We start from the raw sequence: 208,812 nt of genomic DNA on the forward strand, positions 1-208,812 counted from the left end.
GTAATGACAATAACAATTTAAAAACACTATTAATGTTTACCTAATAAAATAAATTTATTTTTGTTTGGCTTCTTGATGTGCTCTTTTTTTAAAAATCACTTTAAAAAAAAAAGATTTATTTATAGCCTGGCGTGGTGGCACACGTCTATAATCCCAGCACTCGAGAGGCAGAGGCAGGCGGATTGCTGTGAGTTCGAGGCCAGCCTGGTCTACAAAGCGAGTCCAGGACAGCTAAGATAATATAAAGAAACCCTGTCTCAAAAAACAAAAAACAAAACAACAACAACAAAAAATGATGTATTTATTATGTATACAGTGTTTTTGCCTGCATGTACGCCTGCACTCCAGAAGAGGGCATCAGATCACATTATAGATGGTTGTAAGCCATCATGTGGTTGCTGGGAGTTGAACTCAGAACCTTTGGAAGAGCAGCTAGCGCTCTTAACCTCTGAGCCAACTCTCCAGCCCTAGCTTGCTCTTTTCTACCAGAAGTAAAATTTCATTTTATTAGATTTAATTAATTTATGTATTTTTTGGAGATCAAACTCAGTGCCTTGGCTTATTAGGCAAGTGCTCTATCATCAAGCGCCCTTTAGACTCCTCAACTTCTCAGTTTAGGAGCTCTCTCCATTTTTCATTTGTTTATTTTGTTTTGGTTGTTGCTGTTGTTTGCAACCAGTAGTTTGTTTTGTCAGGTAACTATTGAGGGTTTGAGAATTTATCTGTTCTTGGAACAGAGTGAAGAAGCTAGCTAGCCCACACAGTCCTAGAACGTTAAATTGTCTCGTCTCCAATGGTATAAGCAGCTGCATACAAATATGTGTTCAGGCCCTTATGCGTATGTCTTTCAGCCCTCACAGTAGCAACAAATGATTAAAAACAGGGCTTAGGTATCAAATAGTTATATATTGTAATTAAATGTTTTCCCACTTGTCCAAAGATGAGTCCAAAGATAAGAGATTTTGTTAGTAATGCTGATGTCTAGGCCCTACCCTATGCTAACTTGAGGTCTTTCAAGTCCAGAAGGGGTAGGAGAATCAATGCTTACAAACCTCCCAGGTAATTCTTACAGTGGGGCAAGTCTGGAGAAGATGCTTAGCTTCAATACTTAGCCATAAAGAGTAACATGAGAGACGCAAATTGAAATAAACATGCTCTCAAACGTTCGCTAGTTTCACCACGGTCTCAGTATTGCACAGTTTTGCCGTTTATCTTGACATTTGTTGCCATGAGCACTCCACAGTTCTGTGCTGAGTCACAAGTGTTGGCTCAGACTAAAGTAGTCTGGCAATGGAACAGAGTTTCCCTAAATCATGAAAGTTGAGCAGTATTTTTATACCTATGGATTTCAAATGATTCCATGATTGTTTCGGGAATACACTTAATAGGCTAGCAGTTCCTCTTGCCTGCCTGTCTCCAGAAGCAGGAGATTTTAAAAGGAATCAAAACGATACAATTCTGAAGACTTAGTTCATGAATATAATTACAAGGAGTACAATTTAATCCCATTTTAAAAATTTGTCCGGGATTTAAATTTCCTTTTTCTTTACTCTGTCATGATGGTTTTTTAGTTCCGATTTTAACCATCATCTGAATAGCTTTTATATTTTTATGACTCCCAAATAACTAGTACATTTAGCATTTACTTGATGACTTAAAATTGCACTAAGAGTTTTGGGACACCTCGTGTAAAAGCTCCAAATTGCCTTCAATCACATAAAACCATGCTCACAGCCTTTATTTTCAAATCGTGCACTTTATTTTAAAGTCGTTATGGACCCCCTTTGTCACGGTCCCTTAAGAAGTGATTTAGTGCTGCATTCCCCCACGCATTGCACTGCAGGCTGGTTCTTTGGAAGCAAACACTAAAATGGAAATTGGGGTACAGGTTGCTCAATAGGAATCAACAATTCAGAAAGGAAAGGGAGCGAAAGCAGGGTGAGAAGAGAAATCCCTGCACATAGCGCTCGCCTTACATGGGGCCACGTTCAGTGGAAGCTCTGGGAGCCGGAGCTGAGACTCATCCTCACCTGGCCAGGTCTGTATGTCCTTATCTCTTAGTTCCCAGATTGCAAAAATCATAAAACGAGTGACCCAGAGTAATGAAAGAAGTCTACAAACAAAGAGTTCAAAAATAGTCCTTGGGCTAAAAGCCAGATCAAATATTTTAGCATCAGTTGAGATGGAAGAGCGCACTGAATATATACTTAAGGCTGTCGGGTAAATACTGATCTGATTTGTAGAAACTCATTATCAAATGTTTTCAGTGTGGGGCTGGAGAAACCTCTCAACAGTTACGAGTGCCTGCTGCTCTGGAAGAGGACCAGAAGTTGGTTCCAAGCACCCAGGTCCAGCACCTTACACCTGCCTGTGGCTCCAGCTCCAGGAATCCAGAGCACTCTCCTGGCGTTAGTAGGAACTGTGTGTGCATGCACACATACATAAAAATCTTATTTTAAATGCCTCCATAAGACCCAGGCATCTTCTTAATTGGTGATCAAAGAAGCCCAGCCCAGTGTGGGTGGGGCCATCCCTGGGCACGGGCTGAGCAGGCCATGGGGAGCAAGCCAGCAACCAGCACCCCTCCTCAGCCTCTGCGCCAGCTCCTGCTTCCAGCTTCCTGTCCCGTCTGAGTCCCTGTCCTTGCTTCCTTCAGCGATGAACCACAGTGTGAAAGCAGAATCCCAATAACCCCTTTGCTACCCAAAACTCGCTTTCTGGCCACAGTGTTTCTTTGCAGCAGTAGTTACCCTAACTGAGACAGAGTACTTCATAACTGAGGATATTTTTCTTGACCTTTGAATCGTGTGATTGCTAGTCAAAGCGATAAAATTTTTTAAAAATAGAGCAAAAATAAACAGACATAGTTTCAGATCCATTTCTTTCTTGTAGGAGCAGCTTAGGTCATTAATACTTTTATTAAACTGTTACTGAGTCAGCTTTGAGCATTCAAACACACAGTCCTCTTTTGTGATGCTCAGGGGAGTTTTAAGTTATAGTTGAACAAATCCCCATCATCGAGGTAGAGGTCCTTAGGTAGTATAGTAACTCATACAACACAAATGCACCCCTGGCCCTGCTGCCGCTGATTTGCCCTTTAAGACACCTTATACTTGGGGTAGATGTTGGGGTGAGGTTCACTCTGAGCCCTGGGTCAGGGCCCGCTCCCTTGTCCTCAAAGCAGGGCCTGCTCTCTCACTCCTGTGTTATCATGGCAGGGCCAGCTCACCCGCTCCCTTGTCCTCAGGGCAGGGCCTGCTCTTCTGCTCCCGTGTCATCTACTCCATATATGACCTGCTGGGACACGTGAAGGGGCCGGACCTGCAGATTCAAAGATTAAGAAGCTCCAGGACACACAGCAACAGCAGGCTATCCAACAGCAGTCCCAGTGAGGATCCGGTAACGATAGTGTTGGCCTACAACCAGACCCATGACTCGTAGCAATGAACATTTGAAAGTAAACATATGTTGACAAAAGGCTATACTGCGTGATACACTACAGCTTCTGTGACAAGATTTTTTTGTTTGTCTGTTTTATTTTACTCGGGGTCGGAGAGGGATTTTGGTACATGACATGTAAATCATAGACATTCAATAAAAGTAAAAAAAAAAAAAAAAAAAAAAAAGATACCTTATACTTCCCAAAGGTAATTCTGCATGAACCACATGACCTGAATTAAGTCATACTCACTCCAGATTCAGTGGCAATCTACTTGAGCTCTTCAAAATAATTTATAAGTCAGTCGCAGCCTATTACGTGTAGGAAATGGCCTGTCACAGGGCACTACGTCACAGGTCTGTGATGCCAGCATTTGGGAGGCAGAGGAGGGAGGGATGACTCAAGGTTGTGCTCAGCTACATAGGTCGTTCAAGTCAGCCTGGACTGAAGCCTTGTCACACATTAAAGGGAATGCCATGTCCCCCGTTGGTGGAACTGTTGGGAAGGATTAAGAAATATGGCCTCATTGGAGCAGATGTGTAACTAGGAGCAGTTTTGAGGCTTCAAATGTCTGCGTTGTTCCAGGTTCTCTCTCTCTGCCTCATCCCTTTGGATCAGGATGTGAGCTCTCAGCCTCTGCTCCTGTGCTGTGCTTGCCTGCCTGACGCTGTGCTCTCCCCGCGATGCCCAGGGACTGTAACCCTCGGCATCCACGAGCCCCAGCAGACGTTTTCATTCATAAGTTTCCTTGCTCATGGTGTCTTATCACAGCAATAGAAATGTAACTAAGACGGTAAGACGGAAGGGACAGATAAAAGAAAGCAATTGCCTGTGCTGTGTGCACAAGCCATCTATCTGTACCGCATCCCCGACACTCCCTTCTGTGAGAGGAGGCTCTGCAATCTGCTCAGACCCTTCTCTGTGACTATTTGTCCTCAAGAGATAAATGTGTTCTTTCCCTCCAGGTGCGAGGACAGGGCGCCTCTCAGATAACCCCCTCCAGGGGAAGGCCAGACAACCCAAGCCACTGGAATCACGTTTTTCAAAGACAGGCAAGGCAAAGCCAGATAGCTCTCTCTTCCTGTGGTTTCCATAAATTCTTTCATGGACCTGCACACTTCTGCATTAAAAATGAAGAGGGGAGGTTGGGGGTGGGTGGATGGGTGGGTTATGAATCGGGGGGGGGGGGGGGAGGGAGCCAGGGAAAGAAAGGGTCGAGGGACATCAGTCTCCACATCCCTTTCTTTGCCTTATGTTTCTCTTTCTTGCTTAACACCGAAAGGGAGAGTAGGGCTCCTCTCTGAGTGGTGGCAGAACCCACCCTATCAATTCATGCTTTCGGGGTTCATAGCCAGAATCAAAAGACTCACTCCTCACTGCAAGGGGGCCCATGAACACTTTAGGTCCAATAAGAGAGTAGGGGGAGTGACTGGGGGACACATGAACCCTGATAACCCCACCCCCTACACCCCAGTCGGTACTACCCAGCTCTGGCATTCCTTCTCTAGCCAAGAAGTCTGTTGTGCTTGGTCACTGAACTTTTTCAATTCTTGCTGATGTGTTTTCCTGTCTTTGAATTCTTTAACTGATGGAGAAAAAGAACGCCACCTGCTGGCTAGTGTCAGTAACTCTTCCAACGCCCAGTTCTACTTCTACGAACATACACTGACCACTGCTTAGTGATAATGTCATACTATCCTCCAACGCACACTAGAAAATTGTGGTGGTATAAATAAAAATGGCCCCCATAGACTCACGTGTTTGAGTGCTTGGTCACCAGAGAGTGACACTATTGAGTGTGGCCTTGTTGGAACAAGTGTGTCGTTGGGGGTGGGCTTGGAGGTTTCAAATACTCCAGCCAGGGCCAGGGCCTCTCTCTTCCTGCTGCCTGCCAATTCAGATGTATAAATCTCTGCTATCAGCACCATGTCTGCCTAGGATGCTGCCATGCTTCCTACCATGATGAAAATGGACTAAATCTCTAAAGTATAAACCAGCCCCAATCGGATGTTCTCCTTTATAAGAGTTTCTGTGGCCATGATGCCTCTTCACAGCAACAGAAACCCTAAGACAATAATACAGCCTTAATTCCACATACACACATATCAAGGTTAAAGATCAGGTTTTCCCCATGGGGTCATTTCTGGAAATAAACAGTGAAATCTGTGTATGTCGTGAGGATCTCTTTGCCGGTGATATTTAGTGGTGGCGATCAGAGACATCAGGCATTTTGACATGTGAAGGAAGGAAGAGTCACTCTGTCCTTTGAGACAATGTCATAATCCAAACACATGTTTATAATTTTCTGCATCTACAATGAAGCCTACTATTCTATCTAAACATGCAGTATTTTGGGGCACAGTTGTTAATGGATGCGAAAAATTGCAGGAGTGTAAATAATATGCACAATGAGTAATATTTATATTTTATTTCTTGGGGAAAATTATTCAAGACTTTGTTCACCATTTTGGGAAAGAGTATCCTTCACTGTTTCTTTTGTTCATTTTTTCAGTTGCTTTTCAATATGTCCACACTTTTGCATGAGGTGTTAGCATCACAATAACTCTAACTATACACAGAAACATCTTATTATGCTTTTTAACTAATTAATTAGCTAATTAGTGTATATTTGCATAAATCTATGGGAACCACATGTACGCAGATGCCCATAGAGGTCAGAAGAGACCATCAGATCCCCTGGAACTGGAGTTAGGCACTTGTGGGCCACCTGATATGGGTGTTAGGAGCCAAGTCAGGGGTCCTTCCAAGACTGGTAAGCACTCTTTACTACTGAACCAGCTCTCCAGCCCCCATAATTATATTTTCTTTCTAGAAATGCCCGCACATTTACATATTTAATTACATATTTCAATTAAATTTGAGCTAAATGTTATCTTTTATTTATAAAACATGCACCTAAATTATCAATTTTATTTCTTTATAATAAAGTGAAAAACAATCATGCTGAATGTGGTGGCACGTATCAGTAATCTCTATACTCTGGAGGCTGAGAAAGGAAAATCACAAGTTCAAGACTAGCCTGTGCTGCCTGGTAAGTCTGTCTGAAAATAAGAACCACCAAAATCCACAGAAATTTAACAAATCAGGTGTTGAAGAGTTGGAGATTTAGCTCATTCTCAGGATTCCTGTTCACCATGTGAGAGGACCTGGGTTCTACCCTTTATACACACACACACACACACACACACAAACAGACACACATACACACACATACACATACACACAGACAGACAAATAAGTGGACATAGAGACAGACACATACACACAATTACACAGACACACACATTCACACATACACACAAACATAAACATACTAACACATACACACACCAAGAGAGACATGCATGCATATGTGCACACACATGTGCATGCACCCATACAAACCCACACACTGCAGTCATTGAGTAATATGTTCAAGAGTTCCATCCGATGTGCAATAAAATCATAGAGTGAAGGGGAGAATGGATGTCAGAGGGCCCCCCCCATCCCGGCTTTGCTACTATGTGGGAAGTTCCTGGTCAGTCTGTGCTACAGGGTGAAAACTCGTCTCAACTCATATCAGGCATGGGGTGATGGTGGGACCCTGAACACAGCTCCGGGGCCTCTGGGATAACTAAACTGGTCAAACACACACATCTGTGCTGAGAGGAAAGACAGAACACTACACGAAGAAGTAGCTATAAAAATCTGATAATGATTTTTTTAAAAACCCTGAGACCAAGAAGTTCACTGGAAGCCAGACAGGCTGGACACTCTGCAGAATCTCACTAAGACATGTTAAGATCAAGTTGCTGAGCCAGGCCTGGTGGAGCACGCCTTTAATTCCAGCACTTGGGAGGCAGAGGCAGGCAGATTGCTGTGAGTTCGAGGCCAGCCTGGTCTACAAGTGAGTCCAGGACAGCCAAGGCTACACAGAGAAGCCTTGTCTCAGGGGGAAAAAAAAAGATCAAGTTGCTTAAAACCAGTACAAATTAAAAAGCTTCATGATAACTAATGGTGACATTTCATAAAGAAGAAGAAACAGGTGGGGACAAGTGACTATCATGTACCCGAGCTAGTGTACCCTGAACAGATTTTGCTTCCATGTACACTTTACAGAAAAGCCTTTTAAGTAAAGCACCTACATACCGTACTTACATTGAAGACATTTGGTTACTTTTAGGGAAAATAATTAACCTTTTAATTTTGCTGTGGAAAGTATTTTAATAACAGTGGCCCAAGATACCAAAATAAACAGGCATTTAAATATTAGAAATGTTTTATTTTAACATATTAATGAATATTATTAAAAATGGTCTTGAGTCAAAATATAAGCCCAAGTAAATGATGAAGAGTTAGGCCAAAAGGAAAAAAAAAACCCTCACAAAATATGATCTGTTGTAGTCTCCATTGGAGAACTGGCCCCGCCCTGTTACAGGGCCAGTTGGAAGGTGACTGTTGGAGGCTCAGAACACCGAAATGGGCCCTTGGCCCATGGGAACTGCCACATTGGGCAATGAAAAGGCACCTTCAGTCCCTCCAGGATACTATCCAACTGTCATGCCACAGGATGACACACTCTATGGTGGCCTTCATGCCCAGAGCGCCTGTGGGATCAGGCTGAGGCTAAACTCTGGGTGCACCCACATGGGTGTCTTCTCTCCTGCTTTTCTTACTCTTGTCACTTGAGCAGACTTCTTCATGATGTCATTTTATGAGCATCTCTGCTGAAGCCCCTGTCCGAGGCTGTTCTGTCTTCCATAGATATTTTTGCTGGGTAGAAATAGCTATAGGATTGTCTAGTCATGATGTCTGTGGTCAAAATCACATGTTATTCTGAGACGTGCTCACCAAAAGAAGGCCTCCCAAGGATATGACAATGGTGCAGGCTTTGGGGCTGAGGGATGTGGCTCCCTTAGCAAGCACAATGCTCTAGTCTTAATTTTTAATAATGGAAACAAAAATACACCTAAAAGCGAAGCTTCTGGAAAAACCATTTGTTCTTCCCTGTCTTATATCCTCAAACTTGACCTTGGCCTCCAGCCTGGCCTTGAGTTTCAGATTTGGGTCTCTAAAGACATCCTTGCTGACAACATTTTGTCTGAGGGGATATCCACAGAGTACCTTATGAACATGAGGTGATTGTAGCTATAAACTTTCACAAAAAACTTGATTTTTGATCTCTCGGCAAATTTCTTCTTGTCTGTGGCAGTCGTCACTTTCCAACATAGCGGTCAATTCCAGCCACCAGGGCATGGCTGTAAGGGTGGTCTTCATAAATGCCAGCTTTGGGTCTGGAGTAGCGTCTAGCGAGGATCAGCACCACTTTCCAGGTTTCATGAACTCACCCTTTTCTACAGCAAGCAGCCAGCACCCCACAGAAAGAAAAGAAGGACCACGATGCTCTAGTTTTGTTTTATTTTTTAATTTTTAATTGTATTTATTATTTATACAGTATTCTGCCCACAGAAGAGGGCACCAGATCTCATTGTAGATGGTTGTGAGCCACCATGTGGTTGCTGGGAATTGAACTCAGGACCCTTGGAAGAACAGACAGTGCTCTTAACCTCTGAGCTCTAGCCTTAATCTCCAGCATCCCTCCAAAAAAGGAGTGAACTATTTTCCCATCAGGACACCTACCAATTGTGTTCATGTAAAATTTCCCTTTCAGCTTAAATGTGTGTGTGTCTATGGGCATTTCGCTCATATCTGTGCACGATGTGGGCGCAGGGTCTGCAGAGGCCGTAAGAGGGCCTGAAGATACAGATGGATGTGAGCCACCATGTGGGTGCTGGGATTCGAACCCAGGTCTTCTGGAAGAGCAGCCATTGCTCCTTACCCACGGAGGCATTGCTTCAGCTCCCTTGTTGTCATCCAGGTTTGTCTTATTTCACATAAAACTTCTTCAGGGGCAGCTTTTGGTTGACTGACGTGAAGATTCAACCCTCTTTCATTCTTTTTCTTTCTTTTTTTAATTCAATGCCTTTCTTCTGCTCTAGAGTCTACATCACAGGTAGATGCTGTTTGCTATGTCGTGCTTATTGTTGAATGCACCATTTAGAGATCTGAAGTAAGAGTCTTGTTGGTATAAATGTTCTCTTCTCGCTTTACAACAAACATAGCTGCCTTTACGACAACACGTTACTAGCCATTGCAGAAGCCCTGCTCCATTTAAACAGAGCCTTTACAACTGGACCCTGATCAAATATCATTTACAAGATGTACACGAGGATTTGCCGATCGATATTGCCGCCCTATGGGATGAAATCTTCCAGTTGATCTTTACACTTGCCTGGAATTTGGGGACAAGAACTAGCACAAGGCCCTGCTGATTGATGCCTTGCAAGGCCTGGGCCCTCATCCCTGGGGGCGGAGCGTCGTGCAAGGTGCTCTTGCATCTAGCACTGCACACATCATGCGTCTCTTCGTGCTTCTCTTAGGATGTCAATGGCTCCAAACGAAAATGAATGCCCGAGCAAACTCAGCGTTTATTTACCACCCCCAGATATTCCTACTTAAAAAAATTTTAAAAAGTGGGGGATGTCAGAACTCGGTCAAAAGTATGAGGCCTGGTGAACGAAGCCTCTGGGAATTGAGAGAGAGGCTCCGGGGAAAAAGGCAGAAGGCCTTTTACTTTACATTTTGTTCCCTGGAATGTTCTTGGGCATGATTTCATGTCTCCTGTGACAAACATTTATATTCAGTGTACAAGACATGTTTATTCTTGTTGGATGTGGGAACATAGCTATAGAACCCAATCTGGTGACAGGATATGGTGAGTGCTGTCTTCAATGTACCCTGAATCTGGGTATCGTCTTCTGCCTTGCTTTCTTGCTTTTCCAGATGCAATGTATAGTGTGTGCCAGGATATTATGTTTAAATTGGTCTGTCCTTAGAAAGTTCTGGAAAAGGGCTGCTCTGTCAATATTTAGTATGTGCTTACTGTTGTTTATTTTCATGTCTCTCTGAATTCAAACAACCCTCTTTGGATCATTGCTTTCTTTGTTATGTTCATGTATAAAAGTACACTGAAAGTGAACTAGAGCTATTTAAAGCATTAGGCTTTAGACAGCCCCCTTCTTTAAGGTCCTCAAATCCCAGCCTAGCAGACAGATGTTCATAGGTCAATGAAGGTCGATGGGCATTGCTTCATCTGTCTTCTTAGGAGGATTCGGGTCCTCAAGCTTGTACAAGCACCTTACCCACAGAGCCATCTCCCTACGCTGTCAACACAATTTCTATCTCATCTTCCCTAGGCAGAACTAGTATTTACCAGCACATTATAGCTGCTAAGTTGCCAGTGGTCTTCAGTTTCATGAACTAGTGCTCCAAGGATACATTAAGGCCAGTGAACTAGATCATGGAGTTTCTGAAAATGCCTCCTTTCTAGGAAGAGCCTTGAGTACAGGAGCTATTGGCAGCTGATGGCAGCTGGGGGAGGGAAAGTCACTTTTCTCCAGGAACATGGCCACTGGCCGGTTCTACATGCCCCATGTGAACATAGGCTGCCCTGATTGGACTCAGGACATGAAGTTAGGAGGGAGATGTGACGGGCAGAGGGAGGGGCTCCCTGGTGGAGGTTGGAAGCTGGAGTGAGGGGTGGAAATGATCAAGGTACGTTGTACAAGTGTAAACACTTCAAAGAATAAATACAAATTAGAAAAAAAAAGTTTTCCAGCCCACTTAGTGATCTCTGTAACTATAGCATTGATAGTTTATTGGAAAACAGTAGCTATTTTTGTAATGGCAGTATGTTCTTAAAAGATTCATAGACACCTTTGAGGCAATAGGGTCAGGGAAGGCTGAACAAAATGACAGGTCAAGTCAGCTGTACCTGTTTATTTAGTGCCAGATGCCGTAGTGTAGCATTAGGTAGCATAAGGCATCTCATTTTAGCAGCTGGCTCAGAGTGCATTTAAATAATTTAAATAATTCACAGTTTAATGAAATACGAGTCGAGGCACCTGGAGCAAGCGACCTAGGAACTCCACTGGCTTGCTTCCTGCCCCCTTTGCTTTTTACTCAGATACTAACCTCAGCTTCTCACTTATCTTGTCTTAGCATATTCTAATTTCTATCCCATGGCGCCCATGCCTCTACCTCAAGAACTGTTCCTCTCTTTCTACCCAACTTCTCCTAAACCTGTTTTTCTTTCTTGGCTCCTTGCTATCAGGTTATGAGTAAGTTCTGGCTACTTTCATTTTACAAAATGTATTCAAACTGTAATAAGACTTTGTTAATCAATGTCTTACAAGCAATATGTGGGCTAAGGGTCTTTAAAAGGGTCGCTTAGCCACCAAAGGGGTTACGACGCACGTGTTGAGAAGTAGCTTTGTTCATGTCCAGTACTATCCTGTTATGACACAAAGCACATCCTCCCCAGTAGAATGCAGTGTGAAAAGTGCACAGCTTCTACGGTTAGGTCATAGAAAGCACTGTAGCTTTCCTCTTGGCCTCTTGGATTGCACATTCTCAAGGAAGGGCCACAGCCACACCATGAGGACTCAGGCTGCCCTGTGGAGAAGCCCTAGCACTGAGGAACCGAGGCCCCAGACCAACGGCCAGTACCAGGCTCTCAGCCCTGTAAGTGAGACCCCTTGGAAGTGGATCCTCCAGGCTCAGCCAGGCGGGCTGATGATGGAGCTAGAACTTTCTACCTCTGCTGTTTCTATATCTCTGACCCACGGAAACCGCAAGAGATAGTGGATGACTCTTCTTGTTTTCAGATACTGAGGTTCTGGGTGAAGGGTCATGCAGTGATGGTTGCCCAAGAAGGCCAGGGAAAGGGCAGTTTTCTTTCTCTCCTTCATTCTTAAAACTCCAGCTTTGAAATGTATGACTGAAACCTGTACCTACGCACGCTTCTCCTCTTACAGCCACCTACCAGCTCACAGTTCATGTTCCTCTTTTTCTTCTCTCTCTCTCTTTCTTTCATTTTTTCTTTTCCTTTTTTGGCAGGTGCTGGTTCTGAGACAGGTGCTCATCTACCTGGACTGACCCGAAACTCATTGTGCAGCCAGGTCCAGTTGAAGCTGGCCTTGAACTCCCAATCTTGCTGCCTTCGCCTCCGTAGGGCTATGATTTGCTGGCACGCGCCTCTGTGCCAGGCTGAGGTTTCTTTTTGTAATGAAGAACTCCGGTTCTTGCTTGTTGTCCCCTCTCTCTTTGCTGTTGTCTTCCTCTTTCAATAATACCTGTTTCAACAGCTAAGATGAAACTTTCTATCCCAAGCTGGGGCTTTTCCTACAGCACCTCCAGTCATCTTAAATCGCCTCTCCACCCGGTCACCTGCTCTGACACTCAGCATTATAACCGAAACTTGTTCACAATCCCAGTGCTAAGCACCTTTTCTTTCCAATCTATCGCCTCCATTACCACTCATCCTTCAAGCCCAATTAGATGTTAAAACTCTTCACCCCAACACTTTCCATTATCTTTTCCATAAATGTTAATTTTTAAGGTGTGTGTGTGTGTGTGTGTGTGTGTGTGTGTGTGTGTGAGAGAGAGAGAGAGAGAGAGAGAGAGAGAGAGAGAGAGAGAGAGAGAGAGAGAGAGAGAGAGAGAGTGCAAGGTTGTGCACTTGAGGGCACTACTAGTGGAAGCCGGAGGATCCCGTGGAGCTTGAGTTACAGGTGTCTGTGAGTTGCCCGATGAGGGTTCTGGGAAATGAACTCTGGTCCTCCGCTAGAGCAGTAAGCACAGCGAGCGCTCTGAACCACGGAAACACCTCTCCAAGCCTCTGGCATTTTTATTTATTTTATTTTATTTATTTAATTTTTTAAGACTTATTGTGTGTGCAATACTCTGCCTGCAGCCAGAAGAGGGCACCAGATCACATTATAGATGGTTGAGAGCCACCATGTAGTTGCTGGGAATTGAACTCAGGACCTCTGGAAGAACAGGCAGTGCTCTTAATCTCTGAGCCATCTCTCCAGCTCTTTAAATATTTATTTATTATTATGTATACAGTGCTCTATCTGCCTGCATGTACACCTGCACGCCAGACGAGGATATTAGATCACATTATAGAGGGTTGTGAGCCACCGTGTGGTTGCTGGGAATTGAACTCAGGACCTCTGGCCCCTGGTATTTTTAATATAATGTGGCAACACTGGACATCGGGCTGGGCCTCCCCCACAGGCCCACTCCATCTAGTTCTGATTGCTCTAGTACTTATTAAAGTTTGCTTAGTGGGTTTTATAAGTATAAAAGAAACATAAAAATTTACCAGAGGCTTTTTAAGGTTTTTGTTTGTTTGTTTGTTTTCTTTCTTATTTTCTTGTGAAACAAGGTCTCCCTGTTGCTCAATCTGGTCTTCAACTTGAGTGTGGCCCAGGCTGGTCTCCAATCCTGCCTCCCTACTGCTGGTTTTGTGGACACGTGCTATCGTGCCCTGCCTGTTTTATTAGTTTTTAAGCGTACAGGTCAGTGACATTGAGTACATTCATACTGGTGAACAACCATCCCCCCGCAGAACACCATCCTCTTCCCAAACTGAAATTCCCATCAAAGAAATAGCAACCCCTGCCTCTCAAGACTTCGCCACAGGCAATAGTCGTTAATTGCCGCCAGAGGACGCAAAGCGCTCGGGCTGCTCTGGAGGTGGGATTCCGAGGGCCGGAGTCGGGAGCGCGCGTCGGGCACGCGCCTGGCTGTCCCTCTCCCGACAGGGGTCTCGCGGGACGCGCGTGCGCGGTTCCGAGAGAGGGTGCCGCGATGGAGGGCGCTCTGACTGCCCGCCAGGTAAGCGGCCTCGAGGGGCAGGGTCCCGAGAGGTGGCTTCGCCGGCGGTTTCTTCTGCATGGTTGTCTGAACCCGCTCCGATTGTGATAATTAATTCCTCCCTTCCCTTCCCTCCATACTCTTTGGCGTAATTCGGAAAGTTGTTGCCAAGGAAACGGTTTCCCGAGTCTCCGGCGAGCCTGCTCCTGGTTGAGCGACCGAGGGAACCCGAGTATTGAGTGCTTGAATTTGGTCCCCGAAATGCCCAGATGTCTCAGCCTCAGAGTCCAGTGAGTCTGGCTCCCTTGTAGTGATTTTAACTTGGTATTCTTCTTGCCAGCTTCCCATCACCAAGGGCCGTCGACGGTTATAAAGAGCTCACAAAGTTTAAATCCCCAGGTCCTCAATCAAGTTTTGGGGGTTCAACTAGTCTTGTCGTTTGTTTTCTCCCATATCTGACAAATGGGAAAAGTTGGTTATTAGTCTTTAGAGTAGAGAGCCTTTTGTTGCAGGGTTACTCGTGTTTCTCAACGGTATCCTCACTGCATCACGGTGGTTGTATGTAAAGTTTTTTGTTTTGTTTTTGCTTTTTCTTTTAGAGAAGCATTTTAGTGTACTGAAGGGTATGGTCTTAATAATTGTTGGATGAACAAATGAATGAATGCATTGTTTCAATTCACTCACAAAACATTATTATGAATAGGATCCTGGTGAACTCTTAACTATCAACTGTCAGGTGAGGTTGTTCATAGTAAAACAGTGAACCTGTTAGCCAAGTAACTGGGGGTGGGGTGGGGTGGGGGATTTTGTCCCTTCTGTGGCATTTAAGGAGACAGTGACCTTTTCAGTTTCACACAGTTTCTACAGAACTGATGATGCCACGCTCATACCTTAAGGGTGTGAAACGATGGGTCTGTTACTGATGTAATTGAGGTCTCTCTGGGAGGGCAGGGACGGCCTTCCCACAGTAAGGTGAAGAGCCGCTAGCCTGGCTGATCAGAGGGCCAAAGGAGCCCAGAGATCTGCTTGTCACCGATACCCCAAAGCTGGGGTAACAAACACGGCACCATGCTGGACATGTGTGTGTGTGTGTGTGTGTGTGTGTGTGTGTATGTATGTATGTATGTATGTATGTATGTATGTAGGGGGAGGACTGGGGGGGGGCGAGGAGGAAAGTCTGGGGTGAATTCATGTCCTTATGCTTGATGGCAAACACTTTCCCTACTGCGCTGGCCTCCCAGTACTGTTTAATTGGATTTTAACTTAAGAAGGCCGCTGTGTTCCCTCTGAGACCTGAAACCGGAAACCAGTGAACAAAGTTAAAGTTACATTGAAAACCTTCCTCAGGAGCTCAGAGTTGTATATGGCTAAACAAAGCCTTGGGTCCTATGGGTATATTTAGAACTCTGATGAGGATCAGGAGTGTCTGGCAGACCTGGTCTTAGAGAGTTAGTATATGCAGACATACGTGGTGAGCTTGCTTTATACTTCAGGTATCAGTGAAACTGTTCACTTCAGAGGGGCAACAGCCAGGCTATGATCCAAGATATGTAAAATGTACGGATGCAGCCATTCGTCAGCCAGGGCATCTCCACGCTAGTGTTAAGAGGGCTTCCTGAAGATCCAGCCAGTTGTGCAAACCCTTAGGGGCTGTCCTTTACCAGGCCATCTGGTTAAGGGAGAAAGCAGTAGTCCTCCAGAGAGCTCTAACGCCAGTGTTGCTGGCTGCTGTTCAGAAAGTGTCCAAATGCCTGCTGCTGCTGCTGCTTGCTCAGGTGGACCCTAGTTGCTTCTCCAAAAGGCAGAAGAAAGCCTCAGAGAGGAGTGCCCCTTGGCCAGTACTGTGGCCTCTGCTTAAGCAGTGAGGTCGGGGGTGGGCACGTGGGGTGGGGGAGGCCACGTCCTCTTGCAATAATTGTGCCACAAAGCCTAGATTTGGCTCAGTTGAGACCTCGCCTGTAAAGTCTGTATTTGATGGTGCCATGTCAACTTGGTAGAATCTGGAATACCAAAGAGACAAGCCTCTGGGCACCTAAAACACGGGCAGTAACATTTCGTGGGCATGGGTAACCAGGAAGAATTTAAATCAGGCACTATTTATTTATTTATTTACTTCTCATTCATTCATTCATTCATTCGTGTGCATGTGAGTGTGTGCGCATGCTCTTGCCATGTTGCATGGATATAAGTAAGAGGACCACTGGTCCAGTTACTTCTCTCCTTCCACTTCATGGGTTCTGTGTATTAAGCTGATGTCTGTTTTAAATTTTAATTTATTTATCGTTTATACAGTATTCTGCTTGCATGTATATACCTGCATCCAGAAGAGGGCATCAGATCTCATTGTAGATGGTTGTGAGTCACAATGTGGTTGCTGGGAATTGAACTCAGGACCTCAGGAAGAGCAGCCAGTGCTCTTAACCTCTGAGCCATCTCTCCAGCCCTAAGCTGAAGTCTTTAGGCCTAGCGATGAAGTGTCCTTACCTGCTGAACTAGCCACAACACAGGGCAGTGATTTTGATGGTCAAAGCCCAAGTGAAGCATGTCCAATAACCTTTGTTGTTTGTGTTGAGTAACTCCCCAAAGATCCTGAGTGGTACCTAGTTGACACTGACTAAAGCCATGAAGACTTGCTAGTGGGTGTGGTTTGGTAAGTGTTGAAATTAGTTCAGCACCTATGTAATGGAGACACAAAAATCAACATTTTTTTGTTTCTAAATGACAGAGCCACAGAGATTGCTTGGTGGTTAAGATCACTTGTTGCTCTCACAGAGGACCAGGGTTCAGTTCCTAGTGCCCGCATGGTAACTCACAAGTATCTGCAACCCAGTTTTGGGACATCTGAGGGCACCAGGCATGCATAGTACACAGACACACATGTAGACAAAGTGCCATATACATTAAACAAGCAAGCACTTAAAAATTGGAGAAACGGAGGCAGGTGTGGTGGCGCACACGTTTAATCCCAGCACTCAGGAGGCAGAGGCAGGCGAATAGCTGTGAGTCTACAAAGTGAGTCCAGGACAGCCAAGGCTACACAGAAAAGTCCTGTTTAAAAAAAAAAAAAAGAGAAGGAATAATATAAATAAACATAGCTGTAGCTTCTAACTAGGTCAAGCTATGGACTTTTGTTTATTTCTTCCTCCTCTACCCAAGTTTGACCATCCTTTGTCATTGTAGTAGAGATATTTCAGGTGAAGAATGCTGTCTTCACTCTGTCATGGTTGGTGAATCTCTTTCTCTAGAGAGCCACAAACAAGTATCATCAGGGTTCAGGCCTTCCATGGTTACTTCACAAGGTTTGAATACCCAAGCTTAAATTGAGTCCACTCACTCCTTTGACTCACTGTGTGCCCTGTGTGCTTTCTTCTGTAACCCCAAGGAATGGTCTTGCTATAGCAGGGGCAAACGCAACAGCAGGCAACACTGATGTTCACTGGGCCTGGGGAGTCATGATCTTTTTTTTTTTTTTTCTCTTTTCTTTTTTTCTAGACAGGGCTTCTCTGTGTAGCCTTTGCTATCCTGGACTCACTTTGTAGACCAGGCTGGCCTCGAACTCACAGCGATGCGCCTGCCTCTGCCTCCCGAGTCACAATCTCTTATTCCGCCTGCTGCCTGTATTCTTCCCCACTTTCCCTCTAATTACAGCTCTTCCACGCACAACCGCCAATGGTCACATTGCTTTCACAAATCACAGATCATTTCCCTGAGGCCTCCACACTGGAGCCTTGGGCCTGCTTGACACACAGGAGTTATTAATTTTAACATCACCAATTTTTATATATAAACCAGAGCTCCTTCACTAATCTATGAATGGGCTATGAGGTTTTCTGCTTTATTGTCATTAAGGACATCCTTGGTTTCACGTGCATATTAAGTTGCTGGGCTGTAGTGTATTCCTAACGTTAGATCCCACTGGCCTTTACGGATGTTTCTCCAAAGTGCTCAGACTCTCATTACATTGTATTTTAAATTGTTCACTTATTGTTCAACAATTTAAAATTAGTGTTAAATAGCAGACCATGGACCTCTGGAGGCTGAGAACTTTGTTGTTCTTATTTTTGTATTTCTAGTACCAGCTAAGCTACCTAACCAATGGCAGTGGCCAGAGGACATTTGTCACATGTATAAATGGTGAATGGTAGAGAGCAAAGCGTTAGTTCTTGTCCTTGGTGTGCACACATGTGTTTGTGGTGGATGCATATGTGTAAGGGTCAGGGTGGAGTGTCTTCCTCAATCACTTCCCACCTTACATTTTGATAAAGGTCTCTTATTGGACCTACAGCTGACCAATTCAACAAGATTTCCTTCCCGCTGAGCCCCCCAAGGTCCACCTGTTGCACTGTCCGCCCAACACCAGGCACATGCCTAACTTCCATGTGGGTGCTGGGGTGGGGAGAGGGGTGCTAAGCCTGGGTCCTTGTTCTTGTTCAGGAAGCACTTGGCCAACCAAGACATCGCCCCAGCCCTAATTTCCATCTTCTAAGTGTTTACATTTTTTCCTTGAGAAATTACTTTACTGGACGGGCAGGAGGGTTTAGTGGGTAGAGGTGCCCACCCCCAGGTCTAACCATGTGAGTTTGATCCTCAGAACGCATGCACATGATGGAAGGAGACCTCTGACCTCTGTCCTCTGACCTCCACTTGCACCTATGGTACACATCCCCCAAAGCCCAAGCATGCAAGTGCGTGCACACACACACATACACACACACACACACACACACACACACACACACTTTAAAATGTTTTTAAAGAGAAAGCTTAAAACATTTTTAAAGTAATTTGTATATTTGGAGCACATGTTTCTCTTAAAATGTCAGTTGTCAATAAGTAAAATTTGTTGGCGTTTATTTGCAGGTTGTAAATGAAGGGGATTCAAGCTTTACCACGGAGCTTCAGGAAGAGGCTGAGGAAAATTCTAACCCTGCTGTGGATGAGAATAATATAGTATCAGCCAAAAAACAGGGACCGAGCGCACATAACTGGAGTGGTGACTGGAGCTTTTGGGTAGTATCTTTTAATCCTAAATACAAATTCTCTTTAAGTCTACAACAGTTTATATAATCCTTTGTGATTTGCTTTGTAGATGTTGTGACTTCAGAGACCCAGTGACATTTCTCATTATTTTTCGTGTGGCCACTAGAAGGCGCTGTTGCCTGGTTGATGGTGTGCAATGGTCCGTTTCAGTTTTCCCATGAAAATACTGCCGCACAATTGGATTGTGCTTTAGTGTTATCAGCCGTATTGGCAAGAAGCTAACATTGCATAAACTATGGTTTTAAGTCTTACTGAGAAACAAGCTATTTTATGTAATTTTCATTTAAGGAATCAGTTCCTGTGGCAAACGCGGCGTAACAATACGTGCTCTGCAGTATGAAATGGCTAGAAAATGGGTTTTTAAGTTAGGAGCTTCTGATCCATTTTAAGTGTAACTCTGTTATCCTTCCAGTTTCCCCACATAAAAAGAGCCTGCGACTTCCCAGTAGGCGCATTGAGATTGTAGAGTGCTACAGAGGAACATGTCTGTCACCGCGTGAATGCTAACATTTGTTATTTTAATGGGCTCTTGCTAAAGCTAGCAGCTCCTATGAGGATTTTGGTTTTTGATTTGGTATAGAAGCATAATGCCTTACAGCCAGAAGTAGGGCGAACCTGATTTCCTGGGTGCTCTGTAGCATTGAGTGTAGACTAAAAAAAGGACATGGCATTAACAGGTTATTAGTACACAGGCTGTCATCCTCTTTGTAATTAGCAAGTCAGTGCATGGCTGTTACCAACTCATCTCATAGCGAGCAAGCTTTTACTTCCAACTAACACCATAAGGTTGTTTTTAATGTCTGCCTAGCCATAATGTAAGGAAAATATGTAATGGCTAAGAGACATATTAAGATAATAGAAACAAAAATCATGCCATTTATGTCAACTATATCATTCTTGGTCACTTATAAAATCTTTATGTCATTTAGAAACTTTTTTGAGAAGAGGTAGCATGGCCTCCTATTTGCTAGGCAGCTAGGGCTAGCCTTGGACTCCTGAGCCTTTTCTTTCTTTCTTTCTTTCTTTCTTTCTTTCTTTCTTTCTTTCTTTCTGTTATTTCTCTTTTCTTTGTTTTTCTCCCTTTTAATGAAAACAGATTTCCCCCTCACATAATACACCCTGATTGCGGTTGCCTCTCTCACTCCTCCCAGCTCCTCCCCACCCCCCCTCCCCTCATAATCAACCTTCTTTCTGTCTCTCATTAGAAAAGAACAGGCTTCTGAGGGATAATAATAAAATATAACAACCAGTAAGATGAAACAAAAACTATCACATTGAAGTTGGACATGACACATCATCAGAAGGAAAAGAGCCCACGAGAAAGCACAAAAATCAGAGAGTTACTTGTTCACATGCTCGGAAGTCACATTAAAAACACTAAACTGGAAGCCATAACAGAAAACCTGGTGCAGGCCGTGCCTATCTGCTCCAGACTCTGTGAGTTCATGCAAGCTTTGCTCGCGTTAATTTAGAAGGCCTTGTTTTCTTGATGGTCCTACATTCCCTCTGGTTCTTACATTCTTTCTGCCTCTTTTTCCCCTGGGGTTCCCTGACCTCTGAGGGGGGAAGATTTGATGGAGACATCCCATTTATGGTTAAGTGTTGCAAGGTTTCTCGCTGTTTGTGAAATGTCGGTCTAAGCCTTGTTTTTATAGCTTAAGTTAAGCATTGGGGAACCTTCGGAGCTCCAAGGGCTAACTGCGGAGTTGAGCAGCTGTGGGTGCTCTTTGATGACTTAAAGCAAGAAAAAGAGTAACAAGAGACAAGGGCAACGGAATAAGAGTTTAGAAATAAAGGGGAGCGCGCATGTGCGCTAGGATTCTGAGGGTGTCGGAGGGGCAGCAGAACCCGCTCCGTTACTATCTGAATAACACACGACATCTTGGGCCCAATTACTGGATTACGATCTTTATTTTTACAAGATGTCCAGATGATTTACATGTTTTAAAGATTGAAAAATACAGGTTGAAAGTATCAAAGGTCTTCATTGTCTCAGTTTAGGTCCCTAAGATAATTGCACACAGTTTTAGGAATTTTTTTAAATAAATTCACATGGGATGGACTTAAAGATCAGGATACTTTCTTGAGAGTTTTAGAGACCTTTCCTGAGGAACTTAGCCAAACACCAAAGCATTCCAAACAGAGAAACAAACAATAAAGATCCTTCACAGATCAACCAGTGTGCGGGTTGATCACCTGGAGTTTCTTCAGTAGCCTTTTGCCATATTTCAATCAGCTTGAGTAAGCTGACCAGATCACTGACAATGCAGAAACTGCTTAATAAGGATACATGGGGAGCATTGAGGAATGCCAGCAAACACGCATGCAGCACAGCCTCCTGGGCTGCCCAACTCAAAGGCCCACCGTGTGTGTAGAGGAAGGCATGGCTGGCTGGTTGCATCACTGTGTGGCCAGCCTCAAGTACACTAACACAGACCCACATGATGATAACTATGACGCGTCATCCATAGATGTGCATCTTACACCTGCATACGACTGGCATCAGGAAGTCACAGTTAAGTGAGCAATGTGTCGACCTGTGACATTCCGCGTTACTAGGTGATAGGAATTTTTAGCTTCCTATAATCTCCTGGAGCCACTCCAGTGTGGATAGTCTACATTTTTATTATTTTAAACAGCCCACTGGTGAGGAAACTCATTATGCAGCACACAACTGTGCCCTGACCAAGAGAAATGATGTTTAGGAAGTCTGGGAGAAAATTTATTTCCAGCCATTCCATCTGTTTCTACCATGGAATCCACTGTTGTTTTTTCTTTTCTTCATGCCTCTGGAGGTAAGGTCAGAATCGGTACACTACAGTCAGAAGGCAGAGTTCACAGAATTCAAACTCAACCCCAGGAAGTCCTGGTAACATATCAGGTGTGTCCTCATGAGACAAGAGACCTGGTACTTAACCAAAAGCAAGAATGTCAGGGCCATTTCAGACTCAAGAAACCCAGTCTCTTTAAAACTACAACTCTAAGAAGTTTGTTTTATTTATTTAAAATTTTTTTAGTAATGGAAGTATAACCCAAGCCCTAGGGCATGTTAGGTCCATGGTCTACCACTGAGCTCCACATCTTGATATTTCAAGAGCTACAGAAAACCAGTAATGCAGAACAATTCACCTGGGCAGCTGTTTTACAGTAGTGAACTTAGAGGGCAGTGTGATGCAATGGAGTGAATTAGATTGCAAATCAAACATTGGGAATAAAATAGTGTCTGCTCCGCTCCTGGTGGCTTTACTGTATGGAGATCCAGGATGTCGGACAGCCCACCTGACCTCAGTTGCATCACTTGCAAAACAGAGACTAAGACACTGCCTGATAACACTGGTGTGCCTGGGGTCAGGAAGGGCATGTGGTTAGATGGATGGGCTGTTTCTGTCTTTCTTCTCGTGAGGCTGCTTCAGTGCAAGGCATCATTATGAGCAAGTCTCCATAGTTGTTGGCAGTGAGAGCCGCAGCTTCAGTTTTCTACCTAACTCTTCCTATCAAAGCTAGGACTCGGCTATGTATTTATTTGCTTTTACAAATTGCAGTGTTTAATCTTAGAATCTGAGGACTTACTTCATTGTTGACTTTTATACCTCATAAAACCAAAAATGATAACTGATGAAATTGAAAATAAAGTTAATGGCAAATATTTATGCTTTTTGTCTTTTACCTGTTAGTAATAAGTACATGGCAAAAGGGAAAAAATAGTTTTATTTTTTTCTTACCAACTAAAATAATGATATATCCTATGTGGATTAAAATCCCAGAGGACAAGCAGAAGTCTCTGCAACAGGTCTGTTTGTTTAGTTGGCTCTCTTAGTGATGTGCAGTTAGCTATTAGTGGGAGTAGACATGGGCCTCTGGGATTTTGTGTTGTGTGTGTTTAGAAGATGACATAACTTACCTGGATTGCTAGGTGCAATAGTTCTTTGAATAAGGCGTTGATCATTGACCATGCTTTCTTTCTTTCTTTCTTTCTTTTTTTTTGACCATGCTTTCTTACTTTGCTATTTCATTAAGTTCCTCTTTGAAAATGTTTCTCAGCTATATAAACTGATTTCCTTAGTGACTGGTTTAATTGGCAATTTTATTTTAAAAGTGAACAAATTATAGTTTTCTGAAATTTGTAACTAAAATTAAAGTCTATATTTTTTTCAAATCATTGTAATTTTTAAAAACTTTAGTTAATACACATAGAACTGATATAAATTTTAGACATTTGAGTTAGAAAGTAATAGGAAAAATAGAGTAAGGAATTTTTTAAGGTGCTGAGAATTCAAATTAATCATTTTTCTATAAAACATTTAAGAATAAAACATATACATTTTGAAACACTATACTTAAATAGTAATTAGCATAGAGAAAAATTTAAACCAATCAATTGTATTCTTAATCGTCCAAGGAACCAGAAATCTTAGTTCTGTGCTTTGTCTCAGAGTTGTGACCACATTCACTTGTTCACTTTAGTCACAGCTCAGCTTTTCTACTTAAAAGTGGGGATAAAGCTTGCTGCAGGCCTGATGTATAGGCATATGTAGGGCTAATTAATTCTGTCCTATACACTTTGTCACAGAGGCCACTGAGGATGTACTCGGGCAGGCTTGGAGGAATGCTGCCTTGAGCTGTGTTGTCTTCCAGGGCAAGGGCAGCTCATATTTATTCAGACCTGTAGAGTCTATGCTGCATTTTACTACGACGACTTTTTAAAAAAAAGAATAAAGTTGTTTCTCAGATTCATTTTAAATTTTAATTCGATTTGAAAATATTTAGTTATATATATATATATATTATGCACTATTTTATAAATTGGGGTATCTTCTAACATTTTTTTAGATTTAACTCTTAAAAGAGTTAATATTTCTGGCAGTAGGAGGAGGGATTGTTTAACTTAAATGAACATTTAAATAAAACTATCTAGAAATACTGACTACAATGTTGTCAACTCTCTGCGTATGCACGCATGCCTGCGTGGTTTGGGTATAGGGATAGGTGTGTGGGGGCACACACCTGGGTATACAGATGCGAAGGCCAGAGGTTGATGCTGGGTAGCTTCCTAGGTTGTTTTCCGTCTTAGTATATGTTTTTCAATTCGAATTACATTCTTGAGATGTATTTATTTATTTATTTATTTTTTATTTATTTATTATTTTTTGGTCTTTCGAGACAGGCCTTCTCCATGTAGCCTTGGCTGTCTTAGGCTCACTTTGCAGACCAGGCTGGCCTCGAACTCACAGTGATCCGTCTGCCTCTGCCTCCGGAGTGCTGGGATTAAAGGCGTGCGCCACCATGCCCGGCCCTGCCAGAGCTCTTAACAGCTGAGTCATCTTTCTAGCCCAGATTTATTTTATTTATTTTGTTATGCATGCACATGTACAGGTGTGGGCCTGTGTGCGATGGGGTGTGTGGTTAAAGGATAAACTTGTGTGGATCTGCTCTGCATGGACCTGAGGATTAAACTCCGTCGTTAGACTCAGGCAAGTGTCTTTACCCCAACCACCTTCTGACCCTTTGCACTATTTTTTGACACAGGAAGCTCACTGTTTTTGTTAGACTACCCCAGGACCTGCCATTCTCTTCCCTTACCCCCTCCCCCCGCAAAGTTGGGGTTCCACATGTGTGCTGTTGTACCCGGCTTCTTATCTACAGATGCTGGGGGTCTGAAAGTGCTGTTGCTGGAACTGCGGCTTCCCCTCCGAGCCCTTTCCCAGGCCCGTGACAGATTATAATGCTTAATCTGGGGTTACGAAATAACACAGGAAGTACTTAAGGGCTGCAAGGAGGAATCAAGTGATTACTGCAGTTATAGACATGTGAGCTAATGCCAAGGCAGCCCTGACGTGGGATAGGAGACGGTGCCGTGAACTCACACGGGTTAGGATGGAGAACGCTTCATAAAGCCATGACTCTTGAAGAGTTCTATGAAGTGTTGGCAAGTAAAGAAAACCACCTACATTTTCAAACCAAAGACGAAGAAACGTGTCTAGCTAAAACGGGCTTAGGTGGGGGAGGGAGGGAGTTTGGGGGTTGAATATAATACTCTATTAGTGAGGAGAAGCAAATTTGACAAATGACATACCGGGGTTCCAAAACCTATAGAACACAGCTATGGAGCTCCGTGAGAGCGCTGCCTTACATGTGCCAGGCCTCAGATTTGCTACCCAGACCTGCAAATAAAACAAACAAAACAAACAAAAACAAACCTCAAAATAAACGAAAACGAACCTCAAATAAGGACTTAACCAAATTAGATAAAAAAAATATATATAAATGGGTAATAAAATTTCAAATGCCAGGCAAATTTGAAAAGCAGGACATCCAAGGGCTAAATGGAAAATACATGTTCATGAAGCACTGATGAAATGGTGCAGTGGACAGTTGAAGCTGAAGAAAGAGAAGTAGAAACACACACACACACACACACACACACACACACACACACACACTCACACACACATCTGTGTCATCACTGAGAGAGTGTGAAAGTAAACAGCTGCAGGTGTAAGGGAACACTGGGTGCATCCATGAGCATCGTGAAAGAGAGCAGCTTCAGACAAGGGGACACAGAGCCACCCTCTAGGCGTTTAGGGAGTTTTAGGAGATGGACGCGGAGAATGAGCAAGGGCAGAGAGCATGGTGGTGCTAGAGATGCGCAGTGATCACTTGAGTAGAAAGATCCAGTAAGTGATGGGATGCATGGCTCAAATCTTGGCAGAGGCTAACGCTGAAATTAATTTGTGAGACTTGAAGTACGGAGGGGATTTAGGTCTGTAGACTCAATTGGGAACATTTAAGGCAAGATATGACAGAAAAGAAAAATATGGGCCTTGAAGCTTAGAATCTCAGATTTGCAAGAACAGAAATTAGGAAAAGAGACAAATGTAGATGATGAGAGAAAAAAGAGAAACGTGTCCACAAAGGTAAGTGGAGGAAGTTTTCTAAGGTCGAGCGAGCACTGTTTTGGGTTAAGGGAAGAGCTCTGCCTGTTGCCCTTGAAGGTAGGGGTTGCTAAGGACAGTTGCTAAGAGTGCAGTTTGGGGCTGGAGGCGCTCGGCGTGGAGTGTGCACTGCTCCTGCCGAGGCTCTTAAGCTCAGTTCTCAGCATCCTTTCGTAGCCACCTGAAACTCCGGCTTCAGGGAAGTCACACTCATACTCCCTCCCATAAATAGGGGTGAGTCTTTTTTTTTTAATTCAATTTGGCTGGGTGTGGCGGCTCACACCTTTAAATCCCAGCACTTGGGAGGCAGAGGCAGGCTGTGAGTTAACAGGCCAGCCTGGTCTACATAGTAAGTCCCAGGAAAGTTGGGGCTACAAAGAGAAACCCTGCCTTATCCCCTACCCTGCAAAAGTACAATCTGATGGCAAAAACACGAGTGGCAGGCGGGCGTGGTGGTGCACTCCTTTAATCCCAGCACATGGGAGGCAGAGGCAGGCGGATCGCTGTGAGTTTGAGGCCAGCCTGCTTTACAAAGTGAATCTAGGACAGCCAGAGCTGTTACACAGATAAACCCTGTCTTGAAAAATCAAAAACCAAACCAAACCAAAAACCACAGCAAGGCAAGCATGAGTGGCACACTGGGTGTTAATTGTGGATCTGGTCTTCCAAAGAAATATAACACTGAGGGAGGGAAATTCCTAACTTATTGAACCTGTACCTCTCGAAGAATGACCATGTGACCACAAAAAAGATCTTTCAGGGGCTGAGAAAGGGAAAAATCAGTTTTCTCCACTGGAGTGTGACTGGGCATATCAGCCGCATTCCAGAGAGGCCCCGTGCTGTTGTGGGAATCCACCGGAGAGGACTACCCAGTCACAGGCTTAGGCTGATAGAGTCTTTATTAACCAGTCAGTGATGCACTGGGTGTTTGGAATCCTAGTGTAGCAAGGAGCCTTTCTAAGGATGAACTTTAAACACAAAAACTATGTTCTGTGTTGACACACTTCAGGTAACAAGAACACTTAGCTAGAAATAGGACTCCAGAAGCAAAAGAAGTAAGGTTAGTATAGTTAGAGATTTTTTTTTCCAGAAGTGTGGACTTAGATGGATCAGGCCTTTGTTTTTGTTTTGGCAAGTGGTGCTGTCTATGGGCTGAGTTTTATGGCCTGAATGGTACTTCCATCATGGTGTCAGTTGTGCTATAGTCTGGGGACTTGTTTAAAAAAATGGTCTCCATGTTTTTCTGTGCGCTTATTTTATTTTGTTTTCTTTTTCTTCTTTTCTTTTCTTTGTTTTGTTTTGATTTTCTTTTGGGGTTTTTGTTTGGTTTTTGAGAGAGAGAGAAGGAACATAGTGGGTAGGGAAGTGGAGATGATCTGGAAGGAGATGAGGAGGGAAAAGAATAAGATCAAAATACATTGTCTAAAAATATTAATAGCGAACCCCTGGCACTATTAGTGCCACTCAGCTATGCTTGCAAATGGGAACCTAGCAACCTAGCATAGCTGTCCTCTGAGAGGCTCCACCCAGCAGTGGATAGAGACAGAACCTGAGACTCAGAGCCAAACATTGGATGGAGTGCAGTGAGCCTTGGGGGAGAGTGGGGCGTGGGGTAGGGAGGATAGAAGGATCCGGAGGGGACAAGAACTCCACAAGAAGACCAACAGAGCCAACTAACTTGGTTCTGGGGGGGGGGCATTGAGGAAACTGAAACACCAACCAAGGAGCATGCATGGACTGGACCTAGACCCCTACATATATGTAACTGATGCTCAGCTTGATCTTCATGTGGGTCCCCTAGTAAGGGGAGCGGGGGCTGTCTCTGACGAGGACTCAGTTCCCCTTGGCGTGGCTACTTTACAAGACCACCATGGCAGAGGATGTGCGCAGTCCTGATGTGACTTGATGTGCTGGAGAGGGTTGGGGGTGGTAGGGGCTTTTCTGGGGTGTAGGGGACAGGAAGAGGGGGAAGGAGGAGGGAAGGGGCTATGATTGGGATGTAAAGTGAATAATAAACTAACTTTAAAAAACAATAAAAAATTAAATAGAAAAAATATTTTTGTTATGAACATGGCTAACAAATCATCTGTTAGTTTACTTTTTGTAGCTATAATGAGACCATCGACAAGACAATTTAGAAAAAGAAGGAAAAACAAAAAAAAGAAAAAGAAAGAGAAAAAAAGAAAAAGAAGAAAAAGAAAAGCATCTCTCAGTTCAGAGCTCTGGAGGGTCTGCAGGCAGAGGGGCTGCAGTTTGTGAGGTGCAGTGTAGCTGTCCAACTTGTCTCTGTGTCACTCTATGGCCAGGCAGGACGGAAGAGCAAATGAGGCCACACTTGTTTTGTAGGAAATCGACTGGCTTGTAATTAACCTACTTCCATGACAACAGTATCAGTACACTGGAGTGTCACCATCTCTCAGACACCACTGTAGGGGGGGGGAGGGAAGGGAGTTTGTTCAGTGCTGCTGGACAATGAACCCAAGTCGTCACACATACTAAGCTAATGCTGTGCCATGAAACTGTATCCCCAGTCTTGGAAATTAGCTTGCCTCTGTGTGTGTGTGTGTGTGTGTGTGTGTGTGCGCGCACACATATGTGGAATCTTATCTATATCCTAAGCAGGCCTAGAATTCATAAACATCCCAAGACTCCAACTTGTGGAGATCCCCCTGCCTCAGCCTCTAGTACCAGGATTTTAGGTGTGAGGTACCACTCCAGCCTGCATATATATAATTTGAGGTTCTGATTCAAACTATCATACCAACACGGCTGAGGGAATCTCCAAGCTTGCTGGTTTCACTGAGAAACTTTAAAATATCTAAAAACTCCATTGGTAGATGCTCTTTTTTTGAGTTAAGGAAGTTGCTTTGTATTCCTGCTTTGGAGGTAAAACAATTATTTGTTTTAATTACATGTAGACATTAAATTATGTCGAATATTAGCTCTATATCAAGTGAAATGACTTTATTTTTCTTTTTTAGCTGATCTCCTTGCTTAGCTTTTGCCTATTAAGCCAGCCGTGGGTCCCTGGTCAGGCTGTGTTGTTCTCTTTCATATTGCTGAAGGGAATTTGTTCCCATTGTAAGGACTTTTCATCCGTACCCCTGAGGATATTTTCTATCATTTTATGTCTTTGTAATATTTTTATCTAGTTTTGATATTAGAGTAATATACTTGCTTCACACAAGGAATCGAGATTCGCTCTTTTGTAACCTAATATTTGGAAAAGATTGTGCAGAACTGGAATTGAGGGTTTGGTTTGGTTTTGCTTTTTGTTGTTGTTATTTCGGTTTAGATTGTCCTTTTTCTTTTTGGTGTTTTGATTGTTTTCTTTTTTTGTTGCCCAAGACAAGGTTTCTCTGTGTAGCCTTGGCTGTCCTGGACTCATTCTGTAGACCAGGCTGGCCTCAAACTCACAGAGATCTACCTGCTTCTGCCTCCCCAGTGCTGGGATTATAGGCGTGTGCCACAGCACCTCACTTGGAATTGAATTTTTAAACATTCAAGATTTCCCCAATGAAACCATCTAGTCTTGGAGAATTCTGCCTTGAGAAGTTTGAAATTGTAATTTCAATTTCCTTGTAGGTTGTAGGCCAACTTTTTGTTTGTTTGTTTGTTTGTTTGTTTGTTTGTTTTGAGACAGGGTTTCTCTGTGTAGTCTTGGCTGTCCTGGACTCACTTTGTAGACCAGGCTGGCTTTGAACTCACAGTGGTCCGCCTGCCTCTGCCTCCCAAGTGCTGGGATTAAAGGCATGCGCCACCACTCCTGGCTTGGTTGTAGGCCAACTTAAATGAACTATTTTATACTGAGCAAGTTATAGCAGTTGGTATATTTTGAGGAGCCAATGTGCTCTTCCAAGGCAATACACTTACATGTGTAGGGCTATGCGGATTTTCCCTTATTTCCTTTGAGATCTGTAGTGTCTACAGTGTTATCCTCTGTTTCATTATTAATAATTAATGCATAGCCTGTCTTTTCTTCACAGTTTTGTAGAAAGTTTGCCTATTTGGTTGTTTTAAAATAATGAATCTCTTCCTCATTTATTTGTATTGTTATTGCATTTCAACTAAAGTGTATTTTTTCATTATATATATATATATACACATATACATATTAGTTTAAAAATGTATTTTTCTGCTGGGCTTGGTGGTGCACGCCTTTAATCCCAGCACTCAGGAGGCAGAGCCAGGTGGATCTCTGTGAGTTTGAGGCCAGCCTGATCTATAAAGTGAGTCTGGGATAGCCAAGGCTACACAGAGAAACTCTGTCTTGAAAAAAAATTCATAAAAAGTAAAAAATGTACTTTCCTCTTCTGAGTTCTCGAGCACGGCCTTTAGATTATGTCAGACCTTTGCTTTCTCCCGTTTTCATCCTAACCTCTGTTCTGTTGTCTGGTTACATTAATGCATAGAATGTAAGTGGACTGACAAGCAGACATTTTACTGTCTATTGCTTGTGTTTCATGTTGTTTTTGTTCCTTTACTCTCTATTTATTTATTTGTGTGTGTCAAACATTTTTAGGCTATTTTAATCTTGATTAAAAATATTTAAAGCCGGGCTTGGTGGCACATGCCTTTAATCCCAACACTCGGGAGGCTGAGGCAGGTGGATCGATGTGAGTTCCAGGCCAATCTGGTCTACAAAGCAAGTCCAGGACAACCAAGGCTACACAGAGAGACCCTGTCTTGAAAAAACCAAAAAACAAACAAACAAAAAAAAGCCAAAAAAGTAAAGATATACACATGTACGTGTGTGTGTGTGTGTGTGTGTGTGTGTGTGTGTGTGTGTGTGTGTGAGAGAGAGAGAGAGAGAGAGAGAGAGAGAGAGAGAGAGAGAGAGAGAGAGAGAGAGAGAGAGCGCTTGTATGTGGAGGCCGGAGGATGACCTGTGGGGAGTCTGTTCTCTCCTTCCATCGTTTGCTTCCAGGATCTTGAACTCAGGTCATCAGGCTTGGAAGCACGTAGGTTTACCCTCCCTCCCGTCCCCTTCCCCTCCCCTCCTGATGTGTTATTCTGTTGCTGTGACAACACCATGAACAAAAACAGCCTAGGGAGGGAGGAAAGGCTTTATTTGGCTTAGTCTTCCAGGTAACAGATCATCATGAAGGAAGCCAGGTCAGGAATTCAAGTAGGAACTCCAGGCAGAGACCGTCAAAGAACACTGCTGTCTTGCTCACCAGAACGTGCACAGCTGGCTTTCTTATCCACCACAGGGCCACCTCACAGACGTGCCCATAGCCCAGTCTGATGTAGGCAATTCCTCAGCTGAGCTTTCAGCTCAGGTGGCTCTGGGCTGTCAAGTTGACAGTTGAAGCTAGGACAGCCCCTGATCTATCTCATAGGCCCTTACGTTTGTTAAGCATGGTTTTCTCTAGCTCTCTGCAGGGTTCGGGATGCTTTCTTCGATGACTTAAGCTCTTAAATCCATTGCCTGGGGACCATCAAGGATTGTTTTTGTTGCCTGTTGGGTTTTTCTTTTCTGTTGCTTCCCGTGGTTTATATTTTTTGTTGCCAGTTGCATAATTCAAATGGTGTGTTAGTGATGCCGAGGGTTAGAGAGCATCTCTGGTGGGGTCCCAGGCTCCTGAGTCCTGCTACCAAGAATTCACTGGAGATATTTAGATTTATATTTAGCAAAATAAGAGAATTTATTAAGAAAGATGAACTTCGAAAGGAGGAGGCAAGCTGGAGAAGGCAAAAACATGCCATTTTACAAAGGATTCCTAGCTTTTCTGTGCATAATTTGTCTGTTGCATGTAATTCTACGTAGAACTTCATGTGGCCCATGTCCTATTACTGCCTTAACTCGCCACCCGGGGTGAGGTTTAGTATTAATATGAACCATGGATTGTTTTTGGATACTGTGGAGTGCCTCTGCACCTGTGTCAGTGGCCTGAGCCAGTCTGAGTTTGCCTCAGCTGGTGATGCCAGCCTTCCTCTTTGCCAAGTGCATCTTCCATATGCCAGTTTTGTAAGGCTTTACATAAAGCCTCGGGGCCTTGCTCTGCCCCACCCACCTGCCTCACTGGCATCTCTGGGTTCTGAGTGCTTTCTCTTTGCCCAGTGATTGTCACTGTTGATTTTGTTTGTTTACCTACGAACTTGCCCAGAGTAAATCTGGGTTTGCCCTATGGCATGTGGGAACAGCTATCTCTGCTGTGTTTATTACTGGTTTTCTTTTCTTTTTAAGGCTGACTTTCTAGGAGTTACTCTATATATTGACAAGTGATTACCAAATGCTTTGGTCAGAGACAAAGATCCTGAAAGGCCTTTCCTCCTACGGATAGATCTGTGTGTTCATTTGGTAATGTCAAAGTTCAAGCGCTTGTCATCTGTGCCAGCTTCTACAGAACCTCCCATCTGTCGTGTGTCTAGGCAGGAATGTGGAGGTAGCTCAGGCTCACTCTCTCCTGTCTGCTCCACATGGCTGCAGCTGTGTTTGGTAGGAGCACACAGACAGTGTAAGCCCACACAGTCTCCGTTCCCTCTAGATCCACGGCCAACACCCTTGCTGATCTGCCACGTGGCTTGATCCAGTTGGGACCATACCCTGAGACTGCCTAGATGACTTTAGGGTTTTCTCTTTTACTTCTAAACACAGCTTTTCTGCTTTCTCTATGCCAGCCCCTCCGCCTCTGTCAGCACAGCCCCTAGCTTCACGGCCTGGGCCGCATTCACCGAACCATCACAGTGATGGCCTTTGAGATGTTTGTGCTTCTTTCAGATAAGGACATAGTGTTGACAGAAAGTATGTGATTTTTAAGTTTCACTTTGAATGTGCTTTCTAAGCCATCATAAGTGTAAGTAAACAGAAGTCTTGTCTTTTTATTGTTTCAGATCTCGAGTTCCACCTACAAAGACAGGAATGAGGAGTACAAACAGCAGTTCACACACCTGCCTGAGTCAGAGAAGCTGATAGCAGGTACGGAGTGCTCCTCGGACACAGGCAGACGTGATGGATGACAGCGTGGAGAGCAATCTTAGGCCTTTGCGATAGACAGGGACTGCTTTGTAAGGAAAGCAGTGTCCTAACTAGGGGCTGGTGACGTCTGACCTATGAGATATTGCGGGCTAACTAAGAACTGCGTGCCCATGCTTCCTTCTGGTACTTCTGTATGTGGCCTTGTAAGGAACGTTTAGATTTGATGCTCATTATATAGTAAGTCCCCTGAGATAAATACACCTTTCGGCAAGTGTACTAGTAGAGCGATTTAATAATGTTCTAGAGATACATTTAGGAATAAGTCATTATTCATGTTATGGTTTAGGCTTTTCAGTCACAAATTTAGTCATTTTTGTTGCAGAAATGCTTTATTGTGTGTATTTGTGTTTGTACATATGTGTGTACATATGCGTACACATAAGTTTATACACACATACATTTACATACATGCATATGTGTGTGTGTGTGCACATGTGCACAGTGGCGTATAGGTGTGCGTGTTTGTGAAGGCCAATGTGGAATGTCTTCCAAGTCAATTCACCTTATGTTTGAGACTAGATCGCTCACTGAACCTGAAGCTCACCAACTGGCTACATTCCTCCTGTCTTCTTCCCCAGTCCTGAGATTCCAAGCATACCACCACCCTCGGTTTTGAATGTTTAAATTAAATTTAATTATTTTTATGTATTTAGATGTTTGCCTGCATGTGTATCTTGCCACATATGTGTACAGTGCCTTCTAAGGTCAGAAGAGGGCATCAGGCCCTTAAGACTGGAGTTCCAGATGGTTGTGAGCCACCATGTGGATGCCCGGAATTGAACCTGGGTCCTTTGGACGAGTAGCTGGTTCTCTTAATCACTGAGCTATTACTCTAGCCCTCACATCCAGACTTTTATATGGCTTCTGGGGGATGAAATCATGTCTTATGTATTTGGCTGGCCTCAAACTCAGTATGTATCTGAGGATGACCTGGAACTTTCTATGTAGAACAGCTGGCCTCAAACTTGGAGCTATCCTCCTGCCTCTACCTTCCAAGTACAGGTGTGATGATATCACCCTGCCTGGTGGTTTTTGCCTTTGTGAAATATATTAATTTCATTGTGTAGTGAAATATACTCATTGTAAGACTGAAAAGCCATCTAGGAAAATGCAGAGAAGAGAATGACTTTTCTATTTGTGTAATTTGGCTTTCCCCCCTTTCTTTCTCTCTTTCTTCCTTCCTTCCTTCCTTCTTTTCTTTCTTTTTTCTTTTATACATTTTTCAGTGTGTGTGTGTGTGTTTTCAAAAGTTACCTATTCGTCTTTTTCTGACTGGTACAGCAAACATGTTTAATGTGGACATTTTAGAAACTGACATAAAGGGGAGGATGGCTGCTCAGGGAACTTTCTGAGGCGTTAGCATGGTTCTGTATGGTATTTTGGCAGTGGTCACATGACTGTTCATTGCCCACATCTTTGTTGAAGAACTTTGTTGCTTAAAAATTTTTAAAAAATAACCAAGGTATCATAGCCATCCCAGGATAGAACGCTAATCCTTTGAAACTAATTGTGTCTGAAATGAGTACCGTGATTCCAGTCAAGAGCGGATTGATACATAGCTGCCCTTTGATACTTCAGGAGATTGGACCCAGGAAGAACCCTCAGGTACCAGGGTCCTTGGATGCTCCAGTTCTTGTGTAGAATAGGACAGATCATGTTTACGTGGAACCCGAGCACATTCTGGCATAGACTTTAAATCATGTCTGGATTACTATTTGGCTCACAATGTAAACAGTACGTGAGTGTCTATGCATTGTTTAGGGAATAGTGACCTGACAAAAGTTTGTGCGTGCTCAGGACAGATGCAGTTCTTTGTAAAAGAAACATTTAAGCACGCTTTAGTGACTTGCTCTGAGGAGCAGAAGCCCTGGCTGTGGAGGGCTGACTCTGCTTGCCTAGTCCCTGTCTCGGTCTGCTGAGTCGCTAGCAGCAGGGACTGTGTCCAGAGCCCAGAGCCCAGGTCTCTGTGTCCTAAACAGCCCTCTCCCTGGAGCAGCAACAGCTCAAGCCCAGCCAAGGTGGAGCATGCTATTGTTATAGTGCTGACAGTGCCTCAAGAAAAGGAACCCGGGCAACAACCTGAAGCAGCTCCTGTTCAAAGTCAGGATATCTTAGGCAACAAAATAACCGTGAATTGGGATAACAACCCCAAGAATCAAATAAATACCCACGAGTCCATATTGCTATGAGTAAATGCTTGAATAACTAAACAATTAAGGAGGAGCAACAGTCTTCCAGAACCTTAAGCGTGTTTAGGTAATCTATATCCTTGCTAAAATTTCAAATTTCAGATGTTTAGGGGCTGGAGAGATGATGGCTCCGTTGGTGAGGCGTCTGCTGAACAAGCACAAGGACCTGATTCTGGGCCCAGGAGTCCATCCAAGAGCCACCTGTGGGGATGCTGTCCTATGACCCCAGCGATGGGGTGAGGTGACAGGCCAGGCAGTGAAGCTCATGGCCAGTTATCCTAGAGTGAACTTCAGGTTCAGTGAGAGACTGTGTCTCAAAACATGAAATGGCCCAGTGGTGAAGAGCACTGTCTGCTCTCCCAGAGGACCAGGGTTCAGTTCCCAGCACCCAAATAGCAGCTTACAGCTGCCTGTAGCTCCAGTTCCAGGGGACCTGATGTACATAAAACTAAAAACTGAAAAATACCAATAAATAAAAAATAAAATAAGAAAATACAGGGGCTGGAAATTGAAGTTATAAATGGTTGTGAGCTCCTTTGTGGGTGCTGGGACAGCAAGTATTCTTAACCACTGAGCCAGCTCCCCAGCCTCATACTCCTTAGGGTTTTGTTTTTTAAGAAAGGGTTTCTTTGTGTAGCCCTGGCTGTCCTGGAACTCATTAGTCCCTCTGCAGACCAGGCTGTTCTTGAACTCAGAGATCCACCCTTCAGAACACCCCCCCACACTGCCTGGCTCTCCTCAGGTCTAGTAGTCAGAAATCTATCCAGTCTGCTCAGGGGGTTTCACAGATAGTTGTAGTCAACGCTGAGGTAACGGGCAGCCCAAAGTACACCATGGAAAAGCTTAACTTCTCCTTCCTTGGTAAAGGTATTTTAACCTTGAGATGATTTGGGTCTGAGCAGCAGGGCTAGGCTGCTGTGAGAAGACTGCCTATGGAAGGAATAAGAGCCATGTGACCTATGGCTGTGAAGGAAGGATAGACTTATTAAGCAGTGGAGAGGCCTCCCTCTGGGGTGTATACCTCTGCTTGCCCAAGAGCACTCTTCCCTGTGTGAGGAGGAGGAAAGGCTGATGGACCTGCCTTTGCTGAGCAGAGGGAAGGCACGTATAGAGATGGAGGCTCTATTCACTGGTTTTATTCATTCTTATGATGGTTTATTCACTGACATCTTCTTCTTGTCTTCTCAAACAGTAGAAAATCTTTCTCCCTGCTCATGTGCCTCCCCACCCCACCCCAGCACTGTTTGAATTTAATTGATTAAATGGCTTCTTTGTTATCTTGAAAGAAGTTTGGAGAAGGGGAGGAAGAAACACATGTCTAATGTCCCTTCCAATTCTATACATTGCTTTTTTTTTTTTAAAGTAATGGTATTCTTACTTTTAAATTTGTTTACTCCTTTAAAAAGATTGTCTGTGAGACTGTTCTTTTGCTTGGTGATGTCATTGCTCAAAACTTACTTCTTGGATTCTCTAATTATCTAAGTGAACAAGGTACAAACAGAATAATGTTATATTGAGGATATAGAATCCAGTACAAAATCTCTTGTCAACTCAGAATAACTCTCTACAAAGGCAGAATAATAATAATAAAAACAGCAAACTATTATTGATTAAACATCAACTAGAATGTGAGCCAGCCACTGAGGTACACATCTGCAAGTCTAGCATTTGGAGGCAGAGGATACCAAGTTTCAGGCCAGCCATGCTCCACATGAGATCATCACCAACCCAAGCTACATGGAGACCCTGTCTTAAAACAACAACAACAACAACAACAACAACAACAACAAAGCAAAACATGCAAATGAGAACAAAACTCAGACTGTGGTGTGTGCCATCACAAGAACTCACAGTCTGGCAGATGCAATTGGCTAGAAACTGCTTCTTAAGGATGGGTGCTGAGGAGGCCTTCAGTGGGGGAGTGCTTGCCTCATGGCTCCCATCCCCAGCACCACATAACCTGGGTGTGGTCACCCAAGCTAGTAATTCCAGAACTGGTGGCAGCAGAGAAAATGCTTTAAGAAAAGCCAAAGGTGGCTGGAAAGATGGCTCAGAGGTTAAGAGCACTGGCTGCTCTTCCAGAGGTCTTGAGTTCAACTCCCAGCAACCACATGGTGGCTCAAAGAAAAACCAAAGGTGTGTTGGTCTCCCCTTCTGCCCACGGCCTCAAACTCAGAGATCCACCTGCCTCTGCCTTCTGGGTGCTGGGATTAAAGGCGTGCACCACCTGACAGCGTTTATCGTAAAGTCTTTAAAAAGTTCCTTTATGCAATTTTAAAATTAGCAGTTAACAGAACCACTAGACAGAAATTCCTTATATCTTGTATTGTCAGTAGTTCGGCACCATGGTCTGCATCAGGCACGCAGAGGTGTTAATCTTAGAGGCATGATAGTAGTGTTGGTTAGTGTTGCACACTTGACATAAACTAGGGTCACCTGGGAAGAGAGACCCTTAACAGAAGAATTGTCTCCCATCAAACTGCCCTGTGGGCGTGTCTGTGGCGCATTGTCTTGATTCTTGGTTGATTGACAGGGCTTTGCTCACTGTGGGCAGTTCTAACCCTAGCCAGGTGGTCTTGGGTTGTGTAAGAAAACAAGCCTAGCAAGCCCTGGGAAGCAAACCAGTATGCAGTGTTCTTCCATGGTTTCTGCTCCAGATCCTACTGTGACTTCCCTCGCAGATGCTAGACTGACGGAGAAGTGTAAACCAAACAAACCCTTTCCTCTTCCCAGTTTCTTTGGGACATAGTGTTTATCACAACAACAGAAGCAAACTAGACCCGTTGCCTTTGTTTCTTTTTCAGTTGCTAAGGCAAAATGCCCCGTCAAAAGCAATTTAGAGAATTAATTTGCAGGTTGCAGGTTCTAATCCATCCATCATAGGATGGTTACATCACAGCCACAATTAGGAACAAGAGGAACACATGTGTTCTCGCTTGCACTCAGTACGCGTGCTCTACTCTTACACAGGCTAGAACTGGGACCCAGGGAATATTGCTACCCACAATGGGCTAGTCTTCTCACCTTAATTAATGTAATCACGATGGTCTCCCAAGATGTGCCCACAGGCCAATCAAATTTAGACAGTCTCTCATTGACACTCCTAGGTAATCCTAAAGTATGTCAAGTTGACACTTGAAGCATGGTCTCCTTATCTATCCCTCACTGGCCTAAAACTCAGTATGTGGGTCAAGCTGGCCTCAAACTCACAGCGACCTGTCTGCCCCTGCCTCTGGAGTGCTCTGATTTTAGCTCTTCAACGTACGGTGTGTTTTTCTACCATGGGGCTTTGTGAGTACTGGTTCATCATAATTCTGCCATCTCTTTATTGATCTTTGGATTCTTTTTTTAAAGATCACTTATTCAGGAAAATCATCCCTGACAATGCTTCTCCATACCTTCCCCCTTAAATGCAAAACAGTTCTTGTTACGTGTTTTTGTAGTTTTCTCAATGGTCATTATCACGCTTATCTTTGTTGATGGTTAGTCTTCATTGTCAACTTGATTGGATTTGGCATCACCTAGGAGACACACCTCTGGGTGCATCTGTGAGGATGGAAACCCCTGAGTGTGGGTAACACCCCATTCCCTGAGCTGGGGCCTGTGCTGAACCAGAAGGCAGAGTGGGGACGAGCAGCTAAGCACAGGCGTCCCCCTTCTCGGCGTTCCACCATCATCAATCTGCACCCGCTGCCTGCCTTCCCTACCTACCACGGGACTGCATTCCTGAACTGTATGCTCACTCTTCCTGTGGCTGCTCTAAAATGCCCTGACAGAAGCAACTTGAAGGAGAACGGCTCATTTTGGTTCACAGTCCATGATGGTGAGGAAGTCAAGGTGGCAGGAGTTCGAAGTGGCTTGGCACATTGCACCCATAGTCAGGAAGCAATGAGTTTTCTCCAGCTACCAAGTCTGGGACCCCAGCCCATGGGATGGTACCACCCATATCCAGGGCGGGCCTTGTTCAATTAGTCTGATTGAGACAGTCCCTCACCGGTTCCCAGAGGCTTATCTCCTAGACAATTCTAGAGTCTAGCAGGTTGACAACATTAACCATCACATCTACCTTTCATTTACAAAATTCCATGAGGGTAAGAACCTCGTGCTCAACAAAATATCTGGCATAGAGTATAGGGATGAATGAAGGAATGAATGAGCGAACGGACAGGGAAAGCCTCCCACCAGCTGAAGTGGCATAAGGTTTATTCAGTTGTCAGACTGTGGTGAATGACCTTCTCTTATCTCCGTCTCTACAGATTATGCTTGCGCTCTTCAGAAGGATATCTTGCTTCAGGGGCGGCTGTACCTTTCGGAAAACTGGCTGTGTTTCCATAGCAACATCTTCAGATGGGAAACTACAGTAAGATATGTTTGCATTTGATTTTCTGGTACAAATAATTGCACAGTCAGAAATATACACAGCACTCTTAAAAGCAATGTGCTTAAGATGATTCAAGAGTAAAACCATAGATATTTGTGTATCCGTGTTTATATACATATAATGTGTTAATGTATATGTAAATGTGCAGTGTATTTTTTAATTTAAATACATTAGGCCCCATTTGTACTTATTTACTACAATTAGGTTGGAAGGGGCTTGCCTGTCAAAACCATGGTTACCTGACAGGCTGCCTAGACTGTGCTGGAGGTTGAAATGTGGAGCCTGAATCCTGTCACACCCAATCCTGATGTTAGATCCCAGTATTGATGGATAGAATGAAGAAGGAAGCGTGTCTGACCCAGGGCTGATCTTGATTTTCATAGAGAACACAGCATGTCCTTGTGAACTCCTAACGCAGAGTTTTCAGCCAAATACTCTGGCTTAGACTGATGTAACACTTGGTATTTGGGGTTGCAATGCCTCTGAAAATATGCACTTCGATCTTTAAAAAGTATTTGTGTGTGTGTGTGTGTGTTTAGATTTCTATTGCTTTAAAGAATATAACCTTTATGACCAAGGAGAAAACTGCTCGACTCATCCCAAATGCTATCCAGATCATCACAGAGGGCGAAAAGGTGAGCGACTTCTCTACCTGTCCCTGGGAAGGAACTCTGTCTCATATGAATAGAGTGGGGGATGCGGTGGTTCTTGAGGTTACAGTGTCTTGTGGAGACACAGGAAAGTCTGTAACAGGTTCTTATATGTTTACATAGTTACTATTCGCAGAGGAGAAAGTGGGGCAGCTGGAGGTGGGGAAGGCCAGGGGGAGGTGAATAAGAAAAAATATAATTATGAAAGTTTAATGATGTCATAATTAAATTCATTTCTTTGTATGCTGATAAAAATAAAGACATCTAAAAGGTTATAGGGACATTAGTAATTGTTAGGTCACATGTTGTGTATGCAACACTGTATAGAGAGCTCTAGGATGTATCTTCTGGAAAGAATATATATCTGTAGGTGGCTTGGTGGTGCACTCGGGAGGCAGAGGCAGGCAGATTTCTATGAGTTTGAGGCCAGCCTGGTCTACAGAGTTCCTCCATAGCAGAGCTACACAGAGAAACCCCGTCTCAAAAAGCAAACAACAAAATCAAACAACAACAACAAAAGTATAGATTGCGGTCTCAGATTTCATTTGTCTTTGTTTTGTTTTATTTTTCTGGTTTTTTCTTTGTTTGTTTGTTTTTCAAAAAGGGTTTCTTTCTGTAGCCCTGGCAACCTAAACTTGATCTGGTCTCAAACTCAGAGATCTGCCTGCCTCCGTCTCCTGAGTCCTGGCATTAAAGGTGTATGACATCACTGTCTCAGTTTAATGAATTGAAAAGTCTGTCTGTGAAAGCATCAATACTGTGAAATCACTCCAGCGTAATGCCTATAGGCCTATAGGCGTGTGCTTTGTCATGGGAGGTCAGGGACTAGGCCAGTAGAAGTGACAACCCACTGTGAGGCTCCATGTAAGGACGCATCTTGCTGCACTCTCTCCTTGTAGTCAACTTTAAATATGACTTTACAAAACTAGCTAAATGTAGAGAAACACATAGGGCTGAAAAGAGACACAGACTTACAGATTGAGCATTTTGCTGTTTTCTCTAGCATTGTAAGCCTCGGGGGTTACTTGAGTGTTTTATGTGCAGTCTTTACAGAGCTCCAATATTTTTGAAGTTTTTTTAAGACTTGAAAAAAATTGCATAACTTAAAATTTGTATCACTAATATAGACATTTCTGAAATCCACTTGTAGTTTTAGTTAATACCAGGCTCAAATGGCAGGCATCATATTGCAAAGTTCAGAATAAATACCTTCTATTTTATTCATAAATTAATTTAGATTAATTTGAGAAAGTTGTGATGAACATAAACAGCTGCCTTGTTTTAGTCCCATTTCCCTAATAAATAAGAACAACGTTGTGTTTGAAATTTATATTTATTATAAGATGCTGTCTGTTATAAGGCAGGGTTGATAAAAATTTCTCATTTATGCAGTTATTTGTTTTTCTTCTAACACAAAGGTAAGTGGAAAACAGTATGAAGAGCTGCCTATGTTTGGCTTTGGTCTTGCAGGACTCTACAGACCTTCACGACAGATGCTCTAAATTTGTCTCCTTATTTTTCTTTGCAGTTTTTCTTTACATCTTTCGGGGCCAGAGACAGAAGTTACCTGAGCATATTCAGGTTGTGGCAGAATGTGTTATTAGATAAGGTGAGTGTGCGTCCCAGAGGCGTGCCGTCAGAAGGCGTGCCGTCAGAAGGCGTGCCCTCAGAAGGCACATGTGGCCAGTGCCCTTCAAGCACATCTGTGAAGAGCCTTGTTTTCATTAATCTGTTGACAATTCAAATTCTTTTTTTCTTTTTGGTTTTTTCGAGACAGGATTTCTCTGTGTATCCTTGACTGTCCTGGACTCGCTTTGTAGACCAGGCTGGCCTCGAACTCACAGTGATACAATCCACCTGCCTCTGCCTCCCAAGTTCTCCACCACCGCCCAGCTTGACAATTCAGATTCTTAAAGCAAAAGATCTATAGTTATTTTCTGTTAATTATAATCTCTAGGATAATAACCAAGCTAAAAAATAGTAAAAGAGACATTAATGAAAGTAAAATGATAGCTAGAAAATACATGTTTAACACATAAGAAGACAATAATGGATATATAAAGGGACACACACATTTGACAAACAAAACACACTTGGTGTCCTAATTAGAGTTCCCATTGTTGTGATGGAGCGCCATGGACAAAACAATCTGGGACCCGGACGTGGTGGCACACACCTTTAATCCCAGCACTCAGGAGGCAGAGGCAGGTGGATTGCTGTGAGTTTGAGACCAGCCTGGTCTACAAAGTGAGTCCAGGAAAGCCAAGACTACACAGAGAGACCCTGTCTCAAAACAAACAAACAAAAAACCAACCGAGTCCAGGAAAGCCAAGACTACACAGAGAGACCCTGTCTCAAAACAAACAAACAAAAAACCAACCAAAACAAAACAAAACAACAACAACAAAAACCACGCCGCCACCACCAACAAAAAACAACCTGGAGAGGAAAGGGTTAATTCAGCTTAGATTCCATATCACAGTTCATCATCAAAGTCAGGGCAGGAACTCAAGGAAGATAGGAACCTGGAGGCAGGAGCTGATGCCGAGGCCATGGAAGAGAGCTGCTCAGCCTGCTTCTTTATAGAAACCTGGACCACCAGTCCAGAGATGGCACCACCCACAAAGGGCTGTGCCCTCCCCATCAATCACTAATTAATAAAATGCCCGACATGTTTGCCTACAGCTGGACTTTATGGTGGCATTTTCTTAATTGAGCCACCCTCCTCTAATGACACTAGCTTGTGTCGAGTTGACGTAAAAGTAACCAGTCCACTTAGTAAAATGACCTTTCACTAGATATTACATAAATTCTCATATAAATACGAATGAATCAAACGGTGCAATCAAGATCCAAAGGCTGGTGGAAGATAAAGTACACAATCCAGCTCCATGTTACTTTAGAGACTGAGGAGCTTCAAAGCACAGATAGCTCGAAAGTGAAAGAAGAAAATGACACGTGCGAGCAGAGAACAGTGCTGATGAGCACTATCCCACAAGGCAGACCTCACAACTGAAGTGGAGACAAGGAGTGCATTTGCCTTGGTCCAAGGGCCAAATTATTGGGAACTCATAAAAGTTGTAAGTGCATATGTAGCTAGGAACAGAGCCCTAAAGTATATAAAGCAAAACTAAACGGGATTGAAGGAAAAAATAAACAGTTTAGCCGTAACAGCTGAATTCAACACCCCAGTCTCAGTGATGGAAACAACCGCACAGAGATCCACAGTAAACAGAAGAACAGCACTACAGCTGAGCTAGGACCAAAGGATGCCTACGGCATGTCTGATCCAACAACACATTTTTCTCAAGGGCATGTGGACATTCTCCAGAACAGACCATAGTACTAGATTATAAAATAAGTCTCAATACATTTAAAATGAATAAAGTAATATAGAATGTGCTCTCTGATCACAGTGGAATGAAATTAGGAACCAGAGGGTCACTATAAAGTGAAAGTTAAATAAAGCATTCCTGAAGAGCCACTGGATAAAAGAAGAAATCTCAAGGGAAATTAAAAAAACAAAACAAAACAAACAAACAAACAAACAAAAAAACACCTTTCATGAGCCAAAGGAAAACAAAGTCACACTAAATCTCACCGGACATAGCCAAAGCAGCATTTAGAGGGAAAATTATAACTGTAAACACTTGTTACATATTTTAAAAGGCTGATCCTGAATCAATAACCTACCTTTTGGCTTTATGGAATTAGAAAAAGGAGAGCAAGTAAACTTTGCAGAATCAAAGAAACACTAAACAAAGCTGGGCAGTGGTGGTGCACACTTTTAATCCCAGCACTTGAGAGGCAGAGGCAGGTGGATGGCTTTGAATTCGAGGCCAGCCTGCTCTACAAAGCAAGTCTAGGACAGCTAAGGCTACACAGAGAAACCCTGTCTCGAAAAACAAAAAATAAAATAATAAAAAATAAAAAAGAAACACTAAACACTGGAGCAGAGACGAAAGCAATGGAGAATAGCAAAATAGGTACTGATAGAGTGAAAAGCTTTCCTGGAAAAGATTAAAAATCAATGTACATCAGTACATCTGTAAGGAAGAGATGAGGGAGGCTGAGGCAGGACAGCTTGGTCGGTGTCACCAAACCAAGGGAAGAGAAAGAAAGCAAACCCAAAAATGTAGCTAAGACTGAAGTGAGTAAGTATGTAAGTGAAACCGAATTTTAAGTTTAACATTTATTATGCACATGTGTATATTTATATGTGTGTGCTTATGTAGGTGTGTGTATGTGTGTGTGTGTGATGGTTCATATTTGTGGAGAAGCACCATCTTCACCTTCCTTGAGCTTTTCATACCTTTTGGTCATTTCCTTTTTAGCACCAGACATTGCAAGTAGGCATTAAACTCTCATTTAATAATCATGGCCATTCTGCTCTGTAATGAGACAAGAAACAGTGTTTAAGCATGCATGTTAAATACTACATAAAATGTCTCAATTAGAATCTTTTAAAAACATTATTATTTTATTTTAAATGTATGGGTGTTTTGTCAGCATGTATGTCTGTGCACCACATAAGTGCCTGGAGCCCTTGGAGGCAGAGACAGGCAGATCTCTGTGAGTTTGAGGCCAGCCTGATCTACAAAGTGAGTCTAGAACAGCCTAGGCTACACAGAGAAACCCTGTCTCAAAAAAAAAAAAGTTTTCATCACCACACCTGGCTTGAAGAAGCATTTTAATTTGGCCAAATTTTATTTTCAACAGCATGCTTTTGCATTTGTTTTATTTATTTTTCCAGTAAAATCCACAGAAGAGGGAAAGAGCTAGACTCATCATACTGCCTTTGAAAAAGGGTGTTTGTAAAGTTGGGGTGTGTGGCTTAGTCGAGTGTGTGCCTAGTATGAACAACAGAGTATCTGTAATCACAGCCCCGGCAGATGCCGCTAGGAGGATCAGAAATTCACGGTCATCCTCAGCTACGTAGCAAATTCTAGATCAGCCTGGGGCACATGAGAGCTCATTGAGAGAAAGAAAAAAATGTTTGTAATACAACCTTTTTTCCCCAACTCGTAAGATGCCTTTGTTAGACTACATGGGAAAGGATGGTGTAGTTCCGATACTAACTCATGACAGGACCCTTCCATGTCTAGCTACGTGTTTAGCTGTCAGCCTGCTCGGTTTTGAGGTGACTTATAGCACTTCAGTCTCTATGGCCTCTGCACTTAACCTTGCTTAGCACTTCTAACCAGCACATTGAGTTCCTGGCACCTACGGGCCAGGTGACGGTGGTGGCAGCCGTCTGTGATACAATCAGTGCTTTCTCAGGTTTTTGTAATGAACCGTGCAAGCATAGTTCAAGATAAGGCCAGGCTCTCTCTTCTGCACCTCATCTTCAGCTCACTATACCAGCCCACCTCCCCCACTGGAGCAGCCAGCCAGCCCTATGTCCTGGGGGGGTGTTTTGGTTTGTTTTTTTGAGACAGTGGCTCACCTTACAGAGCAGGTTGGCTTTGAACTTGTAATCCTCTTGCCTTGGCCTCCTAAATGCCACCATGGCCAATTTATTTTATACTTTTTAAATGGACGGACACCCACCACCCCCCCCACACACACATACACACCACACAAAAGAATAACACTTGTCAATCATATGAAGTTCTAAGTTCGGTGTCCATAAATAAAGTTTTATTGGAATGCAGCCATTCTCATTTGTTTATGCTTTCACATGACACCAGCAGAGTTGAGCATTTGCCACAGACACCATATGGCTCAGCAAGCTTATATGTCTATATGGCCCTCTCCAACCCTCAGCAGCACTACAGCCAAAGTTGTGCTTTTGAGATATGTGCCTGGCTGGGCGTGGTGGCGCACGTCTGTAATCCCAGCACTCGGGAAGCAGAGACAGGCGGATCGCTGTGAGTTCGAGGCCAGCCTGGTCTACAAAGCAAGTCCAGGACAGCCAAAGCTACACAGAGAAACTCTGTCTTGAAAAAAAAAAAAAAAAAAAAAAGAAAGAAAGAAAGAAAGAAAGAGAAGAAAAGAAAAGAAAAAAGAAAAATGTGCTTGAGACAGGCTTGGCTTTTGTTACTTTTACTTTGTGTGTGTGTGTGTGTGTGTGTGTGTGTGTGTGTGTGTGTGTGTTTAATGGGGACTTATTTTTGCTTCTTGCTTAATAACTATTGCCTTAAAAGTTTACATATGAACTGCATAATCATGGTCCACCTCATCTCTCCAGCTGTGGCTCAAATGTTTCAGTGTCTTCTCCCCCTGCCCCTCCAAGACAGGGTTTCTCTGTGTAGCCTTGGCTGTCCTGGACTCACTTCAAGGCTGGCCTTGAACTCACAGCAGTCCACCTGCCTCCCAAGTGCTGGGATCAAAGGCGTGTTCTGCTACCACCGCCCGGCTCAGTGTCCACTGGTCTTCCAACATGCTCTGCCTATAACTTTTGATCTCTAATCCCAACCCCTCGTCCTAAGTCACCTTAATAAATCCAAAGTAACCTTCATCTGTCCTCCTATTTTGCAATTCTCCTTTATAACACTGGCAGTGATTACAGTTCTCTGTTTTGATTTCATTCTCCTCGCTCGGGCTATAAACACGTAGAGGACAGAGGCCATGTCTGCCTTGTTCACTGCTGTTTATTCAGTGACAAAGCTCAGCGTTACCACACAGCTGGTGACATCCATCTCCACTTGCCCCACAGTCTCCACCCATCAGGCACTCCATATTTGTCAGGGTTAGTATCACCTGTGTCTCCTTGCTCTCTACCGATATGCCAGTTTGGGTAATAAGTTGTATGTGACATGTTTATGAAACACTCAATAAATGCATTCTAAGTGTCTCAATTTATAAAAATTATAATGATTTCACATAAAATAAGAAGTGTCCCTACTTAATAAAATATTTTAATTATTTTGGGAAAAGCCAAACATGGAGAAAAAAAGAGACAAATTTTGTTTCAGAATCATTAAAGGTTCACCTTAATTTAAGTATATATTTATTTTTTTTCTATTTTCTTGTTGTTTAGTTTTGAGATTGCATTTTACTTACATTTCTCTCTTCCCTTGCCTCCCTCCAGGCCCTCTCATAAAACCCTCCCCACTTTCCTTCATCGATGGCTTCATTATTCATCAATTGTTGTTACATAATAAGTATTTGTATATACATATATAGTCCCATATAAAACATATTGAGTTTGTATGTTATTACTTGCATATGTCTTTTCATGGTTGATCGTTTGTCTCTGGGCAACCGATGTGTTCCCCTGGAGAGGACCACCTCTCTCTCTCGCTCTCTCTGAGTTTTACTTAGTCGCTTTTGGATCTTGGTGTAGGCTTGAGGCTCCGTGGGCTCTCCCCCTAGCAGTGCTGCAGGCTCAGTGGTGTCATTCCTGTTCAGCTCACGTTTGGGCAGTCATGTTTGCTGCTGTACTTTCCAATATCATTAGGAGACACAGTCTCACAGCAAACTTTGACACTCTTTCTGCCCTTCTGCAATGCTCCCTGAACCTTAGGTGTGAAGTCTTCTGTAGTTTGGGATTGGGCTCCAAAACTCTGCATTTTGATTGCTTATGGTTTTCTGAAGTGATCTCTACCTAGTGCAAAGAAAAGTTTCCTCAGTCAAGACTGAAGACTACACGTAGAGTTTCAGCGGCTTGGTTCACTACCATCATGGCAGGGGGCGTGGCAACACACAGGGGGGCGTGGCAACACACAGGCAGGCATGGCGCTGGAGCTGCGAACTTAACATCCTGATCTACAGGCAGCAGGGAGAGAGTTTAACTTGTTTTTCATTTTCTAATTCTACAGAAAAATTATTTAAAAAGTAATGATGTATAAAGAAGCTTTTCTAAATAATTGAATTAATAAAACAGGTGCATATATATCTATAAACATATCGCTATCAGTAATAACAAGGGCTAAAAGCAAAAGGTTTTGTTAGAGCTCAGTTGGATTTTTATATTCTTATGTTATTTTGTCACTGGGTTTAAGAGTACCGTTGTATAGATAGGATCCACACACGATCAAGCTTTCTTTTGTACCATCTTTCTCAGTATATGTGGGATCCAGGATGCCAGCTCTCCTTAGAATGCCAAGTTCTGGGTTGGAGAGACATCTCCGTGGGTGAAGTGCTTTGCTTCTGCAAGTTTGAGGACCTGAGTTTGGTTTCTCAGAGATCACTAAAGGCACAGAACTGTGTGTCTATGATCCAGTAGCACAAATCTGTAATCTCTACCATGCCGATCACAGAATGGGAAGTGGAGACAGGAGAATTCCTGTGAGCTTGCAAGCCAGAAAGCCTGGCATACATGGCAAGCAACAAGAGGCACTGCCTCAAGCGGAGTGGAAGGCAAGCTCTCACACCCGAAGTTAGCTTATGACCTCTGCGCATATGCAGTGGTACATTCGCCCCCCCCCCCAAACCTGATCACACACAAAAAAGATTTTTAAAAAAGCGCATTCTGAGAGTGAAATTTTTGGTGCACTCCTTCATAGAACAGAAACCTACACCCAGGTAAAAGTTTAAGGCTTAGGCAGCATGACTTCCAGCCTTATTCCCAATAACCAAAGGTAGTGCACACTCTTACACTCTGCATAAGGCATCAAGGAGAGCTTTTAAGTGCAGATAGGCATACCCTCCCTGAGCTCTGATTGGTCAGTCAGTCCGGCTTCTGTTTTGAGGCCCACTAACTAGAATGGTGGTGGAAGAGAGTCTCGTTTGTCGAGTGTGTTAGAACAGAGTTTAAAACAACCTAGGAAGGCATTACTGTGTATATCTAAAGAAAGAACATGTCAGGCCAATGGAGGCTTCATTAGACAAAAGGCAAGACCATAGGGTAGAAAAGAAGGGCACATGGGCCGACTTTGATCAGTACAGAAGGGTAAGGGGGTGAGGCGGAGAGGAGCTATCAGCAAGCTGTTCCTGAAAGTCAGCTCCCTTCGCTCACTCGAGCTCATCATCGACTTTGACTCCACCGGAGTGGCAGGCTGGGAGGGTCTAGTGTCTGGAGATGAGTTCCTGTGATGCGCAAGCGCATCTCTACCTGAGTGAGCATCTGCAGGATGTGGGCACATCTCTCGGAGCCCAGCCTGCCTGAGTCCAGGGCACTGGCAGAGCTGAGGCTGTTCTGCAGTCACTTGAGGTTACTTGGCGCGTTGGCTACTTTCCTGGTGGCATCTAACTCATTAACATGCAGCGTTAAAATCTGACTTATGAAAAAAAATACCAACATTGCAAGTTTAATTATATTATTACATGATAGTCTGCAGGGTACAAATACGCATTCTCATATTGTTCCATCATCATCATCATCATCATCATCATCATCATCATCATCATCACCACTGTTATCATTACTGTTGCCTTTTGGTTGGCAGAACTGCCCCACCTGTCTTCAGCTCAACCATTCAAGGCAGAACTTTGGACAAATCCTTCGTTGCCAATCATGTCTCCTGTCATCAAGGTCCTTATCTTTCACGTAGATGGCTCTTTGTAACACTAACCTATCCCTGAGGCTGCTGAGTGGAGTTTTAAAGGTGTCTTTTGGGAGCACAGCTCTAACATTATCCCTTGTCTGCATGAAACCTTACCTCTTTACAGTTCATTCCACAGTGTACGCACCATGTGATTCTGCCTGGCACACAGCTCTGCATGACCCGGCTGTCCTGCAGCCTCCCAGCACACACACTTCATCATAGGGACCTAAGTGCCAGGTGGCCTCACTTTGCGGATGCTGGCATTTGCCATGCATTGCTTGTCACATCCTCATCTCGACCTTTCAACAGTGTTTGGCACCTTTGCCTGCTTCTCCACGAGGAAGTGGGATTCTCCTCTTTGTTCTTTCCCTGAACGTTTTCTGATGACCATTCCCCGTCTACCTACCCATTGCATCCTGGGCTCTCTTAAGGGTCCTACTTTTGAGGGGGGGGCTTCTATTTTCGCCTTTAGGCATACTAAATTTAGCTATGTATCTACCAGCTCTGTCTACCAGTAGGCTTGTTCTTAAGTGAATTTGTAGTTGCTGAAGGAGCTACGTGAATACTAATTACAGATACACTTTGGTCAGCAAAGGACGTATGCATACCTACGGTTTCAACCAATCAGAACCTAGTACAATACACGTGAGTTTCACAACGGAAGCCAGCTTCCAGTGTACCTCCTTCCTAGGAGGGAGTAGGATTTTTTTCTCTCTGTGAAGATAGGGTCTATTATGTGGCTCTGGCTGTCCTAGAACTCACTATGTTACTATATAGATTAGGAGATCCACCTGCCTTTGCTTCCTGAATGCTAAGATTAACCATACAGGGTACACAGGAGGGAGTAGAATTCTCCAGTCATTCTGGTAAAGCAATCAGACTTTAGGATTCTCAAGAGTTTGTCTTTGTAGTTCATAAAGCAACATTTGAACTGTCTGTACACTTAACTAACGAAGAGAACTGTTAGAAATTAGGTCGTTTCGATTTCTCACTTAAAACATTTCTTCTTGGGACAAATTAGAATTGGTAGCGGAGATCCTCTGTCCTATTTGTTATAGTCCAGGACTCTGCCAGACAATTGTTCTGAATGAACTAAAGGCAGAAATATTTTCAAGGGAAAGAATTATTGAGTAATCAAGACGTCACCTTAAACTTTCCAGTGACGAAAGACATGCTGCATGCTTTACCGGAATAGCTGGCTCTTCCTGCTGCTCCCTGACATTCCATTTATGATACTCAGGAGGGTAGCATCTCAGCTAGCTGTAGAGAGTCTGATGGGGATACTGGCTAGTGCTGAAGTGGTGTATGGACAGATATTAATGGCTTTCTAGAGTTGACTTGAAAAGTATTGTCATGGGGAAGTTGTTGAAGTTTTAACATAGTTATTATCTAAATGTGATCAAAACAATATTGCAGTAGGTATTTTATATTAGTTGAGCACAGGTAAGATCTTTTCATTTGCATCCCGTCTCTAATCTGTGTATAAAACAGAAGAAATTAGGAACTGTCCCTTTAAAGCAATGCTTACCTAGCCTCTTGCAGTGGGCGTGGCCTAGGAACCTGTAGAGTGAGGTGTGACTTGAGCTCGGCAGTTTGACCAGCTCCAGGCAAAGAGGGCAACAGCCCAGAACCAGGAAGCGACTGCCCAACTGAAGCTTCAAACTGCGCTCGACTCGGCTTTTACATGGCAAAATACCTCATACCAGAATAGGAAATTGAAGTCGTGATTTTGTGTAGCTGTTATTAAAAAAAAAAACAAAACCTGAAGCTGTACTGTGGATAAAGACTTCATAGAATACGTAGAACACAAAGCTTTCTGGGCCAGAAATTGATCTGCTGACTTTTGACTCCTATCTGATTACTGCTTGGTTCACATTTATTTTGCTCAAGTATCTGCAGGCTGAAGCTGAAGCCGAAGCCTCTGCTCCTTTGCAGGTAGGTGGTCAGCTTTCCTGTACAATTTGGTCATTTGTTGTTGTTGTTTTTGTTGTTTTGTTCTAAGGTTCAACTGCTCAATACTAGAAAAGTTTCATCTACCAGGCTGGACATATCTGAGCAGTGTGATGGTCAATAGCCATGCTTTTGTGACAGCCAGACATCCTTGCAGAAATAGTCATTTTTAGCAAATCAGCAAATCCACAACACTGTGAATTAAATGAGTTTTGTTTTGTTTTCCATTAACCAACTATGTATCTACATTTAGCTAGTGGATAAAGATGTCTGTGGAAATTCCCTTGCTGACTTGCTTAGACAGCGTCTCTTCTCAGTGTTTGACGCGCAGGTTGCATTTCTTCCACGGCTTCCGAGTGTTCAGCATAGATTCATTTGCTTGCTATAGTTTTCTCTTCAGAAACATCTGTTATTTCAAAAAAAGTTTTTGTGAAAGGGTAATAATCTGGCGCGGGTGTGCTGAAACACTGTCTTTGTGTGGGAGCGCTAACCATCCTTTTGTGACACGAAGACTGTTTCAGAGATGAGGTCTTTGGAGGACTTAGTCCGTTCTCAGTATGAAGTACGGTTGTGAGAACAGAGTCTTACGCAGGCAAGTCCCTTTAGGACCAAGGACAGTTGTTCCTGAACTGTCACTAATGGGCCTTTACATTTTTCTCCTCTGGATATTCTACATGAGAAGACTTTGTCCACTAAAGAGACAGATCTAGTAAATTACATTACAAAACGTGTTTTCTAGGTGTGCAGTTTTCAGTTAGGGCTCTCCAACTTGAGATTTCCACTCCCAAGTTAATACAATTAGCTCCAAGCAAAGAGGCTTCCCCCCTGCCCACCTTTAGCTCCTTTATTGTAAGCATTTGGATATTTTTGACATTTTGAAATGTGGATAACAGCATCTGGATCGTCATAAACGGTTCTTGTGGTCAACTGGTCATCTGGGCTTGGCAAACTGGGAGACAGCTGTCAAAAGCACAGATGTTTCCTTTTAAATCCCTGGTTCCATGAACCGTCATCTAGTAAAACAAGGACACACAGCTGGCTGGCTGGCTGGCAAGAGGGAGCAGGAAGGAGCCGACATAAGGACTAGCAGGGCTGAACTCAGGGTGTTCGTACATTCGACCCCCTTAAATGTCTGTATATTCCACACTTCCCAACTTCTGGGCTAGCAGATGTTCGCTGCCTTCCTGACAAGCATTACTTCCACTTACGCATTCCCTCTCCCCATTGTTGCCTTCTCCCCATCTTTTCTCATTTCTCCTTCCCCACGTCCATCTTTCCTCCAGCTTACCCAGAAGCCCTTGTCCACTGTGGACCCTCATCTGGCCACCCTGGCCTTAGCAATATTTCCTTCCTTTCCACTTCCGTATCTCATTGACTCTCCCAGCCCATTAGTACATGATCATCCGTATCTTACTTAAGAGTGCCCTCTATCACCTCAAATATATTAGAAGTACTTAATGCTGAGATTGTTTTTATGCCCTTAGGATCTAGTGTGTGCCACATATTTCCTTCCCAATAAATAGCTGTGGAATGGATGAAAGATCTTGTTGACAGTTGCTTCAAGTACCATGCTGTCTCTCTCTTGCCTTACTTAATCGTATAATTAACTGTAATGCTTCTAGAAACCAGTCTGTTAGCTACTATAGAAAGATGGTTTTGTTTTGCTGTATAGTTTACAGTTTGCTATATTTGGTGATTAAGTTTTTTTTTTTTTTTTTTTACTTTCAGCTGGGTGGTGGTGGCTCATGCCTTTAATCCCAGCACTTGGAACACAGAGGCAGGTTGATCTCAACAGAGAAACCCTGTCTCAAAAAAATTTTTTTAATTTAAATTTTTTATTTTAAGTGTGTGTGTGTGTGTGTGTGTGTGTGTGTGTGTGTGTGTGTGTGTGTGTGTGTATGTGTTGTATGAGATGCCCATGTAGTCTAGAAGGGAGTGTCAGATCCTTTGGAGCTGGTGACCTGTAATTTGGGAGCTAGGATATGCATTCTGGTCCTCTGGTGGAGCAGTAAGAACTCCTAACTACGTAGCCATTCCTCTGCTGTATTTGGTAATTTGATCACTGACATGCTACCTATAAAGAAAATGAGTTGGACCATATTAAAAATAAATTAGTATTTTGTAGATAGTTTTCTTGTATTTTATGTTTTAGGAAAACATAATTTCGAGCTCACTGGTGTACTAAGTTCTAAAAATACTTAAACTATTCAGATATAGTAGTGAATTAAAAGTTTTGATTCTGAGTTGACATTTAGAACTCTGAATGGTGATGCTAGGGTGTGTGGATTTCTGACTAGTAATTGCCAGAATGATGTTACACACACACACACACACACACACACACACACACACACACACACGCACACACACATACACACACACACACACATTATATGATACTTTAAGCATCTTTACTTCACATGTACAATAGCTACTTCCCTGCACCCTTTGAAAACCCACCGTTTTCTAAGTGGCAGGTGCTTTTTAGTCTCAGCTACTTTAGAGTGTAGCTTGAATCCAAGATCAGCCTGGACAACCCAGTTAAACCCCATCTCAGGGAAAATGATTTATCTGTTTATCTAGTTATTGTACCAACTTTTTATTTACTTATTTACTTTTAATCTTTTACCTGCATGTAAGTCTGTGCATCACTCAAGTGCCTGAGATGGCCAGAAGATCCCCCGGAACTGGAGTTATAGACGGGTGTGAGCCTTTTGGGTGCTGGGAACCAAACCCAGGCTCTCTAGAAGAGCAACCAGTGCTCTCTCTATCCAAGGAACTCTCTTGAAGCTCTCTAGTATTGTCTCTTATCAGATGGGCATAATCAACTCTTCCTTTCAGCACTGGGGATTGAGATCAGAGCATTGTGGGTGCTACCCAGTTCTCTACCACTAAGCCCAGCCTTCATTAACCTATTTTTCTAGAAAACAGAAAATAAGGAGAAAAATAGGTCATCATCTACCACAGCCACACCTTGAACACTCCTGCCATGCCTCCTTTGACTTTGGCCTTTGTGCTTTGAATTACTGCTGTGTTATCTGCTGTATTTTCCAGTACTCATCAATGTTTCCGTTATCTTAGAGCCTGACCAGACAGGAGTTCTGGCAACTGCTTCAGCAGAACTATGGCACGGAGCTGGGCTTAAATGCTGAAGAGATGGAAAACTTGTCATTATCCATTGAAGAAAATGGGCAGCCAAGGTATAGTGAGGTGACCCAAAATGTCAAGGTGCACTATGAACCAACCGTTCAAACGGAATTACTTTAGGTTTTTCTAATCTGACTTTCTATTAATTGATCATTTAGTGCAGCTTTCCTTTTTGTTGGCAGAGTGGGGTGCATATTGGGAGAGACCCATTTGCTAAGTTGGTGGGCAGATGTGGGACATGAGGAAATATTAACAATGAGGCCATGACTGCTAGGATTTTCTCAGTTTAAAAAAGCCTGTTTGTTAAGGACCTGGAATAGGACTTGGTGAGATATCCGCGCTTCCTGGAGACACTAGAGCAATTTGGGGGATAGGGTGGTTTCGTGACTTTTTTTCAGGGACTCACTAGCATGGTGACATGTGCCTAGGACTCGGTAAGCGTTGACCACATTAGTAAAGGAGCTGACGGTGCTGTGGGAATGCAGGCGACAGTAATGCAAGGGTCTTGCCGTGCCACACTGTGACAAAGAAACTAATAGAGAACAGTGACTTTGACAGCTATTCATTAAAAAGCGTGACCACTTTATTAACTGTATAAGCAAAAATGTGCCTCATCCAATGCTATTTGAGGCCATAGGCATAAAAAACGAGGGTAATACATTAAAATGCTATAGCAGACATTATGTTAAGTGAGAGAAGCCAAGAGCCAAAGACCAAATCTTGATGGTTTCATTGTGAGCCCAGCCATTAACGGTCGAGCCATCTCTATGGCCCCCCAAATCTTATAATGTAAATATGTTGAAAGTCTTAATACATACACAAATATTTTCTTCCTCTGGGCAGTCTTCTATTCTGCTGCTCCAACCTATATTGTCTCCGTTTACATCAATATTTTATAGTCTTTTTCACATAGCTGCACCATGCATATTTCATTACTTTTCTGTAAAGTTCAAGTTTTTCCATTGCATTGCTGGCGTTATAAAGTTTACTATTATTCCTTAGGTACCAAAAACTGTGTAGAAAATCAGCTTGCTAATGCAGACAGCCTTGGGTTGTAGTCAATAATGTCTGCGTTGTGGTTTGTAGCTGAGCTATCTCAGATGAACCTTTGGACATTTCCAGTCCTCCGTTTACTCATCTGTGAACATGAGGCAGATAGATCCCGTGGCCTTCAAGGTCTCTGCTGACTTGTGAACTCTGTAGTCTCTGAAGCAGGACCGAATGCGTATTTTGACCACGTATCTCGTACACACTTGAGGTCACCAGTGAAGCTGCAGTCTCTTCTCCTGGTGACCGTTTTCCAAGGAAGTATGTAGCAGGATCCTCATGCCCACTTCTCCCCTTGCGCACACTTCATCTGAAATCAGCAAGTCTGTTTCAAACCTCAGCTCTCCGTGTTCTTTTTCTCTGTCCTCATCCTTGCTCTCCCTCTGTTCCTTTGCTCTCGCCTTTCTTTCTTTCATCCTTAACCCCTTGAGAACTCCACACGTAACTGGTGAGCTATTTCAAGGCTCCTTTTCTCTCCTGGTCCCCACGGAGCCCCACATTTCTGCCTACACAGGAGCGAGCTGGCAGCGGGCCTATAACCACTGTTTGGGCAGAGTCAAATAGGGCATGTGTTGATTAGTTTTATGTCAGCTTCACACAAGCTAGAGCCATCTGAGAGGAGGGAGCTTCAGTAGAGAAAATGTCTCATAAGATCCTGCATAAGGTAAGGCATGTTCCAAATTAGTGATTGAAGGGGGAGGGCCCAGCCCGTTGTGGATGGTGCCATCCCTGGGCTGGTGGTCCTGGGTTCTATTAGAGGGCAGGCTGAGCAGACATGAGGAGCAAGCCAGTAAGCAGCACCCTCCAGGGCCTCTGCAGTAGCTCCTGCCTCCCGGTTCCTGTCCTGTTTGCGTTCCTGTCCTGAATTCGTTTGCTGATGAACAGTGGTATGGAGGTGTAGGGCAAATAAACCCTTTCCTCCTCACGTTGCTGTGGCCCTGGTGTTTCATCACAGTAACAGTGACCCGAACTGGGGCAGGAGTGTAGTACTTTTTAGCTTTTTCAATTCATCCCTTGGGATGACATGGCGTAAGATGTTAGGCCGGTGCTTTCTGTAGCTCTTTATGCACATGTGATCATTATTACATGGGAATTGTACTTGGTGCTGGAGTACTGGAAGTTAGATGAGGTGTGCTCCTTCTGTTTAACAGCTGACCCTGAAACAAACAAACAAACAAGCAAACAAACAACAACAACAAAACAACAACTAAAAGCAGATCCTAGAACAAGTGCTATAGTCTTTATCCTCCAGCCTCCCAAAAGCTATATTTTTATGTACTTTTACAACTTATTTCTGGGGCTTGTCAGCAGTAATGGGGCCTGAGGAGCCCACACCAGGCTTAGGGACTGAGCTCAGGTAAAGCTGGATCCTCAGCACAGAAAAGAGTTCCTGGACAACTGAGAGGAGATCGAGCTTATGAAGTAGAGAGGAGAGACAGGAGCTAGTCCATGCTTAGACTTAAGCCCAGGCTTGGGAGGGGAGCAAAAAGAGAGACATGGGGACAGACCTACGAGGAAAAGGAACGCATCTAAGACATGGGCGTGGGGCTTCTCAAGAGAGCCATGCTCAGTTTTCTTAACAGGATTTATGTCTACACAATCCTGCCGTTTGAAAAGTTATATTGTTTAAAGGGTATAATGTACCACAAGGCTTAAAGATAAACAACATTTAAAAGTTAAGTAACATTTTAGAAATTAAATAAGACTGTATAGCCGGGTGTGGTGGCACACGCCTTTAATCCCAACACTCGGGAGGCAGAGGCAGGAGGATCTCTGGGAGTTCGAGGCCAGCCTGGTCTACAAAGCAAGTCCAGGACAGCCAAGGCTACACAGAGAAACCCTGTCTCGAAAACCAACCAACCAACCAGCCAACCAACCAACCAACCAACCAATCAACCAAAGACTATATAAGTAGGCTTACTTATTTCATTTAGATGATTTCTTTTGTAAAAGAAGCTATACTGTGACTTTATGTGGTGTATTGCTTAGACTCAGGGCTGAGAGGAATTCTCAGCAGCTAAGCCTTAAGCCATAAAAATTCTCATCCTCAATAAGCATTAGGCCCTACGGTGGCTTGTTTGACCGTCCTTATTTGCGACGTCTTTAGGAAAACGAGTACTATCTTTACAGGCAGGTGTTTTATTTTGTTGAGACAGGATTTGTGTAGCCTTGGCTGTCCTGGAACTCTTTGTAGACCGGGCTGGCCTCTGCCTCCTGAGTGCTGGGATTAAAGGTGTGCGCCACCATGCCAGCAGTTTTGAGTTCATTATTTGTGTTGAAGTTTCTTGACTCTCCACTAAAAGGAAATGCACACTAGACCTCAGAGTGAGGGGCCTATTTCCCTTTCCTTCCCACATTGCCTTGTTCTCCCTGTCTTTGTGTCCTGCCTCAGCCTGGCTGGTGGCCATTGTATTGAGGCAGAGGAACATCCACCTCCCAGAGGGCCTGGTCACCTCCTGGTTACTAAGTCAGAAGCCAGACAGGTAAAACTGCCTAATGGTGTCAAATGGCACCCGACTCAAACATCTTCCTAATACTGTGAAGCTCCGTGTTTTTACAACTCAACCTTAAGCCTGTATAGATTTACATATAAACAAAGTTTTCAAGCTTGTCATAGCTGGAGCTTGCTACAGCTTAACAAATCTACTCTTTGTTGAGAAGATTTAGATTAGCCAAGACCTCAGAGAGGAGCACGAAGGGCTGTGTGCATGGAGGTGACCTTGTGCTTCTGCAATGCTGTTGTTTCCACAGAAGTCCAGGAAGAGGCAGTGTGGACGACGCTGGGGAAAGAGACGAAAAGTTCTCCAAGGCCATCAGCCTTACACAGGAGTCAGTCAGCCGAGCGACAGAAACAGAGCCACCGGATGGGAACTCACAGAAAAGAGTCAGTATATGCTGTTCCTTAACACTTACAGCCGAGTCGGATACGTGCGAATCGTAACATCAGATCAGGTCAAAAATTGCAATGTATTCCCGGTGTGCAAAAGCATGGGATGTCTGCCTGCTACCCTATTTTAGGAAGAGAGTTTAAGTCTCTCAGTAGGAGAGGTTATATGGGGAAAGTTGTGGTGTTCTTCAAAGATGACTCAGGCACAGAGCCACCAGCAGGTCCCTGAGCGACATACATTAAAACAGCAAGTGCCATTTAAAATGTAACAAGACAGAGAGTTGTAGTGAGTGAGCAGGACTTCCCCAAGGGTGACGCATGTGCTTGTAGTGAGGAAAGTCGGCTGTGAATGGGGAGACAGGAGCCTTTGAGGGCAGGCTGGGACGCAGGGAGCACTTCCTTACTAGAGCTGACCATCCAGCTAACAGTGGAGCTGCTTAGTTAGCTGGTGAGCATCATTTTTTTTTCCTAGTATCATAAGTGTATTAGTTTTAAATTTTACTGAATTTCAGTCACTTGGAATTACAATTTTTTGTTTGTTTGGTTTTTTGAGACAGGGTTTCTCTGTTGGCTGTCCTAGACTCACCTTGTAGGCCAGGCTGGCCTTGAACTCAAAGTGATCTACCTGCCTCTGCCTCCTGAGTGTTGGGATTAAAGGCGTGTGCCACCATGCCTGGCACGATTTTTTTTTTTAAGGCAGAGTCTTGTCATATGTCTCACTCAGACAGACCTGGAATCTGTGAGCCTTCTCCTTCCCCACAGGCATTTCCAACCACACCTGTTGTTACTTGGTACTCAGTGTGCCTCCTCTGCCAGCCGCTGCCCCTCAGAGGGGCTTCTGGCATTTTAAACTGACCAGCAATCTCTAATGCTTCCTTTTTTTTTTTTTTTTTTTTTTTTTTTTTTTGGCATAGCAGCATGTCCCATGCACATTCGAGAGCTTTCTGCCGCAGGCAATGACATTTTTCAGATGAACCATTTTTTAGTGAAGAACGTGGTATTTAGAGACCACCGTGGAAGAGCCGAGTGCTTCAACACAGCTCTTCCCGTTTGGGGCCTCCAGCTTGATTGGATGGGTTTTGGAGCGGCTTTTGGACCTCGGATTCTGCCTCTGCCACTTGCTAAGGGCAGCATATTAAACAAGCGAACTGCTTGCGCCTTGTCTTTGTTTTCTCAACTATAAAGTGAGAGCGGTAACTCATAGGATTTCTAAAATAATGAATTGCGAGCAATTCCCAGCTTGTGTTAAGTGTCCTAAAACCATTCGCTTGCTGTAATTGAAAGTGAGCCTGAGGCCTCCTTCAGTCCGAGCAGGAGCTTCCCTTTTCCCGCAGTGGCCCTCCCGGCTTCTTTTTCTTTTGTTTTAAGTTGAAGTTAGTTGAACTGATTTTATTGAACTGTGTGTTGCTGTTGCATTAAAAGGATTTTTCCTGTAAAAAACAAAACAAAACAAAAACAAACAAGCAAACAACAATTGAGAGAGAGAGAGAGAGAGAGAGAGAGAGAGAGAAGAGAGAAGAGAGAAGAGAGAAGAGAGAAGAGAGAGAGTGAGCGAGCCTGCCTGTAGTTACTAATTTTTTTTAGACCCTCCAGGAGACTCCTAGCCATCTCCTCTAGGTAAATGTTAGGGAAACACCGACATAAATGTATTCGTGTGGAAGGCCCCTGAGTTCCACGCATCAGCCTATTTTTATAAAACCGGCGCATTAAGAGACACCTGAGGATGATTGGTTTAGAAGCTGGTCTTTGAGTGTGGACCACTCAGTTAGGGGATGCAACAAGAAGGGGGACTTCCTGCAGAATCATTGTCCACTGACCAAAGTCCAGCTTTGAGGAGTGGCCTCTCAGGACTCTAGGGTGTCATCCACTCCGTCCTACCTTCCCCAGTGTCTGTGGCTCCTCTTGGAATACCTAACCTGTTGGCTCTTACCTCTAGTTCTGCCCCTAAAAGAAGTTGCCTGTTCTTAGTAGTGAGTGGGTGTAAAATAGCACAGTGGAGCAGTCCCGCTGGTGTCCGTGTTTAGTCCAGAGGTGTTTGAGCTTTGAAGCTGAGTCTCTTTCCGAGGAGCATTATGGTGAGATTTTCAGGTCTTAGAGACCAGCAGATACTCTCTGTTTTTCACTTTGTTTGATTTCTTTTTACTTTCATCAAATTGAAAGTAACAAAAATCAGAAATATCTGTTTTCCAAATGAAAACATGCTTGTTATAAAGTTAATATTCCTTGTAAAATACAGGAAATTATCTAGAGATAAAAAACAATACAAATGCCAATAATTTGTTACTTTTCTTTCTCTCTTTCCTTTTTTATAATTTATTTTTATTTTGTGTGCATTGGTGTTTTGCCTGCATGTGTGTCTGTGTAAGGGTGTCGGGTTTCCTAGAACTGGAGTTGCAGGCAGTTGTGCGTCACCAAGTGGGTGCTGAGAATCGAACCTGGGTCCTCTGGAAGAGCATTCAGTGCTCTTAATTAATCACTGAGCCATCTCTCCAGCCCCGTTGATACTTCTCGTATGGATACTTATCTATATTCCTATAATAGGAAATATAATTTAGTTAACAAGAGGCTAAATACAACATGGAGCTCTGCTTGGTTGTTAGAGAGGCCTTGGGTCAGCTAAGCAAGCACATTGCTTCCTACTGTGGAACTCCTAAATATATCAACTCTAGTTTTTGCTGCATTCTCTGCTGAGGAGTCAGTTCTCTGAGTGGGGTGGTCTAACTCTGTAATAAAGTGTGTCCTTGGTCCCAGTTACCACTCAGCTTCTGTGCCCTCCTGGAGCTGAGAGTGTTTAGCGCTAGGCAAGGATCTTCTAGTGTGGAAAAGAGAAGGGCTGGATGTATGTTTGTATGCTCTTCCATCTGTGTACACACAGACAGTACCAAAAGGAATTTTCTGTATGGTTAATACAGGTTCTACTTATCTTACTAATTATAGATAGTTCTATTTGAATTGTAACATAACAATAGCATTTATGTTTAATGTCCATCGTTTACTATATCTATCTGCCATTACATCTATCTCTTCCTATAGAAACGACATGTCTTTTTATTAAGCATGCCCAGAAAGTATACACATCATACTTTGGTATATTTTAGTTCCTTCTGTCTTAGTCTTTTACGGTAGGACCAGCCGTGATCGTTGGGAAGTTCATCTCTCTGCACTGCACTCCTGGGTAACTTCTGTCTCCTCATGGCTTTCCGTTTCTCCTTAGTTATTGGTTTGGAGAGCTGGCTAAGAGGTGGGCACAGGCTGAGGGAACAAAACTGGGTTTGGCTTCTCATTGTCCACCCCAAAAGACCCGATTGTCCCTTATGTTTGTCTTCTGTCCCCTTTGCTTTCTGCCCCAGTCACTCACATGCTGTCAAGTTCCTTTGAATCTTTTATAAGATATTCTTCATAAATTTGTTGTGCGTTAGAGTGTGAGAACGCTTGAGGAAGGCCTTCCTGGCCTACTGACATTTCAGAGTAGCATTCAACCTTAACAGAATGCTATAAGCATATTTTCAAAAAACAGCATTTCAATCTTTTACTCTTCATGTTCAGTATTAAAGTTCTTACTGTATGGCCTATGCCTCCAGTCAGTTTTTTACTTTTAAACCAAATTTTTTTGTCTTTTAGGGATTAGGAAAAGAGGAGTCCCAGGGTGAGAAACATGTGAAAAAAAGCCCTTCACTAGCTTCAGGAAAGAGGTTAAGTCGAGTGCCCTCCAAATCCCTGGATTTGAATAAAAATGAGTACCTTTCTCTGGACAAAGGCAGCACTTCAGATTCTGTTGACGAAGGTAAAGAATTTATCTTAACAGCATTCCAAGCATGCCTTTTGATGTTTACCCTTGTGCTAGTGTGTGTGTGTGTGTGTGTGTGTGTGTGTGTGCACAGAGTGAGAATTTGATTGTGGCCACCTCGCACTGTAGAGAACCAGAAAAGGACTGAATGTGTATAGGGAATGGGAGGCCAGCTGGTCCGGCTGACCTATCTCTGTTTCCTCAAAAGCCAGCTGTTTGAAAGTCTCCATTAGATTGGCCTACGATCCCAAGCTTTCAGGGTTAGGGAGTTAGGCCATGATGAAATATCCCAGGGCAAGCACAAGGACCTGAGTTCCACCGCCAGCACCACACGACAGACCCAGCATTTGGTGGCCGTTGGTGGTGCAAGTTTGCACTCCCAACAACACGGAGGTGGAGACAGGCAGACCCTTGGTCTCACTGGCCAGGCAGCTTAGCATAATCAATGTGTTCCAGGCAAGACCAGGTCTCAGAAAATAAAGTCGGTGTCTTCTCAGGAACAACACTGAGGGTTGTCCTCTAGGCTTCACAGACACATGCACACATGTGCACACACACAAACAAACATGCATGAACATGTTTGTATACACACACACACACACACACACACACACACACACACACACACACACGAAGCTTTCCTGCAGTGGACACAAAACAAACAGTACCAGTGAAAAAGCAAGTCTGTTTCTAGAAAGCCTGTATACTGCTCCTACATCCTGCGACAAGATATTCCCTTGTTAGTGTATTTAGTCTACCTCTACCTATAGAAAAATAAGAAATTGAGAGTTTCAAGTTGAACACATGTAGCTAGTTAACTGTACAGAGGTTGGATTGAGGACAAGATCTTTGAGTCCAGTGTTCTTCTCATTTAACTAAAGCACTTCCCAAGCTGTTGTTGTTGTTATTACTATTACTATTATTATTGTCTTGGGTGGCTTGTAGCTCAATTTTTAATTTTGTTGAACTCAGAGATCCTCTTGCCTCTCCCACTGGGATTAAAGGCATGAGTACCATGTCCAGCACTTCCCAAGTTCTTTTTTTCTTTTCTTTTTACAAAGGGATATGTGCTGGGTGAGGTGGCACACACATCTTTAATCCTAGCATTTGGGGAGCAGAGAGTTCCAGGCTAGCCTAGGTACATAGTGACACCTTGCCTCAAACAAACAAACAAACAAACAAACATCTTAACAAAAGCTCTGTAAACCATATAATGAAAGCAAGCAGTCATGGCAGGTGCACATTCTGAGATAAATATTAATTTAAATTACTGTGTGGCTTCCAAAGGAGGCAAAATTTCCAGAAAGGAATTCTTTTAAAAAGATTACTTTATTGCTGTTTCTTTGAAGGTTATTATTCCACTCTATATGGGATGTAGCTACCTGCTTTTCACTATTGTTATATTTTAGAATATTTTGAGAAATATTTAAAAATAACTTCGAAGGCAGAAGCATGGTCACATCTCCACAGTCACTTCTGAACTGTTTTTATTAGAGTCTGTGTCTATTGAATTTTTAAAATTTGAATTCATTTTCAAATAAGTTTTGTTTGTTTGTTTGTTTTTCAAGAAAGGTTTCTCTGCATAGCCTTGGCTGTCCTAGATTCTCTTTGTAGATCAAGCTGGCCTCAAATTCTAAAAGATCAGCCTGCATCTGCCTCTGAGTGCTGGGATTAAAGGTGTGGACCACCACGCCCAGCTTTAAATAACTTTTAAAGGAACAATCTCTGGTTGAAAGTTTTACAAAGAGAACTGCTAATAACATTCTGTATGGTATTTAAAAATAATTTATGGGACCAGTCAGTAAATGTGCTCGCCACCAGCTAAATAACTTGAGTTCAGTCCCCAGAGTCTGCGTAATGGGAGGAGAAAACTGATTCCTGAAAGTTGTTGTGTGTGATAGCCCATGTGCCCTCCCCACAATAAGTAAGTGAAATGTAAAAAGTAAAATAAATTATTTGGTTTTAAAAGGCCAATAAATTTAGCTAGACTGACAATGATGAGCAATCAGAATCTTTACCAAAAGAAAAGCCTTCTGGGTATCAAACATGCCATACTCTGGCTAGTAATCTTATTTTATGCTTTACATTGTTGCTAGGATCAAGAGATAGCAAGTGCCCTTTCTGATATTCCCTACTGTAGTAAAATAGGGGGAAACAAAGAGCAAGTCAGAGAGGCCAACACAGTACCCTTAACACTAATGGTGGCCGAATTAGAGGATAACCCGCTGACACGTGCCAGAGGTTAACAGGACCGTTGACTAAACCGAAAATGAGGCTGACCTACTACTACTCAGTCAGGCCAGCCACGCTCTGTAGAGGCCGAGGGGAGACCAGCCACAGAGCAGCAACAGCTGCTGAGGGGACCTAGGCTTCATTAGACAAGACAGACACGTGCTAAGCCTGCTTGGGCCGCTCCTTCCGTGCGTACACATTACCGTAGGAAGCATGGGCTGCCATAGCAGATAGCACAGACAAGAACAGTGTACTTCCTCATGGTTCTCTAGCATGGAAGTCACAGATCAGGCCCAGCCGAATTGCTTTCTGGTGAGGACGCTCTTGCTGGCTGCGGATAGCTGCCCTCTTGCTCTTTCTTTGCGCATGCCCAGGAGGAAGGGAGGGGGAAGAGGGAAGCAAGGAATAGTTGAGAATATAGCAATGGAAAAAACAAACAAACAAACCACGAAAGACATTTGTGGGAGGCTTACTGGCAAGCCATGCTCCCTGCTTTCCCTAAGTGCTCACAGCCAGTGGGATTATAAGAAATCTTTCTTGAAAATAGGAAGAGCACTGGCTCTGGCACTGAAGTCAGTGCAGTGGGCGGGGTTAGGATGACGCGTGGTGCAGCCTTACTGGGCCTCTTGCTGCTCCGCTTTGGGCAGAGTTGGTATGAATTAGTCCTGTGCCGCCTGGCTGAACTTAGGACTCTGGGAAGATCTGTTCTGGCACCCAGTGGCCAAATAGGCAAGTGACGCCAGACCAAGGAGTTATTTAAACCTGTTCTTAAGAACTGTCCTTAAGAAGTCATTTCATTAAAGAGTTCCTAGAAAGGCAACATTAAAACTCAAAAGCTGATCCCTGAATGTCTCATGGTTCTTGCTGTATGTAATTTTCCTACTTATGTGTAATAATATAAATATATATGCCAATAAAATAAAATAAAATAAAATAAAATAAAAAAAACAGCAAAAAACTCAAAAGCTGCACACACCCATCTAGGAGCGAAGGAAAGAAAATAGTGTGTAGTTACTGTCTGTGAGCCCTGGCCACTGTGCCCCTTATTGGGGCCTCTTTAAAAACTGCTTGGTTTGGCAGTGAGCACTTACATGCTGTTTCCCCTAGTGTTCCTAAGATGTTGAGTTTTTATTTTATTTTATTTATTTATTTGGTTTTTCAAGACAGGGTCTCTCTGTGTAGTCTTGGCTGTCCTGGACTCGCTTTGTAGACCAGGCTGGCCTCAAACTCACAGCGATCCACCTGCCTCTGCCTCCTGAGTGCTGGGGTTAAAGGTGTGTGCCACTACGCCCAGCTGGTGTTGGGTTTTTACATTTTAAATTATCATTAGATAATAACTTGAGTGCTTCCAGTGAGTTTCCAATCTCAGGCCCATCAGATCTTTCAGGCGAGTATGATGATGCATCTGTGCTTTTTGATTTTCTTGAGGTTGTAAAACCATGGAGACATTGGAAGGAAATGAAGCAGGGAAAAGATGGGGAGAGTCGCATGAAGTCGCGCAGCTGGGGGGCTGGGGGGCTGGGGGGCTGGGGGGCTGGGGGAGATCTCTTTAAGCCACACGGTGGCTAGGTTTATTTGTTGCGACAGGGTCTTACTGTGTAGCCCTGGCTGCCTGGAGCTGGTCGCGTAGCGCAGGCAGGCCTCCAGCCTCCTGTGACCCTCCTGCCCCGTCTCCTGAGTGCTAGGACCCTGTATGCGTCACCACAGTGGCTGCAGTGGGGCACTTTGATCTGTTTTTGAACAGATAGGAAAATGAGGAAATCCCACCTTCCTTTCCTATCACATCTGTGCTAAAATTTGGGGGAAGGGGTACTGGATTATTTTGATGTAGAGAGTCGAGCTAGAATTCTGTATCCTTGACAGCACCTTTTAGAACAGAGTACCATGATCCTGTCTCATGGAGGGAGTCAGTGTGCACCACGACTCCACCAAACTTAGTCCTTAGCTATGTGGAACATTTTTATGCATCCTCAAAACAACTGGTACTATGTGTTTTAAGTTTCATGTCACCATGTTTCCCCTAATCTGCCTCATTCCAAATTATTTCTCCTGGCCACCTTCAAACGGATCCTTTAAAAATGTGGCTTGAATTATGTGTATTTGTATGTGTCTGTGCATGCAACTGCTAGTGTCCACAGAGGTAGGAGGAGCTTGGATCTCCTGGAGCTGGAGGTACAGGTGGTTGTGACCTGCCCAGTGTGAGTGCTGGGATCCAAACTTGAGTCCCCTGGAAGAGCAACCACCTTCTGGTCCCTAAGATGATATTTTTTTAAGCAATATTTTTCCCCTATATTGACAATAGTAGCTGCTCCTGGGTTAAGAAGTGTTCTTTCTTCATCTAAAAACCCCTACCCGCCAACTTCCGGGCTACAACAGGGTTATTTCTGTTGTTGTTTGAAGAGAATTGAAATGTCAAGAATTTCATAAATGAGTAATCCAAAGGTGGAATAATTTATTTTGTTTACAAATTTCCTTGAGCAAATTTGCATGCAGAATATATTATTAATTTCTGATATGGATATAATAAATTGCACTTTTATCAGCCATAATTCAGAATCTGTCACCCAATGGGGCTTAGGAGAGACATGACACTACTGTATTGAAGGGTGCACAGAGTGTAGTCTTTCCATTTTCAATATGAATAAGTAGCTCACTTTTGAAAGGTTTTAATTCCAGGGCTCCTTAAGAGAAATGACTGCCTCTAGGTGTAGGAAAAATATCCGATAAACTTGGCACACATTGCATTTAATTTTAAAATATTTGCACAGCAGAAGAAAATCACTAGAGTGAAAAGACAGCCTACAGAACAGGGGGAAGGTCTTGGCCATATCTAACAGGGGTTAATATCCAAGAAGATAGTTTAAAATTGAACAGCCAAAGGGCAAGTCAATTTAGTTAATAAATAGACAAATGAGCCTAAAACCACAATTCAAATAAAAAAGTACAAATGGCCAATAAATACACATGAAAATCTTCACCATTCTTAGCTCTTGGGGAAAGCTGCTTTGATGGGTTAGGAGGTGTAGTTCATCTGTTTGAGTACTTGCCTAGAACGTGTCCAAAGCCCTGGATTTGGTCCCCAGCACTGCATAAAATAGCACATGGTGATACAAACCTGTAATCCTAGTAATGAGGAGTCATAGGCTCAGAAGTTCAAGGTCATCCTCAGCCACATAGCAAGTTTGAGGCCAACATGTGCTATGTGAAATTCTGTCTCAAACCCCAGACAACCCCCCCCCCCAAACCCCAAACCCAACCAACCAGCCAAAACCATTACATTGAGATTCCATCTCACCCCAGGTAGAATATCACCAAGAAACCAAGCTGGGCGAGGTGGCGCATACCTGTAATCCCAGCACTCGGGGAGGCAGAAGGAGGCAGACCTCTGTGAGTTCGAGGCCAGCCAGGTCTACAAAGTAAGTTCAGGACAGCCAAGGCGACGCAGAGAAACCCTGTCTCAAAAAAAAAAAAAAAACAAAAACAAAAAACCTTAAAAACAACAACAACAACAACCCAACAGATATTGGTGGGGATGTAGAAGAAAAAGAAACTCTATGCACTGCTGTTGAGAGTGTGAACTAGTGTTTTCAGAGACATATGCCTCCCTCAAATAAACAAACAGCTTCCTATAGGGACCTGCGCGCTCAGCTTTATCGCTGTTCTATTCACAACAGCCAAGAGCCCTTTCACCTTTGTGATAGTCTTTGCCCCAAACTCAGTATTCTAGGTTGTTCATTAAAAACTCCAGACAAGCCCAGATTGAAGGTCCTTCTGTAAAATGGCCTGACCAGCTCTCTTTCAGGATTCAAGAGCATAACAAAGAAACATAAGTCATGAGAAGGCACCCAAGATTAGAGCCGACTAAAGAGATTTGGTTGAACCCTTGTATGGAGAGAATTTTCTGAAGAAATTCTACCAAATCACCTGTAGTTGTTTGCTTCCATTGTGAATATTTGAGTTATTTTTTTAATCATAAACATATACTACTTCAGTGTCAGAGAAAGCTCTTTCCCAAGCCTAGCAGGGGAGGCTGTCTTACAGAACCATAGCAAATTGCCTAATTTCAGAGATGCTTTCCACGCTGGAGGAGCTCTTTGAAATCTCAGTGAATCGTTTTGCCTATAAATAGTGTTTTTACGAGAAGAGGGTCAGTCAGTGTCTACATGGTATTTGTAAATCTTTTACACACAAATCAGTGACGAGGGAGAAAGCAGGAGTGGGGTGGGGCAGGGCTGTGCTCTTCTGGTTTGTAGAATATTGCTTCTGTTTTAGCGCCCTGCTTCCCAAAGGTTAACATTGACAGCTGCTTTGCACAGCTAAGCCTTGGAGCTTGGCTTCTGAAGTGTGGAGCTTGCGTCGTGGTTTCTCTTTGTGTGCTGGGGGAGGGTAAGCTCGAGACAGTAACGAGTCACTGTCCTTTATCATTAAGTCACTAACATTCTGTGTCGGGTTGTTTCCACGATTTTCGTCATATACCAGGCTTCTTTCTATTCCTGCCCTTTTTCTTTTCTATTTTTTGTTTTTCCTTTTTATAGTCTTTTCAGTTAAACTCTTTCTGGCAATGTAAAATGAAGAATACTTTTTTTGTGTGGAGTGGATTCAAATTCCAGAGCAGTCGCTCCTGATCTCGACATCTTGGCTGTTCTCTCTACGCCACAGTTTCCTCCTCCTTAGGGGAAGATGATGATGTCACTTCTTCCAAAGGACTGTATAGGCTGAGGTGTGTCAGTGCTGACCGTGCTTATTAGCACAGGGTCTGACACATAGATGACTGTGAACACCGGCTGCTGCGCTGTTTCTGAGGAACATCAGAAGAGGTGAACAGACCACAGTTCGTTGGCTGCTGTAATTTTCAGCAGATCCTTAGCTGTCAAGTTCCCAGGGGGAGCAAGCGCTGGTCCACTGGATGTTACTCAGCTTTGAAGAATACTTTTTGGGAGGAATCGTTACTCCCTCCTTAATGTAGGGTGTTGAGAATACACTATGAGTAGAGTGATCCCTGTCGGGCAGCCAGCAGTAGCCAAGTGAGTGTGTTAGTGCAGGCAGCACACAGAACCACTGGGAACGTCTGTAGTCAGCGGTATGACTTGAAATGGCCATGGTAGATACTGTTTCTTTTTATCCCATCTGAGACATTTATTTGCATGGTATCTTATACAAGGAATTTGATATTATCCCAGCTGAGTGTTTATGTGAGTGTGGCTTTTAACAATTGAAAACTGTGATCTATTTAGTCAAGTATATATGCTTATACTTAATATATATTTCCAATTTGTAGTTTTAGAGATCTGAGGTAGGATAATCACATTTAAAAACTGTTTTGTATCAAGACCAAACAAAACACATCCTTCCCCCTCCAATATTGAAATTATCTTTCCTTAATTTGTCTTCCTCTGGTTTGTGTTTTCTTTTTCTAGAAAGTATTCCTGAAAAAGACCTTCAAGGAAGACTTTATATCAACCGCGTCTTTCACATCAGTGCTGAGAGAATGTTTGAGTTGCTCTTCACGAGCTCACGCTTTATGCAGAGATTTGCTAATTCTCGAAATATAATAGGTTGGTGCTCTGTTTCTTGCCTAATAACACATTTGTGAAGATTTTCCTTAGAGGGTTGAAACTGATATTGTCTGGGGAGAAATTAAATACACTTTGATTTTAAGATGTTTGATTTCAAAACTGGGATTTAAATGTTGGGTTAAATTTGCATGTGTACAATAGAATTGTTTAATTAATTAGGTAAGTGCTACTTAAAATTAGATTTATACCCTTAAAAAACTGCAGTTATTCATTAGTGTCCCCAGTCAGTCTTGCTGAACTCTATTTGAAAGGGTCCCATTATGTGACGACTGGATGCAGGTAAAGTGCAAACTAAAGTAACCACTTGGCCTGGTAGTATCTATTATAGCTGTGAATTCCTGGACTCAGTTCTTTCGCTCTGAGGTGCACATTCATCAGCAACGGATGTGTGTGCACTCTGAAAGACACTTACTGGGATTATGGTAGTATCATTTATGACCTCAAACATCCATCAGTAAGAGAGGAACAAGATATCCAGTTTTCCATTGAAGAATACCATATCCCAGCACAGACAACAGCGAACTCCTGCTGCATATAAGTAAACCTCACAGACACAGTGTTAAGCACAAGAAGCTGGACACCAAATGTGTGCGCTGTGTGATTTATTTGCAAACGTGTGGATGCCAGTAGCCATTGCCATTGTGGAGGGGTAGACGGGTAAAGCCGGCGAGGCTGCTTTTGGATACAGAAAGAAGTTTTATGGATTAGTCTGAGTAGTAACGCTTAGGTGCATTTCCTTTGTGAAAATGACAGAGCTGTGCCCTTTTGATAGCAATACCTATAATATAATGTCTTATGTAGGGAGCTGATTACACTCCCAGAACAATTTCACTGCCTAGACAATAAAAGTTCTACTTTGTTAAATAACTCAAAAAATTTATAGTAAGTTTTAAAATGAATTTACTTAAAATATTTCAGATATTTTGTTAACTGTGGGATTCAACAGTATAAAATTAGTGGTAGACATTTGTAGAAGGTAAGATCAGCGAATCAATTCTATAAGAATTTTGTTAACCATTAATTTATCTGAGATTTTACAAAGGCACAAGTGTATATCCATAGCTAAGATCCATGATATCGACACCAGGTCCAAAAATGAATGTTCTTACTCATGGTAGAGTAGCAAAGAGCTTCTGTTGGCATGAGCATGGTGATTATTTCAGGAGGTTCATGACTTTAAGAATATTTTCTTCTATTTCCCATTAAAATTGGTGTATCTAGGAGATGTACATTGCCCTCTGTTCCTTGGCTCCTATTTAGCATTCTGTATCCCTTCTGAATCTGGTTTGTACTTTGCTATTCTCTGGGGAGTGGGAGCCCTGTGAGGGGCTAAGCAGTGCTAAGCAGTGGCTGTTGATGTGGTACTGTGCCTTTTATGGTTATGAAGCACCACAGGCATTAAAGATTGGTATGAACTAAAGTTTGCTTCTTGGAGCACAACTGCATTTGTTGTCTAATATCTATCTGGCTTCAACGTGGATGATTATATCCCCTCTCTGGTGTCATAAACAGTGTTGGCAAGAAAAGGCCTCCAGCTTACTCAAAAGTCTGAACAGTTATAGACACATTACAGGCTAGACCTAGAGTAAGTCAGGAGGCTTTTCTCCAAAAGAGAATTTGTTTATGACTGTAAATCATCCTGTTAACTTAGAACCTGCTACCCGGTAACTAAAGTTGTCTTTCTCTTCCTCGTTCTCCTCGTCCTCATCCTCGTCCTCCTCCTCCTCACCCTCCTCCTCCTCCTCCTTCTTCTTCTTTCTCTCTCTCTCTCTCTCTCCCTCCCTCTCCCTCTCTCTCTCTCTCCCTCCCTCTCCCTCTCCCTCTCCCTCTCCCTCTCCCTCCCTCCGTCCCTCCCTCCCTCCCTCCCTCTCTCTCTCTCTCTCGTGTGTGTATGTGTCAGAGAACAACTTGTAAGAGTTCTTCCACCATGTGAGTTCATGGAATCAAACTTGGATTGGCAGGCAAACCTGCTGTAATGGTTTGAGTGAAAATGTTTCCCACCAGATTTACATACTAGCTCTCCAATTGGTGGCGCTGTTTGCACAGGCGCTGTGGGACTTTTAGGAGGTGTAGTCCTACTGGGGGATGTGTGCCACTGAGGACTTTGGTTCATGGTATTTTATCCCAGCAACAAAATAAGTAAGACATCTCTTGAGCCATCTTACCAGCCTCATAGATCTAATTTATTTTGATAAAGAACTTTTAAGTTGGCAGTCTCTTTAATTTCTATTTACAGTTGCATGCCATTACTTCTAATTAAAAACTCAATTTAAAATATTTCTCATTTAGATAAATGTAAACCTTCAGAGAAGATACATGACTAGTATAATAACATCCATATTTACTTTACCTAGGTGTCTTAGATTTTAAAATTGTGATGAAGTGTATATCATATTAAGGAAGCAAACAGTTCAGAGATATTACATACATTCATTGTAATGTAGTTATCACTGCATGCGTCTCCAGACCTTTTCATCAACCCAAACAGAAACTCTGAACCTATAAATGATAACTCTCTGTTTTCCTTCCCCAGTTTCTGAAGGACCACTGTTCCATCTTTTATATTTGTGAATTTAACTACTTAGGCTATTTCATAAAAATGAATTTATATAATATTTGACTTTTACTAAGCCAAAGTGTTACACTTAACAAAGTGACTTCAAATGCATCCATCCTTGAGAAGATACATAGCAGAGTTTCATGCCTTTTAAAGGCATAATTATATTCTGCGTACACATATATAATACCATATTCTGTGTACTCATTCATCCATTAATGACACTTGGCTTCTTTATAGCTTTTAGCTACTGTGAAAGAAATACTACCCAGGCCATTAATAAGTGAATATCTGCTCGAGCCCCACTTTGATGTCTTTGTGGTGTTTATTAGTTGTCTGGAAGTGGATTGTTGCATCACAGAGTAACTTTGTTTATTTTCTTTGAGGCCTGCCCAGTTCTGTATTCTAAGAGTGCACCTTTTTACAGTCCTACTGGCAATGCATAGAGACTCCAGTTTTTCCACACAATCATCAACACTTGTTCCTTCTAATTTTATGTAATAGCCACCCTAATGGATATGAAGTTTCACCAATTTAAATTGTTTACAAAAACAAAGCATTCTTAAAGTATTCTGAAATTCCTGTCTTTATTTTTTTAACATTAATGCTACAAAAATGACAATGTGTCCTTTTGTCTGCTGTTGTTATTTTCTTACAATTTAAGTTTTGATATTTTACCTAATAAAGATCTTTTCTTCGGTATGGAGGACTGACACTTCCAATATGATGTTAATCAGAGGATGTTCTCGCAACTGATAGTTCAATAGGTCTTGGTAAAAATCCAAGTGTTCCATGCATGGGGAAATAGAGCTTGATTGTTGCTTTTTTTTTTTTAATAGTATGGAATTTTAGTAACAGGATTCAGAGATAACTTTTGATCCTGTTTCTTTTTTTTATTATTATTTATATTTTTATTTTTTAACATATACATTTATTTTATTACCCATGAATAAAACTTGATCCTGTTTCTGATTGACAGTGGATTATTTGTCTTTTCCTGGAGTAAGCTGACAAGATTATAGGAACAAATAATCTGAAAAAGTACTTCAAAATTAAGTGGATATCTTTTAAAAATGAATGTCTGGGTGGTAGACTCTCTGGTGGGTGATGCTGCCTTTTGAAATGCAGTTGTAAAGCTTCCACAGATACTTAAAGGCTTTCAGGCCCTGCCTTAAACCTCCAGGCTGGCCCCGTACAAAAGAATCTGAACAAAAAGGGCTCCATCTTCAAGCTAATCCTTTGGTGAGAGGAGATGTGGAATGAAGTAAGGCTCCTGCAGCAGGAAGGCTGATGAAGCACCCAAGCCACCAAATAATTATCATCCATGTCCACTCGTGATGGTGGCATGCATGGTGTAGTCAGACTTTGAACAGAGCTCACGGTGCGTTCACCTATAGTGATTTCCCCAAACGGAGCTGTGTTTTAAGGCTGTGTTTCTGTGTGAAGTGTGTTGTACTCATAATAAGAGGGAATAATGACCATGATCTAAGACATCTGTCACCTTACCTTGATTAAACACTTAGCAGATAAAACGCAACCACTATCATCTGTGACATCATCTCTCCACTAGCAGGGATTAAAGTCTCATTGTTGAATAATGACAAATGTCTTTCAGCATTTTATCTTTAGTGATGGCATACTCAAGTGTTGTGTTTGTGTTTCCTCCCTCTCTGCCCCCAGACAGAATCTTTTTATATGGCTCAGGCTAGCCTCACATTCCCACCCTCCTGCCTCAGCCTCACTGTTGCTAGCATTACATGCATGCTCTTGTTTGCATTATTTCCATAAGTTCTGGAAGCCTGTAGATGAACCAACCTTTAAATTTGGCTTCTAAAAACATATTAGCAATTTAGAAATAAGTAGATGAGAGATGTGTGTATGTTTTAGCTTTTTAAAAAGAAGTAATGTTATTTTTCTTTAGCTTTATCTTACATGTATGAGTATTTTGCTCACATGTATATCTGTGCACCACATGTGTGCGTGGTGCTCATGGTGGTCAAAAGAGGGCATCAGATTCTCTGGACCTGAGTTATAGATAGTTGTGAGACTCCAGGTGGGTGCTGGGAATCAAACCCAGGGCGTCTTCCAGAACAAGTGCTCCTACCCACCGAGGTATCTCTCTAGCCCCTCTTCAGCTTCTTAAACTGTGGGTTCTGACTGCACATGGGAGGCCATATAAATGAATATGGAAGGCGGCTCACACAGTAACAGGTTTCTGAATACAAAGTTAGTTCAAAATTAATGGTATAATGAATCTGAGGTGCTTCTGGCACCTCTGTTGTTTTGAATGACTCTGCTGCAGCTTGGGTTCTGAACACACAATGTGTGTACACTTTATGATGTCACAACACATGATGCCCACATATACTACCTGCACCACCTTGGCGCATACAAACTTTCTGCCTTCATAGAAACAACAACGATATAGTTATGGATAATAAAGACTTTCATTATTTTCCTGCCATCATCCCTTAGTATTTGTGTCAAGTTAGATATATTTGGTTGTATTGTCGTAAAAGGTCCCATGTTTAAAAAATTGCTATTTGAGCTGCTGACATGAAATTCATTTTTAAAAATTATGTAATGAATGTGTATAGGATTAGGAAAGAATGTATAATAGTTTCTGAAATGGCTCTCAACATATTTCAGTAATTTGTATTGCACATTTATATGAAATGGCATTCTCATCACTGTCTGTTATTAAACCAACCTATAGACTCTGAAACATATTGAAGGTACTCTGGCATCCTGTGCATAAAATTTTTAGCCATGGTGTACATTGCTTATGTAAAAGTAAACAAGTGTATCCAATAGCACGACATCTGCGTTTCTTTATTCCAAGTGGTAAAATTATAAGTAAACTAAAGAATTACTTTGAAATACATGTCTTTATTATTCATTATCTGTGTCTGATTTGTATACCTATTTTACGTACCTGTTGCCCAGAGTCACATAATAACTTCTCTGGTGAAAGGGGTTTATAAGAGAAGCCGGTTCTGGGGCTGGAGAGATGGCTCAGTGGTTAAGAGCACTGGTTGCTCTTCCAGAGGTCCTGAGTTCAGTTCCCAGCAACCACATGGTGGCTCACAACCATCTATAATGAGATCTGGTGCCCTCTTCTGTAATGCAGGTGTACAGGAAGACAGACATAAATAAATAAATCTTGAGAGAGAGAGAGAGAGAGAGAGAGAGAGAGAGAGAGAGAGAGAGAGAGAGAAGGCGGTTCAGAAGCCCCTGATATATATCACCTAGAAGAGGAATGGCTCATATTTAATCCTCTTTTTCACTAATGGGGGTTAGGACTGCTCATAAATAGTTATGTAATTCTCAAGCTATGCCTTTGAGTCAACGTAACGTCCATATGTTTGCTCTGGCTAGATGTGGTGTCTACCCCTTGGGCAGTTGAGTCTGGAGGCGACCAGCTGAGAACCATGACCTACACGATAGTCCTCAGTAACCCGCTTACTGGGAAGTGCACGGCTGCCACGGAGAAGCAGGTATGTGATTCTGTCAGGTTCCGGAGGAGTCGTGCCCATAGCAGGAGAGAAAGATCCCTGTCGCCGGGAACAGTCTATGAGACAGTTTCACAAGACCCGGCAGGGGGCGATGAACTGTCACAGGCTGGAAGCTGCTTCAAAGCTTTGTTAACCTTTGATGAGTGTGGGAAGTATGGCCCTTGTATTAGTCAATTGATTTTTGAATTGTCAACTTAATTTTTAACTTAAAACTTGGGGCTGGAGAGATGGCTCAGAGGTTAACAGCACTGTCTGCTCTTCCAAAGGGCCTGAGTTCAATTCCCAGCAACCACATGGTGCCTCACAACCATCTATAATGAGGTCTAGTGCCCTCTTCTGGAGTACAGCATACATGTAGTTAGAACACTGTATAAATAATAATAAATATTTTAAAAACCCACCCTCATTATAGCAAGTATGCGACTTATTTCTCATCCTGTCCTAGCTTGCCATGAGATTTTGATGTCTTTTGTGTCTGTAAGAAGGAACATCAGTAAATATGTTCTAAATTGCCTGGGAACAAACATATTGAAAATATGCGTGTAAGCATTTTTATCCTATTTTGCAGACACTGTATAAAGAGAGTCGGGAAGCACAATTTTATTTGGTTGACACAGAAGTGCTGACACACGATGTTCCCTACCATGACTACTTCTATACTTTGAATAGATACTGTATTGTCAGATCTGCAAAACAGAGATGCAGGCTGAGGTGAGTTACTGCAAGTGCATGTGTCGCTGGGGAGGCTAGGGGGCAGCACTAGCCCTGACTCTCAGGCAAGCACCACAGAGCTTTGCTTCTTGCCTAAATCACATGTCCCGCAGTAGTCAGGGGAGGGGTAGGAGTTTTGACATTCTGGGGCTACACGGGCTAAAACAAGTGTCCTTCAGTGGCCACCGGAGGAAAAGGCTGTAGGACTGGACAGGACTGATTGCATGACCCGGTTTAACGGGTTCTTGGGTAGGGGACACGGTGAGCAGCAAGGTGCTCTGCTGCTTGAAGAGCGGTGGCCATCACAGGCTTTGCTTGGCCCTAATTAACAGCGTTACTTGTTGTTGTTGTTGTCTTGGTTTGTTTGTTTGTTTGTTTGTTTGCTTTTCCGAGACAGGGTTTCTCTGTGTAACAGCCCTAGCTATTCTGGACTCACTTTGTAGACCAGGCTGGCCTTGAACTCACAGAGATCCACCTGCCTCTGCCTCCCGAGTGCTGGCATTAAGGTAGTGGGCCACCACTCCCGGCTAATAGAGTTACTTTCAGCTAGTATGCCATCACTAGAGATCCCCAAGGCGTTTAGAAATTTGTTTAACTTCTTAGCATTTATTGAAGCCTTCATCGCTACTTAGGCAAGGGTAGAGCATTACAATTTGATGAAGTTATTAGCAGCTCACAATGGTTTTAAAAGAAGAACATTTAAAAATTTTATAATAGTAATGGCATTTACTTCTTTTGGCTTTTCAAAAAAAATGCAATCTTATATTTCATTGCAGTGGGGTAAGCTAAAGTAGTCTATGGTTACACTCCCCTGAACGGGCCTGATCTGTTGGCTAAAGTCTGTCTCTAAAGAAATATTTTCTTCTTATCCTATTAGAGTTTCCACAGACTTGAAATACAGGAAACAACCATGGGGCCTTGTCAAGTCTTTAATTGAGAAGAATTCCTGGAGTTCACTGGAGAACTACTTCAAACAGCTCGGTGTGTAAAGTTGTCGTGCGTCTGTCTTTACCAGCGTTCACTAGCTGGCCCTTCATCAGGACACAGAGCGGGCCAGGTGGTGATGGCTCTCAGTGCAGTGGCTCCCGTTGCCTTGCGTGCTCTGCCAGTTGCAGGATTTTACATTCTCAGCTATCGTTGCTCTAACGACACTTATGTAATGCTCATTATATGCCTGCCACATAACAAAATTTTACATACATCATACTGTTAACATTTCATCCTCATAGCAACCCTGTGAAGTATAAGCTATGATTTGTTTTTCCCACTTTACTGCACAGGAAATCAAAACAGTACGGTTGTGTGACTTGTCCAGGATTACACACTCTTTGCCTCTGAAAGGAGCCAGGAGGCTGACCACAGCGAGGGATTACAAAGCCAGCCTGTAGGTCCTCTTGTCCTCTCTCACATGCGCAGAGCCCCAGCCCACACCTGCCTTCTTAGCTGCAGCCCTCCTGCTCTTACCTAGGCCCCGCTTGGCAATGGTGCTGAGCTTGTGGGTGGAGTTAGTGGAGCTGCTGGTGAGAGGCGGTGCAGCTGTGTGCTGGGGCATTTCCTAATATATACAGGAGGGAACACTGTACATATGTGACCATAATTAATTTTAGCGAAGAAAAAGCTGGAGGCCAGTCAGCTCTAGCAACTTAAAGCTGTATGTATGGTTTTCTCCACTAGTTATTTGTCCTCTGGCTCTTTTCCCTTTGGCTGTTTCATTATTAAACTTCTCATCAGCAACAGAGAAAATGAAACTTAGTTTGCCCACTGGCTAATGAGCTTCTGATGAAAAAAAAAAAAACTGAGCAAAGGAAAGGGTTGAAATAAAGGACGAAATTGAGATATTTAGGCATTTGAAGATTCCCTTTACCAGAGTTTTTCTTTTCAAACAGTAGAACTTGTACACGTTACTCTTTCCTTTGGGGGTAAGTAGCACTAGATAGACCCTGTCTTGGGAACCTTTCTAGCAATCTCGTGGAAGTGTGTGGAGCTGTTGTTTCCATAACTGAAGCCATTACATTAATATTTCATATGGCACATAGCAAGTTTCCACTGAGGATCCCATCATTTATTGATACCCATTCTTCCTAGAATAGTGACACTTCACTGGAGGGTCACCGCACTCTCTCAAGCTTTTAATTAAGAATAAAGTTTGAATCTAGTCTGTAAAACCAAGGTATGATTAGAGTAGATTATCAAGGCTCAAACAAGCACGCCTGCGTATGCACACATGTACGCGCACCCACGCACACGCTACATGGGTCTTATAGTTGAGAAGGCTTCCTTTCAATCCTTTTGTTTTTAAATTTTCTCCTTAGAGTCAGACTTGTTAATGGAAGAGTCTGTGTTAAGTCAATCCATTGAAGACCCTGGAAAACTTAGCAGCCTGCGACGGAGAAGGCGGGCCTTGAACCGAACAGCAGAAATAGTTCCAAAGCTGCCTTCTCAGCGTTCTTCTACAGATTCAGGCTTTGAGGCCAAAGTGGATGTTACAGGTAGCTGCTACTGTTGAACAGACAAAAGGTTGTAGCCTTAGGATGCATGAGGTGGCGCTTGTCTATGAAGAATGTTGTTTAAGGAAGTCTGCCTTTTTCTCCTTTTTGATAGTTTATTACTCTCAGAATTTCTTAACAACAGCTACTATAGAGGCCTAAAGGAGCAGTTGGGACATGGCAGGCATATGGCCAGTAGAGTATTTTATTTGGCCCACACAGCATTTAAAAGTTTTAGGTTGAGCCGGGCGGTGGTGGCGCACACCTTTAATCTTAGCACTCGGGAGGCAGAGGCAGGTGGATCGTGTGAGTTCGAGGCCAGCCTGGTCTAAAAAGTGAGTCCAGGACAGCCAAGGCTACACAGAGAAACCCTGTCTCGAAAAACTGAAAAAAAAAAAAAAAAAGCTTCAGGCTGGTGGTACAGTGCACACCTTTAGTCCTGATACTCAGAGGTAGAGGCAGGCAGATCTTGATGAGTTCGAGGCCAGCTTGGTCTACCTAATGAATTCCAGGACAGCCAGAACTACATAGTGAGATGCTGCCTCAAAAAGAAAAAAAAAAAAGGATATTTAAATAAAATCTCATGTCTGATGGCCCTGTACCCAGTCCCTTTGTTACAGTTGTTGACTGTAGCTATCCTGCTGCCTCTGTCCCCAACGTAAGTCACTAATCCCAAGCTTCTGTGCAGTTCACTTGTTCATTTCCTGCATTTCTGATGTTTAACTCTGATTGTCCTGGCAGGGGCCAGCCTAACCACGTGTAGCCACCGATTAACATCACTGGCTCTTTTGTCTTGAAACCTAAAGAAAGGTTTAGGCCATAGTCACGGGTGATTTCTTTTAAAGGAGAGAAACACTGTATATTAGCTCAACTCAACTGTTCTTAGCAGGGATGGTACTTAGCTGTATATCACTCACCGTGTAGTGAACTGGTTATTTAACTTCACAGTGAATTAATTTGTAACATATCTCAATTTTGAAGAATTGCCATGGGTTACCTCATTGTAGATTTGTTTTGCATTTTACCCAGGGTATCATGAATAAAAAAGTACTTAGAATTCACCCTGAATCATTTCATCTTTAAATGCCATTCCTCAAGTTAACTTCAGGTGATTAGTAGGTGTCCTCTTTCCTCCACAGGAAAGAGAAAGGCTGTGGCCAGCTGCGACATGGCTCTCATCGTGGTGACGAGTGTATTGTAAGTACTCGCTCTGCTTCTTGCATTTATATCTTCATTTGTTTTCAAATAGTTCCCCAAAGAGTCGGAAGGCATTTGTGGTTCTTTTAAAAGGATTTATTTATTCTTATTTTATGTGTATTGGTGCTTGGCCTGCATGTCTGTGTGTGCAGTGCCTGCGGAGGACGGAAGAAGCAGAAGGCTGTAAGCTGCTATGTGGGTTCTAGGAAGCAACCCCAGTGCTCTGAAGAGCAGCGAGTGTCCTCAACCACTGAGCTACCTCACCAGCCGCTGCTTTTCTGTTTTATTGGATAGAAATGGTCACTATTGACCATGTTGGCCTATAAAAGCAGTCTGAAAGGTTCTGGGTTGATAGCTTTTGATATATGATTTTTCAGAATTGTAAAAATTAAGGGAATATAAAATACATACTCAGCATTAAAAAATCTGAGTTATGTTTATGAACCCTGTGGGTGGGATTTTATGACATGTTCCATAAATTTAAAGACAATACAGGTTGGTAAAATTCCAATAAGATTATTCTAGTTCACAAAAACAGACCAATGGTTCTCATGTTCTATGAATAAGCATCATTTAGGAGTTTGCTTAAATGCAGATTTTTCACCCCTAATCTCAAAGGTTGATTTGTTAGACTTTGATAGCAACCAGGAATTTTTAAAAATGTAAACGAATTTTAAAATTTCTTTTTATGTGTATGGGCGTTTTGCCTGCATGTATCTCTGAGGACCACTTGTATGCCTGCTGGCCTCAAAGGCCAAAGGAGGGCGTTGCATCCCTGGAACTGGAGTTACAAACAGTTGTGAGCAGCTATTGGGAGCAGGACCTCAAAGAAGAGCGGCTAGTGATGAATTTTAAAGCACATACTCTGGATTATTCTGATATGAGTGATCTAGGCCTTTGCCATGCCAAAGCACAAGACAATGGAATTGGCATCCCAACTCCTGTGATTGCTTAAGTTTGGTGAGGTAAATCCATGTACCGACTCTCTAGAACACAAGATCACCTTGGAACCAAGGCCTGGCTTTGTTCCGGAGGACTCACTCTCGCATGGCCACATCTTCACAGAGTCCAGGGAAGCCCTGGTCACCCCAAATAGGCACCCAGTGCCTTTTGGCAGCAGCTGGGGTACAGGATAAGTTGCCTGTGCAAAGTCACCTCAGGTGGAGAGGGAGGTGGGAGAGAAGCCATACCCACGTGGCCCTGAGTCGCCAGGCTGGGCACTCGAGATGACTGAATCAGAGCAGGCGGAGAAGGATGCGGTATAGGGAGTGGCCTATAGAGTCCGGCCTGCGGGACTGAGTGGGGCTCAACTCCTCCCCGCCCCAGTCACAGGCAGCAGATGATTGATTAAATAAACAGAAGGAGCTAATTGGCGAGGAAGCTATAGTATATAAATGCACTGGAGGGGGAAGGGGAGGGGTGTGGGCACTAGGGGTGGGGGAGGGTGAAGAGAGAGAGAGAGAGAGAGAGAGAGAGAGAGAGAGAGAGAGAGAGAGAGAGAGAGAGAGAGAGAGAGAGGGAGGGAGGGGCGTCCTGGAACCAAAATGTCTGGCTTAAGTACTGAATCTCTGGAGAGGGTAAGCTCCACCCCTAGGTAGACGGCAGCCATGCCAGCCACGCCCTGCAGCAGGACCTAACAATACCATCTGGGACGTTAGGTACACTCCCACTGTCCCCTGGTCAGGCCCAGGGTGGTTCTTTCCCTGGAACAGTCTGTGGTTTTTCCAGTAACTGGGATGAACTTGAGGACAGGCCTAAGATGGAGTCTAGGACAAGATGGAGTCGCCATGGCTCGGGTTCCACAGCTTGCTGCTGTTAATTTAAATGTATGGCCTAATACATGTTTATTATTAGGGTGTAATTACTATGGCAGTACTTTCTAACCCACTATCAATCAATAAAAACACAGACACCTGTTATATTTTAAAATAGCCTTAGTTCACCTGGGGCAGGGCAGATATTAATCCCCTAAACTACCTCCCATAGCCCCAACCCATGCCATCTGCTTCTAATAATTTCTATTGAGCTACCTCCCATTCATAATCCCAGATGCTTGCTAATGTTCTTCATCTGGGCCGAATCCTCCATCCACGCTGGCTATGCGCGTCTAACTCCACGTGATCCATGTCCGCGGCCTCCTTCCTTCTCCTCACCCTCTCTCATCTCCTCTTCCAGTCTCTGACTGCTTCCTTTCCTGACAACTTCTCTGTCCCCAAAGCCTGGGAACCACAGCCACGCCTATCCCATGTGCCCTGCCTGGGTGTGTTGGCTTTTTATTGGTCAAACAGGAATACGTTTTTAGGCAAGGTTACAAACGTTTTTGGATATGCAAGTCTGCTCATTTGGGCAGCAACAGATCAACCTCCAACAACTGTTCTCAGGTCTCTGAGTTTTAGAAAAGGTTTCAGATTCTAATTAAATCAGTTTGCAATAACATTTTTGAATGACAAATATCATTATATTACTTTGCAGGGGAAAAAAATCACTTTAGTGCCATGATAATTTCACAGGTTTGATTTCCTGGTTACCTTTAGTTTTTTCACACACTATATGTATCTATATACTTTTTTCATTTTCTGTGCTGCTTGGAACCAAACCCAGGCTCCTGTGCATACTAAGTAAGCATTCTACCACTGACTTCTACCCTCAGACTCAAGTAGTCTAATTTGAGGCAGGTAAATCTTTTAACAGAAGAAAATAAATAAAGACATACAATGCTACTTATCAGTTTGTATACATGTATAATAAGATCTGCATTAATTTGAAAGGCTGATGTTAAAACACTAAGCTTGCATGTAAAGATTTTATATTTACCATTAATATATGCACTTCTTTAATACATGTGTACTTCCTTTGTTCAAGATAAGCAAGAAGAATGTATTGCTGAATATATATTCTACTGGGAATAAAACATCACATTGTGATGTCACTAAAATCAGCTGCATATTGATCTTCATTTCATTTTTAAAATGAAATATTATGTGTGTATAATTGCGTAAGCCAACATAACCCCAAAAGGACCCTGAAAGCTTACCTGGTAGATTTCTAAACTGGCGGTTGCACAGCACTGCCTGAGATTTCAGCAGAGAAGAAAGGAGACAGGTCAGAGGCAACCTGTGAGTTGAGGCTGTTCAAGGCCTTTTCTTTTTTCCATCATTTTCTTTAACATCCATGATACTTGAAAGTGATCATTTCATGTAATGATATGGAGATACTTTATTTGAATAACTAGGAGATGGTTTAGTTCATATACAGTTGGAAGCTTTTGCATATACACTATTTTACTCTCTTCACTTTTGATAGTGGAGGGGAGAGTTGGGACGAGGTCTGCCTTTGTGGGCAGGGCTGCCTTGTGGTCTTGAGTCGCAGTAGATCTTCCTGCCTGTCCCATCAGCGTGCTGGGCTTCCTCTGTGGCCAGGCCTGCAGGGCAGCTCGGTGGGGGTTAACCAGCTGTCATTTGCTCTGCCCAGTTTGCTGCTCCTTGTTCTGCTGAACGTGACTCTGTTTCTGAAGTTGTCAAAGATAGAGCATGCTGCTCAGTCCTTCTATCGGCTTCACCTCCAAGAAGAGAAATCTTTAAAGTAAGTTCTCCACCCTAGCCTGCCTGTTTCCACCATCAGGGTTTTTGTTTGTTTGTTTATTTTTGTTGTTGTTTTCTTTTTTGTAGAAAAGTTAACTCTAGAAAATCTGGTCTGTTCTATTTTATAGTTACTTATAACTATAGTTTTTGTTTTTGCAGAGGTGGTGCTGGGGGCTTGATTTGGTGTTTTGTTTTTGCAATTCATGGGGCACAGTAATTTCTGTAAATAAAAGGTCTGTAAGCTGGTCTCGGTGGCCTACACCTGTAATCCCAGCACTTGGGGAGGCAGAGGCAGGTGGATCTCTTTGAGTTTGAGGCCAGCCCGGTCTACAAAGTGAGTCGAGGACAGCCAAGGGTGTTACATAGAAACCCTGTCTTCGAAAAAAAAAAAACCAAAAACCAAACCAAACAAACAGTCTGCCGCTCTTTTCGTACTTTTTAATATTTTTTCCCCAGTTTAGTCTCTGATAGGTTCTCAAGAACAGAACATCTTCAAAAGAACAAAGATGAGGCCCGCCGTTTGAAGGGAGTGCTGCAGGATTCCATAGCAGTGCTGGAACAGGTAGGCCAGTCTGGGGCTCAGGGCTGGGAACCGGCCGCTCTTTAAATGAACCTTCTCTACAGTTGCTTAGTAACTTTCTACTCACTTCATCATTCTCACTGTTGGCTCATGGCTCTCTCTCTCTCAGTGGATGACCATGCCTTATCAAGAAGAGAAGCCTTCCTCTTCCTTCTATAAGCATATCTATGCGTGTCCTAGCCTTGAACCCCTTGCCTTTTGTGATTAGTGCTAGGGACATTTGGCTCAGCACTGTGAGCTCCGTGCTTAGCACAGAGCCCAGCTGGAAACGGATACTTCAGGGTTGCTGAATGAAGAGATGAATGCATACAGCAAGGAATAGGATCAATTTCTAGGTCTCATGTTGCTTCCAGTCTTATCAGAGAAGTCAGTTTCCCTACAGGCTTTCAAATCTGTTTGTAAAATTGCAGAACTAAGTAGTATAGAAGTGTGAAGCAGGGTAGGGCACGAGGGGTTGAGAGGCAGGGGAGGAGCGGATGGGTCGGTAGGTAGGGGTGAGCTTTAGAACCGTGAAGAGGACCCTGAGTGGGTTAGGAAGACCTGGCTCAGCGGAGAGCGAAGAGACCACTGAGCCGTGGGAAACACCTAAGGAAACAGCCTTTCCCTCTGGATAATTAGATGGACATCCTGGAAGGCACATGGCATGAAAAGCTGTAGCCCTCTAGCACCTGGTGAGAGCTCCCCAGAAGTCACGCAGCAGATACTGGAGAGTCACATATATGGTGGTCAGGTGTTTTATGTGAGCACATGTGCACATACACGTATATGACTTTCGATCATTTTGTTTGCAGCTGAAGAGCTCACTTGTTATGCTTCAGAAAACCTTTGACTTGCTAAATAAGAACAAGACTGGGGTGGCTGTGGAGAGCCAGCGCTGACTGTGGAAATCAGAGCCACAACTGGGCCCAGAAGACAACATCTGGAAGGAAATGGCGAACGAAGACTGTCATTGTCATAAGGGCATTTCTGATATTTTTATTACTGGGATTTCTACTAGGAAAATCTTATTTAAATAACATTTACTTGATGATTATTCTCCAATAGCCTTACAACTCTTATCTTTTCACTATATATATATGTTTTTAAGCTGTGAACTTCTCCAGTGAACCATGAAATATATTTTGGAATTGAAATTCTCTGACACAAAAGGGGAAGGCAGTCACCCTGGGTACTGTGGCTTCTCTTCTATAGTGAGGCCTTTTACTTGATCCTTTAAATTTGTTAGCAGAGTCTCTGTGTGCCCAGTGGGCTGTGCTCACAGCTCAGTCTGCCTAAAAACCTAAAGAAAAAACCCCTTGATCATTTCCCACTCTTAAGGAGTGGGGTTTTCCAAGTGAACACATTCCAGGTTTGCATCTTTACAGTGTCTTCAGTGATTTGGCATGCAAGGCCAATGGTCAGATCTTTTGAATGTCTGAAAGATTCAGTGGCCATGTTGTATCTTAATGAAGGAATATATATATATATATATATATATATATATATATGTATATATGTGTGTGTATGTATATATGTATGTATATATACACACATATATACATACATATATACATATATGTGTGTATGTATATGTACTAAAGGTGAGATTCATATATCAAAAGACCAGACAGTAACTTAGGAAAAGGAAGTATGTAGGCTGCCAATGCTTAAAATGAACAACTTTCAGTTTTAGAAGCCAGATTATTATTATTATAAAATCTGGGCATTTCTGATGTATCAGAGAAGTCCACAACCAGTACTTGGACTCAGCCTCACCATGCCCGTGGTGGACATGACCCACCTGACTGAAAACAGTAGCTGTTATCTGGAACTTCATTCTTCACACCTGTGAGGCCTGTCTTGTTGGCAAATTATAAGATGGACACAAACTTGAGCAGCACAGTAAGCACGGTGGGGGACACGCATGCTGACTGACGGGGAGAGGCACAAGCTTGGGCTCTCAGGAAAGTTGCCTTGGCATTTGTCTCAGTACAAGTGGTTTGTGAAAATCAGGACTTTGTGACCTGACTTGACACCAGCTCTGTCCCCCAGGCCTTAAGAAAACTTCAGGATGTATTTATTTTGTTCTCTAGTGTCTTTCTTTGGAACATGCACATGCGCACACAGGTGTGCAAGCACATGTAATACTGTACATATATGTACTTATTGTTTCAACAACCATTACCTTTATTGAAAGGATTCCTTTCCCTGGCGTCACCAAAGCCAAACGGCATTGCTAACAGCATTTCTGAGCAGCCTGAAGGGAATGAAAATGCCGATAAAGGGAAGTGGGTTTCCCTCGGGAGTCCCAGCTGTCCTCCCTGGGAGGGGTGCAGAGTAAGAACTCCTATTTGTTTTGTTTCTGATAAGGACATATGAAGTATCCGGCAGCGTGCAAGAGTGACTGGATTAGAAACTTGAAATCGTTGTCAAAGTGAATGTTTTTGTGGTTCCTCTCAAACTACTTTACAATATACCTCAAAGATTACCAACGTTGTTTTGTAAATAAGACTAAATATGTGTGCAGAATTAATAAAAATCTGTTATATAGAATGACTTCAATAAAACCCAAAATGTCTAAGTTGTTATTTTTCTTCTGTTTCTGCTTAAAAAATCAAACCAAACCTAGAAACTATTGGGTAGGAAAAACCTGTAAGTAGGCCCACAGTTCTTACAGATTCGTGTAGTGATAACCCCTCCCTCCCCCAAAGGTGTCTCTGCAAAAGCGCAGACTACTGAAACAAACTACCAGAGAGGCCTGGCTGGAACGCAGACCCTACCTCCAGGACTCCTGAGTGCGAACAAGTTGGCTAAGCCCCGTCTTCGGAGCAGCAGTGGGCCTAAAGGGAAAGTGGGCGACTTATGGGGTGGCATTCCTGAACTCGGCGGTGGAGATCGAATCCAACGCCTGTTGCCGGCGCCCGCGAACGCACGCAGCGCGCCATGCCCGGCTCGGGTCCTGTACCCTGCCAGCTGCGGGAGGGCAGAAGCCAGGTGGCCCGGAGCGGGGCGGGGGAGGGGCCTCGTGGGCAGGCGGCGCACGTGCGGGCGGCGGGATCCCGGCGCCGGGGGCGGGGCACCCGGAAGCGCGCGCCGACCTGCGGAGCGGCGGCCGGGGGCGACTGGCTCGCGCGGTAGGCGCGCGTACCGGCGGTGCTCACAGGTGGGCGACCCCGCCCGGCGCGCCCGAGCCCGCGGTGCGGGGTCCCACTCGCAGCCGCGCCCAGAGGAGCCGGAGCTCCTCCCGGTCCCCGCCTTCGTCGGAGGGCAGGTAACTTCCCCGCCAAGGTCATTCTCCAGGCCCGCCCACGCCCTCGGAGCGGCGGGCTCGGAGTGCGCTGGACGGCGCCCTCGGCGCTGCTGGGGGCTCCTGGCTTCCTTGTGCGGTGGGTGGTTGCAGCGTCGGGGCGTCGCTGCCTACACCTGCGAGGGTGAGTTTCCACGGCACTCAGCCTTGGGGTGGGGACCGCCCGGCCCTTCCCAGCCGGCACCCGCAGGTGAACCCGGCCGCCCTAGCTCTGCTGTCCCGGACCGCGTGGTCGGCTGTCGCCATGGGAACGGCCGGTACCCAGATGTTGCTAGCCTGGCTGGGAAGGGTAGATGAAAATGTTCAGAACCCCAGTAGTCAAGGAGCCCCCCTGTTAGGCAATGCAGAGCCAGAAAAGCCTGATGAAAACAGGACCCCTCCCCCTTTCTTTTCATTTTTTATTGCTCAGGCGTTGGCGTTAATCAGAAGCAAGGATGTGTTTACAGAATGTGAGTTGAGTTCTTGCCACCTTTACCTTCTGAGAGCGTCTTATGCCTCATGGTGACAGGTGCACATCTTTACAGTAAAGGGCAATATGAAGCCAGTAAAAAAAAAGAAAACCGAAGAACCCGAATTGGAGCCCCTGTGCTGTTGTGAGTACATAGATCGAAATGGGGAAAAGAACCACGTGGCTGCTTGTTTGTGTGATTGTCAGGACCTCGATGAAGGCTGTGACAGGTAAGCATACACGTCCCAGATGCTGACCCCACTGGTTCTATTGAGACATACCATATATTCTTTCAGGTTTGCCATCCAGAATGCCAGAGTTTGCTCTTGCTTTCCCAAAGGATCTAAAGTAGAGAATTGTTCTTGATGTCAGGTGTGAGGATTTTTATAAAAATGAGTTATCTGAACAGCTTTCATTTTAAAAGATGATGGAGAGAACATGCTGAGAAAGGGAAAGTAGGGAAATTAAATGTATTAAGCACAATCCGGGCCAAACTGCAAGTTTAAATGAACAGCCCAGAAAGTTTTACATTCTCAGTGATTACAGTAGAGCCCATGCAAGGGGTCGTTTTCACTTGGTCACATGGAGCTTGGAGGTTGAAAGATGCTTCTGCTCTTGGTTCACCCCTTGTTTCTGAGGAGAAAGGCCATGTACACCCCACAGAAAGGGACCCTTTTTTATGTAAGCAACAACACTGTCCTGATTGTAACAACACTGTCCTGATTGTAATATTGTCTTATCTTTGGCTTTTACTTTCACCACTATCTCAGTGGTCGAAATTGCTATTTAAAAACAGAGTTTTCAGCATCATAGCCATTTTTCTAAATATATAGTTTTAAATGCCTGCTTATGGAAGAATGACGTTGGAGACAAGCTTTTCCCAGAAACTGCCCCTTCTGGTAACAAAGTTACTGGTACTATAGATTGTTAATCTTCTCTTAAAGCCTATAACCTTCTTGTAATTGTTCCTTGTCTTTCTCTGTGTGTGTAGCCTTAAATATAGCTTCTTTGGACTTAGTCTAAAATCCATACTGAGAAAATGGAGCACTTTGCACTAATGAGTGGAGACACGATGCTGTTCCCATAATGGCTGTCACTCAGGACTGCGGCTTTTCCATTAACTTGGCTAACTCTTTCTCTCTCCAAGCCCCCTCCTCTCCCCTATCTCTCCCTTTTTTCCTGGAGACAGGCTTCCCTGCTCCCACTGCCCCTGCTGCTCCTACTGCCCCTGCTGCTCTCCCCTGCCCCTGAGATGCCCACTGCCCCTGCTGCTCCCTACTGCCTCTGCTGCTCTGTGACTCCAGGTTATCATCTCCCACTCACTTTAAGGTTTGTCCTGCTCAGAGAAAAAGGCTGTCTAACATTATTTTTGCCTAAACTACCTTTTCTTTCTCACCTTAGTTCACATAGGCTGCTGCAACAAACACTTTAGCTGGGTGCATTACGAGTGATAGAAGTGGACTACTTACTGCCTGTGGTTCTGGATGTGGAGAAGTCAAAAGTCAGAGTGCTGGCAGATGTAGGACCCAGTGTGAACCCTCTTCCTCATGGGTGGCACCTTCTTGCTACATCCCCCCATGGCAGGAGGGACAAATGCCCTACCTTCCTTGTCTTCTTTTGTGTAGACATTAATCTCATTCACGCTCTATCCTGCTGACCTTAAACTTCCTAAAAGCCCTACCTCTGAATAGGATTGCATTGACAATTAGGTTTGAAGTAAATGAGTTTTAGCCACAAATATTTGAGCCTTAGGAATCTGCCTCTTTCTGGCTGGGCGTGGTGGCACACACCTGTGATCCCAGCACTGTGGGAGGCAGAGGCAGGGGGATCCCTGTGAGTTCAAGACCAGCCTGATCTACAAAGTACATCCTCGACAGCCAGCCAAAGGCTATACAGAGAAACTTTGTCTCAAAAAAGCCCAACCAACCAACCAACAAAATCTACTTCTTCCACACTCCAAATGAATGTTTTCACAGGCAGACTGCATCCCAACAACATCAGGTATTTAATTGTTCAGGTGTCAGGGCAGACATCTTAAGTCTGGAGAGTGGTCTGAGTGAAGTCATCTAAGTAAGAAATGGGTAAAACTTATGGAAGACTCAGGCAGCATCCTTCAGCTGTGGGCCTGTGGGTAACAGACTGTGGGCAGAACAGAGGTTAAGAGAGCTTCTTGCTCTTACAGAGGTTCAGGGTTCAAATGCGAACACCCAGAGGCAGCTTACAACTGCCTATAATTTCAGTCTCTCTCACTTCAGTGGCCACGAGGCATGCGCATGATGCACATACATACACACAGGCCAAACGCTCATATGCATAAAGTAATAAAAAGAGAGAAAAAAATAACACACTATGTACTTTCAAAACACAATAGTAGGATATTCGTTGAAAAGACATTCCCGTGGCAGAAATGGGAAATGAGAAAGAAAAAAAAGGAAAGACTGGTCCCATTCCCACAGGGCAGATGACATTTATGATGCCAGTCTTATAAACAATATTTGATATCCTACCTTCCAGATACACTGAGCTACAAGTTGGGTCCCTAAGGGTGCAGCTTACACTGCAACTTTCATGGATTGGCATCTTGTGTCTACGCAGAAGTTGCGTGCTACTGGGTCCACCATTTTGGGGCCTTGGCAATTCTTTCCCTACAGCTTTGTTAGGCACCGCCTGGGGAGGTTCTCTGCAGTGATCCCATACCTGCGGGTACACAAGACAGTGCCCTAGTGAGGCTCTGTGGTACCTCTTGGTCTCTGCCTTGATGTTCTCTGGGACATCCGTTGCCATCTATGTGGATGTAGCAATGCCCCACAGCACTGTACTCTGCAGGGCTGTAGAGTTGGGAATGCACGATGCCACCTAACTTGCTGCTAATGCAGTGGCCCCTGCAGCCTACATTGCACTTGGCTTTACAGGAACCACATCTGCGCTTTCTGTGAGACACTACTCTAGAACGTAGGGAGGAGAGACTTGATGGTGCTAGGCAGTGGGTCTTGAGGTTTCATGGGTGTTCTGAGCCATTTTCTGTGAAATATTGTTGCCCAAACACTCTAGGCTCAGGATGGGAGCACAGTCCAGGCTCAGCGGCTCTAAGAGTCATCCTGCCATTGTCTTGGTGCAGCCCAGGGCTGATCTGTACTGATCTCATGACGGCCTCTCCCACACAGGCTTTCTCTGTTGTTACTGCATAGATGGACTAAGAAGGCCAAGGACTTTTCAGATCATCAAGTTATGTTCCCCCTTTGGTTACACATTATGCCTTTAAAGCCAGTGCACGTGTGTTATATGTATTGTATGTGTATGTGCACATGTGTGTTCCTGGTGGACAGTGGTTGACATCAGGTGTCTTCTGAATTGGTTCTCTGTCTTATTTTTTTGAGACAGTTCCTCTCACTGAACCTAGAGTTCCTTGGTTGGCCAGGCTAGCTGACCAACAAGCTCCAGGAGTCCCACCAGCACTAGCATTGCAAGCTCACGCCCTATACCTCTCTGTTTTTATAATGCATGTGCGTGTGTGTATACATGCACGCTCCATGATTTTCATGTGGAGGTCAGAGGACAACCTGCCAGTGTTGGTTCTGTCCTCCCACTGTGTGGACCCCAAGGATTGAGCCATGGTGGCAAGCACCTTTACCTCCTCGTCATCTTGCTAGCTCCACGTTTTCACATGGGTGCTAGGAATCCAAACTCAGTCCTCTTGCTGTCATGGCAGGGACTTTGCCAACTGCATCATCATTTAGGCCCTAAAGTCACCGTTATGATTATGACTATGATTTTATTGTCATTTTTTTTGTCATTTGTTTATGTATTTGTGTGTAGGCTGGGGTATGCCAGATGACTTACGTAGTAGATTCTCCACCCTAATTTTTGAGTCAGGGTTTCTTCACTGAATTTGGAGTTCACCAAGTGGATAGACTGGCTGGCCAGTGAGCTCTGGAGATCCACTGCCCCCTCCTTAGTGCTGGGGTTACAAAAGCATATCACCACACGTGCCTTTTTACATGGGTGCTGGAAATATAAACTTATGTCCTCATGTTTATATAGCAAGCACTTTGCCCACAGAGCCAATCTCCTCAGCCCCTTGTTTCTTTACTCCCATTTGAGCCTAAGAGTTCAAGAGAAGCCGTACATCACCCTGACCACTTTGACTGGAGATTTCCTCTATGACTGTTAGTCCCATTGGTCTTCAATCCTACCTTCTACAAGACACTAGGAAATGAACACAGTTGATTCACCTGTTTCATAATTGGTGTTTTCTTGCTGCATCTTCATGTGGTGGAAAAATTAGTAGGCTCCTTTGGCCTCTTTTATAAAGGTTCTAATCCCATTCGTGAAGACTCTCCTGCCAAACATGGCCTCATAACCTCTTACAAGACCAACCTCCTGAAGGTCTCACTGTATTGTTCACTCTGGCCATGAATTTCTGGGTTCAGTAATCTGCTTGCCTCAGGCCCTCATGACCTGTGAGTGAAGTTGTGCACCACCATGTCCAGCAGCCTCATCTCTTAATACTCACGCGTTGGTGATCTGGTTTTAAAATCAGAACACTCCAACAGCAGCGTGCTTAAGCGTGTGAAGTCAGCAGACACGCTTCTCTTCGGTCACTGGAGCTATTTTAGTGTGTTCTTCATTCTTGCTTATGCAGACTCCTGTCTAGGACAGCCTGGTTCACCCCGGGGCCCAGGGCGGGCTTTGAACTGCAGCCACTGCTCTGCGCTGGAGCACCCGCCTCTTTCTTTGCTAGCTGACCGGCCACCCCTTCCACTAAGTCCCTTCGATGGCTGCCCCCCAGCTTAAGAGTTCGTTGGAAGACCATTACCACTTACCTAATAACCTTTTGAATTCTCATTGTCAATTTTTTAAAAACAGATTGCTTTGAGTGTACACAACTCAGGACTAGACAGCTGTATGGAATGTGTGTATATGCCTGTGTATTTAAGAAAGAATGCTGGTAGTTATAAACATATTTCCTATTTAAAAACGGATACCTGAACCTAAAAAGCTTGTGTTTCGTACTGGGGGAATAACATTTTGGCTTTTGCTGTCTTATCACTTATGCTGCTGCTTGACATCTGGGCCCCCTGTAGTTTTTACTTCACTAACTCCGTGTAAAGCACGATCTTCTGCTCTCTCTGAATAGATGGCTTACCTGTAAATCAGTGCGTCCAGAGACTTGCGAGAGAATCACAGACACAATTTCGGACCGCCTCCGAATCCCTTGGCTCAGAGGAGCCAAAAAGGTTAATATTAGCATCGTCCCTCCACTCGTACTTTTGCCAGTTTTCCTTCACGTGGCTTCCTGGCATTTCCTGCTGGGGGTGGTGGTTCTGACCTCCCTGCCCGTGCTGGCACTTTGGTACTACTACCTCACTCACAGGAGGAAAGAGCAGACACTGTTTTTCCTGAGCCTTGGACTGTTCTCACTGGGCTACATGTACTATGTGTTCCTGCGGGAAGTGGTCCCCAGAGGGCGCGTAGGGCCCACCCAGCTGGCTCTTCTTACTTGCGGGCTACTTCTGATACTCCTAGCCTTGTACCGAGCCAAGAAGAATCCAGGCTACCTCAGCAATCCAGCATGCAATGACAAATCCCCAAGCAACAGCCAAATCGAATGCCCGATTAAGAAAGGGCAGGAGAAGACCAAAGGGTTCTCCGGAACAGAGACCTCGGGGAGCCTCAACAGCCGCACACTGAAGGACGATATCAAGGGCTCCTCCAGGGTGGGGCTCGACAGCCCTGCCAAGGTAAAGGAAGACTGGTGTGCCAAGTGCCAGCTAGTACGACCCGCCCGGGCATGGCATTGCCGGATATGTGGCATCTGTGTCAGGAGAATGGACCATCATTGTGTCTGGTATGTTGGAAAAATCCGGAAGGCCAGAAACGAAATTCGTATAAAAATTCATTTGATCTTCCTTTGTGCTGTCCTAAAACGTCTCATTTTCCCAGTTTTACACCTTGTAGATATTTGTAGGCTGTGAGGATGTTCCCGCTTAGTCATCAGGGTTTTGAGTCTCACAGATTTAGTGGCTTCAGTCATTTTCTGAAGGAGATTAGCAGAAAAACTTAGGAAGTTTTATTTTTCCCTATCTCTTTCATTCCTTCCAATTTTCCTTTGGTTGATTTAATTTTTTAAAAAATTATGTAGAGATGTCTTAGCTGGTAAAATGCTTGCTATACAAGCAAGAGGACCCGAGTTCTCTCCTCAACACCCGTATGCAAAGTGGCACGTGCCTTTGATCCCAGCACTGGGAAGGCAGAGCCAGGGGGATGGCTCATTGAGCTGCGGGCCATCCCATCTACCTGAATTAGCAATCTGCTGGTTCAGTAAGAGACCTGAACTAAAAAGTAAGGTGGAGAATGATTGAGTATCAACTTCTGTTGATGAGCATTGCATGCGTGCACACACACACACACACACACACACACACACACACACACACACACACACACATTCTGTATAGGTCTTTTTTCCTATGTCTCTTGAACAGAATTCTGGGACGTGGTCCCTGTTTCCAGATGACTGTTGTTGTATATCTTTATTATACAAGGATATCTTCCTGTATGTACTTAATCATTTTATGCAACAAGGGAATCCCACTCATTATCGAGGAGTCCGGGCCCTGTCGGATATCCCTGTGCTGGTTACCTGCCAGGAGACGGGCTTTGTTTTGTACCTTCCAGCTGGCGAGTGACAAGGTCACATCAGGCCCATAACATACAGAGTGCATCATTTAAAACTCCACCAAGTGATGCTGGGCTGAAGGGCGTGTCCGCACTCAGCTGCACATGCTGTAAGTAGCAGGTTTGCAGTTGTGTTGCTCTCTGGGCAGTCCTGGCTAATGAACTGCACTTTAGGTCTGAAGAGAACAGGGGAGAGTGAGAGTGCAGACAGTGCCTGGAGGATATTGAAATGGCCCTCGAGTGCATGGCCCTAGGGTGGGGATAGCTCATTTCTGGGTATGTCTTCAGGTATAAAGGGGCGTTTTTCTTTTTAGACATGTACTTGCTTGTCTTTGTAATTCATCCCTGTTGTGTGTGCGCGCATGGGAGTCTGTTGGGTCATTTCCAAATGCCAGTTTGCAGAGTTGACAGTTTGCCCCCATAGGAAACCTCTGGGCACTGAGCATTCGAGGATGCATGTGCAGAAGAGGTGGCCTGTACACCTTGCTCTCACAAAGGCCACGACACAGGGCTGTTTTTTACATGAACCTTCATAATATCTTGTTCTAACTGCTTTGGATCCTTTTGTTGATCTCATACATATGAAACATATTTCCCAGTTTTTGTGCAGCATTTCTGACTCAACTCTTCAAGTTTTCTTAACTGCTTAATTTCAGGTCTCCTCATAGCTGGATGATAGACCTCAGTTATTAATATTTAGAAACAGGAGCTGGGGATGTAACCCAAATGCAGAGTGTTTTTCTAACATGCATGATGAACCAGGCTCAATTCTCAGCTTACATAAAAAATCCCACATATGTGCATGTACATACATTATATATGTTTATATGTGTGCAAGCTCTATATCTAGATGGATAGAGTTGTTATCTGGGTTCTGCCATTTTATTAGGCCTGGCTTCAAACTAAGTGATAATGTCCATAGAAAATGTAATACTCCATCACATAGTAGACAGGTTTTTGTTTCCCCAAAATTTAAAACTAAACTGAATTACTATTTCGTAACCGAAGATCCTATTGTCTGCATTTTAAAGGCTGTCTTGTATATCGTGAGTTACATGAGACATTTTCAAATATGTCTGTTTCCCCGCCCCCCTCTGTTGTTTTGAGGATAAATAGCTGCGTCGGAGAATCAAACCATCAAGCATTTATACTTGCCCTTTTGATCTTCTTGCTCACCTCGGTGTATGGGATATCGCTGACCTTGAACACCATTTGCAGGGACAGAAGCCTCTTCACAGCCCTCTTCTACTGCCCTGGAGTTTACGATAATTACAGGTAGGTCAGCAACCTTCTGTTAAGAGGGCCAGCGAGGAAGTAGTAAATGTTTCCCAGACACCGGCGGTTATTTGCTCCTAAATTAGTAGTTCTCAATCAAAGCATAGGACAGGCTTTGGGGATGGCAAGCATCCCTAAAATTGCCAACAATACTAGAGTGGCTATAAGTGTATTTCTCAGGTGATATCAGAAGCATCATTGATGGTGCATGCCTTTAATCCTAGCACTTGTGTGCAGAGGCAGGTGGATCTTTCTGAGTTCGAGGCTAGCCTTATCTACAAATTAAGTTCCAAGACAGCAGGGACTACATAGAGATACCCTGTTTAAACAAGCAAACAAATGGGCTTTGGCTTCTTCAGGGACTCCCACTGCTGAGAGGCTTCTTTGTGCCTGGGGTCATAATATGGTCCTTTTGAGAAGTGTTCCTATTGTTGTAACCTTTCTTTTCTCTCTAATCTCTCATGGTTTGTTCTAATTTTTTTTTTTTAATTCACCACTCATGATTACTGTGTTATCTAGGTCAAAATTGCTTAGGCATCATTAGGTGGGAACCAATTTAAAAACTGTACAGATCTCCATGCAGTGGTGTAAGTGTGATTCTTCTATGTTTGTCTTGCCATTTCCCTCTTCCCCTCTTCCCCTCCCCCCACCTGACCCCCACCAATCAGGGTGCTCTTGCTACTCACCTTCTCCTCCCCAACCAGGGTGCTCTTGTCTGCCACTCCTCCCCACCACAGGGAGGATGTTCATGCCACACCTATTGCTACAGACCAGGGGTGCCCTTGCCCCCCCCACCACCAAGGGTGCTGTTTTCACTCCTCCCCCTACACACAGGGGTGCTTCCTGTCCATACTTTGTGTTTCTTCCCTTGGCATGGGTGTTCTGTGGTCTCTGGAATGTTTATTCTTTCTTCTCAGTCTTTGTTCTTAGAGCTGGTTCTGCATTTGTAACCAGGCACCCCTGTATGGTGTTCGTTCATATTAGTCTGTGGCAGAGCTCACCACTCTAGATCTGGGTATCATAGGTATTTTAGAGTGATTAGCAGCCCTCTCTTCTTGTGTTAACTTTCTTCTCTAGACATGTGGACAGTCACTGAAATTCTTGGCTAACACGAGGATGATAAATGTCGTATTGCAAAATGTCTTGTGTGTTTGGTGGTTGACTCAACTCGTTCCACCGTTAGTTCTTATCCCACTCCATGATTCCTGTCACCTCAGCTTTATGGTGAAGTTCTGTTTTGTCATCTGTGAGGCTCTGTTTAGCTTTACAGATGAAGAGCCTGTGTGTTTCTTCCTAGCTAATTCTTCACTTGTGCATGTACGAGTGAGCATAACCTGATCTTAGACTATTCTAATGGGCAGCTCCTCCCTATAGTTCATGAATGAGCCCAAAAGATGTTTTCCTGCCCTGTGTGATTTGGTTTGAAATGTTAGGTTCCTACAGATTTTTTTTTTTAAATTTTATCTAATTTACATGTGTGTGAATGAGTGCTAAGTATAAGAAGCCACTCAGAGAAGCCAGAAGGGGACATCTGATCTCAGGAACTGGAGTAGCAGGTGGTTGTGTGCTGACTTGCTAGGGTGCTGGGAACTCAGATCTCCTAGGAGACCCCAGCCAGTGCTCTAGACTGGCTCCTACATACATAAAGGGCTCTTGATGTTGAGAGTGGCCTCTCGGTGCTCAGTCAGCACTAGATAGCCCTGTTCTTAGATTTCCATCTACAGATCCCTAGAGGATACCAATAAGGATTTCCCGGGACCTCTGTTTCCTCCTGAGTTAGAGACAACTTAGGGGTTGTTCATTCATTCAACAAACGTGCTGGATACCCTGATGTCTGTGGAGTGTAAAACATCCTTTGCTAACTGTAATGTACTAGAAATTATGTACAGGATTTTTTGGACCATAAGATGCACTTTCCCCCCAGAAATGGGGAGAAAATTAGGGTGGACCTTATGGTCCAATTCTTGTCCATCGGGCATCAACAAAGAGGTCACTTATCGATGTCTTCAGTGTGCCAGCTGAGGAATTCGCACAGGGTTTTACTGCTCTAAAAACTGGGTGCGTCTTATGGTCCGAAAAATAAGGTACTAACAATCCAAAGGAGAATTAAAGAGGTCCAGTTGGGCATTGGCATTCTGAAGATACTAGCATATTCTGCAGTGGGGTCTGGAGAGGATTCTCAAGTCCTTACTAATGAGTACAAAATGTTTAGAAAGGTCCCTTTCTCCACAGCTCGGCTCTGTCCTTCACCTGCGTGTGGTACTCTGTGATCATCACAGCGGGCATGGCCTACATCTTCCTCATCCAGCTGATAAACATCAGTTACAATGTGACCGAGAGGGAAGTGCAACAGGCCCTCCGGCAGAAGACTGGGCGCCGGCTCCTCTGTGGGCTCATTGTGGACACGGGCCAGTATAACAGGGGCTTCCTGCGCAACTGGCTTCAGTTCTCCACCCTGGGTACACACATAGCCCACAGCCCCGCTGAGGACATTGTCTGAAGTGCCTTCCGTGCAGCCCTGAGGGACGCTCTGCTGCTGTCTTTTCCATTTCACACTTCAGTGTCCACGCAGGGTTCATCTTCATCGCCCACTTCTCAGAGCTTCTGTAGGGCTATGCTCGGGTTCGGAGAGAGGACTGAAGAAAGGGTGATTTTTCTTCTGCCTTCATAACTTAAGGGATTTTAATACTGAAGCAGCAAGAGTAAAGCCAGTCCTTTCCTACCACCTTGCTGACTCAGGCAGCAGAAGCTGCAGAGAGGGTGTGGATCACCCACGCACAACCATTTGTATGAGGAAGGAAGTTGGTTAGAACTAGGGTAGTCCTAGTCCTCCTTTCGATTCTTAAGAGCCATATGACCCCTCGGTAGAGTCATTTTTCCCAAGTCTCAGGTTCATCTGTATGGGGGCTTCTGCTGCCTGGCTACCTCACAGAGCAGCCATGAGGGCCACCTGAGGGGTGTGGAAGCACTCCTGTCCACTCAAGCACTCGGAGGTATCAGTATTATTAGGAAATCCCTAGGGCTAAGCAAACTGCTTGTAGATCTGAATATTGAAGCCAATACTGTTAAGACAATCGGTTTGTACAGCTACAGAAACAAGAGGAACGATGCTGGTCGTCTCGTCTTGAGGACAGCTGGTGAGAATCATTATTACTTGTGCAGTGTGTAGTGGGCAGAGCTTTAGGTGACAAATATGTTTATTTGTTGGTGTATCACTTTAGATTTACTATAATTCTAACAAACAATTTTCCCCTTTTTCCACATTTTACCTGGTGAGACACTGGCATACTGGTGACAGCAGCAGGAAGGAGGGGACACCATCTTCTTTCCTGGCTGTGGCGGCTGAGTATATCAAGGGCTTGATTTTTTTTTTTATTACTGCTGTGGGAACATCAGTCCAGCATGAGCTCTCTCCAGGATGACTGACACCTTCCCACATCCACACAGCTGTTCACTCACCCTCCCCTACATACAGGTATCTCACTGAGAGAAAAACAGGGTATATGCACTTGCTTTCCAGCACTGAGCAGAATACTGCTTTCTAGCTCTTCGCTGGTATAAGTTGCTCCTTTATGTCTCAGAACTGAAATTGGGGAAGACTAGATTTCTGCAGAATGGCCAATCTTTCTGCAACAGAGAAGGGAGATTCATATGAGGAAAACCTCTGTTGAAGCGTTTGGCTTTTACACAGGCACTGTTTCTGGGATCCCAAAGATAATTTGCGAGACCTTAAATTTGCCTTGGCCTTGTTGCTTCCTAGTGCGGAAACAGTGCTTTGTGTGTTGTTGTTTGCCATTCTGTGCCTGCTTGTACACCCTGAGGGAATGCCCCTGCTACTTGCAGTGGGGCCTGCCCTTGTGGCGGGTGCCACCCTTAGACTTGCCATTAACCAGGGCTCTCCTGAAGACAAGTGCCACGTTTTCATCCAGGTTTGTCATTGCTCTCCCCAGAGATCTATTGCTTAATCAATAATAGACTTTGTAGCTGGGTGTGGTGGCGCACGCCTTTAATCCCAGCACTTGGGAGGCAGAGGCAGGAGGATCGCCGTGAGTTCGAGGCCAGCCTGGTCTACAAAGTGAGTCCAGGACAGCCAAGGCTACACAGAGAAACCCTGTCTCGAAAAACCAAAAAAAAAAAAAAAAAAAAAAAAAAAAAAAAAGACTTCGTATTCCACTGGGGTCAGCCAGAGAGTAAGCCTGAGGTGGTCACTGGCTGCAGTTTCTAGGGCAATGCCTGTTCCTGGCCCAGATTCAGTCACTTAGAATGAAAGTTGGCTGGATACAACTAATTTCTCTGTGTGGATTTTAGGTGTGAGAGAGATGACAGTAATGTCAAAGACAGCGTATGTGGGCAGAAATTGGTGGTTTTCATGTCTCTTGAAAGCAAGGTATGTAGCCAGCGCTCTAAACGTCTAACTGCTGTGAGCGTTTACAGAAGTTGTATAGTTGGTGCTTGTGCCTGCCACATCTTCAGCATGGGGAGAATTAGGAATGACCACCATCTTTCTCAGAGCTCGACACTCAAGGGTGAGATGAATGAGGCTACTCACGTGGATGGAGACTCCTTGTCAGTTCTATGGCTCATTGCAATTAAAAAGCTTGTTTCTTTTCTTTTTAGATTTGTGTGTGTGTGTGTTGTGTTTATGAATAGTGTATGTGCTGTATGAATGGTGTGTGTGTGAATGGTGTATGTGTTGTCTGTATGAATGGTGTGTGATGTGTGTCTGTGTTTGTGTCCTGAAGAGCTCTCCTGGAGCCAGAGTTACAGGCAGCCATGAGCCAGCTGACATGGGTGCTGAGAACTGAACTCAGGTTCCTTGGAAGAGCAGCATGTGCTCCTAACTGCTGAGTCCCCTCTCCAGCTCCAAAGCTGAAGTTTCTGGAGAACTTTGGTGTTTGTGGAAGGAAGCCCAAGCCTGTAAGAAGATCCTTGCTTCTCATTCACCCTCCACCATGCACAAGGAGCTCACCAGGAGAGAAGAACAGGGCACATGCTCTTCCTACCCTGAACAGCACACTGCTTCCCAGCTCTTCCCTGGCACTGAATTGCTCCTTTGTGCGTCAGGACTGAAGCTGAGGGAGGACTGCAGTTCCTGCAGGATGATCCATCTTTCTGCCATGGGAGATTCATGTGAGGAAAACTCCTTCTTAAGATGTTTGGCTTTTACACAGGTACTGTTTCTGGGATCCCAAAGATCAAAGATAATTTTGAGACCTTAAACTTGTCTTGGCCTTGTTGCCTCACAGAAGGGAAATAGGAAACACACATGCCACTTTTGAAGTGCATTTCTAAGTGATAAGCAGCCTCCTCTGGGCCCCAGGCATATATTCCTAGGCTTTGAGCTTCCTTACGATCTTGAGTTGTTTTTGGAGTTTTGTTGTAGGTCTTGGAGAATTCCAACTGGTAAAAGATTTAACTAGAGTCTTTGAAAGGGCAAGACTTTTGTGAATGGGCTGTCCCAAACATCCCTGGGTAAGCCCTTGACCATGTGAGCAAGTGCTCCACACACACAGGACTCCAGGTAAGCTGGTCCTCTTCTCTTGCCCTACATCTGAGCCTCGTAAAGAGCCCACGCTGTCCTGATCCCCGGTGTTACTACCACACCATATGTACATCCCACCAAAGAGGACCAGGCCTGCTTCTGAACTGAGTCAAGTGCAAAGTACTAAGGGTCAAGCCTGGAGGAAAGGAGAAATCCCTTCACTAGTAGAAGTGATTCTTAGTAACTTGCAAAGTACTGTGTAGGTCACTCTCACTGCCTCGTTGTCAGCCACTGCCTCATCGGCAGGCTGCTCTGACTCCGCTAAAATGAAGCCTTAAATGTGTTTCGGCGACACTGCTGTCTGTTTCCTTGGCCACGTAGTTGCTAGGATATTGCAAATCTCTGCTCTCCCAAGTGGCATTTTCCTTAGGTGAAGGCAATGACTGTCGTCCACTGTACTATCTGCCTAGAAGGAAGACTGATGTAAACTTTCTCTTATGTAATAGTCCTTGCTACGTCTTTTTAGCAAGAGAAAACTTTGTATACTAGAACCTTCCACTGCCAGAAAATACAATGCCAATAAGAGTCTGTGTGATACTCATATCTGCCTGACAGACTGCCTTTGGGTAGGATATCAACCTTTCTGTTGTTTTTTGCTTTTCTAGACAAGGTCTCTCTGTTAGCCTTGGCTGTCCTGGACTCACTTTGTAGACCAGGCTGGCCTTGAACTCACAGCGATCTACCTGCCTCTGCCTCCCGAGTGCTGGGATTAAAGGCGTGCGCCACCATGCCTGGCAAGATATCAACTTTTTATCATAGAGCAAAATCCTGTAGAAGCACAGCTTTGACCACAAAGTTTAAAAGTAATGTTTTGTATACTCACTCATCTCTTTAAACTAGCTCAGTGGGTTTCTGTGATGTAACTTCCCATTAGCCATATTTTGGTACCCTGCCTTTTGCAGAGGAGACTTCTCAAACAAGCAGTGGATGGGACTTGAGCTGGAGGTGTCTGCTTGGGGCCTGGTTTGCTTAGCAGTTTGGCAAGTGAACAGCTTCCTATTAAACATGCAGAGGCCATGCAGGCAAGAATGTAACATGCTAACTACACTGAACACCAACAGAAATGCACTATGTTCTTGTGAATGTTTGCTGAGATTCTTGTAACTCTCCTGAAGAAGTGGCCGACTGAGTCCTGATGCTGTGGATGGCCATCTGCTCCTGACATGGCTCTAAGCTGGACGGCGAGCAGAGCACGTGGTGCTCTCCATGTGAGCTCGTGATCTGTCAGCACTGGAGCCCTCCTGGTGGTACTTCCACCTTTAAAATTCGTATTTAAAAGGCAAAGCTTTAAAACCAGAGTTAGTCTGTTGTAATGATACAAATAAAATTTGATTTTCTTCTGGCAGGGCCGTTGACAAGACATCATGTAAAAGCAGCAAGTTCATGTGTAGTGCCAGGGTTTAGGTGACTTGATTTATTAGGTCTTTGGGGCCTTTTAATTTGATTTAATTTCTGGGTCTGATGTTAGACTAAGTGAAACCCAGGAATGAGTTTCATATTCAACACCTACTACAGCTGGCCAACAAAATAGAGGCTGAGAGATGGACGCTCTGCGCCCTTTGTATACACGTTATCTTATCACCTCAGACTCAGACACAAGCCTTTAAATGGAGAGTTTACAAACTACTGCTATTTGTGCAAAATAATATCCTGTCACTTTGCTGTTTTAAAGGAAAATAAAGTGCTTTCTTTACGGAAAGAGTTAGTGATTCTTGGTGTGTCCTGAAAGTGTTTGGCCTTAAGGAAACCCTGTGCTCTGAGCTGCGGGGCCTCCTGACTACTTCGGTGTCCCCATCCTGAATACACAGTACCTGGGGTGGACTGCTAGTTAGCAGTCACGTTTCAGACCATGTCTTCACCATGGCCCATCAAGAGGGTGGTCTCTTCAAAGGGGTCTGTAAGCTGGCACTGCTCAGGTGGCCTGGTCAACATGCAAGTCTCAAGAAAGCAATTTCTGGTTGATGCTGGGTGAAGCAAAGATAAAGTTTAAGATAGAAAATAATTGTTATGTGACTTATTTAGGACGTGTTTACTTAAGGAATTCACCCTTATCTCCAGGTTTGGCATTAAATTAATATTTGTGTATGGTTTTGATTTTGTGATGTTAATAGCCAATACTTCATAAATAAGCTATAATTAAGTATAAACAGTGATCTAGAGATTAAATATGAATTTAATCCCATTTATCTTGTGGCCATTGGTCTTCAAAACACTTGTCTTTTTAGATGACAACCATATGATATTAAGGAAAAAGGTGCATGTGGGTGGGCTATAGTTCCGTTTGGTTCTGGTGCTTTGTTGTCTCTCTGCCCATCTCTCATGAGAAAAAGATCAGAGCCACTTTGTATGGCATGCAGCTGAGGTAGCTTAAGAGCTAGCTATGCTGGATCGCGCACATTCACTCAGTTTTATTTACCGACTCAGATGCTCTGGGCTGCCAGGCTCTTTCTCATTTTACTGTGTGCATTTGTGGGCTATTTGAATTTGTCACAATAAAGATATGTTTTATATTGAAAAAATCCTACCAGATGATTCTGTGTAAAAGTTCACAGAAGGGAACATTTTATCAATCTTTATAGAATCCTAAATATTAGAACATTCTTTGAATTCAGTATAAGTTGCCAGGCTAAGCAGACAAAGCAGATGGATTACTTAGAAGCCGCAGTTGGAGTGTGGCTAGGCATTTTGATGAGGGGCTGGATGGTCCTTGCTGGAGCTGTTATTAGCTTCTGCTTTTCCTTCGTGCTCATCAAGGTGCTTGGGTGTCCTAGCTGCTCTGAAATCATGATAAGCTGCTCTTTGCCATTGGGTGGCATGGGTCCTGTTGGGCACCTGCCACTCATGCTGTGGTCAAAGAACACTGGCCACCCCTGCCCTTTTAAAGTCCGCACTGCTTTCTTTCTATCCGGTGTTATGCTGACCAGCACCTCACAGTAATAAGACCCCTTCCTGTGCAATCCAGGCAGGCAAATACTTATCCCTTTAAAAGTTTATTATGCTACAGTCAGCAGTGGTGTCTAGACTGCTCCTGTAGAAGGCTCCACTGTAACAGACCTTACAACAGAGGCCTAGCAACCTAGGAGATCAAGATGAAACAACACATTCCCAAGGTCATTCCATTGGTCTGTGCTACCCCTAGAAGGTAAAGCAGCCTTAGGTAGGGGTGTGGGTGGAGACAGCCTGCACACATCCCAGCACCAAAGACTTCCTTTAGAGCATAAGCATTTAGTTTACTGGTACACAGCCATCACAGTGGCGCTAGCATCTGGAAGTCTGGAAGGATCTCAGCAACCTTCCGGCGGAGCTGGTCTCGCCGTTTTTCTTTCACTCGCTCTTCTTTGGTAAGTTTTACAAATGCCTTCCATGTCTGAAGTGTGACACGGAGAATATTCCTTTAAGGAGAAAAATGGAGAGATGGAAATCAACGGTGATTCTGATAGCATACAGAGCTATTAAAAAAAAAAAGAATGGATGGGGATGACTGTGCGGTAAGTGGCATTTGCACAGAGCACCCAGTGCTAACAATGCAGGCCTTGAGACTCCTCAGCTGACCTGGTCACAGCCTGTATACCGACCAGCTAGGACCAGAATTCTGACTGGGCAGACAGCTACAATCCATATCCAGAAGAGCTCAGTTAGGGAACCCAGGCCTGAGCACCTCCATAGTTTAAAACCTGACTTGCTAAGCTCATCCCCAACTATAACAGAAAGCACCTAGAACTTCAGTTGAGAAAAAATATGCTAATACCAAGTGTGGAATGGTGTTGGGGGTCGAGCGTTGAAATAAGAGTGCTGTCTGTGGGAAGCACGCCTGTCTTTTGAGGACTGACCAGTGCCTACACCCTCGGTGTACTGGGGATACTGAGGGGAGGCCTAGCAGTCTGCCCAGTCAGGTAGCTGGCTGGTCTTTGAGAAACAGTGCTGTGGGAAGGGACAGTCTCAGGGTGAGGAACATGCGAGGTGTTAAACGGTATAACCAGAGGCGGCGATGGTACTTGTTCTGGCCTCTTAGCACCTCAGTCATCATTAATTTTATGGCTGTTGGTTGGTTGATATTTTGGATGGTGTTGAGCCCCAGTGAGCAGAAGTGCTTCACTGTGTTCAGCTTCTCAGCACTCTGGTGGTTTGTCTCTAGGGCGCATGCCCAGGCTTGATGACCCTGCCCTCCCTTCGTGTCCCTCCTGCTATTTACAGCGTCTCTCACCTCACTGTATATACTCCAGCCTTTCCAAGGCCTATGTTTTGGCTCTTCCTATTGCACACTCCTGAAACCTCTGTTTGATACAGAGAAATAAATAGAGCAAGGAAATGGCAAGACACACTGACAGGCAGGCTGGTCAGTGGGCTGTGTTTGCTTTTAAGCTGAAGTGAGCTTTCTGTCTCTGAGGGGCACAGTAGGCAGCCAGTGGGGCAGGGACAGAGGAGTCAGGGACAAAGTGGGAAAGAGACAAAGGCACAGCAGTGGTGCCACACCTAGCAGACAGATTTCCTTTCTGCTGATTGCATAGTTTTCCCATGCCGACTTCATACTTCAAACCCTGAAGAGGAACACTTATCTTGTTATTTTATAGTTTACAAATGACAGTGAATTAGGAAAATGAGAAGTGAGGTATGTGCCAAGAGCAGGATGGTTTAGAGCAAGAAACCCCAGTGCTGACTTGAGTCCAGTGAGCTGTCTTGTGTGTGTTATTTGTACATGGACATGTATGTTGTTCCCTTGTCAGAAAGTGAAATCATGTTATCACCCCCCCCCCACACACACACACACAAACCAGGGTCATTGCAGTGATCATCAGACCTAGTCTGTGGGAAATCCCCAAATGAATCCTCAGGCTGAGAAAGACAGCTGAGGCAGATAAAAGGAGGCAAAAGCAGGCTGAATGCATATTCACAAGGGCAGGAAGCTCAAGAGTATACCAGCTAATTAATAAAGACACTGCTGGTTTCCTTGCTCAGGGTTCACACAGCCCCCAAGGCAAATTCTGTTCTTACTCATTTTAAAGTTTTTAAAAAATTTCTAAAGCCTTTATTTTTATTAGATTTATTTGTTTGTTGTTCAGTGTGTGTTATGTATGTCCGTGGGTGTGCTCATGCCACAGTGTGGATGTGGCGGTTGGAGGACATCAGGCTTGGTGGCAGGCACCTCTACCTACTAGGCCATCTCACTGATCCTGTGTCAAGGAGGGTCAAAAGGTTATGAATCCAGAGTCAGTCACATAGGTAGAGTCCTCGCCTTCCTCTAAAGTGGAAGTATTTTATTCAAAGGTAAGTCCCTCGAATATTGTCACTTATTGCATAGTTATCTCTATTTAGACCAAACTATAATATACTTGTTAGTCTAGTTCCAGCCCACTGATTTCCAATACCTATAAATTAAGAATAAACAGTTTTTGCTAGGAGCAGGTGTCCTGATATAACAAGATGTGCAAGAGATATGCATACACTCAGTGAAAACAAAACATCCAAAAATGAATGTGAGGCAGGAAGGAGAGAGTGACTCCATACCTCACAAGCCTCCACATCTCCGAGTTGTCACCGCACATGCCCACTACGATATATCTGCTTCCCAGGAGTGACACATGACTGTCAAAAGGGTTGCTCCTGTCTACTCTCAGAACATTTCAGTATGGATGCTTAGGGATGGTCTAAATTAAGAACAAGCACACATGTATATTTGTGTGGATTACAATATTTCTCAACAATTAAGACCTAATTGTATTTTAAATATTAATTACGAATAGGTCATCTATATACAGAAAACCAAGGAAAAACTACACTGTAGTGTCAAGTGCTGCACACTTAGGAGGAGAGGAGGTAAGTGTTCACTGCACACATTGGAGGATTCATTTACCTGGAGGAGGGACGGTGACTGGGAAGGGGCCTGTGGGACAGTGATGCTCTAGTCTGATCTCAGTTGTGGTGACATGGGTGTCTAGTAATTACTAACTGTGTTGCTATGGTTTCAGCACTATAAAATTTTGTGCTATATTTCACAGTGTTTAAAACTTCAAAGTTAAAAAATAAAATTCCAGGTTAAGGTACGTGTTGCTCTTGCAGAGGTTGCTTTCTAGCACCCACATGGTGGCTCATAACCACCTCTTCAGGGTATCCCATGCCATCTTCTGACCTACATGGGCACGTACATTTATACAGCCCACCCCCACTCACTCACACACTCATACACACACACACACACACACACACACACACACACACACACACACACATATCAAAATTTTTTAAGAAGTAAAACTGTATGACTAATATGGAGCATATTTGCTGAGATATGTTCCAGGAATTTGACATTTGGTCCCTGCCAGCCCCTATGATGTGGACAGGACAGGCTTCCTCATCATTTTAAAGACAGTTTCCTGTGCTGCTCTCATCCATGTCAATCAGGGGAGCTGAGGAGAGCAGGGTCCCAGCTCTCCCAGGCTGCATCTCATCTTCTCAGTGCAGCAGCAGAGTTTGCTACAGGCGGCTGGGGCGTCCCTGAGTGCCCTGAGCATGCCCAGCCTTACCTGTCACAGTGTTCTGCGGCCATCTCCAGCTTTCTCTGAGACTCGACTTCCAGCCTCCTGACCAAGGTAAACCAGGCCCTGAAAACCTTCTTCTGCAGTAGGTGGATGAGGAATTTTCTGGCTTCTTGCTCCAGACCATTGATATACTGGTGGGTGAAGACGTGAGTCAGAGACAGACAAGTATCAGTAGACAAGCAGAGTAAGTAAAAGACAAATCAGAGGAAGCCAAACAGAAACACACAAAGCAAAACAATAAAGGATGTAAAAGTCTGAGGATAACAAGGCAGCCAAGACAACATTAACCTCTGTAATTTCCTGTATCAATAACAGTAATTCAGGAGCAGAAAAAGGTATAAGATTGACAGAGAAAGTTTCCAAAATCACTTAAGTGATGTGTGACCAAAAAACAAAGAAGCAACAACAACAACAAAATAGCCAGCCAACCAAACCCAGGTAATGTAAGAAATAAAAGCTGAAGTAAAGATTCATTACAACACACCTTATGGGGAAGCGCTACATGCTGGACTGAGCAAAGCTGACAGCATCTCAAAGGAATGAGCTGCATTCACAGCTCTATGTGCTTGAAAGACCAAAGTGGGGGTTGAGCCGGGAGATGTACTTAGTTGTGGTTTTCTGTGGAGAGAATATGACTGGGCCCCAGGTAAAAGCAGTCTTGGTGGGCTGTGCCCCTTTGAAAGACCATGGATGCCCCACTGAGATAAACTGTGATGGACTGAGAGGAGCCATCCTGGGTCCTGAATTAAGGAAAAGGACCAGGGACTCCAGCCAGGCTATAGTATTGCAAGTCGACCACAGATGGGAGGAGAGACCAGGGGCTGGGAAAGGCTGCAAGCTGAGAGAGAAGGCTGCTGGGTCAGACTAGCTGCGTGGATTGCTTCTATCTGGAGAGGATCTGCTTGCAGGACCAGAGACAGGAAGGGATTCGCCCCGCAGAACTGATACCCAGAAGGAAGGTTTATTCTTACTCTCCTTAACCTCCTTTCCCCCCTGCCTAGGATAGATGGGTTGTAAGGAAGATACCTTTGTTTAATAAATTCATAATAAGATCTAATTGTTAAGGAGCCAGAGCCAACAGTTTTCTGAGTGGTCTCATCTGGACTAGCCTTGGATTTGTGGCAGTCTTCCTGCCTCAGCTTCCTACATGCTGAGGTCCTAGGCATCTGTCATCACACATGGCTCCAGGGGATGCATTTAACGTACTTTTCCTGTGGCCTTACCTGGAGCCAGCTTTGGAAGACTTTCCTACACAATAGTTGGGAATATAATTGATCAGCCTTGGCTATCTTTGTAGCCAGACTTTCCTGGCTACACTGGAACCAGCTGAGCAGGCATTTTCTTTGTAGAGCCGAAGAGTGATGTTCTTCTGCTCTCTGGAAAAAAATTAATGAAAAGTAGAAGTTATTCCTTAAATTTTAGATCATTTAAGCAAACACAGTAGGGAAATGGTACTACACAGCAGGTATGGATAGTTACTAGGCAAGAGCAATCTTCAGTTGCCGCCTATAGTCTGTGTCCTAAAAGACAGGCAGACTACCAGCCCTGTTGTGTGAGGTCATGGAGTCATGTCATGCACGCTCTTTCTGTACTGATTCCCGAGGGCTCACGAAGACGGGCTGTTATGGAAATGGAATAAGCAGCTTCCAAGCCATCACTTCATGCCCACGAACCTTTGGACTGGGTGGCTGGCAGTGCTCTCAGTTTGCTCTCCTGGAACGTGGACAGCAATTCCATAACAGAACGCTCTTTATTATGTACTTAACCACTGTCTAATTGAGGAAATGCCAATACTTTAAATTAGTTTTGTAGGATGGACTGTCACCAGGATTGAAATTTAGACATTATCAATAAACCACAAAACCATTGATATAAAAATAAGATGATGAATATTTTAATGCCTTACCAATTTAAGTGGCTGAGCATATCATCCTAAATAAATACAACTCATTTTTATGTGTGAAAAAGAGGCTGTTATGTCCCTTGAACAGACAGGAGAAAAGACCGTTCTAATTGCAGTCCTTTTTAGACAGTGACACAGGTCCCCAGGCCTCATCTAGCCACCCAGCACTGTGAACATGCTGCATCCAAGCAGATCTCCTGGTAGTCATTATTTACTGGCCAAAATGGCCATCACAGGGGGCTCTGTGACACATCCAAACATGGCAGGCCAAGAGAGAGTACCATTCTATCTGTTTAGAACTTGACCATTTACTTGAATGTGGAGACATTTCATTGGTGTTAGATTTCAAGGATCCCAGTGGCAGAGCAGACTGTTGCTCTCTATAATAGCAGCATGTACTCTTTGCAATGTGATTTCACAGCACCACCCTATGAAGTAGACAGGGCCTCATTCCTTCCTAGGGCCCTTGAGCCTTAGGATTGCTCTGCTCAGTGAGCACTGTCAGGTAGCTAGTTAGAATAGCAGCCTGGAGGACACTGGGAATGAACCTCCACCTCAGTGGGCAGCTTGTGAAACCAAGGCCTAGAGCTATGGGGCTGATAACCACTCCAAAGAAAGGGATCTGAGTATACCTTCGGCCTTGGGAAGAGATACAACATTCCAAATGGCCAGGTTGTCACTAAAAAAGTTATCTATGATTTGTTTTTATTATGTGTCTCTGTATGTTGGTGCCCACAGAGGCCAGAAGAAGGTATTAGATTCCTTAGAGCTCGAAGAAACATCCAGTTGAGAACCATCCAAAGGTGCTAGGAAATAATTCTGGTTTTCTGCAAGAGCAGCAAGCACTCCACCTAATAGTTCAAAGATCACTATCTACGAGGCTTTCATAAAGAACAAAGACATGCCACTGCTTCCTCTTAGTTGAGTCATCCAACTGGGCGTGTCACTCAGCTGGATAGACCAAGTCCCTCAGGAAAAGCTGCTTTTTCTAGACACATTAGAAATGGAATACTTGCTGTAAAATGCGGCAGTGTAATCTCTTTGGTCACTGCGCACTGTCATCCCTTCGGGGTGTCCTCCGCTTTATTCTGCAGTTAACTTTGTCCATTTTTCTGCTCTACACTCCATACTTTGATGATGATCACAAGGACCTGGGAGACAAGGACTCCAGAGCAAGGTCCTGGCGATGGACAGAAGTTGACTTGGTACATCTGCTAGTTAATTGCTAGTTAGAACCTGAGCAGCTTGGGAGCCAGTGGGTTGGGCTGGAGAGAGACAAGGATGGTGCTACCACTGGCCAGCAGACTCCTGAGACATGAGGGCTGACTTGTAATGCTCTGGGATTTGGGGTTGTCTGTGGACTTACCACCGCAGAGCTCTAGCCACACTTTCTCTCTGTTGTAAACCACGCTATAACTGAGTCACCTCTATTCCTCCTACAATGGTGACCTCTAATAAAATCATTCTAGTTTCCAAAGCCTATTAAATTTAAGTACTTAGATAACCAAACCTAAACTCTTATTCAAAACAGAAATATACATACTCAAACCAGTCATCTTTCTGGCTTTTAAACTCTCTGGCCTGATGGATGTTCATGCTATCCAAGGCAGGCCTGCTTTCTACTTGGGGCTGATACCATGATGGCGCACCTCAATGCTCTGCTTGCTTTGCATTCTCAGTCTCTTCCAGGGCTCCAGGCCTTTTTTCCTTAGCAAGACCTTTTCATAATGATCTTTGGCCATTGCTTCCAACTCTTGATTTCTTTTAATTCTCCTCTGTTTCTCTAGTTCTTTCTGGTGGGGGTTCGGGGAAGAAAAAATTCCATGATTAAAAACCTGAAAAAATTCATTTAAACAAAAAATTAATGAATTTAACATCTAACCACTAAATAGTGTGCCAAACATTATAATAAAACTCTGGAATATTTTTTAAGGGAAAGTTGGTCATGAGCCCTACATCAGTCAAAGCTATGTATTCTTGGATTTATTCAATATTGTTCATAGAAATTAGCTACCACTCCCCTCATTACTTAAAAGTCGAAACATCTAGTCAGGAGAGAAGCCAGGAAGCTTTCCTTATTATTATAGAAAACACGGCAATGCAAACCTTCACTAGAATTATGATGTAGAGACTCGTATATAAATAAAGATGGCCAAATGACAAGAAACTCCACTGAAAGTCTAGAAGAATATTCTTACCAATGAGTTGTTTTTCTTTCCTAAGTGAACAGTTAGTCTAGATGCAAGCTGAAAATATTATCATCATCCAGCAGCCTTCTGTCCTGAGCAGAAAGGCTGACTGCCACTGCTGGTTTTCTGAGAAAAAAAAAGATGCCTTGTGCTCCCCACAGAAGACATCTGGAGCAGTGTGTCCAAGAAATACGACAGAAACTTAGTGGTCTACTGTACAGATGCCATTGTCTGTTTCCTTTCTGTCTTTTAATAAAAGCAGCCTGTAATGAAGGCAGGAGAGAAAAGTCTATTGGAATGTAGTGAGCGGCAGCAAGACACAGCTTTAATGGCAGCTGCAGACTGCCCTCAGCGGTGGTCACCTGTGGAGCAGACAGGACACTCAAGTTCCCTTTTCATTCTCCAATTTCGTGTCATGAAGAGGGCAGTGGTGAAGTAGTCGATTCAGTAAGATACTTTGTGTGCCTGAGCTGAGAGGGAGGAGGGAAGGGAGGGAGGGAGGGGGGGAGAGAGAGAGAGCCAGAGAGAGAGCCAGAGAGAGAGAGAGAGAGAGAGAGAGAGAGAGAGAGAGAGAGAGAGAGAGAGAGAGAGAGAGACAGAGAGACTATGAGAGAATATGGATGAGAATGAGAGTTTCTATTGTGAAAGGGAGAGTGTTCTCATTTTCCAATGAGATTACCTATCTTTGTACAAGTTCCCGCAAACGAAATGTCCACATTCTTTAGGGAATTAATCTGTAGGAAGTTATATCAAAATAACCTTTATAATCTATTTCAGACACTTGAGATCCTTCTTGAATGGGATGGCAGACATGAAAACTGTAGATAAGCATTTCTTCATGACTAGTAAAAGGAGGGTAAAGAATAAACGAAGGACCAGAAATGGGTTGTTCCTACACTCAGTGAATTACCCCTGCACCAGAGGAAATGAGCCTCATTTCCACCCTTTGGAGAAGCTCTTGGGCTCAGTTTAAAGAACCTGCTTGCATATATCCACAATTGATTTATTTTCCACTTCCATGTACAGGAAGTAACTAGCAGCTGTACCCACTTTGGTGAGATATTGATGTGGTATGATTCTGTTTTGAAAAAGCATTTCCACTGCGGATCTACACAGTGGGGTTTCAAAGAACACACAGTTCCCTCAGGTTAAAAACTGATATTAAATATGGGTTTCTCTTCTGATTTAAATTATATTTTGCATAATTACAAACCAGTGTCTTAGCCACTATGTCTCAAGAACAAGATCAAGGGTTACAAGTATGCTAAGGGAAGTAAAGAGCATTCAACACTGTTCTAACACTAATTTCTCCTTCACTGCTGATTCATGGAAATCAAAATAGATACATGCTGGTAAATGACAATTTAAAATAAATAAAAGCAATGACCACCAAAAAACCCAAACCAAACCAAACCAACCAACCAAACAAACAAACAAAAAACCCAAAACCCTTTGATCCACAGACCCCAGTGTATACTCGATTCCTCACCAAGTCTCAACCCACTGGAAAGTGGCTCCTTTCCTAAGTTGCCACAGAAAGCACTCTTGTCCAGGTCATGAATAAGGCCCATGTTTCCAAATTAAAGAGTTGCTTGTCTTCTTCAGCACTGAGCTCAGCCACACTGCACTGGGTCCACCATCTTCCCCCTCACACAAACACTCACTGTTCTTCTCTTAGGTTCTCCTGGTTCTTACAGATCCTCCTCCTCTGGAAAATATTCATATATCCTAGGCTGTGGCCTTGCACTCTCATCTCTGTCCACTGCCTGTCCCCACCCCCAGGGTTGATTCTAGTCACTTCCAGAGCACTGAAAACATTGGCATATTTGAAACTTCTAGATTCCATATTCTGCTCTTGATGTGCATGCTTCTTTATCCAGCTGCGTGAGCCTAACAGGCATCCGACATGTGTATGTGTGTCCTGTTGGGATCTCCTTTGTACCCAGAAGCTCAAACATCATCTGCTCAGAAAGGGTGTCCCATTTTGCTCCCTCCATTATTCTCCCACGCCTATTCTTTAGGTCTTGACTACCTCTTTTCCCAAACTAACATAGATGGTTTCTAAAGACAGGGATGCTGTCTGTCTTCACTGCTTTGTTCTAACACCCAGAGCAAAGACTAGGACATAAGAAGGTATTTCACAGGTATTTACCCACAGCTAATATCTTTGTTAAACATGGAAGATGTCATTTTCTCTGAAAGTTCTTTTTCAATAACATATTTTAGTTTCCTAGTAGTTAAATGTATATTTATGATCTGGGTGTGGTGGTGCCCACCTTTAATCCCAGCATAGAGGAGGCAGAGGCAGGTGGATCTCTGTGAGTGCAACACCAGCCTAGTCTACAAAGTGGGTTTCAGGACATCAAAAAACAAACAACCAAACCAAACCAAACCAAACCAACCAAACAAACAAAAACCAAAAAACAAAGTCTTTCCCCCTCCCATAGCATATTTATATGGCCATAAACCAACTTGATAAGTAGTGGGAAGAAACATGCACCCCTCCCCAGAAAAAAAATGGGACTTTTAAGAGAAAGTTTTTATTTTTTGGTCACATGAGACCTGTGACTGGCACTTTTACTGCCACATTTTGTGTGCTTTCCTGTCAGGGTCACAGGGACATGATGCTGTAGCTATGCCCTACTCCTAGACCCCTTCTTCCTGAGCATAGAGGGCCACTGTATCATGGCCTTTCCGTCAAAGACTTTCTTTGTCCTAAAGCGTACATTACATGGTGTCTCCATCAATCTTCTGTCAACTCGACATAAGCTACAGTCATCTGAGAAGAGGACCCTCAATTGAGAAAATGCCTCCTGCACAGTGTCTGTAGGCAAGTCAGTGGAGTATTGTCTTGATTGCATGTGGGAGGGCCAAGCTCCCTGTGGGCAGTGCCACCCCTGGGGAGATGGTCCTCAGTGGTCTATAAGAAAGCAGGCTGAGTAAGCCATGGGGAGGAAGCCAGTAAGCAGCAGACCTCCATTGTCTCAGCTTCACTTCCTGCCTTGTCTTCCCTAATAATGTGTAAACCACGAGCCAAATAAACTTCTTCCCCAAGCTGCTTTTGGTTTGTTATTATCACAGCAATAGGAAACCAAACCAAGTCACACGTCCTTCTCCACACAGAGAACTGGGCTTAGCTTCTATTTTGTATTCAGAGAAATATATGTGATTGTCTAAGACAATCTGTCCTAGTAATGGTAGGGTTCCTCATCTATCTAGGTAGAAGACATAACTCTACTGGACCGTCTGCTGATAAATTCAGTGGGCAAAAAAGTGCCAAGGAGAAGTTAAACCAGATTTCCTTCAAAGATGTCCAGCCACATGCAAGTGACAGAGAAAGTCCCAGCAGGCACTGGTTCAGGGTTCAGGAGTGCAACTGAGTTTCTGTTGCACATAGGAATAACATTATCATGGCCTTGCAGATTGTATATGTGGGTCAGCTATATGAAGTCTACAAGGAAGCCAGGAACTGCTTGTGCAGAATATGATGCCTCAAAAGCATTAAGACCATGTGACAGAGAGTGGGCAAGCATGCTGTGCACAGCATGTTCACACAGAAGGAAAAGGAGAAAACTGACACATATACTTTAAGAGCTGAAATCACTCTCAAGGAAGGCTCAATCACAGCCAGTCCACAAATGCACTGATCTCAAATTTAGAAGGTTACAGACTGAATGGAAACTGGTCTACATGAAAAGGCATTTTTGTCTGTTGCTATGGGCTGGCATTTCTAAAAAGGAAAATTTTGGGCTTGGTATAGTGAGATAAAACATTCTCCTGGCCAGTAATTTTTTTAAAATCATTTTTGTTTGTTCAAGCATTTTGCTTCCAACAAGAAAAAAGCCGGACAGAGATCAGAACTGATTTTTTTTTTTTTTTTGTGAACTGATCTGAGATACAGAATCCTCTGTCACACTGGAGAAATGACACCATTAGGGAGTCACGGGGCTTTGGCTGAGCTGAGAAGGCAGAAATGGCCAGATACTGAGCCGGTGAAGTGCTCGGTGTATGTGTGTACCACTGTGAGAAAGGTAAGGCCTAGGAAGGCAGTCCCACTCTTAGGTAGATTTTTCCTCTCTGAACCTCAGTATGCCTTCACAAAGATGATAGGGAGACTCAAGAGGCAGGTTCCTGCATTGTCTAGGGAAAAGGAGAAACAGCTCAAACTCTGTTTTTCCAGAGCTTTGTTCCCCTGGAAGATGAAGGCGCTCTCTGCTGGGACCATCTGAAAACAGCGGGACAGGGGTCCACACTGTGGCTAGGGAGGAAACTTTGAGAAATTTACCAGATGTGATCCCTCTCCACCAATCAACTGCTGCAGAGAAGGCTCACAGTCACAGAGGAAGGAGGAAGTGAGGTGCAGCAACAGTGCAACCTCTCCAGCAGGAACAGAAACCCCAAAATCAGCCCTGGACACGCTCAAGCTGGATATGTAATCAGAGTAGAGAAAGTGTCCCTTCAGCCCCACCTCATCACCTACTTACAGACCCTGTGTTACAAAACAGGAGGAACTGGAGAGGACACAGCCTCTGGGGAGCAGCACAAGGTGAAGACCCAAAGCCAAAGTCACTAAAAAAAGCGTGAAGCCTCTGGTGTCCATAGCAACAACAAAAGCCAATGGGAGTAACCACAGCAACAATAAACGTCAAACAAAGCCCAATTCCTGCCTAGATTAACATAAACATTCACACTAAAGCCCTAATACTTAAGTTTCAATTGCACTAAGCAAATGTCTGGGTTTCAGCAACAATATACATATGGTATACCACAAGATAAGAGGTCTGAAAGATTAAACAGTTATCAGGACAAGACACAGATATGGCGAAGATGCTGAAGCTCTCAGAATTTTAAATGCTGTATGACAATCTTAGCGACTCCAGTGGAAAAGGCAGACACCACTCGGTACCAGGTAGTAACTGCAGTAGACATGAAAACCATAAGGTTCAAAACAAAGTGCTAGACATTAAAAACATGGTAACGGAAATGAGGAGGGCCTTCAAAGGACTTGTTAGTAGGTGAGATGGCTGAAGAAAGAAGCAGGCAACCTGAAAATAAGGACAAGGAAGACATAGTAACTGCAAAGACGCAAGCGAGTGACAACTGGCACATCTGAGAAGCCTACCACTGGCATGACTGGGGCCCAGAAGGAGAATGGAAAGAAGAGGCAGCTAAAATATTTGAAGAACAATGGGTAAAAATGTTTTTAAATTTTGTGATAAAGCACAAGGCTATATATCCAAGGAGCTTAAAACTACCAAGCAACCAACCTAACAAACCAACCATATCTAGAGAAGTTGTATAGTCAAGAGGGGTAAAATGAGACACAGCCTTAAAGACGGGAGTGGGAAGAAACTCATCCACTGTTACAGACTGCAGTCCTTATGTGGAAGCCCTCACTAATGTATCAGTAACTGGATCTGTGTCGGGCGCAGAGAAGAGGGGGTTGGACAACCCGACCAGGTCAGTGTCCTTGTAAGACATTCCAGAGCCTTCCACTCTCTCCCTCTCATGAACCTGCACCAAAGGAAAGGTCCTGAAAGACCATGTGGGACATAGGCTGTCTGAAAAGAAGGGAGCAGGTTAGAAGTCGAAGGGAAAGGCCAGCAGAAGCCCTGCCCTGCAGAACTGCTAAAGTTCTTCAGGAAGAAAATATGACACAGATTAAGAATTTAGATCTGTACAAAGAAATAAAAAATCACTAGAAATGGAAGGCAAAATCCAACACTCCTATTATGAATACCATTAAAGACAACTGTGTAAGTAACTCCAGCACAAGACAAGTGAAATGACATGGGAAGTAGATGATCTCAAGTTGTTGGAGATTAAGCACTAGACAATACTAAAAATACTCTTAAAAGAAAAGCAAACAAACCAGAAGAGGAGATAAGATAGAGCCATAGAGATCGGATTAAAGTTAGAGAAGACAGCAAAGAAAGAAATGGAGAACAAGTACAACTGGTAGGAGACAGCATATTTTAACGCAATTATGTCAATGTCATTTTAATGTTAGTAGCATAAAAATAACAAAAACGTTTGCTAAAAGACAGATTCTAGATTGGATACTTGTAGTTTGTTTTCTGTTCTGGCAAACACCGTAACCAACTTTCTACCAGCCAGAGGAAAGAACACTTTCAAATTCATTTTGTGAGGCCAGCCCTAGTCTGAAAACAAAGTCAAACAATGATGACTCAAGAACAGAAAATACAGGCCAATATTCCTGGTGAATGTCACTTTTCAAATCCTCAACAAAATAGTAGCAAACTGAGTTCAAGATTCCACTAACAGTATCATATGCCACAAATAAGTGAAATTTACTCCAGGAATGTAAGGACAGTTCAATACATGTGATTTTAGCATAATGATGATGATGATGATGATGATGATGATACAATAATAATTCTACAATCATGTCAATAGATAAAAAGAAAACATTAGATAAAATTCAATGTTCTTTTATAATAAAAATTCTCAGTGAATGAGTATATAAGGAATACTCAAAGATGACTACATATGATGAGCCACAGGAAAAATCACATCCAACAGCTTAAGAGTATCCAAATGAATTAATAGTTCTGAAACAGTCCAGACTAGCCCTAAACTCATTATAACAAGTTATATATATTTGAATGGACGGGAGCTAATGTTCAAATTGTCAGAGAGAACATTTGTAAGCAAATAAGATGGGATGTGTGTAATAAACCCTCTGGTCCTAGGCTAGAGTGGACATCAGTATGAGTTCACTTTAATTGAAGGGATGGTTATAATCAGATGTGTATGCATGGCTTAACATGTGTATATCATCTACCTCTGTCTACCAATATGCTAGAATCTTTAATATCCCAGTAGTAACTTAGTATTCAGGGCCCAGACCTTCTTTCCAGATACCATGTAGAACTAAGAAGGCATCTTGGGGAAAAAATGTCTGATTCCAAGGCTTGGCAATAAAACTATGGGATGAAAAGCTCCAGAAAGTAAGGTGTTCAGAAAGTACAGAAGAACAGGGTCACACCTAGAGAAACCAGGAACCAGCCTCAAAGAGATCCCAAAACTACAATTTAAACAATAAAGGTAATACCAGCATTTTATCAAAGTATAAAATAAATATACATGAATCCATAGTTATATAAATGATGACTGAATAAATAGAGGATGCAACCAATTTTATTTACAGAATTCTTAGTATTCACTATAGATATACCTCTACAAAGGGCATGGAGCTGAACTGTACCTTCCTCTTGCCTTGAGAGAATATTTAATTTAATAAATCACTCTCTGCGGATCAAGTGTGAAAAGAGGAAACTGGAAACTATAGTGCTGAAGCCTGTCAAGGACTGGCAAAGTCATCAAGTGGACACCAGATACACTTCATCTGGGTCTCATGTACAATACTGCCATGTGCTCAGGAGGGACCGAGCATCACCGTAAAAGCCCACTAGTGCAGAGTGATTGTCAGAGAAACACTAAACACAAATGGAGGAACGTTTTTGGAATCTTCAGACAAGTCCTAACAAAAGAGGAAAGACTGAAGCTATCACAGCCCAGAAGGCACTAAGGGAACAAGACAGCTTCAGGGATGTGATATCTTGAGGTAGATCTTGAATATTCATGAAATGTATGCAGTGATGTGTTCATGCTGACTTCGAATGAATGTTTCACAGTGATAGTGGAGAGTATTCAGTGAGAAAGATATATAATACACTACTATCCCTACAGGTTTTCTGTAGATCTGTATTAATCCAAAACAAAAGTTTTAAAGGAACATCACTGTATATATAAACTAGGCAGCCCTGAAGAATTCTAAATATACTCATGGTAAAGTCTAAAAGAAAAAAAAAGTTTAAAGCTATATATACCTACAGGCAGACAACGATCCATCTATTAACAGAGAGATGCACAGAAAGCCCAACTATTCACTAAGATGCTACAACAGGAGAGCAGTTAATTCTTAGTGTTGAGCTCAGATATTTTCTATCTTCTTTGCATTTCTTACTTTTTCTACAGTGAGCAGATATGAGAGACAAATTTGTTATGGTGTATGTTTTTAAATTATTTTGTGCTGTACAGCAGTATGACCTCAAATTGTCCCATGATATGTTAAATAGCTTTATCAAAAGTGGTCTTATAGTCAGATATGCATGTCTACTTTGGCACGTTGTGACTCTTTCTGGAGACTCATAATGTCTGGTAGTATGTCAAAAGTTTTGGGAAGTCAGCTAATTAAGGAACTTTGTTTATCTTAAACAGCATTTTTCAAAAACCATTTGACTACTGAATTTACACTTTCTCAAAACAACTTACTATTTCAGGAACTACTAGGACGACATGGAATATAACACATGTTGGAGAAATGTGTTTTAGAATCTCTCTCCAGTTTTTAAGGGAAGAAACAGCTGCTTTTAGAGATTTCTTATGTTGATTTAGCAAAGGATGAAAATGTTTCTACTGTCTCCACAATCTATGTGGATCTTGCCTCATATGACTTCTTCATTCCCTTTGTTCTGGGTAGCACCCGACAGACAATGAGTAAGTACTACTGTATTTTCTGCAACAGATAAGGTCATATCTTCTCAACTGTATTTAGTAACTTGCTTTTCATGTTACTCTGTCGAGTATTTCTCCTATTGTTCACTGCTCAGTTCAGCCAGTCTGGTGAGAGCACTCTAGGCACGCATATGACCAACACAATAACAAGTAGTGAAATCATTAGCAATGGCCTCAACAGAGACGCAATCAGCCAAAGACCCTACTAACCATCTTCTCCAGCCTCTTTTCCTCTCTCTTTCTCTCCAGCTGAGCTTCCTTTTCTTCTGCTTCTTTCTTCTGGCGTTCTTCCTCCTGGGCCTTTAACTGAGCCTGAATGAGATCAGAAGACAGAAAACTCAGAACCCTTCCTCTGAGTGGGAAAGGAGATCTCTGTCCTGAGGCAGTCAAGGGTCTAAGAACTGTTGTCCTCATCCTGGACTATGTATGCATTTTGTGACAGGAGGGGGAGACTTACCCAACATGCCCCATAACTTAGGGGTCTCTCTGAAAGGACCTTCTCCTGCCTGGGAAGGGGACACTGACCATGAATGTAACCGCTCTACTTTCATGCTAAAATGACTATTTTCAGTTCTTACTTACATGTATGAAAAGAAGTCTGGTGGGGGAAAACCTGGTTAACCCACCCTAAACAGAATAGTTAATTTTTTTCTTGTAGATACAAATTTCCTTCTGACAGTCTAGGTCACACTCTGGAAGATAAAACTACTGCCCTTTGCAAAGTTATTGGGTCAACACATAGCTATCTACAGCATACACATCATGGTAACCTGTGAGCCTTCCAATCTGCTAGCTGGCTTTCACTTTCATAACATTTCCTTCCTGCTCTGCTAATGATGTTGAGTATGGCCTCCTTTATTTTTCTAAAACTGAATTCAGAGGGTGGGGCCACAACCTTTTCAAAGTTGTTCTAACTCTACCATCTCAGGAGGCATGGACATGTAAAGTTCTGGGTTTTGAAATCTGAACAAGTCACTTTTCTTGCCTCAGCTTGCATTCTGAATTTATTACCAATTTGTCTTCTTCTTGTTTTTTCTTCCTTTCTGCCAAGATCCGCCTACGTTCAGCTCGTTGAATTGCTCTCTCTTCCATTGCTAAAAAATAGTAACATAGTCCCAATATAAAAAAAAAATGAGGCGTTCTGTAAAATAAATGTCTCCATATTTTACTCACATTTAGATTTACCATTAGAGTTTTCTTATAAGTTGAACACTTTGACGGATAAAGCTTATTAAATGCAACAGGTTAAAGATCTAACACCAGCAATGTACATGTACATTGCATTTCTGTTTATATTTCTTTAGAATCTATTTTTATGGTTTAAATACAACCCTGTTCCTGGAAGGTAGACTTTTAGTATATGAAACTCAGAGTCCAGAATTTAATATATCATTGACAAACACACAATAACATGTAACTACAGCTAACGAGAACTTGGAGAGTAGAAAAATTCCGTAAATCACACTTTAAGTGAGGCTACTCATTTTTCTGAAGTCACTGTCCATGTGTCTGCACTCATGACAACAAGAAGAAAGCTAAAGTTGGGGTCACGGTGAATATATTCCAATGTAGTTTTAAGACCCAGGCACCCAGATGGGCAGGAAATGGAAGTGAACCAGGCATTTGGAGAACTGGCATCAGAATGAATTTGAGTGTCAGACTCCTGTTCTTGACAGTTTATTAAATATCGATCCAAAAGAAACAAATGTGCAAGATGGTCTGATAATCTGACTGTAATCAGTCAGGGATGGGACAGGAAGGGGGGCACGGGCAGCAGGAGCATCGAGTTCTGCTCACCAAGCCAGCTCCTTGGGCCGTGTTACAGAGAAGAGAATTTAAGTCCAAGTTTTAAGAATTAATAAACAAAAAACTCACCAAGCTATTTCCTACAGATATTAAGTGTCTGCTCTGCCACAAAGGATTATAGTGGTGGCACAGATGGCAGAGTGAGACTGTCCTTAAGGAGGCAGAAATAGACTAGAGGATTAGTAAGGAGCCTGAGAATCAGAATCTCAGCAACACATCTCTCCCATCTTTTCTGGATCAAATCGTTAAAGTCTACTTGAAATGGAGACTGGGATTCTAAAATAGCTAAGCCATTGATCAAACAATAATTTCAAAAACTTATCACAATGAACTGGACATTTCTGGTCAGCCTTTGTAGTGAGCAAAGACAGCAGCTGCTGCTGTCCTGCCAGACGGCTGGGCTATAGACAACCAATCTCTTCACTGACAGGAACTGACTACAGACACAATGCCCCTCAGATGTCAGTACTTTTTGCTAGGGCTCAAGATTTACAAAACTCAAAGTAATTGTCAAAGTACTCACCACCATGTGTGTGTGCGCGCGCACACACATACACACATACACAGCAGCTATGTGATAAAATCAATTAGCAGAATTACAAGGTGGGTCCCAAGGAATGCATCTAGCCTTAAAGCATTATTTAATTTTTAAATAAAGAGTTCCATGTGCATCTAAAATGCTCTCAAATTAAACTATCTGGTTTAATACCTCACATTACAAAAATGCCACTAGTAAGACATAATGCGACATAAAATGATTGAATAACTTGAATTGGTATAAACTCAGTATTTCAGCACTGATGAAGTAATAACAGACGAACTTTCTCAATGTTTAGCCTTAGCAGCTACTCAAGGTTTTCATTTGTGTAACCTCCCTCCTTTTTTCCCCATAATACAAATATCAAATTAGAGAAAAATGATGCACCTTTCATAACTCTGTGTGTGTGTGTGTGTGTGTGTGTGTGTGTGTGTGTGCGCGCGCGCGCGCAGAAGGCTATAAGAGTTGGCAAAAGGGGAGGGAAAAAGAGTAGTGGAGGCTCTTTGGTGCATTCCATTCCTCCTATGTGTACAAATCTTAGATTTTCACCAGGCTCTACCAAGTCTCCAGGCCCAAGAAAGCTGTAAGCACTCAGTCCCAGACATACACTACTTGAGCAGAAAAGGCAACTATGATGGAACCTTTCAGTAAGGGGTGTGGCGCTGCTGGCAGCTTTGGGGCCCTTTTGGATGCAGGAACAGAATTTCTGGAATCAGTTCTCCTATCTTCACTCCTAGGGGAAGGGATGGATGAACTGGAAGAAAATGAAAAAAGAAAAGAAAAAAAAATGAGATCAATAATTAGCTTCCTTCAAAGCATTCACATCCAAGGAACTCAAAGCATTATACGAAGTTCAATCTAACCCAAGTTAACCATAAGTTATTATACCCAGACTAAAGTTGGTATAAGGAACACCCCATCCTCATCCTGTCAACCTTTTATCATACACATGGAGTATATGTCAAGCACATGAAACCATCTTAAGTGACTTTTGGGAAATTTAGACTCTTATTCCAATTCTGAAAATACAGAGTTTTACTGGGAGCAACTAAAAGTTCTAAAGAGGCAATTAGGCAGCCCTGCGCTGGTCTACGGGGTTCATGTTGTCTGCCCCCGTTTCTCAGCATTAAGCACAATCAGAAACTCAGAAACATAGCTGTAAGAAGTATTTTTATCTTTTCCTACCTAATTACAAAGTTCCTCTCACAAAGGCAGCCGCCACCCAGGGTTCAGTGTATGATGGGATCTGTCTAGGCAGCCATTTGCTTTAAATATCTGTACACCTGGCATGGGCAAGGCAGAACACATGGGGCTTATTGGCTTTGTGAGTGTACAGGAAATGTACACACTATGGAGTGTAGAAACCAAGCAAGGATACTCAGCAGCCTCTCTTTATCAAAGGAAACGCCTCTGTGGATACATTCAGAGAGCACCCTGACCCTCCTGCATACTTCTGAGGCCTCTGGCAGCTTCCCTGTGTCTCCTCTGCTCCTCTGGGCGTTGACTGAAGGTGGCTGCCTGCTTCTGGGCCTGCTGTGGCCCGCCCAGCTGCCCATCGTGCCTGGGCCATGCGCTGGTTTTCCTTCAGCTTCTGAATGGTTTTCTGCTGCTCTTTAAGTTTCTTCTCAAGCAGCTGTTGCTGGCAGACATGGCGGCAGCTGAAATGCCCCCCACAAACAGGGTCTGCTTCCTGGCTAGTGGTCGCAGGCTTTTCATGGCTATCATTCTCTTCAGAGGTCTCAGCACTTGGAGTCATGGGCTGCTTTGTGCCAGGTGTGCTCCCAGAGACGTTTGGCAGAGGACCCTGAAAATTACCCTTGGTTGTCCTTCCTGGGGAATGGCTGAGGGTACAACCACTGTTCCCCAGAGGTGGCTGCTCCCACGAAGGGGACGTGAGAGTGACCTGGGGAAAAAGATAACATTTACTATTCCAACTCCAATACTGATGAGACGAGATCCTGCCTAGGTCTCATTAGTATTGTTTTGTTCAAGAGCACAGCTGTGCTGCACCTCAGCTAGAGCCGCCCTGATCGCCAGGCCTGGGTACCTCATCTATCACAGCCTTGGCGCTGTGAGCAGAATGTGCACTGGGCTCACCATGACAAGGAGTAGGGGAGTAGGAAAGTGGTCAGAGCTGTGTCAGCTGTTGTCATGGGCCAAGGCATCTACAATGAGCAAGCTGCTCTTAGGAATTGTTTCTTTTGGTTTCTAGAAGCAGCATTTGGCGTAGCTCAGGCTGGCCTTGAGTGACTGATCCCCCTGCTCCCCCCTGCCAAAGGTGCTGGGACTGCAGGCATGAACTTCCACTGTCCAGCCTTCTCTTAGGAAGTTCTACAGTTCATTTTGTATCTAGTCATTTCTTATATTATAAAATGCTTTAAATCTAAAAGTTGACTAAGTTTTGTAGAAATCTAAAAATTTTTCCTCAAGAATGTTTAAAAACTTTCTTCTTCACTTCAAATACTTGGAAGGTTTTCAAGTCTACACATATGTATATATATTATACAGTAATTTTTTGTTTTGCATAGAAAAATTTTTTGTTGAGTTTTTAGAAAAGGTAACAACAGTAAGAACTTGAAGGAAAAAAGTTTCCTTTCAGCTATTTCTTAAGCTGTAACAGCAATGTTCTTTCAAGGCTTGTCCTGTCTCTACTAAACTCATCTGTAACTAGAGCATAGGTCTGAGTTTATCTCAGCACCAGGTTTGACTTAGAGACTAACCTCCAGCTCTTTTCCAGCCATCTGTTTTGGGGCAGTATCTGGAAAGCCAAGACTAGGTAAACACCTGTACTACTTTAAGAATAAATCTTATCTAGATATCTTGTGTTAGCAGACAATGTAATACCTCTCAGAGATGTAAACCTCATTTATACACAGAATTCATACTCAGTCAGTTATCTGGAAGGGAAAGAAAGAATCATTCCTAACCAGCAAAACCTACTGTGGCCAAAATTTGTGCCAAGTTAGAATGTCTCCTGTAGAATGTTTGAGTCCATGAGCACAGGTCTGATCCGCCACTGATTCTGCCATGTGCAATGGCACAAGCAGGAGGAAACCATGAGCCATATCCAAACCTTTTAGCACTAAAAGCTTTTTGCACTACCATCCTCAGGTACTGAAGAGCGTTTTTCATGATGATGGAAATGCTTTTGAAGACGAAGCTAAAGTGAGAGGTGTGATACATGGAAATGCTGACATGTTAAAGACTTTTTAAAAATAACCTTTTATTTAAGAAACGTCAGTGGACATTTATTCATGAGAACACCTGCTTACGTAATTTAGCATCAAGCAGGGTAGATGTTTTAGGCTGTTTTAAACCTTGTGGTAATGACACATTATTAACCCAGCAAGACAACATAAAAGCCTTGAGTACAGCAACGAGATTTCTTTGGATCATGGTAACTTCTGAAGGTAGAAACAGGAGAATGAAACAAAAGCTTAATGTTACTGTTTGTACTCACTAGAAAAGGATGGCACAACCTGGTCTAATCAGAGGAACTCATCTATCAGCTAACTGATAATTCCAAAAAATTTCAAGGTATTACATGCTCACTCTTGGCCCATGTATTCCTATGACTGTATACCTAGTGAGCATCTAACTGAAGATTCTGATTTTTCATTTATGCATGTTTTCCTGTACATCCTGGGAAAGATGGAGATCATTTCATGAACTACAGGGTCTGTTTTAGTCCCTTGTTTTCTGTTTTGTTTGTTTTGTTGTTGTTTTCTCCATAAAATTATTTGCTTGATAAAATTTTTTCTTCTTCATTTCAAATACTTGGAGGCTTTTTCTTAAGTCTAATGTATATATATATATATATATATATATATATACATATATAATGTATATATACATATATATATACATTAGATATATACATGTATATATACATATGTATATTATATAGTATTTTTTTGTTTTGCACAGGAAAAATATTTTTGCTGATTTTTCTCATTTAAAGGTAACAACAGCAGAACTTGGTAAGAAAAAAAAAGGTTCCATTCAGCTATTTCTTAAGATATAAATCTTTTCTGGGTCTCAGTAGAGACAAAATTATCTAGCTGATATAAAGGTAGACAAAATGCCTGTGGGAAGGGCCCAAAATGTTACATAAGCCCCAATAAGCATTCTTATGATCCTTCGTGCTGAGAGACTACACTTAAATGAAAACCAGCCGCTTGCTTGCAGTAATCAGGGCTGAGACCCTCAGGTGCCCAATTTAATTTTATGTGTCTGAGTTAAGTACTTAGCAGCACTATGAACAGGGTGGAGGGAGAAGATCTTCTCCTAAGGCTTTCTAACAAGACAGGTGCAACAAGGAAGAAAAAACGGTTAGGAATGACCGCAGGAAAAATATAAATGAACAGCTGTCATAGCACTAAACTCCAAACCAAACCAGAAAGGCAAATGATCAAGTGAGCAAAAGCTCTGTAACACACATAATAAATTAAACATCAATATTCCTAAAAGTATTCCCATAAATAGAGATACATACACAAGAAGAAAATGGACAAAAGCACTAAAGGGGTCTGTCTGTCTGTCTATCGATCTATCTCCAATATAACAATGTTTAATCTCACTAGCAATAAAAATTCAAATGATAAACTGTAAGATAAAAATAGAACACACATTCTGTCTTAAAATATTTACTCTAGGTAGAGCATGATGGATATATGCAAAGACTCAGTTACTTTTGGGATGTTTAGTGGAACACTGTTTGAAATAGTGACTAACTGAAAACAACTTGAATTTCAGCCATCCCTGAGTTAAACAAGTTCTAGCTGAGGCTCACTGTAGAATGCCATGCAGGCATAGCAAATGATGGGGAGACTGTAGACCCCAACCAGGGCAGGTGTCAGGCTCATCTGCAGAACTAAATTACCACTACCCCATTCCCAGAAATTCTGACTAGTAGGTGTAGCTCTGAGAGAGTCTTTTTGTTTGTTTGTTTTATTTTTTGTTTTTTGTTTTTTTGGTATTTCAAGACAGACTTTCCCTGTTTAGCCTTGGCTGTCCTGGACTCACTTTTGTAGACCAGGCTGGCCTCGAACTTACAGAGATCCGCCTGCCCTGAGAGCGTCTTTTAATGAAGAACTACAGGAAAGGTATATTTAATAACATAAAATGACCATGTTTTATTTAGAAAACCCAAAAGATGTTTATAGGAAAACAAAAGTTACATTCATATTTAAAAACAAACAAACAAACACCACCCTCCAGAACAGCTTTGCACAACCCAGCTGTGGGAAGTGAGACAGGAGGATACGGAGCTCGAGGCAGCCTTCTCTACGCACTGTATTCTAGGCCAACCTGCACTGTATGAGGCTCTGCTCAAACAAAACAAAGTAAGCCATAGCCTTCCTTGTCCCGATTATGGCAGGCTAGATTCTCCAGTATCTTGGTTGAGGGAGATGTAAAGCTAGGTAAAATATTAACATTGACAAATCTGTATGTGTCTCACTAGAGGGAAGATGAGCTCATTATGCTCCCATGTTATCAGTGGTTACCTCCAGATGATGGAATTATATAGACTTGGTTGCCTAATGAGTGGCCCTGGCCTTATTAAATGGCTCAAGCTGACTTGGAGATTGCAATTATAGGTATATACCATCACCACTGGCTTTAAAAAATAATAATAAATTTTCATCTACCAAATTGTCACAATTAGTATGAACAATTTTTCTTATTAGAAAAAAAAGTTCAAAATCCATTATGTCACAAGCGTATCCAAAAAGGAAACGCGATGGTCAAATGGCATTCAAAGTTGTCCACAGTGCTTTCCCCATCTCTTTATCAAGGTCTTTTTCACTTAGCTGTTATGAGTCCCTTTCTGAATCATGTCCTTGCCAACTTCCAGCGAGCCCAACCTTGACATATCACTAGTGGTAACCTTGTGCACTGGAGAAGCCCTAACTTTTGATCTGTGGATGCCCTAGACAAGGCAGTCAGACTTCAGCTATTATAAAAGTGCAAAGCTCTGATGCAAATCCATAGCAAACATGAAGCCCAAACAAAGGGAGCAATGTACCTCTCCACTTCCTACTTGCCTCAGCAAGAAGACGGACATCTGAAGACCTATTAGAGTTCAGTTTCCCGAGGGAGGCTGCCTTCAGCAGTTCGTCCATTTTCTTCCTAGTTTTCTCCTTTGCTATAGCCAGCTCCCTCTTGATAACTTCTGAGCCATGCCAACGCTGCCATTCGGCAAAACAGTACCGAAGAACTTGTTTCCGGTTATATTCAGTAGCCAGCTGTTGTTTTCTAAGAGGCAAGACACTTCCATTAAAACAAAGAAGCCATTTACAGTGTTAGTTGGTAAGACAGATGAAACTTAAGGCCAAAGAAGTTCCTGAAATGCTCCATCTTACCCTATTATATTAAACTAAATGGAAATACTTGACATTCCTCGAAGCAGGCTCTCATCAAAGGCATCAATGCCTCAGCCTTACCCTCAAGAAGAAAATGTGACTGTATGATTCAATGTTCCCAATAAGACATATTAAATTTTATTATATATACACATAACTTTTTGAAAAGATGAATGCATTAGGGAAAGAGAAATTCATGTAGGGGTGGAAATCTAAGGCAGGGAATTTAGGAGGAAACTCAGTGACCTAGCCACATCATTCAATGATGCCAATAATGAAGAGTCACCAAAGTCTAAGTCAAACTCTGAAGGTGATCTTGTCAAAGACCTGGTTAGAGAGAGACCACCAAAGAGGACTCATTAGCCATGACTCGGTGGTGAAGGCACTGGTTAACACCAGGCTCCAGCCCTGGTGGAGCTCATTCAGGACCTGAGAAGGAACTCCTTTTGTCCCTGGAGCCTTCACAAACATCAGTGAAGCTAGCTGGTGAGAGCTTGGAGTGGACATTACTGATTCCCCTGTGGGACTCTTCCCCAAGAGACATCATGGTGGAGGCCGGTCAAGAGGAATTCAAGCCTTGGGGCTCATAAGTGTGGGGACTGGAGTTCAGAGGCCCAGAGTACATGTAAACACCAATAGGTGTGGTGGCCTGTTTGTAATCTCAAAACCCAGGAAATGGAAAGAGAAATCCTTAGAGCAAGTTGGCTTGCCAGACCAGAAGAGCTCTGACTTTAGCAAGAGACCTTGACTCAATACATAGAGAGCAATCTAACACACATGATGGCAAACTTGGACCTCTGTCTGCGCACACGTGAACCTCACACATGCATGTACAACACACACACACACACACACACACACACACACACACACACACAGAGTTCAAACCTAGAGGCTTCTTATATCTATTGGGGGATGGTTGTCACTGTAACCTTGGAACTTACTATGTGGTTGATTATGTGGAATTAGGTGTCCATTTGCAGACTTAAAATCCAATATTGCTTATTTGTCTTTTTTATTTTACCTTGTAAACATAAGTAAGTTCTCCATAGCCCTTTTCTGTTAAAAGTTATGCATACACTCTTGGGTCCTATCAAGAAAATATAACCATTTAAATCAGTGAGTACGGAGAACATTTCCATAGACCTAAAAAAAAAAGATGTTTCACTTTTGTGAACGTGTTTTGTCTGCATGTAAATACATTTGTGGACCATACACATGCATGCAGTACACACAGAGGCCAGAACATGGCATGAGATTCCCCCTGGAACTGGAAATGGCCCCCACATTTGGGTTCCCCAAACTGAATCCAGGTCTTTTGCAAGAGCATCAAGTACTTATAACTGCTGTGCCATCTCTCCAGCCCCCATTTCTACAGTGTTTAAAAAATGTTTACATGACTTCTGACCTTCTCTGATGGTTAACCACAGTGAAAAATGTTACACTATAACATAATATGAAAGTTTATGTATAAACTTAAGTGAAACAAAAATATACATAGCTGAAACAAAGTTTCACCAAACAGTATTTCCCCTTGTTATCAGAAACTCACTGCTAGTTCAATTCTGACTCAGCACTGAAATACAAGCAACTCGCCCACCATGGTTTCAATATACCTTCCCAAACTGCAGAGACTGAACTCCTACTGTAACAACAGGAAGAAGTGGGGCTTGGAAAGGTAACTAAGGAGCTGGGGAGTGTGGCTCAGTGTTCTAGCGATTACCTATCAGGCCAAACCCCAAAACAGCTCATCAGGCCCCCGGAGCAGACTATTGCTCTTGTCTTGGAGGTGGGTTACTGATGAGGAAGGACAAGAGCCCCAGTTTCCTACCTGTCCTCTGTGTGTGTGTGTGTGTGTGTGTGTGTGTGTGTGTGTGTGTCCGTGTTTGTCCCTGTCATGACAGTATTATGCTCTGGATTTCTAAGCTCCCAGAACTAGGAACCAAATAAACGGCTGTTGTTCATAAATTATTCAGCCTATGACAGTCTGTTACAGCAGCAGAAAAGCGACCAGGACATCTTCCAACAGCATAAATCATTATATTTAATTGATCTTTATAATGCTTTGGTGATGGTTGACAAATACTTGGTGACTGGCAGTTAGTTTCTAGAGTAAAAAATACTCTATAGGTCATAATAAATGTGAATGTATCTATAATGGAAATATCTAATGAGACTGACTTTGATATAATTTTTAGAAGACACAGAAAGCTCAGTAAAGGGAAGGCAAGAACTAAACTGCAAAAGCTAAGAAGGGAGACAAACAAAAGACCTCTAGTTTCTCCCAGTGAGTAAAATTAATACATTTTAGGATACAAGATTCATGTTGCTGAGTCTGATTACCTTGAAATCCAATTTACATCAGTCTTCTCAAGAAGGATGAGTATGAGATGCTCCTGGTGTGCTAATATCATTTTTACAGTATAAACAGCCTAAACAGCACTATCAGTTAAATTGACCATTAGTCACATTCTTTAGATACAAGGAAAGCAAAGGGAAAACCATCTCCATAACTGCATCAAGACTAAAAAAAAAGGTAGGAAAATGAGAAGAAAAGCATGTTTGCTGCAGTGCTGAGAGCCCACTATATTGGCTGCACAGGAGATTTGGAGTGCAGTCACAGCTTCTGTGTTTGGTAGCTAAGGAGGAAGGGCAGACAGACACTAGGAAGCCAGAAGAGGCTGTTCCCATGCCTCCTGTTTCTGCACAGTGATGTCCCATATGAAACAACTTCTACACTTTTTAAAAGATGGCACTAAAAATGTAACTAGTTCTGAAAGGAGGGTGGAAACACCTCAGTTTCATAAGACCTTAGTGAGAAGCCATCGCTTAGGTAAAAGGCTCGAGACACAATTCGCAGATCACCATAGAGAAGGACGGAGTGCCTTATGGAAAACAGCCTGTCCCAATATGCTTGTGAGCTAAATCAGAACATTTCTAGCAAGAACGCATAAATTGATCATCATAATTACATAACTGCCTGCAAAGAAAGGCTGTCTCTGCAGGCCTAAGAGCACAAAACAGGAAAGGTTTAAATAGGAATTCAAGTGTGAACCGTGCTGCCCAGGATCAACACCTCTGATGGTGCTTTTAGTGAGCAGTGTGTACTCTAGAACCTCAAAGTCAGGAGAGCACCAAGCAGATCTGGGACGGTGGGCAAGCAGCTGACAGTCTCTAAGCTACAGACTCACCCTCAGAAATGGTGCTGAGAACTCTACCCTGCCTAGTCTTCAAATAGTTTTTCTTGTTACCTAAATAAAACAAAATCTAAAAATTAGAATGGAATCTGTGTATCTTACAGCATATTGAATACTGAATTTCTAAATTCTAAAATCTAAATATCTAAAACATTTTGAATATTGAAACCATGTCTTAATTTTTACATTGTTTTGGGTGGAGGTTACACAGTGGGCATGTGGAGGTCTGAGGTAAACTTCCAGGAATCTGTTCTTTGCTTCCACCGCGCAGACCCTGGGAATGGTACAGGCCATCAGGCTTGATGGCAAGTGCTTTTTACCTTCTGAGCCATTTCACTGGCCTGGTGTCTGAATTTTTCAAAAGGGAATGGGAAACGGTAAGTATCCATAAGCCGGTGATTTGACTAAGTGCAGAAATCTGATGCAGAACATTAAGAACAGCAGCGACAGGAGCAGCTGCATTTGGGATGAGCAGGTTCAGCAAGAATAGGAAAGAAGAGCAAGCTAATGCATTCAATAACGCACTAGGTCGCCCCCAGGGAGACAGGGAATATAAGACAGTTTTGCCTAAAAGAGTTTTTAAAGTGAGCCAGGAAGTGCAAGTCTGGTCCTCTCAAAGATCTATCAGGGGCTTTGCCAGATGCATACGCCACGTGGCTTCTGGCCCCTCACCTGGGAAGGGGACTGGACAAGATTTACAGGAGCGCTCTGTATATGATTTCCCAAAGAAGGCTGAGCTCAGAAGTGTTGGAAATGAAGAATTATGGACGATCAAGGATTATGGGAAGAAAGACGTTGGGGGTTTGAGAAATGATAGGAAGAGATTAAGGCACGAGCTGGCAGGGCCGAGGGATTGGTGTGAAGACGGCAGCACGGCAGATGTAGGTTGTTGGCACAGCCTAGGGCAGGTGCCTCCTGGGAAAAAGCCAGACAAAGTAGAGGGCAGGACTCCAGAAGAGCCCGCAGACAACTCAAACAAACAACACCACCAACAAACCACCCTGTTTGTTCTCACTTTCATGTAGAACGTCTAAAGCTTCAGGGAAGAAGGGAGACAGGAGCAGTAGATAGAGAACCAACCTGGGAAAGTGAATTTGCTGAGGAAATTGAAACTATTAAAATATTGATACCACAACATCAAAGGTGTAACTAACAGAGTTATGTTGTATTACCTTGGCAAATGAATCTGGAAATGTTTGTTATGCTGAAATTATATTGAAATTTAATAAAACCATTAGCTACAATAAGCTTTTTTTTTTTTTTAAATTTTACTTTTTTGGGACTAGGTCTCATGTAACCCAGGTTTGCCTCAAATGGGCTACATACTAAACATGACCTCTAACTCCTGGCCATCCTGCCTTCTCCCCCCAACTGCTAGCATGCTGCATCACCCCAGCACAATCACTGCTTCTGAAAGAAAAGAGATGGGTGGGAACAGAATGCCACAACTCCTGTTAGGGAAGGCAAGCCACATTTGTATAATAAGTGCATGGACCCTTGGCGTGAGGTGAGCCTGTGCATAGGCTCAGAAAGCAAGGAGGTTACTAAATTATGAATAAGAAGAGAGGGGTTTGCTGTGGCTTTAGAGAGAAAGTGAGAAGAAAAGAAGAAAGCCCATGAGGAGACATCTCAGGGAACAAAATCATTGTGGGTACAGAAACCAGGGATGTGGAGCCAGATAACATGTGAATAAGAGACAGGTGACTTCAACAGCATCCTGCCACAAGCCACAGCATCACCTGTGTCCTGTTTATGGGTGAGCAGGAAGTTCTCACATGAGTGGCCACTTTACCTACTTGCTCTCCACCTCTCCTTGTGGCTCACAGGAGCATAAAGACTCCATGTAGTGCTGCAGCAGCAGAGGAAGCCTCTGAGGCTTCCTTCACTAACTGCCTCCCTTATCACTGTGGTCAGTGTCCGCTGAGGTCTGGGGAGAAACCCAGTGGGCACAATGAAGTTGGCCCAGGGTCTGAATTTCTGAAAGCGGTTTCTAGGACAATATACAACACGTAGAGAGCTGGTCACTGAAGGCTCTGCATGAACAGCTCCTTCCTTCTCAGTGTTTCTCAGCTGATCTGACATTTGTTAATGACCACTCTTTGTTTTCAGTTCATAATCTGAAGCAAATTCCAATACAGCAGAAAATCACGGCTGGCCTAGGAAAGCACACCTAAGATGCCATTTGGCTCAACTGGGAAACAGTGCTGTCTGGCAGAGACATCTGACTCAGAGTCCCAAAGACAAGGCTTTTGTCCCACACTCCATCCACGTGGCGTTGTGTGAGAGTCACGCCTACTCTCTGGGCTTTCTTTTCCTCATCTGTGAAACGAGGGGCTGGATCAGAGGATCCTAAGGTGTAGTGTGGTCTTGCTCTAGGATATTTTTTGTCCTCAAGCTTTATAGTAAAAAAAAAAAAAAAAAGTATTATCAGTTAAATATGTTCTAACTTTGGCAGTTAAAGAAATTTAGTACCCATTCTGAACACTTTAAAATAGACACCTGAAAATAACTCAGATACCAGACTAAAAGTTCTAAGATCTTAAAAAAAGGCACATTATACTATTATGAAATCTCCATTTAGTGCTTTTATATTTAAACTGTTTAATTGGAATGGATTCTTGAGTTCCCCAGATTTTTCTTCCACAAGTTTCTTCTGGTATGCAGTCCACGGGTACTTTTAACTTTGCCACTTTACTTCCCACTCTGTGCCCTTATACTATCTCCAGTTTATACTCTTTACCCAGCAAACCCGCCCATTATTCAGTTTTTCAGTAAGGTGCCACCCAGTTCCCACACCAATTGTGAGGACCAGCGATTCTGGAAACAGATTAAAGGAAAGTTTTCTCCATTGGCTCTTTTCACTGAGATGTATCCCAGCATATGATACAAAAGGGTCATCCTCCTGCTTGAAAAGCTTTAGAAATTCACCTTATAACCAACTAATACCTAAACGCCTTTGTTTAGGTATTAAACAAGATATAAAAAGCTTCCCATGGGCGCTGGCAAGTCTCAGGGGGTAAGAGCACTTGCTGCTCTTTCAGAACCCAAGTTCAGTTCCTGCAAGTGACAGAGTGGCTCATGACCATCTGTAGCTCGTTTCAGGGGATCCAACACCCTCTTCTGACATCCGTAGGTACCAGGAATGCACGTAAATGCATGCAGACAGACATTCATATGCATAAAATACAAAATAAATACTCTTTTAAAAGATGAGGTGGACACTTCAGAGAACTTGGATTTGGTTTCCAGCACCCACAAGGTGGGTCCCAATACCCATTAACTCCTGTTCCAGGGGATCTGATGGCTTCTATGAGCTTCTGCATTCATGTGGTATAAATATACTCATGTGGGCTCACTCACACACAAATGAAAAAGAGAGAAAATAAGCAATCAAACAAAGTAGCTTCTCAAAAGCTGATGGACTGAAGGCCACATGTTTGATTATCTCCAGCCAAACCAGATGGCTACACTTCCGCCCTGTTCTACACAGGGCGTTCTTAGGAAGCATGAGGTACCTACCTGGCCAGTGATGTTTGCTCTGCCCTGTCCTTAGCAGCAGAAGGGAGTGTACTCCTCACTGTACAACACTTCTGAACACCTGCACTGTCTCTAGATACTGTTCTCACATAGCTGAGGTTTTTTTTAGGACAAGAGACCATGTGTCAAATGCTTACATAACACCCCCACTCCCGGTCGCCACCATAGAGTTGTACAACTATGCCTTTGAAGGTAACCACTCTTCCACATACCATTCAGTTAATTTTTCATTCTGAATGTAATCAGTAAGGATTACGCATAAGAGTGTAAAGGTTCCTTCAAGCTAGGCGACATCGATTCTAGAATAAAAAGGTGATAGACTGAGAGTGTGTAGCCCAGTAGTAAAATATGTGCTTACAATATGCAAAGTCCTGGGTTCAAATACCAGCACCACCAAGATACCAAGCAACAACACACACACACACACACACACACACACACACACACACACACACACACACACATACACACCATGTAAAGCTAAACTTGGAAATGAATAGAGAAAATGTATTTAATTTTAAGGTAATGAAATAAAGAAGCTTTGACAATACATTTTGTGTGACACAGCACCAGCAAAGAGGGACTTGATAGAAGAGCACCAGAAACCTCTAAATAAGGTGTGGAACAAAAGCCAGCAGAGGGTGGGGAGGGGGGAATCACTCTTGGCAGGTTGGCCCTCCCAGATGGATGTTCCCTGTGTCCTTAATTAACATTTTATGTGCAGACAGTGATTCTATCAATGAGAATTATTGGCATATAAACCAAACTCTCTCTTCAGAACTATGAGACGGTCCGTGGTGCAGCGCTGTTCGTTAGGCTCAGGAGCCCAATCCTTCCCTTACAGAAAGGGAACAAGATTCATCAGTCCATTTTAATCAGAGAACCTGCTCCACTTCTAACTTTCAGATACATCTTTCTAGCTGTGTAAACACAGGAAAACGGCAGTGAATGGTTCTAGTGGACAGCATTTCTGAAGTTGATTTTCGGGCTCTTCAGAAGGAAGATGCCCTGGATAAGCACACCAGAAGGATTTTCAGTCTTAGTAACGGTACCTGTTCTCTTCCCTAAGGTCGTTCTCCAAGGCTCGTGTCTCCCGCTCCAACTTCTGGGATCGTGTATGGTCTCTCCAGGCTCGCAGGACCTTCAGTTGAAGCTTCCAGTCAGACAAGGTCCCCGCTTTCCCCAGCTTAATCCTATGATCCAGAATCAGCTTGTGCCAGGCAGAGAAATACCGTTTTTGACACTGAAGTGGAAAGATTTGGGAAATCACCACCAATCAGCTTCTGTGTTTCAACTATGCAATCCTGACAACCCCGTCCTCAGATTTTCCCATCACACTTCTTCATATAACTCTATTACCTGTGATTCTGCTGGAGAGGAACAAAGCTAAATTCTTTCGCGCTTATAGGGATGAGAAATGTTTACGTTAGGCACGAGGCACCCACAGCTTTATGACACAGACTAAAAGACTTAATTCTCACTAAAAGGCACTGGTCTTACTAGGATAGCAGATCATATCTTAGACATAAACTAGAGAATCGTGAGAGAGCTGCTTCCACATAACCTGCCCTGCTATGATGCCTTGGAGCCTTTAGTTTAATCCTGTCTCAAGCACCACTCATGTCCTACACATGTGAACATGGGAGTTCTCAAGGGAACAGAATGGGGCCTCTGTTCCTTGAAAACAAGACAGATAAAAATGGCGAGTCTAGCTGGGTTACCACTAATCATGTTATTAGGGTTTTGATGAGTTGGCCTAGAGATGTCCAGCCCTCATGTGCCTGTGCAGCCAACAGCAAATTAGACAAGGTCTACCAACATGACTGAAGCTCCCACGGTGTACTTTACTCAAATGATCCAGGTCTAAGGAGAAAATCACTGCTACCTGGTCCTTGTCTATATACTCTATCCTCATTAGTAAACAAACCAAAACAAACCATTCTGTTCTTTCTAATCTAAGGTCATCTCTTGGCCTCAACACCAACCACACTATTTCATACTCTCCTATTTCTTCACAGTAACTTCTCTGTCTGACCTTCCTGCCTTTCTCTGCCTACTTCAGGATCACTTCCCAGATAGTCCTATGGCCAGCCCTTCCCTGAACTGTACACGCTCCTCCCCTGTATGCCAGAGCAAGCTTTGCATTCTTCAGCTAAGCGCATGCCACACTTTAGCAGGATCTCAAGTTTCCTGTTTTTGAGCCCATGGGAGTCCCGAGAGAAGGGACCAGGACCCTTAACTGGGAATGCCTTAAGTGTGAGGTCCCACAGAAGACAACATCACAGGAAGCGGCTTTACAGCATTTCCCACACACCTGCCACTGTGTTTCACTTTGGGAGTTCTAAACAAAGGTCTTGAAGAAACAGTCTCTGCTTTGGAAGGTTATAGAGAAATAAGAAACAGAAATAAAAGACAGGCCAGTGAGATGCCTCAGCTGTGTTAAGACACTTGTTCTCTAAGCCTTAGAACCTGGATTCTATTCTCAGAACCCCCGAAAGGAGAGAACTGACCTCAAAAATTCTCCTCAGTGCTTGTTTGTTTTCTGTTGTTGTGATAAATGCTACAACTGAAAGCAGCTTAGGGGAGGAAGGGTGTAGGCTTCAACCTTTTCCAAACCTTCTTTATTTGAGGTTCTTTAATGCTTATACCTCCCTTCCAACCCACCTACCCTAGATAGGAGAGAAAAGAGGTTAATGGGAACAGGAGAAGCAGACATTTTTGGACTCAGTTCCTGGGAGAGATTCCCCTGGTGTAGTTGGCAGGATTTCAGCAGACCAGCAATTCCACCAAAGTCACTGCTGGAACCTGGAACAGCAGCCAGAACCAGGAGCCCCAAGGTGTTCTCTGGAGCGGTCTCTCTAGGGCATCTCAAAGTGGAATGATAAACAGTCAAACAATCCAATGATGCAAAAAGCCCCACCTCCTGTTTTGGGCATATATATATATCCTCTCAGAGTCTGTACTAAGATGGGTTTCAGCTGGGAAAAACCAAGCCCCCACATGAGGTGGTTCATCTTCTAGTGGATAAACATCACCTGATCTCTCACAAGTCTGTTCCCCATCTCACACTTGGGATCAAAGCAAAATTCTGCTTCTATCTACTACAAAAGGGTCTGTTTGGCTTCTCCATCACTGAGGGAAGCCATGGCAGGGACGTGTAAAGTAAGAGAAGCTCGTAAAGGGAAGCTTTTTCCCCCTCCTTCCTTTTTTCTAGATGCTTGCCACAATCAAGTGGAAGCCCTTGCCAGGAAGCTGCCAGCTCTGGCCCGGTGCCAGCCACAATCAGTTCTGGCCCCTCGCTCACCACTATGAGTGGAAGCTGCTGTGGTAACAGTCAGTTCCAGCCTAGAGAGTTATCCTCAGAGAAAGGCTCCTGGGTCATCAGCCAGCCTTGGATCTTCACCCCACCTCAGTTTAACCCCTAGAACGTCGAAGCAGGTCTTTGACAGACACATTTTCTAGAATCTCAACTCAAATCCACAGGGAGGAAGGATGGGAGGGAGAAGAGAGAAAAGGAGAGACATGCTGCATAAAGGGTTTGTCTTCACCTATAACAAGGGGACACACAGCTTCTAGGCTGAGGGATTTGCTTTTCTCTTTCCCATTATTTGCTCCTCTGTCTTACAGAATATAGCATCTTAAAACATTTTTAGGCTTGTTTTATTTTTAGGTGAGTGTCTGCCTACATGTATGTATGTGTGCCATGAAGGTGCCTGGTGCCCAAGGAGCTCAGAAGTAGAAAATGGGTCCCCTAGAACAGGAATTAGAGATTATGGAGAGCCACCATGTGGATACTGGGAACCAAGTTCAGGACCTCTGAAAGTACAAGTACTAAGCCATTTCTCCAGCTCCAGATCACAGCATTTTGTTAGTATGTGCCATTATCAAAGGAAAATGTCCTGTATCTCTGTACCAGATTCACTAAGGTTTTCCTCTTGAGCTGGGGGTGTAGTTCCGTGGAAGAGCTCTTGCTCAGCATGTGTAAGACCCAGGGTTCAAGTCCTAGAGTCACAGAAAGAAAAATAGGAGAACAAATTCTGCTTGACTGACTGGGTCATATTTTATAGTGAAATAGTCCAAACATAATCCAACTTGATAATTACATTACTTCTAGGATCTCTGGAATATTTTGGAATTTTTATTTTGCTTTATGTGTATGGACATTTTGCTTATATGTATGTCTGTGCACCACTTGAGTGCCTGGTATCTCTGGAGGCCAGAAGAGGACATTGGCTCTCTTGAAACTGGAGTTACAGATTTCTGAGCTACCATATGGATGCTGGGAGCCTAACCCAGGTCCTGTGGAAGACTGGCCAGTGCTCTTAACTGCTGACCATCTCTCTAGGTCATGTCCTTGAATTTCTATGTGCCTCTTGATATAAAGTTCACAGTAACGTCTATGTACCATTACACTTTGACTTGTCCATTTGTTTGTTGGTGTTAGAGATCTAGAGGGCTATGTGCATAAGCAAACAATACACAACGAGGCTACACCCCCTAGCCCTTTATTGTTCTATGTGTACTATTTTATTCATTCTTAGATCATTATGATAAAATAGAAATTGTAAGTATTCTTATGATTCAGCTCATTGAATTAAAACTTTAAATAGAGAAATGCTGGATGACTGAATTAACAAAGTAGAGCGTTAGTGTTAATTCCAAGGCCCAAACTCAAACATTCTGGCATCCTGGTGATGCTTCTGGTCTTTAGGTAATCAGTCTATCCTAACAGTGGAGGGCATAGTCTCTGCGTTGAAACTAAAAGAAAACCACACACAGAGCACCATGGTAGGACAGCACCTGAATTTAGGAGAGCAAAGCTAGAGTGTATAAACTCTGTAACCAATATGTTCCTTTAAAACCGCAGAGCTAAGACACGGGGAGCAAAGGGTGGGGCTTCAATGGCCTGGAGTGGGCCCCACTGTGCAGAAGCTAACAACAGCTCAGGGACAGGCCCCTAGAGCACTGCTTTGCTGAAATCAACTTGCTACTAGGATCCCCCCCCCCATTGCTTCCTCAAAAGCAATCTCATTAAAATTTAGATTAAAAGATAAAGAATGAATCAAAGATAGCTGCTTAGTTATTCTAGATCCGCAGTAAACATCCAGTCTCATAAATGTGCTTGAAGGAAACATTGGTAGGTGGAGCATACTCTCAGCCCTCTCATGCCACTCAGAAGAGACAGGAAGTGTCATGCTTCCACAGATAGCATCCATTCGTTCCCTTCACTCTGATGTTAGTCACTTTTCTTAGTGCTATGACAACATTCTTGGCAAAAACAATTTAAGGAAGAGTTTATCTGAGCTCTAGGCTCAAGGGTGCAGTCTGTCACGCAGGGAGGGGTGACAGCTACAATGGTCCAGGAGTAGTTGCAGTCTGAGGCAGTCGGTCACACTGTACCACAGCTGGGAGGCAGAGAGGAGGGGTAAATGTTGATCCAAGCTGGTTTTCCCCTTTTTATTTGGTCTGGGATAGTCCATGGGATGGCGCTGTTCACATTCGGGATGTGTCCTCAGTCCTCCTGTAAACCTCCCTGCAAACTCCCTCACAGGTGTGTCTCCCAGAGATTCTAAATCCAGGCAAGGTGACAATGAGGATTAAAGGTCACCCACCACATCCCCAGTAAATTACCTGCTGCTTTCAGGCCTGTTTCTTCTGACTAGTTCACAGGATAGAACTACAACGGTGCTACAGCCCTTGCCTCTTTTTAAGGAGAGCTGTTTAAAAGCACACTTGAGTTGGAAGAGGGGTGCATTCTGTTTAAGCTAGAACTCGAAAGGTTTCCTAGCCAGGTAACCAACATGACCTCTCTCCATTTCTTTCTTACTGCATTTGTTTCTGTATCGGGTTTTGGCTGCTACTGGTTTCCAGATATAATCACATGTTCTACCCCTAGCTTTTACCATCTCTTTATTACAGCTGTACTGATAGGCTTGATACGCTAAATGAACCAGAGAAAATCACTATGGGGATGAACTGTACCTAAGTTTTTCATGTATCTATAATAGTTTTTCAAATGCAATACTACAATGTGAGAGAAAGTTTTAAAGTGAAATGCTGTCTTCCCCTTCAAATCTTCCACAAGACAGCATTTGGTTTTTAAGGATTCCACTCAAGAGAAGAAATGACAGCCCACCCTGCTAAATTTATTACCTGCACTGGAGTTGCCCTCGCTTTGTTGGCAAGAAAAGCTCTTCCCTGAAGTGTAATCACACTGCTGTCACTGCAGATGATTGACACTAGGTGGAACAGCAATTTGCTATCTAATCTTCATTGTAATTCTAACCCTGTCACTAGAGATGCTTGTTCTGATTAATGAAGTGGGTAACTCATCAAAATTCCTCAGCTATTTCCCTTTTGTCAGAAAGCTCGGTGATAATTGCATCAAAATTCTCTGTCATGGAAAAATAAACAATGAATTGTAAAGAGGACAAAAATGTCAACAAGTTTACAATTTATTTTTGCTGAATGGAACTAACTGTGGTGCAACCCGTAGTCTCGGGGACTTGGCTGAGGTTCAAATGTCAGGAAGAAGGTTGCCCTCCCACGAACGCCCTAGGGATTCCTTTCTGCTCCCATTCTGAAAGGAACAGGCATCCCACACTGTAACTGGAAGAAATCTTCATTGCCCTGTTTTCCTTTGGGATGACTGTTCACAAAGAAAAGGCACCACAGGAGCTACAAAGAACCTGGGTCTTGAAAAGGATCTTTTACCGCAGCAACAGAAGTCAGCAGCAGCAAAGACCAGCCTTAAATTCTGGAATGGAAAAGAAGAGCCCTAACAGCTAGCCTATTCCGACTTGACTTTTCACCGAATTGTCCCCCACCGTCCCCAGTCATCTAGATTCCTCAACTGACTTCATTAGAAGAACATCATTAAGTTTCCAGAACACAGGGCTAAGCCTTGGACTCGCTGTCAGACGCCACGGAAAACTCCAGAGGCCTAAAGTCTGAGCGCCTCCACCAGGAGACACCTCTAATATTCAATTTCACCATTTCTTCTTTTAACTTTAGTTTTTACAACCCATGACTTCAGATTTAACAACCATATCCAAAAGTATAGCAAAAGAATACACCTTCACCCAGGTTTACAACTTATCAAAACTTTTGCCAACCAGGGGCTTCACCTATACCCTTTCCTCACTGCAGAATCTAAAAATAAATCCCAGACATTAGACACTGAAATGTTTTATCCATAAATGTGTCAATATATAGGTAACATAAGGATGTTCGGTAAATTCTTAATACTGTTAGTAAGTTCCAATCAACAATACTGTATTTACTAAATAGCAATTCTGTGTTGCTCTAGAAGGAAAAGGTTTTCAGGAAGCAATTGGTTAGTCTTACTACGATGCAGCTTACAGGTGCGTCACTGTAGGGCAGAGCTCCTTTCCCAGGCTAGCCTGGACTAGGTTTCAGAACGCCACCATGTCTTAGGGAAGGCAGGCTACTGCTCCCCACGGCCTTCTCTTTCCCTTGAGATGCTCTCATTCTCCATTAGTCTCCAGCCTCTGCTTCACCTCTTGCAGGCCCGGGCACTCACACGCATAAACTATCAGACAAATGCTTGTTTCAGCTCCAGGCTGAACAACGGTAAGACAAAGAGTGACATCACTGTCCTCACTCACAGGAGATTTTTATAAATACCAGAAATGTCCAGTGTTTTAGAAAAAAATTTATTCTACTCTGTAAATTTTTAGAGAATGGCCTGAACTTATGCCATAGACTTTCCCCTTAATTTTTTGTTTGTTTGTTTGTTTTTCTGAGAGACAGAGTTTCTCTGTGTATCCCTGTCCAGTCCTGGAACTTAATCTGAGGATAAGGCTGGCCTTGAACTCAGATACCTTCCTGTCTCTGCCTCCCAAGTGCTAGGATTAAAATCATGCGCATGCATCACCACTGCCTGTCTTTCCCCTTAATTTTTACAAGCAAATTTTAATCAGTATCTTTTAAAAAACAAAACAAAAGGAACATACTGAAGAATAGTATTGGTAGAGTACCTGCTGGGACTGTGGAAGGCCTGGGGCTCAAGATCCAGCACTGGCCACGAACACTGTCAAATAAAAGCAACCTCTAGGCTTACTGCACTTTGAAAAGACAAACACTGGCTCTAAGCTCTGGTCTCCTCGTGACAATGGGCAAATAGGGTTACTCATAAGGTGAGACAAGGAAAAATGACAAGAATGAAACCTCCATGTCAAACAGGTAAGATTTTAGTGGGGAATTTTCTGTAAAGTTGATAATATAATAATGACACATATATGTCACAAACACTTTAAAAACATATCTCACACAGTTAGAGCCAGACTCACGCCGACCTCACATGCTTCACTTTGTTTTGGCATCTCTCTTCCTGTGCACTTTCCTGACACTGCAGAGAGGACAGTGGCCCTGTCACTGCAGCAGTGGCTTTGCTTCAGTGCTCTGCAGGCATTCTGATAACAGTAAGATCTTTGGGAAGGAACCATGCTGTATGAAGGAGGCACTTAACTACAGTTTCCAACATCCTGCCAGGAAAAAAAATCACCATGCTTTCTTGGTCTAGTTTAGGATGGATTTTTGGAAGGCTCTACGCCACAGGCATAACATTAACAATGATTCCTGTGGGTCATTATTATCTTACCCTCTAGCAGAAAACTCTAACCAAATAAGCAAATCAAAACTTTCTCCCCAGAGAATGCAGATGTAGGCTAATATCACCCCATCTTCCGCTGGTCTCTATGACTCTCCCAAGCTGAAGGGATCACAGAGTTTCTAATCTTATTAAACAAAAGTGTATTTCAGACTAGAGAATTAAGAAGGCATTTTCCAAACACTGTTAAGAATTTCGTTGTTAATCCCATGTTGTTTCTGCTAATTAGCTACAGCACGTGAATTGCTGAATCTCCCTAAGGGATTTCACTGCCAGATCAAAGAGAAAATAGGAGAGGCTCTACTGGAAAGTTGCTATGTAAAAACAAGTTCCTGCCACAGCAAAGGGGAAAGCTGAGGAGATGGGGAGGGATGATGTATGCCAAGTGCCGCACCTGAACGCATGTACTGATACAGGAGAGAAGTCACCAGCACTGGGGCAGCTGCAGCAAGGAGGCTGCTTTGAGTCCGAGCCCAGCCTGGGTTACACAGCAAGCTGCTGGCTAGTCTGAGCTATGATAGGACATTTGTTTTTTAAAAAAAAAAAAGAAAGAAAAGAAACTAGATGAACTAAATAAGTGACTTAAATGAGATGTTACGAATCTAGAGAAAAATAAAATCCAAAATTATAGTACAAGAAGTGACAAGAGACCTAAACTGGAGCAACTCCTGAGAGAGATTCCTTAAAAGTCTCCTCAAGAATAGAAATATAGAATTATTTCTACCAGGTTTGTGCTGTGAAACATTCTGAGTTCACAGCCTGTTATCTAACCTTGGTGTGAGTCAGTGGCATTTTTCTCTTGTTTATCCTGTGCCCAGTGAAGGCAGCTTTGGGCTCCTTTAGTTCTGGGCAGGAATGCGGAACCAGACTTACACTGGAATTTACCAGAAGACTGTCCTTTTTCCAGCTATGTGGATGGAAAAGTGTGAGGAGTCAGGTAGGTAGGTTTTACCATGTTTTAGACACCCACTGCAGAAGTACAAAGCTAGAGATTTAAGGCCCATATCATAAGAGATAATTTGACCACACTGAAGGGGAAGAGAAGAACTTAAATAATATTGAAAAATAATAGTTTGACTGAAAACTGTGAGGCTAAAAGTAAAAATGTACAAAGATTGTGCTACAGATAGTAGATTTGCTCCCATAGTTGAGGGCTTGTTTTTGTTTCTGTGTGTCTCTGTGTGTGTATGTTTTGAGACAGAGTCTACATACTCCAGACTGGCTCTAACATACTAACTATCACCTCTACCTTCCCAGTATTGAGATACAGGTGTGCCCCATCACACCTAGTTCCCCCATCACATTCAACTCTTGGAAGAGCAATTCTCAAACTACATTTATAGCAAGATAGGACTAAAGTACAAGTCAATAGAAAGCAGATAGATGAGGCAGCTTTCTTATAGTCAGGGGACAGTGCTACAAATGGGGGGTGAGCAGAGGCATCTGGGCTACATTGAAAATATCATCATGGAATCACAATGACAACAGAAATTCAGACAGTTCATATGTAAATTAAAAATAAGGGGAGAGGATGAATAACATGACTCCCATCCTTGTACTGCTGTACTACAAGTAGAGGTACTTGGTTATACTTATCTATATCCATATGTACAGACAGACCGACAGACACAAACAGGAAGTATAAGCACGCACAAGTTAGTAGACGCAGATAGCTCTCTTACTACTATGGGCTAAGGAGGCACAGAAACAATGGCTTTCTAGCAGCATTGTGCAGAATGGTCCTACATTGTTTCTAAAGATCATTCTCCGAGAAAAGGAGCCAGAAGTCTATGCACAAGTGTTGAACTCAGTACTATGGCAGAGGAAATACAAGGTGCACCTGGAGTGTCTTGTGGTGCCATTAAAACTGCCTGAAAAAAAAGGAAGTGTGACAAAGGGCAGAGAAGGCAACCCGAAGCTATTTCAAAGGCCAAAGATGGGACACTTTAAGCTACAAAATAAACAATAGTATAACCCAGAGAACAATAAATATTGTTGAGTCCATAGTGAATAAAATCAATAGTTACATAAACCAGCGAGCAAATAAACATGAGAGAAGGGTCAGTACTTTCTTCTAGAATAATTTAAGATGATATATCTAGGAGAAATGAGGGAAATGCATAGCCACCAGGGGCAATTACAGCAAGACCCACCATTAGATGCCAAAACTGGTGAGTGACAATGGAGAACCAGATATTTACATCCGTTCAGTTTCTCCTGTGCAGTATGAAAGGGTAAACAGTAAGCTTCTAATGGAGAGGCCCAGGAGACAGGGATTTAACTAAGTGATCAACAACTGTGTACTTGACACGTAGGGGAAAGGTGCCATATCACTCCTTACTGACCCTCTCATTGCAAGTAAGAGACACCACAGAAAACCTAAATGGAGAGAGACGTTACAAAATGCCTAACCAGCTTCCTTAAAACAAAACAAAACAAAAACGCCCCAAACAAACAAAAAACAAAAAACAAAACCAAGGAGGTAAGTGCAAGGAAAGACAGAGGGCCTGTCACATAAGGAAGAAAAGTGCAAAGGCACAGTAAAAGAGGCCAATTCCTGGGTTGAGTCCTGGGACAGGAAAAGAGTGTCAGTGGAGCAGTGAGTGACGGTCTAACAGGGTCTCTCTCAGTGGTAACAATTTCCTAAACTTGCTCAACACTTAAAAAACTGTCTAGATATATTTTTTACATCTTCTGTACACCAAAGTCAACCTTCAAAATAGAACCTTAGCATAATAATGTATGAGCAAAAAAAAAATCATGTGTAATCTTGGCAAAACAAGGATCATTCACTCAAATGTTGTCACTTTGCTAAATACATTGACATGTCCTTTTCAAACAACGCAACCGGATTTAGATGGGCTATTATGGTTGCTATTGTTAACCCTGCAGTTCCATCTGAAACAGTATTATATCTACAACACATATGATTTTTACCATAGAATAGAATCCACTACAATTTTTAAATAAAGGTTTTAGGAAACACATGTCTTACTTCTGATTTATTGCTGAAATATCATGGCATGCCCTCCTTGTGCTGTCTCAAGGAGCCCTTGAATATAAATTTTTTCTCTATTTTCTTTTATTATCTTATGTGTGTGAGTGTTTATCTATACACCATTTATATGCCCAGTGCTTGTGAAGGCCAGAAGAGGGTGTGAGATCCCCTGGAACTGGAGTACAGACAATTGTGTGCCACCACGTGGGTGCTGAGAATTTAAGATGGTCCTCTGATAGAGCAGGACATGCTCTTAAACACTGAGCCATCTCTCTAGCCAGCCGTGTGTGTGTGTGTGTGTGTGTGTGTGTGTGTGTGTGTGTGTGTGTGTAGCTCTGGCTATCCTAGTACTCAATATGTAGACCAGCCTGGCCTCACACTCAGGGATCCACCCACCTCTGCTTTCCAAGTGTTGGGATTAAAGGTATGAGACACCTTTCTATCTTTTATTAGGAATCTTTACTGTTGTTATAGAAGTACATATTAATTACATCTGTCTCTTGAAGGTTACAGAATTTAAGAGTTGCTGTTAAGTCTTTCACAAAATACTTATGTGAAACCTTTACATTTCCTTCTATTTTTCAAACTAAAACTGATTAAATTCTTAATATTGAAATAAGGACAACTTCCTACCCATCAGTCAAGGATGTCATCATAAAAATATGTCCATTTTTTTACATATACATTTATATTATTACACATATACAATTAGGAATTATATTAATGTTACATTCATAATATTTTGGCTATTTGAATTTGGCAACTTTAAAGAAAACATTTTTCCTATCTCAGTGTGTCTAAAATTCTGAATGTAAATCAAAATCTATCACATCTCATCTCTATCAACTTAAAACATCTATCTAGACCTAAAAACATCTTAACCTGTAAACAACTAAGCTTACTTGTAAAACTAAACTGTCTGGTCTTCAACCCTATCAGAGACTTGAGAAGGAATAAAATTAATTACCAGAGTAATCAGGAAGTGCAGGTTAGCAGCTTCCTAAATGAGAAGATGACAGAGACAGTGTGCAGCCTAAACAGTCACCCAAAACTCTGTAACACTGGAGCATCAATTTGTCCATCTTTAATAACTCATGTTGACTACTTTTTGCCTTTTATCTTGGTTATCCACATCACACTCAAATTCCTGTTCTTGATTTCCAGGGCCGTTTAGGTCTATTCCTACATATATCAAGCTCCATTAGGACCTTCCTATACTTTTTCTTCTTGTTACATCCACTCATTTATGTATTCATCCTATTAACTTTCATGAATTTTAGCAATGCCTAAGGCCCTAGTGTAGGTGTTGTGGGGGCTAGAAAATATACATATTTATCTTTTCTTATCCAACCATCTCATTTACAAATCTGCCAAGTAATTCATTTTATATAAAATGTTATAATACCTAATTCATATTTTGATCAATTACCCTTCATTGAAAAAGCTGCTTAAGTAACATGAGCAGTTTGGATCAGAGATGTTCCCTGGAGGCTCATGTTTTGAATGTTTGGTCCATAGCTGGTGGTGCTGTTTTGAGGGATCCTGGAAATTTGGGGAGTGGGGGCCTAAATGGAGAAACAGGTCAGTAGGGGCAGGATGTTGAAGGTACACCTCTGACCACTTTCTAGTTGGATGTTTCCTGGATGTTGTGATGTGCACAGCTGTCTTCTACCAAATGCTCTTGCTGCCATGGAGTTGTACTTTAGTGCCTGGGATCATGAACTGAGCCTATGGAAGCCATCATCCAAAATGAAGCTTTCATTATACATTTGTTTCTGTTCCGTATTTTGGCCACAGCAATTCAAAGTTAATTGATGGAGAGAATACATATTTGTCAGTGTAAAGTTAGTCAGTTACAGCTGCAAGAGACTAAACCTTCCTTGAATGGATTATTCAACCATCTACTAACTCCTTGGGAATAAAAATTAAAATGTAGAAGCTTTGGGAAATCATTAGTTACCGTTCCTATAAAAGTTCTCCCAAATAAAGTTATAGAAAAGAAGATAGTTTGGTAGTGAGAGAAGAAGGGACATAAGTTATCATCACGTGTGGATTTCAGGTACCAGAAGGCAAGTGACTTGTTCTTGTGCCGCCTGCATAGCCCAGGTGAAACTCTCCTTAAGACTATCGAAGCAGAAGCTCCATGCCCCAAACTGCCAGATGGTGGTTCAAAGCTAATCTAAAGAGGTTATTCAGAAGGAATCCTAAGCACGGCTCTCAGTTTCCTGGGGACTCAAGCACACCTCCACAGCATGGAAGAACATCTCAGATCAGGGACCTGATGTACTACCCTGCTCACCAGGTCAGCAGGCAGTAGGGACAAATGGCAGGGCTGATTTAAGATGAACTCTGTCCCCTCTCTCCCTCTCCCTCTTCTCTCTTGTCTTCCTATTTTTTGAGCTATGGTCTCATCAAGGAGCTCCAACTACTCTGGAATTCACTATGTAGCCGAGGATGGCATTGACCTTGTTGTGGTGACCCTTCTGCCTCAGCCTCACAAGAGCTGGGATGACAGGCGTGACCCACCACGCCAGCGCACTTTCCCTGCAGTGGCTTCTTGTCATTCATGCTGCTGGAAGCTGAATGGAGAGGCACTGTGCTGCTCACCTGGTGATTTTCCTGGAAAGTCCGGATTAGAATCTTCCTCAATTTTCTTTTTCTTTCTTTTGCCACTTTTTCTTCATCGAGATGTAAGTGAGAACTTCCCATCATTTCCCCCTCTGGATTCCTCTGAGAGTTTTCTTCTTGCTTTTTCTTTTCTCTATTGGCAGCAATTTAAAAAGTTATTAGATTTAATAATGAGTAATTATAGCCCACTGCACTGGAATGAATGAAAGGGAAATATTCCAGAGCAGGGGACTTTAAAAAACTTTTTCAGTTTGTTACTTTGTAATATACAAACAAAATTAAGTACTTTAACAAACATCTCAGTGGATGGTTGTTTTTAAATTTATGTGCATTGGTGTGAGGGTGTCAGATCTTGGAGTTACAGACAGTTGTGAGCTGCCATGTGGCTGCTGGGAATTGAACCTGGGTCCTTTGGAAGAGCAGGCAGGGCTCTTAACCACTGAGCCATCTCTCCAGCCCCATCAGTAGATATTTTAATGAAGCATTTTTGACATTAATACTAAGCTATACCTTGACCAAAGCTTGTCAACTATTATCTATAAAGTACTCTGTAATGTAGATATGAGTTTTTGTTTTTCCTTCTAAAATGTCTCTGTGTGTGTTGTGTATGAGGGAGGGGGTAAAGAGGACACACATATGTGCCATAATATGTGTCTGGGTCAGAGAACAACTTTGTGAGAGTTGTTTCACTTCCACCTTGTTTTGAGGCAGGGTCTCTCTTGTTTTGGCCATTGCATTTCTTTTTTAAATTTTTAAAAAATTCTTTTATTATTACTTACATCCCAATCACAGCTCCACTCTCATCTCCTCCCAAACCCACCCTCCCTTCCTCTTCCCCCTCCCTCTCCCTTAGTCCTCAGAAAGGGGGAGCCCTCCTCTCCTACCAACTGACCCTAGCCTATCAAGTCTCATCAGGACTGTCTGCATCCTCTTCCTCTGTGGCCTGGTAAGGCTGCCCCCTCCAGGGGGATGTGATGGAAGAGTGGGCAACAGAGTCCAGTTCAGAGACAACCTCTGCTCCCTTTACTAGGGGACCCACATGGAGACTGTGCTGCCCATTGGCTACAGGCTACATCTTGGCAGCGGGACTAGGTCCTCTCCATGAATGGTCACTGGTTGGTGCATCAGTCTCTGCAGAGTCCCCTGGGCCCAGATTTGTTGGCTCTGTTAGTCTTCTTGTGGAGCTCCTGTCCCTTCTGGGCCCTTCTTTCCCCTTACTCTTCCATAAGACTTTTGGTGCTCCACCCTAAAGTTTGGTTGTAAAGTCTCAGCATCTACTTTGACCTCTGACCGGGTAGACTCTTTCAGAGGACATTTATGGTAGGCTTCCGTCATGTTTCTTCCCTTCAACCACTTCCAGAGTCTATTCTATCTGTCCTTCTGAATGAGAATTAAGCACCATCGGGCCCTCCTTGTTACTTAGCTTCTTTAGGTCTGTGGATTGTAGTGTGTATTATATGGCTAATATCCGCTTATAAGTGAGCATATTCCATGTGTGTCTTTCTGGGTCTGGGCTACACCACTCAGGATGATTTTTTTCCAGATCCATCCATTTGTCTGCAAATATCATGATTTTGCTATCCATCCTGCTTTACTGGGATTAGAAATACCAAGTATGAGTAGTTTCTATCAAACACTAGGAAAAGTGTGCTTACGGCAAGACACCGTTTTATCTCCCCCACCAAAGGTTTTTATGCATTTTTTTAGTCCTCCCCACCCAGTAAAACCTTTGTTTATATAAAGGTCCACTGCTCTATTCTAGGACTTTGATGGCCTGGTTCTGTGGGCAGGGACTCTTTCCCCTTCCCTTTCATGCCACCTCTTTTCAGACTAGCCAGCTGAAAAGGATTGCGAGGGTGGACCCCAGCCAATGGGGAAAAGACACAGCCACTACCTGAGCTAGAATAAAACCCAAATGTACTTCCTGTTCAGTGTGGCCACTCTTCCAAGCAGACCCTCTTTCCTGACTAAGAGTAAAGCTTGCCTCGCCCAGGCACTTCAGTTGGAGTGGTAGTCTCTTTCTTTACAACCCAGAACAACTTCTAACAGCACCAGGCTTTGCAGTTGGCTCTGGGGATTGAACTTGGGTTGTCAGGCTTGTGAAGCAAGCACTTTTCCCACTGTGCAGGTTCTCTTTTGTTTCTGCCACTAGGGCACTGCCCAGCCCCTATCTCTTCTTATTAGAGGGATAAATGAATCCATAAGTAAAAAAGGAATGAGACTCCTAGCATGAGCTTTAACAGGTTTTCTTGGATGAGAAAATGGAATCTAGAGGCTCTTCCTATCCTCCATTCCACCTTCCTGCAGGCCTCCGTCCCTCACTTACTAACTCAAGTGACCCCATAGATTTGTGCCCCCCCTTTTTTTGAGATTGTCTCATGTAGCCCAGGCTATCCTTGAACTCCTGATCCCCCTGGCTCCACTTCCCAAATGGAGAATGATAGTCATATGCCACTACTTTTGTGCAGAGCTGAGGATCAACCCCAGGGACTTGTGAATGTTAGGCAAGCACTCTATCAACGGAGCTACAGCCCCCAGATCCCAATATTGTCTTTTACTGGTGTTAATTATAGATGTGTAATAACATAACGCATATACTTCTTAATGATGTGGAACAAATGATGAGGAATCTCGGATCAGCTATAAAAACTCAGGCAATCACCTAGACTTTTAGGAGCTTTACAGTTATAGAAATTAAAATAGAGAAGAATCTAGAATACAGACACTGTGTTGTTCATTTTCACATACAAGAGGCATGTAATGCTATGTGTTATTACTGGTGATACTAGCCTGTTTCACTGGGTTAAGGTTGATTATCTAGTGCACATCTACTGTTTATTTGATTTTCAAGATTATTTTCTATTTATATATATATCTGTGTAAATGTATGCCACATGTGTGCAGGTGCCTCAAAAGCCCAATAGAGGGAGCAGCTTCTATGGAGCTGGAGTTATAGGTTGTAAGCACCCCCCAGTGTGGGTACAGAGAACTGAACTCCAGTCTTCTGCAAGACCAAGAAATATACTTTAAAAAAAAGAAAAGAAAAGAAATATACTTAACTTCTGATTCATCTCTCTATCCCCAAAGCTATTGTTTCTTTCCTTTTGTAATTAATAAACTTCTTTAAAGAAATACTTTATGAAGTAAAGCAGATTCAGGATAATTTACAAATAAGACATCAGGTCTAGAAGATACAGGTCATTCATATTTCTACTCAGAAAAAACATTAATAACATTTCAATCTTGCTTCATTATATAATCACTTAATAATCTAATAATTTTTTAACATTTATTATTTGTTACTATTTATAATGTTATTTTAGTTGTCACTGTGTGTTTGCATTTCTGATCAGTTCTTAGGGCAATTTTTCTAGAACTAGAATTCCCAGGTCAAAGGAAAATACCATTTGATGAGTCTTGTTACTTATTGCCAAATTGCTGTCTGAAAAGTTCGAATCAGTTCATCCACCTAGAAGCAGAGTTCATTATCTGTGTCACTATAACCACGGCTAAGACTTAACTTTGATAAGAAATGACTGGCCAGTGAGCATGTGTTGCATGCCCACTGTGAACTGAACAGAGCATCCTGCTACCCTCAAATGTTACTTGTTTTCAGAATTTATTTTAGGTCAGCCTATTTTTCAAGGCTTGGGAGCAATCTGAAAAGCAAGGTTGACCTCCGTGAGAACTCACTAAGACACTGGTGATTGCTTTCTGAAAAGAGCAGTATTTGGAGGAGGCCTGCGCCTGGCACTTGAGGCAGTGAAGCACATGTCCACTGCTGAGCTGTTTGAAATTGGGCAGAATGAGAGCAATCAAGAACACAGGGGGAAAGCTGTGTGGGCTGACGCAGGTGGAAGGATTACCTAATAGGTCTTTCTGGCCCTGAGAAGTCAGACACTTTAGTCACGTTGCTGGAAGATTTTTGCAGTTCATGCATCAGTGCTATTTCTCAGAATAAATACATTAGTTATTTCACCTGCAAAGCTCATTTTCTGCAGGAGGATGGATAACGTACTACACCCTGTGAGGGCTATTGTCATTTTCCTCTTATGTCAGATAGTTGTCTTCTTTATCAGTAATGCAATGACTTGATGTATGATTATCAGAAAATAAGACCCTAGCTCAATTCACAGCAGGACAGGGGCAATTACAAACCACACAGAATGAAGAAGGAAATGCATTTACCTTTAAAAATCATATGCAGCCAAAGAAATGCAAAGCAGTTACTGTGATGCCTATTAACATGAAAACAATATTGAAATGATACCTCCTGGGATAGAGAAGAGTGTGGTAAGCTGGTCCACAGATGGTGACGCTGTAAACAGGACAACTCATTTTCAAAATAACTTGGCAACAATACATTAAGAGTCACAAAAAGAGCTATCCCATTTAAACCACTAGTTACACTTACAAGGACATATCCTAAAAATATAATTCAAAGGAATGACAGGGTTCTAGGAGAAAAGGCGTTCACTGCACTATTATATTGGTAGCTTAAAAAAATTTTATTGTATTTTTAATTATGTGTATATGTGTGAGTGTGTGTGTGTGTGTGTGTGTGTGTGTGTGTGTGTGTAAAATGCTTGTAGAGGCTAGAAAAGGGCATGAGACTGCTTGATGCTGACCTGTTATTGTGAGTCCCTAGAGAAGGTCCTGGAAGGTGAACTTAGGTCCTCTAGAAGAATATTCAGTGCTTTTAACCACTGAGCCATCTCTCTAGTCCTACTTGTAAAATTTTTAAATAGCCAAAGTGCTTAGCAATATAGGACAAGGCCATCATGTTGTTGTACAACAGCTTAGTGGGATGATACACATGTCTCAGGACTGCAGGCATGTTTGGTATAGCAGCTTAATGGGAAGATGCACACGCCTCAGGACTGCAGGCATGTTTGGTACAGCAGCTTAGTGGGAAGATGCATACGCCTCAGGACTGCAGGCGTGTTTGGTACAACAGCTTAGTGGGATGATACACATGTCTCAGGACTGCAGGCATGTTTGGTATAGCAGAATAACAAAATAAACATACTTGATGGTTGCAATTAAGTAGACAAGGGGACCATGACCAGGAGGAAACATGGGAAAATAGCTCATTTGTTAGAATGGTGGGACAGTAGGCGTTGCAATGGTAGTACATTTTTAGCACTTGAGAGTACTTCTCTTATGTTTGCTTAAGCAGACATATTCCACACTGCTCACCACGCTGGCTTACATTTTCCAGGCTTCCTCCACAGTGCGCCTTCTTTCAAGTATCTCCCGCCGAAGCTTTACCATCTCTCTCTGAATCCCCTCCTGCTCTTTCTTGGCCAGCAGAGCCTTCCTTCTCTTCTCTTCTCGGACCAGACACTGGGCCTCCAAGAAGGCTGCTTTTTTCAGGGCGTTTTCCATTCTCTGGAACTCCAGCTGTTTCTCTCGTCTTAAGCGATTTTCTTTGACCTTACAGAAATCGAAAGGAGAATGCACAGGCAGACAGTCAGGACACAAAATTCAGAATACAACCAATTAGAAACATCCTCAACCAGGACCCTCCACTGTTTATTGGAAAAACAAAAGCAATTCAACGCAAAGTTCTGCAAGCAGCCAGATGAAGAGGACTCTCACCAGCTGGTGTGGTCTAGCATGATGGGAAGGAAGGCTGAGTGCAATACAGCGGTCAGAGCCCAAGGTTTGGATTCTTATTTTGAAATTACGTCCCATTCTTAAGCTTGTCCCCTGTTGTGTATGACCACTTTCCCGCAGGCTCTGCACTTTAACAACCATTTAAGGAAGACTAGGGCTACATTAGGGTGGCTACACTCTGTAGAACAGAACAGTGATCCCTTATCTTAAGAAACACTACAAGGGTCTATTTATTTCTATCCTTATTGAAGTATGCCAGTAACTATGCCACAGCTGGGAACCAAAAGCAAGACCTTTGTGGATAATTCAAGTAAGCACATTCATCCTTTTCAATGCTAATTCTTCAGACGCTGGCTCCTCCCTTAACTTTACCAATCCCTTTTACCCTCTTGTTGTGGTAAGACTTATAGACAATGGGCTTAGGTCTTACTGAACCTTCCCTCCTTCCCTCAAGCCAGGACTCTACGTCTTCTCCTGTAGCTGGCTAGGTATACCTTAATGGTTTAAAACAGTGAATATTCAAAATTTGTAATTAGAAATTTAGTGTTATAAAAAGACAGCACCATATGTAAATATCTGTGCTAGTTCAGTCTTAGTTCTGGTCATACGGCAAAGACATGGTCATTCTGAGTTCCTCAAACTGCTTTGCAAGGCATGGAGTCCGCCTTTTCCTCTATTACCTACTATTCCTTTTTGGAGGAAGGAAAGTTCCCATATGCCTTTCCAATTCAAAACAGCTGAACTAGATTTAATTCAGATCTGTCCTCCTTTTCAAATTATAATCACAAAATGAGTGAATTTTAGTTGTCTAGAAAAGAATTATCCTTATAATATCCAGCAGAATATTCATGATAATATATTAATGTCACCATTCAAAGACCAAATTGGAGCAAATGCAATCTACATATTTATAATCGGAAGTGCCACATTCACACTAATAAAGTTTAGTTCAGTACTCTACTGGTCAAAATCAATTATTCTAATTTTGGTTATTTCTTAAATAAATTGTTTCCTACTCTCAGTTTATGAGAATTATTTTTCTTCTGAAGTTCTTATATTTTATTTTTATTCTTCCTTCCAAACCACAGATGGCACCCTTTTTCATAATAAAGCCTAAGTCTTTATTTAAGCTTATTAAATGTGTTACACAAAGACTGCTTCCTGTTATCCATTTTAATTTTGTTTTTCCCTCCCACCTGCTTATGTCTCATCTCCATGGTAAGACGAGGATCCTTCTGCTGCCTCTTGCCTTGGTTTTCCTTCATTCCAAGCTCTTCCACCATCTCAGAATCCACCACTTCTTTATGGAGCAGATGCTCTACAAATTTCTGAACACTGGCACTTTCCTCCTCTTCCTCCAAATAGCCACATAAATCTGGGGGGTAAGAAAACAACAAAAAAGGGAATTAAAAAGTAATATTCATATTTATATAAAAACTCAGGAAAATATAAGGCTGTGATGGTTTAACAAGTGGAAACCAGTAACGGCACCTGGATGAATGTGGACCTCACCCTCAGATACGGGGACAAAACTCCACTCATCAGGAATCGCCCTCACCCAAGTCACTAAGGACTACTTCACAGCCAAGTCTAAAAGGTATCACTTTAACCTAAACAACCTCAAAAACAATCCTTAATTGATCCCAGGATATAGTTCAGTGGTAAAAATCCTAGTATATATTAGCCCTGGCTTTAGTCTGCGTTCTTTTACTAGATGCTGTAGAATGGCTATACTACAGGTACATTTTATATGTCCAACTAAACTTTTAAGGAAACTATCAAACTGCCATCCAAAGTAAAATGCAACTTTACATCCCACCAGGCCTGTGGCATTGTCCCAGCTTCTCCACATCCTTACCCAGGCTGGGCAGGGCTAGTCTTTTAACTTTAAGCAATCTGAACAGGAGTGAAGTAGTAATCCATTGTAGGGTTATGCTTGCTTAGTGACTAAGGACATTGAGCAGTGAGGCTACGTGACATTAAAGTAGTCTTTTAGCTTTCAGAGCTCATGACTGTGGTGCCCTAGTGGGAGATTTTTGTAGAGAATTTTACAAGAGGAATGCCACCAGCTGGTTCCACCAAGGCTGAGTCAGGCGTGGAAAGCTGTCCTACCATAACCGTGCTACCCTATCTTCAGAGGAAGACAAAAGAAAAAAACGCAAACCCTTGAGGTACAGTAGAAGACCTCCTTACAAGTCTGTTATTTGATTTGTCTGACACTAGCTTTGTACAAAAGACGAAAAGAAAGGAAAAATCCCGAGAAGAGAAACAGCTTCTCTTATAACTGAAAATGAATCAAAGAATAAGAAGCATTTTATAATTACAAAATGATATGTGAATATTTAAGTGTGTTCTCTGTCAAAGTAGTTATCTGATGATATGTGGGCAAGAGATACTTTTAATTGCTACATAAATTCATAGGCAAAATTATAAATAATGGAATATTTTAATTTAAAAAAGCAATAGGAACTTACTAACCAAGGATATAGCAAAGGGAATTTATATTCAATCAAGAAATATTAAATTTACAAAGATAAAGCAGACATACATAAGCCAAGCGTATCATTTATTATTTAAAACAATAAAAAACACTTGTTAGAAATATTCATTAGATGTTAAAGCTTAGAAGAACCAGACAAGTTCTTACCGTCAAACTTGTCATACTTCAAATGGCCGAGGGGGTCTAGCACAGGGGGGCTGCTGGGCACAGTGGTCTCCCCTTCTCCGTCGCTTGCTAATTCTTGTTTAAGTTTGTTGTCTAGCCAGTCGTTGACTAGCTCCTGAGCTATCAGCAGAACAAAAGCATCTATTAGTATATCAGGGACCTTCAGTTTCCCTCTATTTGCTTCGTTCGTTCATTCATTCATTCATTCATTCATTCCATATTATTTGAACACTCACTATATGACAAGTACTATTTTAGGTACTAGGAATATAATAGGGAACAAAACTGGAAAGAAAAATGATATCACCATGAAGCTAACAGTCTAATCAAAGGAAAATGACAAATAAATAAACAAGATAAAAACAAAGCAGGGAAACAAGAATTGGAGACTAAGTGTTGTAGTTTTAAATTGGGTGGTCATGTAGAAGATATCTAAGCAAAGGACGGCTGTGAGTGAGGTATATGGCTATAGATGGCAATACTGTACTATGCGGGGGAAGCAAGTTCAAAGGCCTTAGGGCACATGTGTCTAGAGGGCTGGAGAAGTGACTAGGAGGGCAGTATGGCTTGAGAAATGATGGAGGGGGGGGGAGAATATGGTTGGGGGAGTGATAGCAATGAGATGGAAGAGATGATATATAGATCAGGCTGAGGGCAGTGTTTATTAATGAGAAGTGATCTTGTCCTCATTTGAAATCCAGCGATGTTGAAGCCATGTTATGGTTGTCATACAAAGGGAAGTGAAAACAGCATCTAATATGTCAAGGTGAGGATGCTGTTCATAAGACAGCCTCCCCCAGCCCCCAACATTAATACTCTGGCTACAAATGTCAGAAGTCTTGAAGCTGAAACCCTTTTGTTTAGAGTCCTGATGCCATTGTCTGTACTCTGCCTACTACTCTTAAGTGTGAGAAGCTACAGGAGGGTTAAGTAAAGACATATCTTTTGAGACATATCTTACTTTGTAGCTCTGGATGACCTGAAATTCACTATGTAGACAAGGCTGGTATTGAACTCACAGAGAGATCCACCTGCCTCTGCTTCTGCCTCTGTAGTACTTGGATTAAAGGTGTGTGCTACCATGCCTGACTTCTGTTTTTTAATTTATTTTTAAATGTTCTTTAATTTTTATCTTACTTTATGTGTATGGTAGTTTTGCCAGCATGTATTTAAGTGCCTGATGGCTGCAGAGGCAAGAAGATGCCCTGGATTGGAGTTACAGACAGCCATCAGCTGCCATGTGGATGCTGAGAAATGAACATGGGTTCTCAGGAAGAGCAGCCAATGCTGTTAACAGCTGAGCCATCTTTCCAGCCCAAGAGGTGACATATTTCAAGAGGATCATTGACTTCTGTTAAAACAGACTATATGGGATAAGCACAGAAGATGTTACAATGAATATGACAGGCCAGTAAAGAGGGGACAGTGTCTTCATAAACATGCAGACACCAGTATGAAGACACACACACACAGACACACACACAGACACACACACACACACAGACACACACACACAGACACACACACACAGACACACACACACAGACACACACACACCGCAAACACAAATCTTTACAGATGGCATTACACATAATAAAGGAGTGACCTCTAGAATAAGCAGCTTCATGTAGTAGAGAAGGAAAGGTTAAGAGCAAGGATAAGAGCAGCTTTCACTCTGTGCTTTGCAGGGAGTGCTGCGCTAAGCTTTAAGGACTGCTCACATCACATGGGCCACTGCACCCTTTCTCACCTTCTTCATAGACGTCATCAGGATACTCCATTTGCTCACATGTTCCCAGATCTACCGCTTGCCGCCAAAGCCCTCCAGGTAGATCTGCGTTTGTGGTAGAACATGAATTCAAAATAGCAAAATCCGAAGCGTTCTCCACTTTCTTCAGAATAACAGAAAAAAAATCATCAGATAATAATAACCCCACTCATGGTTAGAGCTGTTTTCTGACAACTAGTATAATTCTTTAATCTTCCCATTTTTGTTGGAACTCTAGACAATGTTTTAATTTTGTGTGCAATGTTAAATTATTTGCATCCTTAGTTCTAACTGGCGTTCCCAATGTTTATAAGAATGTTGTTTATCCAGGTGCAGTGGCACACACCTGTAATCTCAGTAGTCTGGGAGGCAGAGGCAGAAGGATCTCTGTGAGTTCAATGCCAGCTTGGCCTACAAAGTGAGCCCAGGACAGCCAAAGCTACCCAGAGAAACCCTATCTCAAAAAACCAAAAAACAAAACAGCAAACACAAACAAAAACACAAAACAAAACAAAACAAGATGCTGTTTAGGCTTAGGTAAATTGAAAACAGGATTTATATAGAGACACTGGTGCACAGGCCTAACAGCCAGCGTTTGATTCCTAAGCCCCACAATGTGGCAGGAGAGAACCAACTCCTGACTGTACACCTACATACATACATGTACATCCTATCATACACACGTGCATATATGCAAACGCACACACACAGCACGATATAAAATGAATATTTATTTTTATTAGCATGTACTAATTGTCCAAAATAATGGATTCCATCATGATACATTCATACATATAACATACTTTGATCACATCACATTACGTTTTTTGTCCCCCATTGGGTAACTTTGTTTTAGGGCACTGGCAACGGAATCCTGAAACCTTATTCCAAACAAATATTTGATACTAGTCTCTGTGCTACGGGGACTCGTAAGTGAACAGGAATCACGGGCTGAATATTCAAATTCCTACAGCTGCAAGGGACTGCCACTGCATATCGAGCAAGCCACAGGTCCGATAAAATTGGGATAGCCACCACTGTAGTCATATAGACAGTTTTAACTCAACAACAAGAGTTTAACAAAAACATGACCAAATTCACGGGGTTGGGGAAGGAATGACAGAGTCGAGCAAAGCACCTTGGATTTTGGACAGTGTAGGGAACATTCTACTTCAATAGGTGAACCCCTGCATCCATGTCCCCACAAACTTGTGTTACCTTGATGTTACTGAGAGTTTACTCTTCAGACTGGAATTGACAACTGACAATTCAAGATTCAGAACTTCAGGTGAAAATTGTGGAGTCTTCCAAAACTTACAATCAGTCTCTCAGCTTCTGTCTGTCTGTCTGTCTGTCTCTTCTTCCTTCCCTCCCTCCTCATACATGTTAGAAAATGTTTTGATTCGATTTTCAACATTCACTCATAACCTGCCCCCTTGGCACTGTCTCCACAGCCACCACCTCAGTCCAAGGAATGAAAAGTCTCCCAACAGCTTTTCTGGACCAGCCTTTACCACGGCAAGAGATGGCCTGAAGTAAAAGCACTTCAGTTAGATTAGGACAAATCCTTACAGTGTGCTTCAAGGTTATGGGCCCCAGTTCCTTTGTGGGCTCTAATGTCTAACTAGAGCACTGGGTCAGCCACACTGATCCTTTGTATGCTCATCCTCAGATCGTCCGATGCCGGTGCCACAGCAACGCCCTAGTAGTTACCATGCCTCTCCCGCCACGCCACTCTTTCCCTCACCCAAGTCTGTGCTCAAAAGTCACCTCACAGCAGGGCGTCTCCACGACCACTGTAATTTCCTCCTCCTGGTTCTCCTATCATCTACTCCAACTCTGCATCTTTTATCAGTTTATAATACGCTGTCTCTATTATTGCCTCTAGAAAGAACAGTAGAAACTGTTCTCTTCAAAAGAGAACCCCTAGCAATCAGATTCTGGCTAGTACTCACTAAGTGCCCCAGAAATATTTTTGCAAAGGAAGAATTAACTTAGATATTTATTCAAAGATGTTCCACACCGTGTTTGTAGTGTTCCTGACCTACTTTGGAATGACTTTGCCTCTTGCCCTTGGTAGAAAACTTGGTAATAACTGCAGAAACTTGTCATAGGATGAGCTCATGTTGCCTGTGTTGGGTTTCTGATGTCAGAAGAGGAGTAAAGTTTAAAAGTCAAGGATCAAATCTGGGGGTAGGGGTGATGTGAAACAGAAAAACAAAATGTGGTCCCATCACAGTTGAGTCAAGGAGACACCAGGTCACTCTATGGACACTATGCCCCATATTATTTCTCAGAGCGTGAGGGGTGTCTGGCTTTATGTTCTGTCATGCATTGGCGAATGCACTGATTATTATTATGCTGGTATAGCATATCCTTTAGGTTATTAAGTTCTAAAAAAGATGACTTTGTATATTATACATACATACATATATATATATACACACACACTCTAATATGAGTTATTGTACCTATATAACTCAATTATAATACAAGGTTTACTTCCAATGCTTTGAAAGTGCTATTAAGCTGTTTAGGAAAATTAAGTTATACAAATTAAATGTTAGTAGATTAAATCATAGTCATCTCAATTGCTAGTCTACTTTTATCAGAAGGATATACATCTTAGGTGCAGCAGATAGATATGACTCTATAGAAAGACAATGTCTTCAAAAACCCCAGAGACATGCAGAATATGACATTTAAAAATGTTTTTATTAGAGATTCATTGACAATGAGAGAGGTTAACTCATGGCAACACCCAGCCTACCTCAAAGAGGATGATGAGCATCAAAGAGCCTCCTTATGGAGATGGCTTCAAATGTGGTAAACTAGCCACTGAGCGAAAGGTCCTCATTTCTATCACAAACAGAATTCTGCCTAAAAAAGGGCAAGTTTAGATGCAGGCAGAGTTGATAGCCAAACTCTGCCAAGACAGGGTAAGCAAGTACTCAATAGTTCCTGCCTCACAAATATGTCTGTCAGATATATTGGGCCAGAGGGCTGAAGAAGATGCTGCAATGTTATAGAGAGTTTTGGGTGACTATTCAGGTAGAAAACTGTCTCTGCCATCTTCTCATTTGGAAAGCTACTAACCTGCACTCCCGGCACCCTCAGATCATCAAGGTTATTCCTTCTCAAGTCTCTGAGGGAGTTGAAGATCAGGTAGCTTAGTTTTACAATGAAGCTTAATTGTTTAGGGGCTAAGATGTTTTTAGGTCTAGATAGATGGTCTAAGTTCATAATGACAAGATGTGATGGAGATTGATTTACATTCAGAAATTTAGATGCACCAAGATAGGAAAGATGTTTTCTTCAAGGCTGTCAAATACAAATAGCCAAAACACTAAGAATGTAACATCTGTATAATTCCTGATTGTGTCACAGTTCTTCTTGCCATAGGTAATCTATTGTATATGTGTGTAATAATATAAATATATATGTAAATAATGAAATAATTTTAAAAAATAAAGATGACTTTGTACATACTGTTTGTGCTTCTACATATGCATATGTAAACAACTACAAATGAAGCTATTAACTTTAATTTTTAACTAACACTGATACAGAAAAAAGCCAACCCAACAGATTTGTAGACTTGATTTAATTCTTTAGACTATGAATACAAGAAATAATTTGTATTCTAAAGAAATGAAATGTCATTTCATTGGAAATTTGTATCTTTTTTGACTTTTTAAAAATTTTTTATCATACATTTGTCTATTTTTATTTACATGCATGGATAGATGTCAAAGGATAACTTGCAAAGGCCAGTTCTCTTTTTCTACAATGGGGTCCCAGAAATCAAACTCAAATGGTTAAGGCTTGGAAGCAAGTGCCTTCACCCCATAAGCCATCTATCCAGCACTTGTATAGGTTCTTAATAGAAGACGGTAGAGAGTTTGATAAATATGAGAAAAATAAATCTTGATACTAAGCTAAGGGTCTGAAAATGACAAATGAGTAAAAGGAAAGGTTTACTCAATCCTAGCAAAGCAAGTGTTTAAAATATGTACTAGATGGCGCTAAGGGTTAGAACGTAACAGCTGAGAGGAGTCCTGTCTACATCTGAGTAACCTGTGTCCATTTATCATCTTGTCCTTTCAGAAAGACAAACTCCGTTCCAGCAGTCTAGTGACCTTTCTGGGGAAACACATGTGAACACCTCATTCTTAGTTCAAGTTTTTGCTTCTGGGTCCACATGCATCTGCATGGTAAACCATTCAGAAGCAGCTCTAATGTAAGACAGATGGATTTAAAAACAAGCTGTGTGTGTGTGGTTGCACCTGTGGTGCAGGACAGAGGACAATCTTGGGTTTTGTTTTTCTCTCACTGGCTCGGCGCCACCAATCAGGCTCTGCTGGCTGGCCAGAGGACTCCTGGGGTCCAGCCGTGCCTGCTTCCCTAGCTGGAATTACAAACGCCACCATGTCCGGCCTTTTATATGGATTCTGGCACTCTGACTCAGGTTCTCATGCTTAGAAGACAGACGCTTTAACAACTGAGCCATCCATCTCCCCAGGCCTAGAAAGAAGCTTACTCGTTAGTAACTAGGTTCAATCAAAGTTCCTTTACAAAACACTACCTCAGTTATTCCTACAACCTTATGCATATTCCTCATATCCCACAGATCATCAAAGATGGCAGAAACAGTGGCTACAACCGGACCCTTCATGTCCTTAAAATCAGATGATACAGACAGAAGTTTAACATTTCCTCATACACACATTTCATGTACGATTTTAAAAGTGCCAATTGTTTTAAATATCACTCTTTATAAAGTTAAGTATTTGATGTTTTAACAATAAATGTATGTATAATGTAATCCTAAAGGAAAGTAGGCAAGGATGGGGTGAGGCTGTGGAAGTGGCTGTGGGGAGTTTGAAGCTGAGTTGTATGGGAATGATCTAGATCATGGCTCCAAGAGGACAGGTCATCCAGGCTGACGCATTAGCAAGTAACAAAGCCAGGTGATACCTCTTTGATAGAGGGGAAGCAGACAGACCTCGAGGAAAGGAGGCATACAGAGTATCAGTATAAAGGTATTTCAGAATAAAACTGATCCAGGTTGACTGACCGAGGACCTTAGATGCCCACATGGAGGAGAGAGTTTCACCCGATAGCACACAGAATACGTTTAGAAAGCTCAATCAAGCAGGAGGATGTACCGAAGTTAGATGAATCAGACAGGATAAAGATGAACTGTAAATCACAGACGGCTGCATTTAGTGCTAGGCAAGCCCCTGCCTGATTCTAAGCGATTTCTCCATTGTTGGGGATGCTCATCAACATCTCAGTGTCAAGGTTTGCCGGACCTTATGTTTTATCACAGCATTCCCCACAATTCTCCTTTAGCAACCCGCTTAACCTGAACCATGTTTACCGGATGTTTCAGACCTTGAACCAAACCTTGCTAATCACCTCTCCAAGCTCATCATCCCATCTCCATTCCTCTTATTCCCACAGCACTGGAGCTGGACCCATTCTCCCCTTCATCTCTGTAAGACCAGGAAAGAGTACCTCCCCTTCCTTCCTACTCACGTGGAGAGTCAGCTCCTGCCCTGTTTCCATATCTTTGTCCCTTCACTTCTGTAGGGACTTCAAGCTTGGATCGGTTTAATCTACCATTTTTTTTGTACCATAATAGATTATGGTTATTTAATTCTGCTAAGTCCACAATGCAACTGGCAATTTTCCTTTTCTGATGTAAAAAGAGGCCTTTCTCTAGCGTCACCATCCTTCCACTGAAAGGGCGGGCCACTCAGGTGGATTTGGAAGTTTAAGGAGGAAAGAGTGTAAGTACTCAGAGTATCCACAGAGTTGTGATATATTATAAGCACCATCAGGGAGAGAAAAAGGCAGAGAACAAGAGAGGTACTAGGAGAAGCAAGAGAAAACGGTCCAATGAACAAGATGAATGGAGGAGAAGGTATCTCAAACACAGACGCTGAAGCTATCAGACTAAACTGGAGAAGTCTGATGGCTATCAAGAGACAACTAAATTTGGTCAGGAAGTCATTTCTAGTGACAGTTTCTGTTAAATGGAAACTGAAATAAATAGCCTTTTTGTGCGTATGGTACTGGTGCTGCTGGTTAAATAGAAACAGAACCTAAGGAAAACTATTGTGGGCAAGAGAGAATAATGAAAGTATAAAAGCCAAGAGTCTACACTATATATATATATCTGTAAATATTAGATAAGAAAATAAAATCATTCTATAATCAGAAAGGACTTCAGGGTCAAATAAGAACGTATTGATTTTTCAAGATGAGAGATCTGAGGGCAGGATGGAGAAAGACCCAGTGCAGAAGATTTAGAGGAATGATAAAAATCTGAGTCCAGCTGGCTGACAGCTGTATGAAGGAGGAAAATCATAGAAATGACATAAAATGGAGTTTTCATTAAATCTCCCCCTCTAAAAGATGTAGTAAGTAGGTGTGTGACTAAGGCCTGCAGGAACTCAGTTCTGGGACTCTGGACACTGAGCTAGGGGTGTTAGAGGCTGAGTGGTCCTCCAGGAGCGGGCATTCATGATGTGACCTATCTTAGCATCTTTTGAGATAGGGCTCCTGCGCGGCCAGGGAGTCTCCCTAAGCTGGTCTGGATTAATGAATGCCTCCCATCATATGCTTCCCTTATGTCCTTCATTCTCTCACCAGCTTTAAGTTAGCAAGTTATGCTCTACTGGACTGTAAACTCTGGCCTGTGTCTCATTTTAACTCTTCTACTCAACATGCTAAGCTTGTATTTAGTAGGTACTTAGCAAGTAATAACAAATAAATAAGTTGCTTTAAAAAAATAATACAGCTAGCCCGGGTTCTGTCTGGCCTGGTGCCCACAACACCTGCCAACTTAGACAGCATTCGTTGCAAGTGCTATTAGATAGAATAGTCTCTCAGGAACTACACTACTACATGATTTTGGACTATGTGCTACACAAAGAAACTGATTACAACAAATTGCTAAGTTGACACTCAGAGGTATGTCTCTGAAGTGTTTTTAAGGCACTTTTAATTCAAATGGAGCCGAAATTAAAAAAATAAATAAACAAACATCTCAGAACTAGATGATACAATAGGTCAGGACGTCATTTACAGCAACAGTTTCTGTGGGCATTATCTAACCCAACCCCCTCTCAATGGATGCTCAAACATACTCTTTACTAGTTGAACACTATGTGAAATTTTAGAGTTGACTCCAATACTACCAGTGATGGAAAACATGCTTCTTTATGAAAACTCTTACTCTATTTTTGGATTATTCTAGACATTAAAGAATTCTGGCGGCAGCCATGTAGCTTTTGCAATGGGCCCCCTTGTTAAAGTAACCACGGAACAGTCTTCCTTGTGTCTGAAGAAGGCTACCACATTATCTTCCAAGGCCTCTCTTTTCTTACTCCTCTGGTATTACGTATACTAGATGAAAGGCATATCTGCCAACTTGTTTTTCTCATGAAAACCAACAGAATAATGAAAGATGTATAAAACTGAGGTGGCATACATAATCACCTGGGAACACCACCACCCATGCATATGCACGTTGGAGATCTGTCATCACGTCTGACTCACATCTTTTTCTATTTCTGATTTGAAACCCTTACCTTAGTCCAGTGCCCAACATTGTCAGGGTCAAACGAAGACTGTAAAAAACAGATACAAAACGTTAGTGCACAGCAATCACTTAATCAACACTACCATTCTGAGCTGTCTTCCCACCAAAGCATACGGAAACAGATCCTTTACCCTCTCCTCCAAACTTCTCACTGGCAAGTGCAGCACTGATTAGCAATGAAGACACAATAAACCACAGTAGAAGAAACAGGAAGTCTTGCCTGAGATATCCTTATTACTTGCTGTCTGCACCTACCTTGAGATTGTAATGTAATTGGTCTGCAGTGTAGGCATTAGTTGTTTGTTTTGTTTTGTTTTGTTTTGGCTTGGTTTGGTTTTTTAATGTTCCCCAGCGCTAACAGTCAAGGTATACTGCATGTAATACTCCTCATGAAACCCACCCTAACACTGGTTGGTTCATCTCTCTCATTTTCTGCTTAAAGATTGCTATGGTCCTCTTTCTCCTGTTTGCAGAAGTAGCCAATCGCTTTCTTATCCTTCCTACACCTGAGATGCTGGGCCCACAAGAGTGGGGGTGGGGAACAGAATAATATTACTCAACTTCTACTGTCGCACCAAGCGTAAAATGGAGAACAAACTCATCTCTACCCAGATCAGTCAGATATTAATCTGAAATGAGAAATCAAGATAGCGTGGAGCCTCCTCTTCATTCTGTGACTCCCAGAAGCTTACAGAATTCTCTCTGACAATCACTGAGCAAGCAGAGGCATTCGCTTTGCAAAAATATTCAGCTTTTTTTTTTTTTTTAAACAATGGGACAATTAACCAGTTAGCTGGCACATGAACGTTGGTGGGAAGGTTATAACACTCTCACTCACCAAACACTTCACCTTCAGCTCACCTTACTCACAATGAATGCCACTGTTCTGGCTAAAAAACTTTGTCACTGCAACAAAGAAAGAGCTGATGCTATTCAAACACAATTGAATTTCAAGGCGTTCTGTGTTTTTACTTCCTTTATCCTCTAGACAATAATAATGAGCACTATCAGCAAAAAAAAAAAAATCCTTCTTTTTGCTTTTTTTGTAGTTCTAACTTGTCCTATTTTTTTTTTTTTTTTTACCTTTCATCATCAAATCTATATTCATATGCTATTTTGGGTCCCATCTATTATGCAACTGATACTTTGCAGTTGGAGCAACCTCAGTTTCCACTCTCTAATGCTCCGGCCTATGCCCTCTGGTATCTGGAGCATGGTTTTCACGAAGTGGAATGTGCCTTGTGCACGTAGTTGCTATATTTAGAATAACCCACAGAATGAGGGCCCAGGCCCCCCACCAAAGCCACACATCTAGAGGATTTTGTTGTTGTTGTTTCTTTTTAAAGGAAAGTGCAACCGAGGGGTGAAAACAGCTGGTGAAACTGCCCTGTGGCTGAAAGTTGAGTCCCCCCACTTCAACACTTGCATTCACATTTAAAGCATTTATTTTTGTGACTGTTAAAGAGGTATTCTAGAAGGCACACTCGGTGTGACTGTGACCTTGCACGTCACTTTTGTATGTTCCAAGTTTAAAATGTCATTGTCGGGTTGGGTTTTTTGGCCTTTAGGGGTGCACAGAAGAGGTAAGAAATAAAAGGAGGATCTATCTTTGAATGCTGGTGGAATTTTTTAGAAAGAACATATGGATAAAGTATTGAGATATAACCACCTGGACTTCTGAGTTCATTTTAGATATCTGATGTAAAACTGGAAAGGGGGTTATATAAGGGATAATGGCAGAGGATTTAATGTGATGATTTATAAAAAAAGGTTTTTTTCCTTTAAAAGATCCCTTACCTCAGATTTGAAAGAGAGAGGCAGAAATGTACTAAAAGTTTCCTAAAATTGGTGGCAGAGATAAGGATTGGGGTCAAGTTCCCCTCACCCTGATGGGCACTAGCAGACTTCTCCATAGACGGAGCCTTACAGGATGCAGCCCCACAACAGTACTGAGTACACAGACCGCGGAACCACTCCTCCTAGGGTAGTGCTGGCTCTGGGGCGGGCAAGGCCAGGTAAGGATGCCCCCGGGGGAAGAGTGAGGAAGCGCAGGGCGGGAAGCAGCTGGTTTTGGAACTGTGTAGCGCCTAGGGCCGGCCCATGTTCCTCACAGCTCCCGACTGGGATCACCTTGGGATTCAGCTTCCTCGAGAACCGTTGCCAGCGACTCAGCTTCATCTTCTTCTGGGACGCTAGCGGCATATTTTCAAGCTCAGGCCTTGACTTCGGCCACAACAGTGACAACCGCTCCTCCTCCCAGGCTGCTTTCAGATTGTTCTGGGAGTTGTAGTTCCGCCACCTACCCATTAGACAAGGGTCGGACATTTCGGAACTACTACTCCCAGGAGGCATTGCGCAGACAGCTCGCGTTCGCCCAGTTACCATGGCATCGCTGGGGCTCCCTAGGTTTCCTTTAGCAGGGCCTTTGCCGAAGTCTGACGCTTGGTGATGACGTATGGCTTCCTGATTGGCTTTGCGGCGGAGACGGTGTGGGCCGCGAGTTCTAGGAGCAGGACACGTGTTAGCTCCTGCAAGGAGTTTAAGGGTCCTGAGAGTGCGGAGTGTTGTTATCTACTGGTGAGTGTCCCTTTTCCGTGCTTAGGGAGGGTGACTCGCGCCCATCTTTTTTAATTTCGTTGCAGTCTTGCTCCCACTTCGTCCTTTCTTGGTTTCCCGTTGGTCTAGGCTTCTGCCAGCTCAGTCTCCCTAGTGAGATTTCCGGTCACAAACATCTCAGAAAAAGGACCTCCTTTCTCCCAGCCTCTGCCCGAGGGTGAGCTGCTTGGCTGGAAGTTTTTCTGAATTTCCCAGGTACTTGGGAAGGTATAAGAATAGCAAGGTCTGGGGTTCCAGGGATGGCTAACGGAACTAAGAGAAAATTGAACTGGAAGGAGTATGAACTTTGAAGACAGGGCAAAAATTCAGAACTGCAATTTTGGACACAGCTATTTATTGGCAATTCAGCTTACTTACTGGAAAAATGGGATTGGGAGTATTGTGATGATTGAAAACCAATGCCCGGAAATGTAAACCAAACTTGAAACTGTTGGAAAGCTGTGCGCCACAAACCTAGCACCTGCCCTCTAATTTTTACAACGATTTAGTTATTTACTTTACATGTATGGGTGCTCTATCTGCATATTTACCTGTATGCCAGAAGAGGGAATCAGATCCCAGCATGGATGGTTGTGAGCCACCATGTAGCTCCTGGGAGTCAAACTCAGGAACTCTAGAAAAGCAAACAGTTCTCTTAACCACTGAATGGACTAGAAAGAACATGGTTGAGCAGCTTGTGGTCCATTCAGCCTTGCAGCACCTCAGTGGTAGTTCTTTTGGAAGAGTTAGTTTCATGACTATTCTTTGGAAGAGGTGCCTATTTTTTCAGAACAAAAAGCAGAGTTCAGAGAAGTGCACGTAAATATAGTATGCGCCCATTTTGGGGGAACAAGTATGTTTAAGTGTTTGGGTGAGTATGGAGGAAGGCTATGGAGGCTGGAAAGATGCGCTAGAGGCAGAGGAGGGAGATGGGAAAAGACCAAGAACACTGCAGCAAAATGGGAAATAATCACAGTTAATATGGAAACATTGCACGTGCTATTTGAAAATTTTCAGTTTCTTTAAGCCACCAGCCTATATTATAGTATCTAGAGGTAGACTTCTGGAATTTCAGTACCAGCTCTGCCAGTTACCACTGGTGATTGACTGCTTTAGTCACTGTGCTGTTGCTGGGAAGAGACACCATGACCAAAGCAACTGTTATAAAGAAGACATTGAATTGAGGACTTGCTTACAGTTTCAGAGTTGAGTCCATGATCGTCATGGTGGGGAATGTGGTGGCTTGCAGGCAGGCGCCGGAGCAGTAGCTGAGAGCCACAGCCTAGTCTGTAGGCGGAGAGAGGGCTTTGTCATGGGCTTTTGAAACCTCAGCTTATTCCCAGTGAGACACTTCCTCCAACAAGCCCACATCCTTCTAACCCTTCTCAAACGGTGCTACTCCCTAGGGACTAAGCATTCAAACACATGAGCCTATGGGGCGGTGGGGTGGGTCATTGTCTTTTAAACCACCACAGTAAAGCATAAAATTTACTATTTTATAAATTAGTAAGGAGAATTTACTAATTTATAAACTACAGGTGAAAATAGGATCTATGTTGTATTTGGTATGAGTGTTATTGTAGTTAATGTATAAAGCACAGTAACTACCCAATAAGTGTAGCTACTACAATTGTTAGGCCTTTCAGTGGATGAGATTAGTCTTGGTTGACTGTGATTAATAACATTTAGACTGATTTGGTCATTTGCATTTGTGAGTTTTTGATGTTGTTGTTGTTGTTTTGTTCTTTTGTGGTTTTTTTTTTTTTTTTTTTTTTTTTTGGAAACGGGGTCTCATTCTGTTTCCCCGTCTGGCCTGAATCACACCCTGTAGTCAGGCTGGCGTCAACTTTCAGAGATTTGCCTGCTTTTCTGGTGTGTGTGTGCGTCGGTCAAGTGTACGTGGTACCCTCAAATGAGAATAGGAAACCCAATCTTCTGGAGACAGAATTACAGACCATTGTAAGCTGCTATGTGGGTGCTAGGGACCAGTCCTGTTTCCTCTGCTCAAATAGGAAGTGCTTCTAACCACTGAGCCAATCCCCTAGCCCCGCTACTTTCTTTTCTTTTTTAAAGATTTATTTATTTATTATGTATACAATGTTCTGCCTGCTTGTAACACCTACAGGCCAGAAGAGGACACCAGATCTCATTATAGATGGTTGTGAGCCATCATGTGGTTGCTAGGAATTGAACTCAGGACCTTTGGAAGAGCAGCCAGTGCTCTTAACCTCTGAGCCGTCTCTCCAGCCCCTGTATTTTCTATTTTTGATGTGCTTCATTTGGTTTGTTTGTTTCTTTCTTTCCATTCCTTTCTTTTAGCCGTCATTGGATAATTGAAGCAGGCTTGGATAATGTATATTCTGTTAATCATTTTCTTGATGGCTATTCTAAACTCTTAACACATGTACCTAATAAAGTTTAATATTGTTAGTATATATCTCCCCCTACCAAATAGGTTAAGAATGTTTGATTTAGAATATTGTAACAGCCATCGTTCCTGAGTCAGCTTCGTGGATCGTATTGTTTCTATGTGTATATAATTGTTGACTCTATGGGGGAAGATAGGGATGTTTAATAGTTACAACTTTTATAGTTTTCTTTTCCCCCCAAAATATTATCATCTAAGCTTGCTGCATTCAGTTTTTACCAAATTTGGGACATCTTTCCCAGAAGACAGTCCATTCGAGAAACATTTTAAAATTCTTTCCTGGCAGATGAGGGTAGAGTGGCACCAGCAGTGTTAGGGCAGGCATTGTCAGAAACACAGATTTGCTCCCAGCCTGTCAGTTTCACTACACCCTAAGGGTTCCTCCGCAAGGCCCCTGAAGACGTCATCTGTGGAAATGAAGTAGCAATACAAGAGGCTCAGAGTAAGTGAGAAGGGAGGCATGGCGATCAAAGCAAACACACCCACATCTGATGTTGTGGAGGTACTGGTCTTGAACATCGGTCGCTTGGTCTGCTGATTATGTCACTCCCAAGTTATCCCCTAAAAACTACGCCCTGTGGTTGCTGGAGGCTGTTGTGCAGGTACAGCTTTCTAGTGGATACAGTGGGCCAGAGAAATTCTTTGATTTAAGCATGGGAGCTGTTTCTTCTCAGCAGCTGCCATAGCCCGGTCATTGGTACATTATTAAAAAACAAAAAACAAAGCAACAAACCCCAACCGTGTACTTGAGTGTACATTTATGTCTATATTGCATACATTAGTTCATAATAAAGACTTGTCTGTAAGAACATTACAAAGCATTTCCGTTAGAAAACCTAACATTGAATGATGATTGAGGACAGGAAGCATTGGTTCTTCTAGCTCTGGGGGAAAGGTTCATTTTAGTTCTTTGAATGTTGATTTCCAGCCAAGCTGCATTTTCCAGGACCAGCTCAGTGGGTAAAGGCACAAGCTGTCCTCTAATCTCCACACTGAACTTTACATACATTTGGAAGTACATGTGTACACTCACATGCATAAATAAGCGTAATAAATAAAATTTAAGTCCATTTTCAAGTGCTATACATTTTTCATTTCTATTTCCTGAGCCAGGCTCTCAGTATGGAGCCCAGGTTAGCCTCCTGCACCCGCCCGTGCCTGGGACACTGGTGTCACCGTCAAAGCTGGTAGGTCCTTAGATTCCCAGTGTTGATTCCATCATCACTAAATAGAACCACCGACAACATGCAGTTCCCTTTTTGAAAGTGTTTTCCACTTTTTCTGTGAGTTTGCCCTTTGACAATTTTAATTACCATAAGCTGGATGAAACTTTAAACAATCCAAACAGCTCAGCTCACGGAGAGGATTCAATATGCTAAGCTGAGGGATTTGGTTTTGATTTTGAACTTTAAAATTCTGGGAATCAACCATCCCCACTAAAGAACTGTATCTGCAAAAGCCAGTCTCTGCATCTAAGAGCTGGTGACTGATGTTGTCAGGGGGTTAGGGTCTTTAACTGTGAATATCAGCCCATATGTGTTTTCCCAAATGAAGGGAGGGGGTGTCATACTAAGATCAAATAATTCAAGGGGTGTCTGGCAGGGCTCACCTGTGTAGCGTTGCGGAACTTCGCTGCAGCCTTGGTTTTGAATGCACGGCTGTACTTCGTGTGCCGTCATGACTCCAACAAATGCTGTCCCCGACACCTCACATTCAATCCTGTTTGTTGTGTCTTGTGAATTGTCATGTTTTAATCCACATACAAAGCTATCTGCCCTTATAGGGAAAGCATTGACAATTATAAAATCAAAATATTAATCAACTCTGAAAAATATTCAAGGTACGCTATATCTCACATATTAAGCCAATATTTAAGCCTCCATGTAAAATAAACCAGCACATTTCATTAGTCCTCAGATTTGCTTTGATCTTTTTACATTTGTGTGTGCACATGCGTGTGGTGGCCTGAGGTCAGGAACTCTTCTCCATCCTTCCACCTTGAGGCAGGGTCTCTCAAACCTAGAGCTCAGCAGTCAGCTTCCCCAGCCAGCTGACTCTGGGGTACCCTTGCTCTGCCTCCTGGGGCTGGGATTATAGGCAGGCATCATGCCCACCTTCCATTTACTGGGGCTCTGGGACTCCAAACTCCTGTCATCCTGTTCAGTGCAAGCGCTTTAACCATTGAGCCATCTCCTCGGTCCTTTCTTATTTAGAGAATGGTAAAATCATGTGTACTGGAGATGTGTTTAAATTTTTCTTTATGATTTGCTATTAATGACTTTTTGTACTTATTTTATGTAACATAGGTTTTGTGACAGCCTCTTTGGCGTGAGGGGGTTGTAAACAGAAAATGTGCAAGCAGCGGGGCTCAGTGTTACCAAGAGCTTACAGTGACATGGCTGTGTTTCCTTCAGTCACAGCTGGATGGGAACGGGTGACAGGGAGGATGCGCTCTGGGTTGACATATTTATGCTCAAGGCCCTCCTGTTGCATGATGGGGACTCTAGACTGAGCCTATTCTTCCCTCAGGGGAGGATGAACTGGGCCTTCCCCAAGAGGAAAGTGAGTCCTGGAAGCCGAGAGTCCGGGCCTCTGTACTTTTGAATGGTGCCTGGTCAGTTTTGAGCAGTGCCTCGGAGAATGGGTTTCTTTATATTGAGAGAACGTGTGACAGTTGCCTTTGTGAGTGTAACTGTTACTTATCTAATTCTCTCTGCACCCACCATTTTTTTAGCTTCTTGTATGGGTCTTCAGGGCAATCCGGCACTTACTGACCCATTTTCCTTAATCTGACTTTGTTGTTTAGTTCCAATTTTAAAAATTGCTCTTAGAGTTGCTGGCTTGAGTTTCATTTTTTTAAAAAAAAAATCTAAGTTTTGCATAGATTAAGTTTTGCTTTGCACTTGGTCTTGGGATTAGAACACAATTTCCAACCATTTTTATAGTGGTCCTACACATAGCTCAGCCATTTTGTTCTATATATTTGTGCAAAACATTTGCCTTTCCATGTATGACTTATTTTATTTAACAATGATCTCTGGTTGCATCCATTTTCTTGAAAGTGACATTACGTAGTTTTTCCTGTGGTTGATAATGTATGTTTTCTCTATCTATTCTTAAGCTTTACTTTTTACATATTAATTCAGTTATTGCTCTGTGAAGGGTCTTATTATCTTTCTGAATTTAATTTGAAAAACACAACTCCTGCACATTTAACAACTCAAGCAAGACATTTTCTGAAGAGGAAGATGAGCAGATTCTGGGTTTCAGGAACTGGGCCTTCTGAAGTAGCGCCTTCCCACGGTCTCTTCTATTTCTAGATGTGCTCTGCTCTTACCTGTGCAGCAGCATGGCTTCATAGCACTGCTGGCTTAAAATAGCTAAGTACATAAATTGAGTTTTAGACAATAAATAAGAATATGATTCTGGTGTAGAATTTTCTAGGTTACACTCACTCTTATTAGCCTGTAGTAATGTTTTTATAATGTTGCAGGATGGGTTTTCATCCTTTAATAGTTTAAATAGCTGTCAACAAGGTTTTGCTTTTTAAAAATAGCTTTATACTATTCACTGTTAAAACAGTTTCCTCGTAACAGTTATTTCTAATAGCATTAATTTTTGATATGACTAAATGTTTACTGATAAGATGAGAAACTAAATGGGGTTGAGACAACTGAGAATAAAAATGAGATTGAGTTTAGAAAAATTAGAAAGTATTTATCCCCTCTGTTTTAAAAGTAACGTTTTAAGCCTTTGAGAATTTCATACAGCATACCTTGATCAGATTCACAGACCTCCCCCCCCCCTCCTCCTGCTCACCCTCCCCCACTTCTTGTCTTCTCTCCCCCTTAGCTTTTAAGGCAGGCTCTTTGACTGAATGCGGGACTCCCTGGTTTGTCCAGGCTGGCAGGCCAGTGAGTTCCAAGCCTCCGACAGCCCCCTTTTCCACGTGCCCCTCCCCCAGCTCTGGGGTTATGGGCACTCACTGATGTGCAGCTTTTACTTGGGCCCTGGGGTCTGGAATCAGGTCTTCGTGGTACATGGCAAATGCGTGGCCCACTGAGCTGTCTGTCCAACCCCCAGTAGCAGTAGTTTGTGTGTTTCTTCATTGTGCCTACTTGAAATGATGTTTTAGTCAAAGGAAGTTACTTTTATTCATAAACATTTATAATTATGATTTATATGATGTCTTTTTGGAATATACAGAAGGTAGTTTATTCTGATGTCTAATATTCTTAGGATTTATAGTAAGTCTTATTTAAATATAAAAACTTAGTTGTTAAGTATAATATTAGTGTTTCCAGATTCCTTTTTTAAAACCTCATGTGAATGCTTGTTTTTTTGGTGATATATCTATGTATGTGGAGAGTGGGAAGATGTGTGTCCATGCTAATTGAGGTCAGGAGACAACATCTTGTGTCATTCGTTAGGCCTGGGACACCTTTTTTGAGACAGAGGTTTTCATTGGTCTGGTGCTAGCAGATTAGGCACCTAGCTCCCAGAGATGCGTTTGTCTCTGCCCCTCAGATTAGGGTTACAAGCATGTACTCCTCCCAAACGCCTAGCTTTTAAAAAGTGGGCTCTGGCGATTCCGCTCAGGTCCTTGTACTGGCAGGGCAATCCTTTTACCTCCCGGGACGTCTGTCCAACTGTTGGTTGTGTCTTAAACAGCGATTCTCTTCGAAAGTAGCACGTTACAAGATAGGCTCGGCAGTTGCAGTTTAACACATAATTATAATAAATCATTTACTAATAAAACTTGGAGGAGCAGCTGAGGGGATGATTTCATCCAGTAAGTCCTAGCTGGGCCATCAATAGGATGTGAGTTTGGATCCTCCGCACCCATACAAATGCCTGGCATGGCTGTTGTGCACCTGTAGCTCATCACTAGGGTGCTGAGGCGGTGGATCGGGGGTGGGCAGGGACCTTGCTGGCCTCTGCTGTCTGTGCATTTGTGGGAGTGAGCACTCACACAAGCACATGCACACCAAACCTTGGTCTGGTCCAGGTGGCAAGAATTACTAAAGGTCCTTGAAGTAGTAGTGTAATATAGTATTTATAAAATGTTGATATGTCCAGTGACATTTAAATTTTTTAAGGTTTATTTTTATTTATTATTATGTGTACAGTGCTCTGCCTGCGTGTACACCTGCAGGCCAGAAGAGGGCATCAGATTTCATTATAGACGTTTGTGAGCCACCATGTGGTCGCTGGGAATTGAACTCAGGACCTCTTAACCTCTGAGCCGTCTCTCCAACCTGACATTTAAAAAATTTAAAGTGTGTTTTTATATGATGTGTATGTGTGTAAGTGCCGTGCCATATATATGTAGAGGTCAAAGGACAACTTTGCAACATCCTATAAATAATGTTTTCTGTTTTTTTCCCCCAAGCCCTCCTGGTGTATCTATAGAAGTTAGAGTATCTGTATTTTTTCTTTAAAATTATGAAATCACTCAAAGATCATTTCTGTGCTCATGTAGTGTATCATCTCTATGTGAATACACTAGAATGTAATCCCACTTTGTTGATGATCTATTATTTTATGATGTGTGGTCTTTGATATATATCCATCATGCTGTTTTGTCTTGTTTTGTTTTTAATTGAACAACACTATTAGAAAAGAAAAGAAAACTGTTGCTTAGTATTCTTTCAAGTTGGAAAAAGAAATATGGCTAAACTGTTAGCATGTGTCCTAATGGGATGACGTTCCCTCTGCATGGTTTCGAGGCTGAGTGATGTCATCGCCCTTCTCTCAAGGCTAGCCTTTTATTTCAGTGCTTTCATTTGCTTTCTTCTCATCAGCTTCCACAAAAGCATGTATGTATGCGCTCGTGTGCACACACACATACACACAAAGACTACATCTCAAAGTGATAGGTGTTATAATTTTGCTCTGGGACTTTGGGGAAAGAGTCTTGGTCTCTGTCCTGATCCTGATACTCAAGAAAGATATGAACCGGAGGAAATAGACAGGCAGCTATTCATCTTGGGTACATTGCTTCCTTTGCAAAGTACTTAGCCTTTAAGTTGCCTTCTAAATTTAATGTTCTTTTCTTCTCAGAACCTAGAAGAATCTCCAGTGATGAAGCTGAGTCTCACCAAAGTCGTTAATGGCTGTCGTCTAGGGAAAATACAAAACCTGGGCAAAGCAGGGGACTGCACAGTGGACATCCCAGGCTGTCTTCTATACACCAGGACTGGCTCTGCCCCACACCTGACACATCAAACACTGCACAGTATCCATGGGGTCCCAGCCATGGCCCAGCTCACACTGTCATCCCTGTGAGTGCATTCAGGTATCCAGCCCTTAGATGCAGCCCAGGGAGGCTTCTTTTCTTCCAACTCCCCCCCCCCCCCGCCCAACTCATATTCGTAATGTATAGAAGGAAAGTATTAGATAGTATACAGCACTTGGCCCTGACCTAGAGCGACAGGCCAGACCTGTATGTTAGCAGTGCTTTACTTTTCCTTCCAACTTTCAAGCCCTTTCTATTGCTCCCTGCATGTGCAAACAACATGTGGAGTTCAGAGGTCCTTCTGCCCTCTGCACCCATAGTGCTGGTGCAGCTTTATGAAAATGAGATAAGCAGTCGTCACTTTGCAAAGCACAAACTCTATTTGCTTGAAGATTTGGTTGTATGACCAAGTAAATGAGTTACTGTGTTAATAGTTATTTTAAAGGGACCAGAAAAAGGGAGAAACCCTGGGTGTTCTGAAGCAATTGTTCTTTGTCAGGTTTTCTTCTCATGTTCCCCTGGCAAGTTGTGTGCCTTCATTTTTACTAATGAGGCCAGCTCTGCTGCCTGGACATCTTGACTAGTGATATGCTTTGCTGTTGAGGGTGGCGTCTACCATCATGTGGCTTATTTGGATGAGGAGAAGAGGGCTTTGGGTGTTGTACAGAGTAGCTAACGGATGAATCCTTGCTATGCCGTGCACTTTCCTCTTTTTCTTACAGAGCAGAACATCATGAGGTCTTGGCAGAGTATAAGAAAGGAGTTGGAAGCTTTCTAGGTAAAAGCCTATTTACATGTGAGATGTGTGGTATGTTTGGATTTTGGAGGTCCTGCTAACTTACTGTGATTCTCTCATACATTTCTGTCTGTCTCTCCCCGCTCCCTGCACCCCCCCCCCCATACATGGCCCCTGTGAAAGGGTCCTTTGACTCCCTAGAGGGGTCCCCACCCATAGGTTGAGAACCACTACTTTAATGGTTCTGGTGTCTCACAGATCCCAGCTCACTCTTCAGTTTCAGCTGAGGAGAACCGCAGATTCTCAATTCAGAATGCTGTAAGAATGGTCCTGATAGCAGCTTTGAGGGACTCCGAACCTTCCTAAGCCGGCCTCCACTGTCTGCATCCGTCCCAGAATTATCCTCCAAGCTCTCCAGCCCAAAGTTCCAAAGTTTTCATGATGCTCCCCAAACAGCATGGTGTAGTCTGTCACAGCAGTATTCCTTGAACCTGATACCAGTCTCTGTCTTAGTGTTTCTTGTTGCAGTTAATTTAGCAGTATGACATAATAATGTTTATTATTAACCCTATAATTATTATTATTATGGTGGTATTTTCTAACCCGCTAGCAATCAATGAAACAGACACCTGTTATATTTTAAAATAGCCATAGTTAACTTGGGGCAGGACAGATATTAATCCCCTAAACTACCTCCCATATTGAGCAGGTATCCCATACCCTGCCCCAATCCCATGCCATCTTCTAATAATTTCTATCGAGCTACCTCTCATCCATAATCCCAAATACTTGCTAATGTTCTTCACTTGGCCAGATCTCCATCCTTGCCAGCCATGTGCTTTTTGTACCTAACCTTCTTTTTCTACTCCCGTCCCTCTTCCTCTTCCAGTCTCTTTCCCAAAAGCCCTTGAACCTTAGCCACACCTTTCCTATTTGCCCTAACCAGGTGTGTTGGCTTTTTATGGTCAAATAGTAATAAGTTTTTAGGCAAGATTACCTAGCAATCTTGGGGCACAGAGACAGCAAGCAATAATTAGCATCAAAATACATCAGACCAACCTCCAGCAATTTCTATTGCTGTAATAAAAACACTGTGACCAAAAGCAACTTGGGCTGGAAAGTGTTTGTATAAAGGCTTCCATATCCTGACAAAAACTGAAGCAGAGGCCCCAGAGGAGTGCAGCTTAATTGCTTGCTCCTCATGACTGGTTCAAACTGCTTTTGTATAGAACCCAGGACCACCTGCCCAGAATGGCACTGCCATGGTAAGCTGGGCCCTCCAACATCAACCATTAATAAAGAAATTGCCCCACAGATTTGTCCATAGGCCTGTCTCATGGTAGCAGTTTCTCAACTGAATTTCCTCTTCTCAGATAAGTCTAGGTTTGTGTCCTGTCAGCACAACATGAATCTTTACATTTCATTCCTTTGTGTTGGAAGATCTCAAATCATTTTCTTTTTCACAGGCGTTCTATAGATCCAAGATCAGGTACCAACTGTTTGCTGAGATCAGAGTTGCTTTATCTGCCAGCCTATGCTGGGAAGCTTTTCCTGTGGCACTTGGAACAGTTCTTTTTGTGTCTACACAGGCATGCCAGAATCGCTCTTCTATTGTTCCTTACACGATCCAGTCAGCCCCGGCCCAGCTGGCTACGTAACAAATAAGGTGTGTTCTCAGGAGGATCCTCAAGACTGCAGCCTTGCCCCAGGAAGTCCTGTGTCTGGGTTGATTCCCTGATACCCTCTATTTGTGTTGATGATTTTAACAGACTGTGGTGATTCATAAGATTGAGGAGGGCTGCTTGAATTAAGCTCGGGAATAGATCTTCAGCGTTTTTGTTGGAAAAAAGAGGGTAGAGGAAGGTCAGATACCTGCTGAATAGGAACTTCTGAGGGGAGAGTAAGTAGTGTTTGGGAGCAGTGCTTTGTGTGTGGTGTCAGCACTCTGGGAAGAGGGCGAGAGCTGCTGATGGGCTATCATCAGGTGTGCCTATGTATCGTGGACCCTCAGTCAACACTGTTGCTGATAGATCAGAATTTGAAGAGGCTGGATCTCCAGCCAGAGGTTGTAGCAAGTAAAGAATGGCATTGGTAGCTCCAATAAGTTTGACCTGAGTGGCGGCTAGGTTGTTACCACCCTGCAGGACAGCATCAGTAGGGCCTAGTATGTACCACTGCTTTACAAGAGTCAGTCACTTCCTGCATACTGCACTCTGTTAATTTTACTTATGAATACTGTTAGGTTTGCTTGTTTCCGACACAGGGTTTCTCTGTGTAGTCCTGGTTGTCCTGGAACTTACTCTGTAGACTGGGCTGGCCTCAAACTCACAGAGATCCACCCACCTCTGTCTCCCAGGTGCTGGGTGGGATTAAAGGCATGTGTCTCTACTACCTGACATAAGTGCTTTTTTCAATTTTTCTTCTAACTTACAATTTTATTTTTAATTGGAACTTTTAAAAATAGTATATTTTACTATTCACATAAATACAAGTCGCTGTAGCAACTTAGAGCAAGGAGCATGAACTCTGTCTAGGAAATCTGAGGTGAACACTTCAGAGCGGGTAATATTTAAACTCAGGTTTATCATGGATGTATAGTAGTTAGCCTGGCAAGGAAGTAGAAAGGAGGTATTTCAGCTAAAAGATAGACTACAGTGGGAGCTTAAAAGGACTCAGTCTGGTTTGCATAGGCATGAGGTGGGCTGGGGATGACAGGAGTGAGGAAACAAGTTGTATAGTGAGATATAATAAGGAAGTCTCTGGGTGGTAGTTCTGAAGTTGGCCTGGATGACCTTTGGAGGTACTTTCCGGGCTGTAGGGTCCCTAGAAGTTTTGGAGTGTAGTGCCTCTGTTAACTCACCATGTTTAGGGCATTGGATTGACACATTTCCCCAGTTGTTAGGAATTACTACACACCATCGTATTACTTACTTCTTGTTTTCATGTTACTCTTGTTAATTGCTCATCTCTTGCTCCATGGCAGTCTGTGTCTGTGTGGGGTTTTGGAGGTCGAGTGGAAATGACTGTTTCCAAGTTCATGGCAATTCAGGAGGCCCTGCAGCCAGACTGGTTCCAGTGCCTCTCAGATGGTGAAGCGTCTTGTGCAGAAGCAACGTCCCTCAAAAGGGCCAGGAAGTCTGTGGACCGGTCACTCGTGTTCCTGGACAGCTGTTTGCGACTGCAGGAAGAGTCTGAGGTGAGCTGCCCGCTAGCCACGCTGGAAATGCTCGCCTCCCTTCTGCTTGTTGAAGATGAACTTTGGCAGGCCTCCACCTGCTTCTCTGCTCCAGGCTTCTTTGATTTACCTGTTCCTGTTTCCTTTGCTGAACCCCAGGAAGTTTTCTTCTCCAGGACTCCATCCTAGGCTCTTTTCTCTGTGCCCTGTCTGTTGTCTCCAGACTGCCTTCCTTGGTTTTATTTATTTGGTGAATAGTTTTGAAAGCGTATATACTGTCACTTTTCCTTTTACTTACCTTGGGAGTTATAACTGTGAACAGACTGGGCTATAGCTAAGCTGTGGCTGTAGAATGTCCATCAGGCTCTGGGCTTCTGGACTTCCTCCTCAAGCCTACTCTGCCCCAATACTTTACTTCGGCTTAAGGCATTCACCAGATTCCACAGCCCAGGGATTTAAACTTCTTACGACCTACTGATCATGCACATCTACTGCCCAGCTGTATCCTCCTCCTTGATTCCATCTCCTAAGCATGGCTTGAGTCTGCTCCCTTCTCACACTTCGGTTGTTCCCAGCCTCTCTGTAGGTGGTTACTTTGAGCTGGCTTAGCTGCCTTCATCCATTCTCATTTCTGCCTAACTGGCCTTCAGCTCTGCTTTCCAAGAGATCACCGTAAAGCATGGATGTGAGCCCACTGCCTGCTTTCCTGGAGACTTTAGTGATTCTTCACTTGCCCTCTCACGGTCTACTGCGCCTGGCATGCCCCTGCTCATCATGGCTGCCTTCTCCCGTGACTGGCAGTCGGCCTTTCTAAATGGTTTTGCAGTGCCTTGAAGCATTCCTTTGTCTCACTGTGGGCCACCTATACCCAGATAGTTTTCTTTCCTTATCTCTAGGCATCTTTCCTCTCTTGCTTCCACAAGTTCATTTCATTCACTCATCAGTTTATGAAACTGTCCATGTCAGGAAGTCCCAGTCATCCTTCGTGACCCCTTTAATCTGTATGTGCTCTGTGAGAGCCTCAGCTGTACTGTACTGCACTGATCTTCTTAATGTGTTTGCTTTTGTTAAGCTGTGGTCTCCACAAACTCGGGTTTCTTTGTGCGTTTTTGCATCTTCATCAGATAGCAGAATGTCTGGCATATAGTTAACAGAGTTAACATGCTGTTGAAGGATGTGTTTCTTGGAGAACAGAGGAGGCAGGGAAGCAAATATCGTGATCAGCCGGACTTAGTGGCTCATCTTGTAATGCCAGCACTCAGCATGTAGGATACCGAGGCAGAAGGATCAGGAGTTAAAGGCCAGCTAGGCTATCTAGACCTTGTCTGAAAAAAATTAATGGTCATCAGTGGGGCCAAATTTGGACTTTAGCAGTAAAATTAATTTGGCTAGTGAGCTTAGGGGAAACTTCATTGCTATTCTGAATAAGACTTGGTTTTCAGAGGAGCCTAGCATGGTGATTTTGCTATGGGTCTGGTATTGGCTTATTAACCAAGTTTTGTAGTAACTGTTAAAGAGAAAACAGGACAAAGACAATTAAAAAGCGCATGACTGCAAGCTCTGTAGTCCCTCATCTAAGTCCTTGCCGTTGAACTTTTTTTAAAAAAGATTTATTTATTTATTTATTATATATACAGTGTTATGCCTGCATAACCGCTTGTACAACACAAGGGGGCACCAGAGCTCATTATAGATGGTTGTGAGCCACCATGTGCTTGCTGGGAATTGAACTCAGGACCTTTGGAAGAGCAGTCAATGCTCTTAACCTCTGAGCCACCTCTCCAGCCCACAGTCAGCCTTATTATTTGTTATTGTGCATATTAGTCAACTATGGGCTCCTTTCTGTATTCCTAATGCTTACAGTAATATCTTGATGTTACTACTACTACCTCCTTTTTTAAGTGTTCCATTTTGAATAATACAGTACACAATCAAACTTCTTACATCCATGAACAGCAGTTTCCTACATAGGCTGTGTTAGTCATGTGAAGTGCAGGCCTATGCAGATCTACTTTGTGCATCTGCGTACATCTTTTCTTTTTCTGTGATTCCTTCCTCTTCTTAGTTACTGGAGCTTGTTCTTTCTTTTCTGTTATTCTTCATTTTGTTTGGTTTTGTTTCTTTTGTTTTCAAGACAAGGTTTCTCTGTAGTCCTGGCTGTCCTTGAAGACCAGACTGGCCTGCCTTCCACTCCACCCCACCCCAAGTGCAGGGATTAAAGGCTTGATCCACCACTGCCCAGCTATGGTTGAATGGCTTCATCGGGGTGGCTGGAACCGTGCCATTGATACAGGAAGAGAGTTATCTGGTAGCCCTGTCTGCTATAGAAGCAGGAGCAGGAAGTGGTGGCATCCTGCCCTGCATCTACTGAAGTCGTCTGAGCACTCTGATCTGTGTCACACATATCTGTAGCTCGCTTTGTATGTTTGGTGGTTAAAAGTTGCCACTTATATGCCCCAGCGATACTCATATTTAGAACACACTGGCCAGAATAATCATTGCATGCTTCACTGTTCTGGAATTATTATTGCCTGTCTTTGTTTTTGTCACCATCTCCTTGAACTTCTAAAATAATAAACAGCAGTCACCGTACAATTCTCAGTCAAATTGTTGATCCTACTCCCTGCCTGTTGCCACAGTTGCCTTTCCTCCTCCCTGCCTGTTGTCACAGTTGCCTTTCCTCCTCCCTGCCTGTTGTCACAGTTGCCTTTCCTCCTCCCTGCCTGTTGTCACAGTTGTCTTTCCTCCTCACCACACTGCCACTACCTTAGTGCAGGTCCTGTCAGCCTTCACCAAGACTAGGAGCTGTGCCCTGTAATTATCCCTACATTACTCGCTACACTAACCAAGACTAAAGTAAACTAGTCTAGTTGTCCTTCTGCTTTGGTTAAGGAGCCCTCCCACCGCATTCCAGATTCCTTCCCATAGAGCCACTTGTGATTTGTGTATCTCCTGCACAGCTTTTGTATATTTAGTACATAGATGAGCGTATCTGTAATACACTGGTGTGATTATATGTTCAGCAGCTTGCATGTTTTCTGCTAACAGTGTCCTAAAAGTTCCCTATCAATACATCTATTATTTCTTCTTCACTCTTTTTTTTTCCAGAATATGAAAGTTTATTTCTGTGTTTACATTGTCAAAATTTATGATCTTGGTCTTTCCTTCTTGCCTTTGTATAAGGCCAAAAGAGACACATTGGCTACTTTAACAACCTTAAATCGGACTCCAGGAATATCACCTATAGCATGACCTTTTTGACCAAATCCAACAACCAGAACTTCATCGTTTTCCTCAATGAAGTTCAAGCAGCCATCACTGGACATGAACGCCGTGATCTTCTTGGCGCTCTTGATGAGCTGCACCCCCGCACACTTCCAGAGAGCAGAATTCAGCTGCTTGGCTTCAACCCCTACTTTTCCCAGCACAGTTCCCTTGGCATGCGAGGCACCTCCAAAGGATTGGCCTTCAGGGCTGTGCCCAGGTGGGCTTTTTTGTACTGCTTATCATGCCTCTTCTGGTCACGTCGGTGACTGCGGAGCTTCCTGGCAGTACGGAGACCATGGCACCTGCCCATCTTACCGGCGACCCTCTTCACTCTTCTTTAAACAGATGCTTCGCTGCACGGCTTTTACCTTAATCTCTCAATTAAGTTTTTCATTATTTTATACATCTTTGTAAATATACCTTAATATAAATGAATCAATATATTTATGAGAGAATGTTAGTAGAATTTTACAAAGCTAAAAGCATTGGCATGTTGATAAACACTGCCTGCTTGTCCCCATTTAGTTACTTTTCTGTTGTTATGACAAAACATGACTAAGACACTTTATGAAAGAAAGTATTTAATTTGGCTTACTGTTGCAGAGGGTTAGAGTCCATGATGGCACGGTGGCAGGAAGAGCTGAGGACTCATCTTGCAAACAGGAGGCAGTGAGAACACACTGGGGATGCTATGGGTTTTTGGAACTTTATAAATCCACTCCTGGTGACACACTTTTTACCACAAGGCCACACTTCTCAGTCTTTCTCAAACAGCCACCAAATGTGAGCCAAGTATTCGAATGCCTGAGACTCATGGGGGACACCGTGTTCAAACCACTTTCACCTCCGAAGAGCTGACCTCATCTTAGCTCTGGTTGTCTGGGTACAGAACGCTGTTTCCCCACACTTGGACCACTGTGTTGTCTCTGTTAAGCGTTTGCTCCTGAGGAGAGGCTCTTGTTGTTTCCTGCTTGTGCTTCATTTCTAGTGACTCCGTAGCTCTATGTGTGCAGGGCACCCACATTTGTTTTTCTGAGTTTCATTTTCATAGATTCTATCTAGTTCTGGGTGGGGGGAGTGTCATTTTTTTCAAGAACTTTCTGGTTCTTTTTCTGTTGTATAGATTCTGCATATAGATTATATAGGTATTATAAAGAATAAGTTCTTTGCCTTTGTTATAGTATGTATGTTACATACCATAACCTTGAGAAGGTCTGAGGTCTTCCTATTTATGCAGGGCAGTCATTTTCCAGGAGGCTTTAGCTTGCCTAGGAAGGCCCTCCTTATACACGGACAATAAAAAATGTAGTACTGTCTTTAATGCTTGTATAGCTGTATTTTTTATGTTTAGATACTAGTTTTTATCAAATTTGGCTCTTTGAAGATGGGAGCAGGAATCTTTATTTTTTTCAAAATATATAGTTCGGTTGTCTTAGCTGGACTGTCTCTATGTTCCTAAAGTTATCCAAAGCTGAGAGATTTGGAGGCTGCCTAAAGACGGCCTGGTCAGTCCTTCAGACTAAAACTCAGAGTACATTTAATTTAAGGGTGGGCATAAAGCATGTTTTGGCCAGGTGTGGTGGCACACACCTGTAACCCCAGCACTCGGAGGCAGAGGCATGTGGATCTCTGTGAATTCGGGGTCCAGCCTGGTCTACAAAGCTAGTTCAGGACAGCCCAGGCTACACAGAGAAACCCTGTCTTGAAAAACCAAAAAACCAGTTGTTTTTACAATGTGCTCTTTGGAGCCTTAAAGATTCTTTGGGTGCACAGTCCCCCTCAGACATTTCATCTGTAGCAACTTCAGTGAGCTCTTTCTCGCCGCTGGACATGCAAAGGTCATGCAAACGTAAGTCTCAGCTTCTTGCAATAGTTAAAAGCATTCAATTCTTCTCTCAGGTCCTTCAGAAGAGTGTGATCATTGGAGTGATTGAAGGTGGAGACGTGACGGAAGAGAGGTTGAGGTCGGCACGAGAGACAGCCAAGCGGCCCGTGGGGGGCTTCCTTCTGGATGGCTTTCAAGGGAATCCAACAGTCACAGAGACCAGGCTGCATTTGCTGTCATCGGTCACTGCAGAGCTGCCGGAGGACAAACCAAGGCCAGTGCTGGGTTAGGATGCAGGCTAGCCTCCCGGGAGGTGGGCAGAGGTGCTGGTGACGGTGATGCAGGGTCTCCACAGGATGCCCTTCCCCTGTCGTGATTATGCTCTTCCTGTCTTATTCCTGGCCAGCTGGGAAATTTCCACTGAGGCTGCTATCCTGGATTCAGAATGTGGAGGGGATAATTGACGTCGAATTAGTTTAGTAGATCCTCCTGACTGAGGGCAAATGTTACCCTGTGTTCTCTCCTTCTTGAGCCAAATACAGATGCTGTATTGTATTCATAACATGGTACCTGCAGACAAATGTAAAGTCATGTGATATTCTAGTGTAAAGCAAGGCATTGTGGGAATCTGCGACACTTAGTGGGGTGAGGATATGCTCTGTTGATAAGAACTGGCAAGAAGTCTGCTTTTGAGTAGTTTAATTGATGTGACTAGTGGGGTTGGTTCTTTTGTTTATATGTATCTAAGAATACTGCAGTGGCAACAAGAGATGATCCCTAAATTTTGGATTTCAGAGCAGCTGATGTCATACTAGCTCCTACGTTTTCTTTTTTTAATGTATTTATTTTTTACTTTTGTGGAGTCTTGTGCATTCCAGACTGGCCTCAGACTTGTTCTGGATCCTCCAGCCTCTGCGTCACAAGAGCTGGGATTACAGGCATTGTGCCATTGCTCCTGGTTTATACAGTGCTAGGAATGGAGCCAAGAGCTTTTTGCATGTTAAGAAAATACTTTACCAACTGAACTGTATCCTCAACCACGTTTTCTTGTTTTATTAAAAATACAAAAGCCACAGCCAGCCTTAAATGGAGGCAGAGGCAGAAGGATTGCTGTGAGTTTGAGGCCAGCCTGGTCTATAAAGCAAGTCTAGGACAGCCAAGGCTACACAGAGAAACCCTATCTTGGGGGAAAGAAACAAACAAACAAACAAACAAACAGAAGCCAAAACCAAGACTCCTAAGTGATCCTAGCAGTCATTAAACTGGACGAAATAAGGCAGGCACACACAGAGCTGCTGTGTGATCTCACACCGGTGGACCCTGAAAATGTCCATCTCCTTGAAGGCTAAGAAGAGTGGGAGCAAGGGAGTTGGACAAGACGTTGGTCAACGAGTGCATAATTACAGTTAAGCCAGAAGAGTGCACTGAGTGGGTTTGTTTTGCAGCCTGATGACTGTAGTTGATGATGATGCTGTTGTACTGAAACTGAACAGACCGGAAATTAAGTGTTGTCACAAGAAAAGCAGTAATTGTGTGAGAAAATGCATTTGTTATTTGGCTACATTTACCCATTTCACAGTATATACAAATTCCAAAATACATTGTTTGTGAAAAATACACATAATTTTATATGTCAAGGTTTTTTTCAGTCTTTTATCCTTAATGTGAATATTCTTGTCTTTTTAACCTGTGATGCATTGAGAAACTTGGATCTGACATGCTGCTTTGTTCTCACAGCTGTTATTAGACAGGGCATGAGTAATCTTACTACTTTTTGAACACTAGATATAATTATATGAAGTGAAGTACATGCACCTTAGAGAATCACACTTGTGCACACTGGGTGTGAACATCCCCCAGAAGAGGGTCTTACAGCCATCCTGCTAGCCTTTGTGCACGCACACACATGCACACACACCAGTTTTTCATGTCATCCCTTTGCTGTGCCCATTCGCTGTGCTACAGATGAACAACCCAGCATGAGCTTTTGTAGTCAGTTTCTGGGCTGTCTGTGCTAAGTGTTCACAGATGTCTCTTTCTGAATTTGAAAGCTGGGATTGTTTGTCTAAGTGTGTAGAAACGCCTGCTTCAGTTGGAGTGGAGTTCTAAAACCTCACAGGAGTTGAGGGAGGCTGCAGTCAGTGAAGCCGGCATACATGTCAGGGTTCTGCTTGTTTAATATTACATAAGTCCTCTCTAAAAAAACTCCTTTAAGGAAGCAAAAGTCTGAAAGCCTTTCTCCTCTAATTCATGAAAAAAGGGCTATGGATAGAAAAACAAACATTAAAAAAGGATGAGTTGCAGCTACCAGTCCTGATCATATCCATCTCCGTGTCTGGTTTTCATGGCAAAACCTGCTTGAAAATTATTAATATTCCCTGACTGTTTTAGTCCTTGCCTTGGGAGACACCATTTCATTTCCCAGTGCAGACCTAACATTAACAAAGAAAATACAAAGAAAGCCAGCTAGATTCTTAGATCCTGAAGTCAGTGCTGAAACTCTGAGAGCAAAGAGGAACTGTTACTATTAAACGAACCTGCAAAATACACTTAAAAGGGGCCGGGTATTGACAGTGAAATAAAGCAAATTTTAAAACATCTGCATAGTGTTTAGATGGGCAATAAAATTCAGTCTGTGACCAGGGAGGTGGATCAGAAAAATGGGAATGGAAAATGTTAGAAATGCTACTATTTGCTTTTCTGCTGCTCCTCGTGCTGAATCTGTGCAGGTCTTTCTAGTTGCTCTTGCTCTGAAGAGAGATAACTAGAACAGGGAAGTAAAGGAACTGCCCAAAACAGCCCAGCAGCCAGGGCTCACTGGTTGTCGGTCTCACGCCCCTTTCCTTCAAGCTGGAAGCCCTGCCTCACCTGCCACCCTGAGCTGGTTGTTGTTTGGTTGTTTTCAGTGGCCTGCTGATTTGGGAGCATTCTCCAGTCTCACCTTGGCTGTTGCCTCATGCTGCTGTTCTTGTTTTTACAGGCTCATCTGTGGTGTCAGCCGGCCAGATGACGTGCTCGAGTGTATTGAGAGAGGAGTGGACTTGTTTGAGAGTTTTTTCCCCTATCAAGTGACCGAGCGAGGCTGTGCCCTGACTTTCACCTTCGATTGCCAGCCGAATCCTGAAGAGACATGTGGGTCTTTTGAAGTTCGCCTCACCCTTATCTTTCAGTTTCTCCTGTTTCCTGTGAATTTTTGGCCCAAGTCACAAGACAGAAATATGTACACATAGCACCAAACTTTCAAAAGGTTGATCTTGATTTCTTCTCTGTGTTCCTTGGGATGTTGGCACCTAGGGCAAGGCGCTTAATACTATATATGTAGGTCATCAATATTAGATTGAGATTTTTGTGATGAACAAAGATAAGACCTCCTCTGTTCACAGCCCTACAAAAAGAAAATTCAGAATGACTTGTGGTGGAAATCTAAGGAAAGGAAACCTTTGAATGGCTTAGCAAAAGTTAATTTGTTTTTTATCCACCAAAGATTTCTTGTCTCCCTTTTGCAAGCACCGTGCAGTTAACTCACAGGGAACCTCACCATCATCCGGTCCTTGTGTCGCCTGTTGCTTTTCTGGGTTGTTTTTTACATTCTGATCTATGAAAGCTACTTTCTTCTGCTAATACTGCTTTGAAGTGCTGCCATTTTCTTTTATTGTTTAGTTATTTCAAAGTCAAGACAAACAGTTTCAGATTCTGACACACACATGGTGGTGGGATAGTCCCGAGACACAGACCATAGGCCAGCTGCCTTGAAGCATGGCTTGAGGGCTGTGTGGCCTGCACAGTCCTCCCTCTAGCTTGCAGAGAAGGGCTTGCTGTTCCTTCTCACACTTTATTTTCAACTTTTTAGTCATCTCTGTGTCTGCATATACTATAAAATCTGTGCAGTGTTACCAGTGAAGATTTTAAAGAAAGTTGTCAGCTCTTCCCCTAAATGACAAGGACCTTTCAAAATGCCACAGTTCCTGCAGACAGTTCCATAGCATTTTGTGCTGTGTGCTGGTGTCACTTTACTAGAATTACCCTGGCAGAGCCATCTGGCTGTCTTGGGTCCACACTGATTACTATCATCCCTTTTCTGAATACCTCTTCTCTACTTACCGCTGTTGAAGGGAGCTGGGTTTCTGTAGAGACGCTGCTCTTCCTCTTACACTTAAGGGAGTGTTCCTCCATTAAGCTAGGAGAACAGGGCCACAGAGTGGCTTCCTTGGGCAGAGTCTCCGCACAGAAGATGTAAGTTAAAATCATGCTCTGCATTCATCTATCTGGAATATAGGCTGTCACAAAGCCCAGTTTATAAATGTCCATTGAGATAAGTCCTAGTGATAACCTTCCCCCCTCATTCTTCTATGACAAGATATGTGTCATGTACTGGGATCCATGGTTAGCTTGGACTTGGTTAGGTATCTTCAGTTGTCTTAGTGGTGTAGATACTAGTCTTTGGCGTCCAGGAATGTACTGCTGTTTGTTTTTTCTTAGGTGATTTGCTTTGGATAATTCTAAGATGGAATTACAGAGTCAAAGGTTGTGAAATTATAGCTAGAATTAGAACTAGAATGAAATAATTTTATGTTCACTCCTTATCTGATTTTAATTCAAGACTTTTTATTGGTTTTCCTTCAGTATTGCAACAAAATGGAAACCAAGAAGAAATAAAATGTGTGGATAAAATAAAGAAAATTGAAGTAACTGGGTGTAACCAAGAAATGACATCATTTGAAATTAATCTGAAGGAAAAAAAGTAAGACGTTTTTTGAAGTTTAGGTTTTGATTTCTGACTTTTTAATTTCTGTCTGTCTTAAGTTTATGTAACTGTTCCCTTTCAGTTTATGACTTTGTAAAATATTTATAGTTGGACATAACTTAGGCCGTCTCAAATACAGTTCCAGAAAACTTTTTTTCCTCCTCTGCAGATGCTTTTGGCTACTTTGTCTTGTCAGGGCATTAGGCTAGATAATTGTTGCTTTAGAAAAGCTGTCAGAAAGACCAATCCATTGCTGAGTGTTTTTATACTTACACTTTTAATAATGACAGAGCAAATAAGGATTGCAAAGTCAAAGACAGTGGACCTTGTACATTGAAAAGAGCTTAAGTCCCCTCGACTATATACAGGCTATAAATCAGCTATTAGTGAACAGAGAGCTGAAGGGGGCACGCTGAGTACACCTCTAATCCCGGTACTTAGGCAAAGGTGAGTGGATCTGTGAGTTGGAGACCAGTCTATATAGCAAGTTCCAGGCCAGCTGGAGCTACATAGACAGTCTTTCTCAAAACCAAACCAAAACAAAAAAGGATGAACTGAGTTGTCTTGTAACTTAACATTTGACCAAAAGTGGTAGCCACCAGCCTCAGAGCGTGGCTTCTCTGTGAGCACAACATTGGTGTGTTTGGTTTATGTGAGGAGCTATTTTAGGGGTTTGCCTTACTCCTGGCTGTCTAATAATGGTAAAAACCTGAGCACTCACAAAGGACTGTAAAACTCACCTTTCTTACTTACATTCTATTGTACTTCCATGATGGTGGGTCTGAAGTGGTAACATCTGCATCCTTTAATATTTTTTTAAAGTTGCCTAGTCTGTTCTTTCCTTTAAATAAATATTAAGGTACTATGAATACTTACTGTAAAATAGCCTTTGCACTGTAGATCTAATTAGAAATTGTAGTGTGTTTATTCTTAGCACGAGGTTGAAATTTGGGGGACAAATTCTAGTACTGCATTCGACTGTTTGACCTTGGAAAAGTCACGTGCCTAAGTAGGTGCTCAAAGGTAACACAAAAATAATATTTAGTATGCCCCCCTCAGAGTTTTTGCTGTATTAGCTCACTTAATAACCCTCAGGATCCAGTGAGGTGGGCTGTTGGTAATGAATGAGAAATGTGCACAAGTGGATGACAAGAGGCATGCCCAGTTGTGTAGTAGAGCCCAGACTCATGCCCCCAGGCAGAGTTTCCCATCAGCCCTCCCTCTAAATACAGAGTAGTAGTCTACATCTGTAAAATGACAAGGAAAACAGTCATTTCAAGAGAAGATGCAGATATTGGCTAAGCCAGGGCACGTGTGAGAGCTTTGCAAGCTTCTGTAAGTCTTATGGAGGTTGTGCTGTGGCTGTGGACACTAAGGCTCATGAGTGGAAGAGAAGCTTATCATTTGCCAGAAGAGCATTTCCTAGCATCCTGTGCCTTTGCACTGGCTCTGGTAATGCTCTTGGTGGATGGGTGGCCACTGTGAATTTCTTAGCCCCACACTTGTGCGTCTGTCAGAAACCCCTTGAGCAGGTGCCCAACAAGGCTGGCATTACCATTGCCAGTGGAGTGGGTAGCCTGGCTTCTAGATTTATTTCTCTTTCTTTCTTCCTTTCTTCCTTTCTTTCTTTCTTTCTTTTTCTTATAAGATTTATTTATTTATTATGTATAAGCCTGCATGTAACACCTGCAGGCCAGAAAGAGGGCACCAGATCTCATTGTAGATGGTTGTGAGCCACCATGTGGTTGCTGGGAGTTGACCTCAGGACCTTTGGAAAAGCAGCCAGTGCTCTTAACCTCTGAGCCATCTCTCCAGCCCCACGTCTAGATTTCTTAGTCTTCACTTCCTGGACTCTCTGACTTCCTTCTCAGGTACCAGGAAGACTTTGACCCACTCGTGAGAGGGTGCTCCTGTTACTGCTGTAGGAATCACACTCGTGCATACATCCACCATCTGCTGGTGACCAATGAGCTCCTGGCCGGCGTCCTGCTTATGATGCACAACTTTGAACACTACTTCCAATTTTTCTGCTCCATCCGAGAAGCGCTGAAGAGTGACACACTGGCACAGTTGAAAGAACTCATCCGCAGACAGATGTCTTGAGAACTGGAAAATACAAACCTGCCTCGTCTCTGGAAATAGTAAAGCGTCAGAAACCTGAGCTGGTGCGGATGAAGACCATCTGCCCCAGACTGCCCACAGCAGCGCAGGCATGAGGGTGGGAGGGGGTAGGGCTTCTGCAGACTTCAGTGGACCAGATTGGTCAGAACTGTGACCTTTGATTTTTCTAGGCTTATTCTACCAGTGGGTAGAGATTCACTGAGTTGAAGGCAAAAGCATAGATGTGAGAGAGACTTGAAAGGATGATAAGGGTCTAGGAACCACTGAGGTGGATGCTGCCCCAGTGGAGGTGCCTGTGTGGGTAGCTTGTCACAGCTGGAGGCACAGCTGTCGTCTGGAGAGGTCTAGCTGACTCAACCAAGGGTTTAGTTTGTTTCTCCTCATGCTCTCAGGGGCTTTTGTCCTCAGCGCTTCCATGCGATGCAGTCACTCAGAAGGGCTCTCTTGGCTTAACCATGTTCATGTCTCTGAGGAATAGGTGGCTCAAATAGTGCTATTGTGATCAGTTCAGTTGCCTGCATTTGGTCTGTTTGTGACATGTCTTCCAAACGCCAATATACTAGCCCGTTAGGAACCAAATTTTGCCTGGCTGCTTGTTCTGGCTGTGCAGATGCAGCATGACCTGCCCCAGGCTCATAAACTGTAACTGCATAATGACTAGCTCTGTCTGTTGCTCGGGGGAGATTCCTTTGCTGTGTGTTGATGTGGCTAGAATCCTGGCATGACAGTAGATCAGTTTCCATTCCACTCAAATGTAAGCGCAGGCAAATCCTGACTTTTCCATGTCTGGTTCCTCGTGAGTAACGGTGACAGGCGTAGCGGGTGGGACCAGATGACTCTGCTGGAAGGAAAAAGTTTAGAATCTCAACCATACTCATCAGCCTTATTTATTAATCACTATTGGCCTGACTTGTTGTTGTTGTTGTTGTTGTTGTTGTTGTTGTTGTTGTTGTTGTTTTAATGCAGCAATAAGTTTGTCCTGTGGATTTGGAAGTGGTTGGTAATTAGCATCTGCAGACCCTGAGGCTGGTCGTCCTTCCTGGGGTCTCTGTAATTCTGTTTTTGTTGGTGGCATGACAGAGCTTTTTTGTATGTAACTTTTCTAAATGTATCGATTTTTCTAAGGAGTACATAAAACATGTGTATACAAGTAGTTTTTATAAAAATAATAAAATTTAAAGATTTAATTTTTGTAGGTATAAGACATGCATTTCTTTTTTTTAATGCATTTCTTATATTTATTGGTTTCAGTTTATAGTGGCCATTACTGAACAGTGTATATAGTAATTATGTAGTTACTGTATTTTTATGTGTTAGACGTCAAACTTTGTTTTTCTTTTTGTGGCATGACTTCTTTGAATGCAGAAGGAAACTTACGGAGACAGGGTTTCTGTTCTTGATGATCTGTGTGGAATGTATTTTGTACTTCTTTACATGTTTGTATTCTTGGTCAATACCGAACCCATTATTGAAGGAGAATTAGTAAATATCTAAGATCCATATAAACTTTACGAGTTTTATTTATGTTCAAAACACTGAAAATTCTGTTAAACATTGTTCTGTTCTCTGGGTCTTTTTCTTATTAGCACATTTGAAAAAGTTTTCCTTTTATGTTGTAAATGTACTAAGGGCAATAGCCAATAAACATTTTTAATTAAAAAGAAAAACTCCATTGGATATTGCCTTTTTATAAGTGGTAATAGTCTACTAAAGTATTAAATTTCCATGGTACCAGGACTGTCCTAAAGATTTCTCATGAGAAAAAACTTGCTCCAGATTTTATCATTTGTGTTTAATACATAAAGAATTTTAATGTTGAATTTAAAAGAATGTTACTCAATATATATTACCTGCCTCTACATTATATAGGTAGTATCTAAAAGGCTATGCTAGTGCACAGTAAAATCAGTTCACTATCTCTGCAGCAGATTTTTGTTGTTTTTGTTTTCTCTTGTTTTTCAGAACAGGGTTTCTCTGTTTAACCCTGGATGTCCTGGAACTTGCTCTCTAGACCAGGCTTGCCTCAAACTCAAAAAAAAAAAAAAAAATCCACCTGCTTCTGCCTCCCACGTACTGGGATTAAAGGTGCGCGCCACTGCTGCCTGGCAGCGGTTTTTATAAAGTTGTGTGTGTGTGTTTACACATCGGTCATGGCTCTCAGCCGAGGACAACTTTGAGGAGCCGTTCTCTCCATCCCCCTACCATGTGGGCTCTAGGACGGAGCTCAGGCTGTCACTTGCTGAGTCACTTCAGTGGCCCACGTGGAGCACTGACACCAGTCTGTGACGGGCTGCTCTACCCTTGATGTGAACTGAGGTTTAGTAGAAATTTACTCAAGCCTGCCTGAAGGTCTGCCAGAAATTGTGTCACTGCTCAACTTTCAGGTTAAATCCTAGCAGCCCCCGAGTAAAGCACAGCTGTTCACCATTGCAGCAAATTCTTAGTCATGAGTAGGCATGGTGACACCTGCCTGGGATTCCAGATGGGGATGGGAAGATTGTCGGTTCAGGACCAGCTTGGGCCACATAGCAAGACCCTGTCTCAAAAATGTCTCCCTCCCTGCGCCTTCCATGCTGTTTAGACTTGCTTCTAGGTTGAAGGTACTGAGCATCAAGACAGAATTGCTGGGACTATCCCAGTGGGAAGAGTTGGCTGACAGACGTGTCCACGGCACCATGCTGGTGCTTAAAACATGTTTAAAATGAATTGTCAATCGGTATCCCCCAATCCCCTCGGCTAGCCACACCCTGAAGATGGCTGAAAGGGTTTGAGGCTTTGATTATCTCAAATTTATGCAGCGGTCAATAGGAGTCTGGGGTTTCTTACACATTTGGGGATAGAGAGATTTTGTTCTCTGGAGCAAAGTAAAGAGAAAACATTTTTTAAAGCCAATGCTGTAATTAAAGCCATTTAATAAAAAGTTCAAACAAAGACCATCAAAGGGTCTGGGCGAGAATGTGAAGCAACTGTCTTATCAGGGATTATTTTCCCGTGGAGGCAGCATGAAGCTAACAGAGATGGAGTTAAATGACCATCCTGTGCCTCCCTGATTAGAAACAGTCTGCTTGCCACAGTTTGATTAGTCGTGCTTGTCAGTGTGGGCTTTCAGCTTATTAAAACTGGCAGTGCTGTGTGTGTAGGTCAGGGAGCCTAGAAGGTCACACTTAACACAAAGCAGCCCTGAGCAGGGAGGGCTTGGTTAAAAATATCTATCTATCTACCTATCTATCTATCTATCTATCTATCTATCTATCTATCGTGTGTGTCTGTGTGTGTGTGTGTGTGTGTGTGTGTGTGTGTGTGCGCGCGCGCGCTGGACACACACATGAACCCACATAGCATGAGCGTGTTGGTCAGAGGATGAGTGGGAGTTGGCTCTCTCCTTCCACCACATGGGTTCCAAGGCTCAAAGTCAGGCCATCAGACTTGGTAGCCCTTGGGCCATCTCACCAGCCCTACAGCTTATTTGAAATAATTGCTTTGAATAGCACTGACTTCTTTTTAACCTTCACTTCTCCGTTTTACACTTCATCATGTGGTTACGATTTTAGAAGACAAATCCCAAATAACCGTGCACGGACAACTGAAGCAAGTTTAGTACAAGCAATGTAACAGGGAAGTCGGGTGTCCTTAGTGGATCTAGCAGCCCTGGTCTGTGCCTGTGCTCCAGGTAATTATTAACGGCGCCTCTTGACCCTCAGAAGTGCCCTGATTGCGACAAGTTATATGCTCACCCAAATGAGAGTGGTAGAGGGGACCAAGCCGGGGAGCAGGTGGCCATCTGAGCCGTGCAGCTGCTGCCCACTTCTTCCTAATTGCTGCTGAGTCCAGTGCTGCTGCACATTGCGGTCTTTCAAGAGAAGCCAAAAATCTGGGGCCTCACACTTCAAATGTTGCAGCAATTAAAAAAATATATTGCTCTCTGAACTTAATTTAGAGGTGCCTAATTTGCAAGCTGTGGCTTAAAATTTTACAAGGGTGGCTTTTGTGCGTCCTCCCTCCCTCCCTCCCTCTCTCTCTCTCTCTCTCTCTCTCTCTCTCTCTCTCTCTCTGTAGATGCATGAGTCTGCCAAGATGGCTTAGTGGTTGCGCTTGGTAACCTGAATTCAAAAACCATAATTCACATAAAGGTTGAAGGAGAGAACCAGCTCTACAAAGTTGACCTCTGACCTCCACGCTCACACTGCCATTCCTCTACCCTTCAAGGCACATACGCACACACAACTCTTTTTTTGGTAGCTTATTTGATAAGAGTTCTTGCCTGACATGCATGGGGCCTTGACCCCAGCACTACATGAGACAGATGGTGACACACATTTCTAAGTCCAGCACTTGAAGGGTGTAGACAGCAGTACCATAAGTTCAAGGTCATCTTCAGCTACAGAATGAACTCTAGGCTAGTCTGGAGTACATGAAACCCTGTCTTCTCAGAGCGCAGAGGGCCACCCATATGAGGTCCTCAGGCCATGTTCTCCATTGTCCTATCCCTAGAAAGGAACAAATCACCCTTGCGTAACCTATTTTGTGGGTGGTAAGTTCTAGGTCTTAAGAATGAAAGAGTAGCAGCTGGTGTTGCATCCTCTTGAGGGCATCTTAGTCTACTATAGCGAAGAACCAGAGGCTGGGGGCTTATCAACAAATTTCTTCCTCATGGTCTGGAGGCCAGAAATCTTGAGGTCAATGTGGCAACATAGTTGGGTTCTGGTGAGGATTCTCTTCTGGCTTCCCAAGGTATTGTCTTATATTCTCATATAATAGAGAAAAGTCTAGAGAGCTCTCTAGGGTCTCTTATGAGGGCACCAATTCCATCCATTGGGACTGTACCATCATGTTCTAGCGAGCTAAATTACCTTCCAACACTCTAGCCTCATTAGCAGCTGGGGCTCCAACCTATGGCATCATGGGAGCATCCTGCTCCCAAGGAATTTAAGCATGCAGGCATTCTTTCTAGTTACCATGTTGGCTCTCTTTGCATCAAAACGCCTGTTTGGAGTTGGTCCTGTGCCCTTACAGGGGGGGTTCAGCATCCATTTCTTAGGGAATCACTTTCCAGTGATCCTTTCTGGTCTTACAAAGCCAGCTGGTCCAATAACATTAGGCATAGCTATACACTTCCCAGCATCAGCCCCGGCAGGCGCATGGAGCACCCAATTACCGTTTGTCAAGTGAACAGACATCCTCAGAACAGTCCAGGTCTGATCTTGAGAGTTTAGCCTGCCATGCTGCTTAGTGACTTGACCGACGGTGTGTGCTAGGACCTGTGCGCAGTGTTGTCTTGTCTGTGGGGGGTTTTATCTGACTTTATTCCAGGCAAGCTCCCAGTGACCCGGCACATCATCCGTATTATTTTTCTGTTACTCAGTTCCACTTCTATCATTACCACCTTTTAGAGCTGACCCCAAAGCAATTTCCCCTGTTCTGGCAGGAGGAACTCATACTGAACTGTTCCTTTGTTCTCCTTCCTCAAGCTCCACTTTGGAGGCCTGTCTGAAGTTGCCAAGGAGGTCAAACGGACCCCTGTGCTCCCACCGGTATGATTCAGGGGGATTAACCAGAAAGTCGCACCCTCTTCCAAATGCTCGCCTCTTTCCCTGAGCTCTTCTCCCCTGCTGTCTGCTCCTTTGTCTGTGAAACACATTTTCTCTTATTATCACCTTGTACCCTGCATGCTTCGGATGGCTTTGGCTCATCTCTTAACAGAATCAAGATGTTGCTATTAACAGTCTTCTCTTTCTTAACAGCGTAGAGTCATTTCTTTATATTTAGTCCTTTTCCCTCTTCCCTCCCTATTCACATAATCATCTCTGCTGCAAATAAAGTTTTATAGCTATTTCATAACCATGCTTTATAGTTTCTATCAAAAGACATAAGAGGAGGAGATAAAAGAAGTAAAGGGAGAAAAAAAAATAAACGAAAGGTGAAGGGGTGAGGCTACTCCAATAATTGAGAAACCAGGCCAGCATTTTCAGGACTCTGCTGCGAAGGAATCCAGGTGACCTTAGCCCTCAATCCTATGAACTGCAAGCCCGGTGGTCTGCCGAAGGTTTTCTTTAACTTTTATGGGTGGATAGGAAGGTGGTCTCTCCTCTGAGGACCTCTTTTCCTTCCAAATAATTAAAATACTGTCTTAAAATTCTCCCAGCATCATCCATGTTGGCCATAAATCCTTTCGCAGAATCCAATTACATGATAGATAAGAGTTTTTTGCAAATCACATCCCCCCCAAAGCTAAAATATTTACCCATATTTCCTAGCATTTTCTATTCCCTACTCATTTATTTTTATTTTCATTTAGCAAACTTAAATAACATTTCCATTACAATTCCATTTATTGTTCCCCACGATGCCAGCTGAAGGAAATACAAACGATGCAAATAAACTCTGTTCCCACATAGTAATTAGACATCAAACAAGAAGAGAGTGGCAGTGTGCTCATTTATTTATTTATTTTTTATTTTTTTTGGTCTTTCTTAAACTCTTTATCTGATTTTGGTTAGACTCTCCAATTTCACGTTTCTTTGTTTTTTGTTTTTTTAGTCTCTTCCAGTCATGTAGAAAAAGATTGGTTCTACTTTATTTTCCGCACTCGAATATTCAGTCATCCTACCACAGATCCAATATGCCCAGAGCCAGACTTAGTATCTGTTTTCCTTCTTTCACACAAGTCCTCCACTTCAACTTCTTGCCCATGTGTGGAGCTCTTGTTTTCCAGTCAAATCCAGATGGAAAAAATTATTCTGTGAATGAATCATGCAATATCCAGAAGGGATAGGTACAGGATACTGCAGGGAGTGGAGGTGATTTAATGAGTTCAGAGTTAAGATGTGACCCCAAGATTGGCTCCTCTGTGCCTGCTGATCGCAACTGTTAGCTTGATGAGACCCAGGATCACTTCTGAGTATGCCTGCCTTGGAGAGTAGGCTAACTGAGGTGGGTAGGCTTTCCCACTGTGGGTGGCACCATTCCCTGGGCTGAGATCCTTGGCTGTATAAAATAGTAGAAAGTAAGCCAAGCACAAGCAGTTCAGAGCGGCTTGCGTTGTGGATGCGTTGTGGGCAGCTGATTTAAGCTCCGGGAACTATGACTTCTTCACCATGAGGGACTATAACCCTGAACTGTGACACAAAAGAAAACCTTTCCCCTTTTCCCCTTAGGTTGTTTTTTTATCAGGGTGTACTATGAGAGGAAATATAATAGGATACTATCTGCCCTGCCCTCACTCTCTTCTTTCCTCTCTACCTCCGTTCTTCCCCTCCTGTTGTTTGACTGCTCCCTGCACCCAGTCCAAGCTTTCACAAATAACTCCACTGAGATCTCCCACACAAAAAGCTTTCTGCGGCTCCCGGTACCATCCAGACAGAGGAAAGACGGGAAGCCCGGTTTCTGGGCTTCCTGTAACGTGGCTTCACCCACTTGCCCCGGGCTTTCCATCTCTCCCTCCTCCTAATCCTACTTCTCATTCCTCAGCGTCCAGCCCAGGAATTAAACTTCCCACGAAACCCCGCTTTTCAGGCAGCCCAGACTCTCAGAAGGTCAGGCAGCCCAGACTCTCAGAAGGGGGAGGCTTCTCTTCTGGTTTCCCCGGTGTGATGCAGGCCACGTGCTCACTGCGCTCAGGGCCTCAGTTCTCGACCTGCTCTCCCAAGGTGAGTGCCAGCTCCACTAGGGAAGAGTTCCTCTCGACATTCTCTTTGTACTGCTGCTTCCCAGCTTCCCGCCTCCAAATGGCTGGCTCTTTGTAATACCAGTGTCCACCAAGATAAATGGGAAACAGCTGGCTAATTTTCTTTTTCCTCCTGTCTTCGGGATGTTCTCCACTCTTAACCTGTTGCTTGCCACATTTCCCTTTCTTTCTTTCTTTCCTTTTTTTTTTTTCTTCTTTTTTTTTTGTTTGTGTGTTTGTTTTGTTTTGGGTTTTTGTTTTTGTTGTTGTTTTTCCGAAACCGAGTTTCTCTGTGTAGCTTTAGCTGTCCTAGATTCACTTTGTAGGCCAGGCTGGCCTCGAACTCACAGCGATCCGCTGGCCTCTGCCTCCCGAGTGCTGGGATTAAAGGCGCTATAACTGCTTCAGTACTTCCCACACGTTAGCACACTGCCTACTGTGTTGCTCATGGTGGACCCTCTGGATCAGCAGGTCTCAACCTGTAGGTCACAGCCCCTTCAGGGGTGAAACGACCTTTTCACAGGTGTCACCTGAGACGGTAGGAAAATACAGATGTTTATGTTACAGTTCACAAAAGTAGCAAAGTACGTAATGAAGTAGCAACAAAAATAATTTTGTGGGTGGGTGGGGTGTCTCCACAACATGAGGACCTGTTATCATAGGGTCACAGCATCAGGAAGGTTGAAGACCACTGCTGTAGATTAATGCTATCTTCTCCAGTATGTGGGAGAGGAGCTCACGGAGCCTTAGTGGTTTGTTCCAGGATACAAAACAGAAAGTTCAGAATTTGAACTCAACACCATCAAGGCAGAAGCTCAGATTTTTCCCATTTCATTCTTTGCCATCGCTAAATTGTGTTTTTCTTATTCAGACAGAACATCCTCTCTCTTTTAAGAACCAAGGCCAGAGACAGTGAAGAAGTCTCGCTCCCCTCATCCCTTTTTAGTCATGGAATTCTGCACTGTATTTTGATGATGAAAGGTCTTCAAATGACCCAGAGATGATAATATTATTTTGGTCAAAAGCTCATATATTTACATATAAATGAAAGGCAAGGGGACATTTAAATCATGCCAAAGGGGAAAGATTATGATTCTGCTTGTCAGAATAAGGCTCCTTTGGTGACACACAGAGGGAATGTGACTGGTCATTGAAGACGAGCTCCTCATTTTACTGAGACAGAAGCTGGATCAGAGAGAGTGACTGACCCAAGCTCCAACAGGAAGTAAGAGACAAAGACAGAAGGAGAGCCTGGCTTCCTTTCTCCGCCTCAGCCCTTCTGCACATGCCGTCTCTCTGGTCCTGTGCAGCCCAGGTTCTTGAGCCAGCAGCCCCTTTGTCACACAGTAGGTGCTTTACTTGCACTCCCGTTGCTGCTGTTTTAGCAGTTTCTTAGCCTACCCAACTCCCAGGGGAGTGGTGATTTATTTAAATGCAGGGACCATTGTGTTGTAGCTGCATCTTATGAAGCCTCATGATGAAGACTGTGGACATCGTGGGATTTAGCAAGCTATGTATGTCTCTCAAAGTCCAGCCTAAAAAGATGCTATAGACCAATCTCTTTCCTGTGCGTTATACCACTTACAAATTCTTCCCAGGCCAACACGTTCCCCTTATGATGAATTCTTCACGCTTTTTATGAGCCCCTGGCTTTGATGAGGAGACAGGAAGGCGTGAACATCAGAGCCCATCTTCCATGAGCCCATCAGATAATCTTTTTTTTTTTTTCATGGCATCTTGATGGTCTTTTGAATTTGTCCCAGTCAATCAGTCATAAACCAACATTTTGATCAGGGACTCCCCACCACCTTTCCACAGGTTTATTGCTTAGTCATAGCCTCTTAATTCCTTTCGGGCATCTTTCATTCTTTCATTTGGCCAGTCATGAGACATCTACTCACTTTTGTATTAGCTTTTGCATCACTGTGACCTAAAGTCCTGACATAAACAACTAAAGGCAGAGAGATGTTTTGGGGTTCAAGATTTCAAAGGATTCCATTCCTGGTCGCTTGGCTTCATGTTTCTAAGGGTGATGAGCAGTGAGGTATCATGTGGTGTAGGGTCTCTGCTTTCCTTCATGATAGATGGGAGTCAGAGAACCAGGCAGAACCAGAGAGCCAGTTGGGAATCAGAGAGCCCAGGCAGGAATCAGAGAGCCCAGGCAGGAACCAGAGAGCCGGACAGGAACCAGGAGCCACGTGTTCTCCCCAGGGGCCTGCATCCAGAGACTCCCAGCTAGATCTGCACTCCTTAAATTTCCACAACCTCCCAAAATAGTGCCACCCAGCTGGTGACCAAGGATTCAAGCGCCTGAGCCTGATGGGGCGAGGAGTGGCGTTTTCATATTCAAGCGGTAACAACTTCCAACAAAGTGTCAAGCATTGTCTAGACACTCGGGATTAAAATACAAAAACTGTACAAAACACATTTCCCTTTCTAGAATTTACAGACCACGAGTAAACTCTAAAATTACACGTGTTTTGCCGAGAATTAGAAAGTTTCAGTTTGCTCATCTAACCCGGCAAATCATATCCTAACTACAAATGAGCTTGTCTAGTTATCTATAGATAAAGAAAATGAAAATGTTTCTTTAGTGTTGTTTTTCTATCTCTGTTCATTATAAAGGAATGCAAAGAACTGCACTGTAGGCATTTTATAGACATGACTGTAGAAGGGGCAGTTCCTGCGGGGAGAGCGGGGCTCAGCAGCAGCAGCAGAGGTCAAGACAGGGTAACAGGAGAGAATAGGGTTAAAACACATTATATATGTGCAGAAATACCATAATGAAATCATCTGTCATATGTAATTAATATATGCCAATAAAAATCTCTAAAATTATCTAGGACTAGGGAGATAGGTCAGTGGATTAAAAACACCGGTTGCCCAACCCTAAAGTTTTAAACCCTGAGTTTAATCCATGGGACCCAAGTTAAAAAGCCAGAGGCCATGGTACTCGCTCACCCATGTCTGCTTTGAGATGGGAGGCAAAGACAAGAGCATCAGTAGGAAGCTCCTAGGCCAAGCAGCCCACAGTGCTGCACAGTGGAAATAAGACCCTGACTCAACAAGGTAGAAGGTGCAAATAGACTCCTGAAAGTTGTCCTCTGACTTCCACCTATGCACTGTGGAATACATGTGCCAACACACACACACACACACACACACACGGAGGGAGACAGAGAGAGAGAGAGAGAGAGAGAGAGAGAGAGAGAGAGAGAGAGAGAGAGAACAGACAGACAGATAGATGGTCTTTCTCAGACTATAAGTTTTAGCCCAGTGGGAAAGGCCTTGGGTTCAATCCCAAGCACCAGGCAAAACAATTTCTTATAAGCCCATGTCTCAGGAGGATGTTGAGCTAATTAGTACTATGAATAAACTTTTTCAAAAACATGGACATAGATTAGAGTAACTCTAATGTAATTTATTGTAATTTTGTATGTGTGGGGGTCTTTTGCCTACATGTATGCCTGTGTACCATAAGTGTGTCTGGGCCTGTGAAGTCAAAAGAAGGAACTATATCCACTAGAAATGGAGTTAATGATAATTGTGAACATCATGTTGGTGCTGGAAATTGAATCCGGATCCTCTGGAGGAGAAACCAATGCTCTTAACCACTGAACCATGTCTCTAGTCCCCTCTTTATTAATTTTGGGGTGGGGACAGTGATTTTTTTAAGTTAACAACAAGATACTAGCTAAGAAGTCATATTTGGAGTGTCCATTTGGAGACAAGGACTATTTTTAAACTTTGCCGTTTGATGCTCTTAACTTTCTCAATAACATTTGCTGACTTTCATTCCATAAATATTGCCTCTGACTATGTCCCTTATTTTCTAAATGGGCAAAATTCAAAGGTGACAGCATCAAGGTTTTTGCTGTTAATATCACAGCCAAGTGGTGATTAAAAAAAACCACCGGCCTATATTGCCATGACTCTTGATTACCCATCAGAAATGGTGCAAAGCCTATTGCTAAAGGCGCCACACACTTCAACTGCAGGATACAGAGAACTCAAGCCGGAACTGAGCTGAAGGCTTTCTTGTTGGCTAGTTTTCATAGTAATAGAGAAGTCACCAACAGTCTTACCCAGCTGGGAATGCTGAAAATTGGAATACCAACCTGCCCAGTAAGACGGGTCTACTGGTGCAGTGGTGATGTGAGTGTTAGGGAGGTAACCAACTACTTTCTGGTTGAATTGGAGGCCACTCCACACATGAGAATTCATGCCTGCTACTGCAAATCTGGTCAAAGTATGTGGTTAGGGGGTGGGGGTCATAGGCCCATAAGGGAAGATGATTACCGTTGACTTGCTAAATGGGCGTGTTGTCAAACTGCTTTCTACATATTTATGTGTTTACCCATATATTAGTGTTGCTCTCACCCGTGGATGGAGAAGCTTCTGTTTGTAGTGGGCAGTGGTTACTGCAGAGACTCATAACTGGTCAAAGTGGTGAGAATAACTGAATGTTTCTCTGAATTGAAAATCTATGTGGCCTCAGGCCGTGTGAAGGAGGGAGAGAAAAGAATACAAGAAAGATTCAGAAGATGGGGAAGGTTAGTGTGAAATGCTGGCTTCCAGACATGAGATAGCCGCTGTACTCATAAGCTGATAGACTTGCACAGAACAACATGCTCTTGTTGGTCGGGGAGGGGCTTATGAGGTCCTAGTTCCTTGAGGTGCTATTGGAACTTAATGGGTGTTGGCCTTTTTCTTCAGTGGCATTGCCATTGATTAGTTGCCCAGGCTCCAGTAAATAACTCCCACTTATGCTCATGCGCACAACCCTTAATAAACCAAGTGGGTCACAAACAAACCAACAGACGTGAGAATAGGAAGGGACTTTGTGGAAAGAAGAAAGCGTTCCGCAGTGGTGGTCCTGGAATGAGAGGAGACGATGGAAAAGACAATGAAACGGACACCAATATCAGAAGTCAGGACGTTCAGAGAATAAGTGGGTGTGGGCGAGTTTGTGAGAATGCAGCCCTCCTGATGGCATCGGGGCGTTTGTGAGAGAGCGCAGTGCTGGCTATTTGCTTTCTGTTTTATGAGGGTCTAGTAAGAAGGTGGCTGCGACTTTTAATCTTGATGGTCAACTTGATAGGCTTTATAGTCACCGTGGAAACAAGCTTCTCCCTAGGCATGTCTGTGAATCAGGTTCTGGATTGGGTGAATTGAGGTAGAAGGATTCCCCTAAATGTGTACATGGTACAAGACCCTTCACTGAACGAGAAAGAAGAA

At 43.1% G+C, this 208,812-nt stretch overlaps 4 protein-coding genes and 1 pseudogene across 19 annotated transcripts; 3 read left to right on the top strand and 2 right to left on the bottom strand.

The window, feature by feature from the left end:
* The first annotated feature begins 14,052 nt into the window (after positions 1-14,052).
* Positions 14,053-87,579, top strand: GRAMD1C (GRAM domain containing 1C). Of its 3 annotated transcripts, none has more exons than XM_084801716.1 (18): positions 14,053-14,182; positions 19,022-19,171; positions 32,971-33,055; positions 39,561-39,664; positions 40,225-40,320; positions 41,864-41,944; positions 54,798-54,916; positions 58,662-58,794; positions 62,419-62,581; positions 70,234-70,371; positions 76,328-76,446; positions 77,033-77,175; positions 78,053-78,156; positions 79,488-79,664; positions 80,801-80,858; positions 84,330-84,440; positions 84,896-85,001; positions 85,811-87,579. In XM_084801716.1, the coding sequence occupies exons 1-18, from the start codon at positions 14,156-14,158 to the stop codon at positions 85,895-85,897; spliced, it is 2,001 nt and encodes a 666-aa protein (XP_084657842.1). In that variant the 5' UTR covers positions 14,053-14,155; the 3' UTR covers positions 85,898-87,579. The 3 variants fall into 3 exon arrangements, with proteins under 3 accessions (XP_084657842.1, XP_084657843.1, XP_084657844.1); XM_084801717.1 differs by lacking the exon at positions 14,053-14,182 and adding an exon at positions 14,248-14,451; XM_084801718.1 differs by lacking the exons at positions 14,053-14,182; positions 19,022-19,171; positions 32,971-33,055; ... (1 more) ...; positions 40,225-40,320; positions 41,864-41,944 and adding an exon at positions 51,347-51,701.
* A 502-nt stretch (positions 87,580-88,081) lies between these two features.
* On the top strand, positions 88,082-103,947 carry ZDHHC23 (zDHHC palmitoyltransferase 23). 5 transcript variants are annotated; one of them, XM_084802001.1, is made up of 6 exons: positions 88,082-88,269; positions 88,715-88,754; positions 88,830-88,983; positions 93,891-94,601; positions 96,539-96,706; positions 98,939-103,947. In XM_084802001.1, the coding sequence occupies exons 3-6, from the start codon at positions 88,841-88,843 to the stop codon at positions 99,204-99,206; spliced, it is 1,290 nt and encodes a 429-aa protein (XP_084658127.1). In that variant the 5' UTR covers positions 88,082-88,269; positions 88,715-88,754; positions 88,830-88,840; the 3' UTR covers positions 99,207-103,947. The 5 variants fall into 5 exon arrangements, 4 of the variants coding, with proteins under 4 accessions (XP_084658127.1, XP_084658128.1, XP_084658125.1 ...); XM_084802002.1 differs by having other exon boundaries at positions 96,548-96,706; XR_014783298.1 differs by having other exon boundaries at positions 88,168-88,269; positions 88,715-88,983; positions 98,939-99,843; positions 99,984-103,947.
* A 1,275-nt stretch (positions 103,948-105,222) lies between these two features.
* CCDC191 (coiled-coil domain containing 191) lies at positions 105,223-171,204 on the bottom strand (the record flags this gene model as incomplete). 3 transcript variants are annotated; one of them, XR_014783291.1, is made up of 18 exons in its annotated part: positions 105,507-105,640; positions 107,754-107,893; positions 108,770-108,915; positions 110,008-110,160; positions 112,337-112,480; positions 121,628-121,729; positions 122,429-122,511; positions 124,403-124,515; positions 125,213-125,664; positions 129,809-130,019; positions 137,913-138,103; positions 151,098-151,251; positions 156,331-156,554; positions 157,934-158,112; positions 159,385-159,522; positions 161,153-161,294; positions 168,772-168,810; positions 170,913-171,204. XR_014783291.1 is itself a non-coding variant. In XM_084801993.1 (17 exons), 17 exons carry the CDS (start codon positions 171,165-171,167, stop codon positions 105,496-105,498), a joined length of 2,871 nt encoding a protein of 956 aa, XP_084658119.1. In that variant the 3' UTR covers positions 105,223-105,495. The 3 variants fall into 3 exon arrangements, 2 of the variants coding, with proteins under 2 accessions (XP_084658119.1, XP_084658118.1); XM_084801993.1 differs by lacking the exon at positions 107,754-107,893 and having other exon boundaries at positions 105,223-105,640; positions 170,913-171,167; XM_084801992.1 differs by lacking the exons at positions 107,754-107,893; positions 170,913-171,204 and having other exon boundaries at positions 105,223-105,640; positions 159,385-159,517.
* Positions 171,205-171,230: 26 nt separating this feature from the next.
* On the top strand, positions 171,231-197,578 carry QTRT2 (queuine tRNA-ribosyltransferase accessory subunit 2; the record flags this gene model as incomplete). 7 transcript variants are annotated; one of them, XR_014783292.1, is made up of 10 exons in its annotated part: positions 171,231-171,359; positions 179,869-180,089; positions 180,766-180,821; positions 182,369-182,445; positions 183,763-183,975; positions 189,121-189,320; positions 192,027-192,178; positions 193,670-193,787; positions 195,662-196,847; positions 196,878-197,578. XR_014783292.1 is itself a non-coding variant. In XM_084801998.1 (9 exons), 9 exons carry the CDS (start codon positions 171,231-171,233, stop codon positions 195,891-195,893), a joined length of 1,398 nt encoding a protein of 465 aa, XP_084658124.1. In that variant the 3' UTR covers positions 195,894-197,578. The 7 variants fall into 7 exon arrangements, 1 of the variants encoding a protein (XP_084658124.1); XM_084801998.1 differs by having other exon boundaries at positions 195,662-197,578; XR_014783297.1 differs by lacking the exon at positions 171,231-171,359 and having other exon boundaries at positions 180,034-180,103.
* On the bottom strand, positions 187,029-187,629 carry LOC311608520 (small ribosomal subunit protein uS12-like; annotated as a pseudogene). Its single transcript has one exon. The product of its transcript is annotated as a small ribosomal subunit protein uS12-like (transcript).
* Positions 197,579-208,812: the final 11,234 nt, after the last annotated feature.

The sequence above is a fragment of the Acomys minous genome, assembly GCF_964271855.1.
Source record: "Acomys minous genome assembly, chromosome: 11".
Lineage (NCBI taxonomy): Eukaryota > Metazoa > Chordata > Mammalia > Rodentia > Muridae > Acomys > Acomys minous.

Excerpts from the sequence above, each read along its gene's own strand:
- GRAMD1C (XM_084801716.1), top strand. The coding sequence starts at position 14,156 with ATGGAGGGCGCTCTGACTGCCCGCCAG. Across the intron at positions 33,056-39,560 it reads GTCAGAGAAGCTGATAGCAG|ATTATGCTTGCGCTCTTCAG; the intron begins GTACGGAGTGCT and ends CCGTCTCTACAG. Across the intron at positions 41,945-54,797 it reads AGAATGTGTTATTAGATAAG|AGCCTGACCAGACAGGAGTT; the intron begins GTGAGTGTGCGT and ends CCGTTATCTTAG.
- ZDHHC23 (XM_084802001.1), top strand. The coding sequence starts at position 88,841 with ATGAAGCCAGTAAAAAAAAAGAAAACCGAAGAACCCGAATTGGAGCCC. Across the intron at positions 88,984-93,890 it reads CTCGATGAAGGCTGTGACAG|ATGGCTTACCTGTAAATCAG; the intron begins GTAAGCATACAC and ends CTCTCTGAATAG. Across the intron at positions 94,602-96,538 it reads ATGGACCATCATTGTGTCTG|GATAAATAGCTGCGTCGGAG; the intron begins GTATGTTGGAAA and ends TGTTGTTTTGAG.